The 288,358-nt window shown below is 36.6% G+C and overlaps 14 protein-coding genes, 2 long non-coding RNA genes and 10 other non-coding genes across 54 annotated transcripts in view; 9 read left to right on the top strand and 17 right to left on the bottom strand.

The window, feature by feature from the left end:
* Positions 1-24,785, top strand: part of LOC105224716 (uncharacterized) — a 94,225-nt gene extending 69,440 nt beyond the window's left edge. For both annotated transcript variants that reach the window (XM_019989692.3, XM_049452558.1), the window contains exon 3: positions 22,866-24,785. In XM_019989692.3, the coding sequence (XP_019845251.3) occupies positions 22,866-23,372 (507 nt within the window). In that variant the 3' untranslated portion in view covers positions 23,373-24,785. The remainder of the gene's footprint in view (positions 1-22,865) is intronic.
* Positions 24,786-71,612: 46,827 nt separating this feature from the next.
* LOC105224715 (lipase 3) lies at positions 71,613-86,443 on the top strand. Its single transcript, XM_049452548.1, has 5 exons — positions 71,613-72,330; positions 78,027-78,185; positions 84,811-84,895; positions 85,914-86,059; positions 86,126-86,443. The coding sequence occupies exons 1-5, from the start codon at positions 71,647-71,649 to the stop codon at positions 86,294-86,296; spliced, it is 1,245 nt and encodes a 414-aa protein (XP_049308505.1). The 5' UTR covers positions 71,613-71,646; the 3' UTR covers positions 86,297-86,443.
* Positions 86,444-89,142: 2,699 nt separating this feature from the next.
* LOC105224707 (ubiquitin-protein ligase E3C) lies at positions 89,143-95,961 on the bottom strand. 2 transcript variants are annotated; one of them, XM_011202869.4, is made up of 8 exons: positions 95,343-95,961; positions 94,526-95,234; positions 94,065-94,455; positions 93,880-94,001; positions 92,699-93,481; positions 92,494-92,638; positions 91,728-92,427; positions 89,143-89,706 (listed from the first exon to the last, which is right to left on the bottom strand). In XM_011202869.4, exons 1-8 carry the CDS (start codon positions 95,676-95,678, stop codon positions 89,539-89,541), a joined length of 3,354 nt encoding a protein of 1,117 aa, XP_011201171.2. In that variant the 5' UTR covers positions 95,679-95,961; the 3' UTR covers positions 89,143-89,538. The 2 variants fall into 2 exon arrangements, with proteins under 2 accessions (XP_011201171.2, XP_011201168.2); XM_011202866.4 differs by having other exon boundaries at positions 94,065-94,464; positions 95,343-95,960.
* Positions 95,962-96,317: 356 nt separating this feature from the next.
* LOC105224706 (7-methylguanosine phosphate-specific 5'-nucleotidase) lies at positions 96,318-98,772 on the bottom strand. Its single transcript, XM_011202865.4, has 3 exons — positions 98,079-98,772; positions 96,630-97,056; positions 96,318-96,563 (listed from the first exon to the last, which is right to left on the bottom strand). The coding sequence occupies exons 1-3, from the start codon at positions 98,495-98,497 to the stop codon at positions 96,441-96,443; spliced, it is 969 nt and encodes a 322-aa protein (XP_011201167.2). The 5' UTR covers positions 98,498-98,772; the 3' UTR covers positions 96,318-96,440.
* A 1,289-nt stretch (positions 98,773-100,061) lies between these two features.
* Positions 100,062-124,883, bottom strand: LOC105224705 (uncharacterized). 2 transcript variants are annotated; one of them, XM_049452547.1, is made up of 9 exons: positions 124,295-124,883; positions 109,499-112,044; positions 109,232-109,290; positions 108,054-108,214; positions 106,777-107,971; positions 104,170-105,944; positions 100,970-103,089; positions 100,778-100,886; positions 100,062-100,714 (listed from the first exon to the last, which is right to left on the bottom strand). In XM_049452547.1, the coding sequence occupies exons 2-9, from the start codon at positions 112,021-112,023 to the stop codon at positions 100,550-100,552; spliced, it is 8,109 nt and encodes a 2,702-aa protein (XP_049308504.1). In that variant the 5' UTR covers positions 112,024-112,044; positions 124,295-124,883; the 3' UTR covers positions 100,062-100,549. The 2 variants fall into 2 exon arrangements, with proteins under 2 accessions (XP_049308504.1, XP_049308502.1); XM_049452545.1 differs by lacking the exon at positions 124,295-124,883 and adding an exon at positions 115,559-116,102.
* Positions 124,884-125,855: 972 nt separating this feature from the next.
* LOC125777478 (uncharacterized) lies at positions 125,856-128,896 on the bottom strand. Its single transcript, XR_007422326.1, has 6 exons — positions 128,669-128,896; positions 128,423-128,483; positions 127,693-127,752; positions 127,169-127,244; positions 126,902-126,965; positions 125,856-126,363 (listed from the first exon to the last, which is right to left on the bottom strand). It is a non-coding gene; the product is annotated as an uncharacterized LOC125777478 (long non-coding RNA).
* Positions 127,037-127,123, bottom strand: LOC115066043 (small nucleolar RNA Me28S-Gm1083). The gene has a single exon (XR_003845684.2). It is a non-coding gene; the product is annotated as a small nucleolar RNA Me28S-Gm1083 (small nucleolar RNA).
* On the bottom strand, positions 127,308-127,393 carry LOC115066046 (small nucleolar RNA Me28S-Gm1083). Its single transcript, XR_003845687.2, has one exon. It is a non-coding gene; the product is annotated as a small nucleolar RNA Me28S-Gm1083 (small nucleolar RNA).
* Positions 127,566-127,651, bottom strand: LOC125777953 (small nucleolar RNA Me28S-Gm1083). Its single transcript, XR_007422458.1, has one exon. It is a non-coding gene; the product is annotated as a small nucleolar RNA Me28S-Gm1083 (small nucleolar RNA).
* LOC115066044 (small nucleolar RNA Me28S-Gm1083) lies at positions 127,824-127,907 on the bottom strand. The gene has a single exon (XR_003845685.2). It is a non-coding gene; the product is annotated as a small nucleolar RNA Me28S-Gm1083 (small nucleolar RNA).
* LOC115066047 (small nucleolar RNA Me28S-Gm1083) lies at positions 128,543-128,626 on the bottom strand. Its single transcript, XR_003845688.2, has one exon. It is a non-coding gene; the product is annotated as a small nucleolar RNA Me28S-Gm1083 (small nucleolar RNA).
* On the bottom strand, positions 128,780-128,865 carry LOC115066048 (small nucleolar RNA Me28S-Gm1083). Its single transcript, XR_003845689.1, has one exon. It is a non-coding gene; the product is annotated as a small nucleolar RNA Me28S-Gm1083 (small nucleolar RNA).
* A 234-nt stretch (positions 128,897-129,130) lies between the features above and the next one.
* LOC105224702 (H/ACA ribonucleoprotein complex subunit 4) lies at positions 129,131-132,317 on the bottom strand. Its single transcript, XM_011202863.4, has 6 exons — positions 132,173-132,317; positions 131,659-132,027; positions 131,342-131,593; positions 130,852-131,126; positions 129,840-130,262; positions 129,131-129,733 (listed from the first exon to the last, which is right to left on the bottom strand). The coding sequence occupies exons 1-6, from the start codon at positions 132,183-132,185 to the stop codon at positions 129,515-129,517; spliced, it is 1,551 nt and encodes a 516-aa protein (XP_011201165.1). The 5' UTR covers positions 132,186-132,317; the 3' UTR covers positions 129,131-129,514.
* LOC115066042 (small nucleolar RNA snoR639/H1) lies at positions 130,353-130,490 on the bottom strand. The gene has a single exon (XR_003845683.2). It is a non-coding gene; the product is annotated as a small nucleolar RNA snoR639/H1 (small nucleolar RNA).
* On the bottom strand, positions 130,559-130,696 carry LOC115066045 (small nucleolar RNA snoR639/H1). The gene has a single exon (XR_003845686.1). It is a non-coding gene; the product is annotated as a small nucleolar RNA snoR639/H1 (small nucleolar RNA).
* Positions 132,318-132,683: 366 nt separating the features above from the next.
* On the top strand, positions 132,684-134,597 carry LOC105224701 (borealin). Of its 2 annotated transcripts, none has more exons than XM_011202861.4 (4): positions 132,684-133,129; positions 133,197-133,308; positions 133,511-133,937; positions 134,003-134,597. In XM_011202861.4, exons 1-4 carry the CDS (start codon positions 132,908-132,910, stop codon positions 134,193-134,195), a joined length of 954 nt encoding a protein of 317 aa, XP_011201163.2. In that variant the 5' UTR covers positions 132,684-132,907; the 3' UTR covers positions 134,196-134,597. The 2 variants fall into 2 exon arrangements, with proteins under 2 accessions (XP_011201163.2, XP_011201164.2); XM_011202862.3 differs by having other exon boundaries at positions 132,721-133,129; positions 133,523-133,937.
* A 4,051-nt stretch (positions 134,598-138,648) lies between these two features.
* On the bottom strand, positions 138,649-138,720 carry Trnaq-uug (transfer RNA glutamine (anticodon UUG)). The gene has a single exon. It is a non-coding gene; the product is annotated as a tRNA-Gln (tRNA).
* Positions 138,721-139,533: 813 nt separating this feature from the next.
* Trnaq-uug (transfer RNA glutamine (anticodon UUG)) lies at positions 139,534-139,605 on the bottom strand. Its single transcript has one exon. It is a non-coding gene; the product is annotated as a tRNA-Gln (tRNA).
* Positions 139,606-144,891: 5,286 nt separating this feature from the next.
* On the top strand, positions 144,892-145,936 carry LOC125777476 (uncharacterized). The gene is made up of 2 exons (XR_007422325.1): positions 144,892-145,663; positions 145,768-145,936. It is a non-coding gene; the product is annotated as an uncharacterized LOC125777476 (long non-coding RNA).
* Positions 145,937-150,608: 4,672 nt separating this feature from the next.
* Positions 150,609-174,450, bottom strand: LOC105224698 (protein argonaute-2). Of its 5 annotated transcripts, none has more exons than XM_011202856.4 (11): positions 174,210-174,450; positions 172,821-173,306; positions 164,884-165,074; positions 159,542-159,616; positions 156,886-157,662; positions 156,546-156,768; positions 156,066-156,477; positions 155,229-155,568; positions 154,469-155,154; positions 154,243-154,412; positions 150,609-153,121 (listed from the first exon to the last, which is right to left on the bottom strand). In XM_011202856.4, exons 3-11 carry the CDS (start codon positions 165,008-165,010, stop codon positions 152,983-152,985), a joined length of 2,949 nt encoding a protein of 982 aa, XP_011201158.1. In that variant the 5' UTR covers positions 165,011-165,074; positions 172,821-173,306; positions 174,210-174,450; the 3' UTR covers positions 150,609-152,982. The 5 variants fall into 5 exon arrangements, with proteins under 5 accessions (XP_011201158.1, XP_019845243.1, XP_011201159.1 ...); XM_019989684.3 differs by having other exon boundaries at positions 164,884-165,050; XM_011202857.4 differs by lacking the exon at positions 159,542-159,616.
* On the top strand, positions 164,393-165,851 carry LOC105224699 (39S ribosomal protein L53, mitochondrial). Its single transcript, XM_011202859.4, has 3 exons — positions 164,393-164,620; positions 165,165-165,292; positions 165,346-165,851. The coding sequence occupies exons 1-3, from the start codon at positions 164,475-164,477 to the stop codon at positions 165,534-165,536; spliced, it is 465 nt and encodes a 154-aa protein (XP_011201161.2). The 5' UTR covers positions 164,393-164,474; the 3' UTR covers positions 165,537-165,851.
* Positions 165,606-165,851, top strand: LOC109579441 (uncharacterized). The gene has a single exon (XM_019989687.3). The coding sequence runs from the start codon at positions 165,606-165,608 to the stop codon at positions 165,786-165,788; it is 183 nt and encodes a 60-aa protein (XP_019845246.1). The 3' UTR covers positions 165,789-165,851.
* Positions 174,451-174,894: 444 nt separating the features above from the next.
* On the top strand, positions 174,895-177,839 carry LOC105224700 (anaphase-promoting complex subunit 5). Its single transcript, XM_019989685.3, has 3 exons — positions 174,895-175,625; positions 175,685-176,115; positions 176,172-177,839. The coding sequence occupies exons 1-3, from the start codon at positions 175,121-175,123 to the stop codon at positions 177,513-177,515; spliced, it is 2,280 nt and encodes a 759-aa protein (XP_019845244.2). The 5' UTR covers positions 174,895-175,120; the 3' UTR covers positions 177,516-177,839.
* Positions 177,760-179,401, bottom strand: LOC105224697 (proteasomal ubiquitin receptor ADRM1 homolog). Of its 2 annotated transcripts, none has more exons than XM_011202853.4 (5): positions 179,244-179,401; positions 178,972-179,184; positions 178,588-178,913; positions 178,353-178,528; positions 177,760-178,287 (listed from the first exon to the last, which is right to left on the bottom strand). In XM_011202853.4, the coding sequence occupies exons 2-5, from the start codon at positions 179,161-179,163 to the stop codon at positions 177,854-177,856; spliced, it is 1,128 nt and encodes a 375-aa protein (XP_011201155.1). In that variant the 5' UTR covers positions 179,164-179,184; positions 179,244-179,401; the 3' UTR covers positions 177,760-177,853. The 2 variants fall into 2 exon arrangements, with proteins under 2 accessions (XP_011201155.1, XP_011201156.1); XM_011202854.4 differs by having other exon boundaries at positions 178,972-179,197; positions 179,244-179,347.
* Positions 179,402-179,669: 268 nt separating this feature from the next.
* Positions 179,670-184,462, top strand: LOC105224695 (polyadenylate-binding protein-interacting protein 1). Of its 3 annotated transcripts, XM_049452544.1 has the most exons (4): positions 179,679-179,825; positions 179,914-179,978; positions 180,078-180,357; positions 181,363-184,462. In XM_049452544.1, exon 4 carries the CDS (start codon positions 181,481-181,483, stop codon positions 183,002-183,004), a length of 1,524 nt encoding a protein of 507 aa, XP_049308501.1. In that variant the 5' UTR covers positions 179,679-179,825; positions 179,914-179,978; positions 180,078-180,357; positions 181,363-181,480; the 3' UTR covers positions 183,005-184,462. The 3 variants fall into 3 exon arrangements, with proteins under 3 accessions (XP_049308500.1, XP_011201154.1, XP_049308501.1); XM_049452543.1 differs by lacking the exon at positions 179,914-179,978 and having other exon boundaries at positions 179,670-179,825; XM_011202852.4 differs by lacking the exons at positions 179,914-179,978; positions 180,078-180,357 and having other exon boundaries at positions 179,671-179,825.
* Positions 184,463-188,257: 3,795 nt separating this feature from the next.
* Positions 188,258-281,456, top strand: 41 (protein 4.1 homolog). Of its 18 annotated transcripts, none has more exons than XM_049452531.1 (18): positions 188,324-188,395; positions 188,692-188,763; positions 189,035-189,219; positions 247,579-247,629; positions 258,977-259,176; positions 259,239-259,684; positions 259,756-259,908; positions 259,969-260,327; positions 260,569-260,696; positions 261,266-261,403; positions 269,687-269,861; positions 269,926-269,978; positions 270,551-273,559; positions 276,541-276,753; positions 277,127-277,234; positions 277,528-277,677; positions 280,585-280,695; positions 280,784-281,456. In XM_049452531.1, the coding sequence occupies exons 5-18, from the start codon at positions 259,036-259,038 to the stop codon at positions 280,847-280,849; spliced, it is 5,250 nt and encodes a 1,749-aa protein (XP_049308488.1). In that variant the 5' UTR covers positions 188,324-188,395; positions 188,692-188,763; positions 189,035-189,219; positions 247,579-247,629; positions 258,977-259,035; the 3' UTR covers positions 280,850-281,456. The 18 variants fall into 18 exon arrangements, with proteins under 18 accessions (XP_049308486.1, XP_049308494.1, XP_049308482.1 ...); XM_049452530.1 differs by having other exon boundaries at positions 188,330-188,395; positions 188,923-189,219; XM_049452527.1 differs by having other exon boundaries at positions 188,331-188,395; positions 188,918-189,219.
* The last annotated feature ends 6,902 nt before the right edge of the window (positions 281,457-288,358 follow it).

Here is a 288,358-nt window from a genome sequence, read left to right as displayed (position 1 = left end):
GCCGCGGCAAAAAATAGAAGGAATCGAGGTAGGGCTTTGAAATTTGGCACACATCTCTCATATTGCCAAATTAGATTAAAAAAAAAATTTTGTTAAAATCCGCCCACAACCACGCCCACCTCCCATATAACACAAAAATCAAAAATCATCCTACAGTAACGAAATTTTCTACAGTGTAATATTTTGTAAATATAAGCTTGTCCAGAAAAAATAAAGCAAATCCGCCCACAATTACGCCCATCTCCCATATAATATAATCACAAAAGTTGCAATATTTTCGCTGTTATCACTTGCAGTTGCAGTAGATTAAAATGCTAATTACTCATGAATTGGCTTATGCTTTTTGATAAGTGTGATTTCTTAGATCTAAGAAGTCGGTGAAAAGATATAGCGAGCCTATAGCCTGTTGTAGTAGAGGTTGGCTCGCCCAAGATGAGCGAGACGAGTTGAAAAAGTAAAATGAAAAATTAAGTAACCAGTTGATTTTTTAACTTTTAATAATTTAATTATACACAGTATTCAATTTTTTGGGACATTATATAACTTGTTTTAACAGGAATATCTTACACAGAGTACACCTATACAGGGTGATCATTTATATGACCTCCACCTAGAGGCGTAATTGCAGATAGTTGGAAAAAGTTACAATTAGAAAAGTTGTAGAGGCTTTTATCTGTTATATCTATCAATCTTTATTGATTTACCTTCTACCTGCAATTAAGCCACTTTTCATAGCAAGAATGGCTATAGAAAAATAATTAATAATAACTGTTATTTATTAATATTTTTCAGAGAATATTTACGATATAATGTATTAAATATTTACTTAACACTATCAATCGCTTTCATTTTATGTTGATTATAATGAATAGTAATAAATTCTTAAATCTAATATAGTTGAACAAAACGATAACATGTAATAAACAAATTTAAGCTTATAAATACGTTCTCATTTACTAAGTTTGAGATTTAATTTAAAAGTAGTCCTTTTGTATCTTCTAATAGATCTATGTGTTTTATTACAGTTGTAACTCTTACACTTGATAAAAGTGGATCAGAAGTAACTAAGAGTCTCTTTAAAATATCTTCATTAGTTGAAGTTCGACTGCATTTCCTTGCGTAACGAAGGCGATAGTTTCTATAATCCTTGTTACGAGCCTCCTGCGCCTCTTCAGAAAGATTACCGATAGGGAGAAAAGAACTTCTAATTATGCTTTCGCCATGTACCAGCATCTTATGTATTGTCACTGGCATATAATACCAGTTATACGTCCCAACAAATAGTCTAGCCGTATCTAAAGCATACTTTCCATATTTTACTGGGTCTATGCTCTCACCACAAGTAATTACTTCAAGTATTGTAGCCAGTCGTTTGATTAATTCCAGGTCAACCCCAGTTACCTCTGAAACTACCTCGGGATTTTTAAAAAATTTTCTAGACGTATTTCCAGTATTTGTTGTGCCTAAACCCTGTTGAACATGGTCAACCCTAATACCCAATCTTTGGCGTAATTCTGTCTGAATCCTTTTCTTGTTTTCTTCTTTAAGTGGCTTGGTTTCCGCATTAGTAGACCACCTTTTAAAAGTTAAATTATACCCAATATGTAAAATAAATTCCATTGTTTTTATTCTAGCATGTAAGGGAGAAATTCCCAACTTAACTGCTTCCTGATTGCATGATTTTTTGACGACGGATTCTAGGTTGTTCATTTCTTTAGGGCTTGCATTACATATGTAACAGACAGATGATGCTTTACAACCAGTTGCTGCTTGAGCTATTTTTGTGTCTATCATGGTAAATAAAAGATTGTGACGTATTTCAATAACCTTGTCCTTTATAGTCACAAATGTTGGCAATATGTTGCTTATGGTTTCCTGCATCTTTTCGACAATTTCTTTGGTATGGTTTGCGGTTTCCTTGGCATATTCAAATTGAATCGGCCGACAAAACTTTGTGGAAGAAGGTCTAAAGTTCTTCCATAACGTGTCTGTTTTGTCTATAGTTTTAAGCACTAAAGGCACCATAGATACCATAAATAAATTTGCATCAGATATACCATCAAATTCGTTAGGTATGAACTGGTTGTATTGACTTTGATTTGACGAACCGTCACAACCCCTTTTCGATGTTAGAGTCATTATTTCTGGAACATGAGCTAGATTTGTGAAGTTCCCGGCGGCCAAAATAATTCTTTTAGCTGTGTGATCAAGTAAACTTTGCAAATCAACTTGTGCAGATATTGGTGTAATAGTAATATTTTCCGGGTAACAATGCTTTTTTTCCTCCCGAACTCTATAATACGGTGGCAACACATCACATCCGAAATCTTTAAGCACATTTCGAACAACTTCATACTGATGCTTTGATAACTGTGCATCAACTAACATCGCCAACGCTTTTTGAGAATCTAAGTTTGTCTTCTTAATAGCTGCTGATCCAGCCGCGGCCTTTAATTCTTCTTGAGAGTACGTATCTCGAAGTTGTTGGACCTTGTAACGTTTAGCCCGTTGACTACAGTCTTCAAATTTCTTTACCGGTCGTCCAGCAATTAAACTACGTTTATTTGAAGTCCCGGGTAATAATTTATCAACCATCTCGATAGTAAAATTCTTATCCAGCCATACAGAATGATTTTTAAATAGTAGGTTTTTTTTCCTCTGGCACTGGTTCCATTTTGAATTGAATGAAGTTATGTACCTTTTTTTAATTTGTTCTAAAATCAACTTCACCTTATCTTCACTAAAAGAAGGGAATTTATCCCTCAAAAACTGCGTCAACATATCACTTTTTCGCCCGCAACGAATAAATTCTTCAGTAAGCTGTCGATTACTTATTGAAACGAATGACATTTTGCAAATATTATTTGCAATATATATTTATACAAATAACACTTGTTATAAACTGTTAGATTTTTATTAAACAACGAATTTCGAAATTACACAAACGCTTCTTTAAATTATCAATATGTGAAGACGCGCAATAAATTAAACAATTGCGTCCGTTGTCACAACAACCGTTCATAGCTATCTTTGATCCTTATCCGCACGTATCCGCAGTTCATTTTTATACTCTCGCAACAAAGTTGCTAAAGAGAGTATTATAGTTTTGTTCACATAACGGTTGTTTGTAAGTCCTAAAACTAAAAGTGTCAGATATAGGGTTATATATACCAAAGTGATCAGGGTGACGAGTAGAATTGAAATCCGGATGTCTGTCTGTCCGTCCGTCCGTCTGTGCAAGCTGTAACTTGAGTAAAAATTGAGATATCGTGATAAAACTTGGTACACGTATTTCTTGGCTCCATAAGAAGGTTAAGTTCGAAGATGGGCAAAATCGCCCCACTGCCACGCCCACAAAATGGCGGAAACCGAAATCCTATAAAGTGCCATAACTAAGCCATAAATAAAGATATTAGAGTGAAATTTGGCACAAAGGTGATGAAGCTAAAAGCAAGTGCATTACATCTTGATTTGTAGAAATTCTGTCGCATTTTCTAGAATGATTAAGCCTATATTTCTTGTAATCTTTACTATATGTATCGTCATTGGCATATAGTAAAATTCATAAAGGCTGACATATAACCTCGCAGTTTTCATGCAATAAATTTCAAATTTTTGAGGATCTATTGCTGCTTGACTATTGATTGTATTTAATATTATTTTAAATTTCTGCAATATCACAATATTTTATTTCTTTTGCCATTTCAAAATTTCGTGTTTTGTTAATTTTTTTTCACCCGTTTGCACTTCTCTCGGTATCACATACGACACATACGAACACCAAACCCTTTGAGGGTTTTACTATACTGACCTAGTACCATCACCCCGACCTGGAATTTCTCACCCCCCAGATTAGCTGTTGTACTGTGTAATTAGTTCAAATAATATAAGGCATCTAAACTAGTATTTTGTTGTTGTTGTATAACGAGAGACAACTCCAAAAAATAACAACAAAGCAACAAACCGAACAATAAAAAAAAAAAAAAAACAAAACAACGAAAAAAAAAAAATTCCAACAGACAAGGTTATAGCTATCTTTGATCCTTATCCGCACGTATCCGCACATATGCGCAGTTTTTTTTTTCGTTATCATATTCCTTAAAGTGTACATCAAATATTAGGACTAACTAGACCATGTAGGTACATGTAGCTAATTGTCAAATCTATAATTTTTATGTAAAAGTGTTTAAAAAATGGTTTTATTTTAAAACTTTGTCAAAATTGACATGAATTAGGCCTATGAAATGAAAATAATTATTTTATAATATATTATAATATATATTAGGCTACACTTTAAAGTCACTTCTTATTGCATAAAACGTCGAAATCCCTTACTTCTGTACTCATATATTTCTCAATATTTTTCACAATTTTCAAGAGATTTTTTTGTTTATTTGACTTTAAAAATACGTTGTTATGTCAGTGAAATGGCAATTCGCAAATAAGTGATAAAATAAACTATATTCATTGTCTAGAAAGACTACTGGAATGAGATTTTGTTAAAATTAGATAGTTAAAAATTACATATTTTTGCCGCCGATTACCCATTGTGCGCCGTTGTGATCATATTTTGAGGCATATCGCACTATATCTGTAGCGATTAATCATAAAAATATTTAGCGCTTATTTACTTACAAACATATCTACATCTACACCAACCAAAGTTGCATGTGGGACACATTGATTGCAGCATTTGTGGCAAGTGCTTTAATAATTTAAGGTAGAATATTGCCATTTTTATGTAATAAAGCTTACGCCACGTCAGAAAGCTGCAGCACAAACAAAAAAATTCGAAAAGAGCACAAATTTTAATTTGCCGCCATTCGCGCGCTGCACTTCCGGACAGCACGGCAGCGTATTTTAAAAACAATTTTTTCTGCAAACGGGAATTTATTTTGCTGTGTTGTATACTTTCGTGCGCTCATCTATGTAAGCTAGCAAGTCAAAAAAAAAATAACAATAACAACAACAATAAAAAAGCGTTGCACACGAGCGGGTTGCGCAGTGGCACAAAGAGGGAAGCGCATAAAAAACCCAAATTGCACTGGCACTCGAAGTGTTTTCCGACTGAAACGAATTAAATTTGCAGCAGCGGGTCATTATGGCGGAAATGTTGATCCAAGCAAAAGAACTCCTCAGGCAAACACGCGGCCAAAAGGAAGTATGAACAGCGAAATCAGCAGCCATGAAATATATATTATTACAGTAACTGCCTGCATATGTTAACCTATACCCTGAACAGGGTATATAAAGATTGCTAGGAAGAATTAGTCCTTCATTTTTTGAGATATTGAGCTAAAATTTTGCACACATTCTTTTCTCGACAAGGAGCTGCTCATCAGGTGGTGCCGCCGAACTCGGACTACTATAGCATATAGCTGCCATACAAACTGAACGATTGGAATCTAGTGCTTGTATGGAAAACTTTTCTATTTAATGAGATATCTTCGCGAAATTTTGTACAACAATTTTTCTTCAACGAAGATACAATCTTCGAAGAAATTATTCAGATCCGACAACTGTAGCATATAGCTGTCATACAAACTGAACGATCGGAACCCAGGGCTTGTATGGAAAACTTTTTCTTTTGACGAGATATCGTCACGAAATTTTGTACAACAATTTTTCTTCAACGAAGATACAATCTCCGAATAAATTACTCAGCTGCGACAACTATAGCATATAGCTGCCTTACAAACTGAACGATCGGAACCTAGTGTTTGTATGGAAAACTTTTTCATTTGAAGAGATATGGTCACGAAATTTTATATGAACCTTTTTCCAAGACAAAGATACAATCTCCGAATAAATTACTTAGTTGTGACAACTATAGCATATAGCTGTCATACAAACGGACCGATCGGAATCAAGTGCTTGTATGGAAAACTTTTTCATTTGACGAGATATCGTCACGAAATTTGGCGTGGGCGATTTTCTAAACCAATAATGCAACCGCCGCAGAAATTATTCAGATCGGATTACTATAGCATATAGCTGCCATACAAACTAACCAAACAAAAGCAAGTGCTTGTAAGAAATATTTTATATCTGTGAGGGGTATTATAGCAACCGAGCAGCCGATGTTAACGTTTTTTTCTTATTCTTCTTCCTTGTTGCTTATTGTGTTCGTATTGGTGTACAATAAATATGTGCTTGCGAACGTGGAACGTGCCACTGCGGCCACTTGCAGCACGCGAAATTGTTGTAAATACGAGTGTGGCGGCAATAAGTTGTTGTTTGGCTGCAAAAGTTCCGGCAACGGTAAAATAAACGTTTGTCGCTATTTTCTTTACAACATTGCATTGCACAAACACACACACGCACACGTGATATATGTGTATGTGTGCATATTTTCCTTTTTTCGGTTGCAACTCGAATGTCACCATCATTTTTTAATCGACATTAAAAATATTGCAATAGCATTTACATATTTTCAGCGAGCAGGACATGTGCTCCCTTGATTCTCTCACCACACACTCACACACACACATACCGCGCATTTTCACCGTCATCGCGAATGGCGCGGCCAAAGCACACCGCACTCGCCATAGCGGCTTGAATGGGTGGAGCGAACAGTGCAATTATTATGCAATTGTACTTTTTGTTGTCAATGCTTGTTGTTGCTTTTTGTTGTTATTGCGACATTCCAAATGAACGCCCGGTTAGTAGGGCAGAAATTAAGCAAAGCATCCGAGAGTACAGTCTATTAAATGGATTAAAGCCGGATCATTCGTTCATTCATGCGCTGCAAGGGAGCGCGGGTAGAGCGTGCAGAGGAAAATGGCGCAAAAGAGTTTAAAAATAATAAATGGAAAACAGTCAGCGCTGTTATCCACTTATAATCTTTGTTTATTCCGTGATTTAATGCAGTCAGCTGAAATTAAATGACCAAAGAGGTTTATTTAAAAGTCCGCAAAACCGGCGGCCACAGCACTTCGTTTAATGGTTATACTTTGAAAATGGAAAGTGATAGTAAACTAGGATTTACTGCATTATGAAAATGGTTGGCATTATTGTGGCCGAACTGTCGGGTATTCTGTTTTATTATCGTCGTGAGAAAGCAAAAAATCTATGATCAACAGACAGTTCGTCAGGAAATGCTGCTCTAAACTTAGATATGCAATTCTACACGCCTAAGTTTCAGTTATAGAAACGTGGTAACTATATCTGATAGCATGATATGTAACACTGCTTATCGGCGACAACTGGGGCCAACTTTTGTCAATTTACCGTTTTATCTAGAATATTTTTCAAACTGATGACTTTAGCAAACTGTATGAGACTCAGACTGTGCCCTCAATCCTTTCTCAATCATCGAAATATTTCATGATTTGAATGGTTTGAGTGTCTGGCAACAACAGTATTGCAGGGAACCGTCAGGCTGTTAAGCTTGATAACAGAAGCGCTTAAAATTCAATAACCGTGAAAAGGGAACGGTTCGGATCTCCTTTAGCTTCTTGTAGTTCACTACTGGACTGTTGGACCTCATATCAAATCAGCAAGCGCTGGTCGACTACGAGCAGATTTGCAGTAACCAAGTCCTTCTGGTCAGTGGTAGTTCGTATTTTTTTCTCAGCATCTTTGAACATTTTTGCTCGGACATAGAACCATGTTTCAGTCTTAGCTCCATCGTTGAGTTATTTTTATGATTGGACGGGTTTGGGTGCCCGGCTACAACAGTATTGCAGGGAACCGTCAGGCTGTTTAGCTTTATAAGATACACGATTCAGTCTCAATGTTGGTGAATGGGAACGAGTATGAGCTCCTTTGCCTTCTTGTAATTCTCTACGGGACTGTTGGAGCTCAGATTAAATCAGCAAGCGCTGGTCGACTACCAGTAGCTGTGCAATAACAAGGTCATTCTGGCCCATGGTAAATCGTAAGGGATTCAGGGAACTTTTTGCTCTGGGCTTCTTGGAGCGTTTCTACACGGCAGAAACAAACCATGCAGTCACCTACTTGGAGCGGAACCGCCTTCTAGGAACATCAAGAGGTCCTTCCATAACTAGGTTGATAACATCACACAATACGGCGACCAGACTCCGGACGCAAGTCACAGCCGACAAGCACTGACCGCCATTCGCAGTGGAGCCATCAACACCTTCATCGACGCTCTTTCAGTGAATGGCGTACTTGGAGTCAAACAAGCGAGAAACGAGAGTGCCCTTTGCCTCAACTTCGTTCTGGATATGGCAGCAGGTTAAACTCCAATCCATCCAGAATAGACCTCGACAAAACCAATATATGTGCTACGTGCTATGAGTCTCCGCATGACACAGGCCACCTCTTTGCTTTCCCCGTTCAACTCCACCCATCTGATACCCCTATCTCTTTGGTCCGACCCCGTCGAAACAGCACGTTTTTTGAGCCTTGCGTTGGATGACACCGACGACAACGTAGCTACTCCTTAACATCCTAATGGGGATTATGCATCAACAACAGACAATGAGCTGTGCGAGATATACGATGGCAGTAACACAGTTCGGCGAATTAAGAGACAGCGGCTACGATGGCTAGGTTATGCCGCCCGAATGAATGAAAACACGCCAGCTCTTAAAGTATTCGATGCAGTACCCGTCAGAGAAAGCAGAGGAAGAGGAAGACCTTCACTCCGTTAAAGAGATCAAGTGGAGAAGGACCTGGCTATACTTGGAATATCCAATTGGCGCCAAACAGCGAAAAGAAAGAAGGACTGGCGCGCTGTTATAAACTGAGCAATAACCGCGTCTATGCCAATAAAGAAAAAAAGAAGGTCGGATCAATGAAGGTCTGCAATCTTCTGCCTTCTGGTTATTAAACTCCTTATTATGCCCATGCTGATTGGGATACACCAAGAGTGCCACACATTCCTTTCAATGCAATCCAAATTCACTGGAATAATAACTCTCATAAGAACTTTAACTACAATTTCTGTCTTGTTTTACGAGCTCTTTAAGTAGATCTATGAATACTCTCTCCCCTCTCATCATTTACACAGTATCAAAGTCGCCTAGACACGCACTAAATAACACAGCAATTCTACTTATATTTTTTCAAGCTAAGTATACCTGATAAATACTATTTTATAAGCAACAAAAACAAGTAGATAATATCATATATAGTTATCAATTCCATAAGTATGCTTTTCATTAACAGCCTTCGCATAAAAGAGCACAACTTCTATAACACAGGTATATATCACCTCGACGGTAAAACAGAAACTGCAAAAAGATCGCATAAATATTAATGTTTTCCAGTGCGCTGTAGTGCAAGCGGGAGAAATTTATACTTGCACAGCTCATTAACGCACAAAACACATCGTTTACAACGCAACAACAAAGACAACAAAGCCACAAAAATATGAATCACGATTACACAAGCAACCAGGCGAGGTGTTAAGTGCCGCCGACTGCCACACACGCACCCGCCTGCACGCTGAAACTGCCGTACATTGATGCGCCGCCGACAATTTGCTATAATGATGATCACTCATACGCCCCGTCAGCCGTGGGCGATTGTAATTGAAAGCACAACAACACATGATGTGTGTGTACAAACGGACCAGCACGAGGGATTTCATATTTTTCCGCTTGCCCACACAATTACTTAAATGCGCCTGTAAGCAAACGAGTAAACACAGGGCGGCCCCTGCACAGAGCGGCATTTATATTTACAGAGGTGGCTGTATATACAATGTGGGGTATTTTTATATATATTCATATGTATGTACATATGTATGTATATATATATGTATGTATATATGTTCAGTTGTGTGAAAAATATGCGCCAATATTTATAGATTGTTGTTGCCAGCACGCGCAAGTAATTTCTATATTTATGAATATTTCAAATCCCAAGTGTGAAAAAGCAACAATCGGAAGCCAACCACACGACAACAACAATAATAGCCCCTATAGGCTACGTAAGGTTTTACGAACGTGTAGGTAGCGTAGCATTGAAAAAGAAAAGCTGAAAATCAGCAACGTATGTGCATCACTGAACCACCTGTTGCACACTGGATAAAGCCGTTGCTGGTGCCACATAACGGAAATACAAAAACAAACCGGTTACTGTGGAAATTGAGAAATTTTCAATATGCATACTTTAAATCAGCAGCACGTTGACTGCACACCAATAAGCGCACAGATACACATATACTAAAACATTAATAAAAAGAGTACCAAACAATTCCTTGCCACCTTAAGCTACCACTTAAGCTCGGCTCTTTATGCGAACGTGTAAATTACGTGCGATTAAATGCCAGCACAAGAACACTTCAAGTAGAAAGTTTTCACTTCAAAAAACTACAAAAAAAAACAAAAAAAAAAAACAAAGAAAAGGAAAAAAAATACGCCACCACAACCCTCTATAGGCCTGACTGACGACAAGCGCACCCAGCCAGTTCGACCTCTTCACATGCCACAAACAGGCATTTCTTAGCCACAACCTAACCGCCAGCCTCACTTGCTTCCCGCGTTCGCCGGCAAATCACAATCATTGCTAATTTCTTTTGTGTGTGTGTGTCTAACGCACACGTTCATTTTGCCTGAATTACCAATTCATTGGTCACACAGGTGAGCTGTAGCTTGGGCGGCCGCATGACCCTTTGTTGGCACACATGTATGCGACGATTTATTATCCGCACCGTGTTGGCCATTTCATACATTTTATGACCGACAATGAGCGGCAATCGTAGCAACGACCCTCGTCAAAAAGCTGACCAACTAAGATATCTGGCACTCCACACTCCGGGCACCACACAGCACTCTTCAGTAGAGCACTTTTCCAAGGTCTCGCCACACCTTCAAGTATAAACCCTCAGTGTGCGTAATGCGCACACCTCAATACTCGTTTATAGAAATAATTTTATATCTTTTTTCACGCATCCTTCTTATGCTCATGCAATGCAACCTGCTCCCAGTTGGCAGTTTTGGGTTTGTTTGTCAGTTGGTAAGTCTTGTGAGTGACCTTTGCTAACGATATGCGTGAAACGATTGCTTTTATTTTGGCGCGAGTTAGTTGGCCTAGAGACTACCATAAGCATATATTAAATAGCCGGGTGAATTCTTGAAATTTTATGCGTGACAAAGCCTATTAATTTAAGCAGATTTAGCTTGAGTATAATACCAATTTGTTTAGAACCACTTAGATTTTGCCCCACAAGTGGATGACATACATTTTATGCTGCAAATTCCAGTACATTGGACTACCACAATTTCATAGAAAAGCTCACATTTGCGCAAAAAATCAGAAAGTCTTAAGTATGGACCTTGTTATATTGATCAGTCTTCTCAGGAGACAAATTTTTTACCAGCAAAATCATTTGGCATAGACAGAAACAGCAAGAAATTAGTCGTTGCCAGCTGCAGACCACGGGACCACGGCCAGAAAATATTATCTAAGTGTACTGAGTTTGATGTCAAATACGCTTACAGACCAGACCCTCCAGACTCCAGCTGCTTTAACTTGCATGTCAGCCTGCTGGACCACTGTTAAACATTACTTCGCAGGACCAAGCTGAGTGAGAGAGAATGTAGTCCACGCACTCCGCTTCTCAGCTGCCGTTTTTTTTCATCCTCCGTTCTTGGATCGCTATTGCGGTTATCCTTTCTTATTAAGAATTTCTCAGCTGCCGTTTTTTTATCCTCCGTTCTTGGATCGCTATTGCGGCCCTCTCTTACATTTTAGCTCACATCAATTTCGATTTCAGCATCGGACTAATTATGTTACCAAACGTCATCCTTTGATTATCCGCACCGCGCTAGTTCTCTCCACTACATACTTATCTCGAGCAGGAGAAAAAGATATGATCCGCGTTTTCTTCGGCAATGCATACAGAAGGTACATTTTGTATAGTCATCGTGGCCAAATGTGTGGAGGTAGTCCCTGAAAAAACCATGGTCCGACAAGAACTGCGTCAGATAGAAGTTTGTCTCTCCGTTTGGCTCTCAACCCAAGCTGTTTCGTTCTTAATGAGCCTATGCCCCCACTTTCCCTTTTGTGTCACACTCCATTGCATTAGCCAGTCGTAGAGGTCCGCCTGTCTTTCTTTTTTTCCGTTCGTCAGATTGGAGAATGAAGTTAGCCATCTCCAGATGGCTACCGTTCAATAGGCTGGAGAAGTGTTCCCACCATAATGTGAGTGCGCTCTAAACATCAGCCACTACATCACCTCTTTGGGTTCTACAAGGGTATGCTCCGGTCTTAAAACCTTCCGTAAGTCGGCGCATCTCACGGATTTCGGCTTCTTTCTTTTTTGTTTACTCACTTCCATCTTCAACTCTAGATATCTATCCCACCCCACTCGTATTGTGGTCGCTAGCAACATTTCGAGTTAGGCTGTCCGTTTTCTCTCCACTGCGACAAGACAGTCCTCATCGACTTTTCTGAAAACCAATAGTTCCATTATACCAAGTTGCTGTTAGTGCTCTCAGAGTGCAGGAATGCTGTCTAACAAGTTGTTTTAGTCTAGGAGTCTTATATTTCAAAGATCATATTGCGTAACCTGATCGTTCATATCAACCTTGTCTAGGTACCTGACCACAGCGGAAAGGTCAAAGACTGTAAATTCGATTAGCTTGCAAGAAAGAGCCCCCTTACCTAAATCCATTTCCATTAGTCTGGAATGAACAGGTATTGTATGTATTCGTGCACTCAGCCGTTAGATCAAGAAGCCTTTCGCAAGCTCAGCATACAAGTTGTTTTAGTCTAGGAGTCTTATATTTCAAAGATCATATTGCGTAACCTGATCGTTCATATCAACCTTGTCTGGGTACCTGACCACAGCGGAATGGTCGGAAACTGTAAACTCGATGAGCTTGCAAGAAAGAGCCCCCTTACCTAAATCCCATTAGTCTGTATTCGTGTACTCAGCCGTTAGATCAAGAAGCCTTGGGGAAGCTCAGCATACAAGTTGTTTTAGTCTAGGAGTCTTATATTTCAAAGATCATATTGCGTAACCTGATCGTTCATATCAACCTTGTCTGGGTACCTGACCACAGCGGAATGGTCGGAAACTGTAAACTCGATGAGCTTGCAAGAAAGAGCCCCCTTACCTAAATCCCATTAGTCTGTATTCGTGCACTCAGCCGTTAGATCAAGAAGCCTTTCGCAAGCTCAGCATACAAGTTGTTTTAGTCTAGGAGTCTTATATTTCAAAGATCATATTGCGTAACCTGATCGTTCATATCAACCTTGTCTGGGTACCTGACCACAGCGGAATGGTCGGAAACTGTAAACTCGATGAGCTTGCAAGAAAGAGCCCCCTTACCTAAATCCCATTAGTCTGTATTCGTGTACTCAGCCGTTAGATCAAGAAGCCTTGGGGAAGCTCAGCATGCGTTGGTGAGTGGTTTGAAAGCAGTGGAACGTCAAAAGTCTATTGATACCAGGCAGAAAGGTTCATATAGCCGCGATGATAGGCGTCCTAACTGGAACTGTCACATTGGAACTCAAGCTGCAAGACTGAAGATTTTGGAGGACGCGACTTGTAAACGTCTCAGAGACAAAAATTAGATAAACATAACTAGACTCTTTCTCCTCCAATATCCATCTTTCGCTCGCTTGAAGCATTTTGGTTGTCACACTTTCTACGAACTCGGCGAAATGGTTGGAGTAGATACTAACCCGCTGAATAACTTTGTGGCTGGCTCTGTGACGGTCTTTTTAATTCGTTCCTAGGAGCTCGGAACATCACAACGGACTGACGTCTCTAACTATCCAAGTGGAACTATTCGTGTCCTCTCGAAAAATCAACCGATTTACCTAACTCAACCTGTATAAGCTGGCATTTGAGCTTTTACGTTTAGACATCGGATCTCCTATTACATTCCTTAAAAAGGAGCTTTTACCACAAAAAATAGTCCACATTTTCTAACTAGCTTTTGGTTAAAGTTTTCTGCTTAGGTGACAAGAAACACACACATTCGCAGGGAAGTTAAAACTTTATATTTGCAAGCACTTACTTTTGTTTTTAGTTCTCAGCATATCTGTATGTATTTACGTGCAGGCACAAGTATGTACTTGGGAATATTTGCCTACATTCATTATTTGCGGCCACACATCCAATTTCTTTCGTCATGCCATTGTTGCTTTTGCATCCGTTTATAGAATGTGTGCTGCTTTTTGTTGGTCCATCCCTTGTGTTTATCCACATCAGTTGGCCACTTTAGTTACTCGTAACTTTCTGGCAACTGCCAACTTACATTTCTTTTACCTGAAAAAGGCTCGTAATTCTTCGAAGTGTGCTCAAACACATTTCACCTCTCGACATTCCTCTTGCTCGGTTACTGTCTATTTGTTGCTGCGAATTCCGTTGTGGCTATGCTTACGATCCTTTGTTTAACAAATAGTATGTGAGCTCATCCATACGTCCATACATTCTCATACATATGTATGTCTAAACGTAAGCATATACGTAGCTATGTACTTAGGAGGCTGTTGGATAGCATAGACGAAACTTGCAGGAAAAAATTAAGCGCTACAGCAACAATAAATCATAAGTGATAACGATAAAAGCCCTCTTATATACACACCTTGACAACGCTTTCTAACCGACGCAGAAACTTGACTCCAAGTCATTCACTACAAGGAGTATTCCAAGCAAAGCTTCAAGGAAATGCTTGACTAATAGGATTTGAAATGGATTAGTTAGGAGGCAAAGCAAACAGGAGGATAAAGTCTCGATTTCCTAAGGGGTCATAATTGCGTGTGAATATGTGTACGAGCTTGTCGAAGCGGATGTGTGAATATCTACCATTGTTGACTACTTCTTTCTCTACTACTAAGCCAGTGCGCTTAGCCTTCATGCAGAGCAAGTACCTGATAACGCTAGGAATTTAGGAAGAGACGGGCGGAGCAAGTCAAATTCGGTCAGAAAAGTTTTGTTAGGTGTCTGGGGGACTCGCAAGGAAATATGTAACTATCATGAAACAATCGCTCAGTTTAAGAGATAGAGGAAGTGTGCTTAGTTTCTCTTTCTTTATTGGCGTAGACACCGCCTACGCGGTTATCGTAGAGTTTACAACAGCGCACCAGTCATTCTTTCTTTGCACTGTTTGGCGCCAATTGGAAAATCCAAGTGTAGCCAGGTCCTTCTCCAACCGGTCTTTGCAACAAAATGGAAGTATTTTTCTTCCACTGGTTCCCCCGGCAGGTACTGCGTCGAATACCTTCAGAACTGAAGTGTTTCCATTTATTCAGACGACATGACCTAGCCAGCGTAGCCGCTGTCTCTTAATTCACTGAACTATGTCACTGCCATCGTATATCTCGCATAGTTCATCGTTCCATCGACTGCGATATTCGTCTTTGTCAATCTTCCGCTTTTTTCTCAAAAACTCGTAACGCCGGCTCATCAGCTATTATCATCGTCCATATAGTCCATATAGCAGGACAGGGATAATGAATGACTTGTCTTTGTTCTTCAAGTGTCTTCAAAGTCGGAAGTAGCACCCTTTTGGCAAGTGTTATTCTGCGTTGGATTTAATGCTGCTTCCATGATAGACGAAATTATCTACGACTTCGAATTGGATCCGATTAGCGAATGCGACGACTGTTTATTTAATCACAGAAGAGATTTCGTCTTGCACTCATTCACTTCCAGACTCATTTGCTTTGCTTTAGCAAAAGGGGGGTCTCTCATTCGAAGCTGATTGTTCCTTGTATTGCGGGTGTTTTTTTACGAGGCGGATCTCAAATCCAGCGCACAACCCTGAGGAGAGATCTTTGCCCTCTCACTTTAGCTCGTTTTTAAACGGATATTTTTTGCCTACTTAGACGATATTTGTTCTAATACCGGAAGTCATGAGCTGCTTGAGCCATATATAAAATAATCTTTCTGGCCACTCCCAAGTGAATGGAGCTCAAAGAACTTTCCTCACTTACGTGAACTAACATGGCTAAATCATCCACCAATACTTCGTTTAATCTAGTCAAATAAATAGGCTTCCAAAACTACTGTGTTAATGATTGTAATGTTTTCCCACGCCGGGTTTAATTACCAGATAGATTGACTCTTTCTTCTTGCGATTGCAGGGCAATCCAGGAGTAGTGGAGCAGAAACCTAGTTAATCTTTGCAAGCCTGATATGACCTGTATGAAATCTCACAAGTTACCTTAATTTGTTTCCGGAAAGAGCGAATCGTTTCGTATCGAACTCTCCAAGAAACATCCTCGCCTATCGAAGCCCGGCATTTGTTGGTAGCGACGTTTTCTATTGGTATTTTATATTTTCCGCAGCACCTCTCATAAAGTGTAGGGAACACAGCAAAGACAGCTTCTTTCACCAGGAGATCGACTAGCTCATTTCCATTGATGTCTCTCTGCCCAATAGTAGGATATTACTTTCAGTGGCAACCAACATTTTTATTCACTGCAGTATCATTGTTGTTTTGATTTTAACGAACAAGATTGCCTGATTGCCCGTAATTATTTGTCTCAAGAAACACCTCTGCACATCTGCTAATGGCCTCAGCTTGGCAAGTGTTGAAAAATGCTTAGAAACCTGACAGTGGTGTGATACGTGGTCCCACTGTACCAGCCCCAATAGACCCTAGGTCACGATGCAATCTACATTTACTTATCTAATACCAGTCCCAATTCCATCCACTGTTTCACGTCTATATACCATTACACTCCTACGAAGGTACTCCTCAAAGATGGAGTCCTGCCATGCATTTTTGTTTCCCAGTGAGAATTTGAATCCTTTTTCAAAGTAAATTCGTTCGATAATGTTGTCTCTAAGAATAAAAGCCAAAGATAGATTCTCTCCAATTCTTACCATAACCTACTGACAGCTTGGCTAAAATAGACTATTTTGCTGTCTTCTCTACAATGAGGTAGCAACAAGTGTAGTATACCTGGCTTGTAGCCCCAGGTTCTACCAGAAAGTAGTTTGCACACCATTACGGCTCTGTTGGTTTCACATTCGTGGAGTCCACATGCCTTTTTCCACCTAAGTTTTGAATATAGTACCATCTCTGTACATTTTATATCATCAACCCAAACCACTTTCAGCCAATTGAGCATGAGGACTCTCAAGGTTGGAAAAATTCTCCTTCTTGTGAAAAGAATAACAGCCCTTTTGATGAGTTTCAGTGAAGTCTAATGTTTACGCACCATCTTTTTGATTTTGCTAGGATCTTTGAATGATGTCACATAAGGTGTTCTCAAACTCAATGTTATCGACATAGCCTTGACACTGTACTTGGAAGAATCCATGACACTCCTTCATTCTAATTTGTTGGAGAAAATTTTTAACCAATAACTTTAATGTTAATTATTTCTACCACATGAATACACTAATTCATACACACAATACAAATATAACAACAATAGCCTGAAAATGCTCTACATGCATTCCAATTAAAACAAAAGCAACAATTAAATGGCATTCTTTACCGCAAAACCCGCAAAAGCGTGGAAACCCAATTGTGCTCGGATGGATTGTTGTTATTGCCTTTATTTTAATTGTATGGCGTAATTATTGTTATTGGTTTTGTAATTGTATGTATGTAATGAAAATAACCCAGTCAGAAATTGAGGAATATGTGATATAATTGGCAAACAAGTTTGTATGTAAAATAGGCTGGCTTCGATTCGCCAAACGTTGGAGAGTAGTGAATCCAATAAGCTATATTCGTTATAATAATATTCGAATACAATTAAATTCCGTTTTATTTGTACCCTACAAAAATATCAAAAAATTTTTTCTGGTTTACAAAGTTAAAGCTCAAGCCCAGTCCCGAAGAAAACTTCATCAAAAGTCTTTACTTAAAACATTTTTTTACCCCTGTATGTTAAGTTTGCCACGAAGTTTTTAACACCCAGAGGGAAACGTTGGAGACCCCTTAGAACTAAGTCGATCTAACAATGTCCGGCTGTCTATCCGCTCGTCTGTATATTCCCTCAGATTTGCCGGAACCGCTGATATTAGATCACTATAACATAGAACTGTCATACAAACTGAACGATCCGAATCAGGTGATTTCATGGAAAACTTTTCTAACTGAAGAGATTTCTTCACTAAATTTGGCATAGAATATTGTCTACAACAAAGATGCAGTGTCTGAAGAAATTGTTCAAATCAGTTCATTATAACATATAACCGATGATCCAAGTAGAGGGACTTTTTTTAATAACCTTTTTTTGGTAGGTACAGCATGAGTCGTGTCAATCTGTCAGGTTATTTTTGTTCAGTATTTTTTTTCATTTCATCATAGAAAGATTTAGGACTGAACAACGTCTACAAATAGTTCAACGTTCTTACTAAAATTCACGTTCTGTAAAGAATATGCTCCGCGCTCTTCGCTCCACTTATGGTCTACATAATCGGCATACTAAGCGTACTATTCGTAACACCATCCATCTTGAGACCCAGCATTCATTATTGGATAACATTCGACAGAATAGACCACGTTCAGCACGCATTAAAGAAAATATATCAGCCGTACCTGAGATCGCTCCGCTCTGTGGCAGCTTGAAGAGTTCTAAGATGATCCGGATCGGAAGAACCATTTTCAAATTTTGTTCGTCAATGAGGCCCATCTCTGTCTGATTGGATGTGTAAATAAACAAAATTGCCACATTTGGGACGAAGAAAAACCTGAAGAGATTCAAGAGCTGTGATTTCATTAAGAAAAAATGGTTTGGTGTGGTTTGTGGTCCGGTCCATATTTCTCCAAAAATTATGTAGGTGAGAACATAACCGTCAATGGGGTCCGTTGTAGCGCCATGATAATCGACTACTTGATGCCAGCAATTGAAGATCCTAACTTCAACCAGACGACGTCACTTGCCATCAAACCATGTATTTATTGAGAGAATACTTCGGTGAGCAGATAACTTCACGTTTTGGACCGGTCGATTGGCTACTAAGATCGTGTGATATCACACCGTTAGACTTTTTCCTTGACCTTGGCGCAAAACATCAAGCGTGGCACTCGCTAGTTACCAGTCGAAATGCTGAAACGAGTCATTGAAAAGTGGACGCAACGGATGGACCATCTGGAAATATTCTTTCGAATGATAATAAACATTCTCCATTAAATTTGAAGTTTCTGTGTTTTTTTTTAAATAGTAGGGAACCTCGAAATGGATCACACTTTATATTTAGATGAACATGACGAGCTCGAGTCGATCTAGCCATGTCCGGCTGAATATAGAGTACGAACTAGTCTCTCAGTTTCTGAGATGCTGATCTATTTTTTTTTTTGGAACCACCAATATCGGATCACTATTATCTAAGACTTATAGCCTGGCCGTTCACATTCCTTGAAAGGGATCTTTATCACATATTTTCGGTGTAACCGAAGTTAAAGTTTACTCAACAATTCATCAATTGAATTTGAACGTTTAATTAAATGTTCCATACTGGCCGCCTAATTTAACTTGCAATCTGGAAAACTTAATTTTCGCACAGTTGTGCAAACAATCAATTTTAAAATAGCAACTACAACAACAGCGGCAGCGTTGCAAGATTTACTCTCAAATCTGAATGGAAAATAAATTATCGCCTGCAAATAGGCACGAACACATACTCACATATCAAACATAATTCGGATGTATTAAGCAGTTGTTTAAATATATAGACATTTATGTACATACAGTGACTCACAAAATTGATCACGCTTCAGTTGAATAGCCATTTCTTTTTTCATTCACATTTACATATGCAGTCAAACACAAATCGGAATTACTGCTCGCAGCAAAACTGCAGATTTGTCCGTAAAAAATGGAGCAAGTCTTAAGAGATTGCTTAGCTCAGGTCAGGAACGGAATGTTTAGGAGCATAAGACGTGGCAAATGCGAAAATGTTTTGGAAATATGCTATAGTCTAGAAAAAAATACTGATTTAAAAGTTTCTGCAGAGGTCATTCTCAAGACATTACGAAATGCTGTTCTAAAAGGCTGTACAAAAGACAAGAAACCCTTACTTACTGGGAGACAGAGGAAGTTACACCCAACTTTTATCAAAAAAATACAAAGAAGGGCGGACGACACCAAAATAAATCGTTTAAGAACGGATTGGCGCGAAAAGACCTGAAGAAGCAAAGGTGCGAAACTAAAGGCACACCTCGTTGCCTACGTTGAAGTTTGAAGGAAGCTCCATTATGGTTTGGGGATGCATGACGACCAATGGTGATTGTAGGTTAACGTGAATCGAAGAACGAATAACGGCAGAGTATTATATTGAGATGCACAGTCATTTGTTTGACTTTGTATGAGACTTAGCTGAATATGGGTCGGAGATTGTCTTCCAACAGGATAATGATCTGAGGCACTCAGCTAAGGTAACTCGCAAATGACTCCAAGACAACTATATTAGAACCCTAGATTTGCCTCCGCAATCTTCGGACCACTCGAACAGCTGTGGAATTTATTAGAAAAAATCGGTCGCAGTCGCAATCGCCTCATTGATACCGTGATCAATTTCCAAGGTCACTGTACATATACACATGTTGATTAAAAATGTTCTTTTAATAATGAAATAAACGATGTTATCGATACAACCATACTTTTGGAAGGGAAATAGTTTGATGTTTTGTTTCCGTACTGATGAGAGGTGGTAAGGAAAGTTAGGATATGCCACATATACCAAAAGCGGATCAAACCCCTGATACATAGTTCAAGGGATTTCAAAACAATGAGTTTTTCCTCATTCCTCTCCAAAAAAATGGAAAGATGAACAGAAATACACATAAGAAACATATTAATTCCAGAAAAACTAGCAGTTCGTTCGCATGAATATTCTAAACAAAAATCCACAGAAACAGTACCAAACTCAGTGGTATCAGATATCCGAAAAATTTCTGGAGGTAAAAATATACGCCCTTGTAGCTTTCGTTGACATAATGTGAAACCCAAACTCCACGCAGCAGATGTAAGTCCGATTATGACAGACGGTATTTTAGTACAGTGGTCAATAATTGAAAAAATACTCGGTAAAGCGTATGAAAACTATACAAAAAGCAGTTGATATATTTATCAGTGGAGCTCTTAGATCAACGCTAGGTCAGGCACAAAGCAGACTTATTTTGTAAACAACTGGCAGCAAAGTAAGCTCTTAGACTGAATGAATACTCTCATTTAGTATCCTGCAGAAAAAGCCAATTTATGATGCTTAGTTCTCGTTTCTAACCAAGACCACGGATTTTCGAAATCGAATGGGAGAGAAGTACACAAGGAAACATGGATAAGCATACAGTTGGGTCCAAACTAGATATAGTAATGTACGAAGTAGTGTCTTTTTAGCAAAATTAGAAACCAGAATCACAGCGAAAAAGCACTATCTCATGGACAGAACTAGGAGCACCAAACAACGACTATTGTAGAAGTTGTCAAGAGGTAGGAGAAGAAGAGACTAAAAAGCATCTTCTTTTCCTTTGTATAGGAAAAGAATCCCAACTATCGGTTAAGGATTTCTTGACAAAGTTTCTTCAAATTTAATGAGAAATAGTTATTATTGTTCGAAATAACATTCTCTGGCATTTATTTTTTGAAGATTATCTCTTTCAAATGAAGCGGGATTGTACGCATAGACTTTAGAATTTACACATCCCTACAGGAAAAAGTCTAACGGTCCGATATTACACAATTTTGGTGGCCAATCGAACGACCCAAAACGTGAAATATCTGTTCACCGAAAGGGTGCTCTCAGTAAATCCAGAAATGGCCTTCATCGGTGAACAAAATTTGACGAAAACTTTGGATCTTCTGGGTTCGTTTCATACGTCAGTCTGAGTTGCTGCGAACGGCGCCGAATCGACTTTTCGCAGTTTTCGTGCACACTCTCAGCAACGGCTGCTATATCAGTTATCAGTCTATTCGGTCGAATATTAACCAATAATGAAAGTTGTGAATTCAAGGCTGAGTAGACCGATTATGTTGACCATAAGTTGAGCGAAGCACGCAAAATTTTACAGAACGTTAATCTTCGTAATAAAGTTGAACGATTTGTAAAAAGCTTCTTTTGAGCTTTTACATGTGTTGAAGAGCTTTTATGCTTTTACACGAACAAGGTAGGCCAGGTCGTACTACATCGGATTGCAAACGCTAATTAGACTCTCAGTCAATCGAAAACGAAATAATATCTTTAAGAAATTTGTGGCGGTTTTCTCGGGTGAAAGCTTTGTGAAAATGCCTGATCGAATACAGTTATTACGAGTATTGCTGTTACTGGCAAGGTTATTTCAGGATGAAAAGAAAAAATGTAACGAAAACAAGATTGCAAGAGGAGAGTCGCACTTTTTACGATTTTGAAAATATTTTTCAAAACGTCTAAAGGATGCTAAACTCGATTTGAATTTGTGAGTCACATTCTACTTTATTTTTTCACATTCTTCTCACTTTTTTACATTATTCTCAAATGCGTAAGAATTTCCATCAAAAATTTACATTTTATTAAATGCCAGCGTAGAGGACAGCGAAAAGAGCGGACAATTATGCGCAAAAACGATTGCGAAATCAGGACGAAACCAAAGCGGAAGAACACTGAAGAACGTGACATTTGCCTTTTATACGAAAATTTTAATTTCGATTTTCAATTAAACACCAATGGCAATTTCCTCGAAATAAACTTTTGCCACCGCCTTTGTACCCCAACAACAAAGTATGGCAGGCGCGGCTGCAGGCACGCTGCTTTATGCGATCCCACTAAGAAATCGATAAAACTTGGCGTTTGCGGGAACCGTAAAGTTTGCAATTGTGACAGCGTTACCAATTACGTGCGCGCTTGAAGTGCAGCATAGCGTCGGTGCCGAACATTTTTGCTTTGTATTTTAAGCCCTTTTCCTTTTATATGTATACCGCGCCTTTGATTTTAACACTAGGCTGCATTTTGTACTACACTTACAATACTCATTTGCTTTTCATTCATTTACTTGCAGATACTGCTCTATCCGGAAGAGGGTTGGGCGCGCACGGCCTCCTCCAGTTACTGGACCATCACACCTTGTTGGTGGCAGCCGAATCGCTGCCGCATCGAAGAGTTTACCGGCACACAACGGCAATCGACCAAAGCCAAAATGATGCCGCTCGAACAGAAGGGTTCACTACTCATCGCCGGACACTTTCGCAGCAAAAAGGCGTTGACTGGCGGCAGTCCGTTGGGTGGCCGCACTTGTATGGATTGTGTGGATGATGGAGATGGTTGTGGTGGTGGCGGTGGCGGTCGTGGCGGTGATGGCACGGCAAGCGGTAAGGAGCAGGAAATTGACGAATTCAAACTGTATCTGACTTCGAATATCTCGATGGAGGACTACAATATGGGCTACTGTTTGACCGGTTTCGTGGAGCGACGCTGCCACCAAACCAACACATACCAAATGACCCACTTCGCCGTCATCAAACGGCAATGGCCGTCCATTAGCAGTGCAGTTGCAAAGTCAACGTAATTAAATCAAAACTTTTACATTATTTATTTATACATAGTGCGAGAGGTACTTACAAAGTTTTTGGACGACAAAAGTGTGCGCAAGTGTAGTATGTTTGTATGTGTTTTTCTAGCTTTGTAAGCCATGTAGAGATAATTGAGATTAAGCTAAGTGTTGGCATAGCTTTAGTGTATTAAATAGGCGAGTTGCTAAGTACGATTCGTTTGGTAAATGCTAGTTTTAGGCAAATGCAGTCTACTTTTAGGCGCTTAAATGCAGTAAGCTACAGTCGTCCTTAAATCTGCACCGACATTGTTATTCGTTGCTGCTATGCGGGAATGCAAATAATTTGAAATTTATGTAAAACCCTTTTGTTTTTTGCTTTATTAAACACACACTTGACAGGTATTTTGTGATAAAACAATCGCAAATTCACACAAAATTGTACAATGCATTTGCAGCAACATACGGACGCCTGCCAATATCGAATATTGAATATTAAAAATCTGCCTGCAAGCGCGTAAAATCAGAATTTTTCATTTCATTTTACAATGTAATCGTATTGAAAAATCAACAAAATCAAAATTCCGCACGAAAAATAAGTATGCCAAATGTCATAGCATATCCGCAGGCGCTGCAATTTTAAATTCATAATAATGACGCATTTAAATATGAAAATGTTGCTATGAAATCGATACAAAATATATACATATATCGAACTAATAGTGTGAGTAGTGGTGTTGAATTGCCACGCCCACTCTGTGGCACCCCACTTTTGCCGGTGTAGTTTTTGCGTTTATTTGATATTCGTTGGCAGCGCTAAAATATTATTTCTGCTACTGTTTCGAAATGTATCACGCAGAGTTTATTTATTTATGTTAAAAATGAAAAAAATTGCGATTTGCAATTTATGTGAAATCACTTTAAATGGACTCACGTGAAATTTATGCCAAAATGTAATTATTTAAAAATTTAAGTGTTGCTGTTGTAGCGACAGAAAATATTCATGAAGACTTGACGTAGTCCTACAGGAAGTCATAAACTGCACCGAACCGTATTTTTTCGTGATGCAATGGTGACTCATGGAGTACGTGTGGTTGGCTGCCTGACTAAAAACGCATATTTTGCTTATTGACGAAGCCTTTCGGCCAGAAATGAGCCTCGTCGCTGAAGTTGATTTTTCGATGAAAATCCGGATACTTTTCAAATTCTTGCTCAGCCCAATTCACAAACATACGACGATTCTGGTGGTCAAGCGGCTTCAGTTCTTGCGTCAATTTTATCTTGTAAGGATGTAGGCCAAGATCTTTTCGCAAAATTCACCACAAATACGACACAGAGATTTCCAACGCTTGAGAACAACATGTGAGAGACTGATTTGGATCTTTTTCAATTGATGCGGTAGCAACAGCAATATTCTCGACACTACGGGCACTTCTTTGTCTCACTGGCACGGGAAAATTTGTACTGTGCCTGTGGATTAAAAATTTTCCACTACACGCTCAATTGTTGATCTGACAGGACGATTATAACGATCATAAATTGGCGTAGCGCTCTTAAAATTGAGGTCACTGAATCCGAATTTTCATAGTACATTTTAAAAATGTCGACTCCTTGCTGGATTCTATATCTTTCCATTATGAAATGGTAAACCTTACTGAAGAGAAATGTCAAAAGAGCGGAAAAAATATGGTGTCGTTTGCTGTTCCTATCGGTCTACTTTTAAAGCGTCCCTATTGAAAAACCCCTTCGTTTGGAGGACTGCTGCCGTGTTAGCAGTTTTTGGCTGGATAAAAATAGCTAAGCGCTCCGTTTACTTTGAACCGACTGTCAGGAAAATTTATTAGGTTAGGTTATACTGGCCGACTGCTGATACTTAATAACTTGATAGTTGAAGGTTCAGTTTAATTTGATTTGAAGTATCCGTCATACAGAACGTCATTATTTTTTGCGAACTTCAAGAGCGACATGATATCAAATTTTCATACTTCAGCTGGTGCCTTGAAGTCCGAGATATTTAAGATAAGTTCTAAATAAAGCTAAACAGAAGCGCATGACGAATTTCAGTGCCTCTCTCATGTCTATCTCTCGGTAAGTTCTGCCAGTAATGTCATTAATTATGACCATGCTGTGCATTCGATATCATGGGAGTGAAAATCTTTCGTTTTTTTCCTCCGCACCTCCCCCTTAAGGTACTCCATCTCGCCCTGATCCATGTGTCAAGCCTATCGAAAATTTCGTTTCATGTCGGTTTTAGTGCATGCCGTTTTCCTTTATTGGTTCAGTAGCCAGAAGATTGATACTTTTAACAATCTCATAAACTATTTCGTTTCCAGGAATTTTTATGTGGTCTACAACCTAGTATATATACTTTCTTGCTTAATCATCTCCGTGCTTCTAAGAGCATTCTCTCACGTGAAGTGATGTGAGAATATTGCCTAAATTACTGCCTGGCTACCGACGTATGTTTATATTGATCCCTTTTATGTTATTGCCTGCGTTGTAAACTCTCCCAGCCGCTTTCGTGGCAAAGACTTCCACCTAAAAGATACTGCAGTATTTCAAAAGCTTGAATAGTCGCCTGAGATCCAGCTCCGAGCAATAGATTCCGGCCTTACTCTATTAGGTGCTTTTTATTCGTTTGTGAATATGAGTAAGTTTCGCTGGCGAGACGCATGCTCCTATGCAATCCACTTTCTTTTACTTTGTCTTAAAACCATCTCTCCGTATATATTGATCTTTTTTATATTGTTTCCTGTGCGACGTTTTCCTGACCGGAAAGACTTCCGCCTGAAAAATACTGCAGTATTCCGGATGATTCAAGGGTCGCGTAAGATCCAATTCCAAGCAATAGATTCTATATCTCACTCTATTAACCATTTTTGATCCGTCTGTGAAGATGATGTAAGTTCCGCTAACCAGTGAAATGCTCTTCAGCCATCCACTAACTTCCGGTGTGACTCTAAACCTTCTCTCCGAAATAAAGCATGTTCTAAAGGGTGATTTTTTAAGAGCTTGATAACTTTTTTTTAAAAAAAGACGCATAAAATTTGCAAAATCTCATCGGTTCTTTATTTGAAACGTTAGATTGGTTCATGACATTTACTTTTTGAAGATAATTTCATTTAAATGTTGACCGCGGCTGCGTCTTAGGTGGTCCATTCGGAAAGTCCAATTTTGGGCAACTTTTTCGAGCATTTCGGCCGGAATAGCCCGAATTTCTTCGGAAATGTTGTCTTCCAAAGCTGGAATAGTTGCTGGCTTATTTCTGTAGACTTTAGACTTGACGTAGCCCCACAAAAAATAGTCTAAAGGCGTTAAATCGCATGATCTTGGTGGCCAACTTACGGGTCCATTTCTTGAGATGAATTGTTGTCCGAAGTTTTCCCTCAAAATGGCCATAGAATCGCGAGCTGTGTGGCATGTAGCGCCATCTTGTTGAAACCACATGTCAACCAAGTTCAGTTCTTCCATTTTTGGCAACAAAAAGTTTGTTAGCATCGAACGATAGCGATCGCCATTCACCGTAACGTTGCGTCCAACAGCATCTTTGAAAAAATACGGTCCAATGATTCCACCAGCGTACAAACTACACCAAACAGTGCATTTTTCGGGATGCATGGGCAGTTCTTGAACGGCTTCTGGTTGCTCTTCACCCCAAATGCGGCAATTTTGCTTATTTACGTAGCCATTCAACCAGAAATGAGCCTCATCGCTGAACAAAATTTGTCGATAATAACACATTTCGAACCGAACACTGATATTGGTAATAAAATTCAATGATTTGCAAGCGTTGCTCGTTAGTAAGTCTATTCATGATGAAATGTCAAAGCATACTGAGCATCTTTCTTTTTGACACCATGTCTGAAATCCCACGTGATCTGTCAAATACTAATGCATGAAAATCCTAACCTCAAAAAAATCACCCGTTATTTTTTTCAGCAACCCCCTGCTTACTGCGCTATACCCAAAGGTCATTGTGGAGAATTCACTTAAAGCCGCCACTTTTGCATTTGATTTCGCTGCCGAGCCTTTCTACTGCAATGCCGATTGGTGTCAGGTTGAGTAGCTTTTCTACTTTAGCCGTTGAAGCGGTTCTTAGCGCTCCAATTATGCAGAGAATCACTGTGTCTTCTTCAATAGTTTTATGTATGAGATTTTGGTGACAGCGAACCATCTCACTAAAGCACCGCAAAAGAAGACTGCCACCGTGTAACACCAATGCATGAACCAGGTGATAAGTACCGAGTACACTCTAGCTTCTTTATACATGCATAGAGGACATCACTGGCTTTTTCATTGCCTCCTCCACATTGAGTTTCCAAATAGGTTTGCTAAACGAAACTATTCCCAGGCACTTTAAAACCTTAATTATTAACTCAACCCCGTTGAGCCTCGAATGTTTCCATGTCGGAATTTTATATCTCTTTGTAAAAAATATCGCATACGTCTTATCGGCATTTACCGCTAAGTTGACCGATATCACTTATCGGGGTGATCGTTGTTCAACACATAACTGAATTTGTCTTAGAAATTTCCCATCACTCGTATAGACACGGCGTTTACATAGACTACCAGTTTGGAGCTTTTCCTTTGAAATTTTGTCAGAAGTTTATTTACTACTAGTGAACATAGGAGTGGTGACATTACATGCCCTGTAGAGTTCCTGTTTGCGTTAATCTCGATGCACTCTGTCTTAATCCTCCTCCTCCAACTTAGTCGAGCTTTCATCCATGTTAGGAGAGCAGGCTTTATCCGCAGAGTACCAATGAGACAGTGTCCAGTTAGAACGCCTATCATTTCGGTCATGTGAACCTTGCTAAGAATTAGAAGTTCTATGAACCTTTTACGTTTCACTCTGGGCAGAAGCTTGTTGAGCTCACGCGAAGCTTATAGATCCGGCGCCCGAGTGTATGAAATCAGGGAAAACCCTGCTCGTTCCAATTCTAATGAAATTTGGATATGGGCGTCTTTTCTTACAAGTTCATCGGTATCACGGCGATGCTGTTCCCACACAGCTACGAAACGAGTTTAATATGGAAGTAGCTTGATGCTACTACTACTGACCTTACACAGTCCTTCCATATCTTTGAGCTCACAGTTAGCGAAAAGTGGCATTTCAGTCTGGACACTAGGTAAGCATATTTAGTGAAGAAAAGATCCGCCTGCCTAAGCATTCCTTTACATTCAAAATTCACATTTCATCATTGTCGTAATAAAACACGTCGTAGACCTTCGAGAACTCCTTCGTATGTTATTCAAAATCGTACACTGATTGCTTCGAAATTCGATTCCTAAATGTTGAAATATTATATGTCAGTATGTAAACCCATCTATGAGTACCATTTGTGTTACTCATTCTATGAAAAAAGGGTGCAAAAAACCTGTGAATTGCTAACATTTTTTCTAACTCTCATTTATTTTTTACTTCGCTGGAAGGCTAGCAATGAAGCCACATTGCAGCGCCTCGCCAGCAAGATGTGTTGATTTGAGTCCTTTTGCACAGAGCCGTAATCAAATGCGAAGATTATCTGACAAGTGAAGTGTGATATTGAAATTTGCCAATAACCGATTGAATCTCACTGGAAACTGTAAATGAAAGAAATACACATGAAATCGTTTGCGGCATGTAGGAAGTAGGCAATGGCAAATACGTGGATAATTTTCTTGACAAAAAAAATCTTTTTGAAGTGAGAAAAACAAAGGAAAAAAAAAATTTCGTTTATTACTAGGGCTGCTATACTCGTATATATCTCTGGCCTAATAATGAAAATAGGAATATTTATCAACGAAAATGGCTTTATTGTATTTAAAAATATTCTCCATCAAGATTTATACACTTTTGCATGCGCCCAAACCAATTTTCTAAGCACTTTTTCCACTCCGATTGAGGCACCTCCAAAACCTGGTTTATGAATGCTTCAACAGCAACTTCTGGCGACGAAAATCGTTGACCACGCATTATTTTCTTGATGTGTGGGAATAAAAAGAATTCATTGGGTGCCAAGTCAAGGCTGTATGGCGGATGACCCATCAATTCGACGTTTTGGCCGGTCAAAAGGGCAATGGTTTGAGCCGATGTGTGAGAGCTCGCATTGTCATGGTGCACAATGATTCGTCTTCTCTTGTTCGTTTTTCGAATTTCTCCGAAGACTTCAGGCAAACAAATGGTGGTGTACCTCTCAGAATTGACCGTCCTACGTTGCTCAAGCGGAACAGTCGCCACATGACCAGTTTTGCCTGGTTTGTTTTTGCTTCGATGTGTCTTCCACTAACAACTTTCGTTGGATTTGGCTCGTCTTGGAAGACCCACACGGTCGATTGCTGTTTTGTTTCGGGCTCATACGCATAGATCCATGATTCGTCACCTGTGACGATCTTATAAACGTCTTTTGAAGCACCGCTATCGTATTTTTTCAGCATTTCTTTACACCCATCCGATTGTCAAATTGTGCGGGATCCAACGAGAACAAACCTTTTTTACGGCCAGGTGTTCATGCAATATCGAATGTATGCTGGTGGGAGAAATGCATAGGCATGCCTCTATCTGAAGGTATGTTACATGACGGTCTTGCATTATCAGTTCACGTACGGCATCGATGTTTTCTGGCACAACGGCTGTTTTTGGACGATTGAATTCGTTGTACCAGTTTTTCACAGTGCTATAGGATGGTGCTTCATAGCCATACAAAGATTTTAGTTCATCGATGCACTCTTGTCGTGATAATCCACGCCGAAAGTTGTGAAAAATGATCGCACGAAAATGTTCACGAGTTAATTCCATTTTTTGGCCGAGATGAATTTTTTAATTCCCTGTAAATAAAACAATTCACCATTAAATGAAAAAATGTTCTGAGTGATGTTATGCTAAAAAATGTCAAAGTTTCCATGGGAAATGTCAGATTGCACCTGGCAACACTTAATGTTGCCTACGCCAGAGATATATGTATATAACAGCCTACGTACTAGGAGAATTTTTTAGGCGAAAATTGAGTACTTTGTTAATGAGATATCGAGTTGAAATTTTGCATATTTTCTTTTCACCCCAAAGAATTGTTCATATGTTGGAACCGACGATGTCGGACAACTATAGCATATAGCTGCTATACAAACTGAACAATAAAATCAAAATTTTTTATACCGGATCCAGAAATAGGGGGAGGGGGAAGGGGGCGGTTAAATAAACATTTACATAATTATTATATTAAATATCAAATTTCACATCGACCCTCTAATATCAAATCCTACAACATTGAAATAACACATTATAAATCGTAGAGGTTCGGTAGACATACTTTATTGCAATGTATAATAATGTAGGCAGTTCGTGTATTGAATAGAAAATTTCACAAAAAAAACGATGTTGGCTAAGTTTTGAAAAATTTTTGAGAACTTCTTTTGCAGTGACTTCAATGTCATGATGCGTGTGCACCAATGCCAGGCCGTTCAATCTATCTTTAAGCATGTTCGTCGTCAGCCACGCTCGCAGTCTTCACAGGAAGTATGCACAATATACGAAGAAATGGGGTGTAGATCTATATCACAGTTCCTCAACGTTTCCAATGCAGTAGTCGGTAAATTGTTGTCTTTAGCTTCTGTCCCCAATGGCACTGCCAGTGATCAATTACAGCTTTGAGCTTCAAACGCCGCACGACGTTGTCAATATCCAAAAATCTTTGAATCTATCTATTTCTTTGGTTTTCAGATCACATCCTTTTTCAGGAAGCAGCAAACTCAGTTTATATACATCCAATGCTTCTCTCGAAAAGCGCGTCTTCAAATCTTCGCCAATTTTAGCAAACAGAAGAGTGTACACTTAAACCCTGTAGTATTCTTCACAAGTTCTCACGCAGAATTTTTCGCTTTTTTTTTTGTCGGCCGCAGATTCTTGGTCTTTCTTTGTCAACTTTCAGTTCTGCTGTTTGAATAAATACACGAAACAAATAACAGCAAAACTAAAAGTTGACGAAGAAAGACCAAGAATCTGATCGAAAATCTTCCTCCGGTTTTTGTCTTCGATTTCGAAACGTTACAAGCAGCGCATCTATCATATTTGATGCCTCTACCAGATCGATCGATTCCTTTTCAGTGAGAGATAACTCTTCGTCAGTTTGGGTGTGTTCGCTAACATTCATAGAGGGCTTAGTTTCTTCTACACCATAATTTTTTGACAGCTCAGCAAGGCCATGCAAAAACGTCATAAAATCTTCCCTTATACAAGTTAAGCAGAAGTGAAATCGATTCAACGAAATATGAGGCTTACATGAAACAATCAATCTTTGGGGGGAGGGGCGTGCTGTGTTGGTTTAAATGTCCTCCATTACCCCATTACCCATTCTAAGACCGACACTGCTATAAGAATCGAACCTATAAAGAGCATAATGTATTCGACTCAGCCAAAGTCAACGTTTTTTTCTAATTTTTTCTTGTCTAATCTCATCAACCATTCAGGATAATACAAATATGACTTTAACCAAAAACATTCTCGCATAGTAAGCAACCAATACAAACTGTGCTCAGATTTGCTTAAGAACGCAGCTTTTTTTAAAAAACAAAAACTCCACAAAACGCATTGCAGCAAGCATTTTCTAGTATTTACACATACATATGTACATCCAAAGGCTAACTTTATATCTTAATGTACTCGTAGTAAACCGTAGACGCTATAAAACAAACTAAAACATACATAGTATATTATATAATATATGCAAATCAAGACTTTATTAGAAACCAAAGAGAATACTGTCCAACTGTGCTAGTGCAACGCGAGAAGTTCAAGCAGAAGAATATATCAAAATTTCGTCCATTAAATTGGAGCGCGAACACAATGGCAACACTGCAAACGCACCAACAACACACAACCAAAACCACAACAACAACAAAAACAACAAAAAAACAAGCATCACGCACAACTCCCTCCAAACACCACGCTTCACTACCTCACCGCCCGCCACAACACGCTCCGCGCTGCCACACTCACCAACAACAACAACAACTAAAACATGCGTTCGACACCTAAAAGCACAGCGTTGCATTGTGCCAGACAAATCCGCTCCAATTAAATACCTTAATAAGCGTAAAATTAAAACTTTAATCAAAATGAAGAAAAAAAAACAAAAACAAATGAGAAAAAAATACATGCAAAAACAAAAACAAATGCATATGCAGAAACAAAAACAAAACCAAAGCTACTCGTAACTAACTATGACTAACGATTAATCAAAATCTTTATAATTATTTGGCGCAAAAACAAGTGCAATATAAATGATGCCAGCAAATAAGCAGATAATTAAAAAGTAAAAATGTCAACTTTTGATATAAAAATATAAAATTAATTTTTTTTAATGTGCGCATGTGTACGTTTCGTAGAAAAAATTTTGCTTATACAAATGTCCATGTGTGTGTGTGTGTGAGGCGTGTACGCACAGACACCATACACCGCAGTCGGCTTAAACAGTTAAGCGCACACAGACACATTTAACTGTTTACTTACATTTTTTCATATAAAATTTTATATATTTATTTACGCTATATATGTATGTTTGTAGAACGTGCTTTCGTCTGAAATTATGTGTTTTTAGGCTTATACGCCTGTTTGTATGTTGTTGCAATTTGCCAATTTGTATTCGTGTTCATTATATGCATATGTAGGTGTGTGTGTGTGTGTATACATGTAAGCGCTTTGTGTAATTTTATAGCAAACATAAAATCAATTTAAAAATAGTAAATAGCAAAGAAGTTGCGATAAAAACCAGCATTCAGTGTCAGTACCTGCAAATATTCAGAATATTATGTAATGTAAAATGAAAATGATTGAGTCAAATTTAACGCGCTGTTAAATTAAGATATTTATGTAATTAGCCAATGTAAACAGGTGTATTTCCGCTATGGAAGTAAACGTTTCGCACAGCTTGCAACACGCCGCCAAAATCATTTGCGAAATCAAAGCCGGAAAAGTTGTTGTAATTTCAGCAAAAATATATGTTTTCAAATTTTTATAGCGAAATCAGTAAAATTTATTTTAATTATTAATTTTGTGAAACTAATGAAATTAAATAAGTAATTTAAATATATTAATTAGGTACTTTAATTAGTTTTTTTTTTAATTTAATTAATTAATTAAATCCATAATGATTTTAATTTAACTATTTCATTTAATCAAATACTTACTTGCCAATTTAATTAATTTTCTTAATTAAAATTCTTAATTTAACTAGTTAATATAATTAATTACTTCAATTTCATTAATTAATAAATTAATTAAAATACTTGTTAAATAAATAATTACTTTAACTTAACTACTTTATTTATTTAAATTATAATTTATTGTTATGTTAAACATAATATTTTATAGATAATGTTTCTAATAAATAATTATAAAAAAAAATATTATATTAGTTAGTTAAAGTAAAGTAATTAATAAATTATTAATAACACTATTTAATTAATTAAGAATTTAATTAAAGTTTATAATTTATTAATTAGTAATATTTTTACTATTTAATTAACTAAAAATTATTTAATTTAAATATTTAATTATTAATTAATTAGTGATAACATACCTATTAATTAATTACTTTAATTTGATTACTTGATTAACTCATTAATTCGATTAGTTTAATTTAGTAATTTAATTTAACTACTTTAGAATGACTTTAATTAAATTCGTAATTAACTAAATAGTTTATTATTATTATTATTTATTGGAAAATATCAATCAATTAAAATTATATATTACTTTAATTTCTTTACTTAATTATTTCATTAATTTAATTAATTACTTTAAATTAACTACTCTGTTTAATTAATTATTTAATAATTTTAATTAGTAGTTTAATTCGCTTACCTACTTAACATAATTAATTTACTTTAAATAAATTATTAATTAATTAAATAGTTTTTTACTTGCCTTACTTCAGCTAATTAATATAATAGTTTATTATTATTTATTGGAAAATATCAATCAATTAAACTTATATATTACTTTAATTTCTTTACTTAACTAATTTAATTTACTTAATTACTTTAAATTAACTACTCTGTTCAATTAATCATTTAATAATTTTAATTGGTAGTTTAACTAATTTACCTATTTAACATAATTAATTACTTTAATTTCATTAATTAATTAACTCATTAATTCGATTAGTTTAATTGATTTCTTAACTAATTAAATAATTTATTAGTTACCTTACTTAATTAATTAATATTATAGTTTATTATTATTATTATTTATTCGATGCATTATCTATAAATTTTTATACATAACACAGTAAGGCGTGCTAGCTGTGCGACCTTTTTTGCTAATGATAGTTAATTAATTATCTGTACATTACTTTAATTATTAATTAATTTAATTAATTACTTCAATTTAACTACTTAATATAATTAATTACTTACATCATTGTTTTGTAAAATAACTTTTACTAATTTAATAACTAAAACTAAAATAAATTACCAAGTTAAGTAATTCAAACTAAGATTATTGAATCTTAGTTCGGAAAGTCAAATAGTCAAAGTACCGCTCCTTCTAAAGGGTGATTTTTTAAGAGCTCGATAACTTTTTTTTAAAAAAAAAACGCATAAAATTTGCAAAATCTCATCGGTTCTTTATTTGAAACGTTAGATTGGTTCATGACATTTACTTTTTGAAGATAATTTCATTTAAATGTTGACCGCGGCTGCGTCTTAGGTGGTCCATTCGGAAAGTCCAATTTTGGGCAACTTTTTCGAGCATTTCGGCCGGAATAGCCCGAATTTCTTCGGAAATGTTGTCTTCCAAAGCTGGAATAGTTGCTGGCTTATTTCTGTAGACTTTAGACTTGACGTAGCCCCACAAAAAATAGTCTAAAGGCGTTAAATCGCATGATCTTGGTGGCCAACTTACGGGTCCATTTCTTGAGATGAATTGTTGTCCGAAGTTTTCCCTCAAAATGGCCATAGAATCGCGAGCTGTGTGGCATGTAGCGCCATCTTGTTGAAACCACATGTCAACCAAGTTCAGTTCTTCCATTTTTGGCAACAAAAAGTTTGTTAGCATCGAACGATAGCGATCGCCATTCACCGTAACGTTGCGTCCAACAGCATCTTTGAAAAAATACGGTCCAATGATTCCACCAGCGTACAAACCACACCAAACAGTGCATTTTTCGGGATGCATGGGCAGTTCTTGAACGGCTTCTGGTTGCTCTTCACCCCAAATGCGGCAATTTTGCTTATTTACGTAGCCATTCAACCAGAAATGAGCCTCATCGCTGAACAAAATTTGTCGATAACAAAGCGCGAAACACATTTCGAACCGAACACTGATTTTGGTAATAAAATTCAATGATTTGCAAGCGTTGCTCGTTAGTAAGTCTATTCATGATGAAATGTCAAAGCATACTGAGCATCTTTCTCTTTGACACCATGTCTGAAATCCCACGTGATCTGTCAAATACTAATGCATGAAAATCCTAACCTCAAAAAAATCACCCGTTATATTAATTAATTCAGTTGCTAATATTGAGAGCTTATTAATTTTGGCATCTATGAAAGAAACCTTGATTCCTAAATTAAAGTTTTGGTTTGGGATAGAAGTTGATTGTAAAATAACTTTTCGCTGAGATCATATGTTGCCACAGTTCAAGTGTTCGCTTCCTCACCTATTGTCTTATGGACCTCATTCTTCCTTAACCAGAGTCGGCCCACATCTCGCTGTCATATAATAATACTGACTATGTCATATCTATAAGCAGTTTCCTTCTATGGTAACTGCAAGTGGACCTCTGGTGTTTGTCATAAGTCTTGATAGTGATATAGTTGCTAACTTTCTAGTGGCATGCTGAATCTGCGTCCAGTACGTCAATTTGTTATCCATTCTAATACGAGGGTTTTGTCGTTTTTATAGTTTCCGAATGAACTTACCTGAACATCTCCAGCGGCATGTATTTCCTAGTAACTATTATCAGCTGAGGCTAAGCTATGGCCGTGTAAGTCCAACCATATACTTAGGGTTATAACTTTGGCTACATCTTTCGCAGAACCAACAAGGCAGCAGTCGCTTGGCATTTCGAAGTTTAAAATTTCGTCTTACCTGGCGTTCCATAGGTCTACTCCAAGTATGGATGCCTGTGCTGTTTCAGGGGTGAATGCTTTTCTTTGAGGGCCTTCATTTATAACGTGTAGCAGTTCGCTGTCTTTAAGTTCCGTGAGATGAAACAAAACCATTTCTAATATTAAATTTTAAATCTTACCCTCATAAGAGAATGGTAAAGATGTTGGCAATTCACCATAAGGATTATACTACATCAGAAATAACGCATCGAACAATCCAAGAAATATTCAATTAGATTCTTTTGAAATTTCAAAACCTTATGAAGAAGTTTGTAAGACTTAACTTTAAAGTTATTTTCAGCCGTTTTAGCGCTTTTAAAATGTTTTGTTTATTTTTAATTTCAACTAATTTTGTAATAACTATTTTGCCAGAACTGAGATCACTCTTTCCTGAAGGCAAATGATTTCGAGGAAAATGGTTGACGGTTTGCAAGCATACTACTATGAGGCAAAAAGTAGTAAGACGTTGTTTATAATTTTAAAATTCTTAATTGAAAATCTATGTCGTCCCGCTCACAGTATTCCCCCTTTTCCCCAAAAAAACTGTGCTAACGTTTTTTCAATTCTGCAAGCAGTTCTTAGAGTCAATTCTCGGAATAGCCTTCAATGGGTGTAGCGATTCACGTTTAAAGTCCTCAATTGACTCAAAACGTTTTCGCCAGAGCGGTCGTATGAGTTTGCTGAATAACCAGAAGTTCCACGGAGCTAAATCAGGTGAATACGGTAATTCCCGCATGACATTTGTTGAAAATTTGGCGAAAAACTCACGAAGAATCAATGCAGTATGGACGGTGCATTATCGTGTTGCAAAAGCCAATAGTTGTCGGCCCAAAATTACGGCCACTAGTTACGAATGGCTTCCCACAAACGACGCATAACAGTCCAATAATATTCCTTGTACACAATTTGGCTTGTCGGAAGGAATTCGTAGTCCATCACACCGTGATAATGGAAGAAAACTGTCAACATAACCTTGATTTTTGACCTGCTTTGACGTGGTTTTTTGGCTTCGGCTCAGCTTACCACAATATTTGGCCAATTGATCGCCTGTTTCCGAGCCGTAAGCATAGATCCAAGACTTTTCGCCAGTAATAATACGTTTCATGACATCGTAGTAGACGGAAAGCACTGCACAGCGGAGGTTAACGCGACACTGTTTTTGAAAAAAATTGAGTGATTTTGGAACGTCTTTACTTAGGCCCAAACGTTCAACGAATTGGCTTTCGCTCTAAATTTTAATTAAAAAGTCTTACTATTTTTTGACCACAGTAGTATTTCAATGAATTCAAATCAAAATACAATGGTTAATTTACAGCTTATCATTATCAAATTAATTGTGATTAAATAACCAAAACTTTATTACTTTTGGTAATAAATTGAGGAGCAAGTATTTTTCTGCAACGCATAAGTATCTGAATAGAATTTACATAAATATTTTCGTATGCATGGAGAATGTGCAAAAAATGTGCATCTATAGTATTTTGTAAAATATTTTCAATGGCTTAGTAAATGTACCGTTAAATGTCAAAAATTTCTATTTAATTGTGCTAAAACTTTATGAAAGCATTTCAGCTATTTATACAAATAAACGCTAACAAACAAAAGAGCTTCTTATATATAATAAAAAAATAATTTATTGTACTATAAAAAAAGTATTACATGAAAAACCAAAAATACAACAAAAAATATTTATCTTTACACGCAGCTTCAAGCTGATTAGCATTTAAGTGCAGCTAAATATAAAATCTTGAACAAATATTTTAGTGTATACAAACAAAAACAACAACTATAATAGTTTGTGAGCAACAATTTATTGAAAGCCAAGTATTTAACGTAATTAAGCATAACAAAAACAAAATCAAATAATCAAATGTTATTTGCAGCAAATGCAGAAACTGTGTAGATATGTAAGCTAAATTTCCAAAATGCTCATAAAAATGCTCAAACGCAATTAATTAGGACGCTTCTACTTAATAAGACAATTTAGAAATTTGCAATCAAGAAAATTGCTTACGATAAAGAAAACATAAAGAATTAGTAACAGATACGCAAAGACCGATTTATGTCAATAAAGTTTGAGAACTAAATACTGCAAGAGAATTTCATTTTGTAAAACTAGCTACTTAAAAAGTCCTCTATTAGATACTTCACTAAGGAATTTCAATTGATAACTGCAGTTGAGCTTCTTGAATTTTTTTGCAGCTAACTTCACACCTAACAGCTTTCTGCTTCCACTTTATTGGCGTAGACACCGCTTACGCAGTTATACCCAAGTATGCAACTGGGCGCCAGTCGTTCCTACTTTTCAGTGTTTGGTGCCAATTGGACTCCAAGTGTAGCCAAGTCCCTCTTCACCTGGTCTTTCCAACGTAGTAGACGTCTTCATCTTCCTCTGCTTTCTCCGGCGGGTACTGCGTCGAATAATCCTAGAACAGGACATCCATACGGACGACATGACCTAACCAACGTAGCCGCTGTCTCTTCATTCGCTGAACTATATCAATTTCGTTGTGTATCTCATACAGCTCATTATTCCATCGGCTGTATGTATTCGCCGTTGCCAAGGCGCAAATGATCATAAATCTTCCGAGAACCTTTCTCTCGAAAACTCGTAACGTCGACTCATCAGAAGTTGTCATCGTCCAAGCCTCGACACCATACAGCAAGACGGGAATAATGAGTGACTTATAGAGTTGGTTTTTGTTCGTCGAGAAAGGACTTTACTTCTCAATTGCCTGCTCAGTCCGAAGTAGCAGCTGTTGGCAAGAGTTATTCTGCGTTGGATTTCCAGGCTGACATTGTTGGTGGTGTTGATACTAGTTCTAAGATACATGAAATTATTTACGACTGTCAAAAATGACGTGGAAGCCAAGTCGCAAATGCGACGACTGTTTGTTTGACCAGAGGATATATTTCGTCTTGTCTTCGTTCACTACCAGACCCATACTCTTCGCTTTCTTATCCAGTCTGAAGAAGGCAGGCTCTCTATTTAGCTCTGCGGCTCGTATTTTTTTCTCCAGCAATAGATTGAAGAAGTCACACGATAGGTAGTCTACAACCTCGTTTGGTATCGAAAGTTTCGTAGAGGTCCTTCCCGATATTGATGGAGCTTTTGGTGTTGCTCTACGTCAGCTTTCACAGACGTATTAGTTTTGCGGGGATACCAAGCTCAGATATAGGAAGGAAAAAACATTTCGTTTTCGTGTTGTCGAAAGCGGCTTTAAAATCGACAAGGAGGTGGTGTGTGTCGATCTTCCTTTCACGGGCATTTTTTAAGATTTGGGCCATGATGCAAATCCGGTCGATTGTAGATTTTCTAGGTCTACAGCCACACTCATAAGGTCCAATCAGTTTGTTGACGGAGGGTAGGCACTCTGTAGGGTCGATGAAATCTTATATACGATATTGAGAAGGCTTTTCCCATAGCATTTGTCCCAGATTGTGAGGTCTGCCTTATTGTGGATTGGGCAGAGCAGAATAGTTACTTTTGTTGCACCATTTTCTACAAAGAAGCTGATGCATGCTCCTTATCAGTTCTTCGCTGCGGTATTTAAATAGCTCGGCCGGCAATTCATCGTCCCCCACCGAATTGTTGTTTACTTAACCGCTTTACCGTTATATACAGAGTTTGTCCGGAAAGTAATAGGACTGATTTTCTTCCGCACCGACAGAATTCGGTACAGGGCGTTCCTGGCTAACAAACGAGCACCTGGAGAGTCAGGACAGGAGATTAATTTCTGTGTGAAACTCGGTAAGTCTGCGACAGAGTATTTGATATGACTCATTTGCGGAAAATTTTGAACTCAGGCCGTCGACTAACCATTCTAGACAAACCATCAACGCCAAGTTTTATGTGGAAGTACTCAAAAGACTCAAACGAAGGTCCAATCGGGTCCGATAAGACATCGCAGTCGATTGGAAGTTGTACCACGGCTACACCCCGGCTCACACCGCCTTTTTTGTGAACAGCTACCTAACCAAGGCCGACATCCCAATGCTTCCGCAGACAACCTTTTTTCGTATCCTTGCGCTGAAAAGGCCGATGAAAGACAAGTATTTTGAGATGACAGAGAGGATCCAAGCAGCATGCACTTCGGCTCTAAAGGCTATTCCTGAGTAGTCGTCATTTGGAGGCAGGCTTGAACCATGAGGTGAAAGCATAGGAACGTCTTAACCAAGCTCCCGAAGCTTCGGACGATTTGTTATCGAAGTGTGTGGCATGGCGTTATTACGAAGGCACACAATTTCTGTGTAACTGCCCAAAGTTGACCGGTTCTGAACGTTTGCTTTCTTCAGATGTTCTAATTATTAATAGTACAGGTCCAAATTAAGACTTTGGCCGCAAGGAAGCAACTCAGTGCCTTCTGCCTATCCCACCAAACACAAAGCAAAATCTTCCAGTGGCCTAACCACCGCTGGAGCCGGCTCACCGCGGTTCGAACACGACCAGTTTCGCTTGATGCTGTCGTAAGTGACCTACTTTTCATCACCCGCAACCAACCGCTTCTGAAATGGATCGATTTCATTGCGATTCAACAACAATTCGCAGATCGAAGATCGTGGTCTATGATGCTTTTTTCGATAATTTGTATATTATCCAAATCCAACTAACGACAATTGCTAGAATAGAATCGACAAAACCTTAGCTGGCTGTTACAGTATCAGGCTCAAAAACCCAATCTTTCACCTTTATCGATCAAAAACTATAAAACATATCGTATTTTCTCTTTACTGGTGTCCGCCTTTGAATCGTTCTCAAACAATACTGAGACAATTATGAGTCTTGCACCATCTGAATTCCTCAGTGATATAAATTGCACGGAATTTCACTTTTACGAAACCAGTTGGAGTACATTTTAAAATGCGATATGCTTTCTATCATAACTCCTTCCATCGTAATCACAATGGTATGGCAGTCATTCGTTGCTTCAAAGGAAATAACATTTTCGAGTGAAACATTAATATTGTTAAAAGAATATTAATAATTTTTGCCAATCTGGTGGCATTTACTCCCTGTTCAGTTTTCGCCCATTATCACTGTTCTTCCTTCACCGAATGCAATAAATTCAGCTCATTTGCATTTTTATTGATTCCAGACTCACAATCAAACGCAAACAATAGGCATGGAGAAATCATTTAATGATAGAAAAACTGGAAATAAAGCAATAATGAGAAATGCAAGTATGGAGTTAATAAAAGTGGATTGTTTGTTATGGAAATACCGAGCGAAAGGCGAACAAAGCAGAACAAAGAACATTATTCCAAGTGTTTTTTATTTTATCAGCTGATATTGTTTCTTAAAACGAAACATTTGAGCAAATTACAATAAGTAAAATAAAGCAAAAGGATGTAAGGATGCCAAAAGCTTTCGGTCGGGAAACATCGGGCTAATGAGTGGTCGAACGAGTAACAATTGCACCATGTTATTACAGGACACGGGACTCAGTGATCCTTTTCACAGATGGGTCGCAGCTAAGATGAACGGTTGGAGGGGGAGTTTTCGGAAAACAGCCTATCGTCAATCTTAGCTTTTGGCTACCGAACCACTACAGTGTTTTTCAGGCAGAAGTGGTTGTTGATAAGATGGCGGTAGACGTACTGCTACGAAAAGCAGCCTCTTTCAGGAAGGTAAGCATTTACTCAGACAACAGATCGGCAAGTTAGCGCAGAGCTCGCTAACTGTGCGCTAAAGCTAGTCAAAGAGTGTCTATCCTCTCTAGAAACAGCCTCAAGCTACTTCATCATCAAACTCTGGTCATAGAAGAATCCCTGGCAACTGCAAAACCAATGAGCTAGTCAGGGGGCATCCGCTCATATTCTAATGGAACTGAGTTGGATCTACACAAGCATCTTGCGTTCTACCGCTGGACCAATGGACATCATCGTTTAGTAGCTTCTGTACGACTGCAACATCTTTTTGGCTTAGAGTAGAACGCGGGAGATCTTCGGAAAGATCATTCCCTTAAAAATTATCATCTAGAAACAGCTTCAAGCTACTTCATCATCAGACTCTGGTCATAGCAGAATCGCTGGAAACTGCAAAACCAATGAGGTAATCAGCGAGCACCCACTCATATTCTAATGGAACTGAGTTGGATCTCTAAAGGCAACTTGCGTTCTAACACTGGACCAATGGACATCGCTTGCGCTTAGCAGGTCCAGTACGACTGCAACATTGTTTTAACCTAGAGTAGAACGCGGGAGATCTTCTGAAAGATCATTCCCTTAAGAAAAATCGTCTTGCCCCAAAGGTAAAAGTTCTTACTGGACACTGTCCAACATATATTCATGGGATTAAGCTAGCCATCTTGACGGACGCAAGTGTATGGAGGAGGTGGAAAAATGTAGGCACTTGCTCCACCATTGTCCCGACTTTGCAAGGCTGAGGATAAAGTTTTTCGACGGTTTTACCTTCGACGAACCAAGAGACATAGCCGAAACGGACTTTCAAGAAGTTTGTGATAGGCTCAAAGTGCTTTATCGGTTTTTAAGGGTCTTATGAAATATTATAGAAGATTTTCATGGAATCGGATCGATCTCTTAACCTAAAATTACAAAACCGTTGATGAAATACTTGCCACTATAAATATTCCAAACGATTGGACTACTAGCAGTTTATTGCTGTATCCAAATATATAGTACGAGTACAGACTTCATTATCCAGAAACCATGCCTCATATCCCCAGAAAGCTTTTATCGAGCAGTTCTGGTTAGCAAAAATTTCATTTCTGTTGCCTATAACTTGCTAAATCGGACCTTTTCTTCACTTCATTCGTGCCTCACATCTCCAGGACGCTCTTAGAGTTCCGGTGTCTTTCATTTGTCTGATTTTGAAGCTTTATAAAATAAGGCTTGATTGGGGTCAAATCATTTATTTCGGTTTTACAAAGACGACAATGTTTTTTCTCTCCCCAAACTATCCAATGACTATTTTCATCATACCGCTTTGAGTAGGGGGGTTCTTCAATAAAAAGACGGTACTTCGAACTAGAGGCCTCTGAAGAAGAAGGTGAAGTCGGAATTGAGTCGGTTTCTACATCTTAACCAAGACGTTCCCTCTTTTTTTGAGTAGAACTAGAAAACATTGGCGCAGCGCTTAAGAACTCAGTTGAGATATTTATCAGATGTTACCATCGTCCAATCCTCTGCTTCCTATTGAAAGACGGGGATGATGAATGACTAGTAGAATTTGAAGTTCACGCAAGTGAGAAAAGTCGCTTCAATAAGTGATACATGAAAATATTTCGCTAGAATTTAGGCATTGCTGTGCATTGCTGTGATGAGTCGGCGGTACCAGTTTTCGAGACAAAGCTTCAGCGGAAGATTTATGGCCCTTTGCTCATTGGCAACGGCGAATACCGCAGTCGATAGAACGATGAACTGTGAGAGATATAATATACGACGACATTGACATAATTCAGCGAATTAAGAGACAGCAGAAGATAGGTCAAGTCGTCCGAACGGATCGAAACACTCCAGTTCTGAGAGTATTCGGCGCAATACCCGCCAAAGTAAGCAGAGGAATGGGAGGACCTCCACTCCGTTGGTAAAAACAAGTTGGAGAAGGACCTGGCTACACTTAGAATCTCTTAGTGGCACCAACAGCGAAAAGGAGGAACGACTGGCTTCTTAAAGCTTCACGACAAAAATTCTAATTTATAGAGTTTTCGAAAATCGAGCTCAAAACGTAGTCGTTAGATCTGAAGAATTTTTCGGCTAAAATTTCATTGAGGAATAATACAATTGAATGCTTTAAGAAGAAAATGCCCCGGAAAGAATCCAAAACTCTAATAGTAGGCAATCTTGAATCCAAAACTCTAATAGTAGGCAATCTTCAACTAATTTTCAACTCGTAATTCTGGTGACGAGCATTCTGCACCGCTTCATCTTCATAAATATTGTGCAATGAAATGCGCGCATTCTCGGCAACTAGGAAAACTTGCTTAGCACCGCCACAACTCATTTCTGGCGCCTACATTATCGGTATGTATGTATGTAAGTAGCTAAATGAAACAACCTAACCGGTTATCAAAGGAGTGCGAAACTGTGCCGGAAAGTGTGCTGTAGCAAAAGTGAGAGCGGGAAATTGCGCGTGCGACACTAATAAGAAATTCTGTGAACTTTGCAAATTTTCTATCATTAATTTTCCGCCAACTCCGGCATTATCCTGTAGGTTGTTTGGGTAGTCTAACATTATTGCCTGACTGTGCAATTGCCAAACTCCTTGCGCCTAAAAGCGCATACACACGCACGCACAGACAATGCGATGGCAACTACGCCCACAGAAGCCAAAGGATAAATTTTTCATTGCCTGTCAGCAACTGGAGCAGGCAATAATTGTCAAGCTTTTTGAATCACACGCGTACATACCGACACACCCGACCGCCACTGCCACATCCGCATCCGCTTACGTCTACTAAACGCCGTTGGCTGGTGGTCCATTGGGTAGGGCTCGTCGCATAATAAATCACATCGCCAATGAGTTGCGCCGAATACACAAAACTTGTGTCTTTGCTGCGAAGTTCAACGAGATTTGCATTGGAAATAGAAATATGACGGTAAAAATATCATTCCGTTTCGCAAGCGGCGCTGGGCTTGGCCAATTTATTACAATTTATAACGCTTGCCGCGCGATAAATGGCTAATACATACAGACGTACTTGAATGCAGGGTTCCAAATTTATCTGAAATTGGCAAAAAATGGCAAAGCAAAGCAAGGAAGCGGAAATTACTAGCAAAAGTGTGTGAGCGCCGCAGTAGAGAAAATTAATAATCCTTGGAAATCTTCTTAATTTCAAATTGAGGCCATGAGGTGTTGACGGTTGAGAAGAAAGAGAACCCATAAATTCTCGATCAATTTCATATAGGCTGATTGGACCTGTCCATACCAGCAAGTTCTGCTCCATGGTCTATTCGAAAATTTGGACTCCCAGAGGATATTTGGTCAAATACCGGAAGTCGTGCGATGCTTGAATAATATTGAAAAGAATCGTTTCTGGCGACTCCCAAGTGAATGGCCCTCAGAGAACTATCTTCACTTACATGAACTTCTACAGATGGATTCATCCTCTAGTATGAGTTTTCGAGAGAAAGGTTCTACGGAAGACAACGGCGATTTCCGCAGTCGATGGAACAATGAGCTGTACAAGATATACGACGACATAAAATATAACAGGTTTGGTACCTGATGGATTTGAAGAGTTCTATGTCGGGGTTATGATATAACTGGGCACTCGCAGAGGGAATGTAGAAATATTATATTGTTATGAAGCATTTCCATTCTAACGTGGTCAATGCTAAATTGCCAGTTCCACGTTATCGTAAGTGCAAATCTATATATACTTTCCCTGGTGCTTTTTAATAAGTCCTTTATTCTTTTCTTGTCATATTTTGGCCAATTTCGTTTCGCTATCTTGCATTTGATTATAGATTTTCATCTGCTCTAAGTTATTGGTTCAGATTGCACATATAACTCCCTGTTATCGTTCCTAGCGGGCACGGTACTGTCTCCGTTTTAGACTCGTCTACAGATGCTTTCGACAAGGGCCACCTCGTCTGCTTTTTCGTTTTCAAAAAAGTTACCGTGACCGGGAACCCAAACTATGGAAAAATGGAGTTGACCGTCAGTGAGCTTAAAGCCTTCCTACATTTGTTGACCACGCTGGAGTTTATCTTTGGCAACGACAATACTCTAGCAATGCCGCCAAGGTATCTATGTATATCTCCGTATCCTACCAGCCAAGGCGATTTACGTCGTTTTCTTGTAGAGAGATAAAACGGTCACAAAGCTTTACTCTGTCGAAATGTGCGTCCAAAAAGTACGGCCGAATCTAATGAGTTGTGTGGGGTTGGACTTGTCAGAAATTTGAGTCGTATAGATTGAGAGTTGTAATCCATAACTGGAAGAAGAAGTGATTACTACCTTTTCCTGTCTGTGTCGTGTGATTTTGCTGATGAAAATTATAAAATCATCTTCTTCAGTTCGAAATCAAGCGAGGTTTCATACAAGGAGACTCGCTACAGTGTGACTTCGTCAATCTATTGCCGGAAAACGTAATACAAATTGTAGAGCTAAATAGTGAAGGTACATATATACAATCTTCTAACGAATGATCCAAGTAGCGGTACTTTTTTCTATACTATTTTTTGACAGATCACGCCAGAGTAGTGTCAAATTGTCATGTTCTTTTTGTTCAGTATTGTTTGGTATTTCATCATAGAAAGACTTACGACTGAATAAAGAATTCAAATCGTTCAACTTTACTAGGAAAATTCACGTTCTGAAAAGAATATGTTTCGCGCTCTTCGCTCAACATATGGTTAAAATAATCGGCCTACTGAGCATACTATTCGCAGACCATCACCTATCTGGAGACCCAGCGTTCATTATTGGATAATATTCAACCAAAGCCCAGCACGCAATGAAGAAAATATAGCAGCTGTAACTGAGAGTGTACACGAAGACCACGGAGAGTCGATTCGGCGCCATTCACAGTAACTCGGTCTGCTGTATGAATCGACTTGGCGCATTTTGAGTCGAGATCTTAAGTTGAAAGCGTACAAAAAACAGATTGTGCATGAACTGAAGCCGCTCGACCTTCCCAAGTAACATCGCTCCGCTATAAGGACTCTTGAAAAGTTCCAAGAATATCTGACGTTTTCGAGCAAAAATTTGTTCATATATGAGACCCATTTTTGGCTCAATGGCTATGTAAACAAGCAAAACAAGCCGCATTTGGAACGAAGAAAAAGCTGAAGTGATTCAAGACTCATCCAGAAAAACAACGTTTGGTGTGGTTTGTGGGACGACTATATGATTCCTGAAATTGAAGCCCGTGATCTCGACGACATTTGGTTTAAAAAAGACGGCACCACTTCCCACACATCGCACCAATCAATGGGTTTATCAAGAGAACACTTCGGTGAGCAGATAATTTCACGCTTTTTGCACCGTTGTACACCGTTAGTCTTTTTCCTGTGGGAATCTGGAAAGTCTAAAGTCTGTGCGGACAATTCCACTTCGATTCAGGCCTTGGAATAAAACATCTCAGGTGTCATTCGCCTGTTACCAGTTGAAATTCTCAAACGAAGCATCGAAAATTGGACTCACGCTGCTTGATCGAGTTATTACAGCCAATGAGAGCTGTTTTTTCCGATACGACCCGGAAACCATACGCCAAAGCTCACAATGGTTGTCTCCGCGCGCCCCCAGCCCGAAAAAAGCTCGCATGAGCAAGTCGAAGGTGAAAACGATGATTATTGCTTTTTTTGATAGCCGTGGAATCGTCCACAAAGAATTCGTTCCACCGGGGAAAACTGTGAATCAAGTCTAATATGGACAAGTACGCAAAAGATTGCGAAAACGAGGCAACAGGGTGCGCCCAGACAACGCGCGTAACTGAATCCTTCATCACGACAACCCGCCGTGCCACACCGCCCTCAGCGTGCCCCAGTATTTGGCCTCTAAAGGGATCGCCGTGTTGCAACAGCCGCCTTACTCGCCCGACATGTCACCCTGTGACTCTTTTTGTTTCCTAAAAAAAAAAATCGGTGGTCAAAGGAACCTATTTTAAGTCGATTACGGACATTCAGGCGGCCGTGACGAGGGTACTCGCGGACATCCCAGTCGAACCGTTCCAGAAATGCTACGAACGCGCTGGAATCGCTGTATAGCTGCCCAAGGGGACTACTTTAAAGGAGATGGCAGAGTTGTAGAATAATTGTCAAATATACAGTCATTAGCGAATCAGTCTCATTACTTAATTGTCATACCTCGTATGAGCAAATCAAATTTAAATTTATTCCGAAGATTTACAATGCCTACCTTAAGATAGGCATTTTAAATTTTATTTTTTCTTTTTATCGAGTTCAAGATCTATAATCCGTCCTCGTTGTTCTTATGCACATCAATTTTCGATGTAAGAATATGCCAAATACACAATAAACAGATTAAACAGTCAGTCTCTTGCAATTGCCCAGCTACTCACTCAATTCTTAAACAGCTGTGAACGTGTTGACGGCAGAAACGTCGAGCCCACTGGCTCCAAAAGACTATTTACGGTTTTGCATATATTTTCCAATTATACACACCTTCCTACATACACATACACTGCAGGTATATTTGTATGTATATATACATACATATATATGAGAATACGTTGTCTGGTTAATGAAGCGGCACTGATCGCTCCCGACAATGCAATTCGGCAACTTAATGGGCCACATGAAGCGAAATTAATTTGCACCAGCTAACTAAAAACAACACGTCTAACAGCAACAACAAACAGTCTAGCAAGAACTAACATGTCTTTACCGAATTACCGGTGCATGCATGTGTGTATGTATATGTGTGTGCGTCACATTGACTCGTGAACGTCGCAGACTTACCGGCGGCGTTGTCGAAGAATGTTTCTATTCAATTTTTAATTTGGTTTCTGTTTTTTTTTTTTGTTTCGTTGCCTGTTTTTTTGGTCTAAATAAGAAGCCACAACAGCATTACGCGTGAAATGAATAAATTTAGAAACGAATTAGAATTATAAGAGCCGAAAAAAAAACAGCCACGATGACAGTAGCGTCTCATTGCTGCTGCTTTACGGCGACGCGGCTGAGAGAACGCCATTCCGTTTGCCGTCGACTGTGGCGCACAAGTCAATGCGAGGCATGAAATTCCGGCAACGCCAAACAATGCGCGGTAACCGCAACCGCAGTTGCCAACCGCGTCCGAATCCGCGTCCGCGTTGAATGTCAGCGCCGCGCTTGTAATTGCATCTGCTGCAAATGTGGCTGCAGCTGGCATGGTTGTCTTTGTGGTGCTGCTGGCGGCGGCCAGATGGCAGCTGGCAGCGTGGCTGCGGTTTCGTTCGAAAATAGAGACATTCATTTGGCACCGACAGTCGCGCTCCCGCCCTCCCAGCGACATGGTTGCCTATTTATGTGCATCGATAGGGGCGTGTATGTGTACTTATTCAACGCTTGCTGCATTGCATATGTCTGATTGTCTGTCTGTCTGCTGTTTTGGCTGCAAGTTGATCAACCATTCACACATCACACGGACGCGCTCATCTCTACTTTTTTGCATTTGCGACTTGTCTACTCTCTCGGCCACCCGATCCGCAAAACGTGGCAAAATGCTTCTGTGTTGTGTGACTCCGTGAGACTATTTAATAACAGAAGTTTTCGGCAGCTTACAGCTTTTTGTCACATCATCATAAACTAATTTGATTTGGCTTGAAATATGATAGAAGCTTAACATATTTCGGTTTGCAAGACCATCGTCAGCTGTGATAAATGTCAATGACATTGAAATATCATCTCCAGCCAATATCCAAGTATTCAAATATTCTGTGAGATTTTAAAAGTTTCATGAGTTGCAGAGATGCATTTTCTGACTCGGTAATACTATATGCAAAAAATGTATACAAATGTGTAAGTTGGTGAGGAAAACTGAGTAGAGCTTATTAATCTTAGCGTTAAACATTGTCGGGAAGGAAGAGAGGAAAACAGAAACTATTGTTGTCGAATGTTTAATTACGAAGAAGTGGGATGCGAAGTCTACTTGCCTAAGACGACAGCGCAATGATTAACGCAAAGAGAAATGACGATCTACTTCACAATTTTGCCTTGGTAGAGGCGAAAACAAAGCCAAACGGCTGAAAATGGGAATAGGGTTTTATTTTATAGGGCCCTATTCCTTTCCAATAAAAATAACGGCAGTCGCTGAAGCCGATCTTTTAGATTACACAAAGTCTAAGACCAAACCTCATTGACCGAATTTCCAACTGCGGATTGCTGGTGGATATTCTTCTTCTTTATTGGCGTAGATACCACTAACGCGGTTGTAGCTGAGTTTACAACAGCGCGCCAATCGTTATTCCTCTTCGCTGTTTGGCACCAATTAAAGATTCCAAGTGTAGACAGGTCCTTCTCCGCCTGGTCTTTCCAACGAAGTGGAGGTCTTCTTCTGCTTCCCACGGTGGTTACTCCACCAAATACTCTGAGAGCTGGAGTGTTTTGATTCTTCGTTTTAATGCAGATTCCGGCTAGACGTTCATCCGCCGGGGTAAATGCCAGAACTCGCCGACGATGTCTCTCCTACCACGAATATCACACCAAAATTGCGCTCTTTTATATGGCCAAAGGGACCGGAGATTCCAGGTGCATGCCCTTAAATCATAATCTCAAAACATCAAAAAGGGGGGTCATCCGAGGCTATTTTGATCTTTGAACACCCGAAATAATGTTTTTTTACGTGGCGGGTGCCAAACCCAGCGCACAACCCTATGGAGAGAGATGGATGGACAACGGATGATTGCTGGTGATGAAAACTGGGCCGCTTAGGGAGCGTTCAAGTATTACGTAACGCAATTTTTGAAGATTTTTGACCCCCCCTCCCCCCTCGTAATAGACCGTAACGTTTTTCTATACTCAATAGAATAGACTTACTAACGAGCAACGCTTGCAAATCATTGAATTTTATTACCAAAATCAGTGTTCGGTTCGAAATGTGTTTCGCGCTTTACGTCCGACAAATTTTGTTCAGCGATGAGGCTCATTTCTGGTTGAATGGCTACGTAAATAAGCAAAATTGCCGCATTTGGGGTGAAGAGCAACCAGAAGCCGTTCAAGAACTGCCCATGCATCCCGAAAAATGCACTGTTTGGTGTGGTTTGTACGCTGGTGGAATCATTGGACCGTATTTTTTCAAAGATGCTGTTGGACGCAACGTTACGGTGAATGGCGATCGCTATCGTTCGATGCTAACAAACTTTTTGTTGCCAAAAATGGAAGAACTGAACTTGGTTGACATGTGGTTTCAACAAGATGGCGCTACATGCCACACAGCTCGCGATTCTATGGCCATTTTGAGGGAAAACTTCGGACAACAATTCATCTCAAGAAATGGACCCGTAAGTTGGCCACCAAGATCATGCGATTTAACGCCTTTAGACTATTTTTTGTGGGGCTACGTCAAGTCTAAAGTCTACAGAAATAAGCCAGCAACTATTCCAGCTTTGGAAGACAACATTTCCGAAGAAATTCGGGCTATTCCGGCCGAAATGCTCGAACAAGTTGCCCAAAATTGGACTTTCCGAATGGACCACCTAAGACGCAGCCGCGGTCAACATTTAAATGAAATTATCTTCAAAAAGTAAATGTCATGAACCAATCTAACGTTTCAAATAAAGAACCGATGAGATTTTGCAAATTTTATGCGTTTTTTTTAAAAAAAAAGTTATCAAGCTCTTAAAAAATCACCCTTTAGTTTCTACCTTTGGTTTTAATTTAATTGCCTTTGCGGTCATAATCCATACTAATATTATAAATGCGAAAGTAACTCTGTCTGTTACACTAGTACTAAATAAAATAAGAGATTTTTAATCCGTAACACATTTCTTTATTTTTTTTTTATAAATTTTTGCTGTACACACAGTTATTTCTCTTTCATTCATTCATTCCTTCATATTGTTTTCTTTTTACTAATAAACCCAACTGAAATTAAACATTATACTCGAAATAAAATCATATTCTTAACAAAATTTAAAAATAATCAATTATGAACCAAGTATCTAAGTAGGTCTATTAAAAACAATTCGATTAAAATTACTGCTCCTCTGTCCACGGGTTTGCTAGCCACTCAGATTCTTTCATCACTGGCATCTGGAGTGCAGACAAGGACGGTTCTGGAATTGTTAAGCCAATTGCATCAACTTCGTCTTCATCGAGCCAGTCAGCATCCTCAGACGATGTGTCATAACTACGCACAATGCAGAGAAACTCATTTGCCCTTCTGGCAGCAAGGCGCTGCGGCCGTACTCTAGTTTCACAATTGTCTTGGACAGTCTTCCCATGCACGTAACGACAGTGCATTTGAACACTCTTGTGAGATGTGAAATAGATCCCACAGGTTGGACAGACTTCTTTCTTTAGATCGGATTGTACAGATGGACAAAAGAAGTCGTAAGGCATCTGCTTAAACCCTTCTAGAGGAGGTGACAGATCAAGGGACAACCTCACAAGAAGCGGTGAAAACTTGGATGTTCCTTTGTCTAGCAAACTAGGTACTACGAGCTTGCTTGGGGTTTGAAGTATTGGGTAAGGTGGCGGCATGAAAGTATCCGCAAACACAGATTTCAATGCACTTCTCGGTGGCGAACAGCACGATTCATCCGCGCATTTTATAACCTGTAAGAAATATTGCGATTCGCGGACGTGAACGCTATACCACGCCAAATTTGGCTCTGCTGGATCCTGCATGCTATCTTCGGGCTGTCTATACTCCGCCGAAACGTCGTAATTATCAATTTTCATTTCTTTCCACACTTCTGCAAGTGTTTCTCCAGCGTGCTGAAAATTGCGTTTTTCCAAATCAACATCCGTCGTAATTCCTTTGTTGTCGAGATGAGAACCAAAATGTTCATGAGGTAGAATGACGCCTGCCAGTCTTTTGCTGAGGGGAGCCATGCGACGCTCAACTCGGTTATATGCGCTCCGCCCAGGAGCATTAGTCGCTATAAACAGGGCGTCCAAGTTGTATTTTTTAAAGTGTTCAATCGCAAAGTTTTTGACTTTGCGATAACGCGGGTTTTCGTCCGGCCCACCATCTACAAAGATGATGATCACTGGCTTCACGGTGTTCGATTCTGTCATCATTAAGGGTTTGAATGAAGGTTGTGATAAAAGTGATTCGAAATCGTAAGCATGGGTGTTCGCTGTGGAGGATGCATGTTTCCCGCTTCTTATGGATATGTATGTCGGCCCGCTGTACCCAACAGCTTCTTCTTTACCGAAATTGTTAGGTTCCACGTTGACGCCGGCATATACAGAAGGAATAAGTTTGTGCCGCTCTGCCACGACCCAGTCATGATCAGGTAAAAGTATTCTGTATTCCATATGCATTAAAAGAGGGCTCTGACTTTTCACTGCCGGTAAACCTATTGGTACACGTGCCTTATCGTCTTGTGAGAGAACGAATACTTGCTGCGGTCCCAAAAGCGACGCGAGAGATTCCAATGACCTGATTGTGGCAGTGCAAAATTCTCCGTCCTCGTGCTTTTTGTGCATTTCGGTCTGTGGTCTTGCTAACTTTACGGGTACGGTACGTACGTGCCTTTTTCCCTCTTGAGTGTTAGAAACGCGTGGGAGTAAATGAAGATATGTGCCGCTTCGAGAAATTTTGAATCCCATTAACAACAGCCTCTCATGCAGGTCGGACAGAGTGAGACAACTCCTAATCATCTCTGTTCGGCGGCGTTCATCAGCAGCGCTGCCATGAATGGCAATATTAATTATGGTCTCTAGGAGAGCAGGTTGCGAGTCAACTAAAGGGGGCTGTCCAGAGCCAGTTCGAGGTTGTGCTGCAGGATTGTTTCTCTGACGTTCAGTTTTCTCCAGTTTTTCTTTGGCTCGAAATTTTTTTGCACGCTTAGCAGAGTCTCTTTTTTTCTTTAAACATTTTTCTTCTTCTTTCAACTCTTTGCGTAGCTTTTTTATTTCGTCGTGAACATCATCTTTGGCTATTCCAGTGTCCCTTGCTTCAGTAAGAACATTTATTCTCTGTTGCAGTAGACTAATTTTTTTCATAAGAGTATCTTGAGCCGGCTTGCTTGTAACATTTTTAGTGAAGCCCGAATCAATCAAAGTCGTAAGTGGTTCCGTAGACGGTGTCTGCACAATTTCCTCATCAGTATTCTGACTTTGTTCATCGTGGGTATCGCTCATCTTTCGTTTAACGGCAGTGCTTTTATGTCCAGTGACTGCGACAATTGATTCCACATGAGATGAACACGTGGATGAAGCTACAACATCCGAATCCTATAGAAATCAAGAGGTTAACATTGGAAATAGGTAATATTGACACATGCGATAAAAAGGAACATAATATACAAGCAGATGCACCTGTTTTTGTTGAAGGGCAAGTGAAGTCGATGGAACATTGGGCCTTAGCGTGCCTGGGCGTGGTGCTGGCGTGCTTGATGTTTTCATGGGTAGCTAGAAATAAATAATACTTATGAACTTATGACCAGTTTTTGAAAAATCAAGATTTGTATTACATATTATAATACTTGTCATAATTACGTTTTAGAAGTAAACTTACCTGTGTAAAATAACTAAGCATTGTTGCTTTCTTCTTCGTAGCCTTCACCTTCAACTGTCATATAACATCATTTATATGTTCTATAAACTTTTCTTTATTTTTTAGTTTTTCTTTAGCCATTTTCCAAATATCGTTGGCATTTTTTTGACACAGTTGCGCTGGCAAGTTAGCATGACAGCCTTTATAGGCCAAGAATAGCTGCTGATACAAAACTCCCTCTTTTGAAGACATTACAGTATTCGAACACTATGAATTCACTTTAATATAGCTATCTGCATAAACATTAACGAATACTGACAACAAAAATCACATTAAATAACGTACAATACAATCTAGGGATTCCCCGTGAAATATAAACGAAAAGGCTTGCCAACTTGCGAGAACAAAAATGACAACCAGACTAATATAATCGGGTTGCCATCTGGTGAGTTTTAATTCGCTATTTTATTATTTAACAAAAGAAACAATGTTACGTAACGTGTTGTAAGAAAGACCCCCTCCGGCCATGTAACGCATCGTAACGTTTTACGAGACCCCCCTCCCCCCCAAATTGCGTTACGTAATACTTGAACGCTCCCTTATGACAACTTCAAGCAAAAACAGTCGTGGTCGAATCGTGGTAAGCCGGCGCGAACAATAGCCAAGCCTGAATTGACGCCCCGATAGGCCATGATTCGTGGAATTGGCCATGAACCATATAATATGAGGTGCTCCCTTACGCCTCAACTCTTAAGCCAAATGTATACTGTCAACAAGAGCAAACCCCCAGAAGCCGCCGGATTTGGGCAAGAGAAAGAGAATTTTGTGGCATCAGGTCAACGCCAAGTGACATGCCTCTGTAGTGACTCCTCAGAAACTCCGCCAGCTTGGTGGGTACTGACCTGTCTTCAAGTGATTACTACCTCCTCCTGTTCATTGTGAAAGATTCTAGTACAAGAGAAGCTTGCAAAAATTGACTCCGCCAATTTTACCGGAAGCGACGGGAGTTTCTACAAGAAAGGCATTATGAAATTACATTCAAATGGCTATAAGTTATCGAAGAAGATGGTGCATGTTTGATCTAAGTCCGATCATTCTATCTATGCTAAATTAACCTGTAATTTAATATAATAAAGGGTGATTTTTTAAGAGCTTGATAACTTTTTTTTAAAAAAAAACGCATAAAATTTGCAAAATCTCATCGGTTCTTTATTTGAAACGTTAGATTGGTTCATGACATTTACTTTTTGAAGATAATTTCATTTAAATGTTGACCGCGGCTGCGTCTTAGGTGGTCCATTCGGAAAGTCCAATTTTGGGCAACTTTTTCGAGCATTTCGGCCGGAATAGCCCGAATTTCTTCGGAAATGTTGTCTTCCAAAGCTGGAATAGTTGCTGGCTTATTTCTGTAGACTTTAGACTTGACGTAGCCCCACAAAAAATAGTCTAAAGGCGTTAAATCGCATGATCTTGGTGGCCAACTTACGGGTCCATTTCTTGAGATGAATTGTTGTCCGAAGTTTTCCCTCAAAATGGCCATAGAATCGCGAGCTGTGTGGCATGTAGCGCCATCTTGTTGAAACCACATGTCAACCAAGTTCAGTTCTTCCATTTTTGGCAACAAAAAGTTTGTTAGCATCGAACGATAGCGATCGGCATTCACCGTAACGTTGCGTCCAACAGCATCTTTGAAAAAATACGGTCCAATGATTCCACCAGCGTACAAACCACACCAAACAGTGCATTTTTCGGGATGCATGGGCAGTTCTTGAACGGCTTCTGGTTGCTCTTCACCCCAAATGCGGCAATTTTGCTTATTTACGTAGCCATTCAACCAGAAATGAGCCTCATCGCTGAACAAAATTTGTCGATAAAAAAGAAAAGAACCGAACACTGATTTTGGTAATAAAATTCAATGATTTGCAAGCGTTGCTCGTTAGTAAGTCTATTCATGATGAAATGTCAAAGCATACTGAGCATCTTTCTCTTTGACACCATGTCTGAAATCCCACGTGATCTGTCAAATACTAATGCATGAAAATCCTAACCTCAAAAAAATCACCCGTTAGTAATGGATTTCTTCTTCCTTGAGCTTGAGCATGTACACATCTCGACAGACAAACCTTTCGCAGTAAAACATATTGTTCTTTTGCCAAGCACTCGATAGAAGATACTGTAGGAACGTGACGGTAGTATTAACTGGTCACTTTCTGGTGACGACACTCGCACGCAGCATGACACTGACAGAATGAGAATACTGTAGGAAATGTCTAGAGCAGGACACCATGGAAACGATGGAGCATCTCTTGTGTACTTATCCCGCTTTGACAAGACTACGCTTTAAACATCTGAGGTCACGACGGCATGTTAGACTGAACGAGGTATCGATAGTGAGGCCGCAGAGTCTGCTAAAATTCGCGTCAAACGCAGGCATCCTAGACGATTACTACTCCTCTTGGACTTAGCAACTGAGCTCCATCCGGTATCGCAAGGGACCAAACTGGTCTATGCGTTGCTTGTTGGCCTACCAGATTAACCTAACCTAACCTACGCCAAGCAGTTCATAGTTTCAATCATGAATCAAATGGAAACTTAATAAGAAAATCTGAATTCTAAAACAGGATTTCATTTAATTGCAACTCGTTTGTGTTTGTTATTTGTTTACATCATAAAGCTTTGCTCTTCTTCTTCAAATCGTTTCACGAAGTTTACTCCATGCCGTCGCGTTCGTCAAGAATTTGATGTATTTACCAAGCCCAACTTTTCACTTTCAACGCCTACTTATGCGCTGCCCTTTTCTACTCGATTGGCTTTTTCCGTTTGTGACCCACTCGAAGCCACGGCAAAGCGACAACAAATCTGTTTCCTGCCGTTAACGAATGTAGCATCACGCTGACACTGCAGCAACGTAAGCGACCCCTAACGATGTTGGCTTCCACCTGCAGCCCCGTTGTCCTTCGGCGTTGGGTCGAGTGGCACTTGTTGTGTCAGACAAAAGCCAAAGCGAATACAACCTGACAGTGCAAACAACCAAAAGCAACAACTCCCACAAGTGGCAGCCAGCTGGCAGTTAGCACAGCAAGAAATGCAGCGAGACAACGAGACAACAACGACAAGACAAAAGCGCAAACGCTGTTACTATTATTACCAACAATAATAAATTGCTAAGCGTACATAGTCTTTCAAGGAGAATGAAAACACCCACCGCTGCCAAACGGACGCATCACCTTCTCAGCCGTAAACCCGTTGCCTGCGCTGTAGTAGCTCATTCGTTGTTCAGCTCGTCGTCTGTTTTACTTCCGCTTAAATATTTAAAATGTCACCTCACTGCCCTGACATCAGCCTGGAAATCTTGCAGTTTCTGTTTTGCAGTTGCTTCGTGTGCAACGAAATGTCGATTAATATACAACAAGGAAGTCTGTTTTCTCTACACTAACAGTAAACCAGCAGTTTTTGACGAGTGATTTACAGGAACTTACTTGAAGAGCAGCCATTTCATCCAGAAAACGAAAACGAATGGTTTGTGGGTCGGTGAAATCATCGGTTCTTATTTCCTCAAAAGTGAAGAATTTGATGCCTGAAACTGAATCTCCGGATTTCAGAGACATTTGGTTTCAACAAGACGTCACCACTTCCTAAACATCACATCAATCAACGGATTTACGGAGATAACACTTCAGTGAACAAATAATTTCACGTTTTGGGCCGTACGATTGGCCACCAAGATCGTGTGATATCCCACCGTTAGATTCTTTCCTGTGGAGATATGTAAAGTCCAAAGTCTATGCGGACAATCCCGCTTCGATTCAGACCTTGGAGTAAAGCACCACACGTGTCATTCGCCAGTTACCAGTCGAAATATTCGAACGAGGCATCGAAAATTGGACTCAACGGATGGACCATCTGAGCCGTAGCCTGAAGTTTCTGTGTTTTTTCTTTAAAAAAAGTAGGGAACTTCGATTATAAGGATATACTACATATATATACCACTATACTATGTATTTAGGTAAACATATGTGTGTATATTTACACAAGCAAATTAAAGTAAATAGTTCCACCAATTTCTCTCAGATCTCATTTTGCCTTCGTGCCAAAATCTTTTGACACGGTAATGACTTCAAACCACGAAGAACTTTTTCTCTTGCACCAACAATCACACCACTACACACACCAGAAATTAATGCATTTCATTCCATTATCCTTTTCAGACGGGACCGCAATTCTCTGCGGCCGCATACAAACACAAATTTCACCAAAGCAACTTGACAACTCAACTCAATTTTAAACTTTCTCTGCTGTTGTAATACTCCCGGCCCCAGTCACATAGCACAGTTGAGGGGAAAAGTTATTTCAGCCATTCTTGGATTTAATGATTGTTTGCATTTGCTGCATTGGCATCGGGAAGTTGAAAGAAATGAGCTAAATAGCTTTTTAAACACCTAACTGAACCCACGCATTTAAAGGCGCCATTGGAGAGAGTTGACCGCGTATACGGAAACAAAACCGAAATGAAATGTGTGTGCGGTTGAGTGTGAGTCGCTAGAATATAAAATGTTTGTGAAAGCAACTGACCTACGGTCATGTTTGAAATTCATTAAACTTGAAAAATAAATCAGCAGCACAACGAGGTAAATAAGGAAACTCAGAGAGAACATGGAGAAGGCACAGTGACCTCTCATACTTACACACGTCTCTTATAATTCTTCATGACTGCAAATAAACGTTCATATTGCTATATGTGTTATTTTGTAGAAAACCTGTTCCGTGTTACTTTACCCGTGGTCTTCACCAAAGAAGGTTGAAAAATAGCGACGCTACGAGACGAGATTTCATACATAAGGTAAACAGAATCATCCGCTTCTTTCGGTCTCCTTAACTTATTGCCATTTTTAAAGTAATTTCAGAATGCCACTCTCATGGAAACTTTTTTCCTTATTGGTAAAACTCTGGGAGCTTCTCTTGAGATTAATTATTCATCATCAAAATCATTTGCTTCAGAAAGATTATGTCAAAATCACTTGGTGGACTATACGGTAGCTGCATTAGAAACTCCAAAGCTCCAGCTGCTTCTGATGATTCGCTATCGATACGTGGGGCCAAACATTGTACTGATGAAACACAATTCCTCTCCTGTTGGCCTGTGCTTCTGGACAATTGTTTACTTTTGAAAGAGAAGAAATAGATTTCCTTGCTTTTTAACAAAACCCGTAGATGAATCTCGGAATGTAGATATCCGCAGCACCATACATATACAGTACATAAAAGCGTTAGTGACTTCTTCAATCTACTCTTGGAGAAAATAATTCGAGCTGCAGAACCAAAGAGATGGGCAATTGAGAAACAAAGTCCCCTCTTGACGAGCAAAGACCAAACTCTATAAGTCACTCATTATTCCCGTACTGCTATATGGTGCAGAGGCATGGACGATGGCAATATCTGATGAGACGACGTTACGAGTTTTCGAGAGAAAGAGAGGAAGATTAATGATCTTTTGCGCATTGACCCCAACGAATATCGCATTCGATGGAACGATCTATGAGATATACGACGCCAGCAGCTACGCTGGGCAAGGTTATGTCGTCCAAATGGAGGTATTGCAAAGTATTCGACGCAGTATCCACCGGGGGAAGCAAAGGAAGACCTCCACTCCATTACAGAGCTCAGGCGGAGAAGGACCTGGCTACACTTGGTATCTCGAATTGGCGCCAAACAGCACAGCGAAAAGAAAAAGCGACTGGCGCGCTGTTGTAAACTCGACTATAACCGCGTAAGCGTTATCTACGCCAATAAAGAAGAAGATGAGCGTTAGTGTTAACCAAATTAACAAACTCATTAATATGTTGTTGATAATTAGAAAGGCCAATAAACTGCATACTTTGGAAACCTTTTACGGCATTATTCATTATGTCATGTCAGTATTAATGTAATTCGTGTTCGTAACTAAAATTACCAATGTCTATATATCTTTATGTATGACTTATGCAATCTGGCTACCAAACCCATATGCAAAGATATATTAAATTGTGTTAGTTTCAAAATATTGTATTCAAAATAAATAGACAATTGATAGTTCACTTTTTCTATGCGAGTTTCCTGGAATAAAACATTGTGTATACATAGACCTACTGGTCGTTAGCAATGCCTGATGGAGGTTCAGTTTAGTTTGAGGTGAGTATTCGTCAACATTTTTTGCGAATTTAAGAACGACTTGTTATCTAAGTTTTCTACTTCGTTTAGTCCCTTGAACTACAAAGTTCTTGGATTAAGTATCCAAGTCCGAGTTCGAGATAGTGCTGAACACAGGTATAGCATGTATCGTCAACACTTATGCCCATCCGGCTTGCATGTGATGCCAGTAGACTGCAGAAGTAAGAAGTAAGCGAGTTTACAGAAAGGGCCTTACACATGATCTTGGCGATTCTGCATGTCCTTAAGGCATTTCACCTCGCCCTGATCCGCTTGTTAGCCCTTTCAGAAACTTCGTTGTAAGTATATTGTTTTTAGTGACTTTCGTAATTCTTCCTGTACTGGTTCGGTAGCCAGATGGTTGGCACTTTTAGCAAGCTCATCATAGCTATCATAGATCCCGGCTCATACCCTCAATTTCAACAAAACTGAAACCACAAATTTCTCTGTAACCTCGATTTGAGTAAACATATGAGACCGCGCCAGTAAGTACTTTGCTTTCCAGACTACAAAACTTCATTCCGAAACGAACTCGTAGGTTTGTTTTGACTGCGTTTGGAAGCGACGTGTTCGTGATTTTCGAAAAAAGAAGAACAAGCAATAGTAATGGTTTGTTCGATTCTTATTTTCGGAAGGAAGACGCTTAGATGTTTTAAAAGGTGATATACATATTGTATATGATTGATATATATAAAATTCTTTGTAAAATTTGGTACGTTTACACGAGGACTCTTCAGTTGGTACCTTTCTTAAAATAGTTGTCAACAATACCAAATTATGCAGTGAAATATCGACAGTTAGAACGGCGAGATCTCGCTATAAATCCCTCAGGTATACATATGTATGTAAAAAATTTTGTTCGTTATCGTAACTTGTGAGATCACACCATGGTATATTATGTGGGACTCAGTTTTTCACTTATAGTATGTCTAGGCAAGCAGTTTATAAGGTCAATTTGTGTAACTTATATATTCTATTTCATCCCCAAAATATGCATATAAGCCCTTAAAATCGCTTTTTGAAAACTGCTAAATCTTATAGACAATATATGTGGTAAGTTAACAGTATTTAGCAAAATCAACAACCATTCACGGAGTCAATGAACCCTTTGTTTACATTTAGCGATGTCAAGAACCGATCTTAATTTCAATGATCTCTTTGTTTACATTTAACAAGGTTAAGAACACCGATTAAAGTCAATAACCGTTTTGTTTACCTTTCCTAAGGTCAATGACCTTTCTATTTATCTTCAGCGATGCAACGAAGCCATTCTGGGGTTATTGACTCGTTTGTGCGCATTAAGTGAGGTCAACAACCCCTCTTTAGGTAGATTATCTTTGGCGCTTTCAATGACCTTATTAGTCGCCTTTAGCGAGATCAACGACCAATCTTAACATTAATGACCCTTTTGTTTACCTTTAGCGAGGTCAACTTCTATTTTGAGAATTATCTTTTTGTTTGCCTTTAGCTTTCTCAAGAACCTAACCTGAGGTCAAAGACTGTTAGGAAGTCAATGACCCTTTTTTGTTTACATTTAGTGAGGTCAACAACTTTTTATGGGGTCAATGACTTTGGGCAATGACCCTTTTGTTTACGTTTAGCAAGGTGACCTTTCTAAAGGGTCATTGATTATGACTATAAATTTGATCTATCCAAGCTCTCGAGGACAGCAGAAGAGCAATTTTTAGTTTTTTTTTCCCATTCTTCCTAAACTCGCAATATCACAGAATACAGCTTTCAGATATGAGTTATGAAAATAATCTTAATAAAAAATATATATAATCATATTCTCAGGCAACAAATCCACATAAATCGATGAAATTGAGAGTCACTAAAATGTGTGAAAACATTACGACTTTTGCCACTTATTAACACTTACACTCTGTACAACAAGGTCACCATCGAGAGGAAAAGAGATGTGTTTTCATCTTACCTCTAATTTCTCATTTCGCTCGCTAAACGTTAATTTGCTCTCTACTATGCCCTTCATTGGTTTCCCATTACATAAGAAGTACCATATATGCAAATATAAGTGCATACATTTGTAGATTAACAAGTTATTTTATTAACCGGCCGGCAACTTTCCTGCATTACAGCTGGTAAGACAACTCAACGGCCGGGAGATAAAATTATGAAGGTCAACTGACTGCATGTGCATATCATAACAGTTAAATTTAATGGTCAAAAGTGTAAAAAAAAATTAAAATAAAAGTCTATATTATTCAGGTAAGCTCTATAATAAATGATGAAGTATGGCAAGCCTTACATTATTTTGACAGTACAGGTACGCCATAAAAATAGCTGACATTAGTAATGTGGGAGGTGATTTTTCTTTGCAGTGCATGTAAATTATATCTTACTATTTTTATACAAAACTGAAAGTAAAAAATAATTCAAATTAATTATCTGTAGTACTCGCATACTTTTAGAATAGTTTATTTATTGCGTAGAAATTAGGCTTCCGTCTTAATAAATTACGATTATAATAAAAATATTAAGAATTTATGATATTATAATTTTCTTAAGATTTCCGTCATACACAGCTGCTCCTTACATTAAATGAACAAGTAAGGGAGGTATAAGTTTGGACGGAAGGCGAGAGAGAAATATGTAAAGCGATATGCATTAAAGAAACTATGATAATTAATTGGGTCATCGAATTAAAGGTACTTTTTTTAATAGTTTTTTTTTTTTTGACAGCTCACTCGTGAGACGTGTCAAGCTGTCAGGTTACATTTGTTCTTCATTTTTTGGCATTTCATCGTGAAAAGATGGTTAATGGTTTATGGTCAACATAATCAGTCTACTCGCAACAGCGTCACCCATCTTGAGACCCAGCATTCATTATTGGATAATATTCGACCGAATAAACCTCGTCCAGCATGCAGTGAAGTTCGCAGCAACTCGGACTGACCTATGGATTAACGGCGAGATCTTATATTTAAAACGTACAAAATATGTAGAGTTTGTGCAAGAAGTAAAGCTGCTCGACCTTTCTAAGCGACATCACTTACTTCTATTGGCTCTAGAAGAGTTCCAAAAAGATTCGAGGTTTTCAAGCCAAATTTTGTTCAGCGATGAGGCCCATTTCTTTCTTAATGGATATGTAAATAAGCAAAATTTACGATTTTGGGGGGAAAAGCAACCTGAAGATACTCAAAAGCTGCCAGTTAATCCGAAATCATTTAACCGTTGATCTTTCGCATGTTGCTTCTGATAGGGCATGACTACCCTAGAACTGAACAAGCATTCTATACGACTCTGAACCACTTTTCTTCAAATGGAATAAAAAAAATTAATGATTTTCGCAAAACATCACTTTCTGCTATAATACAAAATGTGAGAGGACTACGAAAATATATGAAGTTGTTTGTACAATGACTGTAAGGTTATTGATTATGTTTGACAAATGACAACCAAACAGAAAAAAATTAGGCTCGTTTACAATAAATGCTCTATACCAACACTTTTGTATTTTAACACTCACTTCATACCGATACGAGGGCTGCTATATACATATACATATTTCTGGTCTAATAATGAAAATAGGCATATTTATCAACGAAAATGGTTTTTTTTTTGTTTTTTTCCGTTGCATTTGGCTCGTCTTGGAAGACCCACACGGTCGATTGCTGTTTTTTTCGGGCTCATACGCATAGATCCATGATTCGTCACCTGTGACGATCTTATAAACGTCTTTTGAAGCACCGCGATCGTATTTTTTCAGCATTTCTTTACACCAATCCACACGAGCCTTTTTTTGAGCGATTGTCAAATTGTGCGGGATCCAACAAGAACAAACCTTTTTTACGGCCAGGTGTTCATGCAATATCGAATGTATGCTGGTGGGAGAAATGCATAGGCATGCCTCTATCTGAAGGTATGTTACATGACGGTCTTGCATTATCAGTTCACGTACGGCATCGATGTTTTCTGGCACAACGGCTGTTTTTGGAAGACCTTCACGGAATTCGTCTTTGAGCGAGCGTCGGCCACGATTGAATTCGTTGTACCAGTTTTTCACAGTGCTTCAAAGACATAAAAAGATTTTGGTTCATCGATGCACTCTTGTAGTGATAATCCACGTCGAAAGTTGTAAAAAATGATCGGACGAAAATGTTCACGAGTTAATTCCATTTTTTGGCCGAGATGAATTTTTTAATTCCCTGTAAATAAAACAATTCACGATTAAATGACAAAACGTTCTGAGTGATGTGATGCTAAAAAATGTCAAACTTTCCAATGGAAATGTCAGATTGCACCTGGCAACACTTAGTGTTGCCTAGTCCAGAAATATATGTATATAGCAGCCTACGTAAGCTGCTGTACAACCGAATTTAACTTTTTTCTTGATCTCTATCTAAAATTGGTAACGCGTGGCGTTTAGGTTTAATTTTACGTCACAACGTAGTAACAAACTACGTACATACCATACAAACTATACTACCTATACATAATAATTAAACCATGTGCGCACTTTAGAAACTCAAATGAAATTTATTTTTTAATTTTTGTGCACATAGCACGTCCGATTTTGATTGAGGCATTTGAAACTAATAAATTTTGCCACCGTTTATGTTAATTTAACATACAACAACAAATTGCTGGCAGTCAGGTAAACATGACACACAACAAAAAGCCGGCAAGCAAGCAGCTCAGCAACGAGCGTCATAGGTAATAATTTAACATGAGCAAAATAGTAAACAATTAAGGAAGCAAACTGTAGAAGTCTGGCTTGACGTTTGTACAGCAAGTCGGTTTGATGCTCAAGCGCAGCGCATAATTAAAAGCTATCAATTACTGATGCCATGCAAAAAGACATTAAGTTCTAGTAAAACAATTTGATACTTTTATTTATTGCTGATGAAGTGAGAAATTAGAAATAGCAAATGTTAGATGTAATGAAAGCTGAGATTAAATACTGAGATTAAGACTAATTGTCATCAACATAATTATTTGAGCAACGCTTGACATAGTGCAGTGTGTGAGTTTGCACATTAAGGTGGTTCACTTTTTTTGCTGGGTGTAATAACTACTTAATTACGAGCTGAATTGTTTAACTTTTATTCATAACTGGCAGATCACTCCATTTGCTATCCTACTTGGGAGAGAAGGACCTCATATAGACGATAAAATGTGAACATCGAACTCTTAATAATATTTTTTTACGAATTCGGATAACGTATTTTGATAAAATATTGCTTTTTGAAAAGAAAAAAAATAGAGTTGAAGCAAAAACTTGGTTTGAGGACGAGTTTCTGAATAGTTTCACTGGAAAATCATACATCAAGGATTGGTATACTATGTTTAGACCTGGTGAAATCAACACCGAAGATGGTGAACGCAACGGACCTCCCCCAAAAGATTTTGCTACCGACGAAAACATCTAAAAATGTCCACAAAATAATTTTGAATGGCCGTAAAATAAAATTGTTCGAGATAGCAGGTACTCTAGAGATATCAACTGAACGTGCATATGACTTCATTCACGAATATTTCGGTATGAGAAACCTCTATGCAAAGTGGTTGCCGCGCGAGCTCACTTTTGACCAAAAACAACGACGAGTTGATGATTCGAAGCAAAGTTTGGAGATGTTAAATCATAATAAAACCGAGCTTTTGCATCAATATGTGACAATGGATGAAACATGACTCCACCTTTTCACTAAGAAGTCCCATCGACAGTCATCCGAGTGGACTGCACGCGATGAAACCGCTCCAAAGTGTGGAAAAACACATCAGTCTGCAGGCAATGTGTCTGTATTTTGAGATGCGCATGGAATAATTTTTATGGACTACTTAGAAAAAGGAAGGACTATTAACAGCTACAATGCACTGCGTTATTGAACCATTTGAAGTACGAAATCGTCGAAAAACGGCCAGATTTAAAGATAAAGAAAAGGCTGTTTTACCAAGACAATGCATCGTGTCAGTCAGTGTCAGTGAAAACGATGACAAAAGTCCATGAATTGCTTCCTCAGCCATCTCATCCTCATTCTCATCCACCATATTTCCCAGATCTTACCCCAGTGACTACATATTTTCTATTCTCAGTTCTCAGGTCTCAAAAGAATGCTCACTGGGGAGAAATGTTCGCCGAAAGAAAAGGTGATCCCCGAAACCGAGACCTATTTTGAAGCTAAGGACCAATCGTACTACAAAAATTTTATGGAAAAGTTTGACAGTCGCTATAAGCAGTAATCTACCCTTAAAAGGAACTATGTTGAACAAAAACAGAATTTTGCCAAAAAATTGTGTTTTACTGTGATAGGCCGGGAACTTTTCAATTGATCCATTTTTTCCTTTCAAATGCTTAATACTCTGCCTCAAAATTTAAAAAAACCATTTTGTAAGTTATTCTTCTTAATTAATTACATAGTAACTACTTCCGTAACCAGTATACAAATGTTTAGTTGACTGTATCAAAAATCTATGAATTTTTTAAGCTTCCGGAAACTGAAAAGGGCTTAGAGCTTAGAAGCTTAGAAGTACAAAAAAAACCCATCGAAACCTCAAAGTTCTTCTTACAACGAGCTCTGTTTATGAGCTAAAAAAGTATTGGAGCAAAGTGTGGATTTGAAACATGTTGATCGACTCATAAGCATAATTATTTATATCTTTTTGCAGCAATATACATATTTCACTTACTTTTTAGGAGCTATTTTTTCCAATAACTTTAATTTTACCCGCCTTAACCCCTTAAATGCATGATTTTTACAATTTTACCGCCAAAGTGTGTATTTGTAAGTGGCGCGCCAAGCTGTCAAATTATTAAAATTAAAAAGTGAAATGTCATATCATTAAAATTTTTCATTCAAAAACCAACACTGACATTTTTAGCACCTAATAAAAGTAAAAAGTACTGTGTTTGAGTTACCGTTTAGAAATTATGTAAGGAAGAAAACACTGATGTATATATACATCATCATGCATTTAAGGGTTAATTGCGCGTATGTGAATGTGTGTGTGTGTGAGGTATCAGAAGGGCCCACATAATACCGGTCGAGTGCATGCGCTCTTATAACAACAATAGCAGTGTCAATAAGGTATGTAAGACAACATGCAAATATTGAAGATGCTGCAGATTCATGTTATTGAAGTTGTTTAGTTACTCGCTTTAAAGAAAACAAATAATAGCAAATAACAGTGTGCAATATGTGGTGAAATAGTCAGTAAATATGACAACTGACATTCCAATATCTCAACAACAATACGATAAGAAAATTGAAAGTGAAGTTAATACCTTGTATCAGCACAACTAAACACTCTATTTATGGTGTTCTCAAAATAGAAGTAAAAAGTTTTCTTCATAGGAAAAATAAAAAAAAAACAAATGACGCCGAGATCGCAAGCTTCAGTTTCAAGCATCAAATAGTCAGTTATCTTCACCCGATAACGGTCTTCATTGACGGTTATGTTCTCACCGGCATCATTTTTAAAGAAATATGTTCCGATGATTCCACCGGCTCACAAACCTTACCAAACTGTTATTTTTTCGGATGAAATGGCAGCTCATAAACTCTCTTCAGGTTTCTCTTCGTCCCAAATGCGGCAATTTTCCTTTCAGTGGGTATGTTTTGAGCCAGAAATGGATCTGACCGTGAAAAAAATTTGGTTCGAAAATTCGGACCTTTTTGTAACTTTTCAAGTGGCTTCAATTTTTGCACCAGCTGTATTTTATACGCTTTAAATTTAAGATCTCGACGTAAAATGCGCCAGGTCGTTCTATATGTTAATCCAAGTTGCTACGAACGGCGCCGAATCGACCGAAAATAACATTACAGCTTGACACGACTCACGCTTAATTCAAATTTCCATGCACTTGTTGTAACCTTCGGCTTGGACGACCTGCAGTACCTTCAGAGAATCTTCCGAATTTTTCCAATTTTGGCTAATACCATTGATTGTTGGCCTATTTCATAAACCCCTGTATCATAACAGTAATGATACGTTTGATGAAGTTGGAGTGCGCAGGTACATTGTCAAGCATCTCTTTTTCAACCTCTACTCGAAATATAGTAAACCTCTCATTTTTGCAAAAGAATCAGGTCTTTTGGTATTAGCCGAGTCTACTATTGATAATACAAATAGCCAATGAATTAACTTAAATGTGTTGAGTCGAGCCATAAGAGATGTGGAGATCCACTTCTATCTTCTCTAATGTCAGCACACCACACAGAGGTGTATGAAGGATTCGCAAGTTTACGTTGACTTCACGACCTTCAATGTACTGATCTAGCAAGAAGTTTGCAGTTTAAATGAACTAGTCCGGTACCTTCTTCTTCTCTTCTTTACTGGTGTAGACACCGCTTACGCGATTATAGCCGAGATAACAACAGCAAGGCTGTCGTTTAGTTTTCATTGGTAGTGTTTTTACGTGATGGATCCTAAACTCAGCGCACGACCCTGCGGAGGGAAGGTTTCGCCTTCTCACTTTAGCTCGCTTTCAAACGGATGTTCTTAGGCTACCCAGAGAATAGTTTGTCAAAGATCGGAAGACGTGAGCTGCTTGAGTCATATGTAAAAGAATCGTTTCTGGCCACTCCCAAGTGAATGGCGATCAGAGAACTTTCCTCACTTGTGTGAACTTCTACACATGAGTCCATCCTCCATCCAGTCCGGTACCATATATCAATAACTAGGATTACGTAGGTCGTCCTTGATCCATCAAATATTCAACTTGGTTCACATTTGTTCAACATTCCATTCTCTTTAAAAATTATGCATTCTATTCCCTTTTTTATTGTAGAAAAAAAACATCAAAGCTCGGAGTACGAAACTTTTATCAACTAAACCTTACTTACGCCTAGCTCAAGACTCTCCCACGGAAGCGCCGGTTGAATATTACTTAAGTCTTCTTTGTTATGCGGACTGATGGACGTATTTGCTGACAGCCCTCCATTTTTCAGTGGACTGACTGTTGAAACTCACCAAACTTTCCACCGAGTGTAGATTTTAGTTTTTTCCTTGTGTTTAAAAAGCGTGGCCAAAAAAAAAATGCTTGTTCAGGGTCCTCTGTACTCGTACACTATGTAAACGTCGGTCAGTTCAGACTAATGTCATTATTTCATTATGGAAACCATATTTTTTTTAGGTTGCAATGATAACTCATGGAATACATGTGGATTGATGCCTAATTAATAACGCATATTTTGCTTATTAAAGGAAGCCAATCAGCCAGAAATTAGCCGCAACCACCTGATGGTGATTTTTCGATGGTAATCCGGATCATTTTCAAGTTGTTGCTCAGCCCGAATTCACGAACAGACGAAGATTCTGTTGGTCAAGCTTCAGTTTTTTCGTCAATTTGATCTTGTAAGGATGTAGGCCAAGATCTTTTCGCCACAAAGACGTCACAGAGATTTCCAACGCTTAAGAACGACGTGTGAGAGACTGATTTGGGTCTTCCTCAATTGATGCACTAGCGGCAGCAATATTCTTGACACAATGTGCACTTTTTTTACCTCGCTGGCACGAGAACATTTTGAACTGTGCCTTTGGAGTGAAATTTTTCCACTACACGCTCAATTGTTGATCTGACAGGACCATTATGACGACCATAAATTGGACGTAGGGCTCTTAAAGTTGAACTGAACTTAAGACTCCGAATTTCAGTAATAATTTTTAATAATTTCGACTTATTGTTGGAACATATATCTTTCCATGATGAAATGGCAAACCTTACTGAAGAGAAATGTTCAAAGAGCGGAAAAAATATGTAGTCGTTTGCTGTCCTTATGGGCCTACTTTTGTAGTGTTCATATTCAAAAATTCGTTACTTCAGCAGTGTCGGTTGATATAGTCGGTAAATGACTTATTATTCCGTGGATTTTTCTAAACATATATAGAGAATTGCTGTCTTCGCTTCACCAAGCATTACTCTCCAGCGAATCGGACAAAATATGCCACTACTTTGGCACTTATGTACAACCCACTGTGCAACCTTCTCTTACGCTGGCTCTTTGCCGCCAACGAAAATACAGAATGATGAGTAAATTTAGGTGTTACGCGGCTGTTTAAAAAAATCGTGCGGCAGTCAAAAATCTGACGGCGTGCGCACTGTATAAACCCGAAGTTAAAGATAACAATTAGCGCTGCTCTAAAAATATTTAGCAACGGCAACAAGCATATATTGACCACAACTACAACTAAAACTAGTGATACCTAAATATATATGTTCAAATGCTTATATAAAAAAGAAAACTAAACGGAAGTACATTAAAAGTGTTATTGTAATTTGAAATTGATAACAGAAAAAAGCCTACAAAAGCAATAAAATTATACAACTAGAAGCAGCAACAACAACAAAACAAACGAAACATCTAGTTCTACAATAAAAAAAAAGTTAATTACCATATATGTAGATGTGACTTAATTCATTGACACAAGCGAGATTGGCAATTTGAGTAAGATTCCGCGAAGAAGCGGAAGCGCGAAAGCATAAATTAGTTTGCGCATGCGTCTTTTGTTCCGCGCTGTGGTTGTTGTTTGTCAAATGGTTAGCCGTTAAGCGTACATTTTTTCGAAAGCGCTGATTGACATTGAACTTGAAATTTTACGAATTAATTGTACGCGGACAACTAACTAAGATTTTGGCTAATTTAAAAATCGGCAGTCGGCTAGTAAACAGCGCAGTGAGTAGTAGTGAAACGGTGTAACAGTGTTTGCAATACAATTTAGTTGTTCTACAAAAAGACAAATAATATATACAATATAATATAATATATACAGAAACATATTGAATTTCGAATACAAAAAAAAATATTTTCGAATTTACGACTCATAATTGAAATTATAGAACAAAAGCTTTGATTTGTGCTAAATATATTACTCTGATAAATAAAATCGTGTGTTATCAAACCCGTAAAAGCTATTAATTATATAACTTCAAATTGAATACTCTTCGCCACACTATACTCGTACTATCACTCATACGCCGCGATGGTCGCGTCACTTAAGCGTTTCCCGCTAATGCAGTCGCGCATGCGCAAACTGTTAGCGACACTCCTACTAACACTCGCATGCGCGCTCAGCGTTGGCGCGCTCAACACGGCCGTTTCCAAAGATCTCGTTTGTCGCATTATCACAACGAATCAGTATGTCTGCGAGCGTCACTTGGTACGCACTGCCGATGGCTACGAGCTAACATTGCATCGCATACCACCAAAGAACAACACGCAGCAAAATCCGCCCTTCATACTTATGCATGGTCTGATTGGCTCAGCGGCTGATTTCGTGTTACCTGGACGCAAACGCTCGCTCGGCTGCATACTGCATGAGCAAGGCTACGATGTATGGCTGGCGAATGCACGCGGCACCACCTACTCGAAGCGTCACGCGCACATGGACTCATCGAATTCGAGCTTCTGGAACTTTAGCTGGCATGAGATTGGCTATTATGATTTGCCAGCTATTGTGGATTATGTACGCACGACGACGGGGCAGCAGCAGGTGCACTTTGTCGCTCATTCGCAAGGGTCTACTGTGTTCTTTGTACTGCTAGCGGAGCGGCCAGAGTATAATGAGAAATTTGCATCGGCGTCATTGCTGGCGCCGGTGGCATTTTTGGCAAACATACGCAGTCCACCGTTTAAGATAATGACTGCCAAACTTGAGGAAATTGAGGTTGGTAGTGTGAAAAAGAATATATATATATGTATATACATATAAAGTATATATATTAGATATAAAATCAAGTGAAAACAAATCCAATATTTTTCCAATAGATGTCTTCGGTAATCTGTATCTCACGTCTATGTGGCGTTAGAAAGAGTTTCGTACCAAAAAAAACATCACAGACAGTTTCTGATTGCTTCACTCGTCATTTTTTGATCTCGCCTCTAAAATGGACTCTAGTAAAGAAAAACAAACGTCTTATAGTATTTAAGGTCCTAATATTGTAACAGCGAATCACGCTCAATTTTGATTTCATTAATTTCGTTCCGTTACATTGAAAACTGTCGTGTCCGACCGACCGCCATCAAACACTGTTTCGATTGCCCTAGAGCTGAATATTGCTCAAGAAAGCGTTTGGAACTAGTTAATTAAAGCTGGATAAAAAACGAAGTAGGACGAAGGTCTAAACAGCCAGTTTCCTTTTTTTCTAGTATGTCTGTAAATTTATTTACAAGTCATATTAAAATAAATAAATAAATAAGTTCGTTGTGTGAATGGCACGCTCGCAAAAAAATCTTTAGATCTAATTTCCATCTGTGAATCCTCCTCCCAACTGCAGACTCTTCCACGGAACTACCTGTTTAAGCATTACTTCGTGTGAGTGAAAAGTCATTAAGTCTCCTCTATGGCACGGGCTGACGTACGCCTACTCTGATATGTCTCAGTGTTTTCATGATTGAGGCTGCAGTTTCGCTTTCCAGTTCTCATTGAACTAACACATCAGTGTCGTCAAATTTTTCACCATAAAACTACCACCGAGTGTATTTTTAAATTTCCCCCTTATGCTTAAAAAGCACGCGCAATAAAAGAATACACGCACAGAGTCTTTAAAGCACTCTGAAGACGACGGACAATTCGGACTAATGTCGTCCTGGAATCTGTATAGGTAGCTTCTAAAGCACCCATGTTCACTTAGTATTTGGTATTGGTGCAAATCTAGGTCCCCTTGTTGTCTGTCGATCCACGAATGGTTGTCCGGTATCAGTCCGCTGGTCCACCGTCCTTTGAGTGAGGTTTCCCACCGCTGCTGCCATATTGTTAAGCTTTTCACCTCTTCTCTTCTTCTCTTCTCTTCTAAAGAGGGCTTGGTTAATTTGTATTCTCGCTCGTATTCATCACCTTGAATGTCAATGGGCATCATACTCTCAGCAACAATTTATATTGTTCGGAAAGCACTGATAACTCTTTGTGCCGACAGCCTGTTCACTGTTCTTTTTTGTCTGGCATATGCTTTGATGCGTAGCGCCTATTGGAGCCGCATATAACACCACCGATCTCATCAGCTTTGCGAGTAAAAACCGCCGGCTGGAAAGCAAGCAGCCCTTATTTGCCATCATTCTTGATAAGGCATTCAGGACTTTATTCGCTTTACCTGCAGTGATTGTAATGTGGGTATTCTGCGTGAGACGATTGTCTCATGTCTCTAATAGTGACTATAGTAATTTAGTGATTCTGTTAGTCAGGAGTCTCATTTTGGTATTCTGGCAAATAGAGTATACTACTTTACAGTATACTACTATACTGTAACTGCCAGAATACCAAAATGAGACTCCTGACTAACAGAATCACTAAATTACTATAGTCACTATTAGAGACATGAGACAATCGTCTCACACAGTAAGTGATACTTAAATTTGGGCCTTGAGTCTGCTATTACTCCTAGATATTTTAGGTGCGGCTGAGAATCTGTAATATATTATATTTGAATATAGTTTCTTCCACTTTTCTAGTACTTAAGAACAAGATTTCTGTCTTTTTCTCATCCAGTTCTAAACTCATTGAGGAGAACTATAGCCGGAGGTCATCGAGGTGTTTAGCCACTGTTACCACAATAAGATCGTCTGCGTATGCAATTAATTTAATGGCTTTTGGTTGGTGTCTCCTTAGCACCAACACATTATATTCCATAGAAGGGTGCCTAGTACCGAGCCTTGCGGTACTCCCCTCGAAATAGAGTAGTTCTTGGTACCTTCATTCGTATCGAATAATAGTCGCCTGTTTTGAAAACAGCTCATAAAAGTTTCCATAAGATATTGAGGAGCGTGTATGTCATACAGAGTCTTGATTATGTTTGTCCACTTCACTGAGTTGAAGGCATTCTTCACATCCAGGGTGATCAGCTCACAATATTTTTTTGTTCCGCCTTTCCATCGCTTGTCACTTACTCCGCATTTCGCAGTGTCTACGACAACGTATAGTGTGTCAATGGTGGACCTCTTTTTCATAAAACCGTATTGTCTTTCTTATAATCCGCCGGCCTTCTGGATTGCTAACTCCAAGCGGTTTCTTACTATGCTTTCGTACACTTTGCCAATAATGTCAAGCATACGAGTACACAGAGGTCGGGTAGGTTCCTTCAGAGGCTTTTTGGTTTAGGAAGTAGAACCAATCGCTGGACTTTCCATGGGTAGGGAAATATCCCTTCTCTTAGGCACGCATTGCACATTTTTACGACTAATTTTGGTTTCAAAGTCATGGCATCCTTTAAGGCTCTCTTTGGTATGCCATCTAATCCAGGCGCTTTGCTGCTTTTAATTTTTCCGGCTATGTTCAATATTTCTTCTTCACTAACTAGCAGTGGTGGCTCTACGACTTCGGTCCGAGACTTAGTATAAAAAATAAGGTGGAGTTTTGGAAACAAAGTTTCGACGACATACCTCATAAAAGATCCGCTTTTTGTTGTTCAGGCAGGCAGGTTTTGTTATATGTTTGACTTACTTGACCTGTTCCAAACTCTTAATTCCTTGCCGTAATATCAGTAAATGGACCGTCTGAAGGAACCGATCACCCGGAAGCAGCCAGCTTTGACCAATAGGACAGCTGTTGTGTTCCAACAGTACTACAGGCCAGGCTACACACATTGCTAGTGACTTACCATAAACTTGGATAGCTTGATTGAAAGGTCTTATGCATCTACCACCGCCAAGTGTTTACTATCTGTTGCTGTCTTAAGCGAATGATTTTGGTTCACCTTAATCGAAGCTTCTTAAAATCGACTGTCCCAATTTTTGGCGATTATGAACCCGGGTTTCTATGGGAGGGCTTTATGAAGTAACCCTTTCAAATGGCAATACGTTATCGAGCAAAACGTTGCAAATTTGAATCAAATCGGGTCATTCTAACTTTACTATATAAATGCAATTTAATACAAAAATGATAGTTTTCCGTTCACTAGACTTTATATATCACAACTTTTCATTATACGTTAAGGAACGAACTAACAAGTTTGAGGGCAGCATAGCTTCATTTTAATCCGTCTGAATATATTTAAACTTTCGTTCGTATCTACGTAGGTATATCACCTATCTACAAGTATGTACATACACAAGTGTACATAAGTACATAATTGGTGGTGCTTCGCCCTCATATAATTCATTGTTAATCCTCATGGCGATACGAGTGCATCGGCCATTATCCATAGTAATATCGCTCTTAATACTGAGTTTCGAAACAAAGAACGAAACCAAACATAAATTTTGCAGCAACTCAGCCACCTATGTACAAAATACACACATACAAATGTATATGCATATGTATATTAGAGTGGGTCGATTATTTTTTCTATAAAATCGTGTACGCGAGAAATTTTTTGAGATCATTCTGAACAACTTTGTCTTTGAGACTATGGGTCTAAATTCGATTTCGAGTTAGCGATTTTTAAGGCGAAGTTCATAAAATCTGTATAGAATATCAGGGTACTTTTAATTTTATTCGAAAATTTCAAAATCTGACGTAAAAACTTTTGTGATCCCTAAATCACTTCGGCTCGACAACCGATTACACGAAATCGGTTTTAGATCCATAATCTCTTAGACAAAGTTGTTCTGAATGATCCGTAGAACATTTCCCCATATGTGATTTTTCCGTATTTTTGACTCTCTGCAAATCGACCCGCTCTAGTGTATATACCCGAACATCCTCGCAACTCAAAAGAACCACATATTTATATAATGGGTGATCCAAGTAAGGTTACAAACTTTATTATGAAAATTCACGTTCTGTAAAGAATGTGTTTCGCGCTATTCGCTCAACTTATGGTCAACATAATCAGCCTACTGAGCGTACTGTTTGCAACACCATCCCCCATATTGAGAATCAGCATTCATTATTGGATAATATTCGACCGAATAGACTACGTCCAGCATGCAGCCATAACTGAGCGTCTAAACGAAGACCGTAGATAGTTGATTCGACGCCGTTCCTACCAACTCGGACTGACGTATGGAACGATTTGACGTCGAGGTCATACGTTGAAAGCGTACAAAACACAGCTTTCCCAGGAACTGGAGCCGTTGGACCTCCCCAAGTGACATCACTTCGCTCTATGGGCTCTTGAAAAGTTCCAAAAAGATCCGACGTATTCGAGCCAAATTTTGTTCAACGATGAAGCCCATTTCTGGCTCAATGCATACCCATTCAAAGAAAATTTACGGCATTTCGAGCGAAGAGGAACCTGAAGACATTCAAGAGCTGTCATTTCATGCAGAAAAAGCAGCAGTTTGATAGGGTTTGTGAGCCGGTGGAATCAGCAATCAACATCTCTTCAAAAATGATGGCAGTGAGAATGTAACTGTTAATGGCGTCCGTTATAGCGCCATGATAAACGAAAATTTGATACTTGAAATTGAAGCTCGTGATTCTGGCGACATTTGGTTTCAACAACACAGCGTTCCTCAATGGACTTACATATTGAAAAAACACTTCCGCTTCGATTCACTCCTTGGAGCAAAGCATCATGCTCGTCATTCGCTCGAACGAGCCATCGAAAATAGGACTCAACGAATGGACCATCACATACGTAGCCTCAACTAACATTTGAAAGGGTTAATCTTCAAAAAATAAATGCCGAAGAATGGTCTTTCAAATGATAATAAACATTCCTTTTTAACTTGAAGTTTTTGTGTTTTTTTTTTTCGTTATAAAAGTAGGGAACCTCGAAATGGATCACCCTTTATACAAGTATGTCTGTAATTTCAATATGGTGTCCTACAATCCAAGTCTTCTACTATAAAATTTAAAGAAATTACCCTAAATATGAGTAACTGTTTCCTTTTATAACGGGATTCAGAATATAGGAAACCGACTTTTTTGACTGATTTTTTGCTCAAAAAGCTGCGGATTATGTTATACCGTATATTTTCAAAAAAATATGTAATCCAAGGTCATTTATATTGTTAGTTTCTATAAAATATTATCTTCGTTTCCCCTTCGAGAAACATCTCTTTCAAAGTACTCTTGAAGGGAATTAGTCTTAACCTAAAACACAATTTTGCAATAGCTTGAGCAACGCATTCATCATTCCCGTTTTGTTTATTTGCAAGTATTATTCATATATGAGAGAGAATTACCTGAATATTGATTTCCTTTTTCTCTTCTTTTATAATCTCCATTTTGTCTACTCTACATCCGGACCACGATCTCTGCTCCTCCAATTGCTTCGTTACTCGTTGATATTATCTATTCGTTAAAAAAAACAAATGTGCAAAACAATTACAACAACTACACCAACTACCGTTATCCAACAACAACGACTCCAATCCAACACCATTCACCGGCAATTTTCGGCTTTTGTGGAACAACGCAACTATAAATATACCTGCATATGTACGTACGTACATTCGTATGCATTTCCGCACGACTCGTAGGTGCTGCTAAATCATTTGGGATTATACGAACTTTTTCCATCGACCGCCCTAAATCAACTGGGTGGACATCTGCTCTGCAGCCAAGATGCGCCCACACAGAATCTCTGCCTGCTGTTTACGTTTCTCACGGTTGGCTTCAGCGACTACCAAATGGATCGTGTGAGTATGGCCATAAGCTAGCCTTAATTTTATAGATATTTTATTTTAGAATTAAAATAACACCACCTTCCAAAAATGCGTCAGAAGGTGCGGTACAAACCCATCAGGGAAATGCAAACCAAAGCGAAAGTTTACAGTTTAGAACTGGACTAATTTCGCTGGATCGAATTTCGTGAAGATATTTTGTTAATTAAAAGCAGGCCCATGCGAGTACTTGATATTGACCGAACGGTTTCCAGGTTTCGACATTCGTGCCACTAACGAACAGCTTATTGGAAATAAAGGGACCTGTGCAAATTCTCAGATTGATATCACAAAAAGTCAGGGACTAGTCCGCGTATGTATGATTGATAGACAGACAGACGAGCTTGGCTTAATTGACTCAGGACTGTTAAGATAAATAGATGAGGATAGCACCGCAACCTAAGGTCCCTAAATCGGAATCGAATCGATATTGTTATATTTATATCATTGCCGACTTTTCCTTCGTGACAAACTAAATACACCCTTTTCAAAGTAAAGCAAAAATAAATAGGATATCGAATATATAGAATGACGGAGCTCTCATCTCTGAACGCACAATCTCATGTCACATCAATTTTGCAGTCATTCTCCACCAACTTAGAACCCGTGTCTTACCTCACAGGGCATATGCAGACGAGTTTACATACACATTCATATATTTACGCAGGAAATAAATTCCCGTTACCGAAAGTTTTTTATTGCTCACCCTGGAAAACCGTTATATATTTGGTGTCGATTTCATTTTAGGTATTCCTTTTAATTTTACCTGTGGTCGCATGCGGGAAAGTTGCCAAAATTTGCATTTTTATGTGTCTAACTTTGAAGCCATGGATTTCCACATGGCGTAAATGCACTTGAGATTTTCAAAGGTAGAGCACAAAGACCGATACACATCTACATCCTAGTATGTAGAACAGTTTTTCTTCCGTTCGGATGCCTTCTATATTAGACTGCATTACTCTGGTATTCAAATATGCGCTTTTAAATTTGGACAAAGGGCATTTAGTGAGAAGCGAATTAGCTCAGTATTTCAAGTGAGGTAGTAATCTTGGTGCCAGATACAGACTGTAAGATGGATGCTTGCGAATCTTCCAACCAAGCTCATGGAGCTTCTGGCTAATCACTCTCGACGCGTGCAGCCTGGCGTTGTCCTGATTGAACACAATTTCTATTCAAGTGGTCAAAGCTGACCGCTCCTACGCGATTGCTTTCTTCAGACTTCCAATTGTTGACGGTAGAGATTCGAAATGAGAGTTTGGCTGTAAGGAAGCAGCGCTCAGTAGATGATTCGACACCAATCCTACCAAAGGCATAGCGAAATCTTCCTGAGTGAAAATTCTGGCTTTGCCCCAGGTTTGCTAAGAAGCACACTCTTAATTTCATCCGATTGGAATCGAGTAGTCTTCTTGTGTTGGTCTTCTGAAGGTTCAGTAATCCCAGCAAGAGCTGATCAAAAATCGAAACTTGTGCGACTGCGAGAAACTTCTGAACCAGAGGTTACCGCAAGAGGTCATTCGAAATAGTTAGTAGTTCACGTTCAAGTGCCAATAAGACAAAGAACCGCTCGAAGTAAAGAAAATATTGCTGCCGTTCAAGCGAGTATATGTAGCTGAAGACCACAATTTGTCGATTCCAAGACGTTGTCAGAATTTGGGACTGTCTCAAACCGCAACTTGGCGGACTTTGAGAGAGAATTTGGGCTTGCATGCGTATGAAAGTATTCTCACTCCAGCCTCAACGTCCTGAATTGCTAATTTGAGAGCGGTATAGATCGATTATAGTCAACTTTTTATGACCGCGGATCAACTTCTGGCGATCCTGCAATCTCTGGTACCAACAAGACGGGGCTATGTGCCACACAGCACGCGCAACACCCGAGTTATTGCCACAAAAGGTTGGTGTTTCGATTATTTCAAGAAATTGTGACATTGAATGGCTTCCAAGAAGTTATGTTTTAACGCGATGAGACTACTTCTTGCGGGGTCATTTGAAGCCATTGGTCTTTAGCAATAAGCTAGACTCTATTCAAGCTTATACGACTTGATTTATTGGAAAAAGTATTCAAAAATGAACCCCTATCGCATGAGTTCCTGCAAAAGAAGTCGTGGAGATCATTTGAACGTTTTTATATTCAGGACTTAATTGTATCGATTGTACTTCAAATTAAAAAAGAAACATTTGCACTCCAAGCGCTCATAGAGGGGTCTCCCTCCCACACCGTATTTGCGCTCCTTTATATGGCCCTGGAAGTAAATATCACAAGTGCCTACTCATCCCAGTCCTTGTCCCGTCCAAGACACTACTTGGACGGCGGTTATAACTGCCTTTACTTTTATGAGAACATAAACCAGCTAGGCAGCGGCCCCTTCCCAATTTAGGGAGGGGAACATCCAGGTGCGTGCCCTAAATCGTAATCTTTAATGCGTTTACCATGGTCAGCATCAAAAATGGGGTTTCTTATTCAAGGCTTCCTTTACGTGGCGGGTCCCAAACGCAGCTTACAACCCTAGAGAGGGCTTCACTTTAGCTCGTCTTCAAACGGATGTTCTTTCGCAACTCAGGGTATACTTGGATGAAGACCGGAAGTCGGTAGCTGCTTGAGCCATAAAAGCATCGTTTCTGAAGTAAAGGGAGCTCAGAGAACTTTCCACACCAGCGTGACCTTCTACACATGACTCCATACTCATGACTTACAGAACACTTTAGACGTTAATTTCTAAACTATGTAACGTATATTCACAACTACTTTAAACTACAGCAACAAAAGCAAAATGTCGATGAAATTTTCAATTTCACAACCACAAAGCCGGTTTGTCTACGATAATTTCCAAGATATGTTGTAGCAACCCTTAAATTGTTTAAATGCACAAAGGTATTACAAAGTATTCTCCCCCTGTTGTGGCAGTCTCTCGCCAACATTTAAATACAACTTGGACAACAAAGTGTTAAGAAAAACAAAAACAGCAAACAGTTCATCGTTAAAAAAAAAATAACTAAGGAACTTTACGAAAGCACAATAAATGACAATAAAAATGACAGCGTGCACTTTAGAAGCATATACACAAGTGAACATCAGAGATTAGAATAATCCTGCACTTCCCACACACGCACACACACATACACACTAAGCATACATACAGACATGAGCATATGCAGCTAATAGTTGGAGAGAGCACACTTGCTACCCTAGAGCCACACTCAACTTTAAATGGCAATAAAATTGTAAATTTACCGTCTCAACGCCAGCAAGGTTGTGCCGGAAAGGTAGCGCGGAAACGGAAGCGGATATGAAAACAAAAGGTTCACTTTCACAACTTAAACACACAAACAAATATATATATATTTACATGAATGTACATACAACAAGGCATGACTTCATAACGGTTTATACATATTGAGATTGTTTGTTTTAGTTTTCTTTTTTTTTTATTTGGACACAATATTTATTTTACAGACATTTTTTAACTGTAGTTTATACTAAAACCTCTGTGGGTTACACGAAGAGTGATATAAATACTACTGCTATGAAACTCAAATGGCTTTAATTCGGTCACAATCGTGGCTCGATGCAAGGGTGCATTATCATCGTGTAAAGTCCATGAACAGTTCTTCCACAAATCTGCACGTTCTGGACGAATATTCTCACGGAAACACCTCAATACAACCAAATAGAACTCCTTATTGACCGTCTGACCCTCCGAAACAAATTCATAATGTACCAAACAACGAATATCGGAAGAAACAATGGACATCACCTTTATTTTTGAGCGACTTTTTCGTTTCAGCTCTTTTCTTTTTGTCTCCATTCTGACGATTGTTGATTTGTTTGCCTGTCAATCTCATAAGCCCTTGTCTCATCGACAGTTATAATACTCTACATGAATGTGGAATCGAAATTCGCACGATCAAGCATGTCCTGTTTACGGTATTCTTTAAAAAAAAATTCAGCTTTATCGGGAAGAGTCGAGCAAGAACGCGTTTCATAACCAAAATATCCACCAAAATCCTTCGAACGGACTCGCAAGAAATGTTGAGCTGTTTTGCTATCTCTCGAACACTTGCCTGACCATTTTCAAGCAACATATCCTTCACTCTTTTAATATTTTCATCAGTTCAAGAGGTCGCAGGTAATCCTGAACGAGGCATGGCTTCAACGATCTCTCAACCGTTTTTGAGGGCTTTATACCACTTGTAGGCTTGTGTTTTTGATAAAACTAAATCACTGTAAGCTATTTCCAATTTGCGCAACGATTCTGCACGCGAAATTTGATTCGAAACACAAAATTTTAGACAAATTCTTTGTTCGATATCTTTATCCATCTTAATAGTCGCAACGCACTACTGAGTTGTACCGACTTAGGCAGCTGCTGTAAACAAACTAATTGACAGATCGCGCTCATATTTGGCTTACTAATTAAGGACAGTCCTACCAACATAGGAAAATTTTTTGGAAACATCATTTTCCGGGGGAATTTAATTACAATTTTTGCGTGCTGTTTTTGTGAAGATTTATTATAAAATAGACTTGCCTTCTGTCGTAAGTAAAACCGAAGTAACCGTATTAGGTTGGGTTAGTACGGTAGACTAATGAACTACGTGTAAATCAGTTTTGGTTCTTTGCGATATCAAGTGGATGCCTGCGGCCCCAAATACTTAAAGCGTAGCCTCGTCAATGCGAGTCAAGTGCACAAGAGTTTCTTCACTCGTACCTTGCTATTGACATTTTCTGCAATCTTCCCACCAGACTGCGACCAGTGAGTATTCTCATCTTGTTTCTATAGTCCCTTCTCTCAAATGCCCGTAGAAGCATTGTATATTTCCGATCTTCCGTTGTACACATGTTGTTTGCGACGTTGCGCTTCTTGATTTTCTTTGCCATGCTTCTGTCCAAAACTTCTTATAGACAATGCATGGATTTTCCAATGTTGATCACGTTTTCAGGTGGCAGCCGTACACCGCTCTTGGCAATCTCGTTCACCATCTCACTGCATTCGATTTTATGTGATCTGACACCCAGTGTAGTTTGAGGCTAGCTACGCGGCATAGAAATGACCACTGCTTGGTCCGGCTGCTAAATACCATCTTATGTAACTGCAGACATGTCAGCAGCAGTGATCTGCAGTAAATGAGTTAAACACAACTTTGAGCCACTTGCGAAAAATTGAGTATGAAGCAAGCAAATTATTCACGGAATGAGTACAAGTGTGATTACTGCTCACTTACAATTATAGAGAGAGAGTTTTGGCTTGTGAGCTGCTCTACTGACTCAGCAGAGTAGATGCATCATAAAACGTCTATTGTAGAAGCTATCAGGAGGTACAAAATGGAGAGACGGTAAATATCTTGTATGCGAATGCAAGGCTGATGATCTTCGTGAAAAGCACGGGGTGGTTCAGAGAAGAGACAATAAAGTGAGGGAATATTAGTCCCGTTAGATTCAGAATGGGCCTCCTAAAGGCCTTGGTGTCAACTCTGGACAGTATAGCACCACCTCTGTCCATTTTGTTAGATGTTTTTTGCCGCAGCTGTATGGAAGAAGGCTAGGATATTGAAATATCTCGACACAGCTTTGGGGGATTTAGGGAAGTTTCTGGGATTGATATTAATCGTCTTAATAAATTTGAGGTGAGCTCAAAATGCTCTATCTATGAAGTGATGCGCTTTAAGGAGTTTTTGGATAACACAAAAGGCGAATATTCATCGATTGTGAATCTAGTTTACTACAGTACCTAACCTATGAGTCTATGTTTCTTCATACGACTAAAGTACTGAGCCGCAACAAGATCCTCAAATCGTTGGCTAGCAGCACATGAGGCAGTAGTAAAGTGATGTTGGCTATATACAAGTCAACTGGATGTCCGGGCGGTCCTTAACTGATCTAAACTACACCACCCAATATTTTCGCATGTAATTAGTAAATCACAAATCAATAAATAGATAAAGGTTGACCAAAATTAAACACTCCGAACTATTACAAGGTGACTCTTGCTATTTCAGATTCTTGTTAAAAAGCATAGCTAACTCACACTTGGAGAGTTTCTGCTGGAATGTTTTCGTTGAGAACCTTGGAACCACTTGCTTAAAGCGGAACCATCTCATAAAAAAATCAGAAGCTCATTCCCACATTATGCCACCGGTACAGAACATACTTGTATAAGCTTCGTAAAAAACCTTGCAGTCACTTTCTTGCCAGATTAAACGCTATTCATCGATCATGTGCATCATTAACAATTTCATCTAGTCGCTTTCAGTCAATAGCGTCCTCTAAGTGAAATCATCGCCTAAGACAACCAGACAATATGATTGAGTTGCCCCTACGAAAGCACATTGGCACTTGAGTAATTACGATATGGTAGTACTTGTATGTATTCAGTCAAGACAGTGTCATATTCAACATATGCATGCCCTAACGGAACTGCAGCCGTATGTCCATTAAAGTTCACTCCCTTGAAAATCCTGTCCCTAAATTTTATCAAGATTTTCTATAGTATTGTTTATACATTTATGTAGGTATCATGTTTCGGAATAATTTTTTATGTTCAGCTTGATATTTATGTGTGCACCATCCCCAATTTAACAACAAATAATTTTTATTTAACAGAGTCTCTTTCCACGAATTCTCGAGACGACTCCAGCTGGTATTTCAAGAAATCAATTCAAGCATTTTGGCCAGCTTATAAGAACAGGTAAGCATGATAAAAAATTATTAATAATTTGTTACCGAACTTTGGCAGACAACGATTCGTCAAAACTTGGAGAGTGGCGTATCGAACAAACAGCATAGATAAACATTAACTCTGTCTAATACGGCTTGATAACTTTGTGTTAGGACGGAACTTAAACAAGAGTTCAAACAAAACGAGCAGAGGAATGGGAATCTCAAACGAAATCTAAAACGTTTTTCAAATACATATTAACGGGTGGGCCATATATTTCAACAGTGGCATGTTTACAGTCGTCGTAGGCATTGATGTGAAGTGTCATGGGTAAGACCACCGATGGTTCCGTTGTCTGGTGGTTTATTACTGAGCTGTTTCACCTCAGACCTGTTCAGCAAACGTTGGTTCACTACCAGAGAACCAGGAAGAGATCTAGGGAGCTTTTCTATCCCAGCATGGTCAACCTTTCAATGGTTGCAGGAGTTTCAGCTGAACACTCTACGATCGGGATTAATGTGGTAAGATGAAACATCTTACCGGATACCAGCTGTCTTAGCTGTCTGGAAGAAGATGAGATAAAATAATTTCAAAACTTCCTTCTCGAATGTCCCGCCTTTGCCAGATCATGGCAAAAGCAGCTCGGATCTCATATTTTTCGATAGTCAGCTAAAAGATCGAAAATACAAATGAAACAATAGAATAGAAGTTTTTCGTCTGGTTTCACAAAGGATTGTACATAACAGTCTAATAGTCTCCGCCATACTGAGGGTTTAACCATCTAACCTAACCTAACTTGTTTTGTTTTAGTGGTAGAGATAGATGAGATGCTCAACGAGTTGAGGAGATATGAAACGGCTTGTAGCGTTCGATTATTTTAATTAAACAATGTGCTCTGTAATGCTTATCAAACAAGATTAGAAATTATAGGTAGTACTCAAATGATTTAGCGTAATATCAGTTAATTAATTAAATTAAAATATTAAGTATTATGTACGATAAAATTCAATTATTTTGAGAAATTATCTGCGCACTCCACTTTTTACAGGTAAATTCCAAAAATATGACTACCAATCCAAGGACGAAAATTTGCGTCAGTATAAACGCCAAACCCCGCCAGAGTATAATTTACGCAATGTGCGTGTACCCCTGCACCTATTTGTCGGCACACGTGATTTACTGCTGACCAAAGAAGTGAGTTCAAATTCTTTCAATTCAGTTCCGTTTGAAATTGATGCGATAATTTCCATAATTTTTAAGGATGCCATACGTCTCACGAAGGAACTGAAGAATGCCAAATATGCGCTACATGAATTACGCGGTTTCAATCATATAGACCTATTGTACTCTTCTATGGCGCCACGGTTAATCTACAAACAAATTATTAATAACGCAAGAAATGTGACGCTCAAAAATGGATCCAGAGTATAATGGGGAACACTTCTAGTCGATAAAAATTTTTTAGTTGTAAGCTAAAGACGTTGGGAATACATTTATTAGCATATAATTTGAATCTAAGTCATATTTGTAAGAATGAATTGTAAATAAACATACCGTAAAAAAGTATCCAATAAATTGGGATGTTTTGCATATTATACGAGTAAATTTCTTCATTAACCCGCTAGTAGCAAGGCCGTTTTTTTAACCGTTCGGTGCCAAAAGCGAATAAGTATCATATGGTGGAACGGATCTATTTTAAAAGTCGAAGGAGAACCTTACTTTTCTGTTTAGAGAACCAGGGGGACTACATATAGTCAGACATGAACAAAGCATTTTTTGCTACCAAGGAAATTTTGTCCCTTGGAATGGAAAGCTCAATTTTGATGCACTATCGTAGAACCTTATAGCATTGTTAGTTCGTTTATCATCATCGTTGCGCTTAAACCATTTGATGTTTTCAATGAAACTGCTTATATCCATTATGCTTTTTGTGGACAACCATTCAAGATGTGGTACCTGAAGAGTTCTATATTTTCTGTCGTGTTTGTGATAGAGCTGGGTATTCACAGAGAATAATGAAAAGAGTAAACGTATTCCCTTTTAGCTTGCAGCTGCGGCAATTATTGGTGTAAGACAGGTCCATTTTTGGCGGATGCTTTCCAAACAGTCAGTGCCCCATTATAGTGGCTGTAGATCTGTATATACTGTTTCTGGACTCATTTAATAAGACCCATCTATTTATTATTTTTATTGAGTTCCATCTCTTTATGTGGTTCTGTATACCAATAGTTATTGAATATCTTTATATATATATGTATGTAAATCTTCTGACCGTGTGTTTGCATTTGAACTGCTCCTAAACGGATGAACCGATTTTGATGAAATTTTGTGTGTATGTTCAAGGAGATTCGAGAATGGTTTAGATTTACAATTTGGTCCACTGGAAAATGTTTTTTTTACATTAATTTTTCATTTGTAATTAATTGCTAATTTTAAATGTTTGACCAATGGATGGCGCTACCATCGCAGTATCCAATATTCAAACCTTAAATTGGCGTAAACGTGCATTAAACAAAACAAAAGACTGATGCCATAACCTTGCCAGCCGATTTTTTTGTCTTTCCACGCTTGAGAACCGTTTCTTAATACATATGACAGTCGATTGGACTCGATTGATTTCACTGATGCACAGCCCAAATTCAATAGTATTTTTACCACAAAAACCAATTTTTTCTTAACGCACGAAATGCTTTTTGATTCATTTTTTTGTAAACTAACACAAGTTGCTTTACCAAAAATGCGGTTATTCCTTAATTAATATTTATAATCTAACTAATAGAAATCATATAGATGGTATTAGTAGTACTACCTATGTAACAGCCACAGTAAAACTTGAGCGGGTCCTCTAGTAACTCTATAGAACTTTTCTATACCTAGTACCTCCGATTGAAAAAAGAGATGTCAAAATCATAAATCATTGAAGTATACCATCGCCCCTACTTTCGCTTTTTTGGCCCCATCGGTATAGATAGGGGTAACTAGTATCTTCCTCACCTACTAAACTTCTTCTAAACTCACATGTAGAAGATATCCTCACCCGAAATTGAATAAACAAATCTATCCTTGGGAGGATATGGCCTGATTTACTTCTGTTTAGGATGGTGATGTGTCCATAAATCTGCAACCGTCTAATTCCTTATTTCTGGCAGCAGAACACTTGCTTCTATTTTCCCGAGTATAAATTGAAAGTTAACTAATGAAGATTCGACGAGATCTAACCATAGGGAAAGGGGTGTTAGATGAATGTGTTTTACACGACGTGCAAATTAAGCGGTCGCTGTCATGCGGGGGCACTTTACATGCAGAACATTTCGGGATTTTATCCGAATAAGTAGAAGAAAGAAGGCTAACTAATATACAGAATAAGAGTCGACTCTGGTTTTCCAACGTAACTCGGTAATGTTTTTCTATGGGTGGCAAATATGTGTTCCTGGAATATCCTCTCGTGGAATGGTTTTTGCGTAAGGCCAACAGAGTTTGTGCTGCACACTTCTCGAAACCGTGTTGATGTTCTGCTAGGGTAAGGAAGGCTAAGAAAATTCTAAAAGTGTAACCACTCTTCCGATTTTCAACAGATGATGTGGGCAGTGACAAATTGTGTATTTGATGGTGTCAACAACTGTAATGGATTAGCTAACATTTGTCTTCTCATACCTGAAATCTTTTCGGACAATTCAAGCAGTCATCCGCCTACACGGCGCTTTCATTTGATAAGACTGCTGCTTCGCCTTGCGGGTTTGACGCTCGCCAACGATTACGTCCGTAGAATTGGCAGGGTGGTGAAGTTGCTTTGGGTAAATTTTGTGAATACGGCTTTGTTAAGTTTAGCGATGGTTTTCCACAGAAATAAAGTCGAGAATATCTGAACCGCGATGATTATTCCCGAATTAATTTGGAGCTATGGTGCCAAGTTGAGTCCTTGGCCGGATAAAATTTCGGGTTGTTGATGTTGTTGTAGCGGCAGAATTCTGCCAAGCTAACAGTCGTTGGCTGGATAAAAATCCGGTTCTGTTCCGTTTACGTAGATCCGACTGTCGTGGGAACGGAATCGGGTTCGTTCCGATTACTTAGACCTGACCGTCGTAGGAACGGTGAGTGGAGAGGCACTGCGCGAGTTTGGTACTATTTTACTCTTTGAGGGTCCTAAAGCCAAATCATCCATTACTTGAGTTTCACCCAAACGAAGCGGCATTCGGATGACCTTTTGGCAGAAATGAGTCAAACAAATTCCTTCAATCGCGGTTTGCTTCCCCCAATATCGAATTTGTGAACAATAATTGGCAATTCGATAACAACAATGTGCTTTTTATTGAAATCAAATCAATTGTAAATTTATCTTCTTATGATTCATATAAGAATTTCATGTAAATATTATATTTATCAAATCCAAATTGTAAGGAATGGTAGTTTATTATATTCGGTTTCGCTTAAACACTCTGCTACAATTCACTATGGTTCAGTATTTGCTGTCAACCAATTTATCTTCATTTAATTTATAGCGTAATTCTATTTACTGCACCTGACACACACACACTACTGACAAAGTTAGTTCTTATACATTTTGAAGAAACTTAAATCATGCAGTGGGTTTTCGTTAATATTAGACTACAATTAAAACGCAATATAATTTCCGACAATATTATACCACAAAAAAGGAAACACAAAACCCCCCTTTAACTCAATTCGAAGCCAACACCCGATTGTATAGCGTACAGTAGCTTTTCGCGCATTTGCTCCTCCGTTTTGAATGGCGGCAACTTCAGCAGATTTGTACATGTACTTGCCGTGGGCAAACGTTCCATATCGCCAGCGTTTTGTATGAAGAACGGCGGATCCAGATCCTGTAGGTAATAAAAAAAAAAAAAATATTTAACATTTTACTGAAACTAATTTTAAACAAGAACAAAAATTAACGTGTAGTCCGATGTGAGGGTACGGATTACAACAATAACAACAATAACAAATTAACCGATCAAAAGGAGGAGTTCATTATGCTGCTTAACTAAGAGCATTCTGTCGTAGCCCAGAGTGCAGTGTTCTGACAAGTTTGGGGCTTTCTCGTCTGCGTTTCACTGCATCCAGTGGTGCGGCGCAGTTAAAGATCGGCCGGCAGTTGGCCTTGTTACTTTGTCTTTTCCCTTTGTGCTGTCGGCTAGCGATTTGAGCATTTTGTTGGGCTCTGTACTTTGGCGATTATCGCGGTCGTATTAGGCGTGAAGAAACACAGACTGTCGAAAGTCACAACTAAAACTTTAGGGTTATTGACGCCATCGACTGCAATATTAAGGTCAAGTCTGTACTCTTTCATCCAGTTTTTAAATGTGGTCGCTGTGGATTTAGTGGGGGAAGGTATTAGGTTGCGTGCAGCGAGGAAGCGGATAAGGTCGGAGATATAGCCGTTTACTTTTGAGCACATGCCATCGATTCCATTGCCCGATGGCATTATCGTGCAATCATCAGCGTCGAAAGTGATAGAAATTCCCTATGGTGGTTGCGGGAGTTTCGAGATATAGAAGTTAAAAAATAATCGGGAAGCAAACCATCGAAACACCTTTAATTCTTCACAGTTTTGAGTTTTTACCTCGAAAAAGTACGGATGATTGACGACCGCTCAGGTATTTCAGAGACCACCTCTTCAGTCCTGGAGGGAGCGTAGATTTTTCGATGTACTCAAGTAGCGTTGTGTGATTGACTGTGTCAATGGCTTTTGACAAGTCCAACGCTGCGTGGATCGTCATATCATAGGGTGGTTTCTAGTTAAAACCATGAACTATCTGGGCGTTTATGACGCTAAGTGCTGCGGTTAGGTTAGGTTAGGTAAGATGGCTGATCAAAGATCCCACGAAGACTAGCAGTTAGTTCTTTGTGATTCCATTGAAAAAGAACTCCCGTGTCCGGACTTAAAGATTGGCGAAACGCTTTGTAGCCAATACATAGTTACACAGACGCTTAACTTCAACACCCGCCAGTTCGGTGGGGTGTCTAAAGGTATGCGTCCCCAAGTGTCTGAGTTTTGATCTCCCAAAAGCGGGACAGTCAAGCAGGAAGTGCTGGCTTGTTTCTACCGCGTCTTCTTCCAAACAGCTTCTGCAGTCGGCATCCGGTAAGATTCCCATTCTTACCGCATGTAGGCCAATAGGACAGTGGCCTGTTAAAAGACCCACTAACAATGAGAGGTTAGCCTTACTGAGGGCTAAGAGATCGTTGGATCTCCGACGATCTATTCTGGGCCAGAAGGCTTTAGCAACCGCACAGGTGCCGCGTGGCCCAGCTATCTAGTAGTAGACAACAAGAAGAAACAGGAGCACCGATCCGTTCCCATTTTACCGATAATGATTCTAGGGTACCTTTCCTTGCTAACTCATCAGCTTTGCAATTGCCTGCAATTCCGCTATGGCCCGGTACCCACACCAGTCTACTCACAAAAACTCTAGCTGCTAGAGCTAACGACGTTAGACACAGTGCTGTGGTGGTACTGTGCACTTTTCGGAAGCCATGCGAGTCGCAAAAGGCCACTAGTGTCTTCATTACTGGGGAGAGGAGAGTTATCGGACATTAGGACTACCCTTTGTTGGTGGGTTTTCCAGGTTTCAGTAGTGGGACCACTCTTCCGATTTTCCACACATTGGGTATTTGAAGAGTGGTCAGCGATATGTTGAAGACTTTGATGAGATAGCTTATTCCCGTCAAGCCTAGTTGCTTTGCATGCAGCAGCATGTTAATTCCATCAGGGCTAATGGATTTGGACGATTTTGTTAATTTGTATGGCAGCTATATGGAAATTGTATGCCAAATTTCGTGAAGATCTCTTGTCAAATAAAGAAGTTTTCTCTGTTCCGCCTAAAAAATTGCGTTAAATTACCTTGAAGCCCAGCAGCGGTGGCCTGGAGCAGCTCGTCACAAATTTGAGCAATTGTCGGCGCTGCAAGTCGTTGAAGCTCTCTAAAACCGACCAGAACAGTACAATGGACGGGTGCTCGAGGCTATATTCGCCGCCATATTTGCAGTGTTTCTTCAAATCATCCAAGTCAATGGGGATTTCAGCACCGGATATAAGTATTTGCAATTCCTTATTACTGAACATATACAGCCACTCGACCGGCAAAACATTAGAGAGTCCTCTTCGAAATGCTACGCAATGCTTACGTATTTGCACATTCAACTTATAATCGGCCATCAATTGTAGGTATTCGATGCGATTTGATGTAGTTACCGGTATGCTCTGGCCATTCGGTTTCAATTCGATCACTTGTGTATGCCCCAAAGAATTGCTGGCGACGGTAAAATCCAAATTCAACTCACTCACATCACCCTCATAGTCTTTAAGGTAGAGTAAATTTTTATATAGTTCGGGATCGAGCGATGCCAATTGATGTATGTCGACATCGGCATATTTGCCTGCGAGCTTGGTTAGGAAGAATTCTGCCAGTGGCAATTCTACGAGCAAGTTTTCATAAATTGCCTTGCCGAGTATACGGCCAATGAAGTAATAATGCCGTTCAAAGTCAGGTTCCAGATCGGCTACATCTGGATTGGGATACAGTTTATTATCCGTTGTGACCCTGTAGAAAGTGGAGAATTTTTGCTTTAATATGAAAATGTAGACATATGAGTTAAAAGTTTCTTACATAAAGAAACCTCTGTTCGGATCGAATGCCGTTTTAATAAGTTCGGATAGGAATTCGCGAAAAACGCCGCCACCATCGATGCCAGCCTCCTCCAAGCCGAGTGACGATATGAACTGTACACGGAACTTCAGACGCAAATCAGGTTCTGCAAAATAAATTTTAATGTCATTATACAAATTTGCCGTGTGAATAGCATATTACTCACCATTTTCGGGTCGCAAACGATCGTACGCATCCTCGTATAGATGTGAACGCCTAACCTTCAGAATAATCGATGGTCCTTGCAGAAAAGCTTGATAGTTGCCTTGCACGCGCATCTTGTCCGCCGCCACAAGGCCTTGCAATATGCCCACACGCTTGTTGAATGGCACAACAAATGGAATTTCACGCAATATTGTAATGGAGCGTATTTGCTTTGTAGACATTGGTGGTCCATTTTCGAAGTCTTCGCGTGTAAAATCACGTATGGGTTGAAATGGGCGTATGCCACGTGTGCGATTACCACGCGTCAAAGGCAAATCAGTGGGCCGATCAAGTGGCAAGTCTAAACGACTCACAGTCCAATGTGATTCAGGACAAAAACCTAGGCGCAAATCCCGAGTATGTATTTGATTCAAGACGAATACGACGACTTTTAATAAATTCGCCCACACTTGTTTTTGTTGCCACATTTTTTTATCATCCGTTTCGGAGCGGCCCAATACAAAGCGATAGTGTTCGTTGAGATTCGAACGTGTCTCGGGGAAAGCCAAGTCGACCAAACCCAACGATATTTCCTTCAATGTCTTTGACAATTGTATAATTTCAGCAATTGAGAAGGGCATTAGCCGAATATGTGTGGCGGCAACCAATGAAGACTGCAGTGATTTCGCCAGCAATAGCTTTTCATCACAGAATTCCGCGTCATGCAATGTGGGCAAAAGGCGACCAAACAGCATGCAAAAAGTAGCCAATAGAGGAATTGTCTGTTCCACACCGTTTTGTTTAGCTGGGAATTAAAAGAAATATAGATATTCAGAAATATTTTTGGAGCAATTTATTATAAAAAAAATTAATTTTTAAATTAAAAACAAATTAATTTTTAAATTAAAAAAAAATAAAATTTTAAATTAAAAAAAAATTAAAAAAGAAGAAAAAATAATTAAAAAAAAGAAAAAAAAAATATTTAAAAAAAAAAGAAAAAAATTAAAAAAAAATTAAAAAAAAAATAAATTTTCAAAATTAAAAAAAAAAATTTTTTTAAATTTAGAAAAATATAAAAAAAAAAATTTTTAATAAAATGACCAGCCATTCACACTGCTATTTATATACACTGGGTGTAACAAACTTCTTAGCAAACTTACAATACACTGTTCAGAGTGTAAATAGAAATAATTATCAACTTACGCACGACACCCTTAGAAATCAGTGAAAGCGGTGCATTGAATCCTAGTTGACTAGATTGCGTTGTCAACGTGAACCAAATTGCTCGAACTACATTTGGCATGAATGCTAGTGTGTACAGCAATCTGAAAAATAAGAAAGACACTAGTAAAAAAATCTACTTTTCGGCTTAATCTGACATTTAGTACTTGTATTCAAAAACGGCTTGCTTATTGTAGATCATAAGATTGTGACAAATTTCGCACAACGCATATAGCACTTTTTCATCAGCAAGATATGTATCAGTTTGTTCAGTCAGCATGCGTACACGATGTGAATCGTTTAGCAAATTTACACACTCCAAAAGTACGTTTTGTTCTTCGCTACTAAGTGATGGTGGTCCAGCATCCAAATCATTGTTCGACTTCTGTGTACGTCTAATTTGCTCTTCTTCATCCTCATCGTCGTCGCTGGATTCTTCTGCATCGGTGCGTTGATGATGAACCACTGACAGTTTGAGTGTTGATTTTGGTAATTGCAATATTTTGACGGAAATCTCCGCCACAACTTTTATATAAGCACTAACTAGGTTTTGTGTATCTAGAGAATCTTTATTTAAGAAGAAATATTATTTTTAATTTATTTTAAGAAAGTGTGATTTGTAGTTTACCTAAATGTTTACGGTCAAGTATTAAAATTGCATTAAGCAAATAACTGCTGAATATTGCTGAACGCTGAGTCTCTAAGCTTTCAACTTTAGGCGTTTTGTCAGTGAAGGAAGATGTTGATGTTGTGGATGCTGGAGTTGAGTCTACTTGCATTTTTTCAGCCTGAGGATTAATTGTCAAACGATGTAGAATTCTTATTAAATTAGAAAATGGGAAATCCGCACACTCCGCCAGCGCAGGCAACACATAATTTCGTATGGGATCCGTGAAGGGTTTAGCGAGTATATGTTTACAAAATTCTTCGTAAATACCAAATATTTCATCTTTTAGTAGTAAAGGACGTAACATCAATTGGAAGATAGCATCAGCAAACGGACTCGGCGCATGCAAAGTCTCGCCATCTAGTGGTGGACACTTCGTTTCCATTAGGTGGCGAAGACGTATGAAGTACTCATGATTTACAAGAAAATTGAAAATTACTTTTAAGTAGGCCTGCACCCGAGTTTCATCCTCCATATAACGTTCTAGTACTGACGTTGCTGTAAACACCTCTAACATACGAAGCGGTATGGCTGGTGAGGTTTGTGGCAGTGTCATTTGCGTTAAGCAAACGTCAAGCAATTTTTTGAGACGATATAACCAAATGAACTCTTTGCTGGAGTTTCGAAGTAGACGTTCGGGCTGTCGTATAATTTGCTGACAAACGTCGATCTAAACATATTGGGTTAAAAATAAATATATACAAACATATATAATGATAAAACAAAGTAATCATATAATTATAAGTATTTTTGTTAGGAATTAATATCGACAGCTTACCAAACGTTCGCCATCTTTGCTTTCTCTACTCGCATAAAAGAAAAGCAGCCGCCTTAGCAGGTATCCCAAGCATTCATCTTCGATAACACGATCACGATGACTGCGCAAAAAATCATCGAAAGCTTCACGCTCCAAGCGCTTTCGACGTTGTCTATGAATAAAGGAGCGTGTATATGATTGCAGGACAATTGCGCCATTGTTTTGTCTACGTAGTTCATTGCGTTTCTGTCGTTCCTGTTGAGCCTTACGTATAATGGTATCACGATCACATGACTGCGAAGCACCGCCTAAACTTTGTACAGGACGTCGGCGATAATCTCCGTCGAACCCAAACATAATTTCACTTGTATACAAAAACAAAACTCCTCTCTCACTTAAAACTATGATTTTTTGATCTTATAGAAATACAATTGTTTCAATGTCACATACGATTGTTATTTAACTTTTTCGTTTAGATTATATTCGCGTACACCCTTACTATTAAGCCTCTTTCAGTTTTTAGTTTCATCTCCGTTTATGAGCTAATATTGACTATATAACTATTTTATTTAATATTTCTACTCCCGTCTTAAAATTTTCAAGTGTTTTTTCTGTAGCAATATATGACTGTCATACTATGACATTTATAATTGAGATTTTAATTCTGACAGTTCTTAAATGTCATTAGTCATCTGTTAACCACAGAGTTGCAATAAATAACAACGATAGGGTAAAAAGTACAAATTCGAGTTAGGGTTAAAGATTTACACCAACAATCAATTTAAAAACGATACATACATATAATTGTTTTATATATTTATTTATATGTTATCAACAATTGACCTCCAAAGAAAAAAAACTTTGGGGAAGTACCAACTTCTTACCGATGTTGTTATCGATAATTTGAGAAAAGGAAAGCTGTAAGCAGAAATAACGGCCTAGGGCGAAATACCCCTATATATTGATTCATATGTGCGCTACTAAAAGAACTTACAATTTCAAAATTAGTAAAGCTTTTATTTGAGTAAATTGGACATGGATTCAACATAGATCATACATATTTCCTTATGTATAATCATTTGAGACATTTTCATTATTAGACTATTTTATTATTAACGTCTATTCCGTAGGAAGTGTTTTTCCTTCGATGAGTTTCAATAGCGTTAAGGGTACATTCATTGTTTGATCATCTATCAAGACAATATCGAACGTGTTCATATATTCCTCCAAGTATTCATCAGCCTGAAATTAAATATTTAAAGACTTTAGATTTATATATCAATTATAATACTAAAAAAATTTACTTACATGATGGAAAAGAAATCCAATCTTCAGAACATGAGACGATGCTGGCACACCATCCGCCATACCAGAATCGGCAAGGGAATCGCCCATTAGTATAATATGATCACGACTGTGCACTAAATCGTAGTAATCTGTACCTTCTAGCATAGTTTCGTTTTTATTAAATGTGTGTATTATTGGCTCTTGAAAACCATTCAACATAGTCTCGTCCTTAAATTGAAGAAAATTGGAAATAACCTTCATATTAGGATAAAAAAGTCCTGCTTGACGTAGCATTGCAATAACACAATTTCCCAAACCAGCAGAGAATACAAGTACGGGGATATTGAGAGCATCCAGGTTTCTAAACAATTCATGTGAATTATCTCGCATAGAATAGGCATATTTCTTAGCGATTTCGTCGATTTCTTTTAAGTCGAAAGTAAATCCCCTGTGAATTGAAAAAAAAAACATTAATTAGTCTCCTGAAAAGACAAATTGTGATATTTATCTAGTAATTTTATATGAGGGTACCCGACAAATTTTGACAGTCTATTTCGAAGTTGGGTTAGATCAAGTTTGATTTGAAAAATGCAAACCTAGTTATTAACTTTGTATTAAATGCTTTTTGAAGAACTTTAGCGGAAATAACTGACATTATTTTTTAAAAAGTATCAAAATTTGTCCATGATCGACTACTACATTTTATAAGGAGTGATATATCCATACACATTTGCATATAAAGACATAAAAAAAGTTTCTTCAGCTGCACTGAATTTGTAACGTACATTTTTTTAGTATTAAAAATAATACAAAAATCTTTATTCTGAGTTTGATCTATCAGATTGTAGACAGCTTTTTGCTATAGTTTACCAATCTGAGTTATCGGAGATTGTAGCCATGTTTTGTATAATAATATATGCTCAATTTTGTGAAGATTACTTGCCCAATAAAAAGGACTTGAGTTATTTCGTACAATTTTTATGACAGCTAAAAGCTATAGTTGCCCGATATCAGCGGTTGCGACAAATCGCAAATAATAAGGGAGTATTCGCATATATATAGACAAACAGCATACAAAGAAACAAGGGGACATGGCTAAATAAACTTCATTTATATATATTTTGTAGGGTCTCCGCCGTTTCCTTTCGCGTGTTACTATATCTTTCTTTTATATGTAGCATTCATAAGCAAAATGAAGTAGAAAGTCAAAATTTGTTGATCGGTTAGCGTAATCATCCAAAATGTATTGTTCAATGTGCATGTTTCTTATTATAATTATACATTATTTATAAGCAATACATACAATCATAAGGTACGCGGCAGAGCACATAGCTGTGAGTCATTAGTATAAAGTACATCTCTTTGGCAAATTTTATCACCGTTGGGTTATGGGATATAGTATATTCCATTGTTATATGCGTTTCGTTTTTCTAAATGTTCTCTGCATCTATTTCAACCCAAAAAACTTACATCAAATTCTCGCCTGACTTGGTCCACCATTCAATCATAGCTTTCACTTTTTCTGCCCGCGATATATGCGGACTGACTTCAATAGGACGATAAATATCATGCAGCTCACGGGCCGCTTTGACAAAATTTGGGGGAAGCGATTTACATTCTTCAAAAATACCAAAGCTGCTGGGAACAGTTGCACCATTCGATGTTCGTTGCTTTGTAATGGTGAAGTCAAAATCTGAGACTATTTGCAATCTTTCATGACCTCCACTCATGAACTCGTTAAGAATTCTTTCAACACGTTGTTTGTCCTTGATTTTGCAATTATCATTATTTAAAATGGCTACGTCTTCTAATCGCAAAGGCTTTGAATTAATTATTGCATTTGCCACTTCACTATCATTAACGTCAGGAATTTTTGGTGAATTAGACATTTTGTCAAAAAGTCTTGAAAGGACACTGCGAATATTTCGACGAAACAGTTTGCAGCTTTGAATTGATCAAACACTTGAGAATTATTTTATTTTTTACACTCTGTCAATGTTAAGATGGTAATATTCAATTCATATTTGCAACATCTCTTCTAGGATTAATCCATGTATATATATGGTAACAGAAAATTTCGTCACTTCCTTTTTTTTGTTATAATTTCAACCAAAAAGCAAATCGAACTGAATAACTTTTGCACGGTATCAAACACAAAAATTTAATATGAATCAGCTGGCTATAGAGATGGTATAATGTGGTCGAAAATACGATAATCGCTCTAATACTTTTTATTGTTTCCAATTAATACCATTATTATCATTTTAGGTACAATTGTTCCCTTTTGGATATTTTTTATAACCTGGACAGGGTATTTTAAGTTTTAGACGAAGTTTGTAACACCCGAAAGGATGTGTCGGATACCCTTTAAAGTATATTTATATATGTATACACTTATGGACAAAACAATAAGTATTAGCAGTTTTTTAAATAACTTAAAAATATTTGCGATTAAAACAATTTTGTTTTAGTTATACTATATCTTTGTTTTACTTACATATGTATATAAAACTCAAAAATCTTTCATTCCGAATATTAAAACGGAATTGTTTTCCAAAACAAGAAATAGCGTTAGTCAAAATAATAGATGTTACACTTTTTTTCAAAAAAAAAACATAAATTCAAATTATCTTTTCGTTCGTCCATGGGTTTTTTATAATCTGTTATCCGTGGTTTTTCATAAGTTTTCCAATTCTATTTGGCATGGATTGATTGATTGGTTTGAAAGATGAGGAATGCACCGCGACCTTTGATCTATTGTGCCCTCTCCTGACTCTCACTTAGCCCCAACGCATGAATGAAATCCAATAGCTTACCGGGTGCTAGTGAGGCAATGTGGCATGGATTGAATCAGTTTTAGGCAGGTTTCCATTGAGGAATCATTCCAAAGTCCCTTTCCTTTCTGCCGCAATTGCTCTTTATTTTGGAAAGAAGGCTGCCAATCTCCTCTTAAGGTCATTCCACAAGGTCTGAATAGGGTTGGGATGAAAGAATTACCTAGGCCATTGCATATAGGTCACATTTGCATCTTTGAACAACCTAGGTATCAATCTCGAAGTATGTTTCGGGTTGTTATCTTGTTTGCAAAATATCTCTGTACTCAAAGGCGGTCATTGCTTCCTTATCCAATGTAAAATACCAATGGCTTGCCAAGAAAAATATCCCCACACCAATTTTCCGCCCATTGTCTAATTGCCTTTGCAGTGTATCTACAATCAAATTCTTTACCATCGTTTCAAAAACAATTAACAGTTTCGCACATTGATGAAAATTCGTTTATCGCAACTTTCTGACAAATTTTATTTCGAACATTAAAATCATACACCGCTGAAGAGCTCGTTATATACGATTTGTCAGTAAAAGTATTTCATGCAAAACTATTAACCACTCAGAGGTGGTTTGGAATTTCAACAACTTCTCCATTGTCAGTTAACAAAAAGAAATAATTAAATACCAGTTTAATTGTTGATTTAATTTTACTTCATTTAAATATGATATTTATTATTTTACAGGTAATTTAATAACTCATTTCTTATTTATAATTTGTGCAAGTACAACGATGTACACAAGCTCTATGCAAAAAAGCAAACTTATATGTATATGTATATGTACCTAAAACTTCAGAAACAATATTAATAGCAAACAAAAAAAAACAGCTTTAAACATATGTATTTTCATTTTTACAAACCCTTTGTGAATACTTTAACAGCATAAAGCGACTAAAATTACTACGGAATGAACCACACATAACCTATATGTTATACTAAGTTGCATTTAAGTTAATTAAATAAAAATTATAGTAATAATAACATTAACTGATAAATGAGATTCAATTCCTTTCAAAATAGATAAGCTTACTAACAAGCGATATATGTATGTAAGTATGTATAAAAGATAAGCATATTGGACTTCAAGTATAAAATTAGTGTCTTTTATAGTTTTTAATCTTCGATTAGAATTGGTTCGCAACAGTTTTTATCTAGTGTTGTGGCTGTAGCATTGTCTGCGTCTTTGACAACATTGCAATCAGTACCCAACTTGACGACTTTGACCTCAGATGCGCTATTTTCTGCCGGCTTTGCGCAGCGCACAACAAACTTTTCATTCTAAATAAAATAAAAAAAAATTATTAATTGTAATTCATAGTTTCTATACACAATGCTAGCTACCTTCTTAGTTGTCAACCTTTTAATTGGCAGATTTAATTGTTCCGATGGCACAAACTTCCATTTAATGGGAAGCTTCGATTTCATGGCGGGACTTTGTTTCAGCAGATGCCTGGAGTAGATAGAATTTGTAAGTATGCATACCCATAATTTATTGCATTATGTTCGTTAAAAATATATGACTACTTTACTCACTGATTCAAAAACGTGTCAGCACTTTCCAAGTCTGTACGATGCACGACGCTGCTTACACCCGGTACTTTAATTAAATATGAATTATGCATACGCTTCGCCCAAAATTTCGGCGAACCATCATTCGCGCTTGAGCAAAGCACACCATATTGTTCACTCGACTTGGTTTTTGCTAATTGTGTGTTAGTTTTAGAAGTTTCAGTGGGCTTTGTGGCCACATTTGTGACGCTCAGCCGCCTATTATTAAGCATATTTGGTGCGTAAAGCGCCGAATCGCTTAAACGTTGTGTTGTAGGTTTTGTGGTGCTCACACGTTGTGGTATTGGAATTGCTGGTCTAATGTTTATTAACGGTTTAGGCGTGTTAACACTACCGCCATTTGTTATCGGTGAGTTTATTAAATTACGCGGCAAAGTCGGTAACGATTGACGAGAAGCAAAAGATTGTGCCTTTGACGGCTGCATTGAGTGTGACGATATTTTTAGCTGCTGATTGAAAGATTGCTGCGTAGTAGTGGCATTTGATGTGGAAACGCTTGGCGCTTTCGACATTGCAACTATGGAATTTAATATAGTTGGTTTAGGTTTTGTCGCTGCGCTGTGTGTCGGTGTTGGCGATTTAAAAATAACTGTCGTTTTTACCGGTTGCGCAATTTTTGACTCTTTTAGAGTCGGCAATGATCTAAATCGCACATTCGTATTCGTCGTATTTGTCGACGAAGTGTTTGGCCTGGAAACGGCAATCGTGGCGGATTTTGTTGCTTTTTTCGTCTTCGCAGAAATTGCTGTTGAGCCGATTGTTGTAATTGCAGTTGTGCCATTTAGTGTGCATTTATTTGTATTTGACTCCATAGCAGCAACCAATGACACTTCAGGCGCTTCACTGGGTAGTGTAGGCGCATTCGGTTTAATAAGAACCGATGCAGCGGGTTCAAATTCATCACCCTCAATATTCATCACCAATTTGCCAGCAGATTCAAGTTTATCAGCCACTTTAGTGATTGTTGTCGAACCTATGGTTGAACGTTTGCCGTTATCACCCAGTAGAAAACGTTTCCAATCACCGGCTGAGATATTATTCGAAGATTTCACCTCTCCCGGTGTGTGTTGTCGTTCTGTGGCAGTCTGTGGCATAGCTTTCGTTGTGTTTCCAGCAGTCGATGGCGACTGTGTGGAATTTCCTACACTCTCTCGCTTGTCCAATATGCTATTCTGTTGTTGACTGACAGGCAATGAGACAAAGCCAGTATTAGTGTTGCTCATCGTTGTCAAAGCGGGTGTGGTAAACAATTCGTTTGGTGTGGTGTCTCCGGTAGCCGTTACCCGTACGTCAGGTGTAAGAAATCTAACGTTTGACATATTTTCCGATGTATTGATGACAGTTTGGCCACTGGTTTTGGCTGAAGTCTGAGCATTGGTTTCAAGAGTTGTGGCAAATGGTTTGTCATTACCTTGTGCTCCATTAGCGACTAATGGTACGGTGGAAGCGACATTGGAAATATAGATTGTCGTACTGTATGGCGCTTCCTTTGGTGCTGGCGCCACACCTGTAATAACCGCATTTGGTGGTAGACTGCACAGTATAGCAGCGGACTGTTTGTCTGCTAATGGTGGTATTAGACTTTGAGATGTATTCGTTAACTGCACCAATTGAGAGTTTAGTGGTCCATTCATAGTTATCGGTGGTGGCTGCGGCAATTGTGTGCCAGTTAAGAAATCAGCATTATTACCACTTTGTAACAATTTCAATTGTGCGGTAGGCGTTTCTGTTACAGTGGTCGCAACGCTATTATTACTAACAGGTGTGGTGCCCATATTTGTTATTTGCAAACGATTCGAATTTGCACTGCTTTGAATTGTGTAATTGGTAAGCTGCCGTGCTGGTATAGACGGATTAAGTGTTGATTGTAATTCTGATAATGGCTTCACTGTGATATTCGGTTGAGGCAGTGGCTCGAGTGCTGAAAATGAACCTGATGGTTCTTCATCCTCAACAATCATACAATCATCGTCATCCGATTCAGGTAGCTGCACTGTTTCCTTGACTTGCAATTCTGCAACGGATGCATTTTCAGATTTCGCGGTATTCGCTGCGGAGCCATCCAATTTATAATCCAAGTAAACCTAGTAAAATTATAAAATCAAAACTTGTGAAATCGCAATTATAATTTCTATAGGAAAAAAATAAGAAAAAAACGTGAACTGCCGTTGCAACGAAGCTTTAATACCCTTCAGAAATAAAAACAAGAAAAAACGTTAACTTCGGCTGCACCGAAGCTAATATACCCTTCACAGGTGCATTTCTTTTAGTAACTATGTGTTCAGTTTGTATGGCAGCTATATGCTATAGTGAGCCGATCTGAACAATTTCTTCGGAGATTACATTGTTGCCTTAGAAAATAATCTATATCAAATTTTGTGAATATATCTCGTCAAATGCAAAAGTTTTCCATACAAGAACTTTTTTCCGATCGTTCAGTTTGTATGGCAGCTATATGCTATAGTGAGCCGATCTGAACAATTTCTTCGGAGATTACATTGTTGCCTTAGAAAATAATCTATACCAAATTTTGTGAATATATCTTGTCAAATGCAAAAGTTTTCCATACAAGAACTTTTTTCCGATCGTTCAGTTTGTATGGCAGCTATATGCTATAGTAATCCGATCTGAACAATTTCTTCGGAGATTACATTGTTGCCTTAGAAAATAATCTATACCAAATTTTGTGAATATATCTTGTCAAATGCAAAAGTTTTCCATACAAGAACTTGATTCCGATCGTTCAGCTTGTATGGCAGTTATATGTTATAGTGGTTCGATATCAGCAGTTCCGACAAATTAGCAGCTTCTTGAAGAGAAAATGACATTGGCAAAATTTCAAAACGATATCTTAAAAACTGAGGGACTTATGATAGCTGTATGCTATAGTGGGTCGGCGATTCCGACAAATGAGCAGCATCTTGAGAGAAAAAAGTGTGCAACATTTTAGATCCAAAGTTTAAACGCTGCGGGATTAGTTCGCGTATATACAGTCAGACGGACAGACATACGGTCATGGCTAAATCGACTCAACTCCGACGTTTCCTTTTTAAGGTGTTACAAAAACTTCGTGGCAACCAGGGTGTATTTTCAGGGTATAAAAAAAGACAACAACAATGCGCCAAAAATAACAACTTAAAATCGATTGCAATGCATATTTTTACCTGCCCGTTTTTCCGTACAACCCAAAATGCTGTTGTACTCTCTTTTGCACCGCCTTGTATGTTGTGCATTTGCTGATATGTTTCCCGAAGCATCATTTTGCGATCAACGCTTTGTAGCAAAATCAGTAAGGGTGGTGGCATATTCAGTTTTAACGGACCAAAGAAGATTTTTCGTTCAGAATGTGGTATCACGAAAGCATCGTATGCTGCGTCCTTAAAGAATTGTAACTTGACAATCTTCTGCTTTTGCCTACTGAATGACATCACTTTCTGTATGCGATCAAGTGACACTAGTTCTTGGAAGTCCGGCACATATATATGCGAAAAATCTCTATAAAGATCCAGTACTAGCCAACGATGTGGCTCCGATGTAACATCTAGTACATTCATTTCATCAATATCGTGAGACATTACTTTACGGAAGGCAATATTTGTCTTCATTTCCGAATACTGACTGTTGCCAATCAATTCTTGCAGCATCGATAACCCGTTGCCCGATTTTAACTTATGCACAGCATTTGATGTTTTCGTACTTATTGTACCAGTCGGTAGGGTGGCGCGTGTTATCGCCGGCTCTGGTTTCTTTTGTAGAGTGCCCTTAGTTTCACTTGCTTCGGGTGACTTTATCTTTTGTACGTTTTTAATGTTCTGTGTTGGCTTTGTTTCTTTTTCCAAATGGGCTAATGGCGGTGGCTGTGTACGCAGCAGAGATTGTTGGGTAAGCGCGATATTTTGCGTAGATGTTGCTGTTGGCTCGTTCGCCGTTTCGGTTGCTGTAAGCTCCTCCAGTTGTTTCTGTGCGACCTTTTTGTTCAATTCACGTATATGTTGCTTAGCTAACAAGCTAGATAATACATTAATTTTACGTGTCAACAATGGGTGTGTCTTTGGTGTTGGCTTAGCACAGGCGCTAGATTTATCGGCACGCAAGAAACCCTTAACGAGCCAATATTTTGCGCGCCCCTGCATTACAATCGCCAGATCACGAGTTTGCGACGTGCGACAGCGTTGCAGCAACATACGACCCATTAGAGGCAGTTGTTGCATTGGTAATGCTGCTATGTTCACCACACCGACAGCATCCAATACCATTGGCATCATATTATTTATTGTGGCAGCAAAGAAAGTTTGTTCATCGCGCAGCTTAACCTGCCATATAAAGACGAAGCCTTCAATGAAGGCATCCAAAAAGTTGGACCATTTAATTATACAGAGTATGTCGTTATTTGGGGCGGGAATTACTTTGCTTTCACGTTTTAGCGCTAATCCGATATCTTGCATCTTTTTGTTCACCAAATTGTTCATACTACGCACTACGTCTCTGAAGAAATCCAAACGCGAAGTTGAAAGCGCTCCGAGCGATTCCGAGGGAGCTGCACTGAGGTCTGTGACACCATCTGAAACCGTAGACGAGACCGACGGTTGTGCATCATCGTCGCTGATTGTGTACGCATTTTCCGTTATCTTTGTATTTTCACTCGTTTTGACCTGCTGTGTACTTTTCGAGTCGGCTGTGCTACTGGTCGGATTACTATCTTCCTCAATATGAGTGCTATTATCATATATTGCAGTATCTTCTTCAATTTTTTTGCCGCTCTGCAGTTTACGTTCTTCTAAGCGTTTACGTTTACTCTGTAGTTTTGTGTCAGCTGTTGGCTTGCCATCAGGCACAGAAAGTAAGGAAGAAACCGATGACTGGCTGGAATCTTCATCAATCAGTTCAACAACTTGTCGTTCTTTCTTCTTCGCTGGCTCTATCGGCTCTTTGTCCGACTCTGGAAAGGAAAAAGCGAAAAAATATGATTATTATATATTTTTAAGCTGCCAAGTGCATTATAAAGTTTCAAATTTACTAATTAAAAAACTAAAAAAACTATTTGTAATTTAAAAATGAAAGATTAGAATTGTAAAAAAAAATAAAAATAAAAATTAAATTACAAATGTCCCAAAATCGGATTGAGAATAAAATTTTCAATAAAAAAATTAAAATTAGATTAAAAATTGAAAATCTGATGTGGGTAAATAAAATGTGGTGTAAATAAATTTACAAGTCTGAATTTTCGATTAGAATTTATTTTAAAAATTAAAAATAAATTAATAAAAAATAAAATTTTAATCTTCAACTAAATTAAAATAAAAATTAATATAAATAAATTAAAAATTAAAATTGATAACACTCAAAATATGTCTCTAAATAAAATTAATATAAAATAAATAAATAAAAATAAAAAATAATTTGTTAATCCTAAATACCGCGTTAAAAAAATCGAAAGCATATAATTAAATACTAACAAAATTTTTTTAGTACGGTTTTTGGAATTTTAATTTCAATTCCGTATTTGGTATAATATTTTTTCCAATCCGGTATTTGAGATTACTTTAAAAACTTTAAAATCGAAAGCATATAATTAAATATTTACAAGTTTTAGTACGATTTTTGTATTTTTAATTTCAACTCCTAATTTGGTATAATTTTTTTTTTCAATTCGGTATTTGAGATTAAAAATTTTACATTTTTTTTACTTAAGATTTTCGCATTTACACAATAAAAAAAATTTTTAATTCAATATTAATTCAAATATTTTTATATTTATTATAGCAACTCACGTTTATCCTTGTGGAAAGTATCCTCCTGTTCCGTTAACTCTACATCATTTAATTTGCGTTTCTTCGTTTGTAACAGCGATTCCTGTGCCGCTTCTTTGCGTTGCTTTTCCACCTCATGCTTGTGGTAATAAACTGAACGCATTATGTGTTCATTCAACAATAGCATGCTCTGTTTATTCTCGTTCTTCGCTATAAATTCTTCAACTTCGAAACGCCGTTTGCGATTTATACGTAAGTAGGTTTTGCGCGGCACCACAACCACACGCCGGCAACCGTCCACATCGGTGTTGAAATATTTATTAATGAATGCAAGTTCGCTTGGGCGCCCACGTCGTTCTAGCCGTTTTGCCAGTTTCGGCCGTTTTGCACGACCAATATCCCCATTGTAGTCTGAAGCCAATGATTCTTCCAGCATCTCATCTTCCCTATCGCTTTCATCTCGTTCATCGTCTGTACTATTATACTTCACAACACTACCTTGAGATTTGCGATCGGCACTTTTTCGTTTCTCTCTTCTCTTTCTGAATATCTCATTTTCTTCGCGCGACTCTGCATCTGCTTCATCGACTGCTTGCTCAACCGTCTCAAATGAATAACGTGCTTTTGTGGACGTTACAATATAATCGTCCTCTGTGGAAGCGTTTTGTTTATTTCCAGCAGACGTTTGTTCATTGCTAGTGGTCACATTGTTATCCTTTTCGATAACGAGCGGTTTTCCATCGGTAGCACGACCGCCACAATAGCATTTGTATAACTCATGCACCATACACCATACCGCCATATTTTGTATATTTTCCAAACGTATTAGTGGCACCGTGCAATGTTTGAGCTTTTCCAACACATTATCGTTCACATATATGGGTTCGCGTAGTTCAGTAGTTGTCTCCGAAAATCCAGTATTTAAAGTCGTGTCTGTTGCTGCTTCGATTGCCACAACGGCGGTATTTTGTGTTTTCTTTGGAGGCGTGATTGCTGAAGTTCGCCCAGCATAATCCTCTTCCGTGTCAGCAAAGTCTTCGTAACGCTTTGGCGCTTTGGTACAACGCCGTTTCTTATCATATTGTGACTCATTGATAAGCAGAGTTTCATTTTCAGTTAACACTATTGTGGATGTGAATTCTTTCTCCATACGCGCTAGTCGGGCAGTGGCCTGTCTACGCAGCATAAAAGCGTCTTCTGTTGTGATTGATCGCCCCTAATTGGTTGAAAAATAATTATTTATTTAGTATTTAGCATATTTCTGAAAGTTATATTTAAATATAATAAAATATACTAACATCTGTTTCCAGACGCATTATGCGAGATTGAGATGGTGTTTTGCATGTGCACTCTATGACACACTTGGATTTGCCACAATGTTGACGTAAAGGATAGTCATCGGCAAGACTTTGACAAATACAACCAAACGTACAATACTCCTTTGTACAAGGCTTCGCTCCTGAAAAAAAAAACAGTTAATACATATAACGAACAATACAATGAAAAACATTCACTATTGCAGCTTTTAAGATTTTTATTTATGGAGGAAAATTAGAAATTTGAGGAAATCTCTAGCCTATAAGTAGACACACAAGGTGGTTTCCAAAGTAAACAGGACTTAAAAAAAAGAACAAATGATTTTTTCGGCAAAATCAATTTATTTTATTCAAAATGTTTCCTTCTGCTACAATACAGCTTTTTGCACGGTCCAAAAGCATGTCGAACGAGTGTTTTAGCTCGTTGGCCGGTATGGCCGCCAGTATGCCGGTGCAAGCTTTTTGAATGGTGTGCATAACGTTATTCTTTCATGGGCAAATGCATTTTTCCGAAAAAGAAGAAGTCGCAAGGTGCCATATCAGGTGAATACGGGGAGTGGTTAATTGTTAAAATGTGATTTTTGATCAAATAATCATCCTTCGAATGTTGGATTCTGAGCAATTTTTAGTCGTCAGTCAATTTGTGCGGAACAAACCGTGCACACACCATTCGTAAGCCCAAATGTTCGGTCAAAATGCGATAAATCGATGTTTTGGAGATGTTGAATTCCATTTCCATGAATTTCAATGATTATTTCGGCTGATTTTTGATGAATTCACGCACAGTTTCGACGGATTTTGATTAGCCCACATGTTGATCGTCATTTATGTCTTCATGACCACTTTGAAAACGTTGAAACCACCTGTGCATTCGGCTACGGGATAGGCAATCATCGCCATAAACTTGTTTCATCAATTGAAACATTTCGATAAAAGTTTTACCAATTTTAAAACAAAATTTAATGTTGACTCTTTGTTGGAAGCTCATTTTCGCACCGATAACACAAACATACTGACACTTAAAATGCAATAACTTCACTGCCAATCGATGAAATGTCATGAAATTCTCACTGTACAATCGATAAAGATAGCAGATTCAAAAAGTCCTGTTTACTTTGGAACGCATCTTGAACAACATCAAGTTTGAATAAATATTTTACCTTTTTCAGCCTTTACAGCGGCGTCAATTATAGTTGCATTTAGGCGGCGCAATTCCAATCTGTAAACAATAAGAAAAAAGTAAGATCTCTAATTATGTCATGCCATTTTAATTTAAAAATATTATTAGAATTTAGTCTACATAGAATATAATTTTTTAATTGACTTTCAATGTACTCTTTCGGTCCCTTTATGTTCAATGAAAGCAATTAAATAATAATAATAAAACAAGAATTTAGTAAAATAATTTTAAAGATATTCATACTTACAGAAGACGGTTTTGTTTTTTATTTGCCGCAGCTTGATTGACTAACTTAGATTCATCCGGTGCTTTGATGTTACAACTTTTTTCCTCTTTCAGCCTGCCGACGACTTTCTCTTGCTTCAACTCCACATTCTCCTCCTTTTCGGTTTGCAGTCCATCCGGATCTATTTTGATGAACGAATTCTCACTGCAACTTATAGCGACGCTATTTATCATCTCACTTAGAACATCGGCACACTCGACTAATTCACTATCGTGTTCTTCAATATTAGCACGAAATGAAAAGTCTTCTATAGGTGATGTAGTCGCCTCAAATGTTTCATCAAGTTTCTCTGAACGATCAACCACACGACGTACCAGTATGTGACTGCGATCGTTCATATATGGAATGGGGAATGTGTACGATTCAGTGGGTACTTTGGTATCATCACCACCGTCTTTCGACTGATCATCATTTTTCCTACATTCAGCTGATTGTTGTAATGTAGAAACGCTGAATTCAGCCCATTCACGCGTTATATCACAGTGTGGGAGTATATAATCTAGATAACGTTTGGCTACGTCGTGTAGTGGTTTGCCAAGTGCAGGAAAAACTTCCAGTTCCACAATGGGCATGCGCACCACCGCCATGCTACCGCCAGCCAACAACAATGGTGCAGTCTCATCATCTAACGGTTTTTGGAAGGGTTTATGTGACAGTGGGCAGGGTTTGAACACTCTCGGCAGTGGCGTCTTATTGAGTTTTTTCTTATCCGGTTCTGCCTTTACAGGTTTCAAATCTCTTCCTATTAAGGCATCGCTGCAAGTATTTGGATTGCATTTATTGCGCAAAAAGTTACTCGGCACTCGATTGAGATATGGTTGCTTATTACGTTCCGCATTATTGCCGCGAACTCCAGGCAGTCGTACGCGCTCGCGTTCATTCCCATCAATCACATCCAGGGTTTGATAATAATAATGGTTGAATTCTGTTGTGACAAACGAAGCCGCTTGCCAACCTTGTCGTGTAAATGGCATTTGGGAATTCGGTGCCTGTAATGACTGTTGTGAGACGCTTTTCGATTTGTGATGACGCATTTTTCGCTGTAGCTCTCGGCAAATTGCCGCCTCATTATTAATGATCGCCAACTTATGATTGCGATTGAACTTTTGCAGAAATTGACGTCTCTCGGCGACCGTTCGTAACTTTTGCAAACTTTCTGGTACTAAAGGCATCTGCATTTGCGGCGGTATACAGTCGGGTGTGACCAAACCACCCAATGTGGCCTGACGATGTCTGCGGCCAGCGGCATTTTCAATGCCATCAGCAACACAATTACTACTTTCAAGCAAATTTTCACGCATAAACTCATTCAATGACTCACTGATGAAAGCCACATTAGCATTACCCTTGGATTGTGCCGAAAATGGTACGAGTGGTGTTAGCAACATGCCGGGTAGACGCTCTGTCTCGTCGAAACCGAAGAACTCTTCACCTGAGTCGGTGAAATGTTCGTTGTTATCGGGCGCTTTCTCAACATTTGTTTCAGCTGATTCCTTAGCTTGCGGTGGAGACTGAATAACTTTCGTATTGCTAGCGGTCTCTGTAAGTACATTTTTGCCACGCACCTTATTCATAAGCATATCCAAAAAATTACTGTTGTTACTTAACGATCTGGTTGTTTTCTTATCGGCACATTGTTGTAACATTTCTGTTGCTGATTTTGTTGCAATACCGATAGCTGTTTTTGTAGCTGTATCTACGGCAGGCAATTCAACGCTCTCACCGTCAATATCAATATTTCTATCAGTTTTGTAGCTATGCTTTGGTTGTTCAGAGCGTGTTTCGTCACTGCCCATAATTTGTTTTTCTGGCGTCGTTTCCAATGTGCTTTGAACGGCGCTTTCAGTCTTATCTAATACTTCTGAAGTAATATGGCTAAATTGATTGCTATCAGCTACAACATTTGTAGGGCATTGACTCAACAATTCTGTTGCCTGTAATAGTGTGCTGCTACTTGCTGCCTCTACTGAGTCATTCCTCGTCTCATCCACAATTGATTTGGTTTCACTTTCCATGAGCGGCACTGTTCGTTTTCCGCTACGCAGTATTTCCAATTGCTCCTTCAATTGTTTACTCACTTCGTCGGGAGCCATATTTCCACTGCCAGCTATTTCTTCCTGTTGTTTATTTATCGTATCTGCATTATCACTAAGCGAGGTTATTTCAATATGTTCTTTAACGCCGTATTTTCGACGCAGATAAGAAACGATCTGTTTGGACCAAAGTTGTACATTTCGCCTGCGTGTTTTGAATACTTTGCGTTCGGCTTGATCGAATAAAACCCTCCTCAAATGATAATAGTTTAAAATAATCCGTTGCTTGCTTCCTTTTCGTATAGCGACACGCTTGATCACCAATCGTGGACTTAATGCATACCAAAGGAATTTTTCAATTTTGGCCAAATTCGATTTTAAAAATCCAATAGACACATTGTATTTACGTTGAATGCGTGGAATTATCTTTAATTGATGTTTAGTCAAATGCATTGTGAGACTGTTAACAGTTACCTAAAAAGAATAGAATAATACAGATGCTTTCGTAAATTATTTAATTTTTAACAATTACCAAAAAAATATAATAATACAGATGGTCTTGGAAATTATTTACTTTTTAATTTTTACTGTTTTTTTTTTAATTAATATTTAATTTAAATCGTTTGTCGTAAAACATATTGTATTTTCATAAAACCGTTAAACAGATTTGAAACCAATTTCGTATAGGTACTAAAATTGTAAAATATTTATGAATATGTAATTAAAAGTTTAAAATGTTTCAAGAAATTCTTTAACAGCCTCAGTTTGGAAGTTCGAAAAAATATATTACGGATTCTCTTGCTCTTGCAAAACCCTTGCACGGTTCACGCATGCAGAATTTTTCTCTTGTTGCAACGGCACAACAACAAACACACGCAGAAAATTATTTGCGATGGCTGTAAAATATACGTATGTCAGACCAAAACCCATACCCTGTGCTAGTTGTCATTTTACTTAAATACATACATATTTTGACGTTAAATTGTTGAGAAAGGTAAATTACTCGTATAAAGATTTTATAATTTCTATTTAAACTATAAAGATTTGTTACAGTTTTTTTTTTTTGTTAAGAATGAGTGCAAAAGGTGAGCCAATTCACAATAGCCATGCACAATTGTCATTTACAATAAATTGACCGAATCAGCCGCTCATATATTACTAGATTCTGCAATGGGTGCTCTCGTGCCCTTGTGTACATATTTTGGTATAGGATTTTTGTAATCTGCAATCTTGCAAGAGCAAGAGAATCCCCCTATTTTTTTTTGGTTTTGCACATTTTAATGCATTTTAAATTTTAAATTTGTATTTGAAACTATTTTGAGTTACAGCTGATTTATAGCCGCCAAGTTCAATCAGCTCAAGCGATTTATCTTTAAATGCGTTTTCTCAAAACTACATTTCAAGATTCGCTTTGTCAGTCAAAAACAAATCATCTAATCGCTTTTATTTTCTCTGCCATTTTTATTAAAATTGGTTTTTTCTAAAACGTAAGTCATTGTATAGGCAATACCTTAAGCATTTTGCTTTCAGTTCAACAGTTTAGGGCCTATGTATTCTTTAATAACTTCGGGAATATTGAATAACTCGCTAAAAATGAAATGCCATTTTTTTGAAACTGTGAGGATATAATCAAAGAAAAAGTAACGGAAATCACCTTTTTTGAGCGTTTACGCTATGTGTTCCCCTTAACCTAACATTTTTGCATTAATTAGGTCAATCATTTAATCGATCATGTTGATACATACATATTTACTGTACATACATACATACATATATACATATGTAGTGAAACCTCAATGTGAATGCCTATCAACCAACGTGAAAATTTTCTATTTTTTTCAGTACGAAATAAGCTTTTTACCGATTGGTTGTTTTAAATTATTTTGTCTATGGGATTTTAGCCATTAAACTATTTATTCTACTTCACGATAACCACTTGTATGTACAACTTGATTTCCGATGCATTTAATTATCTCACATCGTATAGACCCTGACATTATTGGACCATGTGGAATGCTGAAATGCTCTATAAAGTGCAATGCAGTTGTGTACCCGCTAATGTGTTTACACCAGTCGTCATCACCGTCTAATGTGTAAACGATAAATAAAGTTATAAAGTCAAGTGCTTTAAGGGGTTAGGGGTAGTCAGAATTTTCAAAAAATTATTTTAAATTTTTGCATTTTCGTTAAGTGTAATATCTTAAAAATATTCTCTGAAAATTTCACGTTGATCCGATAATTAGTTTTTGAGTTAATCGAGAAATAAGAAAGAGGGCTCGGGCACTTCAAAGCGCTAGTGTGAAACTTTAAACGCGTTTTTCTCAAAACTAGGTTTTTTGAACTGGTGACAACCGTAACTCGAAAACCGCTCAGTAGATTTTAATGAAATTTATATAGCTCTTAGAATACATACTAAACTCGGGCCTGATCAAAAGATTTTGTTGTTTTTTCAAAAATTTCGATTTTTTAAGACCAATTAACTGTTTTTTAAGACCAATTTTAGAAAAAATTTCCTGAGACCGCCATTTTGTTAATTGTGAAAAAAACATAAATAAAAATCCTTCGATTAGGCCCAGGATTATCTATTTATATAACTATTTTTTTTGTCCGATTGATTTTAGATGAAACTCCAAGGACTTATGGTTGTCACCGCAAGTACCTTTTTTGGAACAGGGTCAACACAAACATAGCATAATAGCAAAAAAAAAAAATACTGAAGATTCTCATTTTTTCGTGCCTCTGACTACCCCTAACCCCGTAATGCAACTGTTTTTAACACATTTTAAATTTTAATGTTTTTTTGCATGAATTACTTCCAATTAAAAACAAAAAAAATGGTTTGAAAAAAATTCACACAAAACAGTATCAGAGATGCTTTGGGAGTAGTTATAAAAATAATTTCCAATAACTACTCCATGGACTACGCCGATGTCGAGCATATCGGGAATATATGTTCTAATTCACATATTTTTATGAAATGTGGTTTTATCAGCTTCATTTTTGACAATAAAAAAAATTGAATATTATGTAAGTTTATACGCCAATATATATATTTTTTTTTAATTTACTAAACTAAACATTTAACATTTAATTATTTAGAGTAATAGTTCATCATAATAGTTTTAGTTATAAGTTATATGTACATAAGTGAAAATTATCCAACAATAAATACATTTGACATATATGTATGTACATAAGTATGTATATATTTGCAATATTTTTCGTCTTAGTTCAAAATTCATAGTCCGTTGCAAAAGAAGAAAAAATTAATTTTCACCTTCCACAGAAAAGCTCTTTAAAATAGACTCATATGTATGTATGCTGGAAAATGGAAAATGCTGGCATTATCTGCTCTCATGACACTCGAATCTCAGTACGTATCCGGAAGGACTCTCAACTCGATAGCATTCCTTTAAATTATAATATTTGCCGCTATAACAATAATAAGAATAATACACTACATTTTTTATCTGTTGTATTTTGATTAAAAAAAATTTCAAATTCTAATGCTAATAAGTATTAAAAATTTGTATTGTTAATTTGTTTAACATTTTTTTTTTAATTTGCTTTGTTCCACTATATGCTTTTCTTACGCAACGGAATATATTAATATTTTGTTATGCAATACTTGACCGTTAAAAATTTAAATCACATCACACTAGGCGTTTTGCAACTCTCACACTCGATATACAGACATATTCATTTTTTTTAACAATCGAAACAATGGTGTAACATACTTGAAGGAAATCAAATGCAAGCACATGAGAACGGCACAAACAGCTGGCTTAGCGCAATATACTCCATTTTAGAAATGAAGTAATTCTGGTACACAAAGAAAACAAGAAACATGACAAACAGCAGCACAGCACTTATATTCGAAATAGCTTAAACAAAACGAAACTAATCAACATATCAACCTAACGCTGATGACACTGTTCGATTAGCCAAGAACTAAACGCCGCAACCAACCACACATGCACAAACTTACTTTAACTACACAGCATAACACAAATTCCAGGGTAAGCGTTTGCTTGCTATTACCACCATTCACCGGTTCAATATTTCATTACTCAAAATTTGCACTAGCACTCCACGCACATTGTTTTCTTAAATAATGCACATTTCTGCAGTTTTTTACGTTATTTTAGAACAATAAAACAGCAGCGAATATTTAACAACTAATGTACGATCGTTGTGTCTTGATGTCTTTTCACTTGTGTTCCAATATATGCTCGTATCGTTCACACACAACTATTGACAGCGAGTCAAAAGGCAAGCACACGAAAAAGTATCGATACTATTTTGTTCTTGTTGTGAATACAGCACACAAAAATACTGGGAAATGTGCGGTTGTATTATCGAAATTATAAAAAAATATAATAATAATGAAATATATTAACTTGTTAAAAGCGTATATTAAATATAGTTATAAGATTTTCATGTTAAAAGCACGTGTTGCTAACTACCGTTGGGCTTGTGATATTTTACTACCGATAAGCGCGTTCACAGTTGTTTCTTTTTTCGATGAATGCTGTTCCATTCCTCTCCTACCGGGAACGTGGAGATATTGTTATACATACACATAAATTGGTGAAAATTACGGTATTTATTTTTGCTTTAGCAATTGTTATTAAAATTATAGATTTTTCTCACTTCATTAGGAATTTGACATAAATATTTCTACAATGACCAAATATAAATGAAAATATTAATGGCGATTAAAAGCTTATTAACATAGGAGTTGTAAGACGCCTGTAATATTTTTTAATACTTTTTAGGTTATGTAGAGTAAGAAAATAATTTTCAGTTTAATAACCACTGCAAAAGGAGCATTGCTTAATAAGGTTGGAAGTTCCCGCGACAGTTGCGTTTATATGATGTATTTGTACTTTTTAGGTTATGTAGAGTAAGAAAATAATTTTCAATTGTTTAACCACTGCAAAAGGAACATTGCTTAATAAGGTTGGAAGTTCTCGCGACACTCGGGCCTATGTAACGTATATATACTTTTTAGGCTATGTAGAGCAAAAAAATGATTTTCAATTGGATGACCAATGCAAAAGGACAAATATTAAATAAGGTTGAAAGTTCCCGCGATGGTGGGGCCTATGTAATCGCAACGGACTCGAATTTTTATCTAGCAAAGGACTCTGTAACCGGCAACATTCCTCTGAATTTCTTCAGGCAACAAGTACGAAAGCATTTTCTGTTGTTCATCGATTTACTAATATAAATAACGGAAACAATAAAATTTTCTCAAAGAAAGCAAGCAATATTTTTTTTTGTTTTACACATTTAACAGCTCACCAATACAGTTTCGAGACATTGACGCACATTTTTATATGAGAAGTATTCTAATAGGCCTAACATTGCAATTATAAGTTTTAAGAATACTTTATATGAATTTAGATTACGACGTAGTACAAGAAGTCAAAATTTTTCGGCTTTTATGCTTTAAGAAATGCACCCGTCACGAGTGCTTCGGTGTAGCCGATATTAGTGTTTTTTTCTTGTTTTTTTTTTAATTATTGCGAATCACTACCATACTCTCATGAAGCGGAAATATGTATGAGTGCATAAAAAATTTTGACAAATGAAGTCTAATTTTACGAATATGAAGTTAAATTTTTAGTATTGATTTTCTTACTAAACCCTTATTTAATTGAAAAGACCCAGGAGAGATCCCAACAACAGTAAACATATGATTTGGAAACATTGTGTGAACATTACAAACTTGATAATACATGTACGTATGTATGTACAAGGTGTAGGTATTTTCTTAGGTGTATTCTTACCAGACATTTACCTTGTTTTTCGAGCACACATCTGTATATATACACACACATACTGTATATGCAAGCGTAATACCACATTTGTGTATCAGCGCAGTATTCGCTGCGCACGTGTTGATAAGCATGGCAGGTAATATTCGGAATATTCCGAATGCTTTCTGCATGAAACACTTGGAATATTTGAAATGCTAACATAACCTCAAAACTTACGTGTGGTTAATTGTTACTCATTTTCTAAATTACGCCTTTTCAAAAGCAAAAACAACAAAACCGCCCTGATCGGTTTGATAAATATGTTCGCATTTATTTACAGTTCTGTGATCAAGCGTCACAAATCACCGTTTCTGTCTGCTGTGTGGTTAATATGGTGAATAAGGTGATGTGTGTAAACGCATTATATTTAATGCAAAATTATTGATTTTTATTGCAAGTTATGAAAAGTGAGTGAGGTTATGCTGAAGATGTTCAGTTCCGTGAATGGATACAATCAAATTTGTCTCTCATTAACTTATTAACATCTATGTTACAGGTCTAAATTAGTGTTATAACTATATTTTACTTCCCGACAGCGAAAATTATATTGAACTCATAAACTCAATCGGAAAAGCTAAATTTAATATATTGAGATGCTCAGGAAAACGTCAATCAGAGGATCGGATTTCATTACATTAGGGATATGAGGTTTACGCTAAACCATATAATTTTTAAGAAAGCTTGTCCACATGATATCACTAAAATATCACACAGTTTAACCAATCTAAACGGCTTAAAGAGAGGTAGGAACTCGGAAATCACTATAAAGGGTATATCGATTTTTTCTATTTTTGGCATAGCTGTAGCAGAAAAAAATTATCACGAAAGAAATTTTTTCGATAATATATCCTACAGATTGACCGATATTTTCAATAAAAAGTACGCAACAAGAACTGGGGTCCACATATTCGGGATCTGGGAGCTAAAGTAGTTTTGGTCGATCAGAAAACGGCACTCTCAAAGGCAGTGTTTTGATTGGTTCTTGATTTGTATACCGAAAAGTGAATGAGACTGATGAAACTAATATAGAAATGTCAAGATAATATTACCTACTAATTTGGTTAAAATCGATCGAGTAGGTCCCGCGATATGGTTTTTCACCTAAATGTGTGCGGTTACACGGCTTTCGTTCAAATTTGAAACCAGCTCTTATAAAACCTTCTCGTGGCATATCTCTAATATACAATTCTATTTTTCTAAGGCTTATAATTCGAATTCACCCACACAAAGTCGATTGCTATGCCAAAAAGATTTGCCCTGAGCGAATTTTGTTATCATAGCGCTGATGGTTTAGGAGATATATATGTACATTATATTTGAAGCACTCATCAATTTAACGGGATAAAACTTTGCATGAATAAAGGCTTTGAAATATGTCACGTTATGACCAGCAATTGTTCAAATTGAAACAAAACTGTTCAAGACCCTAGGTACCGAATGAGTGGGCCCAGCTGCCTGCGGTTGACATTTTACCGAAAATATCGGTAAATGTAAGATATATAACTTCGGAGAGAAGTATGTCTAAATGAAAAAAATGTGCTGAATCTAAGTTGAGGTCACTGACTCCGAGTTTCGGTAGTAAGTTGTAATAATTTAGACACATTGTTGTATCGTATGTCTTTCCATGAAGAAATAGCAAACTTTACTGAATAGAAATGTCAAAAGAGCGGGAAAAAATATGGCGTCGTTTGCTGTCCCTATCGATCTACCTTTGTAGCGTCCCTATTGAAAAACCCTTTATAAATTTGAGTTGATTTATCTCAATCGAAGTTAAAGAGTGTGTTTTATTAATAAAAGTGTATCTTTGTGCCCAAAATGTGTAAAATCAAGTGAAAACTTGACCTAGCCCCTATATAACTTATATCAGAATTTTCGAAAATTCGGCTCATTTAACTCAATATATATTGGTGATGGTATGTGAGGTACCTTAATGATTTATTAGTATGTGGCATGTCAATAGTATGCGTTATTAGCAAAAATAGACCAAATCGTGTCGATACTACCCCCAGTGTAATTTTCTTACTCTTTGAAGGCAATCATAGTGAGATTTAGGGAAGAAATTTTCATCACAAAATGCAAGGCGGCATCGAACCACTATGAGCATGAACACAAAGCGAGCTCTCCCAGTACGAGCAACTCGCTGCTTTTCCGTCCCCTTCGCGCACTATCACTACGAGTTGCCGCAACAAAAATTTCCTTGTTTGAACATAAATTATTTGGAACAGAAAATGTATTTCTTACATCTGACATCTATAATCAGAAAGAATTAGCGATTAGCACACTACTTCAAATATACTTAAATATACATACTATATGTACATATGAATATGCATTAGCAATTCATGAAACCGCTAAAGTCAGAAAAAATCGAAGTTTTTTTTTCGTTCATTTAGTACAGTTAAAGTAAACAGGTTACGCTATGGCTAGCAAAAATGGGTGTGTCAACTGAACGTTTCTTTTACAATCTCGAAATCAGAAAATTCCTTACATAAATCTGTGGACCTATGTAAATCCGATATAACCTGTACATAACTAAATATGTACATACATATGTACATATGTATGTGCTGCAATAGTGTCAGCAATAGCATTGGTCTTTAGTCCAAGAAAATCATACAAATGCAACTGTGCTTGAGCGTTGGTGTGCTTGGTTTGGATTTTGTGTACACAGATACGAACAGCTGACGTTTTGTTTATAGCGAAATAAAGAGTAGAATTGACATAAAGAATCGTCGTACAAATTATACATTTAGAAAAAGTTATTTTAAAAATTATTGTAATAAATAAATTTACATAGTATATTATATATATAAATATATGTATGTATGTATATTGAATGTATAAAAATCACTGATGTAGATAAGTAGGTGAGAGAGATATGTATGTCTCCTATTTTTCGTCCTGCGAATTATGCGTCAGCCTATCAAATGGAGGGCGAACTGTCAAATACGTAACACACCGATCGCTGCATATATAATTTTAAGTATACATAATTTGATAGTATGACGTAAGTACATACATACATATGCAATATATTATTCTAAGCAAATAGTTTTCAAAAAAGATAATTGTAAATAAGGCATCGAAAGAAAAAAATCCTTATTGGTAGCTTTTTGGCATCTTATAATCTCTTCCACAAACACAAAAACGTCTGAGCAAATAGTTGAGTACTGGATACCCGCTTGAGGGGCTTCTTATCAACTCAGGAAGCAATTTTAAAGTAAAGGCGGCGCCAGAATGAGTTCGTTGAGTTCGTAGCGGAAAACTGACAGCGGAGTTGAATGTGTGCATACTCTACCGGAGAAGAATTCGGTAGACCACCTTTGCATGCGGCAAATACGACAAAAAAATGGATTATAAATTAGTCGAGGCAGTGGAAATGTATTCTTATCTGTATAAAAAATAAATAAAATACAAATATCAAAATCAATTGGGCAAGGAAAAATCTTGGAATTATGTGGCAAAATAATTAGCGGTAGTAAAGAAGAGCTGATTTATGTTTATTTGCGTAACGCATAAGAACGTAACGTAACTCAAATCCATAGATCCGAAACTATTCTTGTGCCAGCTTGCTAATCTGTTCTGGGTCGTTGTCGTGGTGGGGCATCAACTTTAGAAGCATGTTATCTTCAGCAAATAGTGGCATAACATTTTGCAGTATATTGTCGTTTGCGTGCTGATTCATGATGTCTTCAATTCGATGGCTTAGGCCAGGCCTCTATACAAGAGACAGTATGTACCATACGTGTAATGGCCTACTATATTTCCGTGGTATACCGTGAGTCATGCTTTGTACTAGGGGACGTCACACAGACTCTCGAAACCCTTGCCATCTAAAAAAAATAATTTTGGACTCTTTAGCCACTCTTTTGACCAGTTGGCAAATCTAAGACGTCGTGCTAGGTGATATTTTGTAAATGAAGCAGCCTTACGAGCGATGTTAGTATACCTCTGGAGGTATTCTTCTGGGATGTCTGTTTTCTTGTTATTTTTTATACGTTATTGCGTTACGGATCATTTCTGCTGAAGATCGGACCGCTATAAGATGAAGCTTTCCATACAAATTATTCAAAATTAAGTTATTGTTTGAAAAACTCTTTTATTTGACAAAGATATTCTCACGAAAGTCAGCATCGAAATCCAACGCAGAATAACTCTTGCCAACAGGTGCTACTTTGATTGAGCTCTCTGGGCTTTGCGCGAGCTCAGCACCCGTTAGTCAGCAAACCAGCTCTTTTGGGTTGCCAAATCCTTCTGACCGACAGTGCAACGTAAAAGGTCGAACTTAGCAAGACTCAGATCGCCGCAATGTTTTTGGAGGACGCAACTTGTCAAGGTTGAACTGAAGAAGATGAAATGGAAACATTTAGATACTTTCTTCTCCACTATCCGGCTTTAGCCCGACTAAGATTGAAGCATTTAGGTTGCCATACTCTTTACGAACCCGGAGATTTGGCTAGAATTTAGCCGCCTCAACAACATTGTTGCAGCCTCTAGGCGTTTGTCGATATGCGACGGTCTTTGGACAAGCGTTTCTGGCAGTCCAAGTGGGATCATTCGTCGCTTCATGAGAAATCAGCCTATTTAGCGAAAAAAAAATATTTGTTGTTTTTGCCCACCCTAATATTTATGTATATTCGGTACCTAGTAGCGTGAACAGTTTTTGTTGGAATTGAAGAATAGGTGGTCGTGCAAAGTTTAATCCCGTTATATGAATTGCTTCTTGATTTGCGTACTGGAAACTGAACAAATGAAGTGGAATTTAAAGATGAGCTATATGGAAAGTAGGCCCGGTTATTGTCCGATTTCGCTCATTTTCACAGCGTGACATGAGAACATGAAAAAATGCCACGTAACAAATTTTGTCAAAATCGGTCAGTTAGGTCCCGAGATATGGCACTTCACCAAAAAGTGGGCGGTGCCACGCCCATTGTTCAATTTTCACACTGGCTCCCATAAAGCTTTCTCATACTATCACGGCGGCAAATTGTTACGTCTCTGACGCATTTAGTTATTGATTTATCGCACTTTTAGTACTTTTCAACAGTACCGTTATATGGGGAGTAAACGGGATTTTCATCCGATTTTGTCCATTTTCACGCTATAGATAGGAGTTTTTGTAGTATTCGCGCTGAGCGAATTTGGTTGTTGTAGCTTAAAGAGATATGCAGTTTAGGAGATATGCACATTAAACTTATTAGAGGGTGAGGCCACTCCCACTTTTCCAAATTTTTTTTTCCCACAGGTTCCTACTGCGATCCCGTATGCCAAATACGAGTTATATATCTTAATTAGATGCTTAGTTTTGGCACTTTGTAAGCTTTCAGTTAATGGCGATTTGTGGGCGTGGCCGTGGTCCGATTACGCTCATCTGGAACTCGAATTTTTTTTTGTACTAAGAAACCTCCATACGAAGTTCCGTCAAGATATCTCAATTTTTACTCAAGTTACAGCTTGCACGAACAGACGGACGGACAGACAGACAGTCAACCGGAATTCCACTTTTCTCGTCACCCTGATTATAATATTTATATGTACATACATATATACAACTCTATATCTATCTCGATTAGTTTTAGAGGATACGTACAACCGTTAGGTGAACAAAACTATAATACTCTGTAGCAACTGGTTGCAAGAGTATAAAAATGTTCTGGACGGTCTTTGAGCTCTTCAACTGATGAAAATATTAAAAAGAAATGAAAGAAATGGTGCTTGAAAATTGTTAGACAAGTGTTAGAGAGATGGCAAAAGAGCTCGATAACTCTCGCGAGTTCGTTCATGATTTTGGTGAACATTTTTTTTTTCAAAAAGCGTGTTGATTGTGAACGGATTTAAAGCCAAAAACGCAATGAATATCATCGATTAACCACCGTATTCATCAGATTTATCTCCGTATGATTTCTTCTTGTTCGCCAAACTGAAATTGCCGCGTGGAACCCGTTTTCAGTCGATCAAAGAGATAAAACAAAATTCGCTGAAGGCCATCCCATAAAGTGCTTATGAAAAGTGTTCCGAGGACTGGAAAAATCGTTGGCATAATTGTATTGCATCTGGTGGGAATTTGAAAGCGACAAAATTTATAAATAATTAATCATTATGCATTTTATTTACAATTTCCTGGTACTTTATATCTCACAATATATAATTGCTATTTATAAGAAATGCACCCGTAAAAGGTAGCTTTAGTACAGCCGAAGTTAAAGTTTTATGTTTTTTTTTTTAATTACACTCCCCTATTTTTGCAAATCCCTAACCATTTCTCTAATACATTATTTGTAAACGTAAACTGGTACGCGTGCAATATTACCACTCTCAATAAAATTCCAACTTAATTTAGAAGTTATTGGCCTGTGGCAAAAGAAAAAATTAATTTATATTTATAAAATGCTTTTGAGCTTTCTTACTTAATTTAAGGTTACTTCAGTAGGCGATCGAAGAGCTCATGTTTGCACAGTTCGTAGGAATTAATATTTACACATCTATATATTTATGTATGTATGTACATACAAAAATAAATTCAAACGCACATGCAAACATAAATCGATTGCCTTAAGATACGTATGCAGCGTGGATCAGTAACTTCCGACAACGAATAGTAGTTACTCCCACCAATGAATTGTATCACCAGCAAAGGCCGAACAAAAAATAGATGAACAAACGGTGAAAACAAGAACTTATACAACACACCACAAGCATTCACAACACAACATACACATACACATGTGTTAACATGCTTGCGCATGTATGGACGTAGATATGTACGATTGCACGTAGATACGAAAGCGAATGCTCGTACTTTGCGAAGAAATCTTTAAGTGAAAAAAAAAACAACCAATATATTCATATGACTTAACATTTGCCGCACTAGTAAGATAATATTTCACATTATTGCTTACCCATACAAATTGTTTTCAATGTAATTGGTGGTAATCTCACACGTATTCGTAATGATAAGTAATTCTTAAAAGCACAATACACTAAAGTTGTTTATTACGCATTTAGTCTGTCATCTCGCGTGGGTACACTACAAATGCGATAGGACTTTTATTCTGCGAGGTGAAAACGAAATGCTAGAAAATGAAACGGAATGGCGACGCTACGTGTCAAGGCAATTGGCTGCATTGCTGTGATTCATTGCTTTTGAATTTATTTAAAAAGACAAAAACTAAAAACGTTGCTTGAATAGTGAATTCTAATTATAATAAGTTTTTTTTTCATTTAAACATAAGTAAGTAACATATTAAAAAACGAAAGGTGTAAAAATTCTGTGGTAGCATTTTTTTAAATTTAGTTTATTATTTCGTATTTTTTGTAGTTTTTACGAAAATTCGTTGAAATACTGTACCAAAAAAAATTCGCGTCCGGCGAAATAATCGACTTTTATCGATAACCAAAATAGTGGGATTTTTTTGTTTTGTGTGAAATGAGGTGGAAAATGGAACATGGAAACGAAACATGTATACATTCGAAAATCAAAATGGCGTCGTCGGTTTCGATTTGGCGCCAAAGGTAAAAAACGTGTTTAACAATTGAAAAACTATTATTTATTATTGCTGCGTTCATATAAAAAAATGTTTTTTAAAACAAAATACAAACAAAAAGCATATTATTTAAATAATTTAATTTTATTAAAAGAAGCAAATTAAGTAATAAAAAATTATTAATAAAAAAAAATTATGAGAAAAAATATTTATTAAAAAAAATATAAAAAAAATATTAATTAAAAACAATATTCAAGAAACCCCATTTATTTAAAAATATATATACATACATATTTATATACATATGTCATCTGTAAACGGGAACATTTTTAATTAAACTCACATTTGTGGTTAGGCAAGCTCTTAATGACGTAATACATAATCCGGTGGTTCCGTGGGAGAGACATGAGTTGAGAATAGGTTAGGTTTAGCAGATTAAAGTTCAGCACTTCGGCTTTTGTTGCTTCTCCCTACTATAAAAAAAAGCCCTCCAAAATTGTCAAAATGCCTTCCGTAAATAAACTTTATTTAGTAAATATATTTTTTACTATTTTTTGCCTTTTTATGATTACCGATTGACATTTAAATATTAACAACCAGCAAAAAATTTAAGAAATACCTTAAAATCAGCGTGAATGCCAATGATCCCCGACTAACAGAAGCAGCTCTTACAACAGTTATACATTTAAAGCATGTTAGCTGGGAAATTTTGACAAAAAAACTTATAATTTTGATAAAAAGTTTTAAAATATTTCATCTGTCAGTTTCATAGATCAAAAGTGCGCAAAATTAAATTTTAAGTAGTTTTTTTTACAAACAGTTCTCAACTAAATTGTGCTTATTTTCTATTTATTATTATATTATTATTGAACCCTCTTTCCAAATGCCATATCGTGTTTATTAATTGAATTTGTTCCAAAATTTCTTTTTGTTTTTTTTTCACCAAACAGACATAAAAAAAATAAATAAAAATATAATTTTTCTCAATTTATTCAAAACTCTTTATTTAGTTATAATTACACAATTTAATGGATTTGTTTACAATGCAACAGTAATAATTTGACATCTCAAACCCTCCGTTTCGCAATTAACGTCATCAGTGTAAATACATACATACCTTTTTGTAGAGTTGGTTGAGTGGAGAAAACTGTTGATAAAAAACACAATTATTAGTTAAAAAATGTGTTCATTAAAAAATATATATTTTTTTTTATATTAGCTATTTATCAGTAGGACCTATTTTTGAGGATGTTTTGTTGCGGTTATTGTGAATCATGCCACAAAAATCAGCTTTCCTTGTTTCATCAAAAGCAGTTGATTAAGTTGTATAAATATATTGTTAAGCAATCAAAAATTACCTGAAAATTTAACCAATAGTCTTCCTAAGATTCATGTTCACCAAGCACTTTAATTTCCGGATTTATTTGCGAAAAAAAATTATTGCAAACCAACGATTACATCGGGAAAGTGGAGAGTTTTGTTTCCTGTCAATGATAAGATTTCTTGTTAACTTCACTGCCAACCTCTTTCTTTGTAAACATATATACATTTTTTTTTTAATCAGTAGGACCTATTTTGAGTTAAGTTGTGTTGCGGTTAATGTGAATCATGCCACATAAATCAGAATCCTTTTCTCATCATATAACAATTTTAGAAATATACAATTATGAGTATTGAAATTCGAAATTGTCAAAAAGAGCAGCTTGAAAATGTTCACTTTTTTAATATTGTTTTAGTAAATGGTACTTGAAACTTTAATGGTACGCTTTTAAAATAAAAGTTATAACCTTAATAATTAAATTAATTAAAAGAATAACATGCAAATTACAGAAAATTAGTAACCAAAAAATTTTAAATTTTTTTTTCGATTGCGAGTTTTTTTAAAAGTGACAATTTCGCATTTTAATACTCATTTAACAATTCTAAATGCTTAAACACACCTGAATACTTTCTTCTTATTCACATGTGTTCAACATAAGGAATCGAAATTTATTAATGGTTAACACCCAGTTAAACGTTTACCTGAATATGTTTATCTGATTCATCCTCTGATTTCTAACATAGCCTCTGGCACAGAAAAATATTGCTAAAAAAATTAATAAAAAAATAATAATAATTAGCAAAAATTCGATGTAAATTTGGATCTGAATGAATGGCAATTGGACTTCAGTAAGACCAATCAATTCGCACTCAACATGAATTTTTTTCAGTTAGGGGCGAAAGTAATTGTTCATCATGCAATTAAATTAATATAAATTATATTTAATACTTTTACACATTTATACTTACGTTTATATTCAAAAGTGACGTGATAATACGAATATTTAAGGCTACACAAAAGTTTTCCACTTCCCGTATAATATAACTGAAATTGAAAACAAATGAGTTAGTATTCTGGGTATACAGTGATTTCAAAAGGAATTGTTTACACAATTTTCAGTAAGACCAATCAATTCGCATTCAACATGAATTTTTTTTCAGTTAGGGGCGAAAGTAATTGTTCATCATGCAATTAAATTAATATTAAATATATTTAATTCTTTTACACATTTATACTTACGTTTATATTTAAAAGTAACGTGACAATACGAATACAAAAGTTTTCCACTTCCCGTATAATATAACTGAAATTGAAAACAAATGAGTTAGTATTCTGGGTATACAGTGATTTCAAAAGGAATTGTTTACACAATTTTCAGTAAGACCAATCAATTCGCATTCAACATGAATTTTTTTCAGTTAGGGGCGAAAGTAATTGTTCATCATATAAAATTCATTTAAATCTTACTAGTAAAGTAACAAATCAAACTTACAATTTGCATGGCGATTTGCCACGTATAAACAGTATGAAGCGCTCGCAGCCAACAACAAAACTGAAAAGAGAAGAATTACACTTTCGATTAAACTTTTTTATGAAAAGCATAGTTAAAATTTTTTTATATATAACATTGTTCAGTAAGACCAATCAATTCGCATTCAACATGAATTTTTTTCAGTTAGGGGCGAAAGTAATTGTTCATCATTCAATAGAGGAAATTAATTTAATGACTTACAAACAGGGTTGCGAATTTTTCAATGAAAATTTTTTCAATTAAAAAATTAATTTTCCATTTTTGAGTTTTCCAAACATTTTGGATGAAAAAATAGATTTTCAATTTTTTATTATTATGGCTTTATATTTTTGTTATTTTTCAATACGGTATTTAGGTTTTATTTAATCGGGTATTTAGCTTTGATTTTTAAATTTATTTTTTAATCCATTGTTTGGTATTGTATTTTTTTATTTTTCAAACCAATGTTTTGAAAAAATTTGTTTAATCGCAAAAACAAATACTAGGTAGTTTTTTTCGATCCTGAATTTGCAAATATTTTTTTTAATCCTGTATTTTCGAATATTTATTTTCAATCCTGTATTTGCGATGGATATTTTTTTTTCAATTTAGCATTTAATTTTGGTTTTTTATTTTAAATCAAGTATTTGGGATTAAAAATTTATTTTTATTTTTGCAACCCTGCTTACAACATAACGTTAGTTCAACTTACATTTCATAAAATGGCTGCAACTAACGGAACGAATGCAATTAACGAACAGGTAATCTGAAATCTGAAATAAAATGGAAAAATTAGCAAATTGCTTATTTTTATGCGATAAAATTTTATAAAGCATCTGCTCAGTAAGACCAATCAATCGCATTCAACAGTCTTTTTTTTCAGTTAGGGGCGAAAGTAATTGCTCATCATAAGAAAACGAAAATATTGCTAATTTTATATGTTTATTTGAAAACTTACTCTTTATATAATTTAATGACTTCGGAAGACCACATCCAATAAACAAATCTGCAATGAGAAATACAACTTTTTGAGTAAAGAAAATAAGCTTAATGTATGTGTGTATAGACATTGCTGAATTCAGTAAGACCAATCAATCGCATTCAACAGTTAGATATTTTCAGTTAGGGGCGAAAGTAATTGCTCATCACAGCAAATATATATTTCAATAAGTTTTTATTGGTTTAACATAATTACCTGCATATATAGAACGGCATGCATATTTGTGTACGTTGAAATTTCAAGCTCGTGATTTGGTCAGCTGAAGTCTGTAATACGAATAGTTTAATGAAATGTTTATGCATAAATAAATAAAGCAAAATACTAACCTTAATGACATGATTTACTAAAATTATTAGACCTTGGAAATAGTAAACAAGAATTTCAACAGAGATTAAGTATCTTAATACGCATAAGAAAAAGTTACGTTTTTTTTATAGGCTACATTGTATATTTTCATGTTTTTGTTGTCAGCCACATATTGGTAATATACCATTTGTACAGCTGAGAAATTAAGTAGTCTACAGTTACCACTTATCTTTAAACTTATAGCTACAATACATAATATGTAATTATTGTATTATTTTGTATATTTGCTGAGGTCGACGTTGTCAATTCATAGAAAAATATATGGCTTAGAAAGACCACATACTGAACCTACTCAGACTTATTTCTGAGTCAACCTTAAAATTTTTGCAAACAATTTTGTATTTAAAAAAAGGCGTTAACTAAAATTAATGCAATAGAAGGGTACTCTATAAAATGCACTGCAATAGACTTGAATTTAGCGATCTACAAAGGCTTAATTCATTCCTCAGCTTCTTTTTCTCTATCTTTGTCCTTCTTCTTCTTCTTCTTTTTCTCCTTCTTTTCTGTCACCTCCGCTTCCTCTTCCACCACTACTGTTTCTTCGGGGGCCTCTTTATCGGATTTGTGCTTCTTCTTCTTCTTCTTTTCGGACTTTTCAATATCAGCTGGTACCACGGATTCAGTGTTCTCATCTTGGCTGGTCACACTCAATTTGCGCTAAAATAAAATAAAATATTTTAAAAAAATTAACACAACTCCAAGATATGAAACTTTGAGGTATTGTTACATATGTTATAAATGACTTAAGATATCTTTATCTTACCTTTTTACCCTCCTCTGTACTGCCACCATGGTTTGGCGTTGTATTTTGTGGCACTACAGCTGCCGCAGGCTTCTTCGCATTGTAATCGACGAAGCCGGTTAACCACTCCTTGGGTGTATTTTCATTCGGACGTCCATATTTATCCAATTTTCCTGCCGCAATAAGTGCTTTCTTTGCTGAAGCTTTAGGTCCTAGGCCCCATTTACGCGGATATGTATCTCTCTCCATGATAACACGTTTGATCTTAGCTACGACACCGTGATCACATGATGCCATTGTTGCTGTTGTCATTTGAGCAATGGCCAAACAAATTGCCTCACCCTTTGTTGTGACGATGACAATTTCTTGATCAATTTCAATACCATCCTCATAGCGTAAGACACCTGGCAACATAATTTTCGCACCGTAGCAAACAGCGTTGACCTAAAACAAAAACATATGATATAATTAGAAACTTTTCTAACTGTCAAAATTTATATAATGGACATTCTTATATGTAAATGTGTATATTTATGTGCTCCGAATCATTCTTTGGTGCAATAAATTTGTATGATATTGCCACATACACACATCGGAAGAACATTGTTGTTCCCAATCATAGTCACAGGAAAAACTGGAAAATATTTTCCCTGCCGGCTTATATCATGGGGTAAATGATATTTTTCTAAATCGCAAATAAATACAAAATAATACAGGCAACTTATAACTAGAGAGGCAAATGTATTCTGAATAAATCTTTATTTTGAAGCAGGTAAGACGCCTCGAAATATACACACATCGGAAAAAAGTCTATGTTCCCAATCATAGTCACAGAAAAAACTAGGGAGTATTTTTTCTGCCGGCTTATATCATGGGGTCAAATTAATATAAAATTATAAAATAAATAAGAGACATTATAGCATTAAAATATTAATAAATTTAAGGTTAGGGGTGAAAGTAAGACTACTTATAATTTTAACGTGAAGCAATAGGACAAGAAATCATGTAGAACATATTAAAAAAAAGAACTCACCGAGCTATCTTTCATTATAATGCGTTTATGGTTAACAAGTAAACCTTCTAAAGGCTTGATTACTCGTCGCAACATCGACTCGTCTTTGTGATTTTCATACAGGTACATAGCATCCAAGACATCGTGCATCGTCACCATACCATCACGCTCAGACTGTATGCCAGAACGTACACGTCTCAGTTCCAACATTTGGCCACCAACTCCGAGCACTAAGCCCAAGTGAACGCACATGGTACGAATATACGAACCCGCCTCACAGCTAACCCAAAAAACACCTTTAGCATATGAAGCAAAATAGAAAGAGAAAGCATACAATACATGAGGAAATGTGCTTCTGCATCATTAAACAAAAGCTTATTTTAATTTAGCATTTATTATTATTAATTGAAAATAACACTACTCATATTGAGATGAGTTGTTAAATCAATATGCCCATGCCTTTATATTGTTTATAATGATAAAAAGAACAATATACAAAAACTTCACTCACCCATATTACGAGCCTCGTCATAATCCAAGAGTTTACTATCATAAACTGTACGAACACGCAATTGTCTTTTGACTGCTGAAATTAAAGGTGGCCGTTGGAATAGTGCACCACGCAATTTTTCCAGTCCTTGACGAACTTTTGCTACCGACTCCACTGGCGAATGTAGCTTGAATATAGCAACGTATTCTTTACCAGCACTTTGTTGCGACTTAACCAGGCGTGTTGCGCGATCAATGCACACAATAAGACAACCTAGCATGTAATGTCAACATTCAATTTTGAATAATAGTTTTTACGCCTTATAATATTATAATCACCTGTCACTTTTGGATCTAACGTTCCAGAATGTCCAGTTTTCTCAACTTTTAGAATTTTCTTTATCCAGGCGACAACTTCATGCGAACTTGGATTAGATGGTTTATCTAAATTAATGAAGCCCGACTTCATATATTCTTTAATATCTCTATTAAGTGGAGAAGAGCCATGAGGTAAAGGTGTGTAGTGGTTGGTACGCACATTCAGTTTATCGAAATTTTTCAACAACAAAGGCCATTGCGAAGCATCTAACTTCACAGATTTCTCAGACGGCTTAACAGAAAAGTCGCCAGACTTTTGTAGCGCTCCAAGATCATCCACATCAATTGGCTCTTCCTTAATTTTCTTCTTTTTCTTTTCCTTTTTGATTTCTAAAATTTTTGAGAAAAACCACGAGGTATTTTTTGTAAATAAACGTACACGAGAAACACGGTAGTATACATTATTTTGAACAATTAAAGTCTTAGCTAAATTAATTTTTCTGTAAACTTAGACAATAATCAAATAATCTCTTACCAATATCCGCCATTATTTTAAAATTATTCACAAATTTATTGAACAAATATTCGACACGTTTTATAAAGCAACACGTCCGGCGAGTGAAAGGAAGGTTAGAAACAGTCAGAAGCACAAGATGTCAAAATGTAGAGTTGTATTGAAAATTTATCTTTGACAAAAACCAATTTATGCACGTGTTTGACACAGAGTGACTATTTCTCATTAGTAGTACATGATAATATTTAAATTTTGTAAAAGCAATTAAAAGTTCTTTCGAAATTGACAAAAGTTGTTTCGAAATTCATAAAAAGATACAAGGTTTTTTTTTTCGAAAAGGTAATAATGCATTCAAAGAATTTGTCCTTTTCGTAGTAAACCCTAAATTAATAGTAAATATAACTGCAGTTTCAGTATAGACGCTTGATTTTCGAATTAAATCACTTTTCATCGAAAATAACTCTTTGTATTTCCAATGTTGAAATTTGGTCATATATCCTGTCAACCCTGGAAAATGCAACTCTGCTACAGTTGCTGAATAGTGCTGAATTGTCTAACGATGGGTTTATGAAATTCAAAATGGCATTTTTCGGTCTTGTGTAAAGTCGATTTGATTATTTTAGCGCCATTAATACATATTTGTTAAGTGAATTTCTTACAATAAGACAGAAAAATAGCCATAACATAATTGTTAATATTATATTGGTTTAAAAAACAAATTTTATTAGCTAAAAACCGACGATTTGCAAAAAGAAAATGCCGCGTACGAAGGTTTCCAAATCTACCAAACGTTTTCGTGAAACATCAAATTCTGAAGAAAAATTGCGGGAGTTCGAAGCATCATTTGATGGCTATTTGCACGCATTAGAATTAAAAGGAAAAGCGCAAATAAAAGCTATTGAAGACAAGTTTTATGTGTTACTAATGGCCACCGATTCAAATGTCCTTAATTTACGAATGGGAGATGTGCTGTCCTTGGTATGCATCTCTAATGATTATTTCAAAACAAATTTTTAATAATTGTATTCGTTCGTTTTATTTGAAGAATTTAACAAAACCAGAAGATTGCAAAAAATATTTAAATACTTTGGCGGTAAACAATAGCGCTGATGGCGCCAAACAAACCTCCGGAAAGCAATTAAACCCAAACGATGAAGGTAATTTTAAAACAAACTAATTAACATAATTATAATATGAATTTCATTATGGGGCAATTATATTAAATATTGGTGTTGGCTCTTTTTTCTCTTTCGCTTTTACACATTTTGTAACAAATATATATCACCCGCATTTCCATACTTGGTCACAATCTTGAATGCATTCAAAAAATATAAAAACAAAAACAAAAATTGGTAAAAGGTTACCTTACAGAGGATAGCACAAATGGTGGCAGTACAATAGGTATTTCAAGCTCAACTTTAAGTGCATATAGTCGGGCGTCTATTAAACAACAGCAACAGCGTGGTCGTACTCCTGGGCCGCTAAGTTCAGCTAGGGCTCGGCGTCCGCGTCGTAGTCGATCGGCTTGTGATGATTTATTGCAAGTGTCCACAATAAAGTCAACAAGTTCCTCCACCGTTATGGACACACGTATTTCGCGGAGCAAAATGCGTACACCAACTGCTACACGCTCCAAAGCTTTTAGTGCTGATCGTTCATCACAAATGTGCGGGCAACAGTTCTCAAGGACAATGTCGGCGTCATCTCCGGCGGCAGCATTTTTACGATGGCCGAAACCTGGTGAAGTGGTATTGTCCAAATGTGGAAGTCCAGTAGTTGCTCATGTGTAAGTTTGCTTTATTAGACTTACTAGAAGAATATTTTTAATTTTAAAATTTATTTTTAATGTAGGATGCCCGATAAATTTGCCAATGTGAATATACCTACGAAGAATGGTGTGTTTTCATTACGACCAAAGAAACTGGAGGAACTAAAATCGGACATCATCGATGCTATTGATGCAGATACACTTAACCAAATCAAAACATTACATGATAATTTAAATTTAATCATGAAAATGGCTGATGGATCCTCAACGAAATAGTGCTTGCCATCGTATGACTTCATTTCATTTATATAGTATTACTTACTTTCTTCACTAAATATAATGTTAACATTATAATTGACTTAATTTATCATATTTTGCATAGAAATTATTCCTTTTGTAATGAAATTGTTGAAAAATATCTAATATATGTGGGATCTTGTAAACACATTGTAATGGAACGAACTTTTGGTGTATCAAAAGTACAAAGTTCGAAAGGATTTTTATCCTTGTTAGGAAATTGTGAATGAGATATGTATGTATGTATAAAAAAGAACTCATGTAGAAAAATCATTTAGATCGTGTAGAAAGGCGTTAAACCCGATAACATTTCATGAAACCATTTCTTTTAATTTTGTAGAATTTATTATAATAACAATAAAGCAGTTAAAAAAAAATTTACTTGCATTTAAATTTTTTTCTGTGTTCTATTAAAAGGTTATTTTCAATAGTTTCTTATGAAAAAATAAAATATTTAACTCAAACTTTTTATTATTAAAAGGACACACTTATTCAAAGACAAAAAAGTTAAAATTTTATTTTTGGAAAACGTTTTTACAAAAAAAATTAAATTTTGGTCAACATTTCGGGACGGTTTCTTTTTTTAATATTTGTAATTAAACAAAAAAATTCTTCGCTCAAGGCATTGCAAATTATATCTGGAAGGTCCGTGTAAAAGTTCAATACAAACAATATTCTGGAAATGTTATAGAACAAAATATGACAATAAAAGAAATCGTCAGTCGAAACCGTGCTGTCCAACCGTACGGTCGCATCTTTTTTTCTCTCGCTAGTGTTGTTGTTGAGCATCTGCATTCTAGCGGTGTCTGTGTTATAACGCTACTTTACAGTTGTGCACAAAAAACTTTTTTACTATTAATTTCTCGTTGTGTTTATTTCTTATTGTTAACTTGCGCTACATTCATACATTTTTGCATACATAAGAAGTAATATTTTCACAATGCCCCCGGGGCCAACAATCTGGGTGATAATAGGTTTGGCCTATTATCCTCAGCCCAGAAGACTAAAAGAAAAAAACCTGAACAAACAACGTTGGACCTATTTCCGGAACTCCCCATAACAAAGAAGGATGACCCCAAATACCTCGTCATTAAGTCGCGGGATGCCAGTAAACCTATTACATCCATCTCCTGCTTCGCGATTTATAAAGGTATTCAAGCTATCAGTAAAGATATTAACAACATCTCGTCACTTCGCGATGGCAGCCTACTCCTCCTTGTAAAAAATCAAAAAATTGCTGATAAATTCCTTTTCACTAAGAATCTACCCGGTGCAGGTGCTGTTGAAGTCGCTCTTCACAGCACCCTTAACTCAGTCAAGGGCACAATTTATGCCCCCTTTATTTGCCAACTTAGCGACGATGAAATAATTGAAGGTCTCAAGGAACAAGGTGTCACTGCAGTCCATAAGTTTAACAAAATGGTTAAAGGCGTTCGTGTACCTACTGGTGCCGTATTATTAACTTTCAATAAATATACACTTCCTAACAGAATTGAAGTAGCCTGGAGAACCCTAGATGTCCGTCCTTACTACCCTAATCCTATGCGCTGCAAAACTTGTCAGCTATTAGGATACACCGCTAAACACTGCGAAAAATCTCCTTCCTGTGTCATTTGCAACCTTCCTCCTAACCACTCTCCACCTTCTGATTGCACCAGAGTTTACTGCGCTAACTGCTCAGGTGAATACCCCTCGTCCTCAAATGCTTGCCCTAAATTCATTCAATCGAAAGAAATATTAAAGATTAAAACTATACACAAATGCACCATGCGGGACGCCATTACCATGTATAAAAATCAACTTCCTTCCACCCCATCCCCCTTCTCCTTCGCCAACGTGGCAAAAATGCAAACTAACATATAAACTCAAAAAATCCTAATAACAAAGATAATACTTCAATATCAAAAAATTCTAACCTCAATAATAACGCAACAACAACAAAAGCTAACAACGATTCATCCTCCACCAAGAATCCATTGCATCACATAGAACTTCCAGAATCTTCAAAGATCTCCCCTCTTCTATCCCCCCCTCCCTTGAATTCTTCCCCCTCCCCATCTTTCTCTCCACTTTCTCACATCTCATCGCCCTCCTCACTCACCTTATCTCCCCTGGCATCTTTTGCCATCTCTCCTCTTGCTCATAACACCTATTCAAAAGTTCACTAGCGAAATCAATTCCTCTTCTAACCCAAAAAAGTTCTGGGCTGACATAAGGAGACTGTCTGGTTTAACCTCCTTTTCTCCGATTTCTCTCCTCAATCCTCCTCGTGGCAATCTACTATATCCGCAAGATATAGCCTTAGAATTCGCGCTTCACTTTTCCAACATTTCCTCGGATTCCAGTTTTTCTCCTGAATTTTCTTCCAGCAAACTGTCCGTTCTTTCCTCCCCTTACCTGCCTCCCTCGAACTTGTCTTCTTCTCCATTCTTGAACTCCACTCTGCACTCTCTGTAGTTAAAGGCAAAACCCTTGGGATTGATAAAATATCCTACCCTATCATTAAACACCTCCCACCCTTCCTGCTATCCCGTCTAATTAATCTTTATAATAACATCCTTCGGACAGGCAACTATCCTCTGCTTTGGAAGACCAGTGCTGTCATTCCCATTTTAAAACCTGGTAAGCCTCACTGCGAAGTCAATAGTTATCGGCCTATATTACGACACGTGGTATTAAGGCAGCTTAGAAAATGGAAAGTCGGCTCACATATATATAACTTTGTTAAATCTTTTCTCTCTAAACGTAAAATTAGTGTACTTGTTTCTAATGTCCGATCCTCTATACTACCTCTTGATAATGGAACACCCCAAGGTTCCCCCCTTTCAGTCATACTTTTTATTATCGCATTTGATGAAATCAGTACAATTTTATCTGACTTCCTTAATATCAGTCACCAAATCTATGCTGATGATTTAGTATTATTTTCTAATGCCTCCGATTTGTCCGTTGTTATGTCTTCCTTCTCTAAAATCTTATCCCTCTTATTCCATTGGTCCGGTTCTTCGGGCACGTCAATTTCTTCCTCTAAATCTAAGTTATTACATATTTGTAAGAAACATCATTGTAATACACCCACACTTACTGTTAATAATATAAATTTAATCTGTACAGATAGTTTTAAGTTCCTAGGCTTAATATTAGACTCTAAGTATTCATACTTCTAGCAATGTTTATAAAGCCCACTTCCTGAAAGTAACAGCTCCTCTCAAATCAGCTGGTTGGAAACTTCTATTCACAGACGGATCAAAAGGAACTCACACCTCCTTCGCTGCAGTTAGTGAAGATGAAAACCCTATTTCGTATGGCCTGCTATTTTCTTTCTGTTCAATATTTACAGCTGAAGCTACCGCAATTCTTAAAGCTGTTCAATACTCAAAGCTAAACAAAGGAAAATATATTATCTGTACTGACAGTTTATCCTGCTTTCAAGCTTTAAAAAACTGCAATAACTCCAATTACTTCCACATAAACTCAGAATTATGTGGGTTCCCAGCCACTCGGGTATAATTGGAAACATGCTTGCGGACTCAATTGCCAAGGAAATGTGTCTCTCCCATTATAACCTCACCATTTTTCGTTAAGGGAGATATCTACCGGCTCATCGCTCAACTGAGAAGCACCAATTTAGCTGTTGATTGGGTAATTTACAATCACCATTACTCAAGAATTAACCCAAATCGCACGAAACCTAACTTTCCGACCTCTCTGCCAGTCAATCTCATCACTCCGTACGTCAGACTCCGCATTGGACACACTATCATTACCAATGCGCACCTTCTGGGTGGTAGTCACATCAGCCAATGTCCCTTTTGTGAGTCAACGGTTAGTGTGCTACACCTACTCGTTTTTTGTCCTGCTCTGGACAGCCTCAGACTTAAAAACTTTAACAATGAAGATCCTGTTCAGCTTTTAATGAACCCAACTATTAGCAACATATCTAAAATTTACAGTTATCTGAAGGATACAGATCTCCTTCGTTGTATTTAAACAAGTTTCTAATTTTTCCCACCAGTCAGCCGAAAGCCTATGATGCTAGCGCTGCGTACTTTAGTTTATATAATAATTTGTTTATTATGTAAGCTTTAATAAAATAAAATAAAATAAAAATAAAAAAAGAAATCGTTTTTTTTTTGATGCCGTTAAAATCATGTAACCCACTAATATAATACAACAATTTTCAAAAAAAAAATATATATGTACATGTTTACACAACCTTACATTAAAACATAAATAAAAAAGATTGAAATATTTAAAATGTTCTTTCATAACTAAAATTGTTATGATATGTAGGCACGATACAAGCACGACGTTTTAACAAATCATCACAATAAGAAATAATTCACAAATTGTCGATTTTATTTAAGAAAGAGTAATTTGTGTTCAATAAAAAATTCACTGCAGATGGAAAAAAATAACATCTCCATGTTTGAGGTTCTACCGAGATTTGAACTCGGATCGCTGGATTCAAAGTCCAGAGTGCTAACCATTACACCATAGAACCGTTTATAATTTGTTACACATTGTGCTACTTGAACTACAGCTACTTTAACATTGCCATTTCTACATTAACATTATCTGTTAATTTTAAAACTCACTAATAGCAGAGATGCCTGTTCTGTCAAATAATAGAGAATTTCACAGAAACTGGTAGTAAATATACGTATGTATGTAAATAAATACTGTATTCCACATACACGATGAATATGTGCGAGGAAAGTTTTTGTAAAAACAAATGCTGAACAAATTCGAGAATTAGTAGTCGAACATTAAGATATGCATACGCTTACATATAAACGTTTTATTACTCAAACTAAAAATACAATCGTTTGAACCTGTGGCAGACATATAAAAACATTTCAACAAATACAAAAAACTATTCAAAACAAAACATTTTTTCTAATAATTGAATCACTCAATAACTTAACCGAAATTATATTGAACTACGCTGAAACGTTTGTAAAAATTGCTTTAACGAATATAACGCTGAATCGAAAAAAAATATTTCATTTATTTTCAGCGTATGTTCCTGCAAAAACATGTTGATACATGAACGCAATGAACTTTTTGTAGTATTAAACTAAGTATGTATATCGCTTGTACTTACATATATAATATTTTTAAAGTTTTGAAATAAAAATCAAAGTAAACACAAATTTAATTGAGAGATTTTGTTCCACTGCCTCTGGCCTCGGGTGAATAGATGGATTTGTATATTTATTATTATATTATATAGTATGCACATTTCGTTCACATATTATTATATATTAATTAAATAATACATATGTACATGTTCCAAAAAAATGGAGCATAGCCAAGGTTCTACCGAGATTTGAACTCGGATCGCTGGATTCAAAGTCCAGAGTGCTAACCATTACACCATAGAACCCTCTTACAAACACACATGCTAAATGACATTTTTGTCTTTTTGCTCTCATTCACATTAATTCGGCTATCTAATGGCAACGTCAAACGTTCAAAAGCGTCTTCCGAATATCAACTATACGCATGCACAAATTATTTTATTGGATACCCACTGTATTTACATATGTACATATGCACACTTCTTTATATATACATTCATACATATGTATATATTAGAATTTAAGTTGTTTTTTCTTTAGGTTTTTCAATTATCGTACTCCAAATTACTAGTTACACCGTAGTATTACAACTTCCACACTGAAAAAAGTCTTCGTTAAGTTAACCAAAACTTAGCTGACAAATGGCTGCTAACAAGACATTGAGAAAACGGTCTTAAAAGATTTGGTTTCATTAATTATTTTTGTGAACAATATATATGCTGATTTAGTTGCATTACATTATATATTTAAAAGTAATGAGGTGACCTCACGTGAAGCTTAGTAGCAGCTGGCGCTATAAAAGAAAAGCAGGCACCGTGCCTGGTCAGTGCTTAGGTGACTCTTGTTCCTCGTGTGATTTGATTTAGAAGTCGTGAGGTGACTTAGGAGAAGCTGGCTGCGAGCTGGCCACCATGCCTGGTCAGTGCTTAGTTGTTTTTGGCTACTCGTGTGATTTGATTTGAAAGTCTGTGGAAAGTGGAGGTCAACTATATAGTCACTGAAAACTGTAAACACGTTTTGAAAGCCGATCGTCCATAAATCTGGAGCGAGCTACTTAACCGATCTTAATGAAATTTTCCACAGGTCTTCGAATTATAATTAACAAGGTCGTGAACGAAGGATTCCTTTTTGCTTAATTACAACAATTTAAAAAAAAATTGAGAAATTTTTACGAAAATTGGTATTTTTTTGTAAAAACATCTTTTCAGAAATATATCTTTTTTACTTTTCTTTCGTCCAGTTCCTAGATTATGGTCTTAACTAATACTCGGCCGATTGATCGTCTGTTTCGGGGTCGTAAGCATACGAGGTGTGTTCAAAAAGTATCCGGAATTTTGTGTTTTTTAAAAACTATGTATTTATTCATGAATATCTATTTTGTCCCCTTCAAAGTAATTCCCATGAGATATTATACACTTGTGCCAACGGTTTTTCCAATCTTCGAAGCACTTCAAAAAATCATTTTTTTTTTATCTTCTTCAGCTCCTCCTTCGATGCCGTCTTTATCTCGTCAAGAGAAGCGTAACGTCGTCCTTTCATGGGCAACGCAGAGGCGTTATCGTGGTGCAATTTTTTTGATAGGTAGCTGTCAACAATTAAATGAACATTCAAATGGCCGAGCTTGTCGGCATAAGTGAGAGACATGAGTACCAACATAACGCCACAAAAAATTCGAAATTCGAATATACGTAACCCGCGAAAATTCAAAATTCACGATACTTTTCGAACACACCTCGTAGACCCTAGACTCATCGCCAGTAATAATACGTTTCATGACATCTTGGTAGTCGGAAGGTATTGTTTCATAGACGTTGACGCGACGCTGGTTTTCGAAAAAATTCAGTGGTTTTGGAATCAAACGTATTTTCACTTTTCTTAGGATCAAATGATCCTTCAAATGGTTTTCAATGATCCTTCCGATATTCCGATGATGTTAGTAAAGTCTCTAACTGTTAATTGGCGATTCTCAAGCATCAATTCCTTTATTTTATTAACGAATTGATGGTCTGTTGTTGCTGATGTCTGTCCGAGACGTGGTTCGGGGCCCACGCGTTCTCGGCCAACCCACTCTCGGCCCTCTTTGAAAAATTTGTTCCAATCAAAAACACTTGCTCGTGACAAATAATTATCACCGAAGGTCTCTTCCAACATTTCGAACGTTTCGGCACCAGAAATTAGATTCCGCACACAAAATTTAATGGAACTTCTTTGTTGAATAATTTCACTCAACGTAAATATCGCCGAATGCCTTTTATGTACTTCAGAAAGCGTATACTAAACAATAATGATTATTTTGATGTGACAGTTGGTACAGCTGTTGGTGACAGCCATACCAAACTAAAAAAAAAAATATTTCGACCAATGGTTTTTTGCGTGAAATTCCAATGAAGAACTCTTCCTATTTACCCAAATCGATGGAGCAGACATTCCATTGCCCGACCATAAAGAAGTTCGAATAGCAATTACAAAGCGGCGGTGGCTTGAGTCGATGTTACGAGTTTGCGAGAGAAAGGTTCTGCGGAAGATTTATGGCGCTTCGCGCGTTGGCCACGGGTAGTATCGCATTCGATGGAAGAATGAGTTGTATGAGATATGTTTACGACGACATTAACCAGCTCTGAAAGTAACCGCCGGGGTAAGCAGGGAAAGAGGAAGACCTCCAGTCCGTTGGAAAGACCAGGTGGAGAAGGACGCTTGGAATCTCCAGGCTGTTTTTAATTCGGCTATAACCGCGTAATCGGTTTCTATGCCAGTAAAGATGAAGTAGAAGAAGTAAGACAACGGAATTAAAGATTTATTTCAGATTATTTATTTTTTTATATTTTTTATCTTTAACATTACATAGTTGTTGTGGTGGTGTTGATTACTTATTCGTTACAAATTACATTTATAAAGAAGTATTGTTGCTTTATTTTATTTTAAGATTAGTCGTGTTTCGACGCTTAAAAGATCACCAAAGTTACTGGATTCCCATATTTCGTTTTCGTTCAAGCACACAATTCACACATCATATGCATAGAGATGAATGAATGTATGTATGTATGTGGCCTGTTACTTTTTTGTTTGTATATATGTATGTATGTGTTTGAAAATGCATAAATGCCTAAAAATGTGTTTGCTACCTTAACATAATTTGCAGAAGTGAGTACATACATACATATTCATACATACATATGTATGTACGTTGCATGTCTGTTTTTTTAAGAAAAAATAAATATCTCTACCTTATAACAGCATTTTAGAAAACAAACGTACATACATACAATATAATACACAAAAATCATTTCATTATTTTACTAAGTATGTTGGTTTTGTTAATTATAAATATGCATACGTTGCTGTTTATGTCAAGCATATGAGTCCTACACATGCATACACACGAATATGCATATGTATATACAAATATAAATATGTAGGCGCAAGTAAAATGAATTTAAAATTATTTTTAATCCCGGCATTATCGTTAGTAAAAATACACCTGTGGCATATAAACTTATACATATACATATGTATGTTATGTATGAGTATGCATATTTGTATGCGTATTTACATGCATACATGTATGTATGTATTTGGCAAATCAGCTTCCATGCACATGTACATATGTATGTATTTGCCACATTTACTTATTTACATATACATATATATGTAAGTATATGTTTCAGCATTGACAACCACGCCTGTAAATACTGTGTGTATATGCATGTATTAAGACATTTATATAAATATGTTTTTTTTCTACTTAATTGCAGCTCGATATTAAGTGGTCAGCTCCCCGACTTCTTGATTTGTTTCAATGTTTTCATGTTTCGATTATTATTTTTTATTTTAATTTATTTGTTTGTTGTTGTTTTACTTTGTTACTACGTATGAACGCCTGCTTATGTGCATATATACTGCGTAAATATGTCTTTATGTAAATAAACCATTCGTAAATTAGTGCAACAACAGTAAGAAACAAGAAAAACGGCGGCACCGAAGCTATAATACCCTTCACATGTGCATTTTTTGTAATATTAAAGGAGTACAGAAATAACTACAGCCTGTCAAGACATTATCGGGAATTTTTCATTTCCCCGATTGTAGCTCTACCAAATTTCGCGAAATAAAAAAGTTTTGCATACAAAAACTTGAGTTCGTTGGGTCAGCTTGTATGACAGCTATGTATATGCTATAGTATATATAGGTCAACGCCTGCCACGACGCCGAAATATTTCCTGAACCCTGGAAAAACCAACAGCTGGTGCTAATCAGTAAAGGAAAAGGAAATCCCAACTTGGCATCAGCATACCGTCCACTATGCATGCTTGATACAGCGGGAAAGCTCTACGAAAGTCTACTTAAACCCAGTCTCGCAGCGGCTAGCAACGAAGCTGAAAGACTGTCCCTTAGACAATACGGCTTCAGGCCCGGAAGATCAACTCTAGGAGCTATAAAATGCGTAATTGAAAGTGTAGAAGCCGCGCAGCTTAGATGGCATAAACACAAAAGAATAGTTTTGTTGGCGGCTTTAGATGTCCGAAACGCCTTCAACAGCCCCAGATGGGTAGATAAGATCGACACTCTCGAAAAAAAGGTTTAAAATCCGCAACTACCTCAGAGGTGATGTTACCTTAACAACAGAAAACTGCTGTACGAAGAGAGGGGTCACGATAGACAGATAAGCGGACACGTCAGGAGCAGCACAAGGACCCATTCTGGGCTCAGACTTGTGGAACATTCGCAACGACGCTAAATTAAAACTTGAAATGCTAGACGAATCGTGCTCAATTGGCTACACGGACGACATTACACCAAGGTTTACAGCAAAAGACACAGAAGAAGCGCGAAAAAATCTTAAAGAGGTTATGATACGGACGCAAGCATGGCTCGACTCATACAATCTCCAGCTCGTTACGAAAAAAAACGGAGCTACTACTGCAAAAAAGCACATATCCGTAGAAATAAGTATGGAAACGATAACGGATATTTTTAAGACACAAAAAACAGTAAACTACCTAGTCTGTACCCCAGACTAACCTTCTGGGTACAAGTCCAGCACGCCCCAGCAAAGGCAGCGAAGATCATCTCCCAACTGAGCAGACTAATGACCAACATGGAAGGACCGAGCCAAGTAAAGAGAAAGCTCCTAATATCCTTTTAGTGACCTGCAAGTGGTACATACCGTTACTGTGACGACAACACTGATGATGCGGAAGGCATTTCCCCCCTTTATCCGCAAAAAAAAAGTGCTATAGTAGTCCAATCTAAACAATTTCATCGAATATTGTAGCGATGATTTGTAGAATAATCTCTGTCGAATTTCGTAAAGGGACCTTATCAAATAAAAAGGTTTTCCATATGAGGACTGATTGAGCGGGCAGTTTATGTGAAAGCTATATGCTATTTTGGCTCGATATTGGTGCCTCCGACAAATTAGCAGTTTCTTGTCAAAGAAAGAGCAAGTGCAAAATTTCAGACAAATATCTCAAAAACTGTAGAACTAGTTCGCATATATACAGACGGACAGATGGACATGGCTAAATTGGATTAGCTCGTCACGTTGATCCAAAAATTATTTTTATTGATAAGTATATACTATATCTGACACTTTTAATGATCATAATGATTTTTTAGTAAATAATTATATAGGGTGGGCCATATAAATTTTTCAATTTCGAAGATAGGGCAGAAAAGATTGAGTGTAACGTTTGCTGTATGGCACGTAGCGCCGTCCTGCTGGAACCAAATGTTGTCCAAGCCTTCCTCTTCAATTTGCTTGAAGAAAAATTCGGTCAACATTGCGCGATATAGCTGACCATTGATGGTTGCGGTTCCTTCTTCATTTTCGAAGAAAAATGGGCCGATGATTCCACCAGACCAAAATCCGCACCATACAGTGATTCGTGCTGGGTGCATTGGCTTCTCGACGATTACGTGCGGGTTTTCTGTGCCCCAAATGCGACAATTCTGCTTGTTAACGTAACCATCGAGGTGGAAATGAGCCTCGTCCGAAAAGATGATTTTTCGGTAAAATTTACCATCCTCGGTCAAACGATCTGCTGCCCAATCTGCGACCTGTAGACGGCTTTTTCCTAGTAAATAGCGACCCATTTCGTAAATTTTGGACTTTTTACTGAATATCTGTCACTTTCCGAATGGTATTTGACGTTTTCAATGTCGAAATATAGATAACTCAAACTTAAAATGTTAGATGGCCAACGCGTTATAAAAAATGTTATAGAGTTCAATATTAAATAGGGACAGCAACCTATTGTGACTGTTGAGCTGATAGCATCACTGGTGTAATTTCTTAAAAAGAATAAATAAATTTAAATTTAAAAAGCGTTTGTTTTTTTATTAAACGAAAAAGGAAGAACAAAGGTGACTGACCTCAAGAATACAAAAAACAATTTTTGGAATGCTGGCTGGAATGCTTGAAAATCTTGGCGTTTGTTTTTTTATTAAACGAAAAAGGAAGAATAGAGCTGACTGATTTCAAGAACACAAAAAAAAACTTTTGGAATGCTGGCTGGAATGCTTGAAAATCTTGGCTCAATTATAGAAGCTTGTGTTACTTCGGAGTGTATTTCCTTTTGCAAAGAAAAAGATGTTTAATCCATAATATCAAAAGAACTGTTTTTTGTTTTTATCATATACACAGTTACAAAAACATAACATCTCATAAATTATTTGATTCTTTTTGTGATTTACAATCTAAAAATAGACCCGCTGATTTTGACATTCTGCATTCAAACACTTTTGACAGATTATTTTTATGCAAACAACATAATTTTATATTGGTCATTGTAGAAACATACAAGTAACAAAAGAATCATATGGTCGTCAACAGCTGAGATCACCTGATCGAAATAGTTGATTTTTCGGCAAAGGGATTTAAATAAAAGGACTTAAAAATAGTAAAGAAGTTGCAGTATAGGCGCGTTAGCAATATTTTTTGGGTCTTAGGTTCGCCAAGAGGCCTATTTTCACACACGAACTGCCTGGGCTTTTGCCCTGAGTCTTCTCTCATTCTATTGCATTCTTAATGTAATTTCTGACATTCAACAAGCTTTCGCCTGTGTACATATGTATGTATGGGTGAAAATGGTAGGATTTGTTACTTGTAGGTTTATACAATGATATTGGCATACATTTGTGACAAAGTACTCGTATATATGCACATATTATGCAGTATTTATAACAAAATTATGAAAATGAAAAGTTTTTAAACCACATTTCTTCTATGAATCATATAATATGTATTGAGTGTGTTAGATGAATGTACTTTTTTAGTTATATATTGCAATTACATACATTAGTATACTGGTATACAATTTGTTTGATATATTTACATGTCATATTTAAAGTATTTCGTGTATGTATGTATATATGTATGCTATGTTTTTACATTACCACATCTATGTATGTAAGTATTTTAAAGCATTCGATTTCCACTGTTTATGTTGACTGTTTGAAAATATACAATAATGCTGTGACACATTGAAGTTTAGCATTCTAACATCACTTTCTTTTGGCCTTTTTATCGACTTTTTATAATACATACACACACATTAAGAAACCGTTAGCAATTGCATTACAACTTTTTTATATTTGCATATTTTACCAATTCCTCACATTTTTTTTTTGTTTTGGTCGACTAAATACCTATAATGGCTATTAATTACGACATTGCAATCAGTTTATTAAAGCTTTATTTAAATAGACAATTAAATGTTGAGTATGTTTTGAGATGTCTTTTTTTGTGTTAAAATGTGCCATGTTTATAAATGCACTTTTACTTCAAGTTTGCAAGATGAACCTCATTCGTTTGCTTATACTTTAGTTTATTAAAAAAATTGTTGCTTTTGGTTCACACGCCTGTCTTTTATGCAACATATGCATTGTTATTGTAATTATAGCACTAAGTAAAACCGTAAAACCCTGTTTCAAATGCAGCTGTTATCGAAAATAAAACTACATGGAAAATATTCAACGGTTTTGCGGCCAAATTTAACAATTAAATTCAAAATTGAAATTAAAATTAAAATAAGCTAATGAAGTTCCCTTACAAGGGAAAACTCAAATAAAACTATATTCGGCTCTTCATAAGTGGAAAATGGAAGTTTTGTTTAAGTTTGAGTACATGAAGATATGTGGATATATATAAATGTATATCGTTATATATGTATGTAAATCGTCACCTAAAATGCAAAATAACGTAACATCACTTTTCATAAGTTTGTAGGCGAAGGAAAAAGGTTGTAGAACACACTAAAATTGAAATAAAATGTGAGCTTTGGTTATGAAATGGTTATATATTGATTATCATACAATCATATTTTGGCTATTTATTGCTTAACATACACTCATATTGAAACAAAATTTGAGTTTTGGTAATAAAATGTTTATATACTACTTATTATAGCTGGCAACGATTTTCAACTTTTTTTTGATGATACGTTATTTTGCATTTTAGGTAACGATATACACTATTCAACCCTTCCATACGTATGTACATATGTATGTATAAACGAACTTGGTTAACAATTTACTATGCAGATTTGATAATTAATAAATACATTTACATATATGCGCAAAAGAAACTGGACATAATTTGCTGATATGTCTATAGTCGCAATGATTTTCTTTAAAGAGGCTCTGATATAACCCTAGATTTGTAAATTTGTTTATGGATTTGCACAGGGATCTAATCTATATAATTACAACGTACAAATGTCACGGTCGTGTTAACAAATTCGAGTTTCTTATTTTGCCGCTCAACTATTTACCAGAGTACTCGTATAGCAACGGTCTCAACCAATCTATGTGTAGAAGTAGACAACTACATTTTAATTGAAAAGGTATTCTAGTCCAGAAATAAAAAAATTAATATTCTAAGTTTAACTATTCAAAAATATATCGACAATAGGATTTTTCAAATTTCGAATTATTTCGGTTGGATTTGCCGATTTAGCATACAAACCGGTTCGGCTTTACGGGAAACTTGAAACACGCTTTTCGCGTAACAATCTTCTTCAAAACGATACCCACAATTTATCAGGTTCTACTGCACCGATTTAACGGAAATTTTTAGAAAGTTTTTTATATATTATATGCTTCTTTATACACTTCAAAAATAAACTAAAAACCATCCTTACAGACTAGAATACCCTCTTTAGGGGTTATATCCACTTGTGAATTTCAAAAACTAGATTTCTTTTTTTGCATTAATATGGGTATATTCGATGCATGTATATTTAAAAATATTTTCGGCAATTTTTAAGTTGAACTGGCGAATAGTTTTGGATATATAATATAAGCGAATTTGTAAGAATTTCTTATAAATAATATAATATGCTATAATTGTAATATGTATCCAGAACTGTAAAGGGCTTTAACCTCGAAACGCTGTGTGGAAAATTCCTTCGAAACCATTGGCCTTATCGACTTAAAATTTTTACAGGAGTCTTTACTTATACTTGTCAGCTAAAACACAATGGAAGGTATACGTTTTTTGATAATAATTTCGATTTTTGAAACCACTTTTCAGTGTAAATTTTTTTCACAAAAACAACTTTTCTTTGGGAACCGACATTTCGTAAGAAAAATGTATTCATCTATTGTAATAATTTTTTTTCGTTTTTGGATTTGTGCAATTTTAGGCAGAAAAATCTTCCTCAACGTCAGACATATTTTTTCGGAGGTCTTCCTGGATATCGGCTAGGGGGCCAGAAAACACATAATTTATATAAATAAATCTAGATGATTATAAAATAAATTTTGTAAAACCACATTTTTTTATTTATATCTTAGATAAAATGCCTCTTCAAAAAAAAATCACACAAACAAAACCAAAAATATAAAAAAAAATAAATAAAAAAAATTAAAAAAAAATAATAAAAAAAATACAAAAAAAATACAAAATAAAAAAAATTAAAAAAATACAAAATAAAAAAATTAAAAAAATACAAAAAAATACAAAATAAAAAAAGAATTAAAAAAAAATACAAAAAAATACAAAATAAAAAAAATCTAAAAAAATAAAAAAATAAAAAGAGAAAACAAAAAAATAAAAAAAAAATAAAAATGGAAAACATAATATCACAAAAAGTAAAAAAAAACTAAAAACTAGAAACACAAAATCACAAAAAAACAACAAATTCCAAAACACCAAATACCTAAAAAATAAATGACAAAAAAATTACACAAAAACAATCATAAAAAACCAAAACTGACAAACAAAGAAACACCACAATACCAAAAAAAAATAAAAATAAATAATCACAGGACAAAACAAAAAATCACAAAAATCACAAAAAAAAACAAAAATCACAAAAAAAACAAAAATCACAAAAAAAAAACAAAAATCACAAAAAAAACCAAAATCACTAAAAAAATAATCACAGAAAAACATTAAAAAACACTATAAACAATCAAAAAATTAAAAAATCACTAAAAACAATCAAAAAAACAAAAAATCACTAAAAACAATCATAAAAAAAATTAAAAAACAAAAAATCACAAAATAAATGTTAAAAGAAAAACAAAAAATCACAAAAAAATATAAAAAATTACAAAAAAAACATTAAAACATAACAATGAATCACAAAGTAAAAACAAGAAATCACAAACGAAATTAAAAAATATACAAAAAAACTAAAATTAAAAAATACACAAAAAAAACTAAATTCAAAAAAACACCACAACCAAAAACTAAAATAAAAAACCACAAAACAAAAAATCATTAAAAAACGAAACATCTAAAAAAAAATCATGTTTTTTTCTGACTTACAAGTGGATATAACACCTTACACTTTTGACCTAAAGACTTCAATAAAAATTTAGGTAGTCTACTGTATGTACGAAATATGCAACACGATTCAGCTTGTTGATTTGAAACATTCAATGACACATTCGTGTTTACGTGGATACAAACACAATTTTTTTTATATTTTTGTATTTAGTATATTCTGAATGCTTTTAAGTAATTACAATAAGTTTCCATATACATACATATATATATGTATATATATGAATATATGATATATTAATAAAAAATTATAATTAATCCCTTGTTTAGAAGAAATGAAATCATCGCATTATTGACATCACCGCAGCGGTGCGTCATAAAATTGATTTTTCTCTTTATAAATACATATTCGTAGTTAAGGTCTAATGCTTGGTTTTTCCCGCTACCCTCTCTTTGTGTTGCTTAACTTAGTTAACTTATGAAATAAAAGTTACATTTTTGATTTATTTCACTAAATTTACGACATTTTGATATCGATAACATTTTTTTTGTTTGCTTATGTATTTGTTTTGCTTCCCGGTTTTTTTAAAGTGCTTAAAATTAATATTTCGTTTTTGGTTTTTTGCTTTCTATTAAATATACTCAAATGTTGTTAGATAAAATTAAATTAAAGAGAGAGAAAAACAATGTAATGTTAACTTTAAGCTGTGTCATTAAACAAATTGATATAAATGTTAATTGCCAGGCGTTTTGTAAATGCCCCCAATGGCCAGCAGCTCTGTTACTTCGGCTGCTGCTGTTGCTGCTCGTTCCAAACACGAAAATACAGTTTTGTATATAACTAAGACTTAATGCGAAATAATTATGTGTATGTATGTAAGTAATTATGTATTTTTATGCTTAAGTTATTATTGTTAAAACGTATTCGTTTAAATATCGTAAATTTACTCATTTTACTTTTATTGTGTAGAGCAGGTGCATGTGCATGTGATATGGGTACATGAGATTTAACACAAGAGATTACAGGAAACTATGCGCAAAGAAGAAATAATAATAATAATAATAAATACACACACAAGTTTTTGAAAATCAAAAGTAGTTTGAGTTGGTTGTTGGAAACTATTTAACGATTCACAATACAATATACAAAATTTTGGCACATTTTTCTTCGAAATTACGATAAGATTTGCAATACCTAAATGTATGAGAAAATAATATTACCAGGAATACATTATTGAAGTATTTGAACTTAACATCTTATTTAATTACTTTACTAAATGCGAAAAACACAAAATATGTATATAAGTATGAGTGTTGCCTTTTACTGTGGGGTTTTGAGTACAAAGTTATTCGCTTATAATTGTTTGTATGAGTTTCTAACTTGCGGTTTCCGATTTTCTAATTTTCGTGCAATTCGTGAAAAACGAGCAAATTAATTGACATATAATTGATTGATAGAAATATATATGTAAATTGGCCATTATAGCTGCGTAGAATTGCCCAGCTCAGGTGCTTAAAAACTAGACTAAAAACTAAATTAAAGTTCATTGACGTTCAATTAAACGTAAGTGACATTGTGTTACTTTGAGTTTGTTTCGTTTTTGCTTGGAGTTTACTACATTTACCTACAGCGTAAATTTGCGTGTAATATGCACTACACAGGGAAGGTACTAATGCGAAGACGGATGACGACGTGTTGTGGCAAACTTAAAACGGAAGTTAATTTATTCTTTATCAGCACAATGAATGTATTTCGTTTTTTTTTATTATTTATTTGTTTTAAATAATTGTACCATTCTAAAACACATTTCAAAATATATCGAAATGCAATTGAGTTCATTGAGAAAGCTTCGAATATTCGTGATACTTCGAGTTTTGGGGTACTATGCAAATCGGTACAGCAATTAATTACAAATGCATTCTTTTGTAGATACCCGTCAGAAACAGGGTTGCAAATAATACATAAAATTAAACAATAATTGAATTAACATTTGAATTATTATAAAGCTATTCACTTTATGGGAGTTGTACGCTTACAAAATAAAAATAGTTTATATTCACATTATAAACAAATATTAAAATAATAAAAAATTCCAACTACATACATAGTAAACATATGTCGAGAGTTACAAGTGTATTTGAACACAATTAGTTAATATGTAGAATTCATGTAGTAGACACAATCGGCTCATATTTGTGTAGCATGGTATAATATTACATAAATTAATAAATATTAATGTTATAGTTATATTATGGAAAGCAATGGAAATAAAGCATATATATAAACAAATTTAATAAATATACAAATTTCGCCTAGTGTCGGAGTAATTTTTAAATACTTTTCTACTTACATAAACAATTTTTAACTACTTCGCATATACTTCATGATTTATAAAAAAGCAAAATTGGAATTATTATAGCGTTTTCAAAATTTTAATTTTTTTTATAAAATTGGAATTATTGTAGCGTTTTCAGAATTTTACTTTTCTATAAATCATGAGTATATGCCAAAAAGTTGAAAAATTTGCGAAATTTTTATATTTACGAAATTTGTTAACGTAAACTCCAAGCAAAAACAAACCAAGCAGCGTTGGAAGAAACAGAATCGCTTAGACAAGCATTGACTGTATGTTAAAAAATCATTTCAACTTATTGTTCTGCTGCAGTTGCACATTATAGTGTAGTGTTCACTACATAGCCTTATTGCAGATTTGTAATTAATATACAATTTTGTATAATTATCTCTAGTAAAATAATGCATCGATTTGTGTTTTGTTTGCCTAACAACTATTTTCCACAGCATTCTTTACTAAGCTGTAGTTGTTATTGAATTGTTACTCACTTCAGCATACTGAACAGAGCATGAATTCTCCATATTAACTAATTGTATTATAGTACACTTTTAATGTTACAATAGTATGTTTCAGAAAAAAAAGAATACAAAGTTCCTTTAAGCAAAGTACATGACCTTTTTCGTGTCGGCATGCACCGTTATAGCACGTGCCATTGCGCCAGGTGTGCGGTCTTCAGAGCAGCCGCTTTGATGAGATCCTTCGCCTGAATCGTGTTCCTTTTCAACTAGATGGTATCTAAGGAGAAACAAAGCGGTTGTATTAGCCGTTGTTGATATTAAAAAAATCACATCGTTTAATACAGCTTAATTTCTATAACTCAAACTCTTTAATTGGCAATAGAAGTAGCATTTTATACAAATTTCCTACCATAACTAGAAGTTTCTCTAACTAAAAGTCTTTTTTGTGGATTTTGGCGATTCGAGTTAGGAAATTCAACTGCATTTGTTAAAAGAAAACATAGCAATGTCGTATTCTTTTATAAAAAGTTGTATTGTTTTAAATATTTTCCATTTTTTGATTTTGGAAGTCGATTGTCAGGTGAATTGCTTTTAATTTTTTTGTTTGTTTACATTTTTTTCTTTGTAATGTTTAAATCAGCTGTGACAATGTGATACGTTTCGCTACTGACAAACAGATGGCGATGGATGAGATGCTTCTACCAAAGCTCGAAAATATTTTAAAAATAATTTATTAAAATTAATCAATTTTGCTTTCATTCCACATTCATGGAGAGCATTAGAAGTGTCGATGGGACAAGGATTTAGGAATTAGACATGCAAACAAGTCAACAATCATCGGAATGGGAGGAAAAAAACTGAGCCGAAACCAAAAAACTACGCCGATATCCGTGGGTTAGTGCATCATGAATTTGTTCCGGAGAAACAGACGGTAAATATGAAGTTATATTTATTTGACCATATTGAAACGGCCGAAAATGTGGAAACACGGGTTTTACCGATGATAATGCATCATCGCATCTAGCCGCTATTGTGACCAAACTTAAAACCAAAAACGCAATGAATATTACCGATCAACCACCGTATTCACCACATTTTGCTCCGTGTAATTTTTTCTTGTTTCCCAAAGTGAAATTGCCGCTCCATAAAACCCGTTTTCAGTCAATGCAAGAGATTTCACAAAATTCGCTGAAGAAAATCTCAAAAATATATACAGGCGGGCAGACAAATGGGCAATGTTAAATCGACTCATCTCGTTAACATATTATAACATACACGTCACGTCCACGCTCGTCATTTATACATATATGTACATATGTATATAACTTCTGAGTGCCACAATCTTCTTAGCAAACATAACACACTGTTCGGGGTAAAAAATAGAATATTATTACAAACCTAGCTCTGAAAGCTACTAAATGAGCATAGTAGGCGGGTGCTGGTATCGACACGGAGCGTGTACACCTTACATAAGTGTGACACAGTTGATATGTCAAACATTGGAGTTCATCGGAATCAAAATGATTGTCATCCCACAATACGTGATAATGCGAAGGTCGGCTTGTTCCCTGTGAAAATTCATTTGTTAGTTAAATTTCCAATACAATATTTAGCTAATATTTACTTGTATGCCTTGATGACTGCAAAGATAAAAGTCGAATTCGGTCGGGTGTGTTATACCGACATCCACTGTTGTGCCAGCCGGTATGTTGCCAGACTTGCCGCTCTGCTCTTTTTTCTCTGCGCAAAAGAGACGCGTATGATGTCGCTTTTGAACCACAATAAATGTAATGCCTGGGCGATATTCTGCTTCCAATTTAATGCACGCCTCGCGTATAGCGGTTAACTCATGTTGCAAGACATGCGGGAATTGACCCTCCGAAACACCGTCACGATATAATATAATGCGATGGGGCTTATAACCGCCAGTGGATTTGTAAAACATAATCAACAATTCGCGTACCATGCTGCTGAGTTCTTGTATAATCTCCTGACGATGCTGTTGCACGCGTACTGTAGCGGCATAGCGTGATGGGTGCGCATCCATAGAGCCAACAACTGCGGCAATCGAAGGTTTCTTATTATCACCGGCTGGTGGATGGGTGACATCAGCGCCCAGGAAGATAACTGGTTCATTGAAAACCTTCGGGCGGATCGACGGTACCAATATGGAATTGATGCCACCCAATTTCACATTAATCTTGAGACAAAGATTTGACAAAGTTTGCGGTGATGTTTTATTAACATTCTTAGCCTGAACACACTGTGTTGCCATGCCCAACACTGTGTCGCCGACGCGTTTTACCTCAGCTGTTAATTAGAGGAAAAAAAAATACAATGAGTATTTGCAACATATTTATCATTTATGAAAATATTTGCATTACCATAAACAGGTGTTTTTCCAGGTAGCACAACAACCACCAACTGCAGAGCATTGAACGAATTCTTCAAATATCTAAACATGGGCTCCACTTGATCTGGTCCGGTGGCGTATTTGCAGAAGCACGGCTGTCCGATTATGGGCATACCAGCGTCGTTGGAAATTTTCTGCAATTGCTGAGTAAAATTTCGCAAAGCATCTTCACGTACGGTTCTTTGTGGTGCAAAACAGGCGATAGCCCAAACACGAATTTCCACGCCGGTGAAAAATTGTTTACCGCGCATATCCCAGACACCCTGATTGGGTGAAGCCAAGCTGACCTTGTTTTGGGGTGGGAAAAGTTGCTGTTCGGGAATAAAAGCATAAGTTTTATAACGGTCATATCTTGGAAAAAATCGTACAAATGCAAGCTATCTTCGTAAACTCCGATCAGATGGGATTAAACAAGGATAAAAATAAAAATAAAAAATGGTAACCTTATATAGCTAAGCTTGCGACTTTTTAATACAAAATAATTGTATTAAAAATTCAATTTTTAATTGATTACAAAAAAAAAAAATATATATAATTGAAAATTTAAATATTAATCCCAAAAATAAATTGAAGTTCTAGTCGTTTCGAGTTTAAAAATCGAGAATTTGTTTTTAGTTTAATGATTGGAATAACTAATATACAAAAAAAGTTTATATTAAAAGCTGGAATGAAAAGGGAGATTTACATATTTTTAACTGAAAAATATAATAAAAATATAATTCGAATGGTAATTCTATTCTAATATATTATTTGCAAACCTTTGACATGCAAAATAATATAACCGTCCACTAATATCTTTTAAACTCACCTGTCCAGTCATACTTGATACACGTCCGCCGTATTGTAGTTTTGGCGGTGGTAGCACACGCCCACGTACTTCCATCATAGAGTTCGAGATGGTCAGGCCGAATTCCTGAACATATGAATCGTTATTGAAGTCGGCTCTCTTAACTAAATTATTGATTTCACGTTCACGATCGGGAGCCGAACGTGCTGTAGCTTTAATCATTGTCGACGTTTGCATATCGGTGAGTTTTTTTATGCAACGTTGACCGGCGACAATATTACAAACTTCCAAGGGCAAATATGTATGCTTATGTTCCTGTCCTACCTGAAGACATGGCAAATGTGGATAACGCAATTTCATACGATACTTATCCAAGAAGTACTTTGCTACAGTACACTCAACAGTTTGACCATTTTCTAGCTGAAGGGGGAACCTAAAATAATAAGTTAGAAAAAAAGATATAAATACATAGAAATAGGATTTATGAATTTAAACACTCACGATTGCATTTGTGCTGGACGACGTGTAACATTGCATACACGATATTTGCGACGCATGGCACCACAATGGGTAATTTCAATCTTAAGACCTTTGATTTCTTTTGTAAATTTCACACGCTGTGAATCGGTCAGCGGTTTTCTTTGCTCGTTAATATCTCGTATGTCGAGTACTTCGCACATAAAATCTATTACCGGCTGCGCCTTATAAAATGCCGTTGCCGAAACTAAAAGAAACGACAACAATTGTTAGAAAAAAACAAACCTATAGTAATAATACATTTTTTTGTTTAATTGTATGGAAATATGGTAATATTAAGTAATAATATTTTTCTCGCACTCACCGTCAATATTTAACATCATTTTCCATTGGGAAGGACGCACACTTTGATGAAAACCAAACCAAACTTCACGGCCACCACCCAAGGGATGATAGTAACCATCGGGCGAGCTAAAGAAGCTCCGACCAACTGGAGTGTACGTCATACTCGGCAAATGTCTCATGACGACATCTAATGCAAGTATTGCATCATATGGTATCTGGCGTGTACGGCCCTCTAGTGCTTCCTCTAAATTAAAAAGCGACACTTGAGCCATCCATTTAATTGTCACGCGGAAAATACGATCTTTCCCTTCGCCTGGTAGTGTTACTTCCAATTCCAAGCGATCGTTACCGATGGGAAGCGGATCACGCGTATATAAATTATTACGTCCATCAAATACTGGCTTTAGAACACCGAATATTTTGCTGTATGCATGTACCATAGTCTCTATGATTTCACGATTCACTTTGCGCGGACACTTGTCCGGCTGTATATTGATATCGTAGTGATGTACATAACCGCGCGGCATAGACACCTGAAAGTGATTGGCGCGCAAAACTATGGGTCGACCTTCACGTCCCAAGTTTGGCCTGCGCGGACACGTGAATACTGGCAGTTCAGGTTGCGTGGTGGGCGAAGCGGCAGCTGTCGCACCCAATGGCGAGGCGACTGCGGAGGCTTGTGTAGCCAGACCAGCGGCACCAGCGCCACCCACAGTTGCGCCTCCAACGGCCACATTTTGCGCACTCGGGCTGGTCACGGCGGTGGGATTCACTGATGAACCGGTAGCTGGTGGCGCTGTTATAGACCAAAAAATTGTGTTAGTTATAGGCAGATAATTATAAATAAAAAATAATAAAAACTACGATTAAAGGCAATGGTCTGCTATAGAAGCTTTAAATAACAAATAAACTACGCAAGACAAAATGAATGCGATTAGTAATAGATAATCTATTGTAAATTTGCTATGGATTAGTAGTAATACTGTGACTGATAAAAAAATGTATACTCGAACCTAAGTCCTCTAAAAACAAAAAAAAAAAAGAGATATAGAGGGTTAGTGCTAAACGGCGGAATAGCGTTGTACATCGACACGAGTAACGGTATTCATTTAATTTACAAACATTTTATTATTTCCTTTTACAATTTAAATATAAAATAAGATGTAAGTGATATTTTGTACAATTTTCGACGTTCTTGCATAATCACATATTATTGTTACTTTATTATTTATTAAAACCAATAAAGTTATAAGTTACTTAAAATTTTAAAACAAAAAACTCGAATAACAGCCAATGAAATCGAGCACATACTAAAAATGCGATATTGTTCTTAACTAATGTAAATAAAAGCAATCCAAGCAGGTTTTGAATTTCCTAATGTTTGGATTGCATTTTTTTTATTATAGCTTTTTTTATTATTAAAATGATAAAAATGTCAAGAAGCCTTAAAACCCCGAAATCGAGTGGAAACACTTTTGTTGGTCGACCAAAAAAGAAAATAATTAGGATGACAATAAAAATATCCACGAACTGATATTACATGTCCGTAAAAAAGATTGCTAAGGCCAAAGTAACGTCGTTAGTAAAAATTTAGATCTACAAAAACCCTTTACAAAGCGTGTGATAAGAGAGATCACAACGTTTTATTCACCGTGGCTCACATCAATGAAAACTATAAAAAAAAATTGGGCTTCGGATTCATCCTTTCCACGTCCTTTTTCCACGAATCTGATCCTTAGCCCTATTTTCCTGTTAACAAATTTCGACAGAATGTTCACCTTTTAAGCGAACTTTTTAGCATGCCACAGCAGCCAGTGCTACGTTGGCAGAATTTAGTCCGATTTTATCCAGTCAAGGGCTGTTATCTCGGCGATCTAATCCGGTTTCGGTAAGCGTTCACAATATTTGTCTAATTTTGAAACAGCTAAATTATTTATAGTTCTGCCAGTATATCCCTCAAACTAACGCTTATTAAAAAAATATTTGCATTAAAGAGTTAATTACATATATAAACCGATGAAAATTCCTTTTCAATATATTATTACATTACATACGCACAAATACATTTTTAAATAATTACAAATAAAAGTGTGGTTAGTTTAAAATTTTACATATAAAAAATATAAGAGTACATACATATAAGTACATATCTACAATTTCAGGGTTGTTGAGGAGTTCACGACATATGCATTTGCTTAGCTATCAGAATTACAAATCAATTCTGTTTTTTTATGATGTATGATTGGATTTTCGTCTTCTCAAAAGTAAGCAAAACATATACGAATCAACTATAATATTTTCATGTCACCGAAAATCAATAAACTCTGATTCGAACATTTTAATCAATAATATCAAAACTCGTGATAACTACTACAAATGTTTCTCGGTTTCAATACTGATTCCGACAAATTATCAGATTCCACAATAACCCTGTTTATATTATTAGTAATTATGCAATACGTTTGAGAATGCGTTTAGTTACAATAATGCGATTAGGAAATAACGTAGGACAAAAGACAAACCAACAGAAGTTATAGGTTTAATAATAAAAAAACAAAAATGATGTTCAAGCAAACAAACGAAACTAAAGAGAATTTTTGTCAGCCAATATAGAAAACATTTCAAATCACTAATTTCAAAATTTTCAATTTCTAAATAATTTCAATTCAATTTACATGTGAGGTTTTCGAAACTGGTCTGCGATTGAGTGGGGCTCTGAGGCCGCGGGGGCGAAGGTGTCCATTGAGATTCTATAATTGAAAAATAAAAAGAAAAAATCAAAAAGAATACACAATTTAGTTGTAAAAATAAAAATAAAAAGTGCATAAAAAATAAAGAAACAAAAAATATGAATGTGAGTCCAATTTGAAATTTATGTGAATTCAATTGATTCGGAAGGAATGTGAGGGGATGATAAAATAGAGGAATTAGAATTAGTACCATTAATATTATGCGACGCAGCTCACCATTAAATAAAATATGTATATGTAATAAGTTTAAGCTTAAATTAAAAGCATAAACATACACACATATGTTTGTACATATTATATACACCCTATAATATTGTATAATAAATAGTAAATTAATATACCATAAGTAACTCTAACACTAAATATATTCCTTAATGCATTGATACGTATGTATAGTATATAGACCTTGTAACAATGTTTAATTAAATTCATGCTACAGTTTTTTGTATATAAAAAGCTTCTAGGGACATAATATTATTTCAGACTGCATTTTTTGAACGCTTATAGATGTTTCACTAAAATTTTTAAATATAACGTTTCTTGAAAGAAACCATTGTTTATATTCGCAGCTAAGTACACCCACAAGGCGTAAAATTAAGTCAACCTTAAAAAAAACATTCCTTAACTATTATAAATATTTATTAAGGTACTGATTTGGATTCCGTGTTAGAAATAAATATTGGACATACTAATTAGTATTAACCCTCGTCGAGACCAACGGGTCTGGCCAGGCATATTTTGTTTTTAAATGTTATTTAAATATATTTAGAGTGTAACAAACGACTTGCGCTTCCAGGTAGCTTCCTAGAATTTTATTGTCTATAGAATTCAGAAAAAAAAATTCAAGGATATCGTATCGAAAAGGACGAAAAAAGGATGTTATAATATTACACCTTAGTCGAGACCAATGGTGCTTGGCTAGACCCCATATGTTTTGTATGAAAATATATGAACTTTGGAATGTTTCTATTACTTCGCACGGTTAATTTATCTGTTTTCATGTTCATTACATGTCCAAATTGGTTTGTATGTTTATCTAGGTCAAACACTTTAGCCGCTAGAGCGTTTTAAAGGTTAAGAAAAAATGTATTTTTTCTCAAACTGTTACATTTTTTGTGAACGCTATTGCGACGCCCCTGGTAGAGATAGAGGGAAGGTTGAGGGCTTCCCTGAAAGCCCCAGGGGCGAGCTAACTCGCAAAATGGTTTTGATCTCCCCCGGCCCCATACCTCCCCAACTGTAGTGAAACAAAGGGGGGGACATGGTGAAAACCCATTTTCGCTTATTGCCACGCCCCCGGTGGGGCCTTGGGGGCAATTGGGCCTTGGAATTATACATTTCCTGAAAGCTCTTTAAATTACCCAACCGGTGCAATTTATTTGACCAACCTAAGTCAAATACTTTAGCCGCTAGAGCGCTTTAAAAGGTTAAGAAAAAATGTATTTTTTCTCAAAATGTTACATTTTTTGTGAACGCTTTTGCTACGCCAAGTGTGAACAAAGCGGTAAATTTGATTTCAATCAAATTGAGAGGTAAGAAATTTCAAAAATCTATCTATATTGTACATACATATATGAGCGTAAATACAACACGTATTTCCATACAAATGTATGTAAACACATAGGGGCCTAGCCAAGCACCATTGGTCTCGACTAAGTGTATCAGACCGTTGGTCTCGACGAGGGTTAAATGAAGTAATTTTTTTCTTATTTAGTACGTCACGTCTTTTTAAACTGTTAAACAAGTGTTTCTCCATGCAGCTGACATAATTTCGTTTCGTCAATTTCTTTTATTCCTATCTGATAAGATAACAAACTTATGTACATTTATGTATAAACGCACATATACTTATAGATATTAAACGTATGTATGTATTTACATAAATATATTTATATACTAGTGACTATACATACTATATTTGACCGCGTTTTTCTTTTTAAAATAAACAAGTAAATTACAGATATTTAAACTCTCTTAAAAGTTTCTAATTTAATTTCATTTAAATGCTATCTAAATCATCTTTTGAGAGTGTGACAAAAGTAGTTGTATGGGATGGAAAAATGTGTTTAACTAGTTAAATTGTATATAACAAATATTGCTCATCATTAAATAGATATAAGCAAAATATTATTAAACTGTTATTTATATATACATAAGTCAAAGAATTATTAAAATTTTACAAACTTTCAGAAAAGTTATAACCACTATGTATTTACAGAGAAAACATATTTATTATTACTACTGAAACAAAAGGGCAGGTTTGAGAATTTGCTAATTTATTTTTGTTTATATATGGTTTTTAATAAGTCCTGTAGTACCAGTGGCGGTTTACCGATACCATGGTATGATCTTTACCTTTGCGGGCTAATTATATTAATTTAATTTTTGTAGTTTGTGAATAAATTTACTTAATAACATTAATTTTTGAGATAGAAGTCAATAAGAACGAAATCTTATGTTCCCTAAAGAAAACAAACAAAAATCAATGTTTTGATTGAACTTAACCCACGCTTAGAAAATTGATCACTCTATATTGTATATTTACTGATCGTTACACTAGAAACCCGAATAAAAAATATAAATTTCCATCGGCCATAAAAAAATTATAACTTATAAATTTTATATAGAGAATTTAAAAGAATATATGTAAAATCTTATATTGTTTATTGTTAGAAAAATCTGTAGATTACCAACAATTTAGTTTGGCAGCATACTATACAATTAATAAAATATGAACGGCCTACCATTCTGTCCATATATAGAACTTTAATGGGTTATTAAGCTATGATCCTAAAACCAATGGTGGAGCCCCAGGAGATTCTATGTTATAGGCCACATTCAAATTCATTGTTATTATATTCTTCTAGTTGGAGACCCTTAACTATTTAACGCGTTACGTTGATATTAATAATTGGTGGTGTTTTATTTCATTTCATTTCATTTCATTTATACAAATGTCATAATGACTTTTTAAAGTTATCACATCAATTTTATCTTAACATTTAATCTTCCAGATCCACAAATGAACAAGTATGTACATTCTTTATAATAGATTTTAATATATATCAAATATCTTAGTACTAAATCAGTAATAGTGTATATATAGTTCGTTAATAGTAAAGTATTATCCGTAACTCAATAGTTATATAGATTCGGGAATTTTAAACTTACGCTGTCCGTGTGGATACATTTTTCGAAATTATTTTTAGTACGATTTGTAACTTTATATTTACTAAACGTTAAAATGAGTCTTTTTCGTATTGAGTTGTTATTATTATAAATACCGCAGTTCTAACTTGCTTTTTTAATTGTTTAATATTATCGATTTTACTTCAGCACATTTGCTTTTATTGCTAAATAAATATTTCAGCCTTCTTACTATCACTTAAATGTTGGAATTCGTTTAATTCTCTTAATTCAATAAAATGTTGTATTTGTTTTTAGTTTATTGTTTAGCTGCCTGTTCGTAGTACACAAAATTTTGTATGTATTACAATTTGTGGTGACGTATTTATGAAGAACTGAATATTCTCACATTTATATTAACCTCACTTAACAGACACTTTGAAGTTTATGTTGAACTACAAACTTCGTTTTTGGATTTGCAGTAATCTAGAACACAATCTCAGGCACAATATGCATTATATATATTGATATATTTATATATATATGTAGGTATTTATATAGTTATGTATATGTAGTAATATTATTTTTTCAATTTTTCACTCAACTGTGTTTACTCATTTTATTATAAGTAAAAATGCTTTGAGAATCGGTTGTTTGTTTATACTGGGAATAAGCTGGCACACTTGAGCATCGCTCGTAACTGTGAATTTGATTTGTGAAGGGAATATATGTCTAGCGTTTTCCCCCTTAAATGGCAGGTAGCAATGAAACGGAACACAATAAAAGTTCAACTTTCGCGATTTATAACTTGTATTATTGACCTCTGCTGATGATCTACAACTGCAGTTTTTTTATTCCCGTTTTAATAATTTGGCTGCTGCTGCTTCCGAGTGGGGCTCCTTTGATTTTAACACACGAACATACCAACCGATTGAAGACGTAAAAATGTGCTTTGCTAATTTCGAGAACCGATTTGTGATAGTTCAACTATTTTTACAATTCGAGTTCATACACATAATATTATTTAGCACAAGCCCTAAACTTTTTTGATATTTTTTCTAACTTTGCCTCCACACATTATGCAAAAAATTCTATTGAAAATTTCAGCAGCAGCACTCGAAACAATTTTTTCACGATTCTCAACGTTCTTTCTTTACACGACTTTCCTTAGTCCACCACCTTGCAAATCTAAACGAGATTTCGAACTGAGAAACAAAGGGTGTGAGTGAATAAGATATATTTACAAACAATCGTTTAAAGAGTTTTCTCTGTTGTACACCTGGGTGTTCGGAATAAAGTTTGTGTGTGCATATATTCGAAATATTTCGAACATTGATGTACCATATCGTAAGCAAAAGTGTTGTCATGCTCACAAACTTTGAACCCTTGACGAATGTTGCTTTTAACTTTTATGACTTGGAGAAATTGAAGAGTTTGGAATTTATTATGATATTTACACACTCATAACTTAGAATTATGTATTCTTATATATAAATAAGTTGTATACATATCGTAACTTTCCAAATATTAAATAATTCTAATTTTTACATCTTAACTCAAATCTAAGTTTCAAAACCACTGAAGTAGTCTAATAAGAGCAACTCTGTGCTGCTGATAGCAAATGTCATGCGCTTGGAAGTGGGCATAATATACGATTATTATAAAACAACTAGAAACGAGTACGAAGATATACAAATTAATTTATTAAAAACTTAACACAAAAGGCTACAAAATGTCCATACCCTTCAGTGGAGCTTTAAAACGATCGAATGGGATAATTGCAGCTATAAGCAAACATTTGAAAAGTGTAAATTTAAAAGGAGTTAAGAGAATAACTGTTACGTTTGATCCATTTTCAGAAAATGTGAGGTCTACAAGGTAACTAAAGCACGGTACAAACAAGCCCACCGAATCGGTTATAAACTCTTACTCCTTATTCGCCAAACCATGTAATTTATTTCAACATTGTCAAAATAAAATACTCATTTTGTGGCATGCGCAATACGGAGCAACGACTGTCAGATTGCACGATATATAAAATATAAAGCTTCGAGATTATTCATGCAAATTTTTATACAATCGACCAAGCAGGAGGCATATACGCATGCAATATTAAATCAAATTTAAAGTAGAATACTTACCATACACTTTGCCAATAATTCGAACAGCGGTATTCAATTGTAGTGTAGTTCCGAGATCTGAGAAAGCGACAGGTAAAGTATGGAGCTGTGCTGGTCCTCCCGGAGCGAGCTCACGCTCCGTGGACATCTTTGTCGGTGTCGGTGTCAGTTTGAGGCCTTTATTTTCCCTATATCAGATATAGCGACACAATCTGTTTAAAAATAAATAATAAAAACAAGTCTGAAGCTATATAATATATAAACATATGTTTAAAATTATAATGTTTTTTTTCTTTCTTTAGGGATTTTCTATCTTTGCTATCAACTCCTAAAATATCTCTTACCAATCCCAGCTGTGTCATAAAAACAGATGTGGTTTGCAATCGTCAACCTTCGGAGGTGAAATTTTCTTTAATTGATTCCGCACAAGGTAAGGATTCATATTGTCATGAAATTGTATTTCTAACATTATTTTTGTTTTAGAAAAAGCTCAAGTGAAAGAAGTCCGTTTTGTCAGCAGTAATTTGACAACACTTGAACTCTTGCAGCTACTTAACAAGCACGTCTCAACGTTAGCGCCCGTTGAGGAGATCACATCCAAGGTAACTACTAAAGCAGAAAAACAAAAACTAGCAGGCGGTGCTGGTGGCAAAAAAGGATCGAAGAAAAAATAAAACTAAAGCTAAATCAAAAGCATAGCTAAAACCATTTTACATCAAGTGCTTCTTTTAGAGATTTAAAAAATGGTCAAAAAACATAAAGGTACATTAGCTGTAATTGAACAGATATACGAAGATATACCAGCTTTTACCGACATTTTCACTGAAGAATCATTTTATACATTCGTATTTTGCTTTGTATGTGCTACCATTATAGTAGCATTCATATTATCGAGATTCATTACTTTGAAACCTGTTGAATTCTAATTTTAATTAAATAAGAAATGAATATTTAAATAGAATAATAAAGATCACAATTATGCACATATACATTTGGGTTTTTATATTTTAAATATTATGCTCAAAAGATAAAAACTTACACACACACAGTATGTATGTATGAACTAAATCTGTATAATTTTTATAAACAAGGTCTAACTTTATTGAAACTTTAACAGAAAAGGGTGTTAAATGCACAAACTCGAGGGAGAATGGTAATTTGTCTAATGCGTCCGAACACTTTCGGTGTAAGTTGCAGTTTTAAATATAAATTTTTGAATTGGTACAATACAACGTCCTCTTTCGTGATCCTTTTTGACTTTCTATGAATGATGATGTTAAGTGTGTGTTACACTTATAGTCAAATGATTTCATTGAACTGCTTTGATTGAAATATATACTATTTTATCCAAAGCTTTTCTTTACTGAGGATGCGGGTTACGTTTCTGGCGGAGAAGAAAATAGGAAAGTCCAAGGAGTAGCTATTTACTTTAGTTTTGGAAAAAATACCCGTACCCCGCAATACGACATATTTAACCTTATGCATTTTGTACAAGAGCATACAGAGGTGCATGGATAAATCAATATGTTTTTCTTTATGAGCAAACATTAGGTAACAGACGTTACTTATATTTCTGACCTTCCACGAATATAAAAACATACACACGTACACATCTGATTGAGCTTGAATATACACATTTATATAAGAAACCTCCAACTATTATTGTATGAATGAATGAATGGAGAAGAACAAAAAGTGTCGACCCAACATATATGGAGTCAGCTATCCAGGTTGCAGAAATGAAAGTAAGTTCCCGCAACTAGTTATTCGAAGTAGAAAAGGAAAATGCAGAAAAGAATAAACTGAATACCAATGTATGTACACTATTAAGTATGAGTATGAAAACTACTATTCAAGCTACAAACAAAAAACTTCCATTTCAAGTGAAAGTGAGAATGAGAGTGACAGTGAAACTTCGCCAAAAATATATCAATAGAACGCACACTTTCAGCTTGTAAATGCACTCGTAGCTAAAGGAAGCATTGTTAAAGCTCATTTAAGTAAAAACAAAACTCAAATACATACATACATGTGTGCGTACATAAATACTTACAACTACTTGTTTAGGAAGTTTGAAAATGTTTAACTAAAGATATTTAAAAAGTACGTTTGGACTAGCTTTTCATAAACTTGTATAAAAACTGAATTTCGACAAAACGAAAGAAGGTTGTAAGTAAAGTGAATCTTTGGCGAAGTTTTGTTGCTAAAATTAATTTATATTGTTCAATTTTTAGAGAAGTTTACTCATATTCATCAAACTAAAGGAAATTCTTTAGAAGAATTTTCTCAATTGGTCGAACCCATATTTAAACTTCTACCTATCTAGAATAGTTCCTGCCATACCTAAAGATACAAATCACCTTTTACATGCCTCATGAAGTTAACTCACATAACTCTTTTCCCTCTATGGTTCGAACCCGTTTAACAGTCCTTAAGTGAAGTCGACGACAGATAACATGCTACTTTCTCCCAAGCAGAGTCCAGGTACGAATAACAGCAACAACAACTCAACTAACTAGACTTAAACTCTCTTTAACTCATAGTATAAGGCAGTCGGAAAAATCAAAACGAATACAGCAAAGCATAGACCGTGGTCGATAATAATATGGAAGCATGGCGGTGAGGTAAAACAAGGTAACCCTAATGTTTAAAAGATTTATTTGTAGAGGGAAATTATTTCAAGCGAATGCGTAATGCGTGAGTACGAAGAGCTTACCAAGCTGGCCGGCAAGGGTAATGCTCGAAAATTTTACGAAAAGATGCGGCGGCTAACAGAAGAGGTGATCTAGTGACTGATCCCCACAATATACTGAAATTATGGAGGAAACATTTTTCCTGTCTGCTGAATGACAGTGAAAACATAACACCTGGTGACTGTAAACCCGATTCCCCAAACGATGTCGAGTAGACGTTCCATTATCCGACCATAAACCGTTTCGTATGGCAGTTAGCCCTCTGAAGAACAACAAAGCGGCGGGGGCCGATGGATTGCCGGATGGATGGATCCTCTCCTGGCAGTTCCTGCTGGGATGTTTTCGTAGAAACCACCCCTGCAGCCCCCTGCTTGGAGCGGAAAAGCCTCCTAGGAGCATCAAAAGGTCCTTCCTGGACTACGTCGACGACATCGTACAGTACGCCGACCGGACTTCGGGTGCAAATGACTTTCGACAGGTACTGACCGCCATTCACAGTGGAGCCATCAACACCTTCACCGACTCCCTTCCCGTGAATGGCGTTCTTGGAGTCAAACCACCACCGAGCTCCAGCTGCCGCGAGAAACGCGAGTGACCCTTGCGCAACTTCGTTCTGGATACTGTAGCAGGTTAAACTCCTACTTATCCAGAATAGACCCTGACATACCTAATGTATGTCCTGCATGCAACGAGTCTCCGCATGACACTGACCACCTCTTTGCATGCCCTACAAACCCCACACATCTAACACCCTCCTCGCTCTGGTCCGACCCCGTCGAAACAGCACGTTTCCTGGGCCTACCGTTAGATGACGCCGACGACAACACAAATGATCCTTACCACCCAGACGGGGATTAGTATTCCCGTTAAAACAACAACACCATGGATTGCCGGCCGAGCTATTCAAATACGGCTGCAAAGAACTGATAGGGAGCATGTATCAGCTTCTTTGTAGAATATGGTCGGGCGAAAGCATGCCCGACGATTGGAATTTAAGTGTGCTCCGCCCAATCCACAAAAAGGGAGACCCACAATCTTTCTATCTTGGGATAAGCCTCCTCAACATTGCGTATTGTGTGAAAGATTATAGCCCACCGTCAAACCACTGGACTTTATCAGTGTAGCTGGAAAATCAACAACTGACCAGATATTCACCATGCGTCAAACCTTGGAAAAGACCCGTGAAAACATAATCGACACACACCAGCTTCTCATCGAAGGACCTCTCCGACTTCGATAAAATAATTCGCTGTTGACGGTCATAACTTCGAAATCATAGAAAATTTCGTCCATCATGAAACCAGCATTAACACCAACAACAACGTCACTAATCAGGACCTGGCTTCGCTTGGAATATCCAATTGGCGCCACGTAGCGAAAAGAAACGACTGGCGCGCTGTTGTTAACTCGGCTATAATCGCGTAAGCGGTGTCTACGATAGTAAAGAAGAAGAAGAAGAACGGCGAGTACCGCGGTCGATGAAACGATAAGCTATACGAGATACACGACGACATTAACATAGTTCAGCACCTTGATACAGCGGATGCTGATCAGGATAAAATTCGGGTGATTGTCTCTCTGTCTGTCCGTCCGTCCGTCTGTTCGTCCATGCAAGCTGTAACTTGAGTAAAAATTTAGATATCTTGATGAAACTTGATACGCTCGTTCCGTAGGAACCACTGTGCCGGCCAAAAAATGCCATTAACCGAAAACGTATAAAGTACCGTAACTAAGCACTAAATTAAGGTATAAAACTGTCATTTGGCAAAGAGGATTGCAGTAGCAAGGGGCAACAGTGGGCAATTTTTTTTAAACTATGAAAACGGATTAAATCGTAAGATAACCCTACTCATTTCCCATATAACGGTCCTGCTAAAAACTACTAAGAGTGCAATAAATCAATAACAAAATAGACCCACATTAAACTTTACCTCCAAAATCGTTCAAGCCCTTAGGTGCCAAATATGTGGACCAGGATCTATAACTATCGGTCTCTCGTCCGAGGCTGTTGTTGCTTTTTCATTGGGGGCGTTTTTACGTAGCGGGTCCCAAACACAGCGCACAACCCTGGAGAGGGTTAGGTCGCCTTTGTACTTTAGCTGGTCTTCAAACGAATGATCTTTGGCTACCCAGAGGATACTTGGTCTAAAACCGAAAGTCGTGAGCTGCTTGAGCCATACATACATATGTAAAAGAATCGTTTCTGACCACTTCCAAGTGAATTGCGGTTAGAGAACTTTCCTCACTTGCTTGAATATTTCTTGTATGTGGCACGATAATTGTTAATAGATAAAATTGGGTCGATACTAGCCCAACTCCCTTTTAATACGTACAATGATTTTCGTTTTTCTAACAAATTTTATGTCGAAAACGTCGGTCAATGTATGAGTTATATGGAGTATTTATATATAAAATTGCATGGATCCGATACTCAGGTTGACGTTTTATACATATCTTAAGGTATTTCCCTGGCTTTAATCCTTGAAGGTTCCAAGAGTATAAAAAGTTCGTTTGCTCCCGAACTTAGCCAACCCCCTTCTCAAATTACTTGTTCAATATAACATTTTTCCAACACCTGAAAGCATATCATAGCCCCGCCTTTGATTTTTCGCTAATTGCAACAGTATGGAATGTTCGATTCTACCCGAACTTGGCTGTTCCTTACATGTTATTTTTTGCATTTATTAATCTACGTTGACACTTAATTTTGAGGCTTCGACTGTAAATACCTTGTTTTTATTCTTTTGCGTGAACAAAATATTAAAAAATATTAAAAATTGTCAAACCCGCTTCAAAAGGTAGTGGATATTAATCCGACAAATTTTACGTTCACAGTATCCATTTACTGTATTCATACTAATGCATACAAATAAGTATTTATTTACATTTTATTTAAAAATACATTTTAGCTGAACATTGCTAATAGTTATTTTATTTAAAATTTCAATGCAGTTCCAGAACAAGAGTCTGAACTCCAAGTATAATTGTTGGTATACCAAAATATATGAAGGTATTTCAATAACCGTAAATGCAATACGTATACCTAAGTATGTATGTATGGATGTATATAAATTATTTGCAATGCACATACATATGTACATAAGTGCCATTGCGCCGTTTTGTGATCCCGCTTATTACACATTGTAATTGGTTATATACCCCCTTTTGACAACAGAATCGAATTTGGAGTACAGACGTTAATAAAAGTGAATAGAAAGTTGAACAGGCAAATACATACATACATATACATACATATATAATTATATTAAAAAAAAATGTCGATAATCTGACTATAAAGAGTACAAGTAAAAAGAAAATTTATCAAAGGAGAAAGTTTAGCTCTCGCTAAAAGGGAACGTTGTGGAAGGACAACGCTTGCAAGCTTAACCAAGGGTGTGTTCAGTTTAAAGGGAGGTACGTAGATATGTAAATACAGACATAGTCATATGTACGTACAAATGTACGTATTTGTATATGGAAAGATTTTCAACGTCAATATAAAAGAAACGTAACCTTCCCCAAACTATCATGCTTTGCGCCATTCCATACCCATTACAGCATGAGTATTTGCTCTCAGAGAAGCTCCAACGGCTCAAAGGACAAACATAAGAACAGAGCAAAAATAATATACACATATCGATGTCACGTCAGCTGTTTGAAAGAGATAACTACATCTGTATGTGAATATTAATAGTACTCTCTTATTTTCATGGTAAATAAGAAAAATAACGCAATAATAACAAAGTATACCTATGTTCGTTCATTTCCAAAATAGTTGGCATTATTATACATAAATACTTACATATGTATGTATGAATATTATCGCATAATAAAATTTACCCTAACAACTTCTATCGGCCAAGCTTTAGGTATTTTTCTATTAATGGTGCGTACATATGTGGTCCAACAAATACCGGGCTGTACAAAGCTTTAAGCCGTTATCGTTTGTATTAGTTGGAGTTGAGTTCACAAATAAGTAGGAATATTAAAAGAAAACACATCATCCTTTTGGATTTCCCACGAAAACATGTCGGGAAGATAACACAAATCCGATCTTTGCATCTTGAAGTGACTCGCACGGTACTGACTTCTTATCTCAGAAAAAAGTTTGACTGATTTTTAGTTAATTGAGCACATCATATTCTGAAAACACCTACAGTATATAGAACCGGAACGGACCCGCAATAAAAAATTGGGGAAAAAATTGTGTCTAAACCCTTTCAACGTTCTCACGACAGTTGGGTCTAAGTAACCAGAACGGACCCGGATTTTTAACCGGCCACGAACTCAAAATTACTTCAGGAATGTTTTCTGCCGCTATAACAAAAACTCACTCAACTCGATAGGGTTCCCTTTGTAAAATAAATGTATACTTATATGCATGTATGGAGTATTTCGATAAAATCTTAAGTTTGCAGCTCAAAAATTTTATATCTCAACAAAAAATCTATGTACGTAAATATAAAATATATCTTCCGTATACATATATTATATTGATACACAAACATAGTGCGGTTTAACCAGAAAGGCTCCAATAGCTTGGTGTTTTTAGATTTGTAGTGACAGACATTGTCAAACACAGTTTTAAGGAATGCTGTCGAGTTTTGGTACTCAATCTACTTATCTACATACATAAATATATACATATGTATGTATGTATATATATAATCCCTACTCCATACTTTTTTGTTCTATAATTAAAGATGTTTCTTGGGGCAATAGTAACGTACTTTTTTACAGCAGCGGTTTATAAATTTCTTTATACAAATCAACTGGTCTAAGAAACTGTAATACAATAAGTTAATATGTACATATGTATGTATATTTAAAATATCAGTAAACATTGAAGCATTTTAAAATGTTTAATTTCCTTTACAGTAAATATGTACGTACACACATACATATATACATATAAGTACATATGTCTGAGCAGGATTTTGTAGGAATATGTACGCATGCATGTGTGTATGTATGTATATATGCACAGAAAGTCATATTGTTTGTAGGACGGACGTGTGGTCACACATACATACATACATTTGTTAGTAGGTATGCACTTCAACGATTCAACTTTTCACGGTCACCTTTTCAAGAAATTATTAACTTGCTTTCAGCAGGGCTTGGACATACATACATATGTATTTATTTTGTTTACAGTTTTTTCGGTTAATGTGCCCATGAATTTAAATAATCTATGTACATACGCTTTATTGTGGTTACATACATACATACATAATATTTTTAGTCACTTTCAGCACAACTTACCTTATCGATTGTTCCTGTAATTGAGGTACAATTCCAATTGGAGTTAATAATAAGCCAATTACTTTGTTAATTGTTGTCGACTTTTTCGAATTTGTTGAATTTATTTGTTGTTTTGCTTTTAACAATATTGTTTGTTAAACTCCCATTGGTTTCAAGTTGAATAGGTAACTGGTATTTGTCGATAAGATAATAATTTGTTCATACGAAATTTGTACTGCATTTGTTTTATTATGTTGATATTTTTTCCAAAACGTTCAGATAATATTAATAAGCCATATTTTCATAACACGACGTTTTTTTCATAACAAGAAATACATAAACTACAGTAAAGACGCGCGACATTTTCTCAATAAATTTTCATCGATAGCAGGTACATTTCACATTAAATTTATGATTTTTGATTTAAAAAATATCAGAACTTTTACTCATAACATTTCATATTTTAACTAAATTTGTTGTAACTCCGTTTTTGATAAGTTTTAAATGCTGCAAAATTTCCGAAAAACAAACACATTTCATCAGCACAAGCGATAAAACGCAATTTCTCGTTTATTCCCACTGGTAGCAGAGCAACGGCAGTGACAGCAGCTGCGACAGCAACGACGCTTTCGCTCCCCGCCTTCGCCCAGTTGTTTGTTTTTTGACTTGTGGGCTCCACACCAACAAACAACGATACAACGTTATGATACGCAGCAGAGGTCGCCGGGCCGGCTACCTAAACTTTGGATGGGGACGAGAGCCGAGCGATCAGCGGTGTGACAAACGAACAAATGTACATATGTACATACATATAAGCAAGCATAAAGGGCATGGGGGTGTTTGGTTGGCAGGTGGGCATGCAGGAAGACGAGCGGGTTGATTTTTTCCTAACTCGGCTTTTCACTTTTGCCGTTTTCGCGTTACTTTATTGCTTGTTTCCTATTAATTTCATTTTCGTTTCTAAAGCATACATACATACATATATTCAAGAAAATGAAACATGTACAAGTATTTTTTTAAGTTATAAATCTATATATACATATTTATATTTGCAAGTATATAATATACTTTCTGCGCCAACTTGCAATGAACATTCATAAATAGCTTTTTCAGGCCTTGCACTTCGGTTATTTTATTGGTGTTTTCGCTTTTGAACAACCATTTCTATATGCAATACAAATCAGTATTATATATACGTTAAACATATACACATATGTACATATATAAGCTCTCTCTCTTTATAAATGACTCCTCTCTTTTTCGTTTTGTTGATGTTGACATGCGTCTAGTAGTTGCATATATATTTACATACATATATATGCATAAATAATTCGCCATGCAAACGGAAAAAAGCGAAGTGCAACACAAAACATACAACACATTAGCAAATATGTAGATACACAACTATACCCCGCACAATTGAATTTTTTGTTGTTTTTCTACAAGTACTCCGGTTTTTATATACTCTCGCTTCGCCATTTGTTTTTGATAAGAGCACTGCGCAAAGCGCACATAAACAATATGCATACATTCATACTTTTGCATATAAACACACCACTTGTTGTTGTTATTATATAAAAATACTGTTCAGATTGCCGTGTACATGATATGCCGCACCAATTCTGCCGCCGGAATTTGCGTCAATGACAAGCAACGATTAAAAACAAATTGCGCCGAGCCAAAAGCTTTTGCGGCCATCAATTGTGCGAATTGTGAGCAAAAGCGGGCGCATATGAAATATAATAAACGCCGATGTGTTGTGAACAAACTGGAAAATGAATAGGGAACTGGTAAATGACCAATCCAAAGAGGAAATAAGAAATATTAAGTAAAAGGCATGTGTTATTTTCGGATTAATTAAATATTTGCAAACTTCTTGAAAGCTTAACTACTTTGTAAAGTATATAATTTTTGTTTTTTTGGCAAAATTAGTTTGAATTTTTTCAAATATAGCATTCAAAATTATTATTCGTTTGTTTGACTTGGTGGATTTTGTAGTAAAATGAGACATTAATTAGCTTTTTACATATACTTTATATTAATTTTTTTAAATTTAAAATAATACTCATATATTGGTAACAAGCAGTCATCGTTAAATAAATATTAAATCTATTACATGCTACGAGTACGAAAAAATTCTAAGTGGAGTCGTACCGTAAACATCAACCAGTGCACTGCATTACCATTTCAAATGTTTCGAAAGAATTTATCAAACTAATGAAAACAGTGGCAGTGTTAATTTATTAAGTTTGTTTTGATAACTTAAACCGGGTTTTAATTGGAGAACAACTGCATTAGACATTTTTGTGAAAAGCTTCAAAATGCACTACGAGGAGCTGGAAGCCTTGGATCCACGTAACCCCACATATACTACACGAATCGAAACACCACCTCCACACAAAGTTGCGGTTCTAATACTTGTGCAGCAGTACTTAAAAGTTAAGAATGCCGCCACCGACGCAGGTGTCGCTTATCCTTTACAGGCACGAAGAAATTTTTGCATGCTACTATTAAAATTGATACAATATCCCGATATGACATACAACGATTTGTATCACTTACTCACATCTCCACGGTATAAAATCAATGCACTCCACTTGGAAAGCTTTGAAAAAGCCATGTCTAATATTTTTACGCTTGGTATTGAAACACTTTGTGATTTTGCTGAGCGCCAAAACTGGGACAACCTTTTATCTGAGGAATTAGGTGTCAGTCAATTTAGTATTGTTGGACTGTATATTCGACGTGTTTGTGTTATACTGGAACGTATGTCATTTCCAGAAATAATGGCTTTATATAAGAATATTTGTTTATATTATGAAAAAGGTTGGTGCTATTATTATCCATGTCGTTTTTTGTAAATAATATTATATATTTTTTTACAGGAGTACGCACACTAGCAATTGGTCCACGTAGAGTTGGTGGCGCTCTAACTAGCGCACAGGATAATTTGTTTCCGCGTGCTGCTGGAGGTGGATCTGATGATCCTGGTAACACATTAGAAGAATCGGCTTTAGATACTGAAACGGTACATCAAGATCGAAATCCTCATAGTAAATGGTCACCAAAACAAGCCGATCTCTTCGTTGCACAACAATGCAAATTGTTAGAAAATAACGAACTGCGCGCTTTGCCTCCAATAGAATTACAAACGAAAATAAATGAAATAATTCAGGATAATCCGCTAAACTCGCAAGCCTACTTTCTGGGCTACATGAATCAATTAAGACTGCGAGATTTCTATGGAGCCATGGATGCACTCCATCGCGCTTTTGATCGCAGTCCTATGCAGACAGCCACACAATATGAACAAAAGGTATGGTGTGAATAATGAGTGTAACAAAATTGTAATTTTTTATTTTTTTTTTGTAGGGTTTCCAGTATTTCAGTGTGAACTTGGCTGTGCTACATGCGTGTTTTGACCATCGTCGCGAGGCATTGAACGCACTTAAGGAATGCATAATGCTGGCACAAGAATGTGGCGATAAGCGTTGCCTGGATTTAGCGAATTCTTGGTATTGTCTACTGAATAGCAACAAAATAGACCCCTTTGAAAAGAGCCTGCCGGATATACAGGACCCCGGCCTGGTGCAATCATTGTCATTGGCTATTCAATATGTTGTGAAATTTGGCGCACAGTGCGGTTATTTACCACTCGATCTCTTTGAATTGCTATTGAAGAGCGATGAACTCAATAATAAGAATTCAATACTAGAACACGCTTCCGACTCTTTAGCTTTAAGATCTGCACTTTGGTGTCTTTATGGGCGTCATGAAATCTCTTCGCTATATGCACAATTACTGTTGCAACTGAAAAAAACCTGGGCGTTTGGTGATATTGGTAATTCCGAGAGTGTTAGTAAAGTACTCGCTAGTCTCTCATTGTGGTTGAATGTGCAGGGGGAACATCAAATGAGCGCAGTCGTACAAAGTCATGCACGCAGTCGTTTTCCACGGCATCCAAACGCTAAAAATTGGATGATCAGCGAATATCTTATTGTCATTCAGCAATGTATATATCGTTGCCGTTGGCAGGAAGCGCTTAAAGCTTGTAATCAGTTGTATTTGCTGGATAAGAATGCGGGGAATCTACAACGTGCCGCTGTGTATATTGCGAAGGGATATTTCAATACAGCCCGTCGTATTATTTGTAAATTGCTACAGAGTGCGAACTTAGATGTTCTGACGCAGATTCGTGTTTTGGTACTACAAGCATACACGACCATTGGTGAAGACACCGTATCATCCGAAACGGCGGAATTTCTCATTCAAGCTTCTGTATTGGCTACATCTTCCTACATGGAATACGAACAAGCTGTTATAGATATGGTTTTAGCGCAGGCGCTGCTTAAAATGAAAATGCCACAAAAGGCCTTTCAAGCGGCTAAAAATTGTATGGAGAAAATTTATGAGAATGGTGGTATTTACGATCGAGCAAAAATGGATTTTATATTCGTGTGCTGTATGGTGGCAGCCAGCGAAAGCGAGGTACGGAAAAGGGATAATTTACAAAAAGGGATTTCCATTTTGGAGCGAGCTGTTGAATGTTTTAAAAAATTAGAAGCGCATGCTAAAGTTTTGGACATTTTTGTTTACTTAGCAAAAACATATCACGAGCTTAATCAGCTGGATGAGCGAAACAAATATGCTTGCAAATTCAAACATTATTATTCAGAGTATCCCATTGCAAGGGAATACCTTGGAATGGCTTTCTAGTTATCGAAAATTAATTTTAATTATAATTAGATTTATTGCATACATTTTTGTTGAAGCAGAATTGAAATAAAATTTTTCGAATAAAAAACACCTTTTTATGTAAAAGTTAAAAAGTTCTATTCGTATTCGAAATGTGATATAAAATAATAATTTTTGTGATTAAATTTCATGCGAAAGTGTTAGAAGTTTTAACTGTAAGTTTTACAAACCGCAACGTGCACAATTTCCAAAATGAATCAATGTATAAATGTAAATAAGTGCGTATATATTTTTAATGTAAAATCATATATTTATATTTTTAATGATTATATGACCGGACACATATTTAGGTGTAACTATTATTTTTTATCGGTTTTATTTTCTTCGCTCTCATTCTTCTTTAATGGCTCCTTGTCTTTGTCGGACTCTTTGGCTTTGGTAGTATCCATGGTAGCGCCAGCTGGTAGTGACTTCTCTAAAGCCTTAACGAAATCCTCCAAATTTCCGGCATATGCGGCTGCAACAGCTTCCGGTGTTAATTCAAATTGTGAGACTACAGGGCCGAGCTGTGCCGATTGAAGTGCATTTGAGAACAATGAAAGCGCTTGTTGGAATTGCGGTGAAGCAATAGTGTCTTTAATTTGTTGTTTTTTATTTTCATCGGCATCTTCGCTTTCAGGTAGGTGTACTGATAAAGTTTTTGCACGTTCTGGATCTGATATTATTTGATTAATGGCCTCCGAACCTTGTATAGCAGTAGATAAATCAACACTCAGGGTACGGCTGGCGGTAGCTGTATAAAAAATATAGAGTGTTTAAATAAAAGTAACTTATATTTTAATCAGAGTTAAAACTTACATGATAAGTTCGTATTGACATTGGTGGTAGTGGCTCCTGCGGAACTTCTATTACTACCCTTTCCTTTGGGTGCGGAAGGTGTTTTAGGTGCCGTGTTTGATTCTGGTGTTTGCAAATTACTTGCAGTATTACTGCTGCCGCTGCGTGCAGGTGTACGAGAACTATTTTCAGAACGACTAAAATATATAAACATAAGTATTATTGGCCCCTAACAGTTATATTATAATTATATTACTTCATTGAACCCAATAAAGACGTTAATCCGCCCATTTGACCAACTCCGCCAAAGAGTTGCATTAGTTGCTGCTGTGACATGTTGTTCAACATGTACTGTAGATCGCCATTATCACTATTATTCCGTTGTTGTGAAGGTGGGTTGTTCATCAATTCATTTACCCGGCGACATAGCTCATCATCTTTTTCGATTTTTGGTTCTTGCATCCAGAAAAACATTCTACGTGAGGACGACTTAAATTTCAACACATATACTCGTCCCGTTTTGCATTGTTCAACACGTTTGAATTCAAAATCATCAGGAAAAACAATTAAATCGTCCTCCACCTACATACAAAAGCAAACGTTTAGCAATAGGTACGCCTAAGTATTTGTTTCCATTTACCTTGCCAGTGGTGCGATCTTTCCAGCAAAAGTGCATAAGACCATCTTCACTCTGTGTTAAATACACTAGGCCTTTGCGAGCATCTGGATGCACCATTTTTCCTATCATATTCATCCGACCTGCCCGAAACTCCACCAAATTGGAGCTGCTGCTAGTGTTACCACCACCGATACCGCTCTGACGACCAAACATTTTTTTTCTTTACGTTGAAAACTGAGAATTTGTACTAATATAAGAAGAATAAATATGCTTAATTTTGTTTATATAGCTACCTGTACAAATAGTTATCCAATTGAAATAATTTTCACTAGAGTTTCGTTCAGATTTTCTATGCCTGACGAATGACGAGCAACTTTTAAACGTCAGATTCAAGTGTCAAAAACAAAGTTGAATTTTACCAGAGAACGTAAATTATGATACGTTCTCTGATTTTAACATGAAAAGTCGGCAAAGCAGTTCACCACCACATTCAGAATTGTAAAATTCTCTTATTTCTGTGGCTGTGAGTACGATTTCCCATTGCAGATAAAAATCTTCTATTTCCCCAAGTTGTAATCGAATATTGCAAATCATTAACTTTTGTTTTATAAAATAAAAAAATTAATTTACTAATTTATGTATTTATTTTGTTTCCAACTGTGACTTAGATAAATTCAATATAGAGAAGGAAATCGACTGTGCTCTAAAAGCAAATAAAGAAGAAGAAGCAAAGTTTTGTCAGATTTCTGTTTTTCCTTGCGAACAATCGTGGATAATTAAATGAATAGTGCGTTGCAACATTAAACATTTGACATTTCTTTGCATAATTTAAAGGCACACTAAAACATTTCCGAGGGTAAATTGTGAAAAATACGGTAAGTAAAATTATTAAGGTTCTGATAAAATTCATTTTAGATTTCTATTTAATTTTTACACGCTATAAAACGACAAACGTGGATTCAGACAAAACAGTGAAAAGGAAATTGAAAGTATAGAAAACTCGAAAAGAAAAGCTTGTGGAGGGTTTGGTAGTATTTTACATTTAGTTCTAAAATTTCTATATATTTAGTTTTATATATGGAATTGATTTTGTGTTGGGATTAATGAAAATTTTTGATATTTCTAAGTTTCTCATGTGTGATGTGTTAAATTTGACAACGAAAGCTGTCCACAAGGCATAAAGAAAGGTGAAAAATGTAAAGCAACATGATAGATTAAAAAGTTAAGAAAAACGAAGTCGAAAACAGAAAACGAGTTCACCCGTCTGACCGCCAGCGTGTCTATTGACCATCATTTAAAGCAGAGAGAAAAGTTAACGAACAGCCATGAGTACAATACTGCAATAAAATACAGAATTGGAGGAAGTTAAATAACATTTTCGAAAGTTATATGAATAGGAGTTTTCAGGTACGGTAAATAATTTTAGTTTAGCGGCAAAATATTATATTTGTGAAGAAATTTAAATTAAGTAGATGTAGTAAAACATATACTTACATACATACATCTACACTATAAATTATATTGAAGTGCAGAAAGACTACCCGTAGTAAAAAAATTTAGCCTGTGTTTGCAAAACGTGTTCCTTATTTTATATTGCTTAATGCGTCCAAGAGAAAAGGAGTCAATACTGGATAATTCATGATAAGCTAAAAGTCCACTTTCTTCGCTAAAATTTTTAAGGATGTGAATTTTAAAGGGTCCTTTTCGATTTTCGCTTTTCCGTTCTATTGATGGATTTTGAAAGCAGTTGAACAGCTTTTGTACCTCTGCAATAAAATCTATACATTTATGGTGATGCTTATCGATAAGATGGCATTTTATAAAATAAAAAAAAAATTGTACTATGTATAAACTATTTTTTCGCTTCTTTTGGTGGAAATTTTTACAAGTAAAAGCAATTTTTTATATGTATGCCTATACGCAAGTAAATTATGCTTTGCCGTTGGAAACATCCCACTTTTAAATTTGTTGAACTTTTCCCGTCGGCGTGTTGGGGTAGGTATCCTACTATACCATTTTGTTTTTTAAGTTATAAACTCCGAATCAAAAATAGATGCTATAATTTCGCATTCAGTTGCGGCCACTAAATTCGGTGTAAATAAGACATCATCTAATATTTCGCGAGTAAGGATGTTGTAGGCAGTTTTATATTAAAACTGTTGTAATTATTACATTATATTACTGCACAACTGTGGAAATAAGTGTTCCACTATATTCTCTTGAATCCTCTAAACTTGCATTGGTATGACATATACCTCCGGTAGAGTAGTGCTGATAGTTGATGTGCTAAATATGAATATTAAACAAAAATATCGCATTCATTTCCTAGTTGCATTGTTTCAAAAATGTTTATTTTATCATGTTAATTAAAGAAAATTCATTAATATGTACTCTTTTTATATGCTCTTTTAGAATTTTTACAACGAATCGAATCCCATACCCTAAGTTATATACTTCTGCCAAAACGAAACGCAAAACATAAGTAAAACCGATACAACTAATAACAAAAGCTTCAACGGAACAAGACATTATGGATATAACACCGGGTCGTGCCCCATTTACTGAAGATGAGGATTATACACCCTTACGGAAGCCTAAGTCCGCAACAAATACGCCTACACACGGCGCTTCGTCATTAAATGCAAATAACGCGAATGCGTATGCACGCACGGTATCGCCATCCAAGCTATCACCATATGCTAAAGAATTTGTGCCACGTTTCGGTGGTAGCGGTAGTAATTCTGCAGCTGGCGCTCAGGAACGATTAGAACGACATCAGCAACAGTACAATCAGCAAACCTATCAACAATACCATCAACAATCGACGCGTCCACAACGTTACTCCAATGGTTATCAACAAAATAATCATCACAATCATAATCAACAGCAATACGGTCACCAAATCACCTCATTGACGGCGTCCGTACAGGAACGCTTAAAGATAGGCAACGCCTCCGGTAGTAGTGGGAACAAGAATACTGCCAATAATTATTATAGCCAAAATCAGTCACATCAACATCCTAGGCATAATAAGCATCATAATCAACATCACGGTGGACAAGGACGCTACCAACGTCACAATCATTCAGGCGCTACAAATTCAAATGCTGGCAATGGTACCAGCAGCTCAGATGTGGAAACAATTGCGCTTGACTACTTGAGAACCGTGATTCAATGTCTAAATCAAAATCCCGGACAATTTGACACAACTGCAACAAGGTTTCTTACCATCTTTGAGGGTATGGAGAACAACCAATATGTACTGTCGAATGCAATGGAAGATATCTTCAATGAATCCATACAGAATCCCAACTTCCGTTATATGGGCGCTAAGCTCTACAATCTTTTGCACATGCTCAACTTAAAGAAAGACTCACTATTTCACACCTTGCTCAAATGCAAGCTGGACTATCACCAGCAAGAGGTTATGCAATATATGAAGACAAATCAGCAACAAAAAGTGCGTGAAACGGCTCTCTTCCTCGCTGAATTATATATGCAGTTGCGCGGTGACGACACACGCATACACCTAATTGCCGAAAATATAGTATACTCACTTAAACAACTACTGTCGAAGGAGTCTTCCGACAATATACGTTGCATTTGTTTAACACTGAAATTGGCCGGCTATGATTTGACTGCAGACTGTCCAAATGAAATGCGTGAAATCATCGAGATTTTACAAGCTGTCAATCAGCGATCACAGGGTAAATATCCGCTAGCAGCTAATGTAATAGCATTGCAAAAGAATAATTGGGGACGTAAACTGAATTCACCAACCGCTGAGGTGGAAGCTGCAGCAGCAGCGGCGTCAAAAGCACCAGAACCATTGCGCATGAGCGACGAACCTATATTCTATGGGCCAGATGGACGTGAATTGACGGCGGAAGAGACCGACTTCCTGTCTGATGGAGCAGCGGCTGTGCCGGGTAGTGGTTCAACTGATGAAGACGGCGAGGGTGGCGATCTCGATATCGATCTTGATCCCGAAATGGATGAAGAGACCGAAAAGGCTTACAAAGAGTTTTGCAAGCAAAATAACGCTAGTACATAGGTAACAGCAATACAGTGCAGTAGTTTAGTAATGTGTAGTTGGCGGAAACAACTTGAATATTTTCCAAAACCGCAACAAAACAATTCCGCCATATACAAGTTTCTTCACATTCTTACCGAGTAAAAACAAAAAAATTTGTACACAGTTATACATATACATACATACATACATATATGAGCATAGTGCCCTGCCAATGTATTATTAAGTGTCTAGCAAATTTCCAGGCATATTATCTCTAAAGTTAATGCTGTGAGTTTCTGGGCTTGATCGAATATATATATTTTCGGGGTGTGCTTTACTTTTAGGCTGAAATTACAGTTTTCGCATGTGATGTTAATGAAAAAACAAAAGCAAAAACAAAAACGTTAATAAAACTATAACAAAATGTAATACTAATTTAGAATTAAAGAAAACAAAAATGGTATGAACGAGTTGATTTGAAGCCTACAGATAATAGAGTATATAGTGGAGAATCACCTATGCTTTTTTGCAAAGTTATTCAAATGCGATCTTTGATGTGATATTAAATGCATATGTTTAGTGTTTTTTTTGGCGATTATTTGTATGCATGCATTGATTCTCATAATATTTTAGTTGTTATTGTTTTAGACATAACCTCAAACACTTAACACTTCTAGGAAGTAAATTCCCTACAAGTGCATTAGGTAACAGTAGATTGTCGAAATCATTACACTTCACATCAAATTCAAAATATATTTTTTTATAGCTAGAAATATGTTTGTAGATTTTTCGAATTTTGAAATTGAAATTTTCTATTCATAAACGACTAAATTGTTAAAAGTTTTTTTTTGTTTTATTTTAATTTATTATATTAAATTCTCTTGAAAAAGGACAATGAAAACGAAACTGCACTTACTATAACTCGAAATTTCCAGTCGTCTGACGCATGGTTGGCGCAATACTAACTGTAATTTCAGCGCTTTTTAGTATTTTCAAACGAGAAAACCGATAAAAAAAAAACAAATCAACAAAACTAAATGATTGTCCTTTGTTAGATCTGATTTTGTCCAGTCTTTGTTTGTTATTGGCTTCCATGCTTCCGTTCTGATTAGGCAACTAATATTTTATGATCGTTTTTAATCGTGACATCCTTCGTAAATATGACTTAATTTTTTTTACATTACATTAAGCAATTTTATCCATTTATTACCGTTTTGTATGTTCAATCTCTGACTCGATGAAACATACGAGTACTCGCACTTGGTTTATCTATATTTTGCATTTTAATTATGCATGTTATAACGTGACTGCAATTGTAACGGAAAAATTTTTTTCGACATAAATACGGAAATGTTTTTTCTCATTTTATTTTGTTTATAAAATGACTATGTATTTCTATAAAAAATATAAAAGCGATAAAAAAAATAATTAAAAAACGAAAATTGTGAAAAAATATTAAATTAGTTGTAAAATAAAAAATAAAAAACAACAAAAAAATTGCATGAGAAAAATATCATGTATTTTCCTTTCTAATATTTATAGGTTTATTTTTTGTTTACTGTTTCTGCGTTTATGTTGCATCGTGGCACCGAATACCCTGAAGTTTTGGATTTCAATTTCCCAACTGAAGTTGCTGTTCTAGCAAACGAGTACGACACCTTATGCCACATCAATCAGTGTGAACCCCGCATAAGAGATCTCAACTTGGAGAAATGATAGATCAACACAAACGGTGAAAATGGTTAGAACGCCGGAAGTCCCGTAACCTCTCCATCGGTGTGAGTAGGCGCTGGTCTACTGTCAAGGACTTGTTCTGTCCGAAGCGGTGCGACGAATGGGTTGAAATTCAAATGATGCTGTCGTTGTTGTTGTAACGGGTAAGCACTAGCTATATTGTCGTCGACGTCATCCAACGGAAGGCCCAAGAAACAATAGAAATTCAAATCAATAGCCTTGCCTCCACGAGCCTCTTTTTTTGTTGGCAGTTCACACTGCACTCTTCAATCGACAGGGCCCAAAAGATGTGTTACCCGGCGGCTGCGCAAAATGCCAAGAGACTGTGCGCCACATATTTTCGCCGATGTGGAGGTTCCGAATGCTATCAACGAGGCTAAAGCATCTAAATTCATTGACCCAGACGGAATGAATAAGTTGAAGCTAAAACATCCAGCAATAAGTTGTCTTACCAAGGTCTTCAACAACAACAACGCGTCCCTGACCATTCTTCAAATACCGAATGAGTGGAAAGTCGAAGAGTGGTCTCTTTCTCTAATTAAATCTGGAAACGCGCCAAACAAGGAGTCTTATCATCCGATAATTCTCCTTTTCCCAGTAGTGAAGACACTCGAGGTCTTGTTCCTCACGACGTTCACTCACTGAGTCTAGCAGACCATCAACATGGCTTCCATAAAGTGTACACCATTATCACAGCAACAAGCGTTATAAACACCTAGATAGTTCGTAGCCTAAATGCCTCTGAGAGGACGATCCGCGTAACATTGGACTTGATAAAAGCCGTGGACACTGTCAATCATACAGCTAATAGAGGATATCGAACAATTTACGCTCCTCCAGGGCTGAAGAGGTGTAGCATGAAGTACCTGAGTAGTCGATAATCATCCGAACTGTTTCGAGGACAAAACTCTAAGTTAAGCAGGATGGTCCCCGCCCCGTTACTGTTTAACTTCTATATTTTGTGTGTAAAGTAAAGAGCTTGACGCTCTCCCCACTAAATCTGCAGATACCTTATTTACTAATTGGACGAAGGAGTACATACATGATCTTAATATTTCAGTAGATGGCGTTAAAATTCCGACTGTCAACAACCCAACAAATTCTCAAGTCGCTAGTCAGCACCACACGGGAGAAGGAAAAATAATTGCTGTTGACAACATTCAAGGCAATCGGCTAGAAGGTCGTAAACTACGCAGCACCGATATGGTTGTCTGGATGTAGTGAAATGCAGATTATAAAGCTTTGGACGTGTCAAAAACTGCACTCCGCACTATTACAGATGCCTCTTGATATCTTCCATTGAATCGCATCGATCTAAACGGAGTTAGATCTCCGAAACAGCTCTTGGCCGGATAAAATGTGGGTCAATTCCGGTGCCTAGAATCGGCTGTTGTGGAAATTACCCGAGGAGTTTCTGCTGGGATGGTTTATGCAGTTATCAGCTTGAACCACCACGTTAGGACATTAAAAGGTCTATCCTTGATTACATCGATGGCATCGAATAGTACGACGACTAGACATCGGACGCAACAAACTTTAGACAAGTTCTGTCTGCCATTCGTAATGGAGCAATCAACATTTTAACCGACTTCTTCTCAGTGAACGGCGTAGTTGGAGCCAAACCATGGGTGATGGTGGTTGACGAAGAACTCTTCTATTAGTGTGTACGATATCCTACCGTTTATCTGACCGAACATTTCCGTTGGGGACAATTATATAAATTTAATTTTTTGTTGAAATTTTAAGCTGGCCACAAATATGACACGGGCTATATCCGACCATTACCGGAAGTTTGAACGTCTAGCCTGAATTTTTCTTTTTCGCATATTTCTAATTGTTCTGTGAAAATAAGTATAGATAAAGAAATAGTTCCGGAAACATAACCAATGTAACTATACTGGGTTTGTTACCGGAACATCGGAAAATAAATCTACGATCAGACCACTTCCGGTAGCCGTAGTAGATATTACGCTTCCGGTTGTCGCAGACTTATAACCCAATGATGTTAAAATTAAAATTGTGCAACGATCAGTTTAATAACGGCCTCACGTTTCCAGTTAGGTATCACAAAAAGCTTTATCAACAAGTTTAGGCATTCAAAACAGTCGGCGAAACGAGTTAAAAGGAGGCTTCAAACCCCTCTTTTAATTACGGTTATGGAAACAAAACATTCGTACGATCTGGCAACCCGCCACAAACAAGTAGAAACGATATGAGTTGGCCATGTATGTGTGTAGTGAGAGTCAGTTTGAGTGGATTTTTCAATAGTCGCAAGAAAATCGAAGAGAAAAGTTGAAATTCCAATTAGACTAAGCCGACTAAATTGGAACTAAAGTGGTGGTTTTGGACGCAACCCATTGTTAACTATCAAAAAGTGTACTATTGAATATTTTTGTATAATTATTAACGCCGTCGACTGGCGCTCTGTGTATCTGAGGTGTGCTACACAAAGCGAAGTAAAATCACACCCAAAGAGAGTCTAATTGGGTGTTTTCAAAAATTCACACAGTGTTGTGCAATTGTGAGCAACAGCGTTGCATTTAATGTACTGTTAATTACGTAAAATGTATGGCAAAAGAGAATTCCCATCCAAAAGGTTCATAATGTTATTGGCTAATTTTTGGTTTTGAGAAGTTGTTGCTTGAGTGACCCACAAAAAAAAGCGAATTTTGAGTTTTGCAAGAAAAAATTAAATATTTTTCAAGTTTCACTCGATTTTAGACGGCGTTAAATTGACAGTGATCGGAACATTTGTCTCCGAGTAATGACTGCAGCAAATCAGAAATCATTTTGTTTCGAAAAAATGCGTTTAGCCCATATCCCGGGTTTTCTCGAGTCAAAAACGGCCTACATATTTTAATTTTTTTTTAAATAAAAGCTGAAATATTTTATGCCAACATTTCGGTATTCCAAAGATACATGTTTTAGAAAGATTTTGTAAAATTTTCAAAGAAAGAGTTTCAAAATTGAACATCACAATGTCATTTCCGGCAGTCTTACGGAGAAAGGTGCCACCGCATTTACAGCAGAAGTTCTTATAGGATCTAAAGCTGAACTCGAGCACGCAACTTTTCAAGGCTGTATCTTAAAACTATTACTCGAATCAGCTTCTGAATTTAGGACAATTTCTAGAGATCTTATAGCGTTAAATGAGGCAATCAAAACTTTTTCTTTGAAACCGTGAAATCCTTGCAACACCTTAAAGATAAGGAAACTAATAGACTGAGCGACTGATTGAACTGAGCGGCTACACTTTGGAAGGCTGTAACTCTGAAACTATTTCATACATCGTTTAACGAATGCTCTAAAATTAAAGCTGTTTTTAAGCGAATATTTTAGATATTTTTTCATGTCGAATGTCTTATATTGATTATTATATGATTTTTTTTCCTCACCTATATTTTTAAAAGTTTGACATTTCCCGTTGAGGCGTTTCAAATTTTAACTACTTTCTTTTCTGGTAAATAATTACTTGTGTTACAAAATATGGAAAATTTTCATCAGTGTGGCAAACTGGCTGGCGTTTCAAGAGAATTTTGAGCGGAAAGAGCGCCTATTTGCGCCACCACCTTAACCACCTAAATATTTGTGTATTTGCCATGGCATCGCAGCCAACACAAAGTCAACATGAGTCAATACAAATCAGTTCGAGTCTCTTGTTCGTGCCGTTGATTTGTGTTTCGAAGATTCTTATCCGTAAGATACTTTGGTGCTACGCAAAAATAATTACAAAAAAAAGAAATAAATAAAACTGAATGAATTTTCTTTAGTACACGACCAATACATACATATGCATACATATATATATATACATATATATATACATTAGATATGTGAATATGTGCATGTGTATGTGTTGATATTAACTTGTTTTGCGTTGCTGCCGCGAAAATAACAAAAATTCATTTATATTTGTTTAAATTGTTAACAAAAAAATTGAAATAATTGTGTGCATATGCTTGTGTGTGTATGTATGTAATTACCACTTTTAGGAATTGAAGGAAAAAACGAAACTGATTTTGTTAGTGAAAAAAGCGTGCCGGAGGAAGTAGAAAAAAAACGAAGTAAGTGCGCGTTGCTAACGTTTAAGGAACACAGATTTTACTAAATTTTTGCATGCAAAAAAATTAGAACAAAATTTGTTGTGAGAAATCAATATATGTATGAATATATATTTCAATATTAAATCGAATTAATTTTATTCAAACGTGTTGCCAGTTTAGTCGCCCGAAAGCGGGCACCGAAAGTTAATATATTCCAACGAAGCGAAAAAAAGTATAGCGTCCAAATAAAATCTATTGTATTATTGCATATTTTCATTGCAACGAGCAACAGTATACGACGACGACTGGTGTAAAGAAAATACGAATAAGAGACAGCGCTAACTCTTTATCCTGCTACCCCAAAGACAATTTGAATCAAATTCCGTTTTGTTATTATTGTCGCCGCAATTTGTAAGTAGCGTGTGTGCGTTAGTGTTGGTTTACTACGCCGAAAGGACACAAGCAACAGAAAAATAGGTAAGTTCAAACGATTGCACGCATAAATGCATAAAAAAAATTGCACACATGCATACAAATAATTATATATGTATATGTATGTATATGTACATACACAAATATGTAATGCAATGAAAAATATGCTGGCAGCTTTGGCTTAAAGGAAAATTGAAAGTACCATAGTAACTAAAAGTGTGTACCGTTAGTAACTTACTTAGTGTTTACAACTATTTTGTTTTGCGTAACTGAACTTTGGCTTATTATACCCTGAGCAGGTTATACATATGTATTAAGTTTGTCATAAAGTTTGTAACACAGAGAAAGAAAAAACTATGCACCTTTATATTACCATATAGCAATTTAGTACCTGAAGTTTTGAGATATCAATCTGAAATTCTGCACACATCCATTGCTCCGCAAGAAGCTGCTCATTTATCGGAACCGCTGATATCGGATCACTATAAGGTATAGCTGCCATACAAACTGACCAGTTCAAATCAAGTTCTGTTATAGAAAACTTTTTTATTTGACAAGATAACTTCACGAGATTTGGCACGGATTATTGTCCGAGACAACACTTTAATCCCAGAAGAAATTGTTCAGATCGCAACACTATAGCATATAGCTGCCATACAAACTGACTGACGTGACGTTCAATCTCCGAAAAATGTGTTGATCTCAAACTACTATATAATATAGCTGCCATACAAACTGCCCGCTCAATCTCAAGTCCTTATATGGAAAACTTTTTTATTTGACAAGATAACTTCACGAGATTTGGCACAGATTATTTTCTGAGACAACACTATAATCCCCGAAGAAATTGTTGAGATCAGCTTACTATAGCATATAGCTGCCATACAAAGTGACCGGTCCAAATCAAGTGCTGGTATGGAAAACTTTTTTATTTGGCAAGATATCTTTATCAAATTCGTCACAGCTTCTTGCTCAAGTATCCCTACAATCGCCGAACAAATTGTTCAAATCGAAACACTATAGCATATAGCTGCCATACAAACCGAGCGATGAAATTTAAACTACGCTGTAAGAAACGCATCTATGAAGGGTATTTTAGCTTCGTTGCAGTCGTAGCTAAGGCCTTTTCTTATTTTTAAATTATTGTATTAATACTTATGATCCAGAGTGATTGAACTTTAGGCTTTAATATTTGTGCTTTCTTATATAAAGTGCGTTTGCTACTTGAGTTAGCTTCACATCACATTTCAATATGTATTTCAGCTTTGCAAAAAAGCACACACATTTTATATTTATATTTTACGATCGGCAAAGCAAAAATGCCCAGCGCCCAACTTTGCTATAGAGGCAGTATTTCTGTAAGCAACACAGAAATTTTTGGGTTGTGGTCACTAGCTGGAGCGCAACGCTTACGCCTACGCTGGCACGCTAACACATGAGTTCGCCACCCCGCCAGCTCCACCATCGCCGCTAGTCGGTTAGTAGGTGGCTACTAAAAGGCACATACACATAGCATAAAAAAACAGCGACGAAAGCGTGACTATAAGAACGGCAACAACTCACTATGACTTCATAGTTACGCACACAAATGCAGCTAATGTGATCGGATGTATGTTTGTATATACGTGTATAATATGTAGATATGTATGTATGTATGTGAATACAATTAAAGCTACATTTTACACATACACATGCAAGTCGCTAGATTTGACTACAAACTTTTGCTGTTTATGAGTATGTATGTACAGATGTATGTATGTGAGTAGCGGCGTTGGCATAAATTTGTATCAGACGTTTGTGCGAGAGGGCTTTTCTGGTTTTAAACCATAAATACGCTTTTATTTGTTACAGTAGTTACTCACACGTTGTAAACAGTTTGATATCACAAAAACAATATTTGTATATTTTTTTCAGAGGAAAAGGTCTTAAGTAGTTATATACAGTTAGAAGGCAAAAAAAGAAAAGAATTTTTCAGAATTAAATTCCAGAAAAACGGCAAGTTTTGGGGCCTTCAGTTATCGGACAAATGCGTAATTGAGGGTTACATGGGTTTCCTCGTGTAAAAAACAGCCTTTTTTCAACAATTTTTCTCATATAAAAATCAAAATTTTTATTAGAATTTTTTTATAGTTACAAGTATACTCTATTAACAAAGAAATTCTGAAATTTTTGAAAAAAAAAATTTAAACTCGTCCATTCCGATGCCATTTTCGGTGACTCTTTGGAAAAAAGATGCGCTCGCGTTGGCCGAATAACTCCTTACAGGATCATCTAAATTGAAAAAATACGTGTTTTAGTTAAAACCTTAACTTATGTAGACGTTGGACGAAAGAAAAAAATAGTGAAATTTGGATTTTTGGCAGACATTTTTACAAAAAAAAATTTAAATTTCAGTGAAAATGTATCTCAAAGATATATATTAAGAAAAAAATAAATAAGTTTTCATAAAAAAATCGAAAATTGCTGCCAGATTTAATAACCAATATATAACCACTATATAACCATTTTATAACCAATATATCGAAAATCGTTGTCAGATAAAATAATCAAAATATAACCACTATATAACCATTTTATAACGAAAACTCAGGTTTTTTCAATATGAGTGTATGATAACCAATATATAACCACTTTATAACCAATATATCGAAAATCGTTGTCAGATAAAATAATCAAAATATAACCACTATATAACCATTTTATAACCAAAACTCAAGTTTTGTTTCAATATGAGTGGTTTCAATTATAACGTTTCTCCTTCACCAGTAAACCTATGAAAAGTGATGTTACGTTTTTTTGCAATTTAGGTGACGATATAATAAATATATAATATGTGACGAAGGTCTAAGTAGCTAGTTCCCTTAGTTTCCTAGTCTGTCTGCAAATTTATTTACAGGTCACACTCACATAAATAAATAAATAAATAAATATACTTAAATAATTGCTGGATCAAATTCGTGTGCGATTACTGTAAATATGTATGTATGTATGTGTAATTTGCTTTTAGAGCGAAGAGCTTGTTGTTTGGCGCGCTGTTTGGCTATCAACATTGTTGTTGCCTAAACATGTACATAGTTTCTAATAGCAACGGCAATAAATTAAAGTTTTCAACAACAATACAATAACAATATATTAATTATACTTACATACGTACACACAATAGATATAAAAACATTTAAGTATGTACATAGTTATGAGCAGTGGTATACTTATGTGGTATACAATAAGCGCGTAAAGAACTAGTCGCCAAACACTCCGCTGAACAATAAATGAATATCAAACAGAAAGAAAAACAAAAACAAAATCCAAAAACAATCCCAAACAATGCTAACACGACATACAAGTCGAAGTCGTCGCTGCCTGAAGAGCAGCGCATCAAGCAACACAACGAAGAATCAACTAAGTGGCTGCCGCTGATTTTCAATGTGTATTTTAAGTAGGTCTGTGTGTGAGAAGCGGCGAAAACAAGTTGGCAGCTTTTTGACTTTTGTCATCAAGCTTTGCCTTCACACACAGCCGCTTGCTGACTTCAATAGCAGCAAGAACATGTTTGTGCATGTGTTTGACTTGAATGGCAGCATGGAACATGTTTATGTGTGTGCGTGTTTCGCGCCTTATTGTTTCCTGTTCCCTTCGCTGTTTTGTTTTGTGTATTACCTTTTTGTCGCTCTCACGTTTGCTCAATCGCTCTCTTGAATTTTGTTGCTTTACCGCTCTTGCCATTTATTAATTTGATAAACAGACACAGTTGCGCATATAAACACACATATAAATATATGTATGTATATGTACAACTGCTTGAATGTATCTTGTCGGTGGTTGTAGAACGCTCGAAAGGTAGACGTGATCAAAACATTCGAATCTGCTGTGCTGTTATTTTCGCTTTTTGACATCATCTTCGCCGCTTTATATCTGTGCGCTGCTCTACTAGACTCTGGTGTTTTCGGTTCTCTTTATCCAACGCGTTTATTCTTTGGCAACATGTAGCCGTTATTAAAGCGCAGCTTTCGCACAGTTCGCCGCCGCCGCAATTGTTGAAACTAGGCTTTTCAAACATAACTGGTTTGTAGATATGTATATCATATGATTAAAAAATAGTATTAAAGCAATTAAAAACTTTTATATTTTAAATGTGGTTTTGTAAGCGCACATTAACCTTTTTATTATCTACTAAAAACATATTTTTTAGGTTATGACGGTCTTAAGCAATGGAAAAATGATATTAGATTGCAAATTAAAAAACTCGGAATGAAAAAATTTTTGACTTCCTCAAGTAGCAATGTATGTACATGTAGCATTAGAGTAAGCCTAACTTATTACAAGAAAAAACACATTAACTTCGGTTGAACCGGAGTTTCGAAAATACAAAATATTATTAACACTTTATTCCACTCGTTCAGTTTGTATGGCCGCTTTGTGCTATAGTGATCCGATCTGAACAATTTCGTCGGAGATTTTACCATACTAACCTACCGAATTTATGGGTTTAACTGGAACGATAGACAATTATTCCTAAAACGTCGCCGGCCTAACATATAAGGAAGGCGTTGAGTTTCGAAGTCTTTTGAACTTTTTATTGGCTTGATCTCATCAATTGAGACGAATTTTTCAACAGACTATTACTTGGGTCTGGGAAAGGGAATATAGTCGCATGAGGCCAAATCTGTCAAATAAAGACTGTGGGGGTCTGCATCATAGCATAATTTCTTCAATTTATCGATGCTATCACAAGCTGAATGGGAGTGACTGAGTAAACCCTGAATGGGCATCGTTACTTTGCTGCTAATTGCCAAGTACGATGATTTCTAGTCGAATCGACTAGCAAAGCCCCTCCAGGGTTAAAACAGGGGGATCAATTATTATTTCTATTTTGAATGGTAATTAAATAACGCCACTCTCAGAGAAAGTTGTTGTTGTTGTAGCGACAGAAAACATTTCTTAATAAACTTCGAATGGTGTCGAGTTGACAGATTGGATAAAAATCCGCCTTCGTTCCGGTTACTTAGACCCGACTGTCGTGGACACGGCTCAGTTTGAAAAACAAACTCAGAGAAACCAACACCTTTATAGCCAAAAAATTTTGGCAGTCGATTTTCACTAGCTTCTCTTGAGGCGGACAGGTGTCAAGTCCCTGGTCCTCAGGTTACTGCATAAGAACTTTCCAACCCAGTTTTTTGAACTTCTGGTGAGTCACTATCGTTGACTGTGGCCTGGTTTTGTCCTAATGGAATAGAATTTTACTCTTATTGGCCAAAGCTTATCACATGCCGGCTTCAGACGACGCAATTGTTGTCAGTAGAGCTCTGAGTTATAAGAGTTTGGCTTCGGGAGCCCCTTTTTCTAGATGAGAACCCGCAAAAAGAGTGTATCAGGCAATTTATGACTTTCAGCAAACCATTACTTTGCCAAATACTTTGCAGTACATGTAAGATGGAATGCTGCAGCCATATGTCTTATCAATCTATCCCTTCCACCAACCAGCTGCTCTGTACGCATGTGGTTCTAAGGTTCTCCAATTTACTACTACTTCTAAGATGCTCTTTCATTCAAAATGTTTCCATTCCAAAAAATATATAGAAAATAATAAAATATTAAAATTATGTAATATATGTATGTATGCACATATGTAAATATACTAAATATAGAGTCGACTCGTCACTTGTAGATATGGTCCATGCTGTATGGCCCTTGGAGATATTAATTAAGTCAAGTGCATAGATAAGAATACATATGTATGTATGTATGTACTTGTGTAACTAAAGTGTAAAACCTTGACATAGAAAACCATCGCATTTGTTTGTTTACATATATTATATACATATGTATACTATATACTGTTGCCATATTTATGTAAACTTGTTTAAATAGGCATGAAATCGAGGTGCACTCACAGCACTACTAGCCGAGGTTTATCAACACATGCATTGTTTATAATGTGGTCAGAGACAACCTGTAAGAGATTCATTTGTTTACCATCGATAAACATCGTTATTTTGCTGCTGCTTGCGATTTCATTCCATTTTTTGACCGAGATGAATATTTTAGGTCACTGTAAACATCACAAAGAGCGCAACGGTTTGGGATAGCAATGTTAAATCAATCTTTATTCTTGTGAAAGTACATTCGATGCCATTATGTATGGAACTCGATATCTTTTGCAGGGCCATCACGGGCACGCTTGCAGTAGTCCAGACACTGAACCCAAAGTTAGCCGGTTTCAAGCATAAATCGGCCCATTTCATCGGCTGCATTTTCACGTTCGATATTCGTAAGAAGTTCATTAATCGTAACTGGTTTGTTGGCATAGACCATAGACCATAGACTTAACGTAGCCCCATATGAAAAAGTCTAACGGCGTCAAATCGCACGACCGAAGCGGTCAATTGACTGGGCCAAACTTGGTTTTTAATAAATCAATTGTGACATTCGCTGTGTGGCTTGTGACACCGTCCTGTTAGAACCACATATTGTCCAAGTCCATATTTTCCCAATTCCAAAAATATTCGGTAACCGTTGAACGGTAGCGATTCCCATTCACAGTTGATCATGACGGAAGAAGTACAGCCCAATGATGCCACCGGCACATAAAAACCGTAATTTTTTCGGGTTGCAATAGTGACTCATAGAGTAGGTGTGGATTGCTGCGTATCAATGACGAATATTTTGCTTACTGACGAAGCCATTTAGGCAGAAATGAGTCTCATCACTGAAGATGATTTTTCGATGAAAATCCGGATCATTTTCAAGTTGTTGCTCAGGACGATTCTAACGACCATAAATTAGGCGTAGCGCTCTTAAAATTTAATCCGCTGACGCCGAATTTCGGTAGAAAATTTTAATAATTTTGACCCGTTGTAGGATCGTCTATCTTTCCATGATGAAATGGCAAATTTTACTAAAGAGACATGTCAAAAGAGCGGGCGTTGTTTGTTGTTCCTAGTTCTACTTTCTTATGAAAAAACCCGATATTCTGATATTGGTCGCTCAATTTGAATGCCAGCTATCCTATCTCAGCAACTTAGGGGTGCTTTGGGTAATAATCTGTGATAAATTTTGTGAAGATCAAAGAAGTCAAATGAAAGTTTTCCATATAAAGACTTGTTTTTGATCGATCAGTTTGTATGAGAGTTATGATATAATTCGATTCGAGTAACATACATACATACATGTTCGGCGATTGAAGCCTGGCTTTCAGCAATAATCCATATTAAATTTCGTAAAGATATCATGTCAAAACAAAAGCTTGCCATAACGGAGTTGTTATAATGTTTTTTGATTATCGTAATGCATACTAGGTATAAAAAATAACAACAACACCAACAATAATAATATTTAATCGCCGTTGGAAACCCGTCCAACAAGATGTTTTCAGTTCAACGTCATATATTTTGTAGTTGGGGTACTATGTCTAAATACATATACATACCCACCTAAGTACATGTGCATATAAACCAGTGATGCCCAAACGCACATTACCAAACTGTGTGCTTGTGTTGGAGTATGAGAGAGCTTGCTGCTACACCCAAAAAAAAAATACAAAACTTTAGTATTAATTAATATAAAAAAATTTTAAAGTGATTCGACAACTTTTACAAAATTGTGAAATTAATGAAATTCCTTATTAATTTTTTATCAATTACAAAAATAAAGACAAATCACGTGTCAAAAAGAAATTAAAATTCAAAAAATTTTTAATATTGAATTTATGTTGAAGTTTTCACCTAAACGGCTGTATCAAAAAACTAAAAATCAATATTTTCATGGTTTTGAACCAAAATTGTTAATCAGCGCGTACATACAAATTACATGCGTAGCAGTCAACAGTCGTTGATCAAGTGATTTTCAAATGAACATTAATTTTCCACAATGTATAGAGAGCGCTTGACTAATACGTGTGAGCGAATCTGTGAGAGAGCAATAAATTCGGCCGCCCGCGGGCTAGGCAAAGCGCGTCACTGATTTAAACAAACATTTACATATGTACTTTCTATATACATACGTATCTACAAGCTTAATTCATAGCTTTTCTCAAGTTTGAACGCTCTTTATTTAGGTTGGATCCGAAGGCGCTGAGGATCTGTAAACATCTGCCATAATAATTGTTGATTTTATTTTTATATTAATTAATAATTTATTTAAATAAAACACACCTGCTTATTGTTGATGTCACGCCGAAGTGTTAGTGTAGTGTTCCTCACAACTTTGCTTGCAACTAGTGTTACGAAATTGAGCGCTATTTGAGCTGCGAGTTTCAACTTGTCTGATCACCCTTTAATACTCTTGTATGTATTGTACTGATTGCTCTTTGAATAAATGGTAATTCTCTGACATTAATGCTCTTCTAGCTGATTTGTGAGTAAATGTGAGCTCAGTTTTAAAATTTAAATCGAATTTCGGCTTTGTAATTAGGTACCTCTCACTCTCTCTGTAGGTGCGTCAGTGAGCTTATATGTGATTGCAACATCTATTTGAATACTCGAGCTATACGCATGTATGTAGTTATAAATATTTGTATGTATTTTTGAATTCATAATTGTTTAATTCAAACATTGGACACACCTTGTTTTCTTGGCTCTCTAGCTTTCTTGTTTACGTTTCGTACACGTTTTCAATTCTAGCCACATTTTATATACAGGCATACGGGAGTGCGTTGCTTTTTTAATTTCACTGTAGCGTGAGCGATTTATTGGTTGGAGTTATTTATGAAAAAATAATTATTTATATTTGCTTTCAATTGGCGATCTGGATGGGGTCGATTGGTGTATATGCATTAGTTATATGCAAAGAATGATCCATTTCGAGCTTCCCTACTTTTTTAAAGAAAAAGTACAGAAACTTCAAATTTAACGGAGAATGTTTATTATCATTCGAAAGAACATTCTTTGGCATTTATTTACTGAAGATTATCTCTTTTAAATGTTGGACACGGCTATGTCTCAGATGGTTCATTCGTTGAGTTCAATTTCGATTTCTTTCGAGCATTTCGTCTGGTAACTGGCGAATGACACGCGTGATGTTTTGTTCCAAAGCCTGAATCGAAGCGGGATTGTCCGTAAAGACTTTAGACTTTACATATGCCCACAGGAAAAAGTCTAACGGTGTGATATTACACGATCTTGGAGGCCAATCGACCGACCGAAAACGTGAATTTATCTGCTTTATGAAGTTTTCTCTCAATAAATCCATTGATTGATGCGATGTGTGGGAAGTGGTGCCGTCTTGTTGAAATCAAATGTTGCCGAGATCACGAGCTTTGATTTTAGGCATAAAATAGTAAGTTATCATATAACGATCGCTATTGATGGTTACGTTCTTACTTGCATCATTCATTTTTGAAGAAATACGGATCGATGATTCCACCGGCCTACAAACCACACCAAACCGTTGTTTTTTCTAGATGATCTGCCATTTCATTTGAATCTCTTCAGGTTGCACTGAGCCACAAATGTGGCAATTTTGCTTGTTTGCATATCAATTGAGTCAAAATAAAATCGCTGAATAAATTTATATCTTTTTGAAACTTTTCAAGAGCCTGTAGTCTTTTCGGAAGGTCGAGTGGCTTTAGTTCTTGCACAAGTTGTATTTTGAACGCTCTCAGTTTAAGGTCTCGACCAAGTCTGTCCATACGTCAGGCCAAGTTGCTGCGAACGGCGTTGAATCGACTATCCACGGTCTTCGTGTTCGCTCTCAGCTATGGCTGCTATATTTTCTTCACTGCGTGCTGGACGTGGTCTATTCGGGTGAATATTATCTAATAATGAATGCTGGGTCTCAAGATGAGTGAAGGTGTTGCGGAAAGCACGCTCAGTAAGACGATTATGTTGATCAGAAGTTGAGCAAAGCACTCGAAACACATTCTTTGCAGAACGTGATATTTCATAATAATGTTGAACGGTTTGCAAACGTTGTTCAGGCGTAAATCTTTCCATGATAATTATAATCCATTTGAGACGGTTGTGTTCTTTTCAATGGTACGGTTTTATAGGAGTCTCAAACCCAGCGCACAACCTTGGGGAGAAGATGTTTGAGCCTTCTCATTTAGCTCGCCCTCAAACAGATGTTTTTTTTTTCGCTATCCAGAGGATTCTTGGTTTGAGACCTGAAATCGTGAGCTGCTTTAGCCATATGTAAAGGAATCCTTTCTGGCTACTCCCAAGTGAATGACGCTCAGAAAACTTTCCTCACTTCCGTGAACTTCTACACATGGCTCCATCCTCCATACATAACCTCAACAGGGTATAAAAAAAAGAGTTCCGTTCCCATAGCAGTCGGGTCTTCATAAACCTACCGAAATTAGATTTTATGCGATCAAGGATTGCAACTCGGCAGCATTCCTCAGAATTATTTGTCTAAAGTAACTGCCACATTCTCCACACACATTGCAACTGCAAACTGAATACAGTTCAACGACTAACGGTTGTTATACTAGCGATTAACAACCTGATAAATTTATACTTAGGAAAATTATAAAAATATAAATATATTTTTTCCACTAATTAAATATTCCTCCTCCCCCTAACTAGTATATGCCCGGATCTACATTGTGGTCACAAACTTTTCTAAAAATAAAAAGAAAAATACGCGCTGCACTAAAATTAGATGAAACATAAATATTTGGGGATCTTATGCCGCACGATTCAAGCAATTTATATACATATATATGTATACTCGTATATACATCCGTTCGTATGTGTAAATGCGTGAATATAAAGGCTATGGCATTCTATTTCCACGTGAGTGACTCTTTTACATGGCCGCCGTTTCTTTGAAGTGAATAAATAGATTTGCTTTTACTTTTTCGGGGCTAAAGCGTTGCGCTATTTTCGCCTTTTCTATTTGGCTTTATTGTATAGTGGTTATATGCTTTAGGCCAAATTAAAGCCTTAATAAGCGTACGTGTAAAAGTGCAAAAGAGAATTGGGGAAGGCGACGAGCCATTTTTATGCTGGGAATGCGAGTTGCTTTTACAAAGCGTTTCCTGTCAAAGCGGAAATTAAAACTGACAGTTTAGTGTTGAGCCAAAAATGCTAAAATGGTGTTGCTTGCTGTTACACATGTCATATTTTAGTGAAAATATACGTTTAAACATTCATTAGGGTGGTCCTTAATTAAGTGGGGCCTTAACATTGGTTCTTGAAAACTTGTATGAAAATAAATTTCGATTGTCAGGTGCTTTTTTTTTTGAGATTCTAAACTAATTTTGAAGGTATTGAAGCGGGGGAACATCAATAAAATTTTTAGTGCACCTAGGTGAGGTTATTTTTAAATGAGAAAAAATCAAAAAAATGAATTTTCATCCCCATTTAGCTAAAATGTGCACCATTTTGTCTTAAAACTTGAGTCATTTTCATAATATCACTCTCACAGAAAACCTCATTCCTATTGGGAATGAACCAGTACAATCGGCTTTCACAAGCTTTGCTTGAGGCGAATTTTTCGCCAGCTAAATCATTCACCATTGTCAGGAACAGGTAGTAATCATTTAGTGCCAGGTTCGCACTATGAGAAAGAGGATGATTTTGCTAGTGAAAAATTCACCTTGGGAGTTTCTTACCCCAACCCAGCTCTTGGAGCGTCTGGCGAGTCACTACTGTTTTGGCAAAAGCCTGAGACAGTCGATTTTCGTAAGCTTCTCTTAAGGTGAATTTTTCACTAGCAAAATCATTTGCCACACCCAGCACACAAAGTGATTACGAGTACTACCGGTTCAGTAATCACTTGGTGTATAGTCCGGACTACAAGGTGGATGCATTAGAATATTCCAACAAAGCTTCGCGAGCTTCTGACATGTCCGTGCTCACGACAGTCGGCTCTACGTAACCGGAACGGACTCGGATTTTTTTTCTGGTCAATGACTGTCAACTCGGCAGAATTCGGCCGCTATTACAACAACAACAAGCTTCTGATGAGTTACTATCAGTGCAAGTGGCCTGGCCTTGTGCTGATGGCACGAAATTTTTTTCTTATTTTCCAAAGTTGGTCACTTCTGGGCGATTGCTTCGTTCAGTCGGTCCAATTATTAACAACATAACTTCGAATTAGCAGTTTGCCTGAAGCGGAGCAGTTCCTAGTATATGATTGCCTGCCAATACCTCAATATACATAGCAAAACCTTGCTGACCATCAACACTGGCCTGACCCCGACCGTCTTCGCTCACACTTTTTATCATCGGTTACTAACCGCTTCCGAAATGAATAGATTTTGTTGCGATTCAGCAGCGTCTCGCAAATAAAAACTCGGTCCATGAAGTTTTTTTGCGTCAATTCGTGTGGCACCCATACATTGAGCTTTTTTTTGTGCAATGTTTAACCTCCCGGAGTCGAAACAGCATTGACATGATGACCGGACTAGACGATTTCCATTATTTTATCGATATTTTGCCTTTAAAGTCTTCCAGAGCTTTGTAGAAACTATCGGTACAGAATGGGCGAAGCCAAAATGGCGCGTGATTGGCACATGCCCGAACAATACAGAGTCAAGCGATCACAGAACTGTCCGAAAAGGGTTTTTAGTACGAAATCTTATCTTTCTTTTGCCATATAGCGGAACTCGATCGCACTTATTTAACCCGAGTTAAAGATTACTAAAGCCATATATTGGAAATAACGGAATTTCTTTTATTGGACCTTATAGTTTTTTAATTCGTTAAAGTGTTTTAATTTCGATAGAAATTTGACATTGTTTTCCTCTAAACATTATCAAGGTCAAGCATTTTAAAGAGATGTCACGTACTAGAAAAATTTCTTTAAGGGGTTAAATGGGTTTCCTCGGGTAAAAAGCAGTCTTTTTTCGACAAAATTTTTCTCATATAAAAAATTAAATATTTTAATAGATTTTTTTTTGTTACAAACACACACTACCAAAAAGAAGTTCTAAAATTTTTGGAAAACAATATTTTAAACTCGGCCATTGCGATGTCATTCCCTGTCACCCCTCGGAAAAAAGGTGCTTAAAAACTCAGGATAATATTCTAGAGATGTTGTAGAACTTAATAAAATATTCGATTTTTTGAAAAAAATATTAACACTTTTCAACAATATCAAAAATAGAGCACAACGGCAACACTGTAAACATTTATGGAATAATAGTGCATATAACTTTCCAAATTTTCAAATCATTAACATTTATTAATTGCGCGCATTTCCTCTGTTAGTGCTTCTAATTTTATTACAAGTGGTAACCATAGTAACAAACGGTTACTCACATCTGGCTACACGCTTCCCCACAGCTCTTCAGCGTAGACACGCATAAACACCAACAAATATGTATAGAAATTAATGCCAGTCGCTTGAGTAACTTCTGAGCCGGAGCATAAAGCACGACGGCTCGCCGCATTGCCAATGTCCAAGCACATACTTACACACAAACATATTAATGTGCTGGGCTGTTATAAAAGTGTGTATGAATGGCAACTATGGTCTTACCACATACAGGTAAGTCACGCTTACAACAATGTAACGACAACAACAAGCGATTGCGCGGCATTTTCCCCACAACATAATTTATTTACATGAATTCTATGTATGTAGTAGACTTGATGGGCTTGTAGTCACATGTGTGTGTGCAAGTGTGCGCATTAAGCGTTTCTGTTGCCACAAAAGTGCACTGACATCGACAAAACTGCTTTCTATTGCACATAATGTTACTGGGTATGCAGATATGTAGAGTTAATATAATATATGCATACATACATATACATATGTATATGTGTATGTAAATGTTTATTAGGGTGAGCCAAAAAAATACAGAGAAACCGAGGGAAAACGTTAACTTTTTTCACAGATGCATTTTTTATAGCATAAAGAGATATCAAAGCTCTTTGTCTTGATTTTGCTCAGTCTTTTTGTATGGCAGCTATATGCTGCAGTGGTCTGATCTAAACTATATATTTAAATATTGTAGCGCTTTCTTAGACAATATTATTTATGAAGTTTGGTAAAGACATCTTGTAAGATAAAAAAGTTTTCCGTATAAGAACCTGATTTTGATCGGATGATTTGTATGGCAGCTATATGTTATGGTGGTCCGATCGGGACAATTTCTTCCAAGGTCTTAGCCTTAACTTAAACAATAATCCTTGCCAAATTTCGTGAAGATATCTCCCCAAATGAAAAAGTTTTCCATACAATAACTTGTTTTTGATCGGGTAGTTTGTATGGCAGCTATATGTTATGGTGGTCCGATCTGAACAGTCTCTTCAAAGCTCTTAGCATTGACTTAGACAATAATCTGTGCCGAATTTCGTGGAGATATCTTGTAAGATAACAAAGCTTTCCATACAATAACTTGTTTTGAGGGGGCAGTTTGTGTGGCAGCTATATGCTATAGTCATCCGATCTTAACAGTTTGTTCGCAGGTCATAACGGTGGTGGTTGGTAATAATATTTGCAAAATTTCTTGAAGATATCTTGTCAAATAAAAAAGTTTTCCATACAAGAACTCGATCTTAATCAAACACTGTACTGTATCCGATATCGTCGGGTCCACGAAATTACCAGTTTTTGAGCAGAAAAGTTCAGTTCGATAACTCAAAAACTGAGGACTAGTTACCGTATACTACTATGAGCAAAAAATAGCAAAACTTCGGTTATACTTTTAAAATTCTTAATTTATTCTTCAAAATCTCTATCGTCCCCCTCATAAGTGATCCCCCGTGGCCTAAATACACTTGTGCCAACGTTTTTTCCCATCACCGAAACAGTCAATTTCCGGAATTACCTTCTAGGCTCGTAGCGATTTACGTTTCATGTCTTCGCTTGACTCAAAAAGGTCTCCTCGGAGCGGTCGTTTGAGTTTGCTGAATAGTCAGAAGTCACACGGAGCTAAATCAGGCGAATACGGTGGTTGCGGCACGATATTGCTTGAAAATTTGTAAGAAAAACTCAAGAGGAATAAATGCAGTGTGGGACGGTTGCAAAATCAAGAGTTGTAGGACCAAAATTTCGTCTTTTTTTATGAATAGCTTCGCGCAAACGAAGTATTATTGACTGTTTGGTCGATCAAAAGGAATTCGGAGTGCTTCACACTTCGAAAATCGAAGAAAACTATCAACATAACTTTGATTTTTGACCTGCTTTGACGTGGTTTTATCGGCTTCGGCCCACCTTTTCCACGATATTCGGCTGATTGATCGTCTGTCTAGGAATAATAGTTTCAAAGTGAGTGATTTCGTAACCAATAGTGCTTTAACTCTTCTTAGACCCAAATGGTCTTTCAAAATGGGTTTCACTCATCCTTCCGATATTTCAACGATGCCGGTAACATCTCTGACTGTTAATCGTCGATTCTCAAGCACCAATACCTATATTTTATTGACGTGTTCGTCATCAGTTGATGTTTATGGCCGTCTTGCGTTCTCTACCTTCCACGAGGAGTCAGTTTAGCTCGGCTTTAAACAGATTTTATTTGGCTGCGCAGAGGATACTTGGTTTAAGACCGGAAATCGTGAGCTGTTTGAGCTACATGTAAAGTAATCGTTTCGGGCCACTCCCAAGTGAATGGCAATCAGAAGACTTGCGTGAACTTCTACCCATGACTCCATCCTCCAAAATCCCAGAATAACTCTTGTTAACTTCGAACAGAGTAAGCAATTGAAAAGTAAAGGCCTCTCTCGACGAACAAAGACCAAACTCTATAAGTCACTCATTATTCCCGTCGTGCTATATGGTGCAGAGGCATTGACGATGACGACATCTGATGAGTCCACGTTATGACTTTTCGAGAGAAAGGTTCTGCGAAAGATTTATGGTCCTTTGAGCGTTGTCGCATTCGATGCAACATTGAGCTGTATGATATATACGATGACATTGACTCCAAGCTCTGAAAATATTCGACGCAGTACTCGGCGGGGGAGGCGCAGGAACAGGAAGACCTCCACTCCGTTGAAAAGACCAGGTGGAGAAAGACCTGGTTTCGCTTGGAATCACCAATTTGCAGCACATTGTGAAAAAAGAAAGAACTGGGCGCTGTTGTAAACTCGGCTATAACTGCGTAAGCGGTGTCAGTAAAGAAGAAGAAGATTCATTTTAACCCAAACAATTTTTTTTTGGCTCACCCCAATATTTATAAAACAAATACATATGTATGTATGTACTCCGTTTTGTGCAGTGTGCTCACCAACGCGTGTCGAGGCGTCGATGCGTCGACTGCCAGGTCTAGGCCTGCTTTTGTGCGGGGTGTGGGGGGACGCCAAAGAAATCAGTAGACAACAGTGTTTATGTACAAATATCTACATTTATGTATGTACTTGTATATATGTATGTATGGTTATGGCATTTCTACAGTTGCAAACAGATTTCAGCTCGTTTTGCTTTTTTTGTATTCTAACTGTTGTCTATGCCGCCAGTTAGCCATCGCCATATCCCAGACCCGTTTGCAGGCTTTAGGCTTTTGCTTGCGTTTTGCCAACGGCCATGGCTTTCACGCTCGTACACTTGGTTGGTGTGTGGCGGTGGTGCGTCGTACATGGTGTATTTGATGTGGCGGTGGTAAGTGATTTGTGGTCAGAAAGCCGTACAAACACAAACATGCCAATAAACCAAATAAATATACACATAACAACAACAATAAAAGTGATAGCCGCCTATGAGTTACCTTTCTGACAGCGCTCGGTTGACGGCTTGAGGCTATACGCACATACATAACATATTGCCGTATTGCGACAATCCGACTTTGGCTAAGTTGGCCACCGAGCCCATCTCCACACGTAGCCAACCGCACCGTGGCGGCTCTTTCACTGGGACCCGCATGCAACAGTATTTCGCTCAAATGTGGTTACGTAGAACCGGGCTCGTTTGCTTGTCAGCGTAGAGATTACACTCGCTAACTGCGCGTATGTGAACTAGTATGTGCTTAGCCATATATTTAATCATTTGCTCACTGCAAGTGTACTTATGTATGTACATACTTATGCGCCGACTGTCGTGTCACTCAGCCGTCAATCAGTCGAAAATCGCGGTCAAGTGCTGCAGTTCTAAATACCGGCGAACAATTGCAACCGGTTATTCGTTACGTACAAGGCATAAATGCAAATACAACTTTCCAAAGTTGCAACAAAAAATTGTTCATTTCGTCGACCATAAACAGTTGACGCTGTTGGTGAATACCGAAGTGCTTTGCTAATTATTTGAGCCGGATAAAACAGAAAAGTGCGTTGTGCCAAATGCATTTAAAGTTTTCCCTTCTAATTGACTTTTAAGGAGTTTTCCTCCAATTAAATCCTTTTTGCAAGACGCAAAGAATTTTATATTACCGATTTCGTATGTACATTCTTGGCACCAGGTCGATTTAAGGTAGCTAGTTCTACCGAGATGCATAGTATATTTATTTAGTTAATATTACAAGAACAGACGGTTTCATAGAGACCGATAAGGAATTCTTGAAAATATTTACAGATAAAAAAATAAGCAATTAAGACATTAGGCGAAACCATGCTAAGTCAATTACGGCACGTGCAGAAGGGTTATTAGGCGCCTTCGAGCTTTTGCTTTTATGGCATCTTCAGAAAATGTTAAAAAAAGAAAAAAAGTTAGTTGCGGCTACATCGAAACTATAATACACTCCACAGTTGTATTTCTTATGGCATAAAGGGTATAAAAAGATCTTTATCTTGATAAAGATTTATAAGTTTGTATGGCAGCTATTGTACGAGTATATGGTCTTGTGGTCCGATCTGACCAATATGGATACCGGATATAATCTGTGTCAAATTTCGTGTGGATAACTTGTCAAATGAATAAGTTTTCCATACAGGAACTTGTCTTTGGTTGGTTAGTTTTTATGCCAGCTTCACCCTTGGGGAGAAAAGGACGTTTGCCAAATATCAGATCGTCATCCAATAAAGTGAGGGATTAGTTCGCCTATATACAGACGGGCAGATGGGCAGACTTAGCTCGTAGAATCAGTCGAAATTATTGCTACATATTATTTAAAGAAGATCAAGAACGCGTTGACGATGAACCACGTTCCGGACGGCTATCAACATCAACTGATGATCAACACGTCAATAAAATAAAGGAATTAGTGATTGAGAATCGACGAATAACAGTCTGAGATCTTACTGGCATCATTGGAATATGGGAAGGATCAGTGAAAACCTTTTGGAAAGTTCATTTGCGCCCATGAAAAGATTGATTACGAAATCATTTTTCGAAACGCAGCGACGCGAACCAGTATGTCATGAAAGGGCTTATTATATTATTATACTGATGATGAGTCTTGGATCTAAGCTTAAGATCAAGAAACAGCCGATCAATCGGCCAAATATCGTGGCAAAGATTAGCCGAAGCCAAAAAGACCACGTCCGAGCAGTCAAAAATCAAGGCTATGTTGACAGTTTTCTTCGATTATCGAGGTGCGATGCTCTCCCTCCGACCGGCCAAACTGTCAACAAGGAATACTTTGAGTGTTATGCGTCATTTGTGTAAAGATCTTGGTAAAAAAGGAGGTCGAAATTATGGGCCGACAACTCTTGGGTTTTGAACCACAATAATGCACTGTCCTAGTTTTACGCCAAATTTGCAAGCAATATCATGCCATAACCACCTTATTCGCCTGATTTAGCTCCGTGTGACTTCTACCTATTCAGAAAACTCAAAAGACCGCTTCGTGGTAACCGAAACTTAAAAGATTGCCGAAAACTAGAGTTTTTGAAGTAAAGGTTCGATGAGAGTTCATTTTAAGGTCCCCCTTTTCATTTCACTGTGTGCTGCCATAAAATCGGCGAATATGAAATCTCATGTATCAATTGCTAAAGAGATCGATTTCGACTGAAGTTAGTGCTCTTCCCGAAGTCGGCTGTAGAAGTGAGAGCCAAGCGTTCAGTCTTAATCTCCCGAAAGTGGCACAGTCAAGAAAGAAATGTTGAAGTTACTCTACGTTATCTTATTCGAAACATTGACTGCTTAAACCCTCTACAATATGGTAAATCTAGAAAAGAAAACTATGTAGTTTTCTGTTGTCAGACATCGGAAAAAAAGAACATTGCGATTGTGAAAGTGCTGGTGGTTGATTAGCGTTCGCAAAGCTTCCTTCAGCTTTAGATCAGTAAACCTTTTAGTGCATCCAAAGTATACATCGAAGCTCCTACTGACTAACACAGTGTTGATATTGCGACAAAGTGCCTTTCAAACCTGGCAACCGTCTTAAAATTTATGGCAATTCTGCTGTGACCAAGCACCGATACTACGCTTATCAAGCATTGGCTCGCTGTAACTGATAGTGAGGCAAGGCATTCCTTATCTAATCTGATCTAGAATCTCGAGTGCACGTTAGTGAGTGCAAGGCCAATGTCGCTGACCTGCTATCGTTTTTTTTATTTATTTTTTATTAATAATAATTTTTTTAATGTAGTGGAAAATATCGGAAGTCGGAACATTAATCCGATAAATCTAACCCAAGTCTAGAATTTTCCACTAAACCAGCTGATTAAGTATTACTTAGTAGGAATGATATGGTACGAACTCTCGGAAGTCTTTTAAGCCTCTATTTGTCTCAGTTTTCTCATTGTTGAAGGTACTGCCTCAAATGTTTTCAGAGCTGGAGTGTTTTCGTTCATTCGGACGACAAGACCTAACCAAGATAGATGAAATTATCTACGACTTTGAAATTGTGACTGTCAACAGTGATGTGGGAGTCAAGTCGCGTGTCCGAGGACTTTTTGTTTGATGACAGTAGATATTTCGTCTTACCCTCGTTCACTACCAGACCCATTTGCTTTGCTTCCTTGTCTAACTTGTAGATAGCAGAACTAACGTCGCGGTTGTTATGGCCAATGATATCGAGAATCGACACGCACCACTTATTAAAGAAGGATCTGGATTCAGGTCCAGGCATCCAAGAGTATCAATATTGGTCTGTGCATACACCGTTTTTGGGGAGAGGTTTGCTACCATTACTGCCACATTGTGAAGCTTTTGATTCTCTCTGTTCTTTTGCCACAATTTTATTTCCAAGTTTTCAAAAGTTGTTATTTCCGGGAAACCTAAATTAAAAATTTCGAGGTTAGAATTAAGGTAGGGCATCTGAAAAGTCACTTGGACCCGCTATAATTTTATTACAGTTCCACAAAGACCTCTTCAGTCCATGCTCTTACTAAAATTTGTTTAAACTATTGATTTTTCTATGATTCCCGTTGGTTCAATGAGCGTTTCCAACGGGTTTCACGCATTTTTTGAAACATTAATTTAAAAAAAAAAATAAAAAAACACCACATGAGTCACGATACGCCGTGCCACGCCGTATGTCGGCATGTAAATCCTCTATCCACTTCATTGCTAGGCATTAAAATAAAATCTATTCGTCAGCACCTCGATCCAACGAGGCGCCTGGCAATCAAATAAAAATCCACAACAAGTGTGTCATGTGCAACAGCAACTTGGCCAGCATACACATACGCAGAAGTGTACGTGTATTATGTGTGTGCATGCAGTGCGGCAGAGAGCATGTGTCACTTGTTGCAGCCTCCGTTGCAGCAATCAAGTGTCCTATTTCGAACGCAGCCGGTGTAAATGACATTGTTTACTTTGTTGGTTGTTTTTGTTGCGCATATACTATACGTGTATATTTGTGTACGTTTCTTTGTCTATTGGCGATTTGTTTATACAAAACTACGTCGATTCGTTGCTTGTAATTTGTGTTTCATTGTGCCTGCCATTGTAGAGAGGCGGGTGCATGCAACATGGTGCAAAGAATAATACCAAAACAAAATAACAATTTACACTTGCACAGCTGGTTTGGTGGCTTGCATGCTGTTGGACGCTACAGAAATGCTGTTGTGATAAATGGTTTTGGCTCTGTGTGTGTCTCTTCTAGCGATGGCGGGAATTTTACCTTCCTATGTATGAGGAATTCTTTATTGAACCACGAAATTTTAAATTTGTTATTTCAAAAAAAAAAACAAAACTCAAAATTTCCAATAACAAAGAACGACGTTCGTTGGATTTTTATACGCTTCTTCTTTTTCTTCTTTACTGGCGTAGACACCGCTTACGCGATTATAGCCGAGTCAACAACGGCGCGCCAGTCGTTTCTTCTCTTCGCTACGTCGCGCCAATTGGATATTCCAAGCGAAGCCAGGTCCTTCTCCACTTGGTCCTTCCAACGGAGTGGAGGTCTTCCTCTTCCTCTGCTTCCCGCGGCGGGTACTGCGTCGAATACTTTCAGAGCTGGAGTGTTTTCATCCATCCGGACAACATGACCTAGCCAGCGTAGCCGCTGTCTTTTAATTTGCTGAACTATGTCAATGTCGTCGTATATCTCGTACAGCTCTTCGTTCCATCAAATGCGATATCAAAAGGGGGGTCACTCATCCGAGGCTTGTTGTTCTTTTTCATTGGTAAGATTTTTTACCCAGCCCACAACCCTGCGGAGGGGATGTTTCGCCTTCTCACTTTAGCTCGCCTTCAAACGGATGTTCTTAGGCTACCCAGAGGATACTTGGTCAACGACCGGAAATCGTGAGCTGCTTGAGTCATATGCAAAAGAATCGTTTCTGGCCACTCCCAAGTGAATGGAGATCAGAGAACTTTCCTCACTTGCGTGAATTTCTACACATGACTCCATCCTCCATCCTTTTTATACGCTTACTTTTATAAATGTTGCCGTCAAGCTCATTCTTTTCGTGGTTCCATCTAATTCGATATTAAACGCTCACGCGAACGGCTCCAAAGATCGTGCAAAGGAAAGCTCTCTCGAATGCTCTAAGTGCTTTCTTAACTCGGTTCGTCATCCTTCATGCTTCTGCGCCGTATAATAGGACGGGAATAGTACCATGCTCATAAAAACCTTCGTCCTTATGAGCCTAAAACTTGTATAGTCTATTTTCATAAGCTTCTTTGAAGCGAATAATTCACCAGTAAAACCATACGCCAGAGTCGGTAACAGTTAGTAATCACTTGGTGAGAGTACTGGACTATAAGGTGGATGCATAAAACCATCAAACCAAGCTTCTAAAACTTCAGATAAATCACTGTCAATATGCTTAGTCAGGCGTTGTACTGAAGGAACAAAATTTCTCTCCTATTTATTGACCAAAGCTGACCGCTTTCTGGGTGATTAGTTCCTTCAGACGGTCCAAATATATATAGTACAGGTACAAATTAAAAGTTCGGCCGAAGCGGAGTAGCTCATAGTAGCTGATTTCCTGTCAATCACACCAAACACATAGCGCAACCTTTCTGCCCGTCAATTCTGGCTTGGGCGGCCGGCTCATCGCGATTTGAACACGACCTTTTCGCTTGATATTGGTTAAGTAAACTACTTTTCATCACCAGTAAATATCCGTATTAGCAATGGATTGATTTTGTTGGGATGCGGCAGCGGTTTGCAGGTTTATGTAGAACCCATGCATCGAGCATCTCTTTATGCAATGTTTAGGCTCTGCACAATTGGAACAGTGCTTACATGCTGGTCAAATTTTCGTAATTTCTTCGATAGCTTCGAAAATTGAAGACCAAAAATCAGCTATAAACAACCAAGTTTTATTCGCTATAACGAGGGCTGGCTAGACAATGATAGACATAGAGATTACGACATTTCCTACTCACTACTTCGCACAGGAATATGTTCGAGATATAATTGGAAATTGATCAGTTGTAAAATGATAAGTTAGGTCAGGCTAAATGGTCAATCTTAATTGCCATCTCACTTGGTTAGCTTGGAACGCCGATCTGTTGTGTTACCTAAGACTGCCATATATGTATTTGTAAGGGTCTTAACAAACCGCCGAAGGCAAGACTGCCGAGATGTTTCATACTCAGTCTTGGAAAGGCTGCATAATGGAGGAGAAAGTGTCTGGATATTCCTTCCTCACCGTCCTCCATACAACTTTGACAACTTTCGTCTACTAAAAGTAGAACAGATTACAGAGTTACTCCGTACGTAACCTGTATTTCGGAAAAGAGGGACTGAGCATGTAAATGGTTTTGGAAGTCAGCTGTTAACAATATGTCCTCATTTCATTTTAGTTCAAATTAGTCTTAACTAGCAGAGCACTGAAGAAGTGGACACTTTATATCCAGCTCTCGCTTCCCTGACATCTAATCGTCATGCTTTTCCATTAAGACGTTTGTAACTACATACTTAAGTCCATGCCTGTCTATAGCTGCTTATACGAATAGTGATTAAGTACATATGTATGTAAAAACAAATAACGGTTGTTTCTCAGATAAACACTCTCCAAATGGCTCCTTCGTTACACAAGAACCAATCGAAGTTCACACAATCCAACGCCACTGCGAAACAGTGTCATGAAGTGCTTTCGAAAAAAAGAGAAAAAAGGACTCCAGCAATTAAGTCGGTCACTCGTGAAAACAAAGGAATGGGTACAGAAACCGAGCAGAGCACTGTAAATAGCTTAGATTGATGCGTCTTAGTAACTGTTGTCTAAGCATGTTTGCATTAATAAATGAACTTTAGTTCCGTCAGCAACAATGCTCGCTTGTGTGTGAGTGTTTGCGCACTAATTGGAGTAACTTTCAAAAGAGACCGAGACCGGCAAACGAACGCCTATGAGCGATTTCTGATCAAAGTTAAATTACTTAAATGCCGTCTCAAGCTATTCATTGAACCGCTTTGAAGTGAAAATTGACAGCCACCCATCAGGCAGCAACGCATGCAATCGCCAATGAGTTTTCACAAGGCGGTCTTTTTTTTGGCGCAGCAGCTGTCAAGTGCTGGGAACGTATTACAGATGTTTGGGAGGAAATGTGTTGGTAATTGCTGATACTACGCGAGCATGAATGGGTTTCCCGAATGGACACACATACATCAAGCACTTGTGAGATTCGACTTTGCCAATCGGCCTGCCAGTTGGTCAGCAGTGCATCTCAGCGTTGTATGCCTTCCTGCCATGCTCTTGAGTCTGTCGAATAATTTGCTTCAACTGCCGGAGTTCTTCGGAACTGGTTTATGCATCTTCAATTACTGTTAAGCTAACTTGAAGCGCTTTGTCGAAGACTTCCTGCTAGCTTTCGCTATGCAAGTATGTAATATACCGAATGTTGCGAATTTGAAGACGCGTACTTGAGCCGTAGCGTATACTTTATGAATGTGCGGTTGTGCAGACGCGCTCGTCGTAAGTGGAACGGAACTGATTTATCAGCTTGTGCCAAGTGCATTTGCATTTTAATATACTTTATTTATATGCAAAAACTTCGTATAAATATGTATATGTATGTGTATGTATACAGTTTTGCAAATCCGATTGCAATTTGCATGCATTTTCGCACTTCTCACGCTCTCATGCGCATGGGTCAGATACGCAAGAATGTGGTATTAAATGAAAAATAAACAAGATTTTCCAATTCCGCACACTTACCGTTATAAATAGAAATTATGGTAGTTTTAAGTTAAGCAAAAGGCAGACGAGCTGATCTGCTGGGAGGGCAGCTGGATACAGAATTATCCTAAACTGTCCCTGACCTTTCAGTTCTTTCAAGAGTGGTTTGAAGTAATAGACTCTAGAGGAAGACCTCAGGTCTTCGAGCACAAGCAACATCAAGTTAATGTGGGGTACTGTTGATCCTGGTCAGACCAAAAATCTCCAACTTCTAGGAGCAAGGGAACTTAGAATCATTGTAGGGGTCATCATAGAGCATCAGTCTTAAGCTCCTAACTTCAGAAAATGGGAAAAGTGAAATCGGTGGAATGCAGAATATTTGGCGGAGGATGATGAGATACCGGAACATTATCTATGCGACTGCCCAGGCTTCAGCCGGTTGAGTTGGGGTATATAAGAGTTGTTTGAAGTTATGGGCTCTAGTGGAATAGCCCAGGATTTCGAACTGTTGCTTGTGTTGTGTAAAGTTAATATGGGGTAGTCTTGATGGAGTTCAGGCCAAAAATCTCCGACTTCTAGGTGCGAGTAGTCACCATAGATCATCAGCCTTAAGATCACAACTTCGGTAGATACGAAAAATGGAAACGGCGGAAAGCAGAGTATTTGACGGAGGATGTAAAGGCACTAGAGCATTATCTTTGCGAATGCCCAGGCTTTAGTCGGATGTGATGGGATATGTTTCCCGGCTCACAGTGCTCCAATTTAGGTGGAAAAAATCAGTTTTTTTTACCAAATCCATTGAGTTGCTGGATAAAGCTTGATTTGGTTACCATCCGGAAGCAAAATGGGCCTAACGGTGGTGGTTGGGTTAGGTTAGATGGCTGATCCTCCAAACCGAAGCAGGCAGTTCGACTGCTACGTGCATTCCATTGTGCAGCAAGATAAAATCTGCTATCTCGACAAAGCGCCTTGCATATATCGCTTTATTTCCATTTTTCGCTAGATTGATCACCTAGATGTCTAAAATTATGAGATCTGTGGTATTTTAGCCTCGATCTAGAAAAGGTGGCGCGCTCGGGAAGGAAGTGGTGAGATAATTATATCTCATTTTCTTCAAAGCAGCATGTATCCCGCTCGGAAAGTGTCCTGTTCGTACTCCTGCAAGTAATATAAGGTGAACTTTGTTGAGGGTAAGAGCTTAGTAAGCTTCGGATTTACCCCGAAGAACCTTGCGATGGCACTGTTACTATTAGTTGAAGTAGAAGCAACCCAGTACGTTAACGAGCGAGCTAATCAACCTTGTAGTTTCTTGCATTTCCGTTGTAGTCAGGCATACGAACCTGTGTAATCATAAAAGAACTCGATGCCAGAGAAAAGTAGTCTGGACATCTCTTTCGATAGTGTCAGACACATCCCAGGCACCCGAACCTGTGTAATCATAAAAGAACTCGATGCCAGAGAAAAGTAGTCTGGACATCTCTTTCGATAGTGTCAGACACATCCCAGGCACCCGAACCAGTCTAAACTGAAAGAACTTGATGCCATAGGAAAGAAGTCTCGACATCTCTGAATCTACTCTGAAGGAGGCTGTGTTCCTAGACCGATTGCTACCACCTCACTGTAAAAAGCGCTCCAGGGATCAGAAAGTCCGAACTGGAGCTTTTAGATAGTTCCCGATAGTATACCTTTCTATATATAAATGATTTGGATGACGAGATTAAAGTATTCTCTGTGAATTTACTCGGGTGATTATCTATCTGTCCGTCCATTCGAACAAGCAGTAACCTGAGTAAAAATTGAGATATCTTGATAAAATTAAGGTTGCTTAGTATGAAAAAACGGACCACGGCCATGAAATCCAATGATAATCCGATATAAATCAATAACTAATTACGTCAGAGTCACTAAATTTTACCCCCGAGATGGTGTGACAGAGCATTAATGTAGCTGGGGTAAAAATTGGATAATAGGCGTAGTGCCGCCCACTTTTTGATGAATTCACATATGTATCTCGCTACCCGACCGACCGACTTCGTCTAAATTTAGTTAAAAGGTGTGGTGTATTATAGCATCGGTGCAGCCAAAAATAACGTTTACTATCTGAGAGACATTCATGGTCCTCCCTGCCTATAAAATATAAGTATTTGAGCTGGTAAAACTCTATAGCACTCTACATATTTCATCGACTTTAGCATTCTAACATTTATCACTAAATTGTATAGAACTTTCCACATACCAAAACCACACAGTAAATTTTCGCAGCAGTTTTCATGTCTCCATTTAGTTTTCCACGGCAATGGCCACCCAACGACTGTTATTTGTGCACTTGTGTATGTTGCCAAATGAGCATTCCAAAATTATTTTCGACTATTCACCCCAATATTGCACATTTCACACGAAATTTACATATTTTTAGTGCGTGAGTGATTTAGTATGAGTTTCACCGAACACCACTGAGGGCAAAGTTCCGTAGAACATACATAGCGCATTGTAATTTTTAGTTGGTGACTGAGTGGCGGACTAGCCCATTTTGACACTTGTGCACAGATGGGTGTGTTGCAACTAGCGAGCTTAGTAGCGCTTCACCATGCATAGTCCAACAATAATATTGCTTCAGCAAATAGAGTCATGCAAATGTATGCCATACATATGTATATATTCCTATATAAATATAATATTGTATATACATATACTGTTGTGTGTAGCAGGGTATGTGTTGATGTACATGAGTGAAATTCTATATTTTGTTTATAATATGTACTTTCCACGCGTGGAGTGGAAACTTGTCTGGAACGCGTTGCTATTATTGATTGACCCAAATATTTCGTTTCCACTGCTTTGGTGTTTCCATATTCCGCACTGAAATGCGAGTTTGTTGACACGCACAGCACGAGTGGCGGCGAGTCCTTTTCTGTTCCTTCTGTTTCTAAGTAGAAATAGTATATCGTCACTTAAAATGCAAAATGACGTAACTTCACTTTTTATAAGTTAACAGGCGAAGGTAAAACAATATAAAAGAAACCACTAATGTTGAAACAAAATTTGAGTTTTGGTTATAAAGTGGTTATATATTGGTTATCATTAAATTATGTTTTGGTTATCATACATTTATATTGAAATAAAATTTGAGTTTTGGTTATGAAATGGTTATATATTGGTTATCATGCATACATATTTTGATTATATATTGGTTATCATACACTTATACTTTGGTTATATATTGGTTATCATACATTTATATTGAAATAAAATTTGAGTTTTGGTTATGAAGTGGTTATATATTGGTTATTATATACTTATACTTTGGTTATATATTGGTTATCACACACTCATATTGAAACAATATTTGAGTTTTGGTTATGAAGTGGTTATATATTGGTTATCATGCATACATATTTTGGTTATATACTGGTTATCATACATTCATATTGAAAGAAAATTTGAGTTTTGGTTATAAAATGGTTATATATTGGTTATCATACACTCATATTTTGGTTATATATTGGTTATCATACATTCATATTGAAAGAAAATTTGAGTTTTGGTTATGAAGCGGTTATATATTGGTTATCATACACTTATACTTTGGTTATATATTGGTTATCACACACTCATATTGAAACAAAATTTGAGTTTTGGTTATGCAGTGGTTATATATTGGTTATTATATCTGACAACGTTTTTCAATATTTTTTGAAGTTATGTTGTTTTGTATTTTAGGTGACGATATACTGTACACACATACTACGTTCATTTATAGTGGCGCTTATTAGCCGCATTCACAACTTAAATTAGTTAGGGCCTCACATTATATATTTGCTTGCGTTTATATCGATTAACAATTAGCTGTGATTTGAAATAATAAATTTCTGATGAATAGCGTGACTGGAGCGAAGTGGCGATTAGGTTTTTGTAATATAAAAATATTGCAATTGGGCTCGTACTGGGTGTTGAAATATTTATAAAAATATGTGCCTTGGTTTTTTAACAATTAAATGCTGATTGCATAATTTCAGTGATTCCATGGATGGACCACTAACCAAACTGAAAAATATATTCGTACAATGCAGCGTTGCTTTGGATGGTCCTTCTCAAAAGATATCTCGTCAAATGAAACAGTTGTCCATATTTTGATTTGGTTTGGTCAGTTTGTATGACAGCTATATGTTATAGCGGTACAATATCGACAGTTCCGACAAATGAGCAGCTTCGTAGAGAGAAAAAGACATGTGCACATTTTCAGAACGATATCTCAAAAACTTAGACTAGTACGCGTATATTTACACAGCCAAATCGGCTCAGCTCGTCATACTGTTCATTTATACTTTGCAGGGTCTCCGACGTTTCTTATTAGGTGTTATATAATCTTGGGTCGTTCACTTACTAATTTAGTTTTTTTAGTGCAATTTTATTTGTAAAACATTTTATGAAATGATACTTTCTCCATTTTCATCCAATACCTTTAGTCATCTTGTAGGCAAAAAACTGGTCCAAGAGGTCCATGTGACGTATTGATTTGAGGTGAAGGTTTCAAGCAATAGTCTAAAGCTGTCAAGTCTGGAGAAAATGGTGATGGCGGTAGGAAAAGCTGCAACAATTTTTACCTCATCATTAAAGTTGTATGAGGTCTCCAATCATCCTGTTGGAATCCTAAACCTTTTCTATTAATCAATTCTGTCCTCTTCTCTTAGAGTTCATCACTCGATTTGTGCAGCTGATCACTTCAGAATTAATCGAGTTATTGTTCGGCAAAAGTTCAAAATAAACGATCCCTTTTGAAATTCCACCAAACAATCAACTTAATTTATTTTGGTGGTTGCCGCTCTCTGAAGCGATTTAAGCTGGTTCAGCCCTTTTATCTCTCTCTCTCGCGCTTAACTTTCTTGTAAACAATTCACTTTTCGACGCCAATAACAATGTAATTTTTTTGACCTTTTAAAAGAAAATCACAGTCGTTAATGCGACGAAGCTAATTTCGTTCTGTAAGAATATGACGAACCCATATGTCTAGCTTCAAAGTTAATCGGAGGCGTGCTTTTTAACGATCCTGTTAAACAAATTTAATTTTTCAGTAATCTCTCGGGTTGTTATTCGACGATTTGCATCGAACAACGATTTTATTTTATTCATATCGGCTCCAAGAGTCTTTCTAGAACGTTGTGCATCCTCAAGAAGCCGTAACGGAAAATTGCAATTGCATCGGCGTTTGGTCTACACATCTTTTTCGTGCTCATCACGCAATCTACGCCTTGCTTGAACTACATTTTTACCCTTTTGAAAGTAAAACAGGAAAATATTCAGAAAATGCAGTTTTCTATCTTTCATGGTCGTTAGGGACCAAACAAAAACTATTCCAAATAATTTAAGAAAATTTTTTACACACAAGACTTACTATATCAACTGTTTACATATTACTGATGATCCATTTCGAGGTTCCCAACATTTTAAAAAGTATCACAGAAACTTCAAATTTAATGGGGAATGTTCGTTATCATTAGGAAGAATATTCTTTGTATTTTTGGAAGATTATCTCTTACAAATGTTGGCCGTGACTACTACGTCTCAGATGGTTCATTCGTTGAATCAAATTTTCGATAACTCGTTCGAGCATTACGACTGGTAACTGGCGAATGACATTCGTGATGTTTTGCTCCAAGACCTGTATCGAAACGGGATTGTCCGCATAGACTATAGACTTTACATATCCTCACAGGGAACACTATTAGAGTAATATCACACGATCTTAGTGCCAATTGACCGGTCCAAAACGTAAAATTATCTGCACACAGAAGTGTTCTCTCAATAAATCCATGGATTTACCGCAATGTATGCGAAGTGACGCCGTCTCGTTGAAACCAAATGTTGTCGAGATCATGAGCTTTCAGGCATCAAATAGTCAGTTATCATGGCGCGATAACGACCGCTATTGATGGTTACGTTTTCACCGCTTTTATTTTTGAAGAAATAAGGGCCGTGATTCCACCGGCTCACAATCAACACCAAATCGTTGTTTATTCCGCATGAAATGGCAGCTCTTGAATCTCTACCGATTGCTCTTTGTCCCAAATGCGGCAATTTCGCTTGTTTACATACCCATTGAGCCAGAAATGGATCTCATCGCTGAACAAAATTTGGCTCGAAAACGTCGGATCTTCTTGGAACTTTTCAAGAGCTCAGAGAGTGAAGCGGTGTCGCTTGGGAAGGTCAATGAAATGCCAAACAATACTGAACAAAAATGACATGACAGCTTGACACGACTCACACGTGATCTGTCAAAAAAGGCTACTGAAAATCTCTACTTGGATTAGCCGTTATTTGAGAAACTTTTATACAAACAAGCCTTACTATATTAGCTGTTCAAATATGTAACCGTAAAGCGGTCAAGTGTAAAGTTGGCTGCGAAAAAATCAGCTGTTATCTTCAAACGAAGTTACTTAGTGAACGACCCAACAATATCAACCCATTGGAACGTTTTTTTGCCACTCACTTAAAAGATAATAACACTATTGTTTTTATTTGTGCAACCAAAATTTATTTTAGCACAATTAATAATTAATTTTAATAACCCTTTTATTTTAAATAATAATTAAAATAATTACATAAATTAAGCAAAATCGTGCTACATTTACTGAATATGTATGAATGTATGCATGTTTGTACAAACAACTTCATTAATGCCGGTTGAGTAAAAAATTCAGTAAAACAAACAGTAATTTGTTAATTAATTTCGTTTTCGTTTTAGTTTCTCTTTCACTTGATATTTCATTGCGTTTTTTGCACGCTCGTAAATTCGAATGCGGCTACTGTTTGCATCATTCATTTCGTGTTGACATCACTGAGGCTGGTGCAAAGCCCGAGTCACCGACGGGCGTGTCGTCAAAATGCACACACACACATGCATACATATGCACACACTTATGATCTCATTGTAAATGACATAATTCTCCGCCGAAATTGTCCCATTCTGAATTGCCAAAAATTGTTGTTATTATTTTGCAATTTTCGGCAGTACACTTGAACAACGAATATTTACGATGTACATGTATGTATGTATATAATGTCAAGGATGTATTATTTACTTGCCATTGTATTTCGCGACAATTTAAAAGCGATTAAATTCTAAATTGTGCTAATTGACATAAGCAAAGTTTCATTGTCTTCAAAGTTTTGAGAATGAAACTTTCAAAAGATACGGTGTATAGACCTCTAAATGATATTATACACACATACATATAAGCATACATGTATGCTAAAAAAATAATTTTAGGTTATTAACAGTAAATTATCTTTCGTGTTGCCAATGAATGTCGTCTTCGAGTTCTTCCGAGTTTACAACAGCGCTCAAGTCGTTCTTGCTTTTCACTATTTGGCGCCTATTGCAGATTCCAAGGGAAACCAAGTCCTTCTCCACCTGGCCTTTCCAACGGAGTGGAGGTCTTCATTTTTCTCTGCTTCGCCCGGTGGTTACTGCGTTGAATATTTTCAGAGCTGGAGTGTTTTCATCCATTGCCAATGCCCAACGGGCCATAAATCTTCTCCAAAACTTTTCTCTTGAATTTCTTCTCGGAATTTCAATGAATGATCTTCACCTGCTGCACTGATTCCGACCTTTTTTTTCTTGTTTTGCACTACAACTATGGGTTTGGGCCGAGAACACAAAACTTTGTCAGTTGCCTGTAACTTTTGCGTGGTCACACCAGCTGTACTTCTTAAGTGTAGACAGGTCGCTATGCACTTGGAAGTTCCCATTGAAGGCGTAGGCGTGCTTGCTTCCGTTGTTCACTTAATGGGTCTCGAATCGAAGTAGCTTTTCGCTGGTGCATCGTTTTCTATGCGGACGGCGTGGTCTAACCAGCGTATTTGTTGGACTTTTATGCGCTTAACCCTAACCATCTTGCCGTAGAGGTCGTGTACTTCATGGTTCCGTCTTCGATATTAATCGTTCACGTTAACGGCTCGCAAGTTGTTGCGGAGAATAGTTCTCTCGAATGCTCCAAGTGTTTCCTCATACCGCTTCGTCATCGTCCATGTTACTGCGTCATATAATAAGACGGGAATATCGACAGACTTATAGTGTAATTTTTGTTCGTCGAGGTGGAATCTGAGTGCTTGATCGTAACTTTTTCAAAACTTTTTACTTTGTCTTCCACTCATTCACACAAGACCAACACTTTTTCTCCTTTTTACTGGCTGCGCTGACAGTTCTGTTGTTAAAGTCTAAGGTGTCAATAGTATCTGCGTACCCAGTAGCATTGTACTTTAAGAGTCGACAGTCTCATTGCGGTTAGCGGCATGTATTACTCTTTTCCAGCCTTATATTGAAGAAGAAGCACGAGTAGGAATCACACTGTCTAAAAACTTGTCTGGTATCGAACGACTTAGATAGGTTCTTTTGGATTTTGAATGCGCTGCGTTATTCTTTTTGTCGTTCTGCATAACCGTATGATTATCGCACCTGTAAGTGCTGTCGAAAATTACTTTGGCATCGACAGCTGATATGTATCGTTTTGTTTGTGAAGGGTCTTTCTTCGCGATTGGGATTGCATTGTGAAAATCTGTTCTATGGTGACCTCTCAGTTCTAAACCCACACACATAAGGTAAAATCAGTTTATTTAGTAAAGAAAATCTATATAATTTGAAAAGAGTTGAAAATTCGGCGAAAAACTCACGAAGAATCAAACCAGTATGCGACGGTGCTTTACAATTTTGGCCTCCTTTTTAACGAATAGCTTCACGCAAACGATACATAACACTCAAATAGTATTTCTTGTTGATAGTATGGTCAGTCGGAAGAAATTCGGAGTGCACCACACCTCAATAATCGTAAACGGTCAATATAACCTTGATTTTTGACCTGCTTTGATGTGGTTTTTTTCAGCTACGGCTCAACTTTGCCACGATATACGGCCGATTGATCGTCTCTTCGCGTGTCGTAAGCATAGATCCAAGAGTCATCGTCAGTAATAATACATTTCATGACATCGTGGCAGTCGGAAAGCATTGTTTTACAGCTTTTAATGCGACGCCGGTTTTTGAAAAAATTTAGTGATTTTGAAACCAATCGTGCTTTCACTTTCACTTACGCCCAAATGATCTTTCAAAATGGTTTTCACTGATCCATCCGATATTCAAACTATGCCGTTAAGTTCTCTGACTGTTAATCGTCGATTCTCAAGCACTTATTCCTTTATTTAATTTAAAAAGTCTTACTATTTTTTGCCCACAGTGGAATAACAAATACATATGTATGTGTTTTTGGGTAGGATTTCCAGTAGTTTTTTTACTCTCGCAACAAAGCTGCTAAGGAGAGTACATATTAAGATTTGTTCACATAACGGTTGTTTGTAAGTCCTAAAACTAAAAGAGTCAGATATAGGGTTATATATACCAAAGTGATCAGGGTGACGAGTAGAGTTGAAATCCGGATGTCTGTCTGTCCGTCCGTCCGTGCAAGCTGTAACTTGAGTAAAAATTGAGATATCATGATGAAATTTGGTACACGTATTTCTTGGCTCCATAAGAAGGTTAAGTTCGAAGATGGGCAAAATCGGCCCACTGCCACGCCCACAAAATGGCGGAAACCGAAAACCTATAAAGTGTCATAACTAAGCCATAAATAAAGATATTAAAGTGAAATTTGGCACAAAGGATCGCATTAGGGAGGGGCATATTTGGACGTAATTTTTTTGGAAAAGTGGGCGTGGCCTCGCCCCCTACTAAGTTTTTTGTACATATCTCGGAAACTACTATAGCTATGTCAACCAAACTCTATAGAGTCGTTTCCTTCAGGCATTTCCATATACAGTTCAAAAATGGAAGAAATCGGATAATAACCACACCCACCTCCCATACAAAGGTTATGTTGAAAATCACTAAAAGTGCGTTAACCGACTAACAAAAAAACGTCAGAAACACTAAATTTTACGAAAGAAATGGCAGAAGGAAGCTGCACCCAAGCTTTTTTTTAAATTGAAAATGGGGGTGGCGTCGCCCACGTATGGACCAAAAACCATATCTCAGGAACTACTCGACCGATTTCAATATAATATTTTCTTAACACCCTGATGACATGTACGGAATATGGGTGAAATCGGTTCACAACCACGCCTTCTTCTAATGTAACGCTATTTTGAATTCCATCGGATGCCTTCTCTGTATAATATATACATTAGGAACCAATGATGATAGCGGAATAAAACTTTACACAAATACGGTATTTGAGCTGAGGTATCCCTTGTGGAAAAATTGTCGTGATCGGACTATAACTTTTCAAGGTCCCTGATATCGAACAAGAAGAACTCAGTGCCTAACCTAACCTAATCTAATTTTTCACCGAAAATATCGGTAAATCTCTCAGAATTTAATTCTAATTAATTTGACAGCAAAAAAAAAAAAATATGTAAATGACGGATAATGAAATCTCGATTATCACTTTATCATGCGAGAGTATAAAATGTTCGGTGACACCTGAACTTAGCCCCTCCTTACTTGTTTTGTTTAATTTTATCAAAGAAAGTTTATTTTATTATGAAGTGTATATGTATATACTTATATTTAAATCAGATTTAAATTTGATGAATTGCTTATTAAAAACATTTTTTTTCTTTGCAGGTAAGCAAAGCTCTTGGGGCAACAATTATTCCTGCAAGTTTTGAACTGCGGTTTCTTTGTGGTTTTTTGCACAAATGTATGTAAGTCTCAATGAAATTCAAGTGATAATATTTTTAAAGTATAGTAGTAGGGTATATGCAAATATCACGCTATATAAATGCCTATATTATATATGTGATAAATTAGTGGTTGATTCCAAAGTTCGGTCTTATTTCATATTGGAATGCGAAAAAAGGTTCAGCGTTACTGCGAAATTCATGAAGCGATTAAATATTATTTTTTGCACTCTTTTCTCGATTATGATTTAAATGTTTATATTAAGAAATTTTTATAAACTTTCATTGAAGCGGAAACGCCTATGCACAATATACTTGCATATATGTATATGTATACATACATACATATATAGTATATATGTACACATGTGTATATCCGTTCTACGCTCAATGAAATCGCTCCGGTCAAGTGACATCGTATCCCGTTATAATAAATTAGATTATGTTACTTAGTTGCAATCGTGCCGCACACACACACCCACAGCTGGAGCCTCGGCGTTTAAGGTGCCACAATTACAGATGATATCATAAATGGTTAGTGCCTGATGTTATCACTCGTGTTTTCAGCTATAAAGAGGCAAAAAAGCAGCTGAGAAAAATTAAAAGTGAGTGGTTGGTGTTAATTACCCACACATATGATAATTTAATTAAATGCTATTCTCACAATATGCAAACATAAAAATTTATGATTGCAAGGTCACTTGTAAAAGTGGGTCGGATGCATATAGTGTGCGCTCTAAAGTAATCGGTACGTGCCAAGTACTTGAAAGTCAAGTAACTTTTCCTCTCTTTGAACTGCATAGCATTCCAATGTGATCTAAACATATCGATAATGAGATAGTACTACTAATACCATCTATATGATTTCTATTAGTTAGATTATAAGTATTAGTTAAGGAATAATCGCATTTTTGATGAAGCAACAAAAATGAATCAAAAAGCATTTCGTGCGTTAAGAAAGAATTGGTTTTTAGGGTAAAAATACTATTGAATTTGGGCTGTGCATCAGTGAAATCAATCGAGTCCAATCGATTGTCAGCCTGGTGGACTGCATATTAAGAAACGGTTCTCAAGCGTGGAAAGACAAAAAAATCGGCTGGCAAGGTTATGGCATCAGTCTTTTGGGATGCCGGTGGTATATTATTCATCGAATGATAAATGAGCCAGTTTTGCTTTGTGTATTTGATTGCAGTTCTATTATTCCATTCCTAATATTTAGCAATTTTGTTGTTTTTCAGGAAGGATCAATTTGAAATTGTACGCATATATGTATTCATCGTTCCCGTTTAAATATTGCATTGCTCTGTGCATTGCTTCGAAAAGATTTCTGTATATCTCAAATTTTTTATCAACTCTTCAGTTATGCCGCTATTTTTTTATGCCAGACCTTTTGCAATTTTAAATTGCCTGTCGGGGTATCTTGACAGTCCAATAGTTAGCAGGTATGAAAAAAATGTTATAGCTACCCATAGATGTATTGAATCACCGAATTTGTTGCTTAATAACGAACTCTGTCCTCAATATAAAAACTTGATCCACTGATGTCGCCTTTTACTTTGGCATCGTTTTCTTTAATGTACGTTTACGCCAATTTAAGGTTTGAATATTGGATACTGCGATGGTAGCGCCATCTATCGGTCAAACATTCCAAAATTAACAATTGATTAAAAATGAAAAAATAATTTAAAAAACATTTTCCAGTGGACCAAATTGTAAATCTGAACCATTCTCGAATCTCCTTGAACATACACACAAAATTTCATAAAAATCGGTCCATCCGTTTAGGAGCAGTTCAAATGCAAACACACGGTCAGAAGATTTATATATATAAAGATGGAATTTAATTGAGGTTTGCACCGGAATCAAACAAAGGCCCAGCACTCTAAGGAATTCCAGTAACTTGCTGGGAGTTATTGATATGATATGATCCCTGTGGGCATCCTCTCGTTGTATCAAGGCCAATCTTGTTCCACCTTACAGTGGTTTCAGTAAACCTAGTAAGCAGTACAGCTTCTAACTAACTTCTCTAACTATCTGCATATTGAAGCTGTCACATTCCTTTGCTTCAGTGCACGCCTTGCCGAAAGCATCTTCGATGTCCAGGAAGACGAATTAAATCCAAAATGCAGTTAAGCTGCTACAGAGCAGTACTAGTAAATCTACTCACTCTGTACGGGTGCTGCTTTGACTGTCTTCGAGCTTATATTGATTACAATAATCTTTTCCAACTCGTTCAACATTAAAGAAGTGAGACTAATAGGCTTCAAGTACTTGTATGTAGTCAATGAAGTTAAGGCATGAAGATTATCCTTTCTATATTCTGAAAGAAAGCCATTGCAAGACTATCTCTCTTCCGTCCCATTAGGTGTGACAACTTGCGCTCTTTGTTGCAGAAGTGCTAGGAAGATACCAAACTATGTTTGTTGTCAAAAATGTGACAGTTGCGATTGGGAATGGAGCATTTTTCACAAGAACTCACTTTGTCGCTGGTAGGTGTAAAAAGCTTTTCAGTCCCCGTTCCAGTTGAGACTCATTTCGTCTTTATTTTATCTCAAAGTTTACGACACTCTTTTGTTTTTCAAATGATCTGAGTTACAATTTCTTGACTTGCGAGAGGTCATTTCTTACTGTCTATCGTTAAGTCGCTGTCGGGCTTTGCTATACCTTCAACATGATATATTAAGGTCGTCACGAATTGATAACATCCAGAAGTTAACCTCGGAGACTTTATAAAGTTTTTATATTATACGTAAATGGTATACATATGCCGTGCTACTGAGTTGCCGGAATCGTCGATATCGGACGACTAGAGGATACAGCTTCCATACAAATGGACGGACTGCCGGATCTCTCCAACGGAGTGGAGTTCTTCCTCTTCCTCTGCTTCCCCCAGTGGGTACTGCGTCGAATACTTTCAGAGCTAGAGAGTTTTCATCTATACAGCCGACATAGCTATTGTCAACGTAGCTGTTGTCTCTTAATTCGCTGTGCTACGTCAGTGTCATCATATAACTCGTACAGCTCATCGTTCCATCGACTGCGGAATTTGTCGCAAAGGATCATACATTTTCCACAGAATCTTTCTCTCGAAAACTCGAAACCTCGACTCATCAGATGTTGTCATCAACCATGCCTGTGTACCTTATAGCATGACGGCAATAATAAGTGACTTATAGAGTTTGGCCTTTAGCACGATAGGGGTTTGTCTTGTCTAAAACCTCGTATGGTATCGAACGACTCGGAGAGGTTCTTCCGATCCTGACGAAGCTTTTGGTATTGCTCAACGTCCGGTTACACAGCCGGATTAGTTTTGCCGGGATACCAAATTCAGATATAGCGGCATAAAGGCAGCTTCTTTTCGTGCTGTCAAAAGCAGCTTTGAAAGCGACGAAGAAGGGGTGTGTGTCGATTCTCTTTTCATGGGACTTTTCCAAGATTTGACGCATGGTGAATATCTGGTCAGTTGTTGATTTTCCAGTCGTGGTATTTTTATCTTATTTTATATCTATTATTTGTTGATCAAATATACCATACTTTCGTCAATGCAAATACCGTTAGGTTGAGTTTGCGAAGTTCACGTGATGTTTTTAATTGCTTGCGTTCTACTTTTCGATCAGACACATAAATTTACAAAGTCTTCAAGTGACTAATTCTTATTTTGCAGTTGAATATTTACGCATTGTTGTCAGCGTTTGCGCCACCCTCTTAGCAGGCGTGTGCTAATAAAATGTTTTAGTGTAAAAACAATGCTGAGAAGACGTAAGCAATACAAGTACGAGTATATTGCGAGAATTCTTCGCAGCGTTCACCTCGACCTCTTTCAATATTTGTGTGGCCTTTTGGCTCGTCGCTCGTCGCGCGTACGGAGACCACCATGTGAGACAAATAATTCTAAGGAGCGGCAGAGATGTGCCAACAAATATTTGTAATCATACAAACAGCTTGCATATATGTACATATGTGTGTATGTATGTATACAAATATATTTTTGAAGTAAAAAAATAATAACTAACAGTTTCTCAAAAAAATGAGACAAAAAGACTGCTTGTTCATTATTTCTAACTACAGACGTGAAACATTTTCTAATTGCTCTCAGAGAACCAAAGCACCGCCTCGAAATACAATCTAAACTTGGTGCCTATGATTATAATTATCCCTTCACCCATCTTTATTTTTAAAAGAACGTATGTAACATACTCTCATTCGAAGAATATAAGAAAGTGTTCCGAGAAATATGAAATTTAGAAAGGGTGTAAAATAAAAAAGAAACTATAAAAACTTCGAACCTTGCTTGAGTTCAGCAAAAAACGTACATTAGATCTTAATCGTCGAGATTGAATAGACAAATTTGCATGTAATCTTTGGGTTATAGTTCTGTTTATTATACAATATATGTATGGTACTGAGGTTAGGTTGGGTTAGGTTTGTCTAGATAATAAAAAATAAAGTCTGCTTTGAGTTCAGTACTCCATCTATACATTTCCTCCGGTTCAGGAGCTCAAGAAGTTTTCCACTCTTTCAAATTATAGAAATTTAGAAGCTTTTTCTTATAAACCTTTCCAATGAAGCGGTCGTCAAGATTCATCATTTTCTATTAGGTTGCGTTAGGTTAGTTTGGCTGGCAAAAGAGTCAAGCACAAACCAGTTTTAAGCCTTTGAGATATCAGTTGGTGTGCCGTTACGAATTCTGTGAAGAGCATTCACCCTTTGAAGTTCCCTAAGCTTTGGGGTCTCATTATTGATACCTCTTCTAGTGTTTCACACGGGGTGGGACCCCAAATATTTGACGTGTTGCCTTGCTAGTGCGGGACAAGTGCACAAGATTTGCTCCATTATTGCCCTGCTGTCTTACTATTTACATTTCCTGCAGTCATCTCGATCTGTCAGTCCAATTCTGCAGACGTGAGCTGCTACCAGGTTGTGACCGTTGAGTATTCCAATCATATTCATACAGTCTCTTATATCAAAAGTTAGCAGGAACTTTGTGCATATCTGACGTTTGCAGTTTTGCATACTGACAGATTATGCCATAGAATTTTAAACTTCCTTGTCATGTTATTTCCAGATTGTCGTTAGGACAATGGTTGGGTTACCGATGTCGGTCATGTTACCAGATGACAGCCACTAAACCACTCTTGGCAATCTCCTTCATTATCTCAATGTCATTGATGGCTTTGTGACCTGGTACACAGTAGAATTGAAATCGCTTGTTCCTGGCTACACCCTTCACTGCTTCGCAAGACACTACCGGCCGATATGCGGTACGAGGTTACCTCCTTGATTGCTACACAAAGATGCTGACTCTAGAGTTGCCTACTGATATATTAGACGTTAGCTCCGCGGCTTTCTCAATATCAAAGACCTCTGCTTGACATATGATACTCGTATACGGCAGTGTTCAGGCAACTGAAGACAGTCTTATGCTTAATTCTGGACAACGTCCGGTGTGTTTAATGCTCAAAACACAGTGGATCAAATCCCTGCGTTGATCAGCCCCCTGAAAATGCCAAAGTAACTCTACATTCAACCGACAAAGTGTCAGTTCTTCCCGTATTTGGGTTTTAACCACAACCACCACGATACTCCCCGAGGTGCCACCCCGAACAAGCAGGTTGGAGCGAACTCCAAAGGTTCCTGCTTCTCGTAGTAGCAGAATTAATTCTGGACAGTATATCCTCGAAGAAGTCTGTAGGTGGCAGGTTTAGCACTAGTTCAAGAACCGCCGGCGTACATTCGAGCATTAGCATTTCTATCTGCAAAAAAATGAAACCCTTGCATAAGAAATTTCTCTTCACAAGCACTGCATTCGACATAATTGACACCCTTCACCTTTTTCGAAACAATTTTTGTAGTACGATTTGTTCTATGCTTCAAAATAGGCCTAAGTACCAGTGATCACTTCTTCGTTCGACGAAAATTTCTTCGCAGCGAGCATTCTTTTGAGATCTGAGAACAGTAAACATTCGCTGAGGACCAGATCTGGAGAATACGGTGAATGGAAAGCAATTCGAAGACCAATTAATGGATTTTTGCCAACGTTCTCACTGACTTGTGACACGGTGCATTTCCTTGGTGAAACAGCGCTTTCTTTTTATTCAAATGCCGTAATTTTTCAGCGGTTTCGAACTTCAAATGTTCCAGTAATAGTCGCTACCGATGGTCCTTCCTTTCTCAAGGCAGTCAATAAATATTATTTCATTCGGATCTGGCGCGGGTGCAGCGTGTGCAGGCCACTCGGTTGACTACCGAGGCAAAAAGTAAGGTTTATTACGCTTAAGCATCGCCAAACACTGCTCCGAATCATCAACTCGTCGTTGATTATGGTCAAAAATGTAGCCTTAACTCACTTTTGACTATAGACAACTAAAAATCATATGGATTTTATGCTAGTAGCGCCATCTATGTGTCGGGTTGGGGACTTCTCAATTGACTTGTTAAGATAATTTGTTTGCTATTGAGATTATTCAAACGGATATCATGGGTAAATAGGGTCGCTTAAATCAAATTCGTCTCTGAGATTAGTCTCCATGTATATCTACCTGTTGAAAAAACCGTTATTTACACAAAGTCACATGACTCATTAAATTCTATATCCACCAATGAACTCAACTTGAATTCGAGAATGTATTTTTAGAACGCAGAAACAATGGTTAATATCCAACTGCATGTACTTATATTTGAATGTATAATATTTCACATACCTAATGTACCAACTGAAAATTGCATGTTGCATAAATTTGCATCAAATATTTCGGGGTTTGCAATTTTCTCATACTAAACAGTTTTCCAATGCATCGTTAATAGAATCTAGTGCTTTGTTTTCGGCGATGATGTCAGCATTGGATGTACACACGTACAGTCGTGGCGTTGGAAATAGAAACAATAATTTGTTTCACTAAAAAGTACCGCTTTTTCAATAAGTAGGATGATTGCTTGACATTGCTTGTGAGTAAAATTATGAGGATTTAGAATTAATTTTTAAAAAAGTTTGAGTCATTCGTTAAGCCAACTTCCCGCCATTTTTGTATGTGTCTGTTATTTCATTAATTTATGGACTCATGAAATACTTACTTTAGTTTCGATAACCGACTATTTGATGCCTGAAATTAAAACTCGTGTTCTCGGCGACATTTGGTTTCAAGAAGACGACGCCACTTCCCACATATCACATCAATGAATGGATTTATTGAGAGAACACTACAGTGAGCAGATAATTTCACGTTTTGGTCCGGTCGATTCGCCACTAAGATCATATGATATCCCACTGTTCGACTTTTTACTGCAAGGATATGCAAAATCTAAAGTCTATGCGAACAAATCCACATCGATTCAGGCATTGGAGCAAAACTTCAAGCGTGTCATTCGTCAGTTACCTTTCGAAATGCTCGAACGAGTCAACGAAAATTGGACTCAACAGACGGACCATCTGAGACATAGTCGGGGCCGAGATTTGCAAGAGATAGTCTTCAAAAAATAAATGCCAAAGAAGGAAGTTGCTGTGTTTATTCTTTAAAAAAGTAGGGAACCTCGAAATGGATCACCCATCAACACGATGAGCTGAGTCAATTTAGCCTTCTTCGTACATCTGCATATTAGCGAACTAGTTCCGCAGTTTCTCAGATATCAATCTATCAAAATAAGGTCCTATCTGTGAAGACCATTATAACTTCAAGGCAGACGAATTTAACTTTTTTTCTACTTTCAAAGTCCATTGCAAAATGAATTTCCAGCGAGAGCGCTAAAGCTAGGTGTGTGCTTAAATTTTTGGCCAACACTGTATGTACTCGTAAGCCTTGTCTTATCTGGTAAATTTTCGCGCGGTTCGTTGCACTTGTTGAGCGAAAAGAATAGCGAATACTATTTATTATAAATTTTTATTTGCAAACAATATGTGCACCGACAAGTGTTGGTGCGGCAGCCCTTAGAAATGTGCCTATAGTTGTGGTAGGTGAGTGTATAAATTATAAATATTTAAATATAAATGTGTGTATGTTTTGGTATGTGTAAAATAATTTCATTGTTGATAGCTTATTGGCATTTTTATACAAATTCTAGACACAAATACGTCGATATGGACTTATATAGCATGTATTGTATGTATGTATGTATAGGTTATTATGCAGATAGTGCCTATGTGACATTCCGATGCCACTGAATCATTATGATTGCTCAATAAATTTATATGTCATATGCACATACACTTATACTTATAATGAACATAATGAAAATGGTGTACTTAGGTGCATACATACATATACATATCCATACAAATCTGTCAGCCGCTCAACTAGTGCCGGTGTGTGATTCAACAAACCGCAGCTTGTAACTTGAGCGTGAGTTTGCCAAGCGTTCAAGTCCGTTAAGTTTGGAAAATATGAAACTATTTATATATTTATGTATATATGTATACACATATGCTTTAATTGTGTAATAAATCATTGCAATTCTATTATGCATTTACTCTGCATATCTAAGCCTATTGACGTCGACCTCAATTTGAGGGCAAACAGTGGGCGCGAAGTGGATATTAGCAAATGGAAGCGTGATTATTAAAGCAAACTGCATATATTTCACGTGACTATTGTTTATTGCATTGGAAAAATTCCATTTCACCATTTCAATAAATTAAATAGAACAAGAACAAGAAAAACATTAAGGATTCCTTACGAGAACTTTATTTCGAACGATCAGTTTGTATGGCAGCTATATGCTATAGTCGTCCGATCTGAACAAATTTTTCGGAAATTATGAGGTTGTTGCCGACAATAATCTGTGCCAAAATTCGTGAAGATATTTTGACAATTAAAAAAGTTTTCCATATAAAAGCCTGAGTTTGATCGTTTAGTTTATATGGCAGCTATATGCTATAGTGGTCCGATCTGAACAAGTTTTTCGGAGATTATGAGGTTGTTGCCGACAATAATCTGTGCCAAAATTCGTGAAGATATTTTGACAAATAAAAAAGTTTTCCAAATAAGAAGCTGAGTTTGATCGTACAGTTTGTATGACAGCTATATGCTATAGTGGTCCGATCTAAAAAATTTCCATACTGATTATACAGTTGTGTCAGAAAAATAATTATATGAAAATTCGTGAGGATATTTTGACAAATAAAAAAGTTTTCCATATAAGAATCTGGTTTTGACCACTTAGTTTGTATGGCAGCTATACGCTATAGTTGTCGGATTTGAACAATTTCCATACAGATTATTGGGTTGTGTAAGAAAATAGTTTATGCCAAAATTCGTGAAGATATTTTGACAAATAAAAAAGTTTTCCATATAAAAGCCTGAGTTTGATCGTACAGTTTGTATGGCAGCTACATGCTGTAGTGGTCAGATCTAAACAATTTCCGTACAAATTATAGAGTTGAATAAGACAATAAGTTATGCCAAAATTCGTGAAGAAATTTTGACAAATAAAAAAGTTTTCCATATAAGAACCTGAGTTTGATCCTTTTGTTTGTATGGCAGCTACATATGTGGCATAGTATTTCCATATCGACGATTCTGATAAATAAGTAAGTGTTTTGGCAGACACAGACGTGTACAAAATTTCAACTCAATATCCTAAAAAAACTGAGGGACTAGTACGCGTGTATATAGATTTCAATTCGACGACTAAAAGTTGTGGCACGACCTTAAAAATTCTGCGGCCTATAAGTATGGAGATTACATATAAAAAGCCTTTGTTTTTTTTGTAATCATTGCATTTATATTTATTGAAATAGTTAAATCACATATACATACGTAGCTATCCATATATATGTACATATATGCACTTATTACAATACTCTGCCACCCTTCAACGCATTCCAGTCGGCCGAGTTGGCGCCGATCTACTTCCTTTAAGATTTGTGGCTTTATTGGAATTCCCTTACTCATATCGAAATCATTTATTTGTATTTAATTAATCAAGTTATATTTGCCGTTATTGTTTCATAGAAACGATGTCACGTAGTTTATAGAAACGCTAGAAGGTTTGATCTGTATATAATAATTATGTGGCAATTTTATTTTATCCCGTTTGTGTTACTAGATATACTTACATAATACATACACATGTATGTATGTATATTTAAGTCTCGCAGTGCAAAAATGTGACTTTGACGAGATATAAAATTAGCAAAAAGCATTTATATAAGCTGACTCCCATACATACATACTATATATCTAGGTATAGTATGTATGTACATATTAATATCAATCGACCCTAGCGAATGAGTCGAGCCCGAGTAGAATTTTCCGTGACTAACAGCCCTTGGTTCCCACATCTTGTCACGTAACAATACCGACATACTTAAAAACGTTTTTCACAATACTCTATCTACAGTTTGGGTGCACTGAAAGTTTTTTGGAGGACTTATCTCGGATATTATTATAATTAGTTATATTATTTAGCGTTATAGTTACTATAGCTCACACTTTAAGTTTAAGTATGTATACTATAAAGATCGTTTTGGGCATATCGTTCATTAAAATACGAACGTTCGTTGCAAAGCTCCCTCTCAACTGATTCATGGTAACACATATCAACGAAAATGTTCGACAAATTACACGAAATCGATTTTGAATTACTTATATACGTAAAGTATTCTCCAAAATTGTCTCCAGCAACTTTTTCCTGCTCTGTTCTTTAAAAAATTGTTGCTGGAAGGAAGTCACCGAGACTTAGTACTATTTGGAAGCAAAAGACCAATGAGACTACAAATATGTTATCGAAAAAAAAAAAATATCAACGAAAATGGGTATTATGTAGAATAATTACAACCCATTTGACAAAACAATGTGTTTTCTAAGGATTTTTTTAGAATGTCTTTTAGATGGTGGTATTTTAGGTATTTCAACTGAAAGATATCGGCTAATCTTGTATGTTTTACTGAGGTCTCGACATTTCACTTTTTATAACATTTAAATTAATACGAGTATATGAGAATGAGTGGGTAATGGAGTGGGTTCCGACTAAAGACGACTTTCTATTTGGATTAGAGTCGAGAACCTTGTCTTTGGCCTTGGCGCATTTTACGTCGAGATCTCAAATAGAAAGAAGAAGATCCGACGTTTTCGAGCCAAATTTTGTTCGACGAAGAGGTCCATTTCTGGGTTAATGGGTTGCAAGCGAAATAGCCGCATTTGGAACGAAGCGCAACCTGAAGAGATTCAAGAGCTGCAATTTTATCCAGGAAAAATAACGGTTTGGTGTGGTTTGTGGGTTGGTGAAATTATCAGTCCATATTTCTTCAAAAATGTTGCCGATTAGAACGTAACCGTCAATGGCGACCGTTCTCACGCCATGATAACCAACTATTTGATGCCTGAAATTAAAGCTCGTGATATCGGCGACATTTGGTTTTAACAAGACAGCGCCACTTCCCATATATCGCATCAATCAATTGATTTATTGAGAGGACACTTCGGTGACCAAATAATTTTACGTTTGGGGCTGGTCGATTGGCCACCAAGATTGTGTGATATTACACTGTTCGACTTTTTCCGGTGGGGATATGTAAAGTCTAAAGTCCATGCCGACAATCCTGCTTCGTTTCAGACCTTGGAGCAAAACATCACGCGTCGGGGTGTTCATAGTTCTTTTGTGTAGAACTACTTTCTGCACTGGCGGCCTTCGGTCATTTGCCAGTTACCAGCCGAAATACTCGAACGGGTCAACGAAAATTGGACTCAACGGATGGATCATCTGAGACGTAGCCAACATTTGAAAGAGATAATCTTCAAAAAATAAGTGTCAAAAATGTTTTTTCGAATGATAAAAAACATTTCTGTGTTGTTTCTTTAAAAAAATAGGGAGCCTCGAGATGGATCACCCTTTACATACGACGTTATAAAATACATAGAATGAAAATAAAAAAAATGTTATTGTTTCCGCTTTTTATTCAAAATTAATATTTTAGCCATTCTTCTTTTTACAATTTTTTCGATAATGGTTCAAATACAGAATTTCTCACCTGTGTAAACATAACCAAAATATTAAACTTCGCCTTTCAGACTTGACAAATACTTTTTTAGTTGTTTTTCCATTTTCAGCGCAAAAGTAAATATGGAAACAAATAGAACAATTATATATTAAAAAAAAATAAGTAAAATTCATTTTTTTTACTAATATATGCGAGTACTTGAACCAGACGGCGGAAAGCTTTTGAACCAAATGCCGGTTTCTTAAAAAAAATATGTTAAAAGATTTGAAAAATAATCGAAAAAAGCTAATTTATATATTTTACTCTATGCGAAGATATCGAAATTCAAATCATATCTAGTATGTATGTATGTATGAGCCAAAGCAAAACCGAGATTATCTTTTTTGTAGTTCTCAACTTCATTTTTCGTGGTTTGTTGTTGCAGTGGCCAGTCAACAACCAAAAGTGAATGTTTAATTAGCTCAACACACGAGCAACAACGACGGAGGTCACCAGCAAGCGTTTAATCTATTTAGTTTTGTGTCTGTCAGCGCTAGAAGGGTCAGATGATGCCATTTTACAGGTTTACATATTTCTGCCATTTCCAGTTTTCGTTGCTCAATTTAGTTTTATTTCTTTGTTTTTTGGTTTTTGTTTCGACTGCGGCTATGCTATCTAATTTTAACGCACAATGCCATTTTGAAGCGTATTTGTTGTTATTGTTGTTGCTTTTGAAATTGGTGGAACCACACCCGTTGGCACACATACAAATCCACTAACATACCTAAATATAAAATAAATTCGTTGATCTTCTATCATTTTATTCGATCTTTGTGCTCGCTGCTTTGTTCTGGTTCTATTAGAAAGAGTAAATGATTGCGATGACGTCATCAAATTCGCAAACATTCTTTTGTAGCGACGCGCTGTCAGCAACACAACAGATGTAGACTCTCTCAGCAGTGACCTCAAAAACTGATTTGAATGTGTTTTCAAAAGTATTTTAAACAATTCAAATATTAACTTTTTATATTTATGAACATAAACAAATACATATATCCAGATTACAACTGAGTTCTATGAGGACAGTGTTGCGTATTTTCTGTTTTTTTAGAAAATTTAAAATCATACATAATTGTATGTATGTATGTGTTTAATTTTTACTCGTGCCTCGTGTTTTAAATGTGACTAAGACTATTGATTTGCTCTGTAAAATTTGACATGAGTGAGTGTACACGAAGACCGTGGAGAGTCGAACCGACGCCGTTCCCAGCAACTCGGACTAACATATGGAATGACTTGGCGCATTTTACGTCGAGATAATACTTTAATACAACTTGGGTAGAACTGAAGCCTCTTGACCTTCCCAAGCTACATAGCTTCACTATATGGGCTCTTGAAAAGCTCCAAGAAGATCCGTCGTTTTCGATAGGTATGTATTATACGAGTAAATAAACAAAATTGCCGCATTTGGGACGGAGAGCAACCTAAAGAGATTCAAGAGCTGCCAGTTCAACCAAAAAAAAAAACGATTTGGTGTGATTTGTGGACCGGTGGCATCAAAATGATGTCGGTGAAAAGTAAAACGACCTTTTTCGCGCCATGATTACCGACTATTTGCTGCAGGAAATTGAAACTCCTGATCTCGGCGACATTTGGTTTCAACAAGACGACGCCACTTTCAAAACATCGCATCAATCAATAGATTTGTTGAGAGAAAACTTCATAGAGCAGATAATTTCACGTTTTGGGCCGGTCGATTGACCACCAAGTTCGTGTGATATCACACCGTTAGAGTTTTTCCTGTGGTGATATGTAAAATCTAAATTCTAAAGTCTATACGGATTTACCATTCGTTTCAGGCCTTGGAGCAAAACATAACGCCTGCCATTTGCCAGTTACCAGTCGAAATGCTCGAAAGAAATCGAAAATTGAACTCAACGGATGGACCATTTGAGACGTAGCCACTGCCAACATTTGAAAGAAATAATTTTCAAAAAAAAAATTCCAAAGAATGTCCTTTCGAATAATAGTAAACATTCCTCGAAAGGGTTATCCATTTTTTTTAAGTCTTAAAAAATCGTTTTCTAATTTTTGTCATTTTTCCTTTGAGTTAGAAAAAATTTTAAGGGTCAGCTCCACTTGAAAATAAAAAAAAAGTGGGTTTGTGGGAACTTTTATTCGAAGAGATATTTTATTTAATAAAGTAGTAAAAAAATACATGATGACAGAATTTAGGGTACTTTAGTAATCAACTCAGATTCATTTCGAAACACTTTGGACTTACTTGATCCGGTATCTCTAAGGGAACCTCCAAACAAATATGTCTGGCCGTGCGGAAGACATTTCTGCATAAAATTATCTCAAATCGAAAAACCAAAACACTTATTATTACTATAGCTGAATACAAGCGATGATCGAAGGGCTAGTCAAAATTTTGATTTTTGTCAAAATGGCGACTTCACAAAAAATTCGATTTTTCTGAAAAAATTTACATAACACAGCGACTTAAAAAGTCGAAATTGTTTTCAAAAATCGTCTTTCTTCGATCACTATCTGAGAAATATATCTATGCCGGTCTTGTGAAATTTTCAAGTTGATCGGCCCAGCCGTTTCGGAAATCTTTTCCTTACCGTCTCTGAAACAGAGTTTGTTGTTTAATTTAGTGGGTTTTGAATGATTTTCGAAAATATGTTTGGAGTTGAAAAATTCAGACACATTTTTCGTATGAAAACATGATTTTAGTCTTCGAAATAATCTCCATCTAAAGTAATATCATTGATTTAACGGTCCTTCAACGGTATGAAACATGGTTTTCATCTAACCCTGTCTGGATAGATAAAACAAGAAGTCAAAATTATTTTCCAAGCAGGCGATTATATAGTCTAAAACAGATTACATAATCACAGGTTGGCCAGATCTGGCAAAAAAAGTGGGTGAAGGACTAGTTTATAACGCGAAAAACGGGGAGTAAAGTTTTTTCATTCGTAAAACGTTGTAAATGATATGACCTACGCATTATTCTGAGATGTTAATGATGTTAGCTTCACTTTAAGGTCATCCAACTCGACAATTTCACGATAAGACTTCCTCGGAGGGTTCTCTTTTTCGAAAGCATACTTACTGATAAAAATTCAGACATTTTTTTATATGAAAATATTAATTAATTCTTCAATATAATCTCCATCTAACGTGAAATAGTTACAAAAACTACTCTTCAACATTTCAGTAACCGTTCGATAGTACGATACATTAAGGTTTTCAATATAGACATCCACTTTAACCTCCTCATTACAGTGAAATTCGATTCTTACTTTTCTGCCTTAACTGACCCGCTTTTATCCGGATGATGGATCGATAAAACAAGAAAACGAAATTCTTCAATAAGCTAACTTATGAGTCTAATAGTATAAACACTGTTGAACCAGATCTGGCGAATACAATAAGAGTAGAACTGGTTCAACGCGCAAAAAGGGAGGCTTAAGCTTTTTCATTCGCACTTGATATAAGCTATGCATTATTTTGAGATACCAATGAGGCTAACTTCATTTTAAGATCATCTGATCCGACGATATCGTGAATATTTGCAATGCTTTTTGGCGTTACTGCCTCATGTGGTTTCAGAATGGAGTGCATCACTTGTGCTGTTCTGTACTCTAGCTGTGCTTTTTTTTCTAATACCCTAAGGCAATACCTGTGGTGGGATCTCTTGCTCAGGATAAGATCTTTTTGGTTCATATTTGCATATATGTATATTTCCATAAAGTTCTTAGGTGGAATGCAGGAGAACCTCTTTGGCTCATGGTCTTTAGTAATTAATATAAAAATGCTCCCTTTCATATTAGTTCACTTTCGGTTCAGAAATCTTTTTCGTAAACTTGTACTTTTGCTGGCCTATTTGTTATATGAGTATATAATAATTATTTATATCTACATATATGTATGTATATTTATTTTTAACTATCTACTTATGATATATACATACATACACATCTTACGAGCACGAGCAGAGGCAGGAGTTGTAAGGTGGTTTCAGTGAAACTTTCACCAATCAATTTACACCAAACGTTAAATTGTCGGCCATTAATCATTAGATGTTGCGTTGAAGACAGGAAAAGTCTTATAACTTGTATACATTTGTATATATGTATACACATATGTATATATGTGTGTATGTACTAATGTGTTGGCTTGTTGCAAGTAACAGCACACAAATGGGCATTTGCGGCAACATTCTTCATTAATTTTCTTGAACTTAATTGAACGCGTTCAGCATCAATTGCAAAATTTAAGGTGTGGCCGCGGCTGTGCATGCATGGAGCATTTTTCTGCGTTTGTCGGGAATGTCTCGTGCCAATTGGGTTGCGATGAGAAAATGATTTCTTACGTAAAAGTAATAGAGAAATAATTGTTTTGTAGAATAGGAAAGTGGGAAAGTCGCACTGAAAAATTCAGGTTCATGGATTAACTGCATGGAAAAGCGCTTTTTAGGTTTCTCAGCAGGAAGTTAAATTGTTAAGCACGTATTTGGTGCAAAAAAAAAAAAATCTGGAAAAAAATCATGTACGTACTATATCAACATATACAGCCATATATACGATGTATGTATGCTTGTTCTTTACTTGAAAAAAGTACTTTTGCTAAAAGCAATCTCTTACTACTAAAACAAGTTAGTGCCCAACAATCGATATGGCAAATATGCATATATGATATATACATACATACGGTATATACCCCCGTAGATATTTTTCTTGAGTAAATATGTATGTAAATATCTATAGTATATCATGTGGCATCTGTATATTAGCTTTCTTTCGTTCGCCATGCACATATCGATACATAACTTTGCCATTGTTGTTTTTCCCTGTCTGTGTCCATTAATTGAAAGCAATTATGGAAAGATGCCAATAGACAACTATAAGCTAAAACTACAATGCCATACTACTTGTATATAATCTACTTATAAGTAGTATGCTGACATATTTCTACGATATGGCGAAGTTGTTGTAGTTTTACGATTAATTTACCGCAAATAAATATATCTATTTCTATACAACTTTGATAAAAGATAATAATATACTGCTAAGTAATCTAGCTATAGCTCACAGAGAGAAGTTATCAATATAAAGGTTCATACATTTTGAGGTTCCCTTCTAAAAAAAAAAAACACAGAAACTTTAAATTTAATGGGGAATGTTCATTAACATTTGAAAAAACATTCCTTGGCATTTATTTTTTGAAGATTATCTCTTTCACATGTTGGCCGCGGCTACTTCTCAGATGGTCCATTCGTTGAATAAAATTTTCAATGACTCGTACGAGCATTTCGACTGGTAGCTGGCAAATGATACACGTGATGTTTTGCTTCAAGGCCTGAATTGCTCCAAGACCTGTTCGCATAGTCTTAAGATTTTGCATATCCCCACAGGAGAAAGTCTAACGGATATCACGCGATCTTGGTCGCCAATCGACTGGCCCAAAATGTGAAATTAACTGCTCAAAAGGTTCTCGAAGTGTTCTCTCTATAACTCCATTGATTGCAATATATGGGCAGTGGCGCCGTGTTGCGGAAACTAAATGTCGCCAAGATCACGAGCTTCAATTTCCGTTCCCTCCGGCACCATTTTTGAAGAAATATGCACCACATCAAACCGTTGTTTTTTCTGGATGAAATGTCAGCTCTTGAATCTTTTGCAGGCTACTTTTCGTCCCAAATGCGGCAATTTTGCTTTTTTACATACCGATTCTGCCAGAAATGGGTCTCACCGCTGAACAAAATTTCACTCGGAAACGTCGGAACTTCTTGGCATTTTTCAAGAGCCCATAGAGCGAAGCGATGTCGCTGGGAAGTTTGAGCAGCTTCAGTTCTTCCACAAGAACTCGACGAAAAATGCATCCAGTCGTTCAAGACGTCAGTCCGAGTTGCTGCTACCGGCACCGAATGGACTCTACACGGTCTTCGTGTACACTCTTAACTAGGGCTGCTAATTTTATTTCACTGCGTGCTGGACGTGACCTATTCGGTCGAATATTATCAAGTAATGAACAAAAATAATACGACAGCTTGATACTACTCACGCGTGATTTCTCAAAGAAAGGTTCTTTGAGAAGAATTATTGAAGAATGTTGTCGATATAATGCAATAGTCAAGGTTGAAGATTGGGACGTACTGCGGACGCACTCGTTTTCTCACCATAGATATGTAGGAACAAGATTCCATCGGCTAACTTATAGAAAACTCAACAAGCGTATGCGAATGATAGATCTAAAACTGTCCTTCATTCGTTAACCATATATATAGAATATGTCTTGAACGTATTCCTTGACATAAACGAAGAATTTAATAATGTCTCCAAAGGCGCAATCATTAATAGTCTGGAAGCAGACGGATTAAATCCACCAAGATAAGAAGGTTATAATACTCTTCTCAAGTAGGTACAAGATCCCGTCATGAAAAACTCTTTAGACATCTTCAGCAGGTTTGTGATAGTTTCAAGGGAATTACAAATTCCAAGAGTGTTATCTGGCTTCACAAAGAACAGTCAAAGTCGTAAGTCTTAAATTTTAGAATGAGATCAGGTATCAAGTTGAGAATAATATATATTTCTCTACTTCTCTAAAAAAAGAGTCGAAGTACAGTGTTGTTTCGATCAAACATCAGGTCCGCTGTATAAATTCCTCAAACATTACATTTATTAATGAAATTATGCTGCTCTTATCGCTGCATTATGTTTTATTGATATTTTTATGAGCGCACTCGTACGAATGTGCTTGAAAACATATCCAACAAAGTGATAAAAAAAAGCGGTGATGTCATACGATATAAACAAACAATAACTAACTTGGGAATGGCTTCTGTTAATGATTCAATTTCTATCGTTGAAATATGGGAATATAGCAAAATTTTATCGCATAACAGAAATAGAAAAAGAACAAAGAAATTCTAATATTTTATAAATGTAAATAAAAATTAATTGCTGCTCATTAGTCTGGCTAAAACTCGAGAATGGCTGCACCGATTTGCATAATTTTGGTCTAGAAATATTCGTGGAAGTCCATGGAAAGTTTAAAGGGTGGGAAGATATGCGAAAATTGCGAGGAAAATACCAAAACCGATTCGATATTTTTGAAATAACCTTCAACAGGTTCAATAGGTTATTCCAAGTGCAGAAGCTTTCGAGCTAAACCAATTTTAACCCTTAAAAATTCAATCACGCCCCTTATTTTTCTCTTGTCGATCTCATATTGCCCGTAAATTGTTTTCCTTGCATTTTTTTATTAATTTTTATTTCGTTTCTATTCGTTTTCAACCTACTATGATATTTTTTTTCCTAAATTTCGTACCTTGATCTAATAAATTATTGTATTCTTAAAGCGTATTCAAGCAATTGAAAATGTGAAGTATATACATACATATATGTATGTATTTATGATATATATATATATATATTATAATATCAATATTATACCGCTTGAATGAATTGACGGTCGTTGCGAACACCTGAATGTTCTTATCAGACACACTATCAGCAACACGTCATATTGTAGTATAAGTATCCAGTCATACCCTTGAAATGCTATACGAAACTAAAAATAGAAAAATCGAACAGTTTTAGAGCTAAGGTAACCAACCAACTGAAATATATGTATGTATATATTACTCATCCTTTATGACATAGACTATTTTTTAGACAAGCGGTTTTCTGGTGGAAATAAGCGCCTATAACTAATCTTACGGGTAAGAATTTAGCTTTATTATAAAGATAAGGGTTTGTGATTATGTTTTAAATTTTTTTTTCTTCAAGAGACTGTCCCTACTAGCTCGATTAAATTCAAAGCGAGAGACCCAAATTTACACTACTTTTTCCAGCAATTGGGCCGTATGTCAGCAATAACTTGTCTAGTATTCTCTTCTAAGGCATCAATCGCCTCGAACTTAACAGCGTAGACAAGCGACTTCACATAACTCCACAAAGAGTCCAGCGATTTCAAATAGCACAATCTTAAAGGTCACGCCGCAGACCCACAACGCAAGATAATGCGGTCACCAAAAGTTTTCTTTAATAAATTGATTAGGGGTATTCAGACCGAAGCCTGTTAATTTGGTAATTCGTTAGTTGATACTTCGTTAAAAGGCTTAACTGTGAACATACTTTTTGTTCTACCTCTGTAGTATGGTAAATTTTATTCCGAAACAGCTGATTCAATTTTATTAAAGAGTAAAAATGCCTCAACAAAGTGCAAAATCAAAAATTGTCAGTCATTTAATTGAAAATTATATGGAGCAGATCAAATTTATTACTGGTAAGTACTTTAAATTAATGTACAGAGGAGCAGAAGAACAGCTGATGTGATATTACCGAGTAACGAAACAATTATCAAGCTTGCCAGATGGATAGTTCGTTACTCGGTAGAACGATAGTCTGTTAATTTTACAAAAACAAAATCCATGTAAAAAACTACGGAATAACGACTAACGAATTAACAAGGCTGGTCTGAGTACCCCTAATGTTTGGTTGGCTATAGCACCGTTTTGTTGGAACCAAAGGTCGTCCACAATAACATCCTCCAATTCAGGCGCTGGAAAATTAATTTATCATGGCTCTAAGCATTCACCATTGACTGTAACATTATGGCCGGCTTCAATTTTTGAAGAAATGATTTCCTCTTCTCATATATCACTCTCAACAGTGACTTTTTGGGGATGTTACTGCGTTTCAACTTTGGTTTGTGGATTGTCATCGCTCCAAATACGACAATTTTGTTTATTAATATACCTAATCAACCGAAGTGCGTTTCATGGATGAAAAAAATTTTCTTATGAAAATCTCAATCGGTGCCCATTTCGTTTTGAATCCATTTACTTTGACTTTTTCAAGCCCGCAAAAGCTAACCCTAAGCGCGATTTCTTTTTCACAACCTCCAGCCCGTTTACCGAATGCCATCTTAATGACCCGATAGCTATGAACGACAATATCGCTTCAAGTTAGCCTTTAACCAGTGCTAGCAATTTCGTTTTTGCAAAGACTGATTCGTTTTTTAGTTTATGGTAGCCTTATGGTAGAGTACACAGTATAAAACTGGTGTTTTCACAAACTCTGCTTAGCTAACCGCCGTTTAACTAAATAATTGTAATTCTTTTATGAAAAATATTACACGAAAATATAAATATTCTTACCACAGCTGATTTGTGTTTACATTTTATATGCGCAGCTGTCACAGCTGTCATTTTTTATTCACTCACTTTTGACAGATATTAATTGACGGGTTTACGCTAACTGCCGATTACGCTAAACATATTTTAGTCTACCTTTTTTGAGGTACAAATGTATTCAACCAGACTTTGAGTAACGCGAAAACTCACGAAATTCACTTTCGTTTATTTTCGCGTGTGATAAAATTAATTTTCGCTTATATTTACTGAGTGATCTTAAGCTACAAAACATATTTTATATACATATGTATGTATATAGTTAGTACCATATGTATGTATATATGTCGATATATTTGTTTACTTTATTTTATTTTTATAATTTATAATTTCTGTTTCTGTTTCTGCTTTTGTTTCTGCTGTCACTTTGCCATTGTTGATTTTAATAAGTATATAGTAAATGTATGGTTTGTATAAAGAGCTGTTTGCGAAAGTATGTATGTGCGTTCGAGCGCTTTGCCGGTTTGTTTATGCCATTGAGTGCTGACGCTTTGTTGTTGTGCGCTTATGTCATCCGCGAATTTAGTCAATTAAACTCACTTTCCGACACTCAGCATTCAAGTCTTTGATAAATCGGTATTTCTTTAATAAACTTTGTGAGGTCGTACATACTTTTATGTATGTATATAAATACGTACATATATATTATATGTATGTAAGTACTTAGAAGTAGCCAGAACAGGGTGTATTAAGTTTGCCATGAAGTTTGTAGCATCCAACAGAAAACGTCGGAGACCCTATAAATTATTTCTTATCAAACTTCAACTTATTTTTCATATTTATAATGAACTTTAATGAATCAAATATGTATCCTTTTGGTCGAACACTTTCTGCCATTTTTCCGCCAGAGACATTATTCCATCAGTGTAAAACTTTTCTGGTTACTCGATGAAAAACTGCGAGAAGTAATTTTCACAGGCTTCGCTTGAAGCCATCGTTACTCCATAAAGCGAGTTCTGCATTGACCAAAACAAATGGTAGTCCGACGGTGCAAGATCAGGGCTATATGGTGGATGCATCAAAACTTTCCAGCCAAGTTCTCACAGTTTTTGCCGTGTCTTCAAAGATGTGTGTGCTCTAGCGTTGTCCTGAAGCCCTTCCTGTACATCAATTCTGACCGTTTTTTTTCGATTGCTTGCTTCAATCTCATCAGTTGTTGACAGTAAAATGGAGAATCAATCGTTCGAACAGGCTCGAACAGCTCATAGTGGATGATTCCCTTCCAATCCCACCAAACACTCAGCATAACCTTTCCAGGCGTCAATCTTTGCTTTGCGACCTTTTATTGAGCTTCACCACGCTTGGACCATGATCTTTTTCGCATATTACAGTCGTGTTTGATCCACTTTTCGTCTCCTGTTACCATTCGTTTCAGAAATGGTTCGACTTCAGTTCGTTTCAGCAAAGAATCGCAGATGTTAATTCGGTCTATTAAATTTTTCACAGACAATTCATGTGGTACCGAGCTTCTTTTTTTAGTATCTTTTTTTAAATGGTTCGTAACCGTTTGATGATGAATGTTAAGTTCCTTAGCGAAGTCATGGCTGCTTATGTGGCGGTCCGGGTTAATCTTTTCCATAATTTCATCGACTTTTCAACCTTAGGTTGAGCAGAGCGAGGTACATCTTTCACTTCGAAATGTTCAGAACGGAAGCGAGCGAACCATTGTTGTGTCACACGAACTGTTACACCATCGTCTCCGTAAATTTCACACATTTTCATTCAAAATACGAAAATACTTTTTCGACTACCCTATTTTACAAATATTATAACGAGCTCACTTCGTATTATGAGCTGGCATTGAGAACTGGATTTTAATAAAATATTTATATTTATATGAAGACACTCACCGGCTGTTGTGTATTTCAGTTATAAGAGTTTATGACATCATATAGCGGCAACACGTCACCATAAACTTGAAAGTTGTCTGTAGAAACCGGCTTTCGACCAAGAACGTCAGCAGCGTGAGCCGGCGCTTGAACGAAAAAAAGTATATACCATATATACTTTTTAGATATTCAACTGGCTAGAAGAGTACACACATAGCAACATAATATGTTGCTAAACACACGAGTATTAACGAGGCTTAATGTCGTGGCTTTTGCTTTGCCATTTATTCTATTGCCATATTTTTTGAATTTACTTCTTCAGCACAATCTGACTTAGTTTCATAGTTATTTTTACATTTTTGGCTGTACAAAGTATATTTTATTTATATACTACTAAGTTTATATATATTTTATATACTTATAAATCCATATATACATATGTATATATTAATCAATATTCAATGTATATTTTATTGCTTTTCTACAACCGCCTTCTTTGTTCTTTTACAGTTGACACATACTCGGATTTCGTCTACAACAAAAACTACTTTATTTTAACGAGTGAGTAATTAAATCAAACTCTTTTTTAATCAAATAAGAATTACGCATGCCATTTACAAACATACAAGTATTTTTACACTTGCATGTATGATTATTATTACATAAATTTCAGTTTCGATCGAAATTGTTCGTGACCTACACCTTGCCACGCAATTTCAAAACGACAAGTGCTAATTAATTGATGGCATAATTTGCATGTTGTTGTTATTTTTAGATTTTTGAGAGCAATAATTATTTGCATACAAATTGCTAGGTGCTCTCAAGTGGAAATTTTCTGAAGAGACTCTTTATTCATTATAATTTATGATTCATTATAATTTATGAATAAAGTGTCTCTGCAGAGAGTAAGACTTGACCAATTTATTTTATGAACTTCGTTAGCCTTAACGATCATGAATTTGTATCCAGTTATTAACCATTATAAAAAATTTTGGTCTGAAAATTTGGAACATTTCGGCTTAATAACTGCTTCAGTGCCGAGAAATGATGCAGTACTAAAGGACAATACCATTATTGCCCCCTTGTACTCCGTGACAACATCATCACTAGTTTTGAATACACATTTAGTCTGCTCAGTACCAGTATCGTCGCTCTGCTATCAGTGTGAATGATCACCTCTCTGAAAGAGGCTGGCACTGCGCAGCAATACGCCTAACGCCACTTTATTAGCAACCACATCTGCCTGAAAAACACTACAGTGGCCCTCTAGCCTAAAGCTCCGATGAACGAAGAGATCTTTACAGAAAATTCGCTCTCCAACCTTCCCTCGTAGCGTCCAATCATCCGTGAAAAAGCTCTCTGCGCCTCTTCTTTAGCGCCTCCACCCCATACACATAGCCCTTATCGGCATGTGGGTAGAGAAAGGCCGCCACGAGTAGCTTCTGCAACGTAGTGATCCAAGTTTTTAAGAATGTAGTTGAAGAAGTAGAGAATTCCGGAGTGTCCTTGTTCGAAAGCCCAGCTTCTCTGAGCGTTAGAGCGGACTTCGCAGCAGCGTACCGGCAATGCCCACGAGTGTTATGTTTAAAATGCCATAAAGTGTTATTGCTTGCGTAATATGTAGATGCCGTTTTTTGGTTCAAGCTTCTTTGCAAGTGTGGTCTTTTTGAGCGCCCTCCAGCACACGGATACTCCATAGAACCTGACATAACTTCACCTTTTCCCTAGAGCGCCTTTTCCCTATAGCGCCTCTACAGAAATATAAGGCGATAGATGACCTCTTTACTCTCTCTTCAATATTTAAACTTCAGGAGAGCTTTTTATCACCTAAGGCTTTCACCGTATTAATATGTTGAAGAAGTGAGCTTCCGAAAGGGAGAGATATGTCTGGGATCTTATACCTCCCTCGTCCCTTCAAAAATGTGCGTAAATAATAAAATTATATTTCCCCTTTTAACGGAGTGACTAATGAACAGATAAGTAATTTTATAGTAATTCGATTAGCTTTAGCTGTTGCGAACATCTGGTCATTCTAACGCAGTGGAGGTCTTTTTCTGCTACCCCTAGCGAGTGCTGAGTCGAAAACTCTCAGAGCTGCAGCGTTTTCGTCCATTCGGACGACATGACCTAGCAGTAGCCGTTGAACTATGTCAATATCGTCGTATATCTCATACAGCTCATCATTCCATCTTCCATAAAACAATTCTCTCGAAAACTCGTAACGTCGACTCATTAGATGTTGCCATCGTCCATGCCTCTGCCCCATTTAGCAGGACGAGAATACTGAGTGACTTAAAGAAATCGGTCGGAAATTGGACTTAGAAATTGGATTCCGGGGCTGACTTGTTGTTGGTGTTGATACTGGTTCCAAGATAGACAAAATTATCTGCGACTTCAAAGTCATAACTGTCAACATTGGGGTGGGAGTTTAGTGCGATGACAGTTTGTTTGATGACAAGAGATATTTCGGCTTGCCCTCGTTCACTACCAGACCCTCGTTGTAGAAGATTGTGTTTTCTCTATTCAGATTTGCAGCTCGAATTATTTTCTCCAACAGTAGTTTGAAGAAGTAGCACGATAGGGAGTCGTTTTGTCAGAAACCTCGTTCGGCATCGAACTGCTCGAAGAGGTCCTTCCCTGATCCTGACGGAGTTCTAGGTATTGCTTAACGCCAGTTTACACAGTCGTATTAGTTTTGCGGGGATACCAACATCGCGGCATAAAGGCAGCTCTCTTTTTCTTTCTTTTCACGGATTTTTTCCAAGACTTGGCGCGTGGTGAATATCTGGTCACATGTTGATTTTCCAGGTCTGAAGCCCACTGTAAAGGTCCAATCAGTTTGTTGACGGTGGGATATAATCTTTCACACAACCCTTATAATGTTGGTAAAATGCTGCGAAAATATTTGAATACAGAAGATTTGATTGAGTAATTCCGAAATAATTATTACAGTTTCAATAAAAAAAACAATGGAGAGACTGCTACAATATATTTATTAAAACATACAAGTATTCATACACCTGGAAATTTCGTGCAGAAAATAGCCTAAAATTGAAGTAGCTTTTGATTAAAATTTGATTACAACTCACAACAAAGTTGTACACCCAAGTATGTAATTGCTATTGTTTATTCAAAATTCAACACGAACGGTAAAAATAATTTGCCGCAATAAATCATAGAAAAAGTTATGACTTACATGTTTATAACATTTTTAAAGTTCAATCGCGCGTTTTATGTGTGAATGTGTGAATGTGTCTTTAATTGCTGATTCAGTGTTTTTTGTACCGACTTTAACCCCACATTGGCGACTGCCATGGCGCCAAATCAGCTACAAAATGTTGCCAAACAAGAGTGTGAGTAGTCATCTGTACACTTGAGTATACGTGTGGTGTTCCTTGGTCTACGCATGCGCACCACTAAATGGAGCTCGTAAATTAGACGACGCGGAAAATCGTAAAAACAATTTCACACACATTTTCTCGTTTTGAAATTGGCACACAGATGATGACGACTTGGAGTGACGTGATGACTATGATTCAGTTTGGGGCGGAATGATTACCTCATTGCTGTTCGCTCCACACACGCTCGCAAAGATAACAGTATTTGTCTGAAACAAAGTTGCCACGGCACTCGCAGACAGCAAATTATAAAGTGTGTTTGGTTAGATCCTGTTTATGGATACGTTGACTTAACGGTACCCGATTGTCGTGCCGATAGAAACGGAAAATGTAATTATTTGGTCAGGAAATTTTACAAATTGACAGTCAAATTGCCGTCTGGCGCCAAAGCAAGGCGAGTGGGTCGTTTGGGGAAGCTAACACAGTTGCAGAAGAAGAAACTCTGGCCACATTGTAGACTCCAATTAAATTGTAAAACAATAAAAATGAACTACTTGCATACATACATACGAGCCTTGATGTCGGTGCTATGTACTGTATGTAGATACATATGTGACAATGTATGTATCGTATGTATATATACTATATATACATTGCCAAGTATTTATATACAAGGAAATGCTACTGCTTAAAAACGGAAAACAAAAAAAATCATAGGAGACACGCGACGCTGATTTTTAAGCTGGGGACTTCATGGCACCACACGCACATCCAGGTCATGGCACAACATTGTCAGCACTTGTGACGCATAAGCGGGGGAAATGAGTAACCCTTAGCAAATGAGTCGCGAGTTGACCCCGCGGACGCTCGGAACTGTCAACTGTTAAGAGCATTCATTGCTTTTGCTTTGGTTGATCCACAAAATGTAGTGATGGTCACTTAGCATACAGGAAATGCAAGAGGAATGAACGATTTCGTTTGCTAACGGTATGCCCGAATTGAATATGTTATTTTAATTTGTAAGGGTAAAAATTTGGCTTAACTATTAATCGTAAAGAGGTTCATTCGGTGTCCTTCATTGATATTTTGAGAGGTTGTTTATCGGATCTAATAAGACCTTTGCTTTCCCGATCATTCTTTTCATTGGAGGATGTTTTTTACATAGCGGGTCCCATCCCTGGGAAGAGATGTTTCGCCTTCTCACATTAGCTTGCCTTCAAACGGATGTTGTTTGATTATGTAGAAGATACTTGCCCTAAGACCGGAAGTCGTGAGCTGGTTGAGCCATATGTAAAATAATCCTTCATTGGCCTCAACAACCGCGCCGTTCGGTCCGCTTTCTGCAGACTGGATAAGGAAGCGAAGCAAATGAGTCTGGTTGTGAACGAGAGCAAGACGTCGTAAAAAGTTTTGTTTATCTTGGAACCAGTTTTAACAGCAGTAACCACGTCAGCCTCGAAATCCAACACACTCACCGTTTACGCGGTTTAAGCCGAGTTAACAACAGCGCGCCAGTCGTTCTTCCGTTTCGGAGATTCCAAATGTAGACAGGTCCTTCTCTACCTGGTCTTTCCAACGGAATGGAGGTCTTCCTCTTCTTCTGCTTCGCCCGGCGAGTGCTGCGTCGAATACTCTCAGAACTGGAGTGCTTTCATCCATTAGGACAACATGACCTAGCCAGCATAGCCGATGTCTCTCGCATGTCTCGTATAGTTCAACGTTCCATCGACTGCCGTATTCGTCGTTGTCAATGAGTAAAGGGCCATAAATCTTCCACAGAACCTTTCTCTCAAACAATCGTAACGTCGGCTCTTCAAAAATAGTCCATGCCTCAGCACCATGTACTGGGTTTGTCCGGAAAGTAATAGGACTGATTTTCTTCTACCGCGACTGTACTTCGGAGCGTCGGCGCACTGTTTGGATTCGGTAAAGGGCCTTCCTAGCTAAGGACGAGCGGCTGGTCAGTTGTGTCCGAGCACCTGGAGAGTCAGGGCAAACATTTTCGCGCGACGTGTTTCTGTAAGTTGTAGAAGCCGAAAATGCAGCGTTCGCTAGAGCAGAGGTACTGTTCGAGGTTTCGGAGGTTGCACAAATAAAACTTTTTGCACTGAAGAACTTCATCAGAAGCACGGCGTTGTTCAGGCAGTGAGGGGATTTTAGTCCTGATGGTATCACAAGGACCCATGACGCTGATAAGTATTTGAATGGAAAATATACGAAATTTTAATCTTCGCTAGCCCTATATCGAAAATTAAATAAAAATAACATTTATTTAGAGACTTATGTATATTTTAATTGGCCTCAACTTATCTAAACACTCGCATATTTCAAGCAGTTTATCGATATCACCTGCCAGGTTTCCCAAACACTAGCCATTCTTCTTATCTGCGGTCTAACAAAGAATGGTTTGTTTACTACAAGTGCAATTATCATGTACTTACATATATACCTACTATATTTATCAGTAAGCTCGCGTGAATGTTCTTCGAATTCTAGCAAGCTTTATACTATGTTCGGACCGACATTGAAAACATTTTGAAAACACATTTGTATCTTGTGGAATGTAAGTCGTTCGGACCGACAATTTATGTTTTCGCTGAGTTTTCACTGACAACTATCAATACGGGTATTCTCTTGCTCTTGCAAGATTGCACGATGACACAAAATGCAAAAATCCTATACCAAAATATGCAAGGCCAAAAGAGCACCCATTGCAGAATCTAGTGATATATGACGGTACGAAAATAAACATGGGTTTTGGTCTGACATATTTTACGGCTATTGCAAACAAATTTTTGCGTGTGTTTGTTGTGCCGTTGCACCAAGAAGAAAATTCTGCAATTGATGCACCATGCAATGGTTTTTCAAGAACAAGAGAATCCCCTTAACAGTGAGCAGCTGTATTTTTATATGGAATGTAAACAAATATATAGTAGCAATTTAGGGGCAGCAAAATATGTCTTCCAAAAAAATCGATTAAACTAGAGCAGGCACCGATTATAGTGAGTGGAATGTAAGTTTTCAAGTAGTTTTCAGCGAAAACTGTGTTTTCGTCTGACAGATTTTACATGGACGAAAACACAAGTTTTCATGCGAAAACCACTTTTTCCCCCGAAAACATGTTTTCAATGTCGGTCCGAACATAGCTTTATCTATGATAACAGTAATTTTTCAGAGACCTCAACAATAATACCATTTTTATGCTTCAAAGTTTATCGATATATAAAGGGTGATCCACTTCGAAGTTCCTTACTATTTTAACGAAAAAACACAGAAACTTCTAATTTAATGGAAAATGTTTATTATCATTTGAAAGAACATTCTTAGACATTATAATTTTCAAAATTATCTCTTTTAAATGTTGACCGCGGCTACGTCTCAAATGGTCCATCTGGTGAGTCCAATTTTCGATGACTGGCCTCGTCTTGTTGAAACCAAATGTCGCCGCGATCACGAGCTTCAATTTCAGATATCAAATAGTCGGTTATTGTGGCCCGATAACGGTCGCCATTTACGGTTACATTCTGATCGGCATAATTTTTTGCTTGCGAAGATTGAGCGGCTTTAGTTCTTGCACAAACTGCATTTTGTATGCTTTCTATTTAGGATCTCTCATACTGAGAGTCTTAATTAATACTCTCTTAGAACGCCTTGTTAAGTTCGGCAGTTCTCTTAAAGAAGGGGGCAACTCGTAACAAACAAATGATGCACCAATGAGTTTTTAATGCGAGGTCAACCAACCACACCAACCATTTTTATTTTGTAATATTTTGATGAATAAGTGTTTATTTACAAGTATATAGAAATAACTAATGTATTGAATAATGCTTGGCTTTGGCGCATACAAGTTCTTGAGGTGCCTACTGAAGGTGACACATTTAATTCAATTAAGTTAACTTACGAATATTCACTTACACAAGGTTAAATATGTGTTGAAGGCATATGCATGGAGACATTGTAGTTTTAATTGGAAAATGGAGATGCCTCTAATTCTATTATTCATCAATTATCACTCAAACGTGGCGAACGCTTTGATATTGCTTTGCCGAGGTATGTATAGTATATTCGTATATCAAACGGTGGCGGTAAAGACAGAGCAAAGCATTCCACTTCTTCTCCTTAGGTAAATAGGAGTTTGTAATGAGTCTAGAAATCAGTAAATATTTATAGATCTCTTATTCTTCGTGAAAGCAGCTCCTACTAAATCAATCTTTACCCAATTTGTGTCCAGATGGGTTACTGGAACAGATTAGTCTTAAACACAAGGCTCTGGTTTATATGTATTTATATCTTATCATTTTTCTTGAGAACTGTGGAAGTTTAACAGCGATATTTTAAAATAATCCGGAATACCTTTAACAAACAAGAAAAAATGAAAGATAGAAATCAAAAATATTCTACTTCATGCTCGTAGATGTATGAAATGGCCAGGTCCGGACTATAAGGTAGAGACATAAAAACCTCTCCCGCAAGCTTCTGGCGAGTCGCTATAAATGTGTGTCTAGAGATGTGTGGTCTGGCGTTGTCTTGATGGAAGACGATTCCTCCCCTAATTGACTAGACTTGCCGCTTCCTTCAGACGCTCCAAATATTAACAGTACTCCAACTAAAAGTTTAGCTCAAGGTGAGATCTTAGTAGATGATTCCATGCTTATCCCACTAAACACATAGGAAACCATTCCTGTCGTCAACGTTTGCAGCGGCTTGTCGCAATTTCTTCACGACAGCTTTCGCTGGACGTTAAATATCTTGCTGCAACTCTGTCGCCGAGAAACTTGTAAACTTTCAAACTAAGTTTTGGAAGGAATTTCCATTTTATGGAAGAGACTTTGCATATATATTTTGCTTTATTAATCACACTTTGTACGGTCTCTACTATCCCATAGAAACTTCAAAGAACTTATTCCAAGTTCTTCTGGGAACGTATGTATAGAAACCGCCATTGTGAAGCAGTATTGCTTTAAGCCTTCTTTTTGCAGAATCTATAAAATTCGAAAAAAGACAGCTCCTTGGCTTCCACGTCACTGTTGACAGTCATAATTTCTAAGTCGTAGATAATTGCGTCTATCTTGGTACCAGTATTATCACCAGCCTCGAAATTCAACGCAAAATAACTCTTGCCGAAAGTTGCTACTTCGGGATAAGTAGTCAATTGAGAAGTAAAGTCCTCGCTCGACGAACGAAAACAAAACTCTACAAGTCACTCATCATCCCCGTCCTGCTATATGGTGCAGAGGCATGGACGATGAGTTTTAGTTCAGCGAATTAAGAGACAGCGGCTATGTTGACTAGGTCATGTCGTCCGAATGAATGAAAAAACTTCAGCTCTAAGAGTATTCGACGCAATATCCCCGGGGGGAAGCAGAGTAAGAAGAAGATCTCCACTCCGTTGGACAGACCAGGTGGAAAAGGAGAAGAGGCGTCTAAGCCAATAAAGAAGAAGATGTATCTCACCAAATTGTTTTGCTCACCGTTCGATACCAATTGCGGACAGTTGTCACCTTCGAATTCAAAACTGGACTTTCCATCGGGCTTAGGTACAGCACCATCTTCTTCAGAACTTGGAATCTCTTTCAATGTGGCAGCGGTCTTTTTTTTTGATAAAATTTTGCGTTTTGCCTGACGTCCCAGAACTCTTTGAGTTAGTTATTTTAGTTTTCAGAACCTATTAAACAAATTGAAAACATCCATGCTATCTGGGGGCCTGTTGCAGAGCTGAGTAACTGTAAAATGTATAAAAAGTACACTTACTTCTGGTTATTATATTACCTCTTTAACTGCTGTAGTAGCGCAACGCGTTGTCTTCCGCTCCACCTTTAAACTCTAACAGCTTTTATGAGAGCACTTTATTCAATTAAAGCGATTCTTTAGAACATTTTCACAAGTATAAGTACCACATATGCTAAGTATATATGGTATATATGTTTACATACTAGTACATGTTAATACTATTAGCTGGCAGCTATAATGTAGTATATTACGTTGATGAAAACTCTTCTTTGCTCATCGTCTTACTTTTGCCCGCGCCCAGCCGCCAACCGCCAACTGTTGAAACCATCTGTCGAATGTAGTCAACTTGTTGCCATTTCTATCTGTTTATGCCTCTCCATATATTATGCTCGTAAATTGCTGTCAATCGTGCATTATTATTAGATAAAGCATGAGCAACCACTGCTTGCCTTCAAGCTTCAGACGTTTGCAAGTTTTGAGTAATCGTCTCTTTTGTCAATATTGTCAATGCCGCCGCAGATGCTGTGCAGTTGCGTCTTCAATTAAAATAGCGCCATCATCGCAGCCCTCCTTTAGGTTTGTACAAAAATGAATCATAAAGTCGTAATTCTCACTTACTTGCACTGTCAAAGTTGACAGTTATTGCATTATCAGACGCTCGTCATCTTTACTGTCTCCATACATGTACGCATATACTAAATGTCACTTTTGTCACTTGGCTGTCGAGTTGTAGATTCTCGTGCATGGCATATAACTGTGTATGCTGTTTGTATTAAATTAGACGAGTGATGTTCGATAAGTACGTTTACGTAGTGCCGCTGTGGTTGTGTCGAAAGGTAGGATTAAGGGTTGTTAACCTAGTCATAATGATGCCATGAGTCCTCTAGATTCAAGAGTATTCTCGCAAAGAAAACTGTCTTCCCGGGTTTTCTTAAGGACGCAAATGGGAAGTGGGCTCAGAGCCGTGAGTATACACTTCGGATGTTCCTTGACGCTAACCTCCCGAGCAACACGTTTCTATCCATGCGAACTGCATAAAACTGGGTTACATCCTGGGGGCTTGGAAACGAGTCAGACTCACTTTCATCCTGACGTCTGGCAAGGGCTTCCACGTTACGACCATGGACTTCAGGCCCATCAGCTTCTCCTCCTTCTTATTAAAATCTTTGGAGAGACTGATGGACTGGTACATAAGAGGGCGCATTCCGAAAAATCATTTATCAGAAGCGCAACATACTTATTGTAAAATTAGGTCAGTGGATACTGCTCTGCATATTATTGTGTCATGGCTTGAGGAAGCCATTAGGGTTAAGCAATTCGCTGTTGGGACCTTTCTTGATATAGAGAGAGACTTCAATAACATCCTGCGGGAAGCAGTCATAACTACTCTGGATGGTTTGGGGTTGAATCAAACCTCAAACACTTCATTTTCAGTCTTCTGTGCGATCTAGCGATTGAAACGGAATGGGGAAACTCACATGTTGCACGAAATATGTGTAAGGGAACCCCACAACGTGGTTTTCTCTCTCTGCTTCTATGGATCCTGGTCGTTAACGGCTTGCTTAAAAAACTTGAAGATCGTTGCTTGCTTAAAGTACAGTTTACGAATTGGGCAGTCGTAAACGGTCTGGCCATCAACCGAAATAAAACCGAGATGGTTTTATTCACTAGAAGACACAAGATCCCGGCGGCACCGCTGCCGCGAATGGAAGAAATCCGTCTGCAACCAGCGGATATAGTGAAATATCTAGGGCTCATGCTAGAGAGGAAGCTTTCATGTTAGCCGAATATCGAAGAGGGAGCAAAAATGGCATCGATTGCCTTGTATGCTGTAGAGGACCGCGGTCATCGCCGGAGGTGTATGGCTGGAAAGTTACTATCAGATTCAGACAGTTTGGGTTCTTAATAGAACACGGGTCTGAACACTCGGAAATCTTCACTCATCTTGATTTCGTACCGGATCACTTGGATCATAGAGTCGCTATACCGAACTTTACCCGTATAACGGCGAGGGAGTTGTGGGTGGGAATAAGCTGTTGGAGAAGAGGGACAGTGAGTTTCCTCACGAATGGGTCAAAGTTTGGGGGGAAGGCTGGTGGAGGGGTCTACTGTCAGGAGCTCTCTATCAACTCCAGTTTCAGATTTTCTGACCATCGTAGTGTCTTCCAGGCCGAGGTTCTCAGTAAGGCTAGCCTCTTCCTAGTCTTGGGGCTACTGGCGTCCACGCAATAAGACTGGGAATCCTACCAGACGTTATATGCAGAAGCTGTATGAAAGAAGATGAGGTGGAAACAACTCAGAACTTCCTTCTTGACTGTCCTTTGTTTGGGAGGTCAAGACTTAAGCACTTCATACATACCTTCAGACATCCCACCAAGCTGCCGGGAATGGAAATTAAATGAACTTGGTTCTGATCGGTCTGTTTGTATGGCAGGTATATCCAACAATGGTCCGATATCACTAGTTTCGTATACAAAATTTCAGATCTTTATTTCAACACTGAGGGAATATTTGGCGTATCAAGAGACAATAACCCTTCTGGTAGTAGTTTGAAGTTGAAACTGCTTACTTAATGCTTATCCCAGAAGTATGCAACTGACTTTTATTTATGTATATTTCCAACGCGCTCTTGAGACCATGCTACCGAACATGCTGTATATACATATGTATCTACCCGTCAACACGCTTCTTTGGAGCTCTCAAATTAATGTTAATCAAAGTTAATTTAATCTCAAGCAACCTAAAAATAAACGAACGATGCTTGTAGTCGTAATATCAGACATCATCCACGCTTTAAATAAGTTTTAAAGACATTCATTATATTTTTGTTATTATTTCAGTACCGTTCAACACACCAACAAAATAGTTGAAACACAGTAAAACGGGAATATAGTAAAACATGCCAGCGGAAACGAAAACTGCCACCGCTGGAACCGAGGCTGACACGCCTACCAAGAGCAAAAAAGCGAATACGACCGGAAAGGCGGGACTGGCGCGTGTCACGCTACTCGACGGCTCTCTACTTGATGTCACGATTGATGTGAGTATACTACGTAGCTCATTTATATCATATTTTTACCATATTTCTTCATCACCATTTAGCGCAAAGCGAAAGGTCGCGATCTGATAAATACCATTTGTGCGGGCCTCAATATTGTGGAGAAGGACTATTTCGGTCTTACTTATGACACACCATCCGATCCACGCACTTGGTTGGATTTGGATAAGCCGGTTTCAAAGTTTTTCCGTTCTGATCCGTGGGTGCTGCAATTCGCTGTGAAATTTTACCCACCGGAACCATCACAGCTGCAAGAGGATATTACACGCTATCAGCTGTGTCTGCAAGTGCGCAATGACATACTCGAAGGTCGTTTGCCGTGTACATTCGTCACACATGCGCTGCTCGGCTCGTACCTGGTGCAATCGGAGATGGGCGACTATGATCCGAAGGAAATGCCAGATCGTCGCTATTTGAAGGACTTCAAAATAGCACCAAATCAAACGCCGGAATTGGAAGATAAGGTCATGGATTTGCACAAGACACATAAGTAAGTACACGACTATAAAGTTACTGCAAAAATATAATTATACTTAAAAATTGTACTTACCAAATCTTCAGGGGTCAAGCACCGGCCGAGGCAGAACTACATTACTTAGAAAACGCCAAGAAGCTAGCCATGTACGGTGTTGATTTGCATCCAGCAAAGGATTCGGAGGGCGTTGACATTATGCTGGGTGTCTGTGCATCCGGTTTGCTGGTTTACCGCGACAAGTGCGTAGTCTATCTTAGAGTTCGATGGATTAACTATTAATGCTAACTTTATATTTGTAGACTACGTATCAATCGCTTCGCTTGGCCGAAGATTCTAAAGATTTCGTATAAGCGCCATCATTTCTACATCAAAATACGTCCCGGCGATTTTGAGCAATTCGAATCGACCATTGGTTTTAAATTGGCCAGTCATCAGGCTGCGAAGAAATTGTGGAAGTCGTGTGTGGAACATCACACATTCTTCCGGCTCATGACACCAGAGCCGCCGACCAAGTCATCACTGTTCCCACGTTTTGGCTCCAAGTACCGTTATTCCGGACGTACTTTGTACGAAAGCAAACGGAATCCAATCGATCGCACAGCACCGAAGTTCGATCGTAGCTTGTCGGGCCGACGTCTAACCTCGCGCAGCATGGATGGTAAGCAAACGAACTTACAGTAAAACTCGCTTAAATGCCACACGAAAAATGCCAGCTTTCTGAGCTAAGTTTTTCTTCGCTGAGGTGCTTCTTCGCTGAGGTGCTTTTTCGCTGAAGTGCTTCTATGCGTGTAAGAAGCCCAAAAATGTTGGTTATTTAAGCGGTTTCCTTGCTTAAGCGAGTTTTATGGTATAATAAACGGAATGAGGAAATATTAATTCATACTTGTCTTCTTTAAAAGCGCTCGCTATGGCCGAAAAGGAGAAGGATGCTCAGAAACGTCACACCATGGGACATCCACCAGAGCATATACCCGATTTTGAGTCGCCACGCAGTCGCAGTCCATTGAAAAAGGATAAAAAGGAGAAGGTATATTTCTGCGCTCTTTGCCCACAAAATAGTTTTCTCATTAGGAGAACAGTTTCGTTTGAAATTTTGTTTTCTAACAAAAACATAAAAAATGTGTATATTTTTTTGTTTTCAAGATTTTTCTTTTCAAAATTTACTGACAAAATTTATTTTCCTTCCTTTTTCTCGGTTTGTTTCCATTCTGTAATTAATACGAACACACACAAAATTAACCAAATCACTAACAACAACAAAAAACATCAACAACAACAACAACGCAAATGTTGTGTAATAACGTATTAAAACGCTGTGAAAAAAAACTGAAAATAATGCGCACAACCCACTCACACTCCTTATCCTATAACTATGTTCCAAAAAACTACAACAACAATCAATCACCTTAATGTGTGTAACAAAAACCGCAAACAAAAATGTTCTCTTTTCTAATTAATCATACATTTCATATTCATTTTAATCGCAACTAACCTAAAAAAAAATTTTGAAAATGCGCACAAACACAAAAAACACACATAATTCCAACAAAAAAAAAAAACACAATTGTTTGTTCCAATTAAACCCAAATCGTATAGTTAAAACGTGAATCGAGTACTGGTACAGCTTCCGCCTCTTCGCAGAGTTCACTCGAAGGTGATTATTCGACCCATACCGGTGCTGATGTGGCAGCCGGCGAGTCCGCCTCGGCCGTCGCCTATCTTGGCAAAGATCAGGTTAATTTCATTTCATTTTCAACAGTCAATTTCTATTCTCCTATAATTTTATTATATAATTATAACTCGTATATGCAAATCATATAATATTTACCTCGTACGAAATCTTACGTAATTATTTACGCTTTTATTTCCACCATTATTTATCTAGTTTATTTTTATATAGTGTATTTTTTTTTAACTCTGAGCTTTAAGTGTCTCTTGTCCTTACTCTTTTACGATTACTTTTGTCCTACAACAGTACCTGTTTGTTGTTGTTGTTCTTTCTCCAAAAAAAATTGTGTCTTGTTTGGTGTTCAAACTGAAAATTTTTGTAAAATATTAGGTTAGGTTAGCTGGTAGGCCAATAAACCGCGCATAGACCTGTTTCATCCTTTGCGATGACAGATGGAGTTCACTTTCTAAGTCCAAGAGGAGTAGAAATCGTTTAGGACAGACTCTGCGGCCTTACTATCGCGTAGTCTTGCCAATGCGGGACAACTACACAAGAGATGCTCCATTGTTTCCCTGTTGCTCTACTCTAGGCATTTCCTGCAGTCTTCTTGATTATCTAAAACCGAGTTCAATTGCAATTTGAATTTTGTTTTTTCCGCGTCGCTCCCCTTGCAAGCGAACTACGAGTTTGAGCAATAAATATCTTCGTGTCATCAGGGTTGTTATAAATTATGTTAACGGTAATACATATGTACATTCAGTGACAGTTTTAGTTTTTTCTACATTTATAGAACTGTTTAAAAAGCTATGTGATTTTCATACAGGAAAAGCTTTCCGGCTACAAAGAATACTTTATTTTATTGTCTCACTCCTGGCAGCACCAGAACTAGAAAAACTAATAGACCGCCAAAAATATCGTATAGTTCCTCTTAAGCTATTTAATACAGTTATATAGAGTGAAGTAAAACAAAAACTAGTAACGGAGACGTTTTGACTTTGAAGTGATTTAACTGCTAAACTTCTAGTCATAAAATGCACCAAATTTTGAGTAAGTTAAAAAGGTAGATTTACCCATATTTCCAGAAGAACAGCCTTAACTTCATTTCTGTTATGTACTTTGTGCTTTCTTAACTTCGTCTCCATATTGGCCCACAGTTTTTCAATGGTATTTAGCTATGCGCTCTGGTTTGGATGCAACAGCTTTCTTTCACATTATACTATAGCCATGCCCTAACCAAAAAAGCAGAATATTTCGGGTCGTAATCGGAACAAAGCACGATCCACCGCCAGTCTTTGGCATATAGTAAATGCTTCACAATATTTCTCTTCGATAAGTGCGGCCTATTTCGTGGTGTATACACTCTAAAATCGAGTAAATGCAAGATGTTCTGGACAGTAACCAGAAGCATGGTCTTTTGCAATGCCAGCTTCCTTCAATTCCTACTGCATACTGTATATACGATAGCGACTGTGGATTTTTTGACGTCGTCCTTGATACGTCGAGGAAGTTTTCTTTTAGCCTGTGGCGTAAAGATTTTTTAGGTCTTCCGCTACCATCATGTCTTCTTAAATTCAGCGATAATGTAATAACCGTAGTATGTGGCAATTATGTTTATTTCACGAGTAATTTTGTTCTTTAGCAAAGATTTGGCTACCAAAGATTGTAATTCTTGCTATGCTTGTTTCTTTCACCAGTTTCCCTTCAAGAACTACAACCACACAAATAATAATTTCTTATTAGAAAATGAAGTACTACTATAATACCTATTAGGTTAGGTTATGACTAGATGTTGGACCAAGAAATGTCCCGTAGTCTTATTGAGACCGTGTGAGTAAAACGGTTAGGTTAAGTTAGGTTAATCTGGTAGGTCAATAAGCCACACATAGACCAGTTTTGGTTCTTTGGAGATGCATGGAGAATGGAGTTCAGTTGCTACGTCCAAGAGGAGTAGTCTGCCTTAAGAATGTCTGCGCTTGGCGCGAATTTTAACTGACTCTGTCGCATCACCATCGATACCTCCTTCAGTATGTCATATCGTGGGGATCCCAGATGCTTACAGTAAAAAGCTTGCATGTTTTTCTTCGGAAGGCATTTCATGTCGCCCTGATACGTCTGTCAACCCGTTCGGAAATTTCATTATATATAGTTTTTAGTGACTTCCATATGTACTATACTGGTACGGTAGTCATACGGACCTAACTTTGGCAATCTCATCAGCTATTTTGTTTCCCGGAATCCCAATTCTGTTGTGATTTGGAATCCGTTTTATCTAGTGCTAATAATAATAATGTGATGCGCTATTTTTGCCTTAATTGCTGCTGAGCTTCCGGAGTACATATTGATCTTCTTTATGTTGTTTCCTTCATTGTTAGTTATCTAAGCCACTTTCCTCTTTGCAAAGACTCCAGACTGAAAGATACTGCAGTATTCTGCAAACTTAAAAAGTTGTCTGATCTCCTTAACATAAGATTCCTCTCTTATTACTCTTGGTTTCAAGTTAAAAACTGAACTGTTTCAGCGTTCATATTTAAGCCACTTCACATTCAAAATATCTTTTCTGTACAAATGTTTTTTGGTTCACTGTAGGCTACTCATTCCAATAATAATTTACACAAATCCGGCTTTTATAGAAACTAAAAAAAACTTTTTTCCAGCATACAAAAATATCACAAAATTTTTTTAAAGCTAATTTCATAATCATTGTCTTCGCTAATTTTATTTTACTCACTTTTTGGCCTGATTTATCGCAATTAATATAAATATTTTTATGCTCAATGTGCTTTTGCTAATGCTTAACCCTTATATGATAAAATTCGAAATCAATTTTTAAAGCAGCAAATATTCGTAAGCGACAAGTTTTCAAACAAATTTTGAAGAAAATCAACTTCTTTAGAAAAACTGAAAAGTCAATTACGCAAAACTAAGTTGGAACTTAAACTTCGTTTTGAAGAAGAGAAGAGATCAAACCAGTGATGGGTTCAGAAGTCCTTTCCGGGGGGTCTTTTGTTTTCAACATATATTTATTTTTAATGTGTTTCGGATATAATTTAACTAGTACCTTCAGCCATTTTAATTTGTCTCAACGTACATGGGCGGATTTACAGAGAAAACTAATACCAGAATAATTCCTGGAATCCGGCCCAATAATGTTTCAAGGTATTAGCCAACAGGCAATTTGTTCTGTGTTAGATTATTGTTGTGCGGGGGTTTCAATTAGAGCGTTACAAACGTTTTCGATTGCTATTATGTATGGAACTCGATTTCTTTTGCATGGCCACCATGGGTCCAGACGCTGAACCCAATTTTCGACGGCTTTCAAGCATACATCGGACGATACTGCTGCAATTTCAGATTCAATATTCGTACAAAGTTCATCAATCGTCGCTGGCATATATCATAGACTTGACGTAGCCCCATAGGAAATAGTCTCACGACTCCAAATCGCACGACTGAGGCGGCCAATTGATTAGGCGTTCACTAAACTTGGTTTTCAATAAATCGATTGACATTCACTGTGTGACTTGTGGCGCCGTACTGTTGGAACCATATATTGGCCAATTACATGTCATCTAATTCGAGCCAAAAATATTCGATTATCATTGAGCGGTAGCGATTCCCATTCCCAGTAATGTGCCGGTCTAGATCATCACTGAAGAAGTACGGCCCAATGACGACGCCGGCCCATTACCCACCTTATTTGGGATGCAATGGTTACTCATGGACTGACCAATTACGTATATTTTGCTTATTGATGAAGCCATTCAGCCAGAAATGAGCCTTATCGCTGAAGAAGATTTTTTGATGAAAATCTGGATCATTTTCAAAGTGTTGCTCAGTCCAATTCGCGAACATACGACGATTCTGGTGGTCAAGCGGCTTCAGTTCTGGTGTCAATTTGATCTTGTAAGGATGCAGGCAAAGATCTTTTCGCAAAATTCGCCGCAACGATGTCACAGAGATGCCCAACGCTTGAGAGCGACGTGTGAGAGACTAATTTTGGGTTTTTCTCAATTGGTCTTGGCGCTCTTTAAGTTTGAGGCCACTGACTCCGAATTTCGGTAGTAAATTTCAATACTTTCGACTCGTTGTTGGATCGTATATCTTTCCATGATAGAATGGCAAACCTTACTGAACAGAAATGTCAAAAGAGCGGGAAAAATATAGCATCGTTTGCTGTCTCTATCCGTCTACTTGTGTAGTTCTATTGAAAAATCCGTTCCTTAGCCAAGGGAAATGTAAATATTTCCCGTAAACAACATCGCAGGTTTCTGAGCACCAATACAAAGCTGCTACAAAATTTATTTGGGTTGGGGTGGTGCGACAGATAGAAGTGCAATGATTTCAAAAAATAGGGATCTGGTGTACTCGTATTTTGATAGGTGTCATCACATCGCCGAATGAGAGGAAATATCTTCACAATTCTCTATTTAATCTTCTGTAAGTAATGTTCTCCTTGAAAGAAATCTTTCTAGCTACTTTTTGAAAGATGTTCACTTGGACCTCATTGGAGAACACAATATGCCTATTGTTTGCTCAATTGAGAACGTTGGTGTTTTGACGCCTTTCCATCCCTTTTTGCCCCAGGTTTTAATGGTAATAAGAGAGTGAAAGAAAGTTTATTTAGGGAAAACGTTGTTTGTGATATGTTTGAAAATAACTGTATATAATTAATATATGTTTATTTATGAGATAACAATATATTTCTACGAAAGTGTTAAATTTGTCGCTTATGTCATTTTGTTCGAAGATCTGTCTATATGTTGCTAATTCTTTAAGGATATTGGCGAACGTAAATGTCTCTATGTAAAGTATTTATAAATACCAAAACGCTTGAAACCTAAAATTCATATAAATGTTGATTTTTGTTCCCAAATTTTTGTTGTAATATATAATTACAACACTAAAGTTGTTCACACATACCTGATGCTCGTACATATGTATAAATGTAGGAAAATCATACCATAGAACCAATTGTGCGGAATTTCTTTCGTTATATCAAGATACAAATCATACCCATACATACACATTTACATATATACAATATTATAACGTCACCTGAAATGCAAAACAACGTAACATTAATTTTCATAAGTTTACAGGCGAAGGAAAAATAATAGAATAGAAACCACTCAAATTTAAACAAAATTTGAGTTTTGGGTATAAAATGGTTATATATTGGTTATCAAGCACCCATATATTGGTTACCGTAACTCATAAATTGGTTATCGTAACTCATATATTGGTTATCGTTCACTCATATTGAAAGAAAATTTCAGTTTTAGTTATAAAACGGTTATATATTGGTTATCACACACTCATATTGAAACAAAATTTGAATTTTCATAATAAAATGGTTATATCTTGGTTATTATTTCTGACAGCGATTTTCGATTTTTTTTGATGATACGCTGTTTTGCACTTTAGGTGACGATATGAAGCTATAAAGACACATACATATGTAAATAGTAGACACTTAAATGTTTCAATAAGCCCATGCCCATAAGCTATATCTGTTATCGATCAAATACATATACATATAAAATCACTACCTGCACATATATATAATTATTAGGGTGAGCCAAAATAAACCAAAAACGCATTTATAGCTTAAAATGAAAAAGTAGTCAGAAAATAATTGATCTGAAAGGTAGAATTTTTAGTTTTTTTTTAAAAAAATTGTAAAAAGTGTTAATTTTTTTATTTTAAAAATAGCATAACTTTTAGGACGTTTAAAATAAATTTTTTTACCACGTGGGTTATTATAAAGCGCAAAATTTTTGTAAAAATTTGTGTATTTAAATGATTTGAAAAGTGAAAAAATAATTGAAAATCGAAAAAAATTTAAATCAGCAGAATTTTTTTTTATTCAAAAATATGTGTATTAAATAATTTGTAAAGAGAAAAAAAATTGAAAAGTGAAAAAAAATATTTAAAAGTGAATAAAATTTAATAATTGAAAAAAAATTATATCAGCGGAATTTTTTTTATTCGAAAACGTATGTACTTAAATGATTTGAAAAGTGCAAAAAAATTTGAAAAGTGAAAAAACCAATTTTTTCCTGCATATTTCCATCATTTTAAACTATAAATTTTAATTAATATTTTTTTGGCTCACCCTAATATTAACACACATAGATACATACATATACGTATACATATTTATCATATAAATACCTATGCACCTAGTTGTACACATGCATAACTGTTATCATAATATATTATATATTATTTAACTGCTGTTTTCTATGTAAAAATATTTTAAGTATTATTAGTAATACAGGGTGTTGCAACTTTCCGTTTTTCAAACGGCGCTTAAAGCCAAATAAACAGTGATCCAACTACTCGGGTGCAATAACAATATTATTGTTATGGCAAATCTAATTAAAGTTTCAATGTTAGAAAAATGCATTAGGGTGCTCAAAAATATTTTAAAATTGTTTTTTCAAATTTTACTTTCTCAAATTTTTATTTTATTTGATCTAGTCTAATTAAAGTTTTTTTGTAAGAAAAATACATTAGGGTGCTCAAAAAAATTTTTTAATTTATTTTTCAAAAGTTAATTTCTTAAAATTTTCTATTTGATATAAGTATAAGAAAAAACTTTATGCGTGGCTATAATGCTCTGCAGAGGGGCATTTCATATAGCAAGAAAGGTTATGAAACGAATTTTAACTTGATTTTAAACGGCCAGTTGTATGGCAGCTGTATGTTATAGTGCTTCGATCTAAAAAATGTTTTCAGAAATTCCAGCTTTGCCTTGGAAAATAATATGTACAAAATTTCATGAATATACCTTTTGGAATAAAAAAATTATGAAAAAAATGTTTGGAGTTTGTAGGGCCGAAGACTTAATTTTCACTAAACAGTTTGTATGAAGGCCATTATCTATTGTGGTCTGGTCTGAACAATTTATTTGCAAATTATAGGGCTGCCTTGGTAAATCATTTTAGCGAAATAATTTTTTTTTGAACCACCCTAATGTACAAATAATGCACAAATATTTCAAAAGTTATGTGTTATTAAACTTCAAAACTTATTTTAGCGAAATTAAATTTTTTTTGAACCACCCTAATGTACAAATATTTTATAAGTTATGTGTTATTAAACTTCAATACTTTAATTTTTTGCATAAAAAGCTTTTATAAAAAGCGCGAATTGTTATTAATAAATATTAAATTTTTGAAGCACCCTAATGCACAAATATTTCAAAAGTTATAAATTATTAAATTTCAAAATTTTAATTTTTGGTATAGAAAGCTGTTATAAAAATGCGAATAGTACAGGGTCTAAAAAATAAATATTTTTGAAGCACCCTAATGTAAAAATATCTTAAAAACTAAGTGTTATAGTGGTCTGATCTGAACAATTAATTTGCAAATTATAGGGCTGCCGTGGCAAATTATTTTAGCGAAATTAAATTTTTTTGAACAACCCTAAAGTACAAATATTTTAAAATTTATGTGTTATTAAACTATTAAACTTTAATTTTTTGCATAAAAAGCTGTTATAAAAAGCGCGAATTGTTATTAATATACATATGTATATTAAATTTTTGAAGCACCCTAATGCACAAATATTTTAAAAGTTATGCATTATTTAATTTCAAAATTTTAATTTTTGGTATAGAAAGCTGTTATAAAAAGCGAGAATAGTACAGGGTATAAAACATAAAAATTTTTGAAGCACCCTAATGTAAAAATATCTTAAAAACCAAGTGTTATTAAATTTAAAAATTTAAAAAACTTTAATACTTTTGAATTTAATTTCAAAATTTAAATTTTTAGCATGAAAAGCTAAAAAGCGCGAATATTTAACTCTAAACTTGCTGTACCACGAATTTTTTGTTGCACTGTAAACACTTTGGTTCATACAAACACATACACATGTATAAAATTGAATTTTTTGTGTTCTTCATTAATACATAAGAACTTCTCATCACACACATACACTTGTATACAAAAGTAATCGTACACGACACGCAAATAACGGTTTCAAAATGCAGCAGCTCAAAGTAGAGCGCTTAGAAGAAAATTTGAACACAATATTTTTACGCTTTTAAGCCAAGCACAAGCTGCTGCTTTCTTCAGCCGTCGCTGCTTTAAGCTTTTATTTTTATACATACATACATACAAAACACGCTTATTTACCATACTTATATTATACTTATAACTGTATGTGTGTATATAAAATTTATATTAAATAGCTATAAGCATGCAAACGCTTTAACAGTAATAATTTAAGCTCAGCTTTGTCTAAACTTTGACATGCTTCAATTTCATTATTTTTCTTTGAGCACAAAACAAAAGTACAAAACTAATAAATTCCCTTAATTTCTCTTGCACCAAAAGGCCGACGCCGAAAAGGAGGCCAAATTGAAGAAGAAACAACAAGAAAAGGAGGAGAAAGAACGCAAGGAACGTGAAAAGAAGGAGAAGGAGGCGCTAGAGAAGGCTGCCAAGGAGAAAGCCGCCAAGGAAAAAGCCGCTAAGGCTGCTGCTGGCGCCGCCGCTGCGGGCATTAATGGTGTGTACAGCAAATTACATAATTATATTTTTAAAATTATAATTTTTGTTTGCTTGTTTTGCAGGCAATGATGATTTGAATGATTCCAACAAGTCAGAGAAATCAGGCAAAGGACGTGTAAGTATGCCAGCAGAACACTGGCTGTCGCCATTGTATTATATATACCTCAAGGGTACTTTTATCTAAAATTAATCATGACAAATGCCCCGCCTACCCAAGTATGCTTAGCGCGTACGAAGTGCGTTTCCGCCGAAGTCAAGTCAAGTCAACATCCGATGTGTTGTTACTGTGTACAGTGCTCAAACTGCATATGACTGCATAGATGTCTCCAAGCTGTTTTTCGAATTCTATGGATTTTTATTTGTAGCGCATTGCCCCTCCCCGTCCAATTTATGTACCTTTAAATTAAATAGAACTTTTAAGTTAAGAATTAGTATGTAGAACTTAGTGTACCCCTTATGTATGTAAATTGTATGTCTTGCTGTAGTGTACCCTTAAGTTTGACCTAATAATTTATTTGATTAGTGTTACATTTTTATTTATTCCCACTTTATTTTTTGTTTTCTTTCTTTCTTTTTTAAACTTTTATGCAATTGGAAATATTTATGAATCAACGCATGTGTTAAACTGAATTTGATAACTTTCCGCGTGAATAAAAAACATGATTGGTGTAAATCGACACATAACAGGGTGGTGGCCTCTTCTCGTCCGGTCGCAAGAGCAAGAGCAGCTCGCCGACAAAGGAGTCGAAGGATAAAGATAAGTCCGGCAAGGCGAAGGATGGCAAGAGTGGTGAGTTGGTATACGCTGACTTGGAACTGGCTGCGGCCAATAATCAAGCCAATGATGATAACAATCGTGCCTCACGTCAACCCGGCCACACTAGACCCTATGAATACTCAGATGGTACTGGCGAAACTAGCCCGACACGCAAATCATACATTCCCGGTGGTTTCCGTTACGATCAGGATCCGCAAAGCGGCAGGCAAGCCGGTCAAGATGGTGATGGACAATTGTCGCCAACGGCTGCACAAAAGAAGACCGCAATTGCCTTCAATTATGCGCCTGGTCATGATGATACGCTGAAGAAGACCGCAGAGAAATTGAAGAGCGGTCAGCTGTCGCCACGCACACGTGAAAAGATCAATAAGGGTCAGTTGTCGCCCACAACGCGCGCAAAACTACTTAAAGAAGCCAATCTGTCGCCGACAACACGTGCTAAATTGCAAGGTAGTGCCGTCGATGCGGCTGCCGCACCGCTAACTGATGCACAGAAACGTTCTTATTCACCTACCAAAGGTCAGTCGGCCGGTTATACTTCTGGTGCTCCGGGTAGTTATAAGCCGTTAGTGGATCCCACAGCGGCATTCCTTGAATCTGAACGTTATAACAGAGATCCGTCGGCTGGTGCCGGTGCTGCGGCTGGTAAAGCTGCTACCGATGGTAAGGGTGCTGCAGTTGCCGGCTCACCTACTGGTAAAGGCAGAGGAAGCACACCGGTTACGCCCACAAAAGCAGGTAGTGGTTTGGCTGCCGGCGCTGCGGCTGGTGGTGCTGCAGCAAAACCGAAGAAGAAGCGCGTTAAAATTATGGTAATCACATCTAAATTTGATCCCAACACCAAACGCATAGATGCTGAAAATGGTGTCATTGAACACTCCACGGGCATACTTGATCCTGAGACTGGCTTGATTGATAGTAAATATGGTCAGCTTGATCCGAAAAATGGCACTTTATTGGCTTTGAATACGAAGACGGGCAAAAATGAAATTTATCAGGGTGATGTTGATCCCAAAACGGGCAATGTACACTTGGTTTCCGGCGTTGCTGATCCCAATACTGGACGTTTAGACGAGAGTTTGGGACAAATCATTTGTGTAACACCACAAGATAATCCAGTTGTGGAACTGATTGTTATCACAAGCCGTATTGATCCCGCCACGGGTAAGGTTGATACAGTTAACGGTGAAGTGGAACGCTCGTTGGGTGTACTCAATGTGGATTCGGGTCTACTTGATACTAAATATGGTGAAATAAATACCAGAACGGGTGAGCTAAAAGCGATTGATCCTAAGACTGGCAAAATTGTTGTAACTAAAAATGTAAAAGTTGACCCATCCACTGGGCAGATAACGTTATTGGGCGTCACAGATCCGAAAACAGGTAAACTGGATAACACACAGGGACGCATTATTGAAGTCGGACAGCAAATTGATCCAATTGTGGAGGTTACCTCGCTGGCTGGCAAATACGATTCCAAAAAGAATATCATCGACCCAAAAACCGCACAAGTTGAAACTTCAGGTGGCCAATTCGATCCGAAGGCTGGCAAAATCGATACGAAATATGGACAAATTGATTTGGTTAAGCATACAATTACATTCACTGATCCCAAATCGGGCAAAACCGTTACACGTGATATCAAAATTGATCCAGCAACTGGACAAATTGTGCTTAAGAATCAAATCAATCCGAAGAATAACAAACCCGATAAAGATTATGCACGCATTATATCGTTGCGTATTGTACAGCAACGTGTTGATCCCAAAACGAAAGCGCCCATTGCACAAGTCAGCTCGGCGAAGGACAAAGAAATTATTGTCGATCCTAAATCGAATCAAATTTGGATGCCGACCGGTGCTAGCGATCCGAACACAAAAGAGTCACAATACATTTCCAGCAGCGTGGATCCGAAGACCGGCTATGTTATCACAATTTACGGTTATCTCGATCCGAAAACAAACGAAATCAAGAAACAAAATAAACTCGATCCCAACACCACCAAAATCGAACCATCCTCAGGCAAAATTTATACAGCCACCGGCGATGTTGACAAAACTACTGGTGAACCACTCTATGCCACCACCCAAGTTGATCCGGAATCCGGCGATGTGTACACCAAAGTCGGACGTGTTGATCCCAAAACTGGCAAAATTGTTATTGTACGCGTACTGCTCATTTCCAAGACGGATGAGCGTGGTCGCCCTGAAGAAATCGATCCAGCGACATGTGAAATCGATCCGGTCTCTGGTCGAATTCTCAAGTTCTTCAATAAAACTGTTTATGTTTATACTATGATTGATCCAGTAACAGGTGAAATTGTACAGGTTGATCCAAATGATCCACGCTTTGCGGGCGCACGCACCACCGTCACACAGACTATGACACTAACAGGCGAAATTGATCCAGTAACTGGACGTATAAAGAGCGAATACGGTGACATCGATCCAAATACAGGCGATATCGATCCAGCCACAGCAGTACGTGATCCCGTCACAGGCAAACTAATTCTTAATTATGCACAAATCGATCCATCGCATTTCGGCAAGGAAGCTCAGGTCAGCACTACCACCGAGACTGTACCAATTACGCGCGAGCAGTTCTTCGAAGGCGTCAAACATATGGGCAAGAATGCGTTGCGACGCGATTCCGAGGCCAGTTCGGACGATGATATGACACAACAGTATGGCAGTGAGCATGTAAAGGATATGGTACTGAACAGTCCCAAAAATGCAGATGGTACAACAGTAACTACGACCACAACCAAACAAACAGGCAAATTCGGTACACCGACTGTGGTGAAAACGACCACAAAGCAAGTACTCACCAAGAACGATGACGGCGTGACGCACAATGTGGAGGAGGAGGTGCGCAATTTGGGTACCGGCGAGGTCACCTACTCAACGCAGGAACACAAGGTTAGCAAGTCATACTTTGTGTAAGGTTCTTACTATAGCTAGTTTAGCGCACGTGTGGTAGTTTGAAAGCAATTGAAGTTTTTAGAGTTTTGCTCTGAATTTGTGTTGAGTCGAATGTGTTTTTAGTAGCACCGTATTCGGTCAAAATTTTCACTCTTTTGTGAAGTTCGAAATTGTATTTTGTACTCATTTTTGTAAGTAATGAGTATCTGAATTTATTGGTTAGTATTTATAGGCAATCAGTTACCTAGAACTTTTGATTTATACACATCACTTTTAACGGTATGCCCCAATTGGTTCGCCTACTTTGGTACAGCTTTCGTGAATGCTATTCCGAAGTATAGTATATGTGGAGTAAGTAAATTGTAGTTGAATATTTGTAGTAAAATATTTAAGTTTGTACGAATGATGCATGAATTTAATGTTTAAGAGTTTGTTTGTTTAAATCCCGATGAAATCATTTAACCACATATAAGAAGCCCCCATTTAGAGTTTAAAAGATTCTCATACGCTATGCATTTATATCAACATTTTTCTGGGAACCCATTAAGTTACTAAAAAGTTTATACTATATACTCATTTTGCACCCATAGTTCAAGAAATATTTGAAAGGTCTTATGGAGCGCATTAGGTCGAAGCAAGGGGTTAAGATCAAGTAGGTCTGTTAGCTCATTTGCCTACTCGAACGATACACTAACGATGCAGACCTTGATAGAGCTTCTGAACTATACGCATATTCGAACATCCATTGACAGAAAATACACGAATATTGAGTTTTGCAATAATTCGGTTAATCGGAATTCCGAATTTCCGTTAAAAATGCATATTTTCGGTTAGAACACATAACTGTTGCTCGGAATTAAATTACGAATTACGAATTTTCGAAATTTAATAGAATGTTCGAAAATACGCTCCATATGTTATGGATTATTTTCGAATAGAACACATACATTTTGTTCGGATATTAAATTTTTGGATATACTGAATAACGAACTTCGAAATTTAATAGAATGTTCGAAAACCTTCGACAGAAAAGTTCCAAATTGCGTTTTTACAATTATTTGGTTGGCCGGTACCACGAATTTCTGGTTAAAATGTATAGTTTTCGGTATTAGGTATAAAAATTGTTCGAAATGTTTAAATATCCGTCGACACAGTAGTCCTGAAAGTCGTGGGTTTCGTTTTTGCAATAATTTGATTACGCGGAATTACGAATTTCGGGTAAAAATTTATATTTTTGAATATTAATTTCGAAATTTAATTTCGAAATTAAATTTTTTGCCGAATCACGAATGTTAGAAATTTAACAGAATATTCGAAAATACGTTGACAGAAAGGTTCCAATTCATTGATTATCCGGTATTCCGAATTTCTGGTTAAAATGCCTAGTTTCGGGTATTAGGCACAACAATTGTTCGAAATTTAAGCGAATGTTTAAATATCTGTCGATTTGCAATAATTTAGATATGCGGTATTACGAATTTCGGGTAAAAATGTATATTTTCGATACAATATCGAAATTAAATTTTTTGGTTATGGCGAATTACGAATTTTCGAAATTTAATAGAATGTTCGAAAATCTGTCGACAGAAAAGCGCATATTTTTGAATATAATTAAGTCGAAATAAAATTTTTTGGTTTTTGCTAATTGCGAATTTCGAAAATTTAGTAGAATATTCGAAAATCCGTCGACAGAAAAGCGCCAAATATTAGGGATTGATATTATTTGGATATCCGGTATAATGAATTTTCTTTTAAAATGCCTATATGCGGGTACTTTACATCACAAATGTTCGAAATTTATGAATATAGGTATTTTCCCTTTAATATATTTAAGTTTTCTTGCAACTTTGTTGTTTGTCTGAAACGCCTTTCTTATGTTTTGACAAATAATTGATACCAAAATTAGTTTGCACTCGAGTGCCTAGCTATTTATTAGACCTTAGCAGCAGACCATAAATTTCTGTTTTCTGGATATTCAAAAATAATTTTCGAACACACGAATTTCGCATTCAATCCTTGATCTAAAATAAAGAATTTTCAAGGTTTCTAGTACAGGAAATTTCAAAATAGCATACCATGCTCCTAAGAGCGAACAACAGACCATAAATTTCTGTTTTCTATTCATTCAAAAATAGTTTTCGAACATTTTCGAATTTCGTATTTAGTTCTTCGAAAAAGAGCGAACAGCAGACCATAAATTTCTGTTTTCTATTCATTCAAAAATTGTTTTCGAACATTCGAATTTCGTATTTAGTTCTTCGAAAATTGATATTTTGTCCGAAGTGTTGAAAATTTAAATTTATAAAAATACTGACCTAAAATAAAAAGATTTCAAGGTGTCTAGCATAAGAATTTCGAAAATAGTATACCTAATAGTATACTACGGGCGAGTTACTCCTTTCAGGAAACTGTTCCTGCTTTCAGTTTATATTTTAGTCCAACACTGATGGTGTAATTGTCATGTGTGGTGAATATAAATTTACGTAATATAAATAATATCAGAGAACCAGGGTAAATGGATTCATAGGCGTCCAGATCCAGATCCTAAAAGCGAGTTAATCCTTTTCGGAAACTCTTACTGCTTGTTAAGTTTATATTTTAGTCCATCACTGACAGAGTGGGGAATATAAATCTATCTTTTATAAATAATATCAGAGAACCAGGATCTGTGAGCGGTTTTACAGCACCCAGCTTCGAATACAGTTTGAAGCCAAGTCGTCAACCACACACTGAAAATAAAGTAGGTGTCATAGCATATTTTTTTTGTTTGCGCAATCCTGCTTTAAACCATTGTGTTTTGCTAAACAGCGGTATTAAACTAAAACTTCATTATTAACCATTTACATTTACTTATAACATTTTTTGTTTTTTTTTTGCAATCATTTCAACAACCTGGTTTGCTTTCATTTCCTTTGTTATACACTTATGACAAAATATACGAAAAATAAAAAAACAAAAATTAAAAACCAACTAACCAGGCTGATGCCGATGTGAGCGGTGCTTATGTAACGGCCACCGCTGTAACCACGCGCACAGCCACAACCCACGAAGATCTGGGCAAGAAGGCCAAAACCGAACAACTCGAAGAGAAGACCGTGGCGACAACGCGCACCCATGACCCCAACAAGCAGGAACAGCGCGTCGTTACGCAGGAAGTAAAGACCACAGCCACAGTGACCAGCGGCGATCAGGTAAGCGACAAGCCACGAGCGAGTAACGAGGACAGTAACGAGCGCGCGGAAGTGCCGCAGAACACATGAGTTTTGTGGCGCTGTCAGCAGCGTTGCATGTTTCCCACATTATTATTGCACGTTTTGTTTCTTTTTAGTTTTCATAATTAATAATTTCATAATTAAATTAAAGCGTTTCTTTACTTTGCATTATATTTATTTCGTCTACTCGTATGTTGATTGATTGCCGTACTCGTTGATTGCATTTAACTGTACTGTTGTATGAAATGAAACTAATAAACCCGAACTGTGTTTGCAATGTGTTTGCCATATATAATTTGAACCAAAAAAAAAAAAATCGAAATCGAAAAAACGCAATTAACACAAACTGTAGTTCCGAGACCGTGGAGACAGTATTTCATCGACTAGCTCTGGCGACTCGGGCACGCCCATCGATGGCCCATACGACGGGTCCAGTGTGGTGCGTACCGCCTACGAAAAGGTTTGTCTCATCAAAAAATAACACACCTACACACCAACACACATAAATCACATACGTTCCATTCACTTTTCAACTCTTCACTTTTCTATATATCATTTATATATACATATGTATTTAGTATAGATGTAGTCTCCTTATGCAGCATTTTTCTAGTATCTGTAAATGTACTCTTATATTGCGCCAAGTTCCAGTCGTTCATTGTTCATACCTCATCCACAGCAGCCACACTTTGTTTTGGTCATGCTGGCGACAAAAAAATACTAATGGTTTTTTGTTGTATTTACCGTTTTCAGGGACATGGAAGCTACGCCGCTGTACCCGGTCCACATGTTGAACAAACCCGCGTCATTTTAGGTGAGGACACACCCGGCTACTCCGGACACGGCGAAATCGTTTCAACACAAACGCTCAGCAGCAAAACGCGAACTGTCGAAACTATTACCGTAAGTTGGAACTCAAATCAAAATGAATTAGAGTTTCGTTATTGGCTTTACGATGATTATACCTAAGGCATTATGTATGTACTTCAAACAAAGGTGTCATTGTAGACTTATTAGAGCAGAGCAGAAGCATTGAGATGATAGTTGTAATCGAAAAAAAAAACAATCTTTCGTCAAAGTCTTTCAGAATTATAGCTCAAAGACCTGCGTAAAATTTCACGAAGATCGGTTGGTAGTTCCCGAGAAATTTTGCCACCCGACTTCAAAGACACAGTTTCGAGAAAAACGGGTTTATATACGGCTCACTTAGCCTAGCTAGACTCGGACGCACAAGTTCTCAAGGCTGTATCACCGAAACTATTACTTGAATCAACTTGATAGTTTAGGACAATATTCTAGAGGTGTTGTAGAATTTAGTAAGGCAATAAAAAAATCGATTTTTTGGGACCCGCAAATCCATGGAACCCCTTAAACCTTTAAAGTTCTACCCTGCCTCCTTTCTTCTACTCGATCTTAAATCGAGGTGGAAAAGAGGGAAGGGGGCGTATTAGAACTTTGCAGTTTTAAAAATGATTTATTTCGATTTGCGTTGAAACTACGAGTCGTTACGTCACGTATTTCTTGGCTCCATAAGAAGGTTAAATTCGAAGATGAGCAAAATCGGCCCACTGCCACGCCCACAAAATGGCGGAAACCGAAAACCTTTAAAGTGTCATAACTAAGCAATAAATAAAGATATTAAAGTGAAATTTAGCACAAAGGATCGCATTAGGGAGGGGCATATTTGGACGTAATTTTTTTGCAAAAGTGGGCGTGGCCCCGCCCCCTACTAAGTTTTTTGTACATATATCGGAAACTACTACAGCTATGTCAATCAAACTCTATAGAGTCGTTTCCTTCAAGCATTTCCATATATAGTTCAAAAATGGAAGAAATCGGATAATAACCACGCCCACCTCCCATACAAAGGTTATGTTGAAAATCACTAAAAGTGCGTTAACCGACTAACAAAAAACGTCAGAAACACTAAATTTTACGGAAGAAATGTCAGAAGGAAGCTGCACCCTGGCTTTTTTAAAAAATTTAAAATGGGCGTGGCGTCGCCCACTTATGGACCAAAAACCATATCTCAGGGACTACTCGACCGATTTCAATAAAATTCGGTATATAATATTATCTTAACACCCTGATGACATATACTAAATATGGGCGAAATCGGTTCTCAACCACGCCTTCTTCCAATATAACGCTATTTTGAATTCCATCTGATGCCTTCTCTGTATAATATATACATTAGGAATCAATGATGATAGCGGAATAAAACTTTACACAAATACGGTATTTGAGCTGAGGTATCCCTTGTGGAAAAATTGTCGTGATCGGACTATAACTTTTCAAGGTCCCTGATATCGAATACGAAGAACTCAGTGCCTAACCTAACCTAATTTTTCACCGAAAATATCGGAATTTAATTCTAATTAATTTTACAACAAAATAAAAAAATATGTAAATGACGGATAATGAAATCTCGATTATCACTTTATCATGCGAGAGTATAAAATGTTCGGTGACACCCGAACTTAGTCCCTCCTTACTTGTTTCCTTTTATTTTTTGTTATTTTTCGTTTCCATAGAACTTTTTTTTAATTGAAAAAATGTTCGACCCTGCTCTATATTTATTTAAAAAAAAAAATATCCGAAATTTGTGAAATTTACTTGGGTGTCTTTTTACGTTTAGTTCTTCCTATACTTTAGTGGCTCCCTCTCTCTCTCTCTCTAGCTCTGTCTCTTGGAAATAGGAACTTTTCAGGCTTGAAGAAAATATTTTATAGATTATATAAAAAGTAGCTAATGATGCCTTGGGTATGTTATTATAAAATTTAAAGTAAACCACGAAAGTAACCTATGATCCGGTTACTTACGTACATATTATTTTCAGCTTAAAACTGTATATTTTGTATATAACTGTAAAAGTTTGTCTGTTTTATCTAATTAAAATATTAAAAATATCTACAGTTGTATTATACGATTTACGGTATATGTGTACGTCAGTAGCTATTGTTTGTCCAAATTAGTGTAAAAAATGAATTGCTTTTGGGGTTAGAGGTGATTTTTTATAACTATTAGACAGTAATATGAGACAAAAACTTGTCTTTTCCTTATTACATTTTTGGAACGTTGAGCCGCTACAAGGTTGGTCCAGCTCACACGTTTGACAATTGTGGTCTTTGCGCCGTCTCAAGTGATTTTGTTTTTTTCTAATTTATGCAGCACAGCAATTTATTGCGTACTCCAGTCAAGCGGCATCCTCATGATGCGGTCTGTAGTCTTCTTCAAAGTATGGTCTATCCAGCGCAATTTTCTGCACATAATTTGCTTTGGATTTCTCTTTCGACCAACTCCATAGCGCTTGATTGCTTGTCCTGTAGACCCAGTTTGTTCTGTAGTTGATTTTTAGACATACTATATGTTGATTAAAGCTTGGATCGGATCTCAGTCCAAAGAGATCCTCAAACTGTGTGGAGTCTTCTTCAGACTGCGGCCTATCCAGCGCCGGTTTCTGTGATTAATTTGCTTCAATATGGGTTTATCTTTTCATAAGCTCCGTAGCCTTGGTTGCTTGGACAGTTGATTCGTGGGCACCCCTTTTCTATTCAGAAAGCTACTCAGAACCGTCGATATCGGCTCACTATGGCATATAGCTGCCATACAAACCGATTGACCAAAATCAAATCCTTGCAAAGGAATATTTTTTATTTGCGAAGAGTACTCTAGGTTTCGTAGAAGTTAAGGCTTCTAATTGTTTTTCGTGGTCTCACGAGAGATCAGTATATTTACCCTAACCCTAACCTAACTTTTGTTTAAATTTTATTATATACCACATAAAATAATATTCACATTTTCCCACAGTATAAAACCGAACGTGATGGCATTGTGGAAACACGTGTTGAACAGAAGATCACCATACAATCCGATGGCGATCCAATTGATCATGACAAGGCATTGGCTGAAGCAATTCAGGTGAGACTTGAAAATCATTGCTGATCGTCGTCTTAGAAACTATAAATCAAAACTTAAACTAACTTATTTTTTTTTTCAAAATGTACAGGAGGCGACAGCTATGAATCCAGACATGACAGTGGAGAAGATTGAAATCCAACAACAAACGCAGTAAAATCATACTTCAGCTTCGCACACATCCAATAAACAGAGTATCAAATACAAATTAGTGACCGATCTACACATTATATTTATAAATATATGTACATACATATATAAACGATGTATTTTACATACTTATATGTATGTATATATGTATGCTATAACTCATCTTAAAAGCACCCGCACACATACATACAAAGTGAAAGTGAAAGCAGAGAACGAAACAAAAATCAAGCCACCCTTTAAAACTTATACACACACACACACTTACACATATATACATATATAAGCGTTTAAAATGAAGCAGCGGAGATACTACTTTAAAGCACACAATAAGCAAATGAGAAAAGAAATCGTCTATTTTTTATTTACATTAATTTTATAAAAAAAAATTTATATTTAAGCTGACAGCAAGTAAATTACAATTACCAATTACAAATACAATTACAATTACAATTAAAATGAAAATACATAATTAATGCTATAAAAAGTAAAAAAATGCAAAATTTCAACTAACAACTTAAGTTAAAATAAACGAAATGCTTTTATTATTATTATTATTATCTTTGTAATGTTGATTTTTATTATTATTATGTGTAATAAAATATAAATACAAACAATTTCAATTTGTATATGCATTCAAGTAAACGCAGACAAGTCATTTATACAGCAGTGTAGCAAGAAAAAAGTGTAAAGAAATGTTCTACATAATTGTAAATGCAGCTGCAAGCCGATATACATTAGTGTGGGTCAGAAACTGAAGTTTTTTTCGCTTTTTTGGATAAAAAAAATACGTTCCTAGGCATCTCTACGGCTCAAACTCAGCTATTACCGTGGAAGCGTTGTCTACGGCAATAAAGAAGTAGAAGACACCTGTTCGTTTTATAGATTTTGTACGAAATTCAATGCTCTGTAAAAGAGGTGTCGTACTTTTTTTCGTAAATCGAAGCTTTTAAAAGATATTGACTATTGAAGTGAGACTATTTTAAGTCAATTTTTTTTTCTCAGGAAACTTATAACTGAAAAAAAAAATTTTTTTTAACTCTTTTTTTATTTTTTTTATTATAATTTTTTAATCATATTATTTTTTATTATTTTTTTATTATTTATTTTTATTTACTAATACTATTTTTTAATTTATTTTTTATTACTATTTTTTTATTATTTATTTTGTTTTTATTATGTATTTACTTTTATTTTTTATTATTATTGTCATTTTAATTATTCTTTTATTTTATTTAGTGTTATTCATTATGATTCTTTTTTGAATTTTTTTATATTATTTTTATATTATTATTTTTTTTTCATTTGTTTTATCATTTATTTTTACTTTTTATTATTATATTCTTTTAATAATTTGTTTCTTTGATTTTTTATGCATTATTATTCTTTTTTTATTTTTTTTTATATTTATTTTTATTATTTACTTTTATTTTTTATTATTATTTTTTAATTTTTTTTTTATTTCTTACGCTGGATATCTCGTAAACGCGTAACTCAATCGAAAAATTGAAGTGAGACTATTTTAAGCCAATTTTTTTTCTCAGGAATCTTATAACTGGAAGAAAGAATTTTTTTAAAACTCTTTTTTTTAATTTTTTTATTATAATTTTTTAATCATATTATTTATTATTTTTTTATTATTTATTTTTATTTACTAATACTATTTTTTAATTTATTTTTTATTATTATTTTTTTATTATTTTTTTTTGTTATTTATTTTGTTTTTATTATTTTTTATTATGTATTTACTTTTATTTTTTATTATTATTGTTTTTTAATTATTCTTTTATTTTATTTAGTGTTATTCATTATGATTCTTTTTTGAATTTTTTTATATTATTTTTTATTATTATTGTTTTTTAATTATTATTTTTTTTTCATTTGTTTTATCATTTATTTTTACTTTTTATTATTATATTCTTTTAATAATTTGTTTCTTTGATTTTTTATGCATTATTATTCTTTTTTTATTTTTTATTATTATTTTTTAACTTTTTTTTATTTTACACTGGATATCTCGTAAACGCGTAACTCAATCGAAAAATTGAAGTGAGACTATTTTAAGCCAATTTTTTTTTCTCAGGAAACTTATAACTGAAAAAAAAAATTTTTTTAAAACTCTTTTTTTTAATTTTTTTATTATAATTTTTTAATCATATTATTTATTATTTTTTTATTATTTATTTTTTTTTATTAGTACTATTTTTTAAATTATTTTTTATTACTATTTTTTTATTATTTATTTTGTTTTTATTATGTATTTACTTTTATTTTTTGTTATTATTATTTTTTAATTATTTTGTTTCTATTATTATTATTTTTTTTTAATTATTCTTTTATTTTATTTAGTGTTATTCATTATGATTCTTTTTTGAATTTTTTTATATTATTTTTATATTAATATTTTTTAATTATTTTTTTATTTCATTTTTTTATCATTTATTTTTATTTTTTATTATTATATTTTTTTAATAATTTGTTTCTTTCATTTTTTTAGGAATATTATTAGTTTTTTTTTTAATTTTTTTTAAATTTTTTTATATTTATTTTTATTTTTTACTATTATGTTTTATTTTTTTTCTTTTATTTCTTACGCTGGATATCTCGTAAACGCGTAACTCAATCGAAAATTATCGAAGACCATTTTTTTAAGCACTTAATTTCCTACAAAACATCTGAAACGGTATATATTTTCAAGTAGTTGTAAGCGAGCTTTAAAATTTTTCTAAATAAAAATAAGCAAAAAATATAAAGCTCTAAGATGGAGGACCTTACAATTAAGAGCTCATACTTCGAGAAACTTTCTTAGTGGTGCCTAAAAGCCTATTTTTCAGAGTACAAAGCGAAAAAAAAAAATTTTTTTTTATCCACCCTAATATACATAAAAACTATATTCGTATATGTATTTAGAACAATGCATATAATATAATATTTAGCTGCGACATTTTGGATATTTAAATATTCTATATACCTTACGAAGCAAGCGCAGCGGAATTAGTGCATAAATTACGGGATCTATGAAATTTAAATAAAACAAATATTCATTTCTATAAATATGAACACTTTTTGTTTCATTTCACTTTTGTTGTTTTTGTTGTTTTTTTCACCCACTGAACAGGTTATTTTAAGTTTGCCGCGAAATTTATAAAGCAGAGAATAAAACATCTGGAGCTCTTATAAAATAAAGGGTGTTTTTTTAGAAATGTGATTTCAAGAAGAAGTAAAACGCATATAATGCGTAATTAATGTTCTGGAATTTACTTATAAAGATAAGGGTTTGACATTATGTTTTAAAATGATTTCGGGCAAGTGATAGCTGCGACGGCTCGAATAAATTCAAGCCGTGAGGCCCAATGTGACAGAAGTGGTTCTTGCAATAATTATGACCGCATGTCAGCAATAACGAGCCGAAAATTTTCTTCCAAATTGTCAATCATTTTGAGGTTAACTGCGTGGACAAGCGACATCACATAACTCCACAAATAGTTCAAGTAGTCCAGCGGTGTTAAATCGCACAATCTTGTGGGCCACACCACAGACCAACGACGCGAGATAATGCGCTCACTAATACTTTTCTTCATTAAATTGATTTTTTCGTTGGTTGTAAGACACGTCTTGTTGTAACCAAGGGTGTGATGAGGTATCGACATACTTCAATTCCGGTCAAAAGTCATTAACTATGGCTCTACAGTGTTCCCCATTTACTGTAACATTATGGCCGGTTTCATTTTTGAAGAAATCGGAACCTCCCTCTGCCATAATGAATTATGCTGGATCTAACGGCGTCTCGACAATGGTTTCATCATTAATCCAAATCCGATTTTGTTTATTGAAGATACTCTGCTCCACTGTGTGACTTGTACCGCGTCTCTGACGATGCGTATTATCGAGTAGGGAAACGTGGTACGAAACTGATCCATGGTTGCTCGAATTACCGTCGAAATAATATTGCATATCGACCGAGCTTTAGACTCAAAGCGCTATGCGTCGTGCTAACCGATCCCTTATTTTGGTTGTAAAATTGCACGATTTGCAAACACAGTTCCGGCGTATAAATCAATAAGAGCGATTTGATATCTAATTTTGATACTTCTTTCAGTCCCTTGAACTGCGAAGCTTCTAGCTATCTAAGACGACTTCTTGATAAGGCTGGATCGATGCATAAGCGGCCGTCCATCATCTCTCGACTATCTTAATACTAGATAAAAACTGGATAAAAGCACAGTAATAATTTGGGCTCTTGTAGCAATTACTAAAAATGCTATTCGCCTCTGAAATAAGAGTGCATCATTAATGACGGCAATATTTTTTACTTTTCTTTTAGTTCAGTGATTAATATTGATGTTTTCAATAAACTCAGATTCGAAATTCGAAAGCAAATATTTCGATTTTGGGGACTAACTTCGAAAAAGGTCATACTTTTTGTTTGCTTATGTGCCAATCTCTCGAGATTTAGAAGAATATCAAATCCAACCCAGTCCATTATTAACGTATGTTGGGTCTATGAATCATAATAGATATTTGACAATACGTTCTACCCAACCTGTATTTGCCTTTTATATTTTTAAAATAAAATTTTAGCTTCAGAAATCACTTTTGTAGTACTACATACATATATCTCTTCGCAACTTAACGCTCTGTTCTCACATGGTTCATGACATTGTAATTGACAATCAAATTTCAATAATAAAGTAAGACATCACAGTGGTTTCTACATCACATTATCATGTATTTATAGCAATAAATTTATTATTAAAAATTTATTATTTATTATATATTTTTTAAATTTGTTTTCCAACGATTTTAAGACTCCATACTTTATCAAAAATATTCCAATTGAATAAGGTTATGTTAAATGGAATATATGCTGCAAGTTAGGAAAATATTTTTTTATTTTTGAAATGCTTTTAATATTCTTTAATTTTTTCTTAAGGTTTTCTGATAATGGGGGTCCGTAATTAAAGTTTGGCCGTATTTTTTTAAATTTTTTCACATGTATTTCTGACAGTGGAAGTCCGTAATTAAAGTTCGGTAGTAGGGCAGCAGCTACGAGTATTAGCATACGATAGCTTGCCGATCTCACCACACACATGGCAAAATCTTTGAGATCATTTCAAAGTACTCGTACTAGAAACCAATTCGATCAACTTGACAATTGCGACAATGAAAGTCGGTTGATAGATATACTAAAATGTGAGGAATGCATCTTTCTATTGCATTTATTCGATTTTTTTACTCTTTGTATTCAATTATCCCTTCAAAAAATCATTTCTTTTGGCTACCATTTTTCAAAAAAAATATTTTTGCATTTTAAAATTAAGGAAACCAACTGATTTTGACACTACGAGTGAAAACGCTTATGACAAATGGTTGATTTTTTTGCTAACGACGCGATCATTTGTTTTTGTATCATTATTGTCACGCTTAACAAAAAAAATTGAAAATTGTATTTAATATAGACGTAAAAATCACAAAAAAAAAAATATTAAAAAATTAATCAAAAATAATATAAAAATTTGTATGTACAATTCACATTTTGCCTGTAATGGTAATTCGGCAGCTATATGTTATAAGGAGATAATAAAATTATTAAAATAAAACTCAAAAAAATAACAATTCATGCAAGCATGCTCTTATTGACTCATTAAAATAAGAGAAGAGAAAAATAAGAGTGTCAACTAAAAAATTAATAAAATAACGCTCTCTCTCTCTCCCTCTGCAATAAAAATGTTGTAAAGTTTAAAGTAAACTCCACTCAAATAATGCGAAAAACTCTTCTTATATCAGTTTCAATATTAGTATCCAGTATCTTATATATACATACCTTAGGGTGGTTCAAAAAATACAATTAATAAACTGGTATTTTTTTTAATATTTTGTTCGCTAAGCACTCTGAAAAATGCAGAGACTAGCTGTCTAAGAACCGATTTTTCAGAGCACCACTCAATACACATTAGATTTTTTTTCGACCCACCCTAATATACATATGCTTGGTACTCTGAAAAATACTCAGAAAATAATATATATGTATGTATGTGTGTCGATATTAACTGAATTGCCGCAGATCCCTTATAATGATGGCTGAGCAGTTCATTATGAGAGCACTGGGCCGTAATCACATTTTGTCTAGCGAGCTCACATAAAGCGTCCAGAAAAAGTTAGGTTAACATAGCTTAGCATAGCATATATTTTTAATATATATTTATCTGCATTTTTCTTAATTGAAAGTTTTTTTTTTAAGTTCTTTACTTCCTTTCTTGGGATATTTATAATTTTATACAATAACAACATCGTGTTTTTAGAGATTCTGTGTTTGTTCAAGGTCACCGGAAAATCCTGATTATAGCGCGAGTTGAAGTTTTTATTTGCAGATTTTTTAGAATTACTCCTTTATTTTTTTTAAATATAATTTTTTAATTAATATGAGAATTTTTTAATTGTTTTTAAATTAGGTTTAAAGTTGTTTCCATTTTATTTTATTATTTTAATATTTTTGAAGTCAGAAATTCATGATTTGAATATTTTTTTCATAAAATTCTCGCTCTTCTCGTTTTTTCCAAAATATAATGTTTATCTAATTTCAGATTTTTTAATTGTTTCTAAATTAAGTCAGAAATTTTCTTACCTCTCTTTATTTTCAAAAATATAATTTCTAACCTCCTCTTGAATTTTTTAGTTGTTTTAAATTATTTTGAAGCAATTGAAAGTTGTACGCAAATTTTTTATGATTTCAATATTTTTTTATAGAATTCACAGTACTCTCTTTTTTCAAAACTATTATAATTAATTATTTTTAGAATTTTTCAAATTAATTTGAAAGCTGTTTTTTCAATATTTCAATATTTTTGAAGCCAGAAATTCACTTGACTCTCTTTTTTTTTCAAAAATATAATTTTTAACTAATTTTAGAATTTTTAATTTTTTTATAATTTTTTTTAAGAATGAAAAGCATCAGGGTTGTAATGATTTCAATATTTTTGAAGACCGTTTAAGCAAAAATAAATAAATTTATTTACCCAGTAAATAAAAAATATTTATATACGATTCCATAACTAAATACATATATAATATTAAAATAACTGTACATGTGCTTGTCAACCAATTCACAAATACAAACTCACCCACACACCAACAATTATCATATACACAACATACATACATTCGCATAAGAAACGCATAAAAATAAATGTTTATATTATATTTATTATATTTACATAAAATTTATTCGAAAAAAATGCTGTTACTCTCACATATATGTATACCAAATGATCAAAGCCTTACCGGGACAGCCTTTGTCCTTAAAATATTGCATTGCTTAATACCCAAGTAAATAAAAAATCCATTTGTATTTTAAAAATATATTCCTTACTCATTAAAAATACAAAAAAAAAAATATAAAAGTTAATTACGACAAGTTGTGCGTTGTTGTTGCAGAAGCTTACACGAAGCTTTTAAGCTATGGAAATAACCAGGCGCGAAGAAAGCTTACAAATCAATGTTGAAATTATGAGTGTCATAA

Source organism: Bactrocera dorsalis, chromosome 3, assembly GCF_023373825.1.
Source record: "Bactrocera dorsalis isolate Fly_Bdor chromosome 3, ASM2337382v1, whole genome shotgun sequence".
Lineage (NCBI taxonomy): Eukaryota > Metazoa > Arthropoda > Insecta > Diptera > Tephritidae > Bactrocera > Bactrocera dorsalis.
Note: the sequence above shows the minus strand (reverse complement) of the source record. Positions and strands in the feature narration are given on the sequence as shown.

Bases quoted from the DNA above. Each gene is read 5' to 3' on its own strand.
- LOC105224715 (XM_049452548.1), top strand. From the start codon at position 71,647: ATGGTCGCGTCACTTAAGCGTTTCCCGCTAATGCAGTCGCGCATGCGC. The intron at 78,186-84,810 runs GTGAGTATGGCC...TTTATTTAACAG, and splicing joins GCGACTACCAAATGGATCGT to AGTCTCTTTCCACGAATTCT. The intron at 86,060-86,125 runs GTGAGTTCAAAT...ATAATTTTTAAG, and splicing joins ATTTACTGCTGACCAAAGAA to GATGCCATACGTCTCACGAA.
- LOC105224707 (XM_011202866.4), bottom strand. From the start codon at position 95,678: ATGTTTGGGTTCGACGGAGATTATCGCCGACGTCCTGTACAAAGTTTA. The intron at 95,235-95,342 runs GTAAGCTGTCGA...CAATATGTTTAG, and splicing joins GCAAAGATGGCGAACGTTTG to ATCGACGTTTGTCAGCAAAT. The intron at 89,707-91,727 runs GTAATTTAACGC...TATTACCTACAG, and splicing joins CACCGCTGCTGGGCTTCAAG to GATCTGGATCCGCCGTTCTT.
- LOC105224706 (XM_011202865.4), bottom strand. From the start codon at position 98,497: ATGTCTAATTCACCAAAAATTCCTGACGTTAATGATAGTGAAGTGGCA. The intron at 97,057-98,078 runs GTAAGTTTTTTG...TTCAATTCACAG, and splicing joins AAGTCAGGCGAGAATTTGAT to GGGATTTACTTTCGACTTAA. The intron at 96,564-96,629 runs GTAAGTAAATTT...ATTTAATTTCAG, and splicing joins TTGGATTTCTTTTCCATCAT to GCTGATGAATACTTGGAGGA.
- LOC105224705 (XM_049452547.1), bottom strand. From the start codon at position 112,023: ATGCATTTGACTAAACATCAATTAAAGATAATTCCACGCATTCAACGT. The intron at 105,945-106,776 runs GTGAGTTGCTAT...TTTCCTTTCCAG, and splicing joins TACTTTCCACAAGGATAAAC to AGTCGGACAAAGAGCCGATA. The intron at 100,715-100,777 runs GTAGCTAGCATT...TATTTTATTTAG, and splicing joins AAAGGTTGACAACTAAGAAG to AATGAAAAGTTTGTTGTGCG.
- LOC105224702 (XM_011202863.4), bottom strand. The intron at 131,127-131,341 runs GTGAGTGAAGTT...CATATGCTAAAG, and splicing joins TGACGAGGCTCGTAATATGG to GTGTTTTTTGGGTTAGCTGT. The intron at 130,263-130,851 runs GTGAGTTCTTTT...TTTTTGTTTTAG, and splicing joins TTATAATGAAAGATAGCTCG to GTCAACGCTGTTTGCTACGG.
- LOC105224701 (XM_011202861.4), top strand. From the start codon at position 132,908: ATGCCGCGTACGAAGGTTTCCAAATCTACCAAACGTTTTCGTGAAACA. The intron at 133,309-133,510 runs GTAATTTTAAAA...AATTGGTAAAAG, and splicing joins ATTAAACCCAAACGATGAAG to GTTACCTTACAGAGGATAGC. The intron at 133,938-134,002 runs GTAAGTTTGCTT...TTTTTAATGTAG, and splicing joins AGTCCAGTAGTTGCTCATGT to GATGCCCGATAAATTTGCCA.
- LOC105224699 (XM_011202859.4), top strand. From the start codon at position 164,475: ATGTCCATACCCTTCAGTGGAGCTTTAAAACGATCGAATGGGATAATT. The intron at 164,621-165,164 runs GTAACTAAAGCA...TTCTTTCTTTAG, and splicing joins GAAAATGTGAGGTCTACAAG to GGATTTTCTATCTTTGCTAT. The intron at 165,293-165,345 runs GTAAGGATTCAT...TTTTTGTTTTAG, and splicing joins TTTAATTGATTCCGCACAAG to AAAAAGCTCAAGTGAAAGAA.
- LOC105224698 (XM_011202856.4), bottom strand. From the start codon at position 165,010: ATGTCCACGGAGCGTGAGCTCGCTCCGGGAGGACCAGCACAGCTCCAT. The intron at 157,663-159,541 runs GTAAATTGAATT...GGTCTATAACAG, and splicing joins CAGTTTCGAAAACCTCACAT to CGCCACCAGCTACCGGTTCA. The intron at 156,769-156,885 runs GTGAGTGCGAGA...CGTTTCTTTTAG, and splicing joins AATGATGTTAAATATTGACG to TTTCGGCAACGGCATTTTAT.
- LOC109579441 (XM_019989687.3), top strand. From the start codon at position 165,606: ATGGTCAAAAAACATAAAGGTACATTAGCTGTAATTGAACAGATATAC.
- LOC105224700 (XM_019989685.3), top strand. From the start codon at position 175,121: ATGCACTACGAGGAGCTGGAAGCCTTGGATCCACGTAACCCCACATAT. The intron at 175,626-175,684 runs GTTGGTGCTATT...ATTTTTTTACAG, and splicing joins TTGTTTATATTATGAAAAAG to GAGTACGCACACTAGCAATT. The intron at 176,116-176,171 runs GTATGGTGTGAA...TTTTTTTTGTAG, and splicing joins CCACACAATATGAACAAAAG to GGTTTCCAGTATTTCAGTGT.
- LOC105224697 (XM_011202853.4), bottom strand. From the start codon at position 179,163: ATGTTTGGTCGTCAGAGCGGTATCGGTGGTGGTAACACTAGCAGCAGC. The intron at 178,529-178,587 runs GTAATATAATTA...TATATATTTTAG, and splicing joins TCTTTATTGGGTTCAATGAA to TCGTTCTGAAAATAGTTCTC. The intron at 178,288-178,352 runs GTAAGTTTTAAC...TTTTTTATACAG, and splicing joins TGTCAATACGAACTTATCAT to CTACCGCCAGCCGTACCCTG.
- LOC105224695 (XM_049452543.1), top strand. From the start codon at position 181,481: ATGGATATAACACCGGGTCGTGCCCCATTTACTGAAGATGAGGATTAT.
- 41 (XM_049452529.1), top strand. From the start codon at position 259,036: ATGCCAGCGGAAACGAAAACTGCCACCGCTGGAACCGAGGCTGACACG. The intron at 269,979-270,550 runs GTAAGTATGCCA...GACACATAACAG, and splicing joins AGAAATCAGGCAAAGGACGT to GGTGGTGGCCTCTTCTCGTC. The intron at 276,754-277,126 runs GTAAGCGACAAG...CACAAACTGTAG, and splicing joins CAGTGACCAGCGGCGATCAG to TTCCGAGACCGTGGAGACAG.